The sequence below is a fragment of the Zootoca vivipara genome, chromosome 9 (assembly GCF_963506605.1).
Source record: "Zootoca vivipara chromosome 9, rZooViv1.1, whole genome shotgun sequence".
Taxonomy (NCBI): domain Eukaryota; kingdom Metazoa; phylum Chordata; class Lepidosauria; order Squamata; family Lacertidae; genus Zootoca; species Zootoca vivipara.
In genome coordinates, this window is record NC_083284.1 from 20,418,212 (window position 1) to 20,702,354 (window position 284,143).

Consider the following 284,143-nt stretch of genomic DNA (forward strand, 5'->3'; position numbering starts at 1 on the left):
CTCCATTTCTGAGCATGCTGACCAAACAGCAATGTAATTCACTGAACAGTTAAACAAACATATCCATTTAAGATATAGTCACCGCAATGCAGTTCTGTTTGATGATAACACTATCTATTAAAATCTAGCACAACTCGAATTAAATGCTACCTTAAGGCTCAACCTCTCCCACTACAGAGGCCGCAATAGAGACTGCCTTATCAGTAGTAGCACAAAACAAGTCAATATAATGAAATAAAAGGACAAATCTACTTGTCTAAAAGACAATTCACTGTACACATTTTATTTACAGTTTTGTACACTGTCTTAATATGAATGGGACTGCGTTTCTATTCGAGCTGTTCTTAAACCAAAGCAATATATAACCTAAGGAATACAAAGTGTTAAAATACAGCATAAGATACAAAAAAACAGGAATACTATTTCTAGTAAGGAATGTAATTATGGTGTTACATTTTTAAAAATCCACAATTATGTTCAGGAAATCACACAAACATATCACTGATTTGACTTGAAATGCATGAAACTCGTAGCAAAGCTTTGATGTTACAAAATAATTACCAAAGAATGCACAAAATTAATGTTTATTAAACCTTTTGTCATATTCCCAGATAGATCCTTCACCAATGTTACATGAGCAAGAACTGAAATTAGAATATCACTAATGTTATCAGAGAGGGAAACAATAAATTAAATCTAGCAGCCATCAGCATCCATTACAGCAAAGACAATGCTGTATAAAGAAATATTTGCTAGAAAAATGTATGCATCATACTATTCTTTCAAACCAGCAAAACATGTTGCATACAATGCAAAGGTGAAAAAGTAGTAGTTTCTTCCCCTGTAGAAATGGCACTGTTTTTGGGATATATTTAATATAATATTTACTTTCCTAAGAAGCATCACAGAGTGGGCTAGGGAGACCTTTATGGTTTCAGTGGGCAAATGTACTGAAATTCTTTGATTGGATAAAGGTTACTTCAGCCAAAAATGGGGGAGAAAAACAAACACAGAAGTACAAGACAAAAGCAAATGAGACTTTCACAAATTTAGCAACATTTAGATGGAAATCAGATTTAAATGCAGTCCACTCTGCTTTTATATAGAGGCTTTGGTTCAGCTCCCAAATCTCGATTGCTTGACGCAGTCTCCTATGAAATACTCTGAAGGTGTCTTCTTAAACAACAAACCTATTTTTAGTGGTGGAGCCGCTCTTAGTAGCTGTGTCAGCATGGGACTGATAACCAATCACTATCTTTGGAGGAAGTCCTAACCTTTCTTTGTACACTCTCCTGAGAAATAAAAACATAAAATATCTGTTTAAATAGTATTCAATGGAAGAGAACAACAAGATGCTAGTTTCACATATGAAAGCTCTCAATCCAAAAGTTTCAGAAAGCTTTATTCTTTAAAATATTAAATTGGCTGTTATAAAAATCTCAAACATCTCAGCAGTCAATTCATACTCTTTTTACATATTCTCCATTTCAACTTTATCTGCCCAATAACTCCTGCTATCATCTGACAAATCTAACTGCTCTTCATTATATCCATAATGAATCACCAGGACTCACTATCTTGTAACTTTTTTTAGTAAGCTATGACTTATCTCTACTTTCAAAGAAAGGCTATTTGAATGTTCCTTAAAACCATCTGTCTCCCACTGGCAGCTCACAGCCCCCCTTAAGGTTGGTAGCAGCTGCGACTTCAGTATCATTTTATTTATCTCATTTAGGCTATTTAAGGGAAAAGGCAGAAATAGATCCAAGAGGGACAGAAAACTCTTTTGCCACTAACAGCTACATTAAGGAAGGAATTTTGGCAAGTGCAGCTTATCAGACAAAGGTGAAAGTGCACACCTGCCAAATTTCATATTCTGCGCAACAATTACAGGTGAGAAAGCCCTGATTACATCCTTTGAATAATGGGAAGCTGGTCTAATTTTGTAGGGTGGAGTTTGGTCTGAGATCGCTGTCAAGATCAATGATCTTCAACCTTTTCAGACCCAGGACTCAGTTTTAACTCAAACAAGCATTTGGGAACCCATTATTTAACCTTTTACCATATTTGCATGGTGATTGTGCTGCTGCAGCACCCAACCTGGAATCATGCCTGTAACCTAGGGGGGTCCAGACCCTCCAGCTGGCTTAGATTAAGTTAATTCATTCACTAGAGCACACACAGCTATACGTCAGGAATATTGTAGTGCAGTTCTCAAAATAGAATCCTATTCCAACACTAATTGCAATGCTTCACAAGCCTACTCAGAAGTCCCTTTATATTCCCACATAAGGGTGCTTAGGTTTGCAGCCAAAATAATGTTTTATTCCTGACGTGACCACAGCTATCTATCTCATAACATTTGCACAAGGTGTTATTGGCTCGGACACAAAACTTCTATTTTCAGAGAAACGTGGCCAGTCTTAACTTCACTGAACACCTTTGGTTTATTCAACACATTCAATGACTTACAATTACAAGCAAGTGTATGTCCAATAGTGGAAAATCTACTGTATGCACGACAAATGCAGATGTTTGTAATCACACAGATTTCCTTTCAATAAATACTAATTCCAAAGTCTATGTATTTCCAAATCCATGTTCATGTGGCTTCAATGGATTTAATATACTTTCATAGAATTTAAGTATACTCTGAATTAAACTTCCCCATTCTGTAATATGTAGAATAGAGTCATAGGGTATATTTCATGCTTAAGCAACACTATAATCTCCAATCTTTTGCAACTGAAATTAGTACCCACTGTGAAACTGTCCAGAAACAAACCATTACATCATACTTGTGAAAGAGTAACAGTTTCAGCTGAACTTTCCCAAGAGTTGTTCCAATTTTCTTCATTGTCCTTGGTATCTGCAGATCTATGCATGTTTACCTGAGACTAAGTTCCACTGAACAGAGTAAGATTTCTGAGTAAAGATTATGAGAATGTATAAGATTAGGCTGCACATAGTGGAACAGTGTAGACATCATGATAAGCCATGGTTTACTGTGATGGGAATGAGCTGCAGTAAGTTTGGGGCTTATACATTCCTATTCATTCTCCAGTATGGCCATGGAGGAGATGGGACGCTCTTGCTTCTATTTGCAATTAACTGCAGTTTAGCATTACATCCATACTCTTAACAGTGGTTAATCACAGTTTTTTGAAACAAACCAGCTTCATATTACATGGTTTGAAATTTGCAAAACATGGTTAATATTAGCCAGTTAGTTGGATTTGGACAAAACAAGCTACCTTTCATTAAAAAAAAACCCAAAAACTGAAGTAAAAGCTTTTGATATTCTCCTTGGAGTAATGCTGGATGAATCAGAAAGTGTCTGTGCTCAAGCCTTGCAACATATTGTTCCTATCACAATAAGCCATGGTTTATAGCAGAGGTAGGAAATCACTTTTGTCCACTGGGTTGGGTCAAGAAGTGGTCACCCCTCTGTGGGCCGCTTTTGACTGTCAGGCAAATCCACCCACTTGTAAATAACCTTTTGTCGTGGTGTCAAGAGGATCTGAGCCTGCCAGCCATCAGCAGGACTTGTATTCAGTGCTCAAGCCCTGCTGCAAAGGGACAATTGGGACTATACTCAAAGTCTCTTAATTGTTCCTTTGTCACCATAGCTTTACCAATCCCACACCTTTGTCATAGGGTGTCAGGTGATCAATGTGTTGTCCATGGCATGGACTTGTAAGGCTCCTAATTTGACCCACAGTTCAGTAATTCCTTCTGCCTGGTTTATAGTGATGTCTGAACCAGCTCCACGTGTAGGGTATTCTTAGGAAGACAGTATACTGCAGATTATTCAGCATAACTTACCCTATATGTGTAACAGCGTCCCTGTTTTCACATTCAGTAGTCCATATTGCTATTTTATCACCCTTGGCTCTAACATTAACAACTGCTCCACACACATCATCGCTGTAGTCATCAAAGGACTCTCCAATAAGGCACAACAGCTATAAAAGAGTAATAGACCATTAAACAATCTAAATGGAAAAAGACAACCAAATGAACGGAAGAAAATGAACACTACATAAGACAAGAGACTCTCTACCACTCCCAAGATAACCAATAATATAAAAGCATTTTCAACTGTCTTTGACAGGAAACCAGAGAATACCACACATCGGCTTTCTGAAGAACAATGCAGGGAATCCCTGATTTGTGCATTCACAGGCTCTTACCTGATGAGATTACCACTAGGATCAACCTGTTGCCAAGTGTTTGTAATACAGTGGGCTGCAACTTACACTTAATTTACTTATACTATCACAACCGTACACGGATGAGGGAAAGTAAATAAATATATGGAGAGTGGGGAAAACCTGTTGTTCCCTGCTCTCCATTTATTTCCCATACTGGGCAGGTCATGGGTGCATTCTAGGGCCCTCCTGCAACTTTCCCAGCGCCCAATAAGCAGCCCTTCGCCTTGTGGGGGGCAGAGGGCAAGCAGTTCCAAAGGTTCCCAACTATGTACAATTTTGCCTTTGGGCACGGACCCCAAGAACTGAACCGTCGTATAAGTGCTGGGCCTACTGTACTATTTCTTGCCCAGATGCAAGTTCAGTCTGTTTCCTCAACCGTAGATTTAGAATTGTGATAGCTCTTTGTAGGTGTTGTTAATAGCTTGGTGGTATCAGGGTGTTGATGGCATTCAGTTCCAAACTCCCAGCATCTTCAGGTATATGCTAGAAACCACTGGCAATAAACTGAGCTCCACATAACGCCACACTGTCAACCTGAAAGGGTAGAGCTACAATTAAGGGCCCTTGGATGGAGAAAGAAATCAAATTACTCAGGAGCCAGATCAAATATCCCTACCAGCCATCTAAACTGGTCCACTGCATCAAAAATACCAAGAAATCCAAATGTCAATGGGCATGGAGCTAAAGATGTGGTGTTCTTCAAAACCCTGAACACAATGTTACTTTGCCCAAGGCAAATGAGGTCGAAATAAGCTATGTAACTGCAACAAGAGGCACCTTCTGACACCCTGGGCCTGGACTCTGTTACAAGCAAGTCAGAGACGTGTGTGATTTACCAGAAAACTGCCAAACAAATTTGTGTCAAGTCCTATTTACACATTACTCATATGTAAGAAATGCACATGTTGAAGCAGGAGGCCATGTTGGCCCTACCACTGATTTTGTGTCCCATGGCTAGCAACCTCTGAAAAGGAGTCCTGTGCTACTGGTGCTACGTGCAAGCAGCCACTCATGCTGAGGGGTTCCTTTTCAGTATCAGGAGCCAGGGAATGCAAATTCAGGGCTGGGATCCACATACAAAAATGGGATCCACATACAAAAATTTGCAGTAAACTGCAAATTCCTTCCGCTCTGTTAAGCCCTCGTGTGACAACACAAATCCTTAATACCAAAGCATCCCAACAGGATACAATTTTACTGAGATGATGAACAACTTCCTTTGTTGTCTAAAAGGCCTAAAAACAGGTACTATGGCATACTCAGTAGAATTCAGTACAGTGGTCCCTCGACTTACGAATTTAATCCATTCCAAATGCACATTCGTAGGCCGAAAAGTCTGTAAGTCGAAAAAAGTGGTTTCCCATAGGAATACATTGGAAATGGAAAAATTCATAAGTTGAGTAAACCGCATCTAAAATTCGTAAGTCGAAAAAAACCCATCTAAACTGCAACGGTTTTCCTTTTGGATGTCGAAAAAACCGTAAGCGTGCGGCCATTTTTTTTCATTCGTAACTCGATATTTCGTAAGTCGAGTACTTCGTAAGTTGAGGGACTACTGTATGTTAATCCCATTTGTCCTGCAGTTATTCTACCTGTTGCATAGTTTTCAGTGCCATTTTGGGGCGTTTGTTTGATTGCAAGGGGGGAAATCATATCTATTCCCCTTCACAAAATCAGAATTAGCTCTACTACCTCCCCACCCCCCAGGGAATCCCATAAGCTTCACAAATACTTGGGGTGGACCATGTTAATGAGTCTGGATTCTATGCCTAGGGAACCCATTACACATTGATCAGCTAGTGGTCTAACCATGACAGACACAGTGTCTGCACAAGTTGTTACACCACCACTCACAGGTGGTGTAACTGATGGGTTCTTCAACATGCCTCCTCCCTTCAGGAATTTTGGAACAGTTTATCTCTCAAATTTAAGCAGGACAAAATAGAACAAAAAACTTACTGTCTCTAGCCAGAAGCGATCAAGGTCACTTCGTCGCTGTTGTTTGTTTAGTGTAATTAGCCACCGTCCTCCTTTTTTATTCTTCTCATCTTCCCACATGGGCTCAATACCATCCTAAAAAGTGCAATTTGAGCAGAAAACAATGAATCCATATGATGCACAACCCAATATCACTCCATTTTAATGCAGCATTTGAGCCCAGCTATTCTCAGGGCATTAAGATTTTAACTCATTTGTAAAACAAAACAATTCATTCTTAATACCACCTGCAATGCAATGAATGGGTTGTACCCAACTAAATTATCCTGTTGGTGCAAGAAATTCCAACTGCCTAACAGGACCCCTCTGTTCTGAGGCTTTCCCCAATTAACTGCAGTAGACTGGGGTGGGGAGAGAAAGGCCTCTTGCTTTTGCGCTAGTGGAAAGACTTTGTTGGATACAACTTATGTATGGAGAGACTTTCCTACTGCCAGAGAAGTTTCAGGACTAACTAGAAAAAGGATTTCATTTATAGACAGTAGCATGGAAAGAGGCAGTGTGTGGCAAGGCAGCCCAGAGACATTTAAGACTAGCAATTCACACCTCACTCAAACAGCAAAGTTCACTAGTGTGTGCCTGAACACATTACAGAAATCAAGTGTCAAGCTATGAATGTGCAACAAGGAAATATCAGGCTCTGTAGAGGTGGGGTAGTGTGGTTTACATAAAATCTTAAGATATTTTAAGACAGGGGACCCAAAACTAGAATACTTAAGTTTACTCTGCATACCTTAAACAGTGAGTAGTCACAACCAGGCATTAAGTTACTAGAGAGCTGGATATGGTTATATAACCTATTTGGGAAAAGCAAAACACAATTAAGAAAGTGAACTATCAAAAGCAGTGCAGATTTCACAAAGATACATCAGGCTAGCATCTTAAATTTTAAGGTGTTTTAATTAGGAATATAAACTTATTCTCAACAATTAATTTCACAGCATTTGGGGGGGGGGAATAATTAAAAATGAAATCCAGTCACATGTGTATAGGACAAGGAGCATTGACAATGTAAGACAATTTCTTCTACATTTTATTACCTGAAATTTTTAGACAAGGGTTGCTAACCTGTGGTTCCCATTGGCCTCAACTCCCCATCAGCCCCATAGTCAATTGTCAGGGATGAAAGGAGTTGTAGTCCAGCAACATCTGGTGTGTCACAGGTTAGTCATCCTGACTTAATAAGCATAGCTCATAGGAGTCCCCAATACTTGATAGGTACTGAAGCTGACTGTTTATAGTTCTCCTATGTTGGTGTTTAGTTTCATAATCAGCTAATTTTTCTACTAAAAAACTCTGAAGGATTTTTAGTCTGTGCCTGCAGAGATTTTCCTAAATTGTGCTTCATCTGTCAATTTTTTAAAAATCAAGGTATTTGCCAGATCCCTTTCATTCAACTTACTAGGTTCCCTTTTTTTCCTTATGTCATCCTGCGTAATGAACAGAAAGGGGAAAAATTCAAATTTCATGTTCAATTGAGTTTTGAAAAGTGCAGTAGAAACCTTCCCACAGAGGCTCTGAGCTAGTGTACAGGCTGCTTTAAAAAGCTACACATTAGTATACTATAAAGAAATACTTCAAGAATGAATGAGACTGGCATCTAAGAAGCTTGACTTACGCCCAAAAATCTTCAACAGTATCAAACTTTGAGATCAGACGAAGATTTGCTTGCCAGGTTTTACTTTTGTCATTTTTAAAGAACCAGAGCGCCCACCTGAAAAAATATTGATTTTTTGTTAGGCTACAATGTTTTATTATCCTATTATTATCCTATTATTGTCCTATTACGACTAAGAATAGTAAGGACTGACTGAAAATCATACAGCATAGAAGATATTTAAGAAAGAAAATTATAGATAGCAAGAATGCCCACAGGTTTAATTTTCAGATCCCACTGAACTGGGCAAGGTACTGAGGCTCTAGATTGCGAAGCTGACAGAGAAAGAATTTGATGGAAGGCCAATATTTATATTTAGATATAATGAATGCTTAAGGTACCTAAAACAGAACAAAAAAAGATTACAAATACTGTTATTTCCAAAATTCAATCTCCTTCTGAAAACAGATTCTGGAGTAAAGCATATAATCTGAAGCATGCTCTCTGAACAATTTATATGCCTCAACCTAGTTAGTGGCATTCTATGGGGAGCAGTAAGCTTCTGTGTCTGTACAACTAGACGTTGGTTGTGCAAGTTACCCTCTCTGATCCAAAAGTCAGGGCTGCATGTACAGAGCCTAAAAAAGTAAACTCCTGGTGATCACATGCATCAAGACTGGATTCAGTCCACCATTGCTGCTGCTTCCCACTAACTGATTGATCAATACCATTTTAGCTTTAAAAAAGTGCTTTGTGCAGAGTGCAGATGCTATATATGTACTTCTTGGGATGGGGATACTGCTCTAGGCAAAACTTCAGAAATCACATCAAATCAACAGACGTAGAGTTGCCGAGTATTGTTCTACGAAGTTATACATTTTACTAAGTCAACCACTCAAAGACTGCAATATCAACATTCTTATTTCACTAGAACTATTTGGGGTGTGCTATTTTAAACTATTCTTGAAAATGCACCACAGCTTCAATACATTCAGAAACATCTGAGCTATCCAAATTAGAACAACCAGGAACAATGTTTTTACAGGGTCACACTGACCTGAGACAAGGAGATTTGAATAGAGAAATTTGAGGGAAGCAACCTATTTTGGTAATGAGAACCTAACACTACATCTGCACCATCCTATATTTTACCAGCTGTAACTCATCTTAAAAGTGTCAGGAAATTTCAGCAATGTAGGTCTTTCAGCAAGAGGAAGGGGAAAAAATCGTAAAGCAGGATTAACAATGGACTAAAAAAAGGTAGTCTCTTGCTCCTAGCAGTTTATCTCCTGAAACAAGAAAATCTGTAAACTGAAGCCACTAAAATTCTAAAAGCACAGATTTCATTACGCATTCATACATGTTTTAAGCTATGAACACATCATATTTTTATATCTATGTTACAACTCTCTCAGTGCCACATTGTATGATTAGTTGTAAACCCGCATATTGTAATACTCAAGAGACAATATAGTATTTGCTAAGGGGTAAACAATGGGATTGGATTGTGGCCTATATGCTCTGTATCTGGACTTCCCAGAAGCACCTGACTAGCCCTGCTGGCAACCAACTCTTGGTCTAATCCAACCAGGCTCTTATGAAAATGAAGTTCTCACCTAAGGCACTGAGTAGGTTAAATAGACATCAATAGTTAAGACCGTTCCCTTAATCATTCACAGTTAAATGAAGTGAAATATAACTTTCAAAAGTTTTATCATCAGTATTTGTAATAAATATTTTGTTGATGATAATTAAGCAGTATAAAAGATTCAGGTAGGTAGCCATGTTGGTCTGACGCAGCCAAAATAAAAATAAAATAAAAAATTGTCCATCTAGTAGCACCTTATAGACCAACTAAGTCTGTTCTGGTATCTGAAGAAGTGTGCATGCACATGAAAGCTAATACCAGAACTAACTTAGTGGGTCTATAAGCAGTATAAAAGTCTTCTTAAACAAAACAAAGGCAGTCCTCAGTATTCAGGCCATATTTTCAAAGTTGAAAAGATTACTTCAGAAAAGTTTAAAGCAGATTTTAACTTGGTTCAAATGAAACATGTGCGAGAACAGCCTAGATCCTTTGAAAGCTTTCTAGGAAGGCAGAAGTGTTATCTGCAATGCTGAGGTATTGCAATTCAAGTTATGAGAAAGGAGATTCCGACTAAACATCAGGAATAATTTTCTGACGGTAACAGCTGCTTTGACAGTGGAACAGACTCCCTTGGGAGGTGGTGGACTCTCCTTACATGGAGGTTCTTAAGCTGGATGGCCACCTGTCATGGATGCTTTACTTGAGATTCCTGAATCACAGGGGGTTGGACTAGACGACTCTTGAGGTCCCTTCCAACTCTACAATTCTAGGATTTCATGAAATGTTGTTGGCATCCATCTGTCTTGAGAGACAGTGGAGTGCACCTCTGGGGGTGAAGTCAAACCCCTGGAGAATCACAGCACCTCCTGTGGCTGCAGAGACTAGAAACTCATAAGTGGTCTTCCAGTGTTCTTTTTGCTGCTTTAACAGCACTGAAGTGTCCTCTCTAGGGCTGCCCCTCTCAGGTTCTGTTTAAAACAAGAGCTATTTATTATGCAGCAATACTGCTGTTCAAAGCTCTACATCAGGGGTCCGGAACCTCCTGCCCACACAACTCCTAATTTGAACCACAGGGCCATTCTTCCCCAGCCATGCTCACCATACGCCATATGACATCATGTGTGGTACAAGTAATGTTGCATCTTCCAAGGGGCAATCAGGAGTGTTTTTGTGGGTCAGCCGCCAGTCGACTCCCAACTGCACCAAATGTAAGCCATGCTCCCGATTACTCCTTTGCATTTGGCACACTTAAATTATCACCACATTCAAGCCATGCTGCTGAGGTTAGGTCCATTGTGTGCAATACAAGCCAGACCCCAGCTGCTTTACAATCTTGTTTGCATGGTTGTAAAGGTAGAAGGCTCCCCTTTTACAATTTCTTGAAATACATCCACTTTATACTCGTTTAGTTCGGCATAAAGGTTAGATTTTTATTTTCATCCTTTAGTCAAAAAATGCAGTAAAACAAGTTTTCACAGGAATGTGCAAACAATGTTTTAAATGTAATTCACACCTGAAAGTTATAATATTCTATTATATTGTTCAGAGGAAACATGTCTCACCTGTTTTGTAATGGATGCTTAACGTATGGTTCAGGACTGACTACCTCCTGACTTGCTGGTGTCTCGGTTTTCTCTTCTTCTGAAGCCTGAGGGTTAGAAGTGGTTTCCTATATAAACAAAGCACAAAGTTGACTTGTTGTTTGTTTACTATTCTGATAATACCATGCTGCATAGGGTTTCCTTTTTGCAGGATAAGCACATCCAAATATACTTCAAACTCCTAATAATAATGGATTTGATTATGATTTTGCAAACATGGACACTATACCAATAGAGTTATAGAATGGCTTCTTCATGTGGAGGGCAAAGGCATTCTTCTCACACAGTTGTAGGTACATAAAAGGAGATTATCAAAATCAGGGCCAGCCCAAGACATTTTGAACCTGAGAACCACAAAATGGTGCCCCTTTCCATGCCAGGGAAGGAAGAGTGAGTGAAGAGCTACATCAGGAACCAGGGACAATAAGTATCTATATAGGGATCTGCCTGCCCCTGTGGATCCTGCCAGCTGATGCAGGTTACCTTGCCCCATGGGTGGGTTGGCCCTGATCAAAACTACCACTTGACCCAGGATCTCTATGGATTTCTAAATGTGTGGAAATTTAGGGAAATGTCACTCCTCAATGCAACATCATTTTACTTTATTTAACAAAATCTCTACACCAACCAATTATAATACAGTGGTACTTCGGGTTGAGTACCCAATCCATTCCAGGGTGCCGTTCGCACCCTGAAAAGTACTCAAGGCAAGCGCTGATAGCGTGTGTGTGCGAAGCGCCGATAGAACACTTCTGCCCATGCGTGCGTGGTGGAACCCGGAAGTAAACATTTCCGGGCCTGCAGAGTACGCATCCCTAAAGTACGCAACCCGCAGTGTACTCAACCTGAGGTATGACTGTAGAACCCCCAAGTGGTTTATAAAAAAATGAAACATTAAAATTGTAAAAGACAATTACATTTTTTTTAAAAAAAGCAAACTACAGTATAATATTTCTCAGTGAACATCACATAGGTCTCATTGCAATTAAGCTTCATCCTAACTCTCAAGGAATTAGTCTAGATCCAAAGGGCGACAAGATCCTGAACACTGATACCCGTGTACCTATTCAATAACAGATATCCCCATCTGGTCATAATGTAGTACCTACTCAATTTGTATCTTGTACAGGGGGTTACATTCTACAGATGGCATGTATACACAAAATAAGTGTTTAGTCGAAACACCCCCATGAAACTGCCCATGTACAAGCAGTCTTACATTCCAGAGCTGGCACCAAACAGGTCTTTACCCCCTCCCCCCACAGCAAGGCAGAGACCTTTTAAGCTTTCCGCCTTGCTTACGGGCTCTAGGAGGCTTTCTCACAAACTTTGGCAAGATGTCGCAAGAGCCTCCCCAGAGTCCAGTAAGCAAGGAGTAGAGCATAAAAGCTCTTTCCGCATTAGGAAAACCCTGCACAAAAAGAGGTTTTAAACTCTGCCTTCTATGTGTTTAATTTGTGCAATTTAAACTAGACAGACATCAACCACGTAAAGTTGTACAGCAAGGTGAACATGCCTAAGTTGAGAGTCAATTGTAAATTCACAATTTCAGTGGTGTCACTGCTGATCTGCTAGATTTTTAAAACCTTTGTAATGTTTATTTCGTTGTTTTTATTTATTCTTTTTATATCCCACCTTTCTTCCAAGTAGCTCAAGATGGAGTACAGAGTTCTCAATCTCCTCATTTTATCCTCCCAAGAACCCAATGAGGTAGCTTAAGTTGAGAGAATGTGACTGGCCCAAGGTCACCCTGTGAGATTCATGACTGATTGGAAATTCAAACTCTGGTCTCCAAGATTCTAGTCCAACACATCACACTGGCTCTCTTAACCACTAAACTGCACCAGCATATAAAATATGACAGGGTTAAGTAATTATTGGGTTCTGTTATGCCATTTTCTATCCTAATTTGCAAGACTTGACAATATGATGCTGAAAGCTGTTTACTAAACTTAAGACTATATACAGCTACAAGTCTGGACCTTAGTAATTTAGAGACCACACAGAGACAGGAGACACAATGGGTTGGATCAATATTGAGTTATTTGATCTTTGTTCCCACTGAAATCAATGTGCAAACTTAGTCATAAATAATTTAAGTCCCATTGATTTCAGACTATCTTAAGTAAGAATCCAATCCAGTGAGTCAAGAACTTTGGGCAGTCCCAAGAAATTTGGTCTTACTACTAGAAGCTACTTCTACAAACTGAAGATGGTTTAAAAAATAAAGCCAACTGTGACAATTTTTTTAAATTATTTGTGTTAAATAATGCTGCATTGCCAGATAATCTAAGTATCTGTCTCCTGACTAACACATGGTCTTCAAAACTATGTCAATTAAAATTAGTAAACAGAAAATAGCAATTTGACAGTGCCAGCACAGGTACTGATGAAACACTTATTTATCACCTGCATTCTTAGCTGTAATTACATGCTCTAATCTGCCCATCACACTCTTCCTTAAGAATGCCTTTGAACAATCCACATCATATAGTTATAATCTCTTCAGCTAGGAATCCAAGTTACTCATATCCAACTGCGGCAACCAGCAACAAAATTAGTGCTGATGCATAAAACATTACAGATACAAAACTAAAGACTGAATACTTACCCTTCCAATACTACATGGTCCAGAAAGGTTTTCAATCATGGTGATGAATACTTTGCAAAATCTAGTACTTTAAAACAAGCCCCCTTCAAATACCCCACATACAGTAGTGCTCTGGACGATGATGAAAGTGACAAAGATGAGGAACTTGTTAAAACTGGGAAATATCAGAAAATGAGCTTTCAAAAATGTTTGGGTACTTAAGAGTATGAGTTTGGATACTTAAGATTATTATAATTATGGATCACTCCATAGTTATTCTGTTTCTTTGATGCTTAGGAAGAAGCTTGTACTAATGTGTATGGACTAAGAAAAATAAGGCATTTTAAAACTATGCCTATTCTTGAAAATTATGATAGCAATAGAAAACATTTTCCTAAAGTCAACTGCAGAGGGGCATACTGAATTCATGCTACAGCCAGGCAAGACTCAGTCCTTCAGTACTATACAGTAAAAGCTTGCTATTCTAAGACACAAGTTTAACTTGCTGCTGCTGCCTATATACAGTGTCAGAACCAATTTACAGGGCTACTTGGCTCATAGCCTGAGTTTTCCCCAGCACAAATGTTGCTAAATGAGCTGTCATAGTCCTCCACCCCACCCCCCTCAAATCCTGCTTTTGAACGTTACCACTCCACCCACATTGGGATAGGTGACAAGCAAAGTATTTTCTTGTTTTGAAATTAATGATTTAAGCGATTTTTTGGTCACGACAAATGTGTAAAGCTAGGGTGTGGGATAAAGAGAAAGAAAAAGAAAGCAGACACCAAGTTGTGGGGTGATTTGTATGGAAGAAGCTCAACTTTGGGTCAGTCTTCTGTTCGCAAGCAACAGATTCCCAAGGGCTTCAGGCAAAGTCCGGGGAATCCGAAAGCTGGTTCTTCCTAGCTGATCTTAAGGAGCGCCCCATGGCCACGTTTCCCTTGCGAAATACGGGTGGGAAAGCAGGAAGGCGAGAGCGGCCGGCGTGCGCATACTAGGCCCGGGGCCCCCCGAAAGAAGGTGGCGTCTTCTGCCTCAAGGACGGGGGGGGGGAGAGAGAGCGAGCAAGAAACGCTCTCGGAGTGTGAAGCCGGCGACTACCGGGACAGGCCGGCCTCAGCTCTAGCCTAATAGAGGAATAGGCCGCAGAGGGAAACGTGGGAATGGGGGAGGTGCCACGGCGCCGTGTGCCGCCTAGCAGGGCAAGAATTGACGAGGGAAGGAGAAATAGAGAGGTTTTTGAGTGGGGCGGCCGAAGAGAGAAAACGACGGGAGCGTCTGAGCCGGCTCGGCTGGCCGCACGCGACGCCCCCGGCCACGCCAAAAACCAAGAAGTTAGGTCCTCGCCCCCACCCCTAGGACACGCTCTCGCCCGCCTCCCTCCCCTCACACAGGCCCTCTCGGGTCTCCTCTCTCCCCCTCCTCACGCGACCCCTCCCCTGCCGCCCCTCAACGCCCCCGCCCAAGCTGTGACGGCACAATCCGGCTCGGAACCCGCCTAGCCCCCCCCCCAGCCACGCGCCCCTCCTCTCCTCCGCCCCCGCCCTCCGGCCCCGATCGACTACTCCCCTCGAGTCACTTCATCGCACGCGCCGGCACCTTCGGCTCGCCGTACACGCGCGCGCGTCACACAGACACACACACATTGCCAGGCCGCCGCCGCCCCTTCCCTTCCTTCCCTCTTTTACCCCTCCGCTAGGATGGTCTCCCTCCGCCACGGTAACCCTCTGGCCCCCGCCAGGCCTTTCACCAGCCCCTCCGGAAGCCGAGAAGGAAGGCGCTGGGGCGGAGAGGGAGGAAGCGGGAACGAGGACACTCACCGGTTCCACCGTCGCCATCTTAGATCGCTCTGATCGTACAAGCGCGGAGGGGAGGGGAGAGGTAAAAAGGGGGAGGCGGATAACAAATCAGGTTCGAAACCGATTGGCCGGCGGGGCGTCACGTGGGGGCGACGGCCGTTTTGGCGGCTCGGCTCGGCGCGTGCGTGCGTGGGGTGGGGGCCGCTGCGGGGAGGGGTCGGTGTCCGAGGCTGGAGGGAAGGTGAAGCGGCGGCTTCTGGGAATTGTAGTCTCCGGTGAAGTTCTTTTCCCCCTTCCTTCCTTCCTTTTCCCCTCCTCCCCGCCTCCCCCTTTCAGGAGAGACAGTCACGTGGGAAAGGCAGACAGGGGCATGTCAGGCTGAGGCGGCGCTGCTCGGAACGGCAAAGTGACCCCTAGAGTCTGAAAGCGGCAACTGCAGAATCTATCTGCGTCTCGCCACTGACGCTTGGCCGGACGGGCCGCTTGTTCCCCTTTCTGTCATGGAGGTGTCAGCATGTGTGATGCAAGCCCCTCCTCATCCCTCAAGTCACCGCCATTCACATCCCCATCCAAAATCTGATTGGTGGGCAACAGACGAGTAATCCACCGGCGCGTCTGCCTTACCATTCCCACACGCAAGAAAAATATTCAGATTTATCCGACAATTTACCGACCTGCGGCGTCTAATCGGACGAGGCAGCCCGTCTACTTTGATCTGTGTGCCAGAAACAGGCAGAATACACTGAAATGCTATAGATAGCTCAGTCGGTAGCATATGAGACTCTTAAAGGTAAAGGGGCCCCTGACCATCAGGTCCAGTCGTGTCCGACTCTGGGGTTGCGACGCTCATCTCGCTCTATAGGCCGAGGGAGCTGGCGTTTGTCCGCAGACAGTTTCAGGGTCATGTGGCCAGCATGACAAAGCTGCTTCTGGCGAACCAGAGCAGCGCACGGAAACGCCGTTTACCTTCCTGCCGAAGCGGTCCCTATTTATCTACTTGCACTTCAACGTGCTTTCGAACTGCTAGGTGGGCAGGAGCTGGGACCGAGCAACGGGAGCTCACCCCGTTGCAGGGATTCGAACTGCCGACCTTCTGATCAGCAAGCCCTAGGCTCTGTGGTTTAACCCACAGCGCCACCTGGGTCCACGAGACTCTTACTCTCAAGCAAAAGATGCATTGCAGGGGGTTGGACTTCATGGTTCTTTCCTACTCTACCATTCTATGATGGTTATTTTAAGGTGGTTCTTTTCTCAGCCTTAAAACACAAGCCTCCCTAGAACTCAGGAACAGGGATGCTCATCTGCAGAAAGAATTTTTTCTTGCCCCCTTGTCGGATGGGAAGATGAAAATTGCAAGGGGCTGGGGGGGGGAGCACAGGGTAGTTGTTGGCAATTCCACACTCTGCAATACGTAAACAAATAAAGAGAAATGCTGGCATCCTTCAGAGATGAGGCACTCTGCTTCGCAATCAAAGGCAACCTGTTGTTAAATCGACTTTTTAAAACCTTGCTAGAAGAGAAAAGCATTCTGCAAACTTGGAAGACTTAATCATCAAACCCTTAAAACAATGCTTTCCATTCAGGGGAAAGGCACTAATAGCCATTTAAAACACAAACCAATGTTAGCTACCTGACTTTAGGACAGATTTGTGTAATTCAGAAGTGGGACTTACACACCTTCTGCACCATGGTGTAACTTGGTAGGTTGGTTCTTCCACCATTTTAATCACATTTTAAAGTCATCTAACAGCCATCCAAAAGCCTGCCAGAGCTGGCCTGAGGGGCTGTTGAAAGTGACATTAAGGACTTCTCTTCTAGGGAAGGCCAGTGGAATAGTCTTTAGCTGGCTAGAGGCCTCCAGATATACCTCCAGAAAACTGGAGACATAGAATAGATGCCCTGTTGGCAGTATTCCACTTGCTGTGTGAAGCAAAAGGGGTATGCCAGGGGAATCCAAGGATCCTAATCCCCTTCACTAACACATCCCCCCAGCGAGCCCTGAATTACCCTAGCTCTGGAGTCGATGTAGTTAATTCCCTCCCATTGACCACCAAATTCCTTCTTATTAAAAGTTGCTGCTCCAGCTTCTGCCCTGGCCACAGCAAAGTAGCAGGATTTAGGAAGTGGTAGCTCTGCCACGGGACCCAGGTGGCGCTGTGGTTAAACCACTGAGCCTAGGGCTTGCTGACCAGAAGGTCGGCGGTTCGAATCCCTGTGACGGGGTGAGCTCCCGTTGCTTGGTCCCAGCTCCTGCCAACCTAGCAGTTCGAAAGCACGTCAAAATGCAAGTAGATAAATAGGAACCGCTACAGCGGGAAGGTAAACGGTGTTTCCATGTGCTGCTCTGGTTTGCCAGAAGCGGCTTTGTCATGCTGGCCACATGACCTGGAAGCTATACGCCGGCTCCCTCGGCCAATAATGCGAGATGAGCGCGCAACCCCAGAGTCGGTCACGACTGGACCTAATGGTCAGGGGTCCCTTTACCTTTACCTTTAGCTCTGCCACAGCATGATTATAACCAGAGTTATAATCTACAATCACATTATGCTTTGTGAAATTTTCCAGTCAATTGCTTTGCATGACACCTCAAGCTCTCCATGGCAAAACCAAGCATATGGAAACTATCAGTTGAAATCCCTAAAATGTAACATTTTATTTTTATTCATCTATTTAAAACATTACGACTGCCATCTTAATCCCATTTATGTAGGAGTAAGACCCATTAGATTAGAGCTAGTTCCAGGCAGGTTGGTATGTAAAGAAGAGCTTCTTCGAGCACTTGAGTTTCCAGTCAACTGCTGGAAGTTTGTATCAATTTACTTTCACAGTGCGCTTTTGTTGGTCAGGTTCTCATTTTACTGAAGTGGGTGTTGGTGTAGTTAGATTGTTTTCAAAACAGACATTAAAATAGGACTCTGGACTTCTAAACACTTATTTAGGAACCAGGGCAGGGCTAAAAACTTACAAGTCTTTTTCCTGGAGGTGGGGAAAGCTGGACAAATCACAATTCAGCACTTGCCCACTTTTTGGTAGATGTGCTGAAAATCATGTTTGTCTCCAACGTGATCATCTGCACTGCTCTGGCTTCCCTTAGTTAAAAAGAGGATATATATTAGTTACTAGGTACTTGTTTTCAAATGCCCTTGGGGTGGGAGTAAAATAATATTCTTTTGCATATTTTAATTTACAGACTTCACCAATATGCTTTCCACTGAAGAATTAAAATCTAACAGTGGACCAATAGCTAGAAGTCACGATGTATTAAGTAAGAGTGTTCATGAAGTTATATATTGATTCACTGCAACTGTGAAAAAAGAAAAATATACTTGTTTGCTTCTGTCAGAAATTTTCAAGGCATGCTGATTCCCCCACCCCCCCTGCACACTAGGCATGCATTTTATGCAACTGCAAGTCTTGGTGATGTTGCTGCAGCATGCAAACGTAGTGCCCATTTGACAGCAAATGTTGCAATGTTTTTAGCAGGGGAAATCAGAATAAGATCCACTATTTGACTATTGATTCAAAACCCAAAATGTATTTTATATAATTGACTTTTCATTTCTATTATTTGTATATCGTATTGTTGTTTTGTTGCTATGGCCCGATGGCTGACGCAAATAAAGATCCATTCATTCATTCATTTGTATTATGCAGATCATTGCATGAAGCATTTTGGAGCTGCTAGAATCAATTTAGAAACACTAAGACTAGCTCATGTTGCTGGGGAACAACTGATTTATTCATCAGATTTTCAGGTGAGCAGATGCTGTTGACAAGATCAGACTGAATCACAACGAAGGATGGGATCTATTCACATATGTATTATTATGCAGGCGTCAGGAACAAGCCTAGGAAGAATTGTATTCCATTATTATTGTTGGTAGGGCGACGCTAAAGTCCCATTGGTTTGAACAGGATTCACAACTAATTTTACCAGTATTCAGTGGCGCTTCCCCCCCCCCCCAAGTAAGTATGCATAAGACAGTGGTGTGATGCAATCTTCTGTAAATTTACTAGCAGGCGTTACTGTGTTTAGTGAGGCTTACTCCTAAGTAAGGTTAAGTTTTGTTGGAATGTGCCTATTAACATTTGCTGTGAAACTAGTACAAATGAATGTACAATGTTCACCCAAACTAGACAGTTCTTGTTGCCCCTTGAGCAATTGAACCATGAGTGTTTTATTAGAGCTCCATCGCTTTGGAAGGGTTATCAGGAGCATTTGCAGCATTTGTGAAACCCTCGTGTAGTTTGTGGTCATGATCCAATGAGGATTTACATTCACAAAAGCAATAGTGTGTCAGGGTTTGTAGTTTCCTCTTCAGCATCTCATCCCTTAAGTCATTTCCATCCTGCACCATAAACCGGTATAATTTTATTGTATTATGTCAGTTTGTACAATTCAAAATCCGTAATACAAGCAGTGGCACAAACAAGACACAACCACAGTTGTTACACAGTGCTTATAGCTGCCCTAAAATCTTTTATTAAGATGAGCCTGGCAGACCTCTTGAGAGGGTGTTCTGGCACGTGGTTGCCACCACAGTGAAGGCCCTGCTTCTACGGTAGCAGAAACCAGTCTGGTTTCACATAATGAAGAAATCTAAAGTAGAGCCGCCCTATAAGATTATAGTACATGGGAAGGGGGAAGCTTAAAATCTGGACCCTATGAATCTTTATCTAGATAATTCCTTCCAGGTAAATGTTGCCCTGAATTTTTGTTTTAATTTGCTTTTATATACTTTCACATTGGTGTTTATTGGTTTTAGTTTGCATTTTGTTTAATGCTATTGTTTGTTTTTGATACTGTATATCCCTTAGAAATTTGTAAAATATGAAGCATTTACATTCTAATAAATCAAGTGAACTGCAGCTGTTTATATTCTCTCCAAGTATGCATGTGTGAGAAACGGTTTGCAGGGGAACTATAGGTTTGCAGGGGAACTGCATCAATAGGAGTATAGCGTCTAGATCAAGGGAAGTAATAGTACCACTGTATTCTGCTCTGGTCAGACCTCACCTGGAGTACTATGTCCAGTCTGGGCACCACAGTTCAAGAAGGATACTGACAAGCTGGAACGTGTCCAGAAGAGGGCAACCAAAATGGTCAAAGGCTCGGAAACAATGCCTTATGAGGAACGGCTTAGGGAGCTGGGTATGTTTAGCCTGGAGAAGAGAAGGTCAAGGGGTGATATGATAGCCATGTTCAAATATATAAAAGGATGTCATATAGAGGAGGGTGAAAGGTTGTTTTCTGCTGCTCCAGAGAAGCGGACATGGAGCAATGGATTCAAACTACAAGAAAGAAGATTCCACCTAAACATTAGGAAGAACTTCCTGATAGTAAGAGCTGTTCGACAGTGGAATTTGCTGCCAAGAAGTGTGGTGGAGTCTCCTTCTTTGGAGGTCTTTAAGCGGAGGCTTGACAGCTATATGTCAAGAATGCTTTGATGGTGTTTCCTGCTTGGCAGGGGGTTGGACTGGATGGCCCTTGTGGTCTCTTCCAACTCTATGATTCTATATAATAAACCTGATTATGAGTGGATCTGAAAACAGATATGCATCTTTGAATCATAGTCTACATATCCATAATTCATGAAATGTGGAAGGAATGGGAGGGGGATATTGAATACATCCTGTTCTTGATGTACTGCCATTATCCAATGTATTTTTGATTAAACTATTATTAGTGACTAGACAAAAAAAATGAATGTCACATGCCAGCACCCTGTTACAACGGACACGGTGGAGTTTGAATGCCACTACTTTAATTTGGCTTCAATATATATAACCCTTTCTGCTAATTTTCTCTTTATTTTTTTCATTTTGTGGAAATTCTTGTGAAAAACTAGAAGGGCATGACTACATATATTTCAGGGCTTGGAGCCAAAGTCATTAATATTTTAATTGGAAGATTTTAAGTGAAACTTAATGCTGTAGTGTAGAGGGTTGGGTGACTTGTTGTGGAGGCTGCTTTTGACAGTGCAAGTATGCATTTTTACATTCTTAATGCGTCACAACACTGTCTGTACATTACGTTTGCATCTAATCTGTACAAGCCATTTGTTTATTTATACCGGTAGTATTTATTACCTGCCCTTCACCATGAGGTCCCTAGGGTGGTTGCAACAGTATAATATATAATATACTGTTGCAGATATGGAGTAACAGTTTGGGGGTGTCAAGGCACCCATAACAGAGTTAGTGAATGTTAGAAATTAATAAAACGATAGAATTTGGGACTTTGAAGGGAAGACACCAGGACAGTAGAAAAATACGGGCTAAGCTCCCTTTCCAGGCCAGGGCCTCACCTGGGGTACAGGTTGCTAAAAATGACAAAGTCATTAATACATCAAGGGAAACCAACATCAAGTCTACTGTACTGCTGTGGGGAACAAGCCCTTCTTGAGATGTAATGCTCTGAGCTCTTTCCAAAGTAGACTCAGGTGTAAATATGTGTACGATAAACTAATTTATTGCTCCTTGATTCCCAGCAGAAACATGATCCTGCTTGAGCACTGGGAACCCCCTGGAATTTAGCTACCGCTCAGCAGAGATTGGCGGTGGCGCACAACCTTTGTAACAATAGTTATTAAAACTGCAAACTTAAAATTATATAAACAGGTAAAACCATTATTTCTCTCTCTTTTTTCCTCCACATCTAATTCCTTGGGCCTGAAGCAGAACATCTGGATAAAGGGAAATAGTGGAAGACAATGAAGTTCGGCTAAACATTTGCTTCCTTTTTGATGCAATTCAAAAGTTAATTCAATCAATTCAAAAGACAATTTTTAGTGGACAGCACCCTTAGGTCAAGGGTCAGTTTAAAAATACTGGGGTCCAAAGTGAATGCTAGTATCAATATGGTGCTGTATCTGGTCTGCTAGCCATGGGTTACCGTTAGTCACAACTGCTGTAAGATGTAACACTTTACTGACAAAAGTAATGCCTTTTTCCTTTTCAAAGTAAAGCTATCTTTCTAATCAAATCAATCAAAAATTATATAATAAAATCTTGCATATCTGATTTTCTATACACCCTGTTTTGCTGGTTTTGTTTTTTTAACACTCGTGTTTTTTGCATTAATAAAACAGCAAAAGCAACACTGTTTACAACACGATCCAGCCAAAACAAAGCACTTTTAATCAAGTGTCAATGATTTTAATGGGAAAGTGTGCATAATACTGAATATACAGTATTGGTGAAAATAACACAGAGAAATGCATTGCATTGGAGGAAATTGCTTGCAAAAAAAGTGCACATCAGTCAAAACTGCACATAAAAACGTGTCTGTTTGGAGAAATCTGCACTAGCGTGCTGGTGAAGTTTCGTGATTTTTTTAAAATTGCAATTTGCTGCAAAACGTGGAGAACTGAATATAATATGGGGGGCACGGGGACGGGGGACGGACGACTGAAATGGACAGATCTTACACTGGAAGCTGCGGGGCTCTTTCCTGAAGCATCATCCCATTGACAGTCGACCTCTCACTCGCTTTGGCCTTTCCTGCCCTCAAATCGGTACAACTGCCACCGCAGCCCTTCTTTTCTCACCACCACCACCACCACTACGCCGCCAGAACCTGGAGAAGAAAACACGTCCAGCAACCCGGCCTTTCCTTCCACCATCAAACTTACAAGTTGGAACGCCCCCGGCCTTCGGGGATCCGAACAGCATCCCTAGTGCTTACATTGGGGAGCGAGAAGCGCCGGGGCGCACACGACTCGGGAGTTCAGCCTCGGAGCTGCGCGTGTCTGGGGAAGGGAAAGGCACTCTGCACATGCCCAGAGGCACACCCTCATGATCGCCCCTGGGCTGAATGCAGCCGGGCATGAAGGAAAGGAGGGAAGCAAATATATATTTGCAACCGAGACTGAAATGACGAGGGCTCAGCCTACCCCGTCCCATTCCCGCCCTGCTCAAACTACACACCCACACACCCCGCCTTTCGCCGGCCTGCTCCTCCGCTCTCGCCCAGCCGCCCGAGGAAGCGCCTGCAACCCATAGCAGGCAAGCGCAGGCAAGGCCGGGCCTGGAGCTCCTCCCCGTTTCAGTCAGCGGAGAGTTCCGCCTTTCCCTCCTCCCTTTCCCGGTTTGCCGCCGCCTGGCTGGGCCGCTCTTGTGGCGGCGGCGGCGGCGGCGGCTCCTCCAGCGAGCAGCATGGCGGCCGTGGAGGCCCGGGTGTGCGAGACGTCGGGCTGCAGCAGCGAGGCCAAGCTGCAGTGCCCCACCTGCCTCAAGCTGGGCATCCAGGGCTCCTACTTCTGCTCGCAGGTAAGCCCTGCTGCCGCCCCCGCGCGAGACAGAGGCGCGCGGGCTGCTGCTGCTGCTCCTCCTCCTCCCAGCCCAAGACACGGGCTGGCCGGTGTTCCCACGTTCCCCGCCCGCTGAGGGAAAACACGGCTGCTGCCCGCCTTCCCACCGTTTCCTGGGAGGGGGAATTCTTTTTTTGCCCGCGAATGGCTACCAGAGCTCCCGTCGCAGCTCCTCCCGTCCTCCCCGAAAAAGCAGGTGGCGCATGAGGGCTGCGAGGGCTGGGCCCGTCCCCAGGCAGCCCGGGCACGTTTTTTACTCGGAAGTAGCTTCCCAGGGGCTTGCTCCCGAGCCCCCTTTGCCCCTTTGCAAGCAGGACTCTCTCTCTCCCTGTCTTTCAAGTTTGCCTCCTTACCCCCCCCCCGCTTCTCTCTTGGGTGCCCTGGGAAAGGTCTGAACCACACAGACACGGGTTTTTATTATTTGCTTGTTTCCAGGCTCTCTGTGGGTTTCCTTCCCGCCCCCGCCCCCCGGCAAAAACAGCGCCCTCCTGTTGTGGCCCTGGGTTTCTTAAGCAGGTCGAAATGGAGAGGCGGGGAAGGAACCGGGGTTGGGGCCCCCTATTCTCGACCATGGGAGCCTATGGAGCCCCGCTGCCTCCTGCTGCAAACAGGCCACAGAAATGCTGAAGCGGTTCTTCCTTTTGTGTGTCTCCCGTTCTGTGTTTCCATGTGCAACAGCTGTTTTTATCCATTTATTTCAGCTCTGTCATCAAGATTTGCAGGGCATTTTTCGGAGAGAAAGGGGGTGGGTATGATGGCTGTGTGTGTTTCCCCCCAGTTTTTGGTGCTTCAGACATTTTATTTTTATTGCAGAGTGGATTTCACTTGAGGTTTGTGCTCCAGAAACAATACAGAGAACTGTTTTTTTTTGTGGTACTGTTTGTGCACAGTGTGTTTCAGCGTGGGGTTTTATTGGAGCCAGGACTCAGCCCTGGAACTACAGTATTTTACTTTTGTATTGTCCTACCTAGTCCTAGAACATAATTAAGAAGGGTGACTCTGAGCATGTGTGAGGAACATTACTTTCATCATTTATTTGCATGCATGGGTTAGCAGTTTGTCTGACTTGTGAGGGTTTTCAGTCAGTTTGAACTGTGGCACCTTTATTTTTCAGAAGCAAGCCAGTTTCTGCCCATATATGGGTTAGAAGTGTGCTTTGTCTTAGATATCTAGGGTATTTGCCTCATGGGAAATTTACCGTAATCACTGAGATTGACACACAACCTCTTAACTAATATTTCAAAAATTCACACTTGATGATTGGCTTTGACATTGTACTGTGCTAAAAGTTTCATGAGTTAATTATTTAACATGCATCATGTGGAGTTGTTTCTTTGGCCATGTGACACAACTGTCTTCCTGGTTATAGTCATACATAGTTGACTTTGCAGATTTTAGTCCCTTGGAGCTAAATTTATTGGAAAGAATGAAATATGGTGTAGTCCGATGTTGACGGACTGTATTTCCTAATATGCTGATTTCAGGAATCTGTAATTATAAATGTGATAATAATAGATTTCCCCCCTCTTAAAAGAAATGTAGAATGCATGAAGTCATTCAGTCTTGCAAACCCCAAATCACTCAGTCTCTCTCAATGGCATTTCCATTGATTAAAAATATAAAGTGCCCCAAAACACAAAGCAGTAAAATATTTTTGTTCTGTCTTGTACCATTATAATTACACACAAGAGGTGTGATAAAACAATATTTTAAAGGAGAAGTACTTGAGTCCTGGAGATATAAGCTTACTACTTACGGTACCACTTAATTTCTGGGGTTAGAAATATATCAGTGTTGTGTTCAACTATCTCTGAATTTTCATGCTGCAACATAATACTATTCCAGAGTTGAGAGTTCTAAAAAGACAGTTACTGCAACTTAGTGTTGCCATTCTAGTTTCTCAGGCTCCTAAAAGCTCTGAGTGATAAGAGCAATCTGTTTACAGTGACCTTTAATGCATTGAACTTCTGATAGGAATCTTAAGTGTGTTTTGATTTAAAAATAACTAAATTTTGCACCAAAACAACTAAAAGAGCACCAGGTGTAAGAGTAACATTAATAAGATAGTGAGGACACAAGTCAGACAATTTATCCAAAGAACATAAGAAGTTGGTCTGCTGGATCCAGAACCCTGTTCTCACATTGGCCAAACAGATGCTTGTGGGGAAACCCAAAGCAGAAATTGAGCACAACAGCACTCTGCCTACCTGCAGTGCTCAACAATCCAGAGGCACAATTAATTGTCCATTTAGACCATTATTGTCTGCACTGTGACAACATCTCTCCAAGGTCTCAGGCAGAGACCTTTCTTTTTACTAGTTGATTCTTAAAATTGGGATTACTAGGGATTGGACTGGAGCTTTTTATTTTATTTTATCACCAACCAGAGAAAAGAAGCAAAACTTGAAAGCTGCCTCTCTCTTCACACTAAGTGAATGGACACTAAAATGGTAAACGTGGGTCCGGTGTAAGCGAGTGTAAAATGATGTAGTTTGGGGCAGAAACCCTCCAGTATCAGAAATACGCAGATGGGATCTGAGCTTAAACCTTCTCTGTGTGTGAATAGCTATATAATCAAGGATACTCGTACCTCAACGTTAGATGTAGGTGGAGTGATATTAGCAGCATCATATGCTCCCAGACCAGCTCTTTGACGATTGACTAGATCAGCCTTTCTGAACCTGGTGCCCTCCAGATGTATTTGATTACTTCTATCAGCCATAGTGGGGTGATAGTGGGTTTGCGGGTGGCGCTGTGTGTTGCTCTGGTTCGCCAGAAGCGGCTTTGTCATGCTGGCCACATGACCTGGAAGCTGTACGCCCGCTCCCTCGGCCAATAATGCGAGATGAGCACCGCAACTCCAGAGTTGGTGACGACTGGACCTAATGTCAGGGGTCCCTTTACCCTTTACCTATCAGCCATAGTCAGCATGGCTGTACTGAAGCTGATCTAGTTGATTCAGTAGTACTTTCAGTTCAGTTTTTCACTGCCAATTCTCATCCACCTACATGCGACTGATCTGCTCAGTATCCACACTTGGAAAATTGGACTTAGAACCCCGGTCTGCCAGGTCCAACCTGCTATTCAACCCATTGGCTCTGAATGATCGGAGCCTGTGTTTGGAATCATAAACTTTACAAAAACACGAGTCCATACTGTAATGGGAAGACTTAGGCTTGTGCAGATCTACTTTGTTTTTATTACTAGAACCCATATCTTCCTGATATGCAATAATTAAAAGTAGCATCATTTCCCTCTAGTAAGGATAGCTGGCCCATTTGGAAGATCTGCAAAGTATGCAGTGGTGACTTAAGTTGGATCAGCTCTCGCTGACACAAGAATGCCCATTTGCAAATGTTGGGGAACTGGTAGCAATGCCTTCATGAGTTAGACCAGTGTTTCTCAACTGCTGTTCCGCGGCACGAGAAGGGCGATTTGCAGAACTACCGTACGGAGCGGAGAACCTTCTCAGCATGGCTGCGTTTGAGCGCGCCCTTCACAAGATGGCGGCGATTCCTGTCATAACCCGCCTGCCTGCCTGCCCCGCCCGCACCACCACCACTCTCCGCTCTCTCTTTTATCTCTATGGTTCCTCCTCGAGCGTCCCTTTGACTTAGTTGTCTATGGTCTTCCGCACCCAATCGAAAACCGCCGAGCGCTCATATAGGGCGGCACAGAGTTAAATTTTTTAACTTTTTTAATGGTGTGCCGCGTGATTTTTTTCACGGAACAAGTGTGCCGTGGCCCCAAAAAGGTTGAGAAACACTGAGTTAGACACCACAAGAAGATAAAATCTAGTATACTGGAAGTGGTAGGAGATGACTCATCCCTTGTGTTATGTTTGAAAACAAGCTTCAGAAGGACCTTGAGTTAATGCAACCCAGCATTATTTTTCAGTGGGATAGGGATGAGTTGCATCTGCTCTTTTATATATAATGTTTTTACTCTTGCTTTTACTCTTGTTTTTAATGTGTGTTTTTATAAGTCTCCCAAGTTTATCTTTCTAATAAATAAAATGATAATACAAAAACAATCCTGCTGCTGTTAAAAGCGGTTCTCTTGTCTTTTAACGCACTGCTGGTAAACAGAAACGTAAACATTTAGTAGGACATTTTTAAGGAGACAAATGGATTTTTTGCGTGTGACTGGCGGATTGTATTCCTGGCACCCACATTATACATGGGTCTGTATTGACCTCCCTGCCACACAATGCAGTAATGGATTGTAGCCACTGTCTTAAAATGTTAGGAGCATAGTCCCAAAAGAGCAAAGGGAACATCCAGCCTTTTCATTAGTTGGTGCTGCTTCTGTGTGAAACAGGCTCCACCGCCGCTTCATGTTTAGTGCTGTTAAAGATTGTGGGAGCAGCTTTAAGGAAGTTCCCTTATTTCTTACTAGAAATTGTGCTGGCCTGCATAACGATGCTAATACGGTTCCTTCATCATATCTGGAACTTCAGAGTCCTCCTGATCGCCCACAGTGGGATAGATTCCGTATTTTTCTATAGCAGGGAGGGGATGAGTGTGACAAAAAAGGAAGGTTTTTGAGTAAAGAAAACATGAGTAATTCTGACTATCGCTGTCTTGGCAGCTGAATGATTGTTTTTAAGGCTGTGCGCAGAGCTGGTGATGCTGCTTCACAGGCAAATAACGCTTATTTGTTTTTTGAGGGTGATTAAAAAAGGGGACAAAAACAAGCCTTTGGCATTATTAATTAATTAATTAAATTTATATACCACCCTTCATCTGAAGATCACAAGGCAGTTCCCACTGAAGTGAATTCCCTTAGTTGTCTAAATAAGTTTATGGAGGATAACAGGAGTAGGCTGCTCTTCGGTCTCAATTCAAGGGTTGCAGTGTGTGTCAAGTTAATCTGGTATTATGTGTGAAGACCCCAGTGTTGGAAAGTAGAGGGCCTGGAGGAAAAAACCAGCCAAAAGGTGCAAATCTCTCTCTTTATCAGTAGTTCTAGTTACAGGTAGGTAGCTGTGTTGGTCTGTTGTCGAAACAAAATAAAAATAAAATAGAAAAATTCCTTCCAGTAGCAACTTAGAGACCAGGTATCTGAAGAAGTGTGCATACACACGAAAGCTCATACCAATGACAAACTTAGTTGGTCTCTAAGGTGCTACTGGAAGGAATTTTTCTATTTTATCTTCATCAGTAGCTCATTGGTGTCCTTGAGCTAGCTGAAGCTGCTTCTGGAGTAGCAAATAAACAAAATGGAAAATGTTCCAGTGTCATAAATCCCATTACTTTTCTTACAGGAATTAGATTTGGTGCTGGTGCTAGATTTGACCTTTGCAGCTGGTATATGTGAGACTGGGGGGGGGGCACCTGGAGACAGGAGAGGAAAGCATCCATACACAGTCTGCAGAGGGAGTTAAGAGATTGTGAAGCTGGCAGTGGTGCAATCTCCACCCATAATATGGCTGATTACTTGTTTGGTGCTGTGAAAATATTATTCAGGGTGGATTACCATCAATGTAATAATGGGAAAGATTGTTGTTGGGAAAGATTGAGGGCACTAGGAGAAGGGGACGACAGAGGACGAGATGGTTGGACAGTGTTCTCGAAGCTACGAACATGAGTTTGACCAAACTGCGGGAGGCAGTGCAAGACAGGAGTGCCTGGCATGCTCTGGTCCATGGGGTCACGAAGAGTCGGACACGACTAAACGACTAAACAACAACAATAATGGGGAAGCATGGAGAACTAAGAAGGTTCTCTTCACCTGTGCCATTGGTTCTTTTGCCACGGAGTTATTCTTCCATAATCCTCTGGGAATTGTAGCTCTGTGATGGGAACAGGGGTCTCCTAATAGCTCCCAGCACCCTTAACAAACGATGTTTCCCACGATTCTTTGGGGGAATCCATGAACTGTTAAAATGGTTTCATAGTGCTTTAAATGTGTGGTGCTTATGTGACCTCTCTCTCCAATTAACATACTTCGTTTGAACTGAAATTGGATTTGTTAATGATGTAAACATACTCTTGTCTATTTTATAGTGTATGTCTTGTAGCTTGCAGAACTATTTTATCTGTATGATTTAAATATATTGCAAAGCATTGTTAACTTTATATCATTTGTCTTTTTCTTTTTTAAAGGAATGTTTTAAGGGAAGCTGGGCTACTCACAAGTTGCTACACAAGAAAGCAAGTAAGAAAATACTTTTGCTTTTATCATACTCTTTTGTCGCCCTGACATGCACAGAGTTGTGGGGGGGGGGGAGGGTTGTAAGCCATTTAATTCAACCCCTTGTTCAGTGCAGTTGCTCCATTGTTAAAGCATCCAACACAGGCTTCCTCAAACTTGGCCCTCCAGATGTTTTGAGACTACAATTCCCATCATCCCTGACCACTGGTCCTGTTAACTAAAGATCATGGGAGTTGTAGGCCAAAAAACATCTGGAGGGCCAAATTTGAGGAAGCCTGATCCAACAGATGGCTTTCCAGCATTTGCTTGAAGACCTTCAGCAACAGAGAGCCCGGCCCCCTTTAGGTAATCTGTCCCACTGTGAACTGCTCTCTCTGTTAAGATGTTTATCTTCATGTTAAACCAAAATCTACCCTCCTGTATCTAAAGACCATTAGATAGGGAGAGAAAAGTCCTGTTAGTGACAACTTAAGGCCAGTGTGAAGATGGGTGCTCCTTTATTAGGCAGTACTTTCCAAGTCCCTCATAATTCTGGCCAATTCTCATTAGGATTGGACTATACCAGGCACATCCAGCTCCCAAGAGGCTGTGATCTGCCAGTATAAAATAACTGGAAGTGATCTACTCATTGTCATTGGAGGGAGGAGGAGCCAAAGCTGTTGCTTTTTTAGGGGGTTGGGGTTGGGCAGAGTTGTTGAGATTTTTTTAGGGGGTGTTGCACAGAATTGCTGAGCATTTTTGGGGTGTGTGTGTGTGATGCGACAAGCCACTCACCAACGACGACACCAATGTAGATCGCACGCAGTGCTAAACGGAATACTACTTCCGCTTTCTGCATTCCAAAACGTTCAGTGCAGCGCCAAAGGAGGGGCATAGCGCCGGGAGTAATGTCCCAGTGATTGACCAGGATCACGCATGATCAACCACGATCACACAGGCGATCGACCTGTAGATCGCGATCCACCAGTTGGACATAGCTGGACTATACCGCTTCAAACTGCAGGTATGGACTTGCATGTGATTGCATGCAACTCCATGCAGCACACATTCCCCTCCACATTCCCTCCAAACAAAAAGCTAGGTGTTGGGGGGGGGGGGAAGGGCTTTAGACTAGCCTTCTCCCTGATGTGCTTCCTTTCTATGTACAATAGTCTTTTTTGTTTATTCTGTTATTTGTTTGGATGGGCATTCAGTTACATGTGAGGGCTATACTTGTCTGAAACGCTGTAGCGCAGACGCAGGTTTAAGGCTTTAGTTCCTCCCCCTCCCCCCAAAAAAAGTTTCTGTTTATTTTCCAAGTCTACCATGCACTCAATCTTACCCAGAGTGAGTGGGTGTGTTACTGGAGTTTTGACTTTTTTGTTTCTTAAGCAGTTACTGTCCTTCATTGCATCAGAAGTTGCTTCTAAATAGCTGGGAATGGTGTTGGAATATTATTAATGGCCAGTGTGGTTGAGAGAAGCTGATGCGAATAAAAGCACAGAAAGTCAGTGGCACTTGTGGAAGCTATAAACTTTCAAATAATGGTTCTGTGTTTGCTGCCATTAATGACAAGGTTGAAGGATTTGATCTGTGTTCTGGTTGTAGTTGCAATCTTGAAATCTAGGTTAGGTTGCTTGTGTATCATATCTTAATCCAGTTTCAGGAGCCTTTTAACAAAAACAAAAAGTAGATTGGCTCTGGATTTCAAGGGAAAGCAAGCTTAAAAAGACCCATTCTAAAGGAAAATGAAGAGTTATGTATATACTCCTCAAATTCCTTTTTGACAGATATTCCTTCTGGTTTTTTTTAATGAAGTTGGTTGTCTTATAATTATAGCATTATTTTGTAATTTTGTTTTGTTGTGTGTGTTTTTTTTTTACAGAGGATGAAAAAGCAAAGCGGGAGGTTTCTACCTGGACTGTAGATGGTGACATTAACACAGATCCCTGGGGTGGCTATCGATATACTGGAAAACTTAGGCCACATTACCCACTGGTAAGTAGTTGAAATAACTGAAATGGTGTATCACTTTTAAATCCTGTTGGTGATCAAACCGCAGTAAGAAAATTTCTTAGCAATTATGCTGTCCAGTTGGAGAAAATGGTAATAGAACTGTAATTTTGTAAGACACTTACACAGTTCTGGTTGTTAGGTTTTCAGGGGACAATATGCAGCAAAAAATGTTAAGGCACTATCATAAATTCGAAGACAGCATTAGAAGAGTATAGATTAATCCTACGGAAGGAGAACAAAGGAAAAGAAGGGGGCGGTCAAATAAATTTTAGCTGGATATTCAATAATTTAATAGTCAGGCTATCATGCTCCATTCCCCAGCCCACAGGTATCTTTCAGCCTGCAAATGGCTGAGCATGTACTGCTAAGCAGCAGAGCAATTTGATGTGAGTAGATCTGATTCTGCAACACTTATTGGTCCTCTAGTACCAAGAACCTCAAAGGGTGTCGTGGGATTTGGTGCATATAGCTCATTTTGTGTTGGAGAAGGTGGAATGGGGGCAAAGCAGGGACACAGAATCTCTGCGGCGGTACTGCAGAACCAGAAAGCTTGCGGAATGTATGTATGTGGGACACGAGTTTAAATACAAAGTTGGCTGGCAGGTAATTCTGCTCTTGCCTTTGTGCACTGAATGCTCTGTGGAAGAGGGTTTTCATCCTGTAGTAGTGGGAGATGAAATTCATCTGATGACTTAGTTTTTGAAAAAAAACACTTGGTAATAATGGGTAATCACTCCCCTCTGCAGTAGATCTGATTAATATAACAGCAAGCATAATCATTTTGGGGTTTCCCCAAAAGCAGTGTCCTGTGATTTCTTTGCTCAGAAATTATTATTGTTTATTAAATACCGTATCTATACTGTCAAAAGATCACAGGGCAGTTTACAATATAAAAACACAAAAATACAAACCATAATAACAAACAAAAATAATAAATTCGTATATTATTTTAAAAAATTCCTCAGTTGGTTGGTGTGCATTATTAAGATATAGTTTCTGAAACCATTGTTTGTTTGTTTGTCCAAACTCTGCTCAGCTTAACTATGGTTTACTTACTACCAAAAATCTGACTATAATCTGAAGCCATGGTTTTATTGTTGGGGAATAAATCTTGTTTTGTTTGGTGTTTTGTTATGTTATAAGCTCTTGGCTTTGTTAACAGTTTAAACAATTGTTATTGGATAGGCTATAAATATGTTTAAATCCCAATTGTGCTTTATTTAGATGCCAACAAGACCTGTGCCGAGTTACATTCAAAGGCCGGATTATGCTGATCACCCGCTAGGTAATTGCAGAAACAGAACAATTCTCACTTTTAAAACTTGTGTTTGATTTAGGCTATATTAATTTTCTTTCAGAATGGATTTGTCTCAGATGGGCTTATCAAAAGCTAAGCTTATTTTTTAGCAACCAGTTCCTTTAGAAAACAAGGCTTCAAAAAGCACTTAAAGACCCCAGTGAAGGTCTCAAACAGTGATGTTTCTTGAATGCTGAAATCTACCATTGACTCTATGCTCTCACTGGACAGCAGAAATTTAATATGTAGCAGCGGTCCATGATGTTTCAGCCACAATTTCTAGCTAGAGAACTGTGTCAAATGAATTGCTTGGGGAAAAGTAAGTTTGGGGAGGGGTTCCCCCCAAAAAACATGTTTGAATGCCAGCTTGATCAGAGTCCATTCAAAGTGGGGTATCCCATGGGATATGCAAAGGAGCTATAGCCCCCTCAAGACATCCCCTTTAGTGCTCACCAATACCCTGTGGCTTTTTGTTGTTGTTTATGTGGAGAGGGGTTGACTTTTTTGAGGGGGAAGTTTCTGTCTGTATTCAATTTGTTTGGTGTGTGTGTGTGTGTAGAGGTTCTGATTGTTTTCTGGGGTAGGAAGTGGCGAAAGCTTATGCATCATTCGTTGTGCTTCCATGAATTTGTATATATGTTGCCCACAACAGTTTCCTAGATTTCCTAATGTGCCCCCGGGTCCAAAAAAGATTGGAGAGCCCTAAAAAATAACTAACCAACTAACTAATACTTATGCCCTGCCCATCTGACCTTGTCTCCCCAGCCACTCTGGGCGGCTCCCAACAGAATAATGAAAACATGATAAAACATCAAACATTAAAAACTTCCCTAAACAGGGCTGCCTTCAGATGTCTTCTAAGAGTCAGATAGTTGTTTTTTAAAAGTCATGTTGAGTTCCTGCTATGCTTTTCTTTCACTGTGGGGGGTGCAAATATGGTGGGTGGGAGGTCAAAAGGTGAGAATGAGGAAGAAGAAGAAAAGTCACTTTCCCAAGTGCTGTTTGGTATGTGGGTTTTGTGTCCCTTTATATCATAAACCTCTTGTCATGCATCTTCCTCTGCATACTTTGACCACTAACCCATTAGCAGGCATCTCTCTGCTACTCAAAAGCTAAATGTTAATACTGCCACTCTGGGGATGTGTGCTGGGTTTTTGGGTGGGTGTGTCATTTTACTGCTTCTCTTGAAAAGAGCTATTTCAATTACATTAGCACAGGTTTTGGGATACGGGAAACTTGCATCCATTAACTAAAAATTATTATGACTAGGTAATAATTGATGTTTGTCTTTAGGCATGTCTGAATCGGAGCAGGCTCTTAAAGGAACTTCTCAGATAAAAATTCTTTCTGCAGAAGATACAGAAGGGATGCGAATAGTGTGTAGGGTAAGTCTATTTGGGAAGATGTTATAATCTCAACAAATCTTAAGAGGGAATAGTTTTTGCAAGCTTGTGTGAGTGGAAAGCACAAATAATTTGAGGTGTACCAAAAAGGTGAAATCTTACCATATGTAATGAATAATGTTGAGCATGATTTCTGGTAAGGTCCGTATCTCAAGAGTTGCCAGAATTGCATGGCTTTGTGTATAAGTTTTTTTAAACTGTATCCCACATTTCATTTCGTTTTGTCAAGATTTGTATGTGAAATTTTGGTTAATGAATATTTTAGCCAGCATGATGACGTTTTAAAATTTAGACACTAATCAAATGTTTTATGCATTCTTTAATATGTTCGTTCTGAACACCCCATGCATTTGCATTAGCAGCATTGATAAAATTTCAGAAGAAGCTACTAAAGTTCAGTTAATTTGTTCTGTTTTATATAAATGGTGGTTACAAAAGCTGTGTGATTGCTGCGTGTCTACCACTTATTTTCTGTCTCCTGGGGTAAAGACTTCATGGGGAGGAAATCGCATTTGGTATGCCACTCCTCTTATCACAAGAACTTTTGTCCTGGCTCATGGTCTGTCTTGCCCCATCTGTAGCTTACAATGAATTAGCAATGTTCTTCTGCATACTTCCTGATTGCTGCTATTTCGTTCCTCCTCTGGCGTGGGCAGAATAAACAAACCAGAAAGCCTTGCACTTCTTGTAATGTCTGAAAGAGGGATCATGGTTTGCCACTTCCTAGGAAACCACAGTCTGTAAACCAACAACAAACCATTGATTGCTTAGGGTTGGCTAGTGACTATGGCTTAAGGAGCAGCATGGCAGATCCCTGGTTTGGACATAACAGGATGTCATTTGTTTTTCTTGCTCACTCTAGGGGAGAAGCAAAGTGAGAGCTGTTGGCCAATGTGCAGTAATTCTCTGCTTGTTCATTGGTAACCTGTGATAAGTCGGAAAACCTGACTTGTTATATGTGAATGTGGCCTCTGTCTTGATGATAACTTCTGCTTCTTTTTCCTGCAGCTTGCTAGAGAGGTATTGGATGTTGCTGCCATGATGGTAAAGCCAGGTGTAACTACTGAAGAAATAGACCACGCTGTTCATCTAGTAAGGATACTTCACTGAGCTTCTGGATTTTTGTTTCTGCTGTGCCTTTATGTTTGGTTTATTTGGTAACATGCTTCCTTGATTTTCCTGCGCAGTTACAACTATACACTCTCCATCGCTCAAACCACGATTTCCATTTCTTAAAGCAACTTGAGAATGCCAAAGGTTCTCCGGTGTCATTTGCTTCCATACGTGTAGCCTCTGACATTCTCTAATGGGCCCAATTTAGTATTGTAAAATGTCCTTCCTTGCTGACCTTCTTTCCTACCAAGTTTGTTCTGTAAACAGTAGTTGTAGGTTGTGGCATTCTTCTGCCCCGTATGCCACTCTGGCACATATGCTGGCATGTTTCAAGGAGGCTGTAAGCACTAAGGTGCAACTCTACACATCCTCCCACTGCAGTGGAAATAGTTTTTTTTTTTAAAAAAAATTATTAATAGAAATTATCTCAGCAGGGTTTCAGACTTGCACATTGCTGCATTAAGCGGATGAAATAATTTTAAAGAAAAATTAAAATTAAAAAATACGGTGATGACAATGCATAGCATTTATATGCCACTGTTGTTCCAGGGGCTTCAGATAAGCTTTTAAAATGTCCTTATAAGGTAGGTCCATATTATTGTACCTCCATTTAACATAGCTGCCTAATACCAGGTCATATTATAGCCTATGACAACAGGTTTGGGTCTCAGACAGAGGTCTTTCTACTTCATCCTTTCTTGAAATGGAGATGTTTGGAATTGAACCTGGACCTTTGGTATGCAGAGCGTGTGGTATGGTCCTTGCCCATGTTGCCCGGTGCTGATAACGCTGAGGTTGCAGGTTCGATCCCTGTATAGGACAGCTGCTGCCAGAGACCAGGCTGAAGAGTACTGCTCTGATGAGCAATGGTGGGAGCCTTTCCACCCCCCTGCTCCTGACCAAGATCCTGAAGCTACCCAGGATCAGTGGGGCAGTATAGATTTGGAACAGTGGTTTGCAGAGGGGCATAGTTCTGAAGACAAAAGTTGGGAAGAAGTGGTGGTGGTGGTGAACAGCAAATTGAAGAAGAACTGGAAGAGAGAGAGAGCCAACAGACTCTCTCTCGCCGGGAAGTGTCCAGCTTTTCAGTCCAAGGTCACATAGAGCAGATAAGGTGGCTACACAAAAAGCACGGTGGTTGCGAGATCAGGTTGCAAGACAGAAGTGACTGGGGGGGGGGGAAGTGTGTGAAAACCTTAATGGGGAGCACCTTCATTCCGAGAATGGCTGCTTTGGGTTTTTTTCCCTGTGATCATTAAAGGCTCTTTAAATGGTAAGGGACTCTCTTCACTTTGTCCTGCTTATCTATGGCCGAAGGGGGGGGGGAGGAAACTGAGTCCCCGGAGCCTGGATAGCTGCATATTTCTGCACTGCAAGGGCTTGGACTAGATGATCCTTAGGGTTCCTTCCAACTCTAGAATTCTATGACTTGCCTAAGTCTGTCTGGAGTTTGTGGTATGGGGAACATTTGACTTGGGGACTTGCTGGTTCAGAGCTCAGTCTCTTGGCTACCTCAGTGCACCAGCTCCTGAATTCACAGCCAGGGGCAGATTATTTTCAAAAAATCATTTAGATTCCCCCCCCCCCACTTGCGGATATGTTACGTGGAAGCATGTAATGTGCATATGAGCCAGACAGCTGTTAATGTAGGGTAGAGTAGCAAGCTGTGTTTCACAGGACTGTTTGGTTACGAAAACCCCCATGTAATCCAGAAGCTTAGCATAGCACTGAAACATTTGGTCTAGGAAAAGGTTACCAACTCATTCCTAAATAAATTGACTTGGACATTAGTCATGCTGGTTTGGTGGATCATATTTCCAGATTGTCACACTTAGGCCCATTGCCTTTGTTCTAACTCCTTTAGAATAATATGAATATTTCAAAATCTCTTTCAGGCTTGCATTGCCAGAAATTGCTATCCTTCCCCGCTGAATTATTATAATTTTCCTAAGTCTTGCTGCACGTCAGTAAATGAAGTGATCTGCCATGGAATCCCAGACAGGCGACGTTTACAAGATGGTGATATCGTTAATGGTAAGAAAACTGATTAAGTAATTTCAGTATCCTTTTAAAAACTTGGTATGATGTTTGGAAAGATGCCACTAATGAATAGGACTTGCTGTATTTTTCCGCCTATATATTTGGATTCCCCCCCACCTTCCTTGGAAATACAGGTTGGTCTTACTGGTTTTTAAAAAAATTCTAATGGTGAAACTCATTTCTCTTGCTTAGGTGCATGTAAATTAAACTGTAAGCTGTGCTGGTGTGGGGGGTGGCGTGTTCTCCATAAGAGATTTCTTTTTTTCTATTGTGCAGAATCAAAGCTGCAAAGGAATATTCTATATGGGCTGCGTGAGCTTTTGTGATCCCTTTTGTGGCCAGTACTGCTATACTGTACATCCTGGTGAATAATAGCACAGCGACCTTAAAGTAGATGGAGGAAATGTGTGTGGTGGTGGTGGTGGTGGTGGGGAGGAATTGCAACAGTGCTGTTCTAAATAACTTCAATAGTGGCAGGATATAATTCATTGCATTGCCTGTTGGCTCCCTGCCCAAGTACTTTGGCTTTTCAAGTGATTGGTCTGTGCCTTCCTGTATGTCTTCTGAAATAATATTGGAATAAATAATGAGTTGTTCTGGAACGATTGTGGAGTAAGCTACTTGAAATTTGCCTCCTGAAATTGGACCCTGCAAACCTGTGGGTTATAGCCAACAAAATCATCCCATTAGCCCAAAGACTTCTGCCTGTGTGACTTCCTCTCCATGTGTGCTCCTGTCTCCCAAAACTGTTTTGAGGCTTTCCCCAGTCTTCTGGAGAAGGTTTTGGGGCTGGGATAGGACTTGGAAGGAGAGGAGGGTTTTGTGTTAATGGAACAATTTCATTGGATGTAACCCTCTGACCTCAAGCCCCATGAAGTTACCTTATCCAGTATGCTTGTCTCTTACATGGAGGTTTGGTTCCAAGGGTTACCTATATGCACGAAAATAACATATACCCAAGCCCTTCTAAGCCGCCCCACAGTTAGTGGGATGTGGAGAGTGAGAACTGGCTTATTGTACTGAATCAGACCAGGGGTGTGCCCAGCACAGTGTCCCTTCTGACCAGCAGTGACACATTTTAAAACAAAATCTGTAGCCAATTAAACTTATATCTGTCAAGTCTCATGAGAGGTCTTTCTGCACCCCTTTTTTCAAAGCTGGAGTTGATGCAGATTGACGCCGGGACATTATGTGTGTAGAGCAAATGCTCTCTCAGTGAGCCTATGGCTCTGCTTTTCCACTCTTGGTTTTCATCCCCAGATCCTAGGGCTGTAAGAGGCCTAAAGCTTGTCCTATGAAGTCCACCTGTCTAAAAGTAGAATTGTCTCCACATTAACTCTTACAGTTTACACACATCATAAACCACATTGCTGTCAAAAGGATTTTTTTATTGGCTACAACTGGTTGTTTTTTGTCTTAAAGTTCCCCCTTCCTTCTCCAATATGACAATGTTGCCCATTCACTCTGACCTGCCTGGGGATGACACAAGTCAATTCACAGTGCCTCTTTGGAAGCACTGCATTTATGGGTGCTTACTCCGAAGAAAGTGTGCATAGGATTGCAGCCTTAATGTTTTCAGGAAAGCTTCTTAATATAGCTTCTCATTCTCTCTGTAGTTGCTGGTTTTATGGCATCTTTCTCTCCTCGATATAATCACATTTCTTTTATAATAATTTTAGGGTCAGAAACATGAAATACATGAAATGCAATGTTTTCTCTTGATCTTTACAGTGGACATTACTGTTTATCGCAATGGTTATCATGGGGATCTCAATGAGACATTTTACGTTGGGGAAGTTGATGAGGGTGCAAAGAGACTAGTCCAGACAACATATGAGTGCCTAATGCAATCAATTGATGCAGGTAAGGGCTGGCTGGAGCCTATGGTTTCATGTCTCATTTTTTTCTTTCTTGTTTTATCTCTGACATGCGACTGATAGACTGATAGATATTCTGGGCGTTGTGTCATTATGGAGTGTGCCTTAATCCAAGGTAATGCACTGTGCCAAATCGCTACCAAAAACTATACCTTCAGTGCTACTGAATGGCATACAAAGATCAATCTGGAGTGATTAATTGCAATAAATTGCTTGAATGGACTCCTTTGTGGAGATTCAGCTACAAAAGAGATGGAGCATCAAGTTCAGGATTTCTTTCTGGATAACTTGATGGCTGCAGTCTGTTTATCTTGTCAGATTTCTGTCCTAACAAAGGGGTGATAAATATTAAATAAACAGAAGTGTTTGAAGGCATACTCTGAAATTTATCAGCTTTAGGCATGCTATAAGCTTTTTGTTTTGTTTTTGTTTGTGGGATAGTCTGCAAATTCTTAGCAGGCCAGACAGTGATCTTTGATAGTTAAACACATTAAAATGCATAGGTTGCACTGATGACTGGAGTTATTTCCCATGAAATGTTTGGCATTTGCAAAGGTCCATTTCTTAATTTTTTTTAGCAGTGAAAGCTAGATTGGAAAAGATTACCAGCATAACTGTCCGAATATCAGAATTTGAATCTTGCATATCTGAAGTATTAGATTAGAATTCCCTCCCTTAGAATACTTTTCTCCCGTAAGATCTCCTTTGAGGGGTAGTGTTTGCCTGTTGCTGAATGTTGTTGTGCACACGCGGATCATTTCTGCTGGGCAGAAGTACAAATAATAACCTTTGCCTTCATTAATGAGCTGATCCTGTTTGTGTTCATTTTAGTAAAGTAATGTATGACTTACTTTGCAGTGAAACCTGGTGTTCGATATAGAGAGCTGGGAAATATTATACAGAAACATGCTCAAGCCAATGGATTTTCCGTAGTTCGGAGCTACTGTGGGCATGGGATTCATAAGCTCTTCCACACGGCTCCCAATGTGCCACATTATGCCAGTAAGTATGGGCAGTGTCTGCTGCTTCTCAGTTGATAGCATTCCACCCCCATCGTTCAGCCCGGACACTGAGATCTAGCGCCGAGGGCCTTCTGGCGGTTCCCTTATTGCAAGAAGTGAGGTTACAGGGAAGCAGACAGAGGGCCTTCTCGGTAGTGGCGCCCGCCCTGTGGGGTGCCCTCCTATCAGATGTCAAGGAAATAAGCAGCTATCCTTTTTTTAAAAGACATCTGAAGGCAGCCCTATTGGGAAGGTTTTAATATTTAATGCTGTATTGTTTTTAACACTCGATTGGGAGCTGCCCAGAGTGCCTGGGGAAACTCAGCCAGATGGGCGGGGTACAAATAATAATACAGTAATAATAAATTATTATTATTAAGAATTAAATATTCCATGGTACTTCCCCAGACTAAAATAATGAATTCCCACATCCTGTGAGCTGTAGCCATAAAGAGCTTTTGGGGTACATTTTACAGAGATAGCAGAGGTACATAGTTCACATAGTTCAATTCAGATCGGCACAAGAGTGAAAAGTAGCCTCCTTCTCTAACCATCCTTGTGACTGCGATTATCAGCTTAAATACACCTTATTATAGGTCGGAAGCAAGGCAGTAAAACAGCCTTCTGTAACCTGGTGTTCTTCAGATGTTTTGGACTAAAACTCCCATAAACTCCAGCCAACATGGCTGTATTTGTTAGGAGTTGGAGTCAAAGGCATATACTGGGCATTAGGTTAAGGAAGGCTGTAGGAGAATATTTGCTTTCCATGCAGGGAGCCCCAGTTTCTGTCTCTGCTATTCCCAGTACAAAGGATCTAATGAAACTGCTGCCATTCAAAGCAGACAGAGCTGGGCTAAAGGCCTTACCTGTATGAAGCCGCTATATATTTATTGATAATATTATCATCTCTGTATATTTGAAATGGCGTGCAAAGACCAACATCTCAACAATAAAAGCAGCAGAACAATTAAGGTTGTTCTTGTTTAAAAAAGAAGAAATCTAATGACCTAAGAGCAGAAAAAGAACAACTTAAACAGTGCCATCCCCACTCAAAACCAGCAGCAATAAAATTACAAAACAAGTGAGTTGCAGTGGACTTTACTTCTTGTGGAAGGACAGTCCACAAACAAACACCACCAGTGAGAAAGGACTCTCCCGAGTTGCCACCAATCTTGTTTTTTATCTGGCTGGGGCACCCAGAGAAAGACATCTAATGGATGACATACATGTCCTCTGTGAGACTTCACAGTATTGGCTCCACAATTTGGTCTGTGCTACTGTATAGACCCCACATGTATCTCCTCAAATATAGCTAGCGCCTTGGTCTCTGGAATAATGCGGAATCGTGAGCTGTTTAGCTAAACTATGGATCATTTTAACATCTGAACCTGAGCCTGCTTCGAAACCATGGTTTCTTTTGGATTTACAACCAGGATCTGAAACCACTGTTGTGAGGCTGATTTGCAAACCATAGTCTGTGCTAACTGGGACTGGTTGTATTTTGAATTGACAAATGACTTTGGGCCCATTACTTCACCTAAAGAGGCTGCTGCTCCATGGAAATGGGGCAGGGGTGAACTTAAACTGAGTGTTGAGCAGATGGGAAACCAAAGCAGTCAAGCGATGGTTTGCATGTTGTAAATCAGAACTCAAAAAACCATAGTTTGACCTTTCAACACTATGGTTGGCACAAACTACAATTTTGTGTTGCATCCCAATCCAGAGGTAGAAACAAAATTACCACCATTAAGTTCCCATTGCATTTTATCTTGTATCTCTTACCTTCTGCGAACTCTTGCACTCTCTTGATCTCTCATCCTTTTGCCTTTTCAGAAAATAAGGCTGTTGGTGTAATGAAGCCTGGCCATGCGTTTACAATAGAACCAATGATCTGTGAAGGTAATTATGCAGCTGTGGATCGAAGGGATGTTAATTCTTATTGCAGCCATTTTTCTGAATAACCTTTCTTGGTCTCTACTTAGGAAACACCTACAGGGTTAATGCTTCTCAATGCTTTGTGGCTCACATATAACTTATTTACTACAACAGCAATTTCCTGCTGAGCATTACTAAATAATGTCTTTGTAGTATGTACTGTATTCCTGGCATTACAACTTGTTCATGTGGGCACAAAGGATTATATCACCCATAAAATCATCTAAGTGAAATGTTGCCAGTTCTTAACAAGGTCATATGAACAGTCAAATTCTTCCAGAAACATTCCAGGTCCAATTAGACACCAGAAAAGAGCCACACTGTTGAGCATCATATTTCTTAAAAGTCTTTACTTCAAGAGATTCTGAGGTGGTCTTTGGTTTTCTCAACCTTTTACCTAGTATTTACCTTTTTGGGTAACAATTGCATTTCAGAGCCTTTTCAGCCATTGTTAACAGATTTGGCAAGGTAGATTCTCTATTTGCCAACCATTTTGCACAACGCAGAACTTAGTTAAATTAAGGAGATAATTTGTGCTGCATTATTGATGCTTTAATTGGCAACTCTTTTTATATTGGAATCACTTTGATATGCCTCATAGAAAGTGGTTCATAAAATAAATAATGAATAGACGAATGAATGGAAGCAATATGCCGGAGTAGTATATTCTGAGTGTCAGCAGGATGCCCCAGTCAACAACAAAAATGGAAGTGAATAGAGGAGGTTTCCATTGGAAAAGACACAGGCATCAAGGCTATTTGTACACAAGTAAAAAAATTACCAAAACCTAAAACTGCTGATCAAAAACTCCTTCAAAAATGTATGACGTTCTCCCCCCCTTTAAACAAGAAGTTCTAAATTTTCGCATTCTTCTCATTAGGTGGGTGGCAAGATGAGACCTGGCCTGATGGCTGGACTGCTGTGACGCGAGACGGAAAGCGTTCCGCCCAGTTTGAACACACACTTCTGGTCACAGATACTGGGTGTGACATCCTAACCCGCCGGTTGGATAGCATTCGCCCTCACTTCATGACTCAGTGCTAGTGTAGACCAAGCTGGGAGGCCTGAACCCAAGCATCTCTTCTGCTCTGTGCTATGTGTTTCACTAAGAGTACTGGCTAAAAGGGGGGGATTTTATCATCTGTTTTTCTTCTTATTGACTGTAGGTAGGAGATCCAGCCTTGCATTGAGAGGTTAATGCCGTAGGCTTGAAAAGCAGAGAGGTTTTAGAGCCTCAGTCTCTGCTCTCCTGCCACCCCAACATTGTTTGAAATTTTCTTTTTTTTTCAAATCATTGTCCTTATGGTACCTCATTTCACCCCCTCAGCCGGGCTTCTGTCACTGCCGCCATTCTCAGCAGCCACACACAGCTTCTTTTCGTGGTGGATGCAAGGATTCAGAAACAAGCCTTTCTGTTTTTACAAGCAACACCTGAGTTTAAACTTTTTCTTGTTCCAAAGACAACCCTTCCTTAGCTGTTTAAATGGACTGGGCTTTCATCTGTGTATAATTCAGAGGTGGAATTTTCTACTTGAAAATGTTGAATCGGAATTTTGTTCTGTCTGCCCCTCTTCCACCCTGTTGTTACTGTATATGGAAGTATAATATCTGCCTGTAAATTGATGGGCCTGTTTCTCTTTGGCTGGCAATTGCTACAGGTAGTTCTCTGTCTAAGGGGGCTGGGGAGGGACAAAATTACTGAAATGCTGCCCCGTGCAGTTTTTTTTTAAAACCAAAAACAGAGCCTCAAGACGGGTAGTGCTTGACAGCCAATGATGTTCAAGGTTCGCTTTGAAGCAGCTAATTTTTAATTTTAGATAAGGAATGAGATTGAAATGGGGAAGTTTCTGTTCTCCTGTGTGCATTCTAAAGAAGGGCATGTCCCCAGAGGCCCAAGACCAATCTCTTTCTAATCTGCAGTGAATTTATGTGCATGTCACCATGGCCAAGTGGTTGCCTGCCATGCAGACCACTAGGTGCATGGTTTCAGTTAATATTACAGAACAGGAATTGTGACATGCTACTTTGCAGGAGCTGGATCAATGGCTCTGTGTTTGGATTGCTACTTCTGTTCTGGATACTCCCATTCTGGGATGACCAAAAAAAAACAACCTCAGTGGATTGGAGGAGAGAGGTTTCCAAGTGGTCATGAGAATGGTCTATATATCAAGTGTTCGATTTTGTGTCCCCCCCCCCCGTGCTATCAGGGCACCTTTTCATGACTCTTTGTGGAAATTGTGAGATATTCCAGTTAGCCACTGCAATTGTTTCACCAAAGCAAATTGTTCTAAGCAAAGATAATGCACTTGAAAGAAGCAAAAATTGGACAGCCCTTGAAATTGCTTGTGTTCTTAGGCCACGTACAGTACGGGCAATTCTGGCATAATTTACCCTCCCACTTTTTCCAGCGGTAACTTTGTAATACAGATATGGGAGATAACAACTACTGCTGTTGGGGAGGGTTTGTTTCGTTAGACTTAGGCAGTTGCTGCTGAGGCTTCCATTCCACAGAGAAAGGTGGTTTTTCAACCATATTTTCTAGCCTAGTGCCTGCTCTAACTTTACCATGTTGGGAGTTCAGTAAACTAGTGGAGAGAAATCAGGTCATAAAATCATGGGCACAACATGCCACATTTCTACTCTGGTGTCGGACATCTCGTCAGAAAAATTGCAAGTTGTTCTAAAAACTCTCAGCATCTTACCCATGTCAACAGCACATAACTTAAGTTCTTTAGACAGCTTAGGGCGGTTGTGACTAAACTCAACAAGAAATTGAAAGAAATATTTCCTAGAGTGCCTCAGTTTTTTTTTCTTCCTGAAAGTGTATTGTTGGGACAATGTTTTTCATTCTGTAATGTGTTTAAGAGGCGGTAAAGTGACTCAGAAATGTTACAAGCACATACGTGCATGTGCAAAGATTTTAACACAGGCTCCAATATATCTTGAGTGGAGTTAACCAATGTATGCAATACATTTAAGGAGATTAAAAGTCTGGATGGTTGACCCTGGAGTCTATTTTGCCAGTTACATTTAAGCAGTATAACCTACTTCTCCCTTTTAATCTTCTCCATGATTAAAGGATTTGACTTCAGCTCATGGAATTAAATCTAGAGATTCTTCAGGGAAACCATTCAGTGATGATGAAATAGGGCATGTTCAGCCCTGGGCCCAACTGATCCTACTACATGTGCTTTTTAATGCACATTTTCAATCTGCAAACAAGTGCAATCAGACATTTATTTTTTCCTGAATGGTAAGACAAGCTGCCTCCTCCCTCATGAATTTCAAGCAGCTCCAGAGAGACTTAATGGTGAGAAAATAAACTAGGCAGGGGAGAGGAATGGTCTACATTTTAATCTTGCAGAGCAAACCAACTTTTTGCATATGCAAAATCTTCCCTCTGGTACAGATGAAGCTCTCTGAATAGCCCAGCTCTACCTTTTAATATACAAAATCTTAGCTAGAAGCCTGGTGAGTAATTGCTGAATTGGATGGAGTTTGGCTAGCAAAACAACCCATGAAGGTGAAGACAGGAATATTTTTGGGGGGCGAGTTTTACCAGCTCACGCAAGCCCAAACCATAGTTATACAGAATAATGTAATACAGGACTATATGGCAAATGGTGCTACGCAACTAGGATTTATTCAGAGTAGAGCCACTGAAATTAAGGAACATGACTTGAGTCCCTTTAATTTCAGTAGATTAATTTGCACATGTAGATTAATTTACCACCCTCGCAAAAGGGGGGGGAATAGGATGAGATGCAGGAGACTCACAAGTAGAACAGTATCTTTTTTCAAAGCTTAAAAGGAGTTAGCAGGAGTTACTGCATGGGGGGGTGTTAAACCCTCCCCATATATTGTGCTAGTATTAGTCCAATAAATGGGACACTTGGCATTTTTAGAGAGGGCACTGCTAAACTTGCCTGTCTTCATGTTGCAACGCTCAGGGACAAGCATGTTTTGGATACTGGACTCTGAAGAATGGGGGACTTCTTGCTGCAGGGCCTTTTCCAGATGTTTTTGATGAGACAAGAGTACGCAGCTGAAGTAGCCCAGATCAGAGTCCATTTCTCCTGTCAATATTCAATCCTTGTAGACTGAAGTTCTCAAATTGCAGTGGATGATTTCATAGCAACTGCTTTACAAGAAGCCAGATTTGAAATCGAAACCATCAGCTTACCCCTATTATGAGAGTTGTAGCCACTCTGGTTCAGGTACTATTTCAATATTGCATCATAGCTGCATTTTTTTATATATATATAAAAGAGTAAGCTAGTGGGGCAAAGGGGAGACTGCGCTCTGAAGCTCCCACACCTGCTATTTTGGGGAGGGGGTGCACCTGGCCCATTGCATAACCCATTTGTCCCCAAGTTAGAAAGCATCTTAGCCACAGACCTGCAAACACTAGCTTTTGTAAGCTGGCAAAAGCTGATCTGTTTCATCTAAAACAAAACCCTTGACATGTCCTGACCTGCAACAAGAGGTTTTTTTTGGTAGCATGCCTTTCCCCCTCTCTACTGATTCAGTCTAGGTGTGAAATAACACCCTCCAAACTTGCATGCCATAACCCGGATTCATTTAAGAAAAGGGGACAACACAACTGTATGCCTATGTAGGAAAAAGGTTTTAATCATGATTCTTCTACTCGGGTTAATACCTCCCAATTGCAGGATATTTTAGAACAAAAAGACACTGATTGTACTTGAGTTCAGTCTAGCAGCAGTCAACAAACTGTTTAACTGCAGAGATTTCTGGCACTTAGTGGTACAGTAAGAGATGAACAGATATTAGCTGTGTCTAAGATCAGAATTTTGTTGTTCACATTGTCTAGAGCAGGTGATGCTTCTAACTGGAACAGCTTTTCCTAAATCATTTTTGACCAACACATCCTGAATTGCTGTTGCACTGAGTTGAACTGTGGTCGAAGTTTTCTTCAGGCTTCTTGAAACTTCAGGACACTTCTTATGCTGCAAGAGTGAAAGCAAAGAGCTCAGATCATGAATTTGATTTGTGCTGTCAAACTTGATTTGATCTTATTTAAGAAAACTGGCACGGTATCATGCAGCCTTCTGCAACATGGTGCTGCCATTGGTCACAGTGATCCTGTGGGCAAGGCTTTGAGTAGGAGAGAGACTATTCACTCCTGATGATCATAGGGGCACTGGGGCTGCAGCTACAACAAAACATCACAGGGTTGTTTTGAGGAAAAGAAGACTACTATATGTTGGCAGGATAAAGGGAGAGAGAAGCTTAACAGGGAAAAAAGAGAAATCTTTCTCAATGGTTGCTTTTACAATAAATATGCACCCTCCTTTCCCAAAACATACAATTTAGGTAACTAAAAGGTAACTTCTGAGTTGGCATGTGCTGCCAGTGATGTGTCATTCTAAAATCTGTCCCAGCACACACTATATAAAAAGTAAACTTGTTGACAAACAGGAGACAATACCTACCTCTTTCCAGCATGCATGAGTTCAAAAGCCTCATTAATTTTGTTAAACGGTAAAGTGTGAGTCACAAATTCATCCACTTTTATCTTTTTGGACATGTATTCCGCTACCAGCTTCGGAACACTCTCTACACTCTTCCAACCTGTTAGAAAATGAAATTATTGTGTACCAAATGTGATGTGACACAGCAAGATGGATGAAGCAGCATTACAACAGTAGTATCTGTGCCAGACAAGGAAATCTTAATGATGCAAGCCTGAAATAAAACTCTCTTCTATCTCTCTAAGCTAGAAAGGGAGAGTTGTCTCTTGGCTATCCTTGGCATGCTATATTACTGCATTTGTAATGTGGCTGCAGCAGCAATAAGAAACCTGGAGCCTTCCAGATGTTGCTGGCATGGCCAATGGTCAAGAAAGACTGGAGTTGCAGTGCAGCAAAATCTGGAAGACCACGGGTTCAGCACCCTATGGTGCAGCCTTGGGATTGTGCACAATACTGAACTGACTACCTGAAAGTTGCAGGGCAGTAACAAGCTACTTGTGTTAAAATCACAGCCGACAGAGGAATGCTCTCATGTAAGAGCCGGACGTTTGGCTTTCAATGCAAAGTTTGCAAACCGGAACACCTACTTTCGGTTTGCGACGTTCGAGTTCCGAATTGTTCGTGAACTAAGCTCTTCAAAAACCAAGGTACGACTGTATGCATAACTTAAAGATACCCTTTACTAATGAAGATAATCATCCAGAAGATACTTAGGAATGTACTGCATTAAGAAAAATTGTGGAATCTCCTCTAGGATTTTCCTAAGTGAAAAGTCTACATGGGCAAGTGCAATGTGCGCTTTTAGAAACGGGATATCCTGTTTTGGATTGGAGTATAAGACTGGAAAACACGTCTCTTGCAATTCTGGTGTCCTCTCTTAATGTCCTGATGTATACATGGAAGGGTTATGCCACACGTTTGCTAGCCTTTTAAGGTTCATGAGATTCATTAACAGTTGTCCACTTCCTGTGCAGAAATGCACACATGCACAAGAACATATTGTGACTGCCCTATGTAAGACAGGTTCATCAGCACCCCAGCAAAGTTATACCTCCAAAGGCAGTCCCTTTCCATGTTCGCCCAGTGACTAGCTGGAATGGACGAGTGGCAATTTCTTGACCGGAGGCAGCAACACCAACTATGACACTCACTCCCCAACCTTTGTGGCATGCTTCCAAGGCTGCTCTCTATAGGACATGAAAGAGGAGCAAGTGATACAAACAAAAGAAATGCATGGGTTGATGGGTGGAAGAGAAGCATAGTTCAGTAGCAGAGCACATGCAGACCATCCCAGGTTCAATCCTAGCATCTTCAGGTAGCAGGAGATGGGAAAGAACTGCTGCCAAGGTAAACAATGAAGAGCTTGATGGACCAGGGGCCTGACTTGGGATAAGGCAACGTCTAATGTTCAAAGAGATGCTCCAGGAAACAGTTTATTTAGAAGGAATGATTGGTAAGCTGCTCAAGAGATCACCAGTTGCAAATATTTCATTGCTGCAGACCAGCGCAGAGTACTGGCAGAGGCTTCCTAGTTCTGGAGATGGTGTTGATGGATGCTGGCCTGACTAGACAAAACAGGCCTTCACCAGGCATTTCTGATGACTTTCATTATGCCATGGCTCCTATCCATGCCCCCCTGCCACATTCCGGGCTCCGCTCACCCTAGGGTGCTACCTATGGAGAGACACACTTACCATGACACCAACGTTGCCGATGCACTCAAATGAGTAATCTACTCCTCCATCCGTCAACTCCACCAGGACCTCCTGAATGGGCTTCTCGAAGTCCTTGGGGCTGATGCACTCTGTGGCCCCAAATTCCTTGGCTTTTGCAAATTTGTCCTTGTTGAGGTCAATCCCAATGATCCGGGAAGCACCTGCCACCTTGCAGCCCATGATTACTGCTAGCCCAACTCCACCCAAGCCAAAGACAGCACAAGTAGAGCCAGGCTCCACCTGAAAGAAAGAACACTCACTTGAAGGAGAACAGTTCTTAACACTGAAAAAAATAGCTCTATCTGCTGCAATAAACCAGGCTTGCTGAGCTGAGTTAGTCTGTTCTTAGAATTAACAGCCATCCTACTTTGAACTAGTAACACAAGCTAAAATCATTGCTTGCTGTCACTGCCCATCTCAGATAAGGAAGACTCACTTCTGATAGTTAACTCTTTATTGGCTAGAGATATACAACAGCTTCCCCAGTGCTCTGGATACACGTACTCACACACATGTAGCCTCTAAGCAGCAGTCCACAGGTCTGAGCCCTATGGAGCAGCTGCAGCAACAGTGGGACCTCTCCTCCAGCTTATATACCCTCCTCTTGACAGATTGCATGCCCACAACCTGAGACTTCTCCTGCATGGAAGTCACTGCTGCTCTCCCCTTTTCAGGTCCCTCGTGGTTCTTGGGGACAGCAGGTTGGAAGAAGGTGGGAGAGTCTACTGACCTGTCCTTCACCTGAGCTGTACCTTCTTCCCACACGCCTGCCTTCGCCTTGAACTGCCCCAACTCAACTTCCCCTGGCTCCTGCCTTGTGGACTGCGCCAAACCCCATAAATCACTGGTCCACTCTCCTGGGTCATTCCCCTAGCCCCCTGCCTCTGCCACACACTCTTCTGAGCCCTGGCAGTCCATGGGACTGGCTCTCCTAACTCATTGGTTGGGGGGATCTCCAGCCCCATGGGCTCAATTAGGCATGCAAGGTCTTTTTCGTCAAGCCATACTTAATCCCAGGGCGGTGGATTCGAGCCCCACATTGGGCAAAAGGTTCCTGCTGGACTAGATGACCCTCATGGTCCTTTCCAACATTACAATTCTATGATTCTATACCCACCAGCTGTCAGATGTGGCGCAAGTAAAGATGTCAGTGGGCCGAAAGGGGGCATGCTGACACAGCCGATTAACTGCCCTGTGCACAGGTGCTTTGCAAGCCCTGGTTGTCAGCTGATCAGACCCAACTCACAATCGCAAGCAAATATTACTAACAGTGGTCTCTGCCAAACTCGTGCAAGTGAGCAGATGAGGGTCAAAAGCCTTTTCCTCCCCAATGAAGTCTTCCAAGGGGGCAGGGGGCGGGGGCAAATTAGGTTTAAGGGGAGGCTCTGGCTCTTAATTTGCTTTATGAGCACCTACTTCAAAACTGTTTGCGCTGCAAGGAGTGGGAGAAGCGGCAATGGCATGGAGGTGAAAGGTAGTTCATCAGCACCCCAGCAAAGTTATACCTCCAAAGGTTTAACTTAACTCCTGTTTACATAAGCTGTGCTTCTCACTTTCAGGACAGGGATGTGGAGCCACAGCTCGGGGATTCGGGGGAGGGGGGGAAGAAGGGTTGTAACTTTCCATACTATATTTTCTCTGTTGTGTGTGGATTGTAAGACTTTAGTTACATAACGCTACTCTGTGCTCAAGAGCCAGAAAACAAACAAACAGGGACCCCAACCTTTGCAGTGTTCAAGGCTGCTCCATAGCCTGTAGAAACCCCACATCCTAGCAAGCAGACTTTGTCCAAGGGAGCAGAGGCATCTATTTTCGCCAGAGAAATGTCTGCAACAACGGTGTACTCCGAGAAAGTGCTTGTCCCCATAAAGTGGAGAACCTGTTTTCCTTTACACGTGAACCTACTGGTACCATCGGGCATCACTCCTTTTCCTTGGGTGACTCTGCAGAATAAAATCAGAATGGATGTGTTGTTTAGAGAGCACGTATGGTCACACCAAAACGCAACAGGCCCATTAGAAAAAAAATCATATTGGGGCCATATCTTTATTAAGACAGCCAGAATATAGTTTCACTTTATTCACTTGACAACCAGCTGATCGCTGCTGTTTTATGGTGCCTGCAGACTCTCCTGGCTGAGCCAGGTCTTTCCAATCCCACACATGGCATCACATGTAAAGCAGGTGGGTGTGGTTTGGCCAAAATGGCCTTGCAGGCCAAATGGGGAGATCTGCCACACCTTATTACGTTTCTGCCTATGTGCCAGAGAAGTTGAGAAAGGGATACGGTCTCTGTCATGCCACACAAATCAAGAGACTTCTCCAGATGCCAAGCTCTCTGCAAAGCTCAAAGAATTTGGAAATAATTTGCGAAGCTTAAATAATTTGCACTTTGTTCTGGGCAACTGGGAGCTGGCGATCACATAGAGATTAGTGTGTGCTGCATTTGAGAACGCCTGGCACTGAAGTCCGTGCTCAGTATGACAAAGGAAAAGATGGGGAAGGGGGGAAGCAGGGGAGAAGAGGACCAACCTTATTTTCTGGCAGAGATTAGTTTTAGGGTTTAAACAAAACTTGCATTCTCCACATTGTGGGATGTACAAAGGGATTACTGTGTCTCCTGGAAAATACAAAGAGTTGGGTTTTTGTTTTTGTTTAAATGTTTCCAACACTGTTAACTGATAAAAAGCAGCGTGTTAAAACTAGATGTTCCATTTGAGCATGACATACTAATAATTTTATACAAGTGGCGTGTTTTGTGCTCCCGAATTGTTCCAAGGCGACTTCAGATGCAAAGCAATGGAAATATTTCTGCTGAAGGGTTGGCCGAACTACGATGAGCATCAGGGTCCTTGCATCTTAAGCAGAATCCCCTTACCTGGTTTGAATTTGGTCACTCCTTCCCCAACACTCTCCACAATCCCTGCTCCTTCATGGCCCAGGATAACAGGAAAACTCCCTTCAGGGTCAGCACCACTTAGAGTATAGGCATCCGTGTGACAAACAGCAGTGGCAATGATCTACAAAGTCATGAAGAACAATCAGATTCAGCAGGTTATTCGACAGGCATTGTGTTTTCGGGGCACTGGAGCTGTAGAGCAGCTGAGGGAGAGGAGGCAGGTGGACTGCATGCAAGCGCTGCCCGAAATGGCAGCGTGGGTCTTGCGCCTGTGCTTCTCCCTCAGCCCAACCTACAGTGGTGAACTCTGCGTCAAATATCCTAGTCCCTAATGGTTTAGGGCAGGCATGGCCAAACTTGGTCCCCCAGATGTTTTGGGACTACAATTCCCATCATCCCTGACCACTGGTCATGCTAGCTAGAGACGATGGGAGTTGTAGTCCCTAAACATCTGGAGGGCCAAGTTTGGCCATGCCTGGTTTAGGGCAAGCAATGTAGCAACTATTTCATTACCTTGATACGAACTTCATGAGCTTTAGGCGGTGCAACTTCCACCTCCTCAATGGACAGTGGTTTACCTGCTTCCCAGGCAACAGCTGCCTTGCATTTGATAACCTAAATAAGAAATAGAAAGAGTGCTATATGACATTGCACAGCAAGCTTGTATTCCTCAAAGGCTGAAGTCACACACTACAGACACTTCGGAGATGACACCCTGTCTGAACTGGGGGAGCTCAAATTGGACCTTTGCTGGTTAACAGATTGTCAAACAGCTCTGAGAGCTGCTTGTGTAGGTATTGGTGATGGTGGGGGCACCCTATTTGTTTATTTGCATCATTTACAGGCTGCCCCATGGCTAAAAAAAGTTCTCGGTGGCTCACATGAAAATAAAAGCAGTTTAAAAATGCGAACGGATTCACACAATGCAGCACAAAAGCTACGGTCTATGAAAGGCCAAACAATTCTAGCATCTGTAGCACCTGAGAGATGAGGCAAAATATACAGGCACTGTTCCTTTCATTTCCATGAAGCAAGGGGCCTTCCATGTTTTAGCTTGTTTCTCTCTCCCACCCCAGGGAAAATTCCTGCAAATACCCAGGCAAACGGCAGTGATGAGAAGGTCTACCTCCTCAATATGTTTGAAAACTTAGTGAAAACTACATCAAGTTACTAACCCGATAGATATCAGCTCCATGTAACTTAGAGATGGTGGATTATTGAAATGTAATCCTGTTTGCTACAAATGGAAGTGGTTGGTACATTTTATCAGCTAGAGCAGATGGCAATTACATACTGGGCAAGTATTATGAGGCAACCTATTGGTTTTTTTTAAATATAATTTATATAATGCAATTCAATTCTTAGCATTTGTTACTAAAAATGTAAAAGATAAAACTGATAAGGGCTCCTATTAGTGTGCCCAAATCCTCTATGCAAAATAGCAACAGATAAACAAAACTCCCATTGTCACTGAAAAGAAACGCATCGTTGCAAACTGACCAATTAAGAGTGCATGAAGAGAAAACGAACTTGTTCATTCCTTCAGTGACAACCTCTTATTAAGCACAAACGCTACTGCCATGGATGTTTTAACTTGTATTTATTGTATATCCATATTGTACACTTTTGTAATCCTGCTTAAAATAAGGTTAATGTGTGTGTATCCCAAGGGACCAGTCACAGAAAGTTTAACCAGCCCTAAAACTGGTTAGTTTCTCACAGAGCAAAGTTCACAAAGATCTTATGCCAAGTAAAATATTTGCATTCTTCAATTTCCCCTTTATATCAATTCAGTTACGGAATTTCAAGTTTAAGAGTGAAATATGGAAAAGGTTTTGGTAAATGATTTACATATTCTGCATAAAAGGGTTTGGGAAATAACAGTTAAAATGAGGTTTTTATAGGAGTTACTCGTTAGAATCTGGTATATGACATATCGGTATGTAGCGTAAGAGCAACGCAAACACTAGTTTTATAACTTATGTAGGCTAAAGGAATTCGGACGATGGCATGGGCCGCCGCCGGAGCCCTAGCGGTTAATCTGTGCCAGTCGCTTTCCCCTGCGTTTTTGTCCCATCTTGACGAATTTCCCTGGGGCGCACCTCTGCATGTTTGCAAGGGCTATTGACAATTAAGTGGATCTTACTTCCGAGTAGAGTGCGCACTGGGGCGCGACCTCCAAGCCGGTGCCTTTCTACCGGCGCCTCGTCGGAAGTAGCGAAAATGCAAAGGACACCCGGGAACCTAGCTACGCCTCTGCTTGCCCGTTGCTAATGGTCGCGGAAAGGCCACCCAAGGGCTCCCACAGAACTCGACGGCTCTCGTCTGCAAGCAGGGCGCCGTCGTTGCAAAGTGTGGGTCGGGTCAGCCCTTGCTGGCGCCCGCCTGCGCTGAATGGCAGGGCCACGCGGGGCAGACGAAGAACGAGAACGCGCCTCGAGGGACCCCCAAATTGACCCCGACTTGGAAGCTTTCCAAGTTCAGACGTGGGCTTGCAATCCTGCGCGCTTCCCTGGAAGGAAGCCCCACCGAGCGCAGACGAGGAAACGCGCTCGGCCTGCAAGGGAAAGAGCAGCGGCGCGGTGCCGCGTCGCCTCCCGTTTCCTTTGCAGCTGCAGGAGGGGAAAGCCGCCCGCGCTGCTTTCCCGGGGAATGTTCGACGGCTCCCGCCAATTTACCCCGCTCGCCATGATCCGCGCTGCTCCGCCGCCTGCAAGTGCCCCTTTCTCGCCGTCCGCTAAGCAGCTGCCGAGCGACTTGGGGGCATGCGCGCTCCTTCGAGATCCGCCCTCCAAGCAGGGGCGGGCCGAGGAAGGAGGGCGCCGCTCCCTCGTCTCGCTCGTCTTCTTACGCGGTGCGGATTCCGGGTGGGAGAATTGCAGTGCCCTCTGTCGAAGGATGCTCGTTCAGGATGAATTCCGCTTCAGGAGGCTGCGATTGCAGAAATCTGTGGGGCTCGAGCAAACGTTTAGGAAGAATCACAGAAAGGGGGTAGAGTTGGAAGGAACCACAAAGCTGAAAGGATGACCACAAGATAAAAAAATTATTATTATTTTCTTCCAGTAGCACCTTAGAGACCAACTAAGTTTGTCATTGGTATGAGCTTTTGTGTGCATGCACACTTCTTCAGATACACTGAAACAGAAATCACCAGATCACCACATATAGTGGGGGGGGGCACCACTCAAAAGGGTGGTGGGAAACCGGACTGTTTATGACCACATTTGGTCTTGCAGGAAGAATTTACGACCGTTTACGACTGCAAATTGGTCCCACAGGAAAAGCAATGGGTGAGATGGCTAAAGATAGCCTCATCATGTATAATGAGATAAGAATCCAATGTATTTGTTTAGACCAGGTTTCTCCGCGGCTCCAAGTCTGGTGATATACTGCAGTTCAGCAACCTCTCCTTCCAGTCTATTTCTGAAATTCTTTTGTAATAAGACAGCTACTTTGAAATCTTGTATAGAATGTCCTGGGAGATTGAAGTGTTCTCCTACTGGTTTCTCTGTCTTGTGATAAATGTGGTCATAAACAGTCCGGTTTCCCACCACCCTTTTGAGTGGTGCCCCGCCTCACTATATGTGGGGATCTGGTGATTTCTGTTTCAGTGTATCTGAAGAAGTGTGCGTGCACACGAAAGCTCATACCAATGACAAACTTAGTTGGTCTCTAAGGTGCTACCGGAAGAATTTTTTTGTTTGTTTGTTTCAGCAACACCAGACCAACACGGCTACCTACCTGTAACTAGAACGATGACCACAAGGTTCATCTAGTCCCATCTCCCCAGCAATGCAGGGATCTTTTCCCCACCGTGGAGCTTGAACCCACGACCCTGAGGTGAAGAGTCTCATGCCATCTACCAACTCGAGCTATCAAGGCTGCAATGTTATTGTCATTTTGTGCGTATTATTATTTTAGGCCTCACTTTGGTCTTTCCCGTCACAACTCTTGTTTCTATCTGGCTCGTCAACTGACACAACTCATCCATGGGGGACACAAGCAGGATTTTGAAATTGGCTGAACTGTCCGAACAGTCAGAAGTACAACCAGAGCAGCTTGGAGATTCAGAGGCAGATTTGTTCCCAGTAGCTGGACTGGGCCATGGGAGTATTTGGCTGTGTTAGGGGGTCTGGAGAATTTGGTCTGAGACACTGAGGTAAAAAAACCAAACACTGAGGTAAAAAAAAAAAAAGAATTAGAGGCTGTTGTAAGCAACTGCATGTCTTAAGTCTTCAGAAACTGTCAACAAACATCTTCAAGGTTCCAGTTAAATACCAGTATTCCTTTATGTACATAATGTTCCCCCTTAATACACCAACAATGTTTGTTTAAAGTTCATCCTGTCTAGTGTTGGTGTTCATCTCACTCCTACGCTTACTATACCAGCTACTAGGTTGTTTTGAAAGCATCCTGAGTGAATTGGTGATGGCGGAATATTAAGGAAGCAGAGATACCTAAACCTGTGTATATACAAAGTGTATATACAAAGTGTATATAAGGGACCCAGGTGGCGCTGTGGGTTAAACCACAGAGTCTAGGGCTTGCTGATCAGAAGGTTGGCGGTTCAAATCCCCGCGATGGGGTGAGCTCCCGTTGCTCGGTCCAGCTCCTGCCCACCTAGCAGTTCGAAAGCACGTCAAAGTGCAAGTAGATAAATAGGTACCGTGTTTCCCCCTTTTTAAGGCGTAGTCATAAAATAAGCCATAGCAGCATTTCTAAGCATTTGAGAAATATAAACCGTACCCCGAAAATAAGCCATAGTGATAGGCGCTGTGCGGAAGAGATCACTGAGCTCCCCGAGTCAGCAGCAGCAACGCCGGCCGCAGCAGTGTTTGCTGAGTCCTTTCTTGCTTTTGGGACTTGGTTACTGTGCTGGCTTGGGATGGTGTGTGTGCAATTGCTGTTGCTGCTTCGTGTTTTTCAGCTGGATTCTCTGGGTTCTAAGCACTTTCCCCCGTTTGTTTGTGAAGCAGCACTCGGCTGCAGCCCCTGCCTCTCCCGACGGCTGCATGAATGCGAGGCTGGATTTGATCGCTATCTCCTTTTCCATTTCTTTTGTCTTTGAGCACCCGGCCCCGCCCCCTCTCCCCTTCGTGGAATGAAGAACGGAGTTTTAGCAGCATTTCCTCATTATAAAAAAAAGGTCAGGAACTTTTACTTTAACCTCAAAAATGGGATATTTCCTCTCTCTAAAAACAACTCTGACCTGAACACCAATATAACGGGGGTAGATCACCTCCAGTTTATAAATCCGCAAGTAGATCGCAGTCTCCTAGAAGTTGGGCTCTATACTTTGGCTGATTGCAAGCCTTTGCATCTTTAAAAAACAAAAACCATGCGCTTCTCAGTCTTAATTTTCCTTTAATTCATCCCCCTATACCCTCCTCCAACCATTGCCTCCTTCCATTCCTTACCCCCCTCCCTCTCTCCCCACTTCCCTCACTCCTGTGCGATCTCATTTAGTCATATACTTGCTTTTTCTGTTGTGTTGTCTATTTTATATTTAATATTATTACCCTTTATGATGTTATTTTTCCCCTTGCGATAATTATTTATTTTTTATCTTTAACTAACTTTCCTTTCCATATTTTTCCATATATAACTCAACACTTTCCCATTCCTTCTTAACTCTTTGGATAGAGTGCCCCCCCATTATTGTTGTTAATTTTACAATTCCTGGATTTTTTATGGAACCGAACAGCTCGGGTGCTTCAGAATGTGCCTTCTGTTGCTACAGGGCTATGGGGCTTCACTATTTGACCCCCCCCCCAGGTTGGGATTTTTAAAGTAGTTCTGTGGGTCCCAGGGCACAGAATCACCCCCGATCCTTTCCTTTGTCTAAACAGACCTATTCCCCCCTGACTTTGGAAGGCTGTGCTTCAAGGGTGATACCAGGGGTTTTTTAAGACCTGCGCCTCTTAAGGATTGTTACAGTCCATAACTTCCATTGCTTTCTACAGGGTTGGGGGTTTAAAGCACTGCCACCCCCACCCCACCCTGCAGGCGCTCGGAACTGGCAGCGCCAACAACGCGCCCAGCAATGTGCAGAAGAGAGCACCGAGCATCCTGAGCCAGTGGGTCCCAGTTGTACCAGCACTTTTTTTTTTAAAAAAAGACACCCCCTGAAAATAAGCCACTGTGTGTTTTTTTGAGGGAAAAAAGTTATAAGACGGTGTCTTAAAAAAGGGGAAACACGGTAGGTGTTTACGTTGGCCTCAAATGCTAGTTACAGAAGTCACATTCCCACTTAATGAACCATGCCTCAACTTTTGGAGAAATATTATTTTGGCATAGAACTTCCTAGAGGCCAAAAGTATATTGCTATAGGATTGTGGTGGTTGAGGTAGCTTGATTGTCACTTTTGGAATTCCCTCTCAGCCAGTAGTTTTATATCTGTAAAAGTGGATTCTTTAGAAAGAGAGACTGCTAAAGGGTGAAACCTCTATCCGTGGAGTTAATGGCTGCAAACCAAGTTTGCAGTATCTCTTTGCATGACTAAAAAAATATAGGTGATAGTTCCCACAGAAACTACTAATAGCAATACATCCAGAAGGTGGGTTAAAGGGGTTAGAATCTTCCCTCCTCCTCTGGTTGAAAGGGATATCATTGGTGTGCATAGGATAGCAATAGTCCTGGACCAGTCTTGTCTTGAAGTGGGTTAGGAAGAGACAGAAAGGTTTACCTGACTTGCTCTCTGTGTTGAATCCAAAAAGATGGCATTGCGGGGCTAAAAACCTAACAGAGGAGCAAGTTATGTTAATGTGTTAATGTTGTGAGCCCTTCCATCTTATGCTCAAACTGCCTTTGTTTGTAAGTAAAACCATATACTGTATCACAAAGACACAATCTCCAGTGATCTTCATTCCAAGAAAATGAGCTACCACCACAAAACCTCTTGCTGCTTGGAAATTGGAGTAGCAATATTTTTCACGTGAATTATTATGTCATTCCATCTTTTTAAAGTTGCCATCTTTTCCCAGGCAGAGTTATTCCACCTTTAACAGCCTCATGTAATTTAGAAATTCAACTCTGCCATTTTTCTGATCACTTTTTTTTTTGTCAGGAGAAGATGCTCCTGTTGAATTTGTGTTTTTTGTGTGCCTATTAAATACACAGAGGCCTTTACAAAAAAATAAAAGAGAGAGAGAGAGGGGGGAGAAGAGCTAACCTAAATCTTGTTATTTCTGATGAAGACTTCCAAATTCAGAATATAGAACCAAAATGCAACTGGCTGTTAATTAAGCTTGGGTATGAGAACATGTCCTGTGCTATGAAAGTTTCAAAATGGGATAAAATTACCATATATTATAATATTAGTTTACATATTTATTGCTCTGACATCTGCTAGTGTTAAAATAACCATAAAATCAAGTTCTTGATTTTTATTTTCAGGATGAAATATTGAGCTACAAAATCCATAAGAAGAAAAAGTTAACGGTAGGTGGCACTATAACATTCTAGATAAATTATATTTCAATCACTGCTTTGTTATGGCTTTTAGGCTTCCTGTGTTTAGAAAACCTTCCTGTGTTTTGTGTTGTCTGCTTTGTAACTACTACATAAACTCTGAAAGTTGCAAAAGATTATGGGGGTGTGCTAGGGTGCCCACAACTCTCCTGGGGAGCTAGCTCTACCCATCTCACTCTTCCATTGTCTCCCGAGACAGACGGATGCCAATAGCAGACCCTGGAAGGGTAGAGCAATAGTGGTGAGCAATTAAATGTGTCTACCATTGCTGTTCTTCTCAGTGAGGAGCCTCTGATAGCCTTTACCTAGGAAGAATATAATGGTAATCACTTCCAGTAGATTTGTAATGAGAAATGAGTCTTCAGCACTAGGTGTCTGCTCTGCTTCATATTTATTTATTTATTTATTTATTTATTTATTTATTTATTTTTCATGAAAATTTCTTTATTAAGTAATTGTAGTACAATCTTATACTTCTATGTTTTGTGCTTCATATTTAAACCTATGCAGTGTTGCAATTTGCCTCCCATATGCTGCTAGTCTACAATTCCCATCACCCCTGATTGCTGGCCATGCCAGCCAGTCCTTTTTAAACCCTTGACAGGGGCCTAACTTTGCTCAGCTGTTTGTTGCAAACATGCCAGCAACACTTTGGGAATCAGTTTGGTAGGGATGTCAGAAGCTGGTTTGGTTATACAGTAATACCTTGGTTTGCGACCGCAATTCGTTCCAGGGAGCCGGTTGCTGCCTGAGTTTGTCGTAAACTGAGGGGCTGTTCTGCGCGTGCGTGAAGCGCCGATAGAGCGCTTCTGCGCATGCACGTGCATGTGCGCGCTGCGCAGATCGCTTCCGGGTCCACGGCGGTCGCAAACCGATCAGTCGCAAATGGAGGCATGACTGTACTGAGAGCAGTTTAGAGGTACTACACAAAATGCCATCACCCTGAAGTGAGGAACTTATTGCAAATGTTTTATTGTGACATCAGATTAAATCCATTTAAATATATTGTTTTCACACAATAGCTTTAACAGAAAAGTGATTTTGTACACAAGTGACCCTACACATTTAGAATGTGATGCGCCAACACAATATCTATATGTAGATATTAATCCATGAATGACACAACACAACAGGAATTGTCAGTTTTAATAGTGACGTGACAGTACTACAGGAACTAAAAAGTTGCTCTAAAATATTACAGCTATGGCTTAGAGATGTTGAATTCTATGCTCATGTATCACAAAGAAATGCTTCTGCAAACAATGTCCAAGGGGATACATTAATCAGAAGTCAGTGGGGCAGATTTGAATAAGGATCACATTTTGTTGGGCTTCTAGTCCTCCGGTGTTTATACTGGGTTCTTAATACACCAATATAGTTTGGTTGCTGCAAAACAGGTAAAAAGCAAGAGGGGGGAATGTATGTGTTCATTAGCAAAAGGGACTATGCTAAGTATCTGTTATTGGTCTATTTCTGGTGATGCAGTTAGGCTGCTTGCACACCAGGGGTTTAGTGGGTAGAGCAGTTGCTTTGCAGGTTGAATCCCCAATAGCCCCATCCTTTATTTGCCAAGCTGAAGAGGGGATAGAGTCCTCTCCCCAAGACTGCTGATTCCTTACATGTCTGTGGTGCTGTTTTTGCTAAATAAGCAACAACACTTAAAGAGTGTGACCATAGGAAATAGAGGGAGCGACACATGTGTCTGTGAAGTTTCGGGTTTGTTGTAATGCCTTACCTTTCCCCCTGATGCATAAGATCAAATGCTTCGTTGATTTTATCAAAAGGCAAAGTGTAAGATACAAGTGCATCCAGGTTGAATTTCCCTGCCATGTAATGCAACACCAGCTTTGGTACAGAATCCATACCCTTCCAGCCTGTGAGGGAGAAAAACAAACAGATTCAAAACTTAATTCCTGAATTTTTTTTAAAAATGGTGCTATGTTCGCAAATATGCCGACAAGTTGACTGGGAGATATCGTACAACAAACTTGTTTTACCCAAAGACCAGACTTATTGTGTAAGGAAAACAATAGGGAAATGCACAGAAAAGTGTGGGATCAAGCTTGCTCTGACGCATTATCAAACCTCCCTGCAAACAAATCAGAATGAACTGCCCCCCAAACTGCATGGATGATCTGAATGCCTGAATGTTGCTGTGCCAGTTTTTCCTCCTGTTTTTCCCACCCACTTTCCCAGCTCCTGGGGCACACTGTGCATGGGCCCGCACTCCAGAATGATGTTGAAACAGGTTTTCATTTATTTCTCAAAAATGGAACAGGCTGTTCTGTTTAACATCCACCAGATATTTGGATTCTATAAATGGGAGGCAATTCAATAAAAACATTCCAGTTGTTATGTTTTTTGAGATTGGCTCAGGAAGAAATTTCATCCAGATTTGGGAACCTTTGAGCAATTGACAATAAATCACAATTATTTTGTACCAATTGCTTTGGCTGCCATAAAATCTGCAAAACAATTGAATGAGTACTGTAGTAGGAAATACTGGGACTAAGGCATTTTCTAGTACGGTGGGATAGTAACTAAAATCTGTGTGGCCCCATTCCCCATTAACTTTCTATTTGATACAAGTCTTGTTGCCTTTCTATTTAGTGTCTCCTTTGAGAGTTGATGTAATCTGATATAATTATTTTACTTTCCAAAGACCTTTAAAAGCCATTGAGAAGAAAGCTTGCACGCTCTGAGAATGTGCCATCGACCTGCCACTCTTCTTACTTCATTCTCTTAAGTCAGGGGTCACCAACCTTTCTGGGCCAGTGGGAAGATTTGGAATCTTGTGAAGTGACATGGGCACCACTTACAAAATGCATACTGTCGAGTGTGGTGCATCACAAAATGACTGCCGTGAGGGTGTGACGTAATGAATGCCACATCAAAAAGAGCAGAAAAAGACACAGGGCCACACAATGGTAAACACCTCTCCTCTGTTCACAACAGACAGAAGGGCCTGTGTCCAGTTCTAGTATCCAAAGAAAAGTGGGCATGTTTAAGCAGCGGCGTACCTAGCTGCCTGGCCGCCCGGGGCGGCAAGCCTGAAGGCACCCCACCGGGTGCATGACGCATGCACACCCAAGAGGGATGCGGTGACGCGGCAACACAGCAGGCAGGGGCAGGTGGCATCCGGCAGGCCTCCCCCTCCCCCTCTGGCCCTCTCTCCGCCCATCCATACCACGCTCAAGGCGGTTCTCCTCACAGCCATTTCTTCTCTGACTATTGCAAGTAAGAAGGCTTCTGGTTTCTTAACAAAGATGTTTTTCAACACTTTTTTCAATTCATTATAAATCTTTTCCCAGAAGTCTCTTACTTGGGGGCAAGTCCACCACATATGGTAAAAGGTTCCTTCTTGTTTTTTACATTTCCAACATTTGTTACTGAAACTGCCTTGGTCGCACTGGTCGATGATCTCCGGCGGGCTAGGGACAAAGGTAAGAGCTGTTTCCTTGTTCTGCTGGATCTCTCAGCGGCTTTTGACACCATCGACCATAACATCCTTCTGGACCGTCTAGAGGGCTTGGGAGCTGGGGGCACTGTCATGCAGTGGTTCCGCTCCTTCCTCCTGGGCCGTGTTCAGAAAGTGGTGGTGGGGGATGAGTGTTCAGACCCCTGGGCTCTCACTTGTGGGGTGCCTCAGGGTTCTGTCCTCTCCCCCATGCTTTTTAATATCTATATGCAGCCGCTGGGAGAGATCATCAGGGGGTTTGGGCTGGGTGTCCATCAGTATGCTGATGATACCCAGCTCTACCTCTCTTTTAAATCAGAACCAGTGAAGGCGGTGAAGGTCCTGTGTGAGTGCTTGGAGGCGGTTGGAGGATGGATGGCGGCTAACAGATTGAGATTGAATCCTGACAAGACAGAAGTACTGTTTGTGGGGGACAGGAGGCGGGCGGGTGTGGAGGACTCTCTGGTCCTGAATGGGGTAACTGTGCCCCTGAAAGACCAGGTGCGCAGCCTGGGAGTCATTTTAGACTCACAGCTGTCCATGGAGGCACAGGTCAACTCCGTGTCCAGGGCAGCTGTTTATCAGCTCCATCTGGTACGCAGGCTGAGTCCCTACCTGCCCACTGACTGTCTCTCCAGAGTGGTGCATGCTCTAGTTATCTCTCGCTTGGACTACTGCAATGCACTCTACGTGGGGCTACCTTTGAAGGTGACCCGGAAACTACAACTAATCCAGAATGCGGCAGCTAGACTGGTGACTGGGAGCGGCCGCCGAGATCACATAACACCGGTCCTAAAAGACCTACATTGGCTCCCAGTACGTTTCCGAGCACAATTCAAAGTGTTGGTGTTGACCTTTAAAGCCCTAAATGGCCTCGGTCCGGTATACCTGAAGGAGCGTCTCCACCCCCATCGTTCTGCCCGGACACTGAGGTCCAGCTCCGAGGGCCTTCTGGCGGTTCCCTCATTACGAGAAGCCAAGTTACAGGGAACCAGGCAGAGGGCCTTCTCGGTAGTGGCACCCACCCTGTGGAATGCCCTCCCACTAGAGGTAAAAGAGAACAATTACCAGACCTTTAGAAGACATCTCAAGGCAGCCCTGTTTAGGGAAGCTTTTAATGTTTGATGGATTTTTGTATATTAGAATTTCTGTTTTTTTGGAAGCCGCCCAGAGTGGCTGGGGGAACCCGGCCAGATGGGCGGGGTATAAATAATAAATTATTATTATTATTATTATTATTATTATTATTATTATTATTATTATGATAAATCTTAGATAGTTTTACCGGTGTAAGATACCATCTATACATCATTTTCACCATATTTTCATCATACCGTATTACACGCGGTAAATTTGATACTTTTCCATAACCTTTCTCAGTCCTCCACCAAAATATTGTGTCCCACATCATTTGCCCATTTGATCATTACTGATTTCGTTTGTTCATCTTTCGTATGCCATTCCAACAATAAATTATACATTTTTGAAAGATTTTTTGTTTTCGTTTCTAACAACTCCATCTCCAATTTAGACTTTTTCATTTGAAAACCAACTTTTTTGTCCATTTTATACACTTCATTGATTTGATGATATTGTAACCAATCATTTACATTGTTCTTCAACATTTCATAGGATTTTAATTTAATGTTGTCTCCTTCCTCCACCAGAATGCCTTTATATTTTTAACCAGTTAATTTCCATATTCAGTCTTTTCTGCACCTTAGCCTATAGAGGTGAAATCCATCTGGGTGTTCTTGATTTAAGCAAATCTTTATATCTGATCCATACATTGTACAAGGATTTTCTAATAATATGACTTTTAAAACCTTTATGGACCTTGACTTTATCATACCATAAATATGCAGGCCATCCAAAAACATTATCATGCCCTTCCAAATCTAATACATCAGCATTTTCTAACAGAAACCAATCTCTCATCCAGCAGAAGGCTATTTTTTAGCAAACCTTTTGTGGGTATCACAGGAATTGCTGGTGGGCACACTGGCTCTCATAGAAACCATGTTGCAGCCTCTTCTTAAATCATGAGTGGTGCAGCATGAGATGACCCACCCAGTGCCAGAAACTGATCCTGACACAATCCATAGACGGACCCAAAGGGTTTCAGGCATCACGCTTGTCTGTAGTCCAGTACAAAAATGTAGAGAAATGTAATACAAATAATACAATGTAATATTGTAATGTGCTCTGGTCCACGGGGTCACGAAAAGTCGGACACGACTAAACGACAACGACAACAACAACAATATCACGGGGTGGCGAACCTGTGGCCTGCAGGCTGGATCTGGCCTGCCAAACCACTGCAGGTGCCTCACCAGTCCCTGGCAAAACCTGTATGTGCAGTCCAGCTCAGCGAAGGAGAAATCACCGTATCACAATGCTGAGCTGAGCAAGAAGATGGGCTGGATTCAGGATTCAAAGCAGCAAGAGGGACAGAACACCTGTAAAACGTGTTTACGGCAAGCTACAAGACAGCTGTATTCCGTCACCCCTGCTCTTGCAGATAATTAAAGCAGTGCTGCCCATCTTGATCATGGCGGTACTGAAAAGGAAAATAAAATAAACCTGTTGTGCAAACCTAGAAATAACTATGCAAGTGTTATTTCAATCCTAGATGCTACTTCAATGCCATTTCTAGCATGCATATACTGTTAGGGAAAAACGAACCTCCAAAAAAGGTAGCGTTGGTTTTCCGGCCCATTATCAGGTCCATCGGAGAAACAACGCATCCTCCTTCGCCCACAGCCACTCCAGCGATTACACAGGTGCCCCAGCCAACAGTGGTACAGCAGAGAGCAGCTTTCTGGAAGGGAAAGGAAACTAACAACCCAGTCCTGCTTATAATTAGGTGCCACAAAGTCAACTCTGCCCAGGAGTTCAAATGGGGTTACAGCATTCCCAGTTGACTTTCACTGGCTTCTGCAACATTTAAAGAGGGGGCTGCCAGATGAGTGCTTACCGTGGAATGGATGCTCCTTATGCATGCTAGTAATAAATACTAGCAGTGTGCACATAATGTTATCAGCATCAAAATACTAGCCTATATTTGCCCCTTGTTTTACTCTTGATTTATACTTTCTGGAGGAAATACTATGAATAATAATTAAAAATCTGTTGCCAAAATCCATTTGCAATATTTCATTTGCAAATTAAGTCCCTGTCTGGGGAAGCACCCAGAATCATATGCTGCAGTTGAATGACCATTTGGCACCAGTGCACTGACAGGTTTCCATTTGCAGAGGTCTTGTTGTTGTTTAGTCGTTTAGTCGTGTCTGACTCTTCATGACCCCATGGACCAGAGCATGCCAGACGCTCCTGTCTTCCACTCCCTCCCGCAGTTTGGTCAAATTCATGTTGGTAGCTTCGAGAACACTGTCCAACCATCTCGTCCTCTGTCGTCCCCTTCTCCTTGTGCCCTCCATTTTCCCAACATCAGGGTCTTTTCCAGGGAGTCTTCTCTCCTCATGAGGTGGCCAAAGTATTGGAGCCTCAGCTTCACGATCTGTCCTTCCAGTGAGCACTCAGGGCTGATTTCCCTAAGAATGGATAGGTTTGATCTCTCAAGAGTCTCCTCCAGCACCATAATTCAAAAGCATCAATTCTTCGGCGATCAGCCTTCTTTATGGTCCAGTTCTCACTTCCATACATCACTACTGGGAAAACCATAGCTTTAACTATACGGACCTTTGTTGGCAAGGTGATTTCTCTGCTTTTTAAGATGCTGTCTAGGTTTGTCATTGCCTTTCTCCCAAGAAGCAGGCGTCTTTTAATTTCGTAACTTCTGTCACCATCTGCAGTGATCATGGATCCCAAGAAAGTAAAATCTCTCACTGCCTCCATTTCTTCCCCTTCTATTTCCCAGGAGGTGATGGGACCAGTGGCCATGATCTTGGTTTTTTTGATGTTGAGCTTCAGACCATATTTTGCGCTCTCCTCTTTCACCCTCATTAAAAGGTTCTTTAATTCCTCTTCACTTTCTGCCATCAAGGTTGTGTCATCAGCATATCTGAGGTTGTTGATATTTCTTCCGGCAATCTTAATTCCTGTTTGGGATTCATCCAGTCCAGCCTTTCGCATGATGAATTCTGCATATAAGTTAAATAAGCAGGGAGACAATATACAGCCTTGTCGTACTCCTTTCCCAATTTTGAACCAATCAGTTATTCCGTATCCAGTTCTAACTGTAGCTTCTTGTCCCACATAGAGATTTCTCAGGAGACAGATGAGGTGATCAGGCATTCCCATTTATTTAAGAGCTTGCCATAGTTTGCTGTGGTCGACACAGTCAAATGCTTTTGCATAGTCAATGATGCAGAAGTAGATGTTTTTCTGGAACTCTCTAGCTTTCTCCATAATCCAGCGCATGTTGCAATTTGGTCTCTGGTTCCTCTGCCCCTTCGAAATCCAGCTTGCACTTCTGTGAGTTCTCGGTCCACATACTGCTTAAGCCTGCCTTGTAGAATTTTAAGCATAACCTTGCTAGCGTGTGAAATGAGCGCAATTGTGTGGTTGTTGGAGCATTCTTTGGCACTACCCTTCTTTGGGATTGGGATGTAGACTGATCTTCTCCAATCCTCTGGCAGAGGTCTTACCATCTCATTAATGCAAGAAAGTCTTGTCTCTGTGTTGTGTGCATTGCTAGTTGTGCTCCCCTAAATCTGCCTCTGTTGCCATATAATTTCCAGGCAATCAAATCGGAATGAATGCATAATAAAGACTGGATGTAATCTAACATTTGCAGAAGCTCTGTGCAAGCAAATCAGAGTGAATTCTCAATGAACAAGTTATCTGGAGGGTCCCATAACCACCCTGTCCAGCACTAAAGGGGGCGGACAGCAGTGCATGAATCAGCATGGCTGTCAGTACGTACCCTAGTTTCTAACTTTGCCAGCAGTGCTCATGCTTCGTTCCTGGGGAGATCAAGAAGAATTCAGCTGGGATCCATTGGGGTCAGTGGCTTGGTGAAGAAAGCAGCTTGTACAATCTGTATCTTTGGACGAAAGATATGTGGCCTAAATATCAGCTGGAATTCCTCTTCTGCCACTCCCTCACTTATACCCTTACCACCTGCTCCCTCTTCCCTCTTACCAGTGGAGGTGTTGTTGTTTTTAACCCCTCTGTCCTCAACCTGTTTCCGCAATTAGTACTTAATTTTATATCCATGCAGCCAACATTCTTTTCCCCTTATACCTAGACTTTCAGCACATGCAAATATATAATGTTCAGTAGCGTGTCGGTGCAAACAACTCTAGTAACAGGAGAGGCTTTAGCAAAATTCATGGTGACAACGATACCAGCTCTTTATTCTGGAAATGAGAGTGGAGCGTGGGGGAACTGTGCTAAAAATAAAGTCTCTGTAATATGAACCTCGCCGCTACCCTTTGATTATAATTGTAATGCACTCAGAACTACTTACCTGAATAGCAAGCCTGTTTGAGACTGACTTGGAGAACATATTCATCAGTTAGATCAACTGATCATCACTGATTTTAATATTAATATTAAGTTTCTTGCTTACTCATAGCAATGTTAAGCACAGCAGTATTAAGAAAGAAGTAGCCTATATCTGAATTTTAGCCAGAAAAAAGTAAAACAAATTGTTCTTTAAAAATCCTCTTCCACATCTGTTTTGATTGAATAGTTTTTCTGCTTCCAAATTGGCAGCCAAGAAAGAATGATCACACTAAATTCTTGACTCCAAAGTTTGCAAGGTGTAGAATGACATGATTAATTGGCCCCATGAAGTTCATTTTAAGCCAAGTGGTTTTTGCCTACAATTTGATGCATGCTTACATGGGAGTAAGTCCCACTGACCTCATTCATAGTATCATAGGATTGTGCTGTTACTTAGGTAACCAAGTGCATATTTGAAAACAGGGATGGGGGACTTGTGGAGCTCCAGTTGTTGAAATATAGCTCCCACCATTCCTTACCACTTGCCACGCATGCTGTCAAGGAATGATGGGAGTTGAAGTCTAACAGCATCTGGAGGGTCATAGGTTCTCCATTCCCTCCAGCAGTGGGGTGGGGGGTGGTGGGAGACTACATATTTTCCCCCAGGTTTAGCATGTAATTCAGGAGCCGACACTGATCTGCTTGCAAACTCCCTGGACAATTAGGAAGACTGGCCCCAAACAAGCTGAAGTGGACTTGGTGTCATTCCTTACAATAGCTGCCAGCTTTCCAAATCCACCATATGCTGCATTTAATGCACTCACAATTCTACTTCCTGCCTTCCCACTCAATGGGGAAAGGTTGGTGGAGGTGGAGTGGAAGGGGCTGTTGTGAGTGGGGACACTGGTGGCGGAGCTTACATGCATAGCTGACACTTCCTACTTATGTTTTAAATTTCTTGTTCAAAAGTACAACGGACAAAAGTACAAATATTCACAAAATGTTTTGGGGTATGCGTACCCCCAGAAAAAAAGCACTGATAATACCCATCAACTGCTAGGGGAAAAGGGGAGTTGAAGCACAGAATGGAAGCATTTGCATGGAAGAAAAAGCATGTGGGTTGTAGAAGGATGTGAGTGATTAAACCTTCTTTTCCTTGTTGCCCCAGCCACTTTGCACATCAATGGAAAGCATGGGCCAGGCAATATTGTGTTTGTTTTTTCTTGCGAGAGGACAGTGGCCAAAATCTCAGTTCCAACATCTATGGCATAGCTGTCAAGTTTTCCCTTTTCTCGCGAGGAAGCCTATTCAGCATAATATAATTTCCCTTAAAAAAGGGAGAACTTGACAGCTATGCTATGGTATCCTCAAGCAAAATGGAAAGATTGTTTCTTTAGCTGGGCCTGACCTTCTGGAAGTGTCCTGTCACATGCATATATAAGCACAAATAATATTGCAACACTGGGATTAAGCACTAGGACAACAATAATAATATTCTGCTTAAATAAATATTTGTTGCAAAGGCTGGCTTATCACTGGTCAACATGGTTTTGAATGAGCCACCTGCTCGAGTGTCCCCCCCCCTACATTTTACTTTCTGACAGGATTCCTCAGAATATATACAATACTATTGATTTAAGTAAAAATATTTTGCAAACTAAAGGTTCTAGTTCATGCCTGTTGTTGGAGAAGGCCTCTAGCAGATCTGAAAATGTGATTAATTTCTTAGGAATTTTCCTTTACGACTAACCAATCACATACATTGTCACTTTGGCTGAGATTCAGTGCAATGTAGCATCTTGTTGGGGTAATTGGACCTCAATTTAATGTTTTTATCTCGCCGCACATAAGTCCTTTGCTTTACCATTAATTCATTTCCTTTAGCATCTAACCACTGAAGCACATTCTTTTTGTTCTGTGCTGTGTACTATCCCTGATAAGCCTCTCATTGCCCACCTTATCTGTTTCAACTAACATTGATTTTCATGTTGCTCCATATTATGTTATGTTCCATTTATGACCTTGGGATCAAAGTAATTATGTGGGATATGTTTATGGGCTTGAGTTGGTTTCCATGGTATGATCCTCACTGAACACAACCTTTTTATCTGCCTAGCTCATGCCTTGCGTGTGGACTTCTTGGAGATATCCCAGTAGCCATTGTGGGAAGCAGGAACATTATCGCAAAGGTTACAAAACAAACTCAGTTTTATCTTTAGGTACCATCGCTATTCACTTAGCTTTTAGTTTTGTCAAAGGAGGCCAGCATCGCACCTGTCTTTATGTACAATTGTGAAACACTTTAGCGTTAACAATGGTTTATGTTTCCATACTATTGTATTGATTCTAGAGTTTCTTCTCTAATCTGTAGTGACCAAACATTTCATGGCAAAGAGGTATCTGCATCCCAGCAACATTTCAACTTGTTCCAGCAGACCCAGATGAAACAGCTGGGAAAACAAGACACTTGGCGTTTATTGTCTGTTATAATGCCAAAAATGGCTTGTTGATGATTTCCCTCAGGAATTTCCTCCCATTTATGACAGCTTTACATACAAGTTCATGACCCACTTTGAGGGGAGACATATTCACACTAAATGTGTGTGGCGAATGAATGGAATTATTTGCAAAAAGGGACAGGGCTTTTGCTGCTACCATGTTGTATGCTATTAGTTGTCCTGATCGCTGCCTGACATCCATCTCACCACCAGGATTTGTGCTCTTCCTAGTTCATAATAAAGGCAATGAAGGAAATCAGGAGAAAAGCATTTGCACCCCCCCTTGCAGTCATGCCAACTGCTCTGACCGCTAGTACTGTTTCCTGCTCCTCGCTTCTTCAAGTGGTGAGAAATCTCTGGGATAATACCACAATAAAAGAGGGGGCCTTCCCATTCAAATAGTAGGTGTGCGCCGTGTCATGCAATTGATTACATGGGGTGGGGCTTACCTTCCCCCCCTCCAATATTTCATTCAAGTTGACACCCCTAGCTTGAGGGATGGATAAATCTGCCGGTTCTGGTTTCTTTCGATTTCTCATGTTTCCAGTTTCAGATTTTTGCTAAATTTCCACATTTTGCATGTTTAAAAAGTCCTCATGAAAGTCCATCATTATTTTAGTGTACATTTCTTCTAATATAAACATTTTTGCAAGCTACTGTCCCTAATCCCATGCATTTTTGCATTTTGTTTATGTGAGTATGTGCGTTTCATTCGTACTCTCCCTAAAGCAATGCAATTTTGTATGTTGTTTTCACCGGATGTAAGGGGCAGGGAATACAGAGAGCCCCCTCCCATCATAAAGAGCAGTTCTTCCACCAGCAGCAATGCCAGCGGGGAGGGGGAAGAGTCAAGTGAGGAAGGAGGAAGGAGGATGCAGGGCTCTGGCAACACAGGAGAGCTCCTGCTACACATGCGGGAGGAAGGAAGAGAGGGGGAAAAGGAGGAGAAGGAAAACATGGAGAGGAGGCCCTTTTTCCCTCCGGTTCCGGAGTTATGCAGGAGGAGGCGGGGAAGACGGTTTGGCGTTCCTAGACTCTTATGCTGGAAAAGGACGAGGAGCGCGCCATTCCCGGATTCTGTCTCGGAGTGAGAAGACATGTTCTGTACAGCCATTTCACTGTAAATAGACTGCACCTAATAAAACTGTCTAAAGACAAGCATGTGGAGAATCGTTACTCTAGAGTAGTCGCAACAACAGCCTTTGACACCAGTGTAATCATTTTTATGCATACTTTCCCCCTTTTAGGCGTAATCCCACCTTTGCGAACAGAAAGCCCCACTTTCAATTCCTGGTAGTTCAAGGCAGGGCCAGGAGAGAACCCTGCCCGTAATCCTGTAGAGCTGCTGCCAAGCTGTGTAAACAATACTGAGCAAGGTATCTCTCTAAGGCAGCTTCCTATGTTCCTAAAATCGCTAAACCTGTCATTGGCTCTGGTACCACCTGTCATGGGTACCATCTCACACCAAAGATTGTGGGTGCCCACAAAAAGGGCTTCAACTTTGCCCATTGACTTTGGTGGGGCCCAGCCGCCACAAATATATTGTGAGTTGGTTCCAGTGCCTCCTGCTGTTGGTCTCTCTGCCTTCTGTCCTATCAGTTCCAGTGGATACCAATCACCAACCATGTACAGTAATTTGGCCCCCAGGGAAAGTCAGTAATGATGCAGAAAGCAAAAGAACCCCACCTAGCTATACAGTTCGTAGTTAGATATATCGCTGGAGTGGATTAGACCACGCAGAAGAAGCACCACTTCCCACCTGGCCATGTCAGCCTTGAACTGGCTCATTGTTAAGGATTAAGCAAGTTTGCTCTTACTGTTAAAATATACAATGATCTCATTGCTTTTGCAAAAGCTTTGTAGACAAAACTGTAACATTTGTTTTGCTCTCCCTTTTTTCTTCTGTAGTGAAACAAAGAGCCAGGGGATGGATTTGCAGAGGAATTATCAAAATGTCCCTGGCTAATGGAGCATAAAGCAGCACAGAAGATTGCTTAAATGTTACTATGTACTCTAGGTCACAAATAAGATAAAGCCTCCGTCCTAAAGGATATTAACAATATCCTGCACTATTACAGTCCAAATATTTTGAATAAATGCTCGGTTGATATGGGCAGCATATTAGCTGACACAAGAACAGGAAAGCAGCAGAGACTGCCTTTAACTTTGTAGCTGCATGCCTTTGACTTTACAATACAGTGGTACCTCAGAGGTCGAACTGAATCCATTCTGGAAGTCCGTTCAACTTCCAAAACTTTTGGAAGTCAAGGCACGGCATCCAATTGGCTGCAGGAAGCTCCTGCAGCCAATCAGAAGCCACAGAAGTTGTGTCGGACATTCGGGTTCCAAAAAATGTTTGCAAACTGGAACACACACACAGGCCTGGGTTTGTGGCGTTCGGGAGCCAAAACATTCGACTCGCAAGGCGTTCGGGATCCAAGTTACGACTGTAGCTTTATTTCCCTATACTGACGATATTATAGAGTAGCCGCCTTTCACTCACAGCTATTGCTGAAAAAGAAATATAAGTTCCCAATATATTTAGATGATTTAGATTTATGGCAGATGCTGCCTTCACACTAGATGGCAGGTGAGGGTAGCCCATAACACAGCAAGCAAGCAGAGAACAGGTTCGCCCAGTGTGCTCCTTCATCCCTCTCTTACTTACCCAACAAACAAAATGGCAGAACTGACTGTGCCTTGACAAAATCTGTGACGGGCGATATAGCATTTCCAGTGGGCTTGCCAATTAACCTTGAGCACATATGTGTTATTGTGATTTTTTGTGTGTGTGCCAACTTCCTCTTATAGTATGCCCACAGTAACAAATAAATGCCCACTGCTATAAGAATGAATTCCATTTTCTCTCTTGTCTGCCGCTGTTAAGCTGTTTTTCAATGTCAAAACATACGCGCTGCAGTGTCAGGAAGTAAGAACTTTCTGATTTCTTACAGAAAGGAAGTAAGAACTTTCTCATTTAGCTGCTGCAGTGGCAAAGTGCATAGAGTGCATGGCAAGATTAGATCTTTCTCAGGAAAGCTAACAAGAACAGGCATGGTTCCTGTGTTTAAGAGATGCTCAATTTCTATTGTTTAAGAAACGGCAGGAAGCATAAGAGTTCACCAAGAATGGAATGCATCGCCTGTTAAGCATTAGAATCATAGAATTGTAGCGTTGGAAGGGACCCCAGGGCCATCTAGTTCAACCCCCTGCAATGTAGGAATCCTCCCCACAGCCTTCCCTGAGTGGGCTCGAAACACCAACCTTCCGGTTAACAGCCATTGCTAATGTGAAATAGCTAGGGCATCTTTTTCAGTCTTCCTCTGAAAACTTCACCAGAGCCAGGGATTCTGTTTTTCTGAGGTTTGGCTGGCCATCTTCCCCAACTGTGTTGCACACCACCAAGTCGCAGTAAGCAGTGACTCAGTTGTCTGGAGGTCATGTAGGAGCTCTGCTGCCCCACCCATCCAGGCAAGCAAGAGGCATTATCACAATTCAAAGACACAGCCTAGTGAAAACACTCAAGGAGAATGCAAAGAAGGACTGGTGAGGGGTGTGCCCTGTGTCAGCAGCAGGCAGCATGGTGGGGCAGCAGAGCTCCCCTGACGTCCAGACAACTGTCATAGCTGCCAAGTCTCCCGTATTCCCGGGAAACCCCCGTTTTTCCAGCTGTCCCCAGCTGAAAAAATGGATTCCCCCCCCCGGTTTATTCTGGCGCGGCGACCATTTTGAAACTGGGAGGAGCATGCTCAGAAGCGACTTTTGATGCTGCTTTGCCCAGTTCCAAAATGGCTGCAGCGTGAGTTCTGGTGCGGTGGCCATTTTGAAACAGGGCAGAGCAGCATCAAAAGTAGCTTCGGAGCATGCTCCGCCCAGTTCCAAAATGGCGGCAGCGCTACTTCCGGCCTGCTACTTCCGATCCAGTCCCTTATTTCTCAGGCCGGAACTTGGCAGCTATGACAACTGTGCCACTGCTTACTGGGGTACAGTGGAGGGGAGAGCAGCATAGTGCAAGCTCACTGGTGGAGCCAATCTTACACTCCTGCTGGTGTGTTTGCACCACTGACTTCCCTACCACCTTGCCCCCTTCACCTCTCCTCCCTGTCAGGTCAGGTGACCACTACCATCCTACCACACTGCCAGCTACTCATCTGGGAAGAGGGTGTGTGACTGAGGAGAGTGGTTTTTAAAGGTGGGTGCTCAGGGCCACATAAAGAGGTGGGGGCACATTTGGCCCCCGAACCTGAGTTTCCTCACTCCCATACTGCTACCTGTCTGAATGTATGTTCTCATTTTCCTAAATGATTTTTACTTTTGCTTAATGCTTCATTTGTTTTTATCCTGGGTTATTTCGGGAGCTCTGAAATTCACCAGTGCTTCCTCCCTCTTGAAAATACATTATTTTTCAATATAATACAGAAAAGAGCTAAAAGCAGGGTGGTTGGAACACCACCCCAAATTTAAAAAGGCCCTCGTGGATCCATATCACATTTATTGCTGGTGGTTTTAAAACCCCTTTCAATGGTGGCAGCCACCCCATGATTAGTGTTGGCATGAAAGCTAGTTAACTTGTAACTGCCAAAGGTCGCACCAAACAGGCTCTATAAGAGGCAAATATGCAACGATGACTTAAAACTACCCAGTGATATTATGCTAACCCATTTTCACAATTGCGGAACTTGAACTACTGAGACATTTCCATTCATTAGCTGACTTTTATGTCTGAAATCAGTGGATCATATTATTTTAAAAGCTTTAAACTCCCAAACAGTGGCTGTTTTACTTGCCTCTTAAAAGCGTATTTAAAAAATATCTGGCTATGGATAATATTATGTTTCAGGGCTGAATATATCAGGAGCTACAGAATAAATAATATCCACAGGCCAGTGACGTAAACTAAAAATCAGCCATACAGCTGGCTTATAGTTAGTGAAGATCAAGTTTCAGCTCTGAGCTTGTTAACAAGTTACACAGCTAAATATATACCCAAGCCACTAAAGGAGACATCAGAAATGGGTGGTTGTAAATGTCTATTTATTCAGCTATATATGTCCTTTTTTGGATATTAAAGCCAGTTAGTAAAGTCAGTAACAAAAAGGAAATAGTTTCCATAGTGGAACTAGCCATACCCTCCAGATTAGGGATGGGAAAGAAATCTGAATTGGTTTGCATTTTAATGAAAAGCTGCTTCCTTCATACTTTTTGAACGAACACGCAAATCAAAAGACAATTATCCTTTGAAATTCTCACGTCTCTGAATTTTGCGATGTAGTTCTCCAGCCAAGCAATGCGCACCAAAATGCATATATTAGGAGAATATACTTGAAGAAATGCATGTATTAGTCAAAAACTATATACAAAAATGAGTATATTAGGAGCAACACAAACTAAAATGCTGATGAATTTTCACGAGTACTTTTTATAAAATGGCAAATTGCTGCAGAGATGTGTGGAACCCAATTTAAGAGTGAGTTTCTCTTTTGAGTTTTCCCCTTTTTCCAAACTGACAGTTTCAGCCACATCTTCTCCAGATGTTGTTGGACTATGACTCCCATCATCCTTGACCCCTGGCCATGCTAGGAATAGGCACCCAACAACATCTGGAAGGCCCCACCCCCCTTCTTCACTAATAAGTGCTGTTGCTACTAGTTCTAAAAGAAAAAGCACATTACACGATTAGCAGATCATGTCTGTGATGCAAAGAAGGAATTTACATGCAGGCAAGTTTCCTCTGAAGTTTCTTTTGAGCCTCTACTCGATTTACAAACCGGCCTTTCTCCTCAAAAGTGGGAGCTACTGCACAGAAAGTTGCAGTCAGTGCCAACGGAGAGGCCTCGCTCTTTTGGCTTGCAAGTGATGGACTCTCTACAGCTAAACTATTGCTGATGTTTGCTTTCTGTTGAGCTCCTGGGGACCGTTTTAAAAGACTGCTCCGGGGCATCCATATATCCTAAGATGTCTGAGGAAATGAGCATGCGATTGGGTGCTGCCTACAGAGTTCCTAGTCTAATCGATCAGCCAGGATGGTGTTCATATAGGCCTTGCTGGAAAAAACAAGGATACTACCTATCAGCTGTTCAGGAAAGGAACAATGTTCTTCTTCTTGCTCTCCAAGTCAGCTAATAGTGCTATCACCACTCATGCATACCTAGCCCACCCCAGATGTAATGAGTCCCACTGAGATGAGAAAGAAGCATTGTCAATTGTGCCAAGGAAATGTCTTGTCAAAGGGTCACATTGTAAGAATGACCCACCTGCAGGGACAAAAGTTCCAAGTATGATGAACCTAAGAATCTAGGACCAGATCCCTGCTGGATCAGACTGAGGGTACATCTAGTCCAATGTCCTGTTTCACACAATAGCTAACCAGGTGCTTCTGGGAGATGTACAAGCAGCTCATGAAGGCAATGGACCTCTCCTGTTGGGGCTCCTCATCAATTATGGTATTGATCTGTATTCAGGGGTGGGTTATATTTGGAGCGATGTGGTATTCTTAGGGATATACTCCCCCTAAATCTGGAGGTCTCATTTTAGTTATTATCCTCCGTACCCCTAGTCAGAGAATTTGTTAGTCCAGCACTGAGTGAAAGGTCTATAGGGTGTTGTAAGTGCATAGGATGCTGTGAATGGGAACTCTGATCATGCAGAAAGTGTCAAGGTCACAAGCAAACTGTATATTTAAAACACACACAAAGCACATTGTTTCTCCCCCCAAAATCCTGGGAACTCTAGTTTGTTAAGGGGTCTTGGAATTGTAGCTCTGTGAGTCGTGATTGTTAAAGTGGTGTGATAGCGTTTTAAATGGGTAGTGTGTTCGCAATGGCTCATTGCAACAGGTGATAGTGAACTGGTTGGGAAAGTTCCTAGTTGGACACCAGAGGGCTCTAGCAACATCTTAAAAGCACCTGCACCCTGCATTTGCGGGCTGCAATAACGGATATAAGGGTTACATTTGCTTCTCAACTCTTATTGGTTGTAAACCCTCAACCATTTCAATAAAAGCACAGTTGAATTTGGGGAGGGATGCAAACGATCTGCAGGATGGCAAGCTGTATTCAGCTGTGACCCCTCTTGCTAGATGCTTCTGGAAGTTTAAAACAACAAAACACAGCGAATACTGAAAGAGAAAAGGGTCAACATTAATATAACTATGAGAAAGCACCCTAGCAACATTCAGTAGACACCAGGTGAGATCATAGGAACAACCTTGACTCTGCTTGGATACTTTATAGCTAGGGCTGGCTGGTCTAAGACATTTTTTGGCCTGAGTCAGAGGACAAGATGGTAGCCCCTCCCTCCCATTCAATGTTCAGAAGCTGACCAGACTGGCTACTGAATCCTATTCTGACACAGATGACACGACTGCATCCATCATTCTACCTAAGGAAAACAGGCTAGTCCAGGGGACGTAGGTCCGTTCACATTTCACCAAAATTTCTGTCCTCCAGCATCTTCCCAGTGCTGTGCATCTCCTGGCATCTGCCACCTGAAGCAGCCCTCTCACTCTGACTAATGTCAGGGCTGGCTCTGCTTATAGCTCTCAGCAGTCTGTATACTGTCATCTGAGGCATTTTAGATTGCTTTGATGAAAGTCAAATTCTGACGCTTCCAAAGCATGTAAAATGGAACATGAACATGTTCACCTTTCACTATTTCCCCCCTCTCTCGTGTGAGATGTAGCAATTTCTTTTGACTCGAAGACTGACGTGGAGATGAATGTGTTGGATTTGGATCAGGGAGACCCCAGTTCAAGAGGAGTGATATGGCTGGGAGGTTGGCATGGTGCAAATGGACCAGCAGGAACACTGGATTGGCTCCGCTGGGGTGCTTTCACCACACAGACCTCCCAGCCTCCTCGAACATCTGCCTCACCCCTCAGCTTTTTGGAGGTCAGCCAAATACTGCCACTCCACCATTCTATCTGCTACTGATTGGAAGAAAGGAAGGGGGAAAGTGTAAAAAAACAAAACAAAACATAGAACTCATACCTTTTTCCTGCATGTAAAAGCTCAAAGCCTTCGGCAATTTTCTCAAAGGGCAACGTGTGACTTATTAATGCATCCATATTAAATTTATTTTTCATGTAATCAGAAACCAGTTGAGGGACAGCATCTTTTAACTTCCAACCTGGGGTGGGGGAAATAAACGAACATTGGATCAGCATGCAAGCTGGATGCTTGTTATTTTTAAAGAACAGAAAATGTTGGGATGTGTGAGCTATATTTTTTTTTTAGAAGATAAGGATAACTCCTGTTTATAAAGGTAAAGGGTAAAGGGACCCCTGACCATTAGGTCCAGTCGTGACCGACTCTGGGGTTGCGCGCTCATCTCGCATTATTGGCCGAGGGAGCCGGCGTATAGCTTCCGGGTCATGTGGCCAGCATGACGAAGCCGCTTCTGGCAAACCAGAGCAGCACACGGAAATGCCGTTTACCTTCCCGCTATAGCGGTTCCTATTTATCTACTTGCATTTTGATGTGCTTTCGAACTGCTAGGTTGGCAGGAGCTGGGACCAAGCAACGGGAGCTCACCCCGTCACAGGGATTCGAACCGCTGACCTTCTGATCAGCAAGCCCTAGGCTCAGTGGTTTAACCACAGCGCCACCTGTTTATAAGTTAAGAAAATAAGCTTAATAGAATCAAAGGCCAGTGGGATGGAGGTATTTAAGCAGAGGCTGGAGGGAAATCTATCAGGGTTGCTGTGGCTGCAGGGAAGCAGATTTCGGCTAAACATTAGAGAAACTACCTAATGCAGGGAAGCAGATTGGCTCGGTGGGTGTTGGGCTGCCCTAGGCTGGAGGTATTTGAACAGAAGCTGAAAGGCCATCTATCTGGGATGATGTGGCTGTATCCCACTCTGCAGATCCTGCACTGAGGAGGGGGTTAGACTTGGTGACCCTCAATGTCCATTCCAGTTCTATGGGTCAATGCAGTAGCTGCCATATATCACCAACTTTAACCGATCCACACCTCCAAGCAAGCATCCTATTAATTTCTTTCCTGTGAGGAGCTGAGTAGGGTCGATGGAGAGCTGTGATCCCGCAGGAGGTGCCCCAACAAGCACACAGGTGCCATGGCCCAAATGGCAGGATTTAAGGGCAGTGACCTGTTTGGGACACACAGAAAAAGGAGGTCACAAACGGAAATGGTATTGCAATATAAAAGCATATGAACATAATAGCCTGGTGGATCAGGCTAGTGTCCCAACTAGTCCAGCATCCTGTTCTCACAGTGGCTAACCAGATGCCTGTAGGAAGCCCCAAAACAGGACCAGAGTACAGCAATGCTCTTTCTTCCTGCATTTTCCAGCTAGTAGAATTCAGAAGCATATTGCCTCCAACCATGAAGCGTCCCTCTGTCCTCAGAATTTCCCACCTAAATCTTTTACATAGTCCCAAGCAACTGCATTGCTTATATAAGGAGAGATCACAGGGCTGGGCTGAACAGGAGAGCCAAAAAATGGGGATGTGAGCCCAAGTGATTAGCATCAAAACAGAAAACATACCGCAATGTCTGTGCTTCCAATCACTTCAAATGCGTAGTCCACGCCAAGACCTGTCATCTCTACCAAAACCTCATTCATGGGCTTCTTGAAATCTTGAGGAGCGATGCATTCTGTGGCTCCTAACTCTTTGGCCTTAGTAAATTTATCTTTGTTGATGTCAATCCCAATAATCCTGGATGCTCCAGCGATTTTGCAGCCCATGACAACAGACAGACCAACACCTCCCAAGCCGAAGATGGCACAGGTAGAGCCTGGCTCAACCTGCAAATTGATATAAACTGCCTTAGGGAGTTCCCAGAACACAAGTGATGTAGCAGGATTGAGGATCTGGGAGGGAGGAAGACTGACAGACAAGAAGAGAAGAGGCATAGAGAGATAGAACTGAGAGACACTGTGGTGTAGTGGTTACAGCATTGGATTAGGACCTGGAAAATCAGGGATCGGATATCCATTCTGCCATGAAACTCACTGGGTCACCTTGGGTCAGTCCCTGGGAATATTGTAGGACATACTGTAAACTAGTTGGGGCATATGCCACCTTGAGCTCCTGGAAGGAAAGATGGGATACAAAATATGCCGTGGACTGGTTGGATGCAGAGGAATGTTGGGAGGAACTAGCTGGAGAATCACAAAGAGAGGAAGGCTCAGAGCCTCGGGAGTGGTATGGTGGTGGGACAATGATGAGTGGTCACAGGGAGAAGAAGAAGCTGAAGAAGTAACAGGGTTAGTGAGCTGGGAAAGTTTGTGGCACAGAGAAGTCCAGAATCAGAGGGAGAAGCTGAAGCTGGGAGGTGAGTGGAGATATGCCAAGAGGCAGAGATGAATCAGGCTGGTGAAGAGTCATGGGTTTCTTCCCCTCCTGCTGTGACAAGCTCCCTCCCCACTTATCTCCCAGAACCAGAAGGGGCATGAAAAGGGAGGAGAAGAGGTCAGGTGCACACAGATACAGTCTCTGATTGCTTGAGGAAAACTCTAGAAAGGGGACTTCTGGGGAGTAAAGCTGGTGAACTAACAATTCCTGGAAAGTAATATCAAAACACAATGATCTACCCAAACAACAGCCTTTTGCTGCTTCCTTTTAGAGCTACTGTTGGGAGGCTTGACCCAGTGAGAGCAGGGAAGTTCAAGTAGCATCAGCTGTTTTTTTTTTGAAAAGTGATCTCTGAAGGTGCCTCTCGTCTCCAGCAGGGCGTAAGCACACACTTGTTTCACTTATCTGAGAAACAGAAATGTGAATTGATTCTTACCTTGGCACAATTGACTGCGGCTCCATAGCCAGTAGAAAACCCACAGGCAAAGAGGCAGACTTTATTCAGTGGAGCATCATTGTGGATTCTTACAGTGGAAACCTCAGGCATAACTGTGTATTCGGAGAAGGTGCTCGTCCATAGGAAGTGGTGGATCTGTTTCCCTCTACAGGTAAACCTGCTGGTCTTATCTGGCATCAAATTCTGAAGAGGTTCACAGAGGCTGTTTGTGAAGATTCAGACTGGTCTGTATCATAAATTGGACTAAATACTAATTTTCCATATTGCTAAGAAAAACAAATCTTTAATAGAAGATGCCAGATGAACTTACTGAGACTTGAGGCAGCAGTTAGCTTTAGGACTTAAGCAGCAGCCACACTCTCCACACTGGGGAATACAAAGAGGAATGACTTTGTCACCTTGTGGGAAAACAACAAGGACAAGAACAAGTTTAAGTTCATAGGCCTACTGTTCTATTCAAACTTGTAACAATAGTATTAATGAAATACAGAATATACATGCATAATGTAAGCCAACGCCCATGATGTAAGAGAGAGAAGTTACCAGAAACACTAACAAACTCAAATCCAGCTTGATTTCAGATTAAACCTCCAAATTAGCACAACAATTTATACCCATCTTCCCCGACCACTGGTCCTATTAGCTAGGGATCATGGGAGTTGTAGACCAAAACATCTGGAGGGCTGCAGTTTGGGGATGCCTGATTTATAGTGATTTTATCTAACCCCCTTTTCCTGATTTATTTATAGCCAGTTCATAGAGGGCCCCTTTGCACTTTAGGAAGCTTTTATTGTCAACCAATAAAGCCAAAGCATTTCCGCCGGGGTGTACTTGCTTGCTTGTGTGAGAAACACAGTGATATTAACAAGGAATGTTGGAAAAGGAGAAATGCATTTCCAGGGCTGGCATCAATGATGATGGGCAAGGATCCTTAGGGTATGTAATCTCTTATTCCCCCCCCCAATATTTTTTAAAATTGAAGCTTTTTCATAATACAATACAATAAATGAAAACAAGAACAAAAGAAATAAAATAAAATGCAAAGTCATCTCTCAACCCTTATCTCACACAAAAAAGGGGCGGACCCTCCCAGTTCTTACCTGGGAGCTCCCCTTTACCCCCCCCCCCGCCTCCCACCCTGGGAGCTCTTTCCTTGCCTGCCTCTCACATACGGTAGGGTCCTTCACCAACCCAGAGTAGAGGACACCAAAAGGAAAACAGAAAAAAGGGGGGAAGCTTGATTTCAAATTAAACCTCCAAATCACTACAACATTTTATAGTGATTTTATCTAACTCTTCTTTCCTAATTATTTTTTAGCCAGTGCTTAGATTGCTACTCTGTCTGTTACGAAGCTATTGGAAGAGGTATATCAACAGAGAAACATACTATCAGGTTTGGTGGCAATGCCCAAAGGTCATCTGATGCTGGGCAAGGATCCTTGGGGTATGAGATTTCTTACTACAGTGGTATCTCGGTTTATGAACACAATTGGTTCCGGAAGTCTGTTCATAAACTGAAGCGTTGATAAACTGAAGCGAACTTTCCCATTGAAAGTAATGGAAAGTGGATGGATCCGTTCCAGACGGGTCCGCGGAGTACTCAACCTGAAGCGTACTTAACCTGAAGCATGGGTGTAATTGGTTCCGGAAGTCTGTTCATAAACTGAAGCGAACTTTCCCATTGAAAGTAATGGAAAGTGAATTAATCCGTTCCAGATGGGTCTGCGGCGTTCGTAAACCGAAAATTCGTAAACCGAGGTGTTCATAAACCGAGGTTCCACTGTATTATGATGTGTACTTGGAGAAAGAGATTGTTTCTAGTACATAATGTGATCCTACAACTCCCATCATCTCTGGCTATTGGGCCTTGATTGCTGTAGTCAAGCTATTTACACCATGCTTGCAAATCCCAGTGGGGACCAATGCACAAGCACTTCTGAGTTTCTGATCTGCCTTATCCTTACCTGGCTTTACAGAAGTGACTCCTGGTCCAATACTTTCAACAATTCCGGCTCCTTCGTGACCCACAATAACTGGGTAGTCTATGTTTGGAAAAATGCCTTTCAGTACATGATCATCCGTCCTACAGATCCCAGTGGCCACTATCTGCAGGGGGAATGCAAAATACTATTCCAGTACTTTCACTGCTTCAACCCAGCACACATATTCATCAGGAGCTGGCACTGAATTTTAATGTCTCTGTCATAAACATGGGTCTCCAGGTGAACAGATGATCATGCAGATACCCCATTACTACAACTGTATCCCCTGATGGAGAAATAGTTTGGAAATGGAGCCCTCAAGCAATCAGGTATTAACAGAGAGGACCAGCTCATGTGGGAAGTTTCCAAAACACTAAGATAAACCACCATGACAATCTCCCTGATACGAGATATAGTGTACAAACTTATAACTAGTGAGGACTATTCCAAATTATTTATCAGGTATAATACTCCCAAACCAAAATCAAACGAAGAAACTTAAATGCTTATAAAATAAACTATAAATCAATTCACCTAACGAGGGGCCGGCTATTTTCTCGTTTCATTGGAGCTATCTTCCTCAGAGGGAAAAGATTAGAGATAGGTTTTTAATATCTTATTGTTTAAATAATATCAAATAGAGCTAAACTCTCCACTGCAATTGTGCCAGATTTTAACAAAGACTAAATCAAACTGAGCAGTCTGGGAATTACCCCCCCCCAAAAGGCTAAAGTTGTTTCTATGTGAGGTTCACAACACTCAGAACTCACATGGGAAATTTCATCAAGAATGTTACCCACTTGATCTCGTTCAGATTTTACTAATTGTGACCCAAAGGACTAGCCAGAAATACATATTTGGAGGATCTGATCTGAAGGCACATGAGGCTACCACTTTGAAGTAGCTAAACAGGTCCCAGTATGGTCAAAGCATACCAGGTAAATCATCAGATGGTATTACAATATGGTAAAATTGTGCCTGGGTTGACGTTATTTCAGACTGCAGCTGTGGCACGATTCAGGGGCTGTAGTCATATAACTGGATAATTTTTGTATGAAAGATAACAGGGAGAATCTTTCACTGTTAATCTTGTTTGAATTTCCTCGGAGCTTTTGGATAGACCTTGCTTCTTATTGCTGTGTAAGTTTCAAATGCAACCACACCAAAACTATTGCTGAAATTCTGCACAAATCTGATTGAGACTGTTGCAGGATCTTCCTTCTTTTGCATGGAGTCCATTCAGTTCTGCCGACAGCTGCCTTGCCAATAGACACTGGCGGGGAAAGAATAACTTCTGAGTTTTAAGCATAAGTCTTCCAGAACCATTGCCGCACCACGCAAGACTCCCCTATCGAAGTTTTCAGAGTTTAGGCAAAAGATCCTCAGCCAATACAACCATAATTCACAATGAATGAAAGCACCTTCCCTTTTGGAAAAATATATTTTACCTTCACTCGAATTTCATGACTTCTTGGAGGTGCCACCTCCACCTCCTCCACAGAAGGCATTTGGCCAGCTTCCCAGATGATTGCGGCTTTGCATTTAATCACCTGTGGAAATGGAGTCAATCAAAACAGATCAAAGATGAATTTCAAAGGCAGGACAATATGGGAGGAGGCTTTTCCCTGAGATATTAGGTCCCAAGCCACTGGTCCCAAGTCCTCATCCTATTACTGCCAAAACAGCAGGTTCTGCTGCCATTTTACCCTTCTTTTTAGCATCTGTGCGACAATTTTTCGTTCCTTTCAAAAGTAATAGTACTGTACATTCACATTTTTCCTGAGTGCAAATGTGAGATTGGGGGAGAGACACAGTCTGGCCAACTCCCCCCCCCCCCCGCATACATTCTGTGTGCTGTTTTAAAGATGATAACAAAACACACACATCCGAAAACAAGGAGAGTGATTTCCTCGGTCTCCACCTCTGTCCCCTCTGCACCCAACCCCTCCAATATAACAATTGCATCCCATCCTGTCGCCTCCAGTCTCTGGCTCTGTTTGGAGAAGCCAATCCAAACTAAACATCTGGCAACTACAGGAAAAGGGAAACTAAGAAATGGAATTGCAGTGATATGCAGTACGTAAGGCCAGATAAACAGAAAGGAGAAAGCAAGGAGCAATAATGTCATAGGAAACTCAAGACATTATGCATTTGCATTTGATCACCTGTGAAAATGGAGCCAATCAAAACAGGTCAGAGATGAATTTCACAGTGTACCTTTAATGATTTAATTAAGATTGCAACCTTAGAGTTGCTACAATCAGCATGGAGATTGCCACTTTCACCCTACAGCAGGAGTGTGCAACCTTTGCCCCAAGGCCTTATTTCAAAACTGCTCTGCACACTATCAGTTCAGACCGCTGGCAAGAATAATAATCTCTCCCTCTTCCAACAAGACATTATGTATTTGCTCAGTTTGCAGCCTGGCTCACCCTAACAGCTTGGGTTGCGTACAGGGGTTGCCTGGACTATGCCAAACAATTAGTAAGCTATACCTTCTGTTGTGTGGGCAGGGCGGTCCCTCCCCTTACCTGGCCAATGCCCTGGCAACGCCTCCCCAGGCAAGATTGGGTGCTTGACTGAGGTAGGCGGAGACCCCAGGTATCCTGCCTGGGGAGCGTGAAGCCAGACCGAACTACCAGGAGCCGCACTGGGATCCAGGGGGCTGCGTGCGACCACGCAAAAATTGCCTCCCATTTGATGTGGGGAGCGGTCATTCCAGTGAGAGAGCGGGGCCACTGGCATAATCCAGCAGGCTTGTCTTATGTTCTTGGTTACCACTCTTCCACCCATCCGCTTGAATATAACAATTCTGTCTTCATACAATCCAATCTCTCCCTTCTACCTCAAAAAAGCCACTCAAAATAAACAGATATAGAAGATGCTCAGATAACAACAACAACAACAACAACAAATTTTATTACCTGCACTACACTATGTACTGCACTAGCAGGTCCCAGGGGCGTTACAACAATTGAAAATTAAAAAGCAGAGATATAAATGCCAGGTACCCCCTGCAATTTTTACACAAAACTTTGGTTGCATCAATCTTACGTGTGCTTGCTCATCAGTCCCACTGTGTTCAATGGAACTTACTTCCTAGTAAGTATGATTAGGACTACAGCCTTACTGTGAACTAGGTTGTACACTCAGAAATGTGCAAAGAGAAGTGCTTGTCTTCGCCACCATTTCCGTTTTGGTGCAGTTTGCCATATACTACATTATTTGAGTCACTGTTGGTTATTTAACATAATTTATGTATCTGTTGTGGGCTTCAAAAACAACAACATTGTAACTGAATTAGGACTTCTTTTGACAGCTGGAGCTCACCTGTGCTCAGCTCCAGCACCTCTCAGCTGGGCACCATTGCCACTCTTAAGAGAACAAGGCAGAAGTTCAAGGTGAGCTTCAGTAGCCTACCTTTTTTATTAATAGAAAAATGGCACTGGAGTGAATACTGATTGTTTTCATTGGATTGGAATGGCTCATATTCAGTGGACTGATTTCCAGCCTGGATGTGACACAAAATGGGAAACAGTTGCAAATTCTGCTTCCGTTTTGGAGAGAATTCTCTGACATCCCTACTGGATTCTGATTTCATGCTTCACCCTGTTGTTGCTGATGAAATCTCAACAAGTTTTCCACAATGGGATATAGGTATGACTTAGTTTGATGCAACAACCCTGAAGCATGGGCGTAGCCAGGACTTATGTTGGGGAGGGCAGGCTTCATGTTACGAGGGGGCAGAACCACAGTTAAGTATTTTTATTGATTTACTTGATGGGGGGCAGCTGCCCCCTGCCCCCCCCAGTGGCTACACCCATGCCCTGAAGCCCTTTGCTATGTGTCTGTTCCCCTCACCAGTTTTGAGCCTTCTGTTTCCTACCCTTAAGCTTAGTTCATATGAAAGAAACACTAAAAATGGGAATTTGGGTATTATAGGAAACTGCACTGTCAAGAATCCCACATACAAAAAACCAGGGTGGATTTGATTTAAATCACTAGTCAGTAAGACTTGATTTAAATCATTTTTTTTAACAGAAAGACTCATACTTGCTGGTATAATCTTAGTATTTACAACCAGATGAAGGTTTCATTTTTGGAATAATAAATTTTCAGAGTAGTTTTTACAGTTATGTCAAAAATTACTGATTTGGTTATACTATTAGAAATACATAGACAGATAATTATGAAATTATTGTAAGGTTTAATAAGTTAACTGTTTATATTTGGACAACTTTTCTGCTGTACTTTATTGGAAGGAGAAAAATAATCATTTCCTTAGTAACAATTTAAACAATTAATTTAACTAAAACAATAACATTATAGCACATGTATCCATGTTTGTTAACTGATGTGGTTAAACCATTTTTTTTTAAAAAACAACAACCTTAGACTGAGTTTTAGCACACAATGAAAAACTTAAAACAATTCATTAATTCCTGATGAATAGCCCTTGGAATATAATGTAACTTATATAGGAAACTATCTTCTTCTTCTTTTTTTTAAAAAAATCTGATTAAAATAAAAAACTGATTTAAATTAAAAAAATCCATTAAAAAATCCTGGATTTTTATCCACCCTGCATAAAACTGTGTTGTTCATGATAAACACTGGATTCTTGCATGACTGTTGCACTACAAGCTACTATAAAAGTCTCTCCTCAAAATACAGCTCTTCTGAGCTGTTTACTTCTAACAGCAACCTTTTCTGAATCTCTGCCTGCAGCATTCAGTTACATAGTTATTGTGGTATGCAGTTAATATACCAGAACAGTCAAGGTCCACACCCAGTTCTTTCATTTATAAGGCATTTTAATAGTACATAAGTTGCATCATTTAATCCCCATTAAATGAAGAATAGTTTGTGCCATGTGTGGGTAAACATGGGGATTATTCCCAATGTTGAACCTGCAACATCTCAGGTGAGATTTGTAGCCCTGTTTCCAGGTAGCATCACTTCACAGGTTGCAGGTAGAGGCTTGCTTGACCCCTCCTCTGTACAAAACATTCCTGGCACCTTCAAAACAGGTGTGATGGGGAAAAGCCTGGGCTGGAGAAACTGTTCTCTCCAACATCCAGGGATGGGGAAGGAATTTGATCCTGTTTCCATTTTTAGAAGAAATTACCTAATTATGACTCATTTAACCCAAACACAGCTGTTTGCATTTTGTGCTTTTTTGCATTTTGCAGTGCTGTTTTCCAACTGAAAAAATGTGTACAAAAATGCAACTATTAGGAGGGGATGTGCATAAAAAGTAATTCTCATATGTGTGTGTAAAAAATAATTCACTATATTTGGGAAAATTGTTTGCAAAAAGTTTAGTCAAATCTGCGTACATAGATGTGCTTACAGTATTAGGAAAAATTTGCACTGAAACACTGACAAATTGTCATGAGGATTTTTTTAAAATCACAAATTGCTACATAAATGTTGAGAACTGAATTTCTAGCTGAAAAAGAAGATAAACACAGAGAAAAGAAACAGTTTCTACTGACATCTAGTCCAATACAGTGGTACCTCTGGTTAAGAACTTAATTCGTTCCGGAGGTCCATTCTTAACCTGAAACTGTTCTTAACCTGAGGTACCACTTTAGCTAATGGGGCCTCCTGCTGCCGCTGCACGATTTCTGTTCTCATCCTGAAGCAAAGTTCTTAACCCAAGGTACTATTTCTGGGTTAGCGGAGTCTGTAACCTGAAGTGTCTGTAACCCGAGGTACCACTGTATAACATGTCCCTTGCTGTTTTGTGCCATACATCTGAAACTTTTCGATATATAGATATAGATATAGATACAGTACACACACACAGAGAGAGAGAGAGAGAGAGAGAGAGAGGGAGGGATCAGTAAAGATAAATGTGTTTCTGGTATAATGTCTTAAAGTTTGCAAGGGTGAGAGACATCAGCTCCAAGTACAAAACCAGTTGTCATATCTCACACCTGCAAATTGTTTCCGCCTTACATTGTGCTAGATGGGCCATCAGGGGGAGGTAACACCTGCACTTCCTCTTGACATACTTGTTGTAACATGCAAAGCTGTCCAAAGGTTCATGTCTTACGGTATTTCCCCCTTTAAAATGAATAACATTGTGTTTCTTTTAAATGGTGCACACTTATATCTCCAAGACACATGAACATGCATAAAACACTTCATCCGTTTAGAATCAGGAATGTCACAAAGCTCATAATGGAGATATTTAAGGAGCTCCCTTATGCTGAGTTATATGGCAATCTCTCTTGTTATGATACTGCCGACAGGTATCAAATCTGGCTGACTCTGCTCCTTCCTACTCTTCTACTTGAAATTCTTTTAACAGGGCACCTGAGTCAGACTATGACCTATGACATAGTCAGGGGCATAGTAAGGAGGGAGCGGAGGGGACGACCGGCTCCTAGCTCCATCTTTTGGGGGGCAGCGCAAGCGGCGCCGCTGGCACCCCACTACACAGCGTGCATGCACAGCGTCACTACATAGCGACGCACCCGTCATACGTAGCGACGCTGCGCATGCGCGCTACATAGTGATGCCCTGGCCCCAGGTGCGCGTCATGTTTGGGTGCCTGAGCGGCTTCCTACGCCACTGGACATAGTACAACTCTAAGCTTTTGCGTCACACTTTACCAAGTTTCATTTGCACTGCAGACGGCAGATAAAAATATTGACTTGTAAATCAAACTAGAGTATGCTTTCTGAGGCAAAAGGCCAAGAATATTTGCATAATTGAAAAACGGAGTCTTCTTACACACTGGTGCAATTAGATGCAAGACAATGTCGAACAACATACGCTGCTGGGAACACTGTAATTATATACATGCACCGTTATACAAATGACAGGTTTATTATCAAAATAAGTTTGTAAGGTTTGTAAAAATATTTTATCTCTATATATGTAATGGATTTTATAAAATTAATAACTTGGGTAAGGCAGCCTGCTGGTTGTGGTTGAGGCAACCTTTAAACCCAGAACCTCTTCCTTTATTATTTAACGCCTACACAATACAATGTCAGCTTTTTAGCATTGTCAGGAAAAATATAACATCCTGCTCTTTGTCTCCTTCGCGTATATCAAGCAGGCTCATGTTTGGAATCTACAAGTAGGAGATAAGTTTTTCCAGCTTGGTCTTTGCAGCTGCGAAGTGAATTTGCACAAATAAAAATCAGAGGGGGTTTCTCTGGCAATGGGGATGTAGCAATACTTAGTTCTTTCCTCTTCAAAGCAATGTAGCATCTGTGCAAATGCAAACATTAGCATGTTATGTTTAGATAGCTTTAGATATACTGAGCCATAAAAACGGTCTTCCTTACCTTTCCTGCAGTTGCCATGTGTCCGGATCGTGACTTTCAGTCTTCCTTTACAAAGGACTTCTCTTCTTGCTTATCACCCCTTGCTGAATGCAAGAACATATACACAAGAATACTATTTCCTCCACCACACACACACACACACACACACACACACACACACACACACACACAAACACAATGTATTATCTATGATAGGCCATCTGGGAAAGGGGAGGGACCATTTCCAGCTGGCATTCTAAGTTCTTTCCTTCTTGGCAAATATTTAACTTAAATCAAATCCCCCTGGAGGTGCCATCTAAAGTTCACTACGATTAAGAGCTAGCACAATATTGGATCCAAAAAGAAAAAAGGTCAGCTCAGTTACAGATTTTTTGACTAAGAACTTGTGCATACTCGTAAAAATCATTCTGGTCCATGTTCTCTTTCTCAAATTATTTATATAAAATAGAGCATAACCACACACAGTGTGATTACTCAGATGCTAGAAGCCCTTAGGGCCAAAACTGAGAGAGAGAAATTCCATTACAAGTTTTTGAAGAACATCTGTTAGTTTTTTTCTTATGCCAGCTCTCTCATGCCATTTCCTGGTTTGAATCTCTCTCTCTCTCTTCTCTCTCTCTCTCTCTCTCTTTCCTATTTCCCATGGCTGTGTGTATACACAGTGAATCACATGTAAGTGGAGGGGATGCCTGTAGTGAATGCAGTTCTTGCACCTCATTTGCAATGCTTCCTCCCACATGCGTAGTTTCCCCCTTTTCTGTCTGGTCTCCAGCTAAAATTTATAGTGTAGATATAGCCCCTGCCCCTGCCTGGGCACCTGGACAGAGAAACAACTCCTTCCAAATCCTTAACAGTATACCCCTGAACTCTGGAGAGGCAAACTGCCAAAGTTATGACAATTGCTATGAGGTAGGCAAAACCATCAGAGAAGGCCAATTAGACCGATGGACAAATTCCTGCCCGGCCTTGAATATGGTAACCAGCAAAGCCCGTTGCAAGGTCAAGCACAGCATATAAAGCATAACAAATAGGGAGGGTAGGAGATCTGATCAGAAACTGTGTGAAGTGGTGGAGGCTGGCGGTAATTTATACCCGGAGGGTGGACCAGAGCTAAACCTGCTGGCTCAGTTGGGCCCACCCCTTGGGAGGAGCCAGCCTTGCACCCTGCCCGTGATTGGCCAATCTGTGGGCAGGCTACAAACCCGACTTCTTGACTGGCGCGAGAACCCTTTTCGAGGTCACGGCGGCCAGGAAAATCTCCAGAGCAGACGTTCCCTGTTGGGTCATGGCAGGGGTGGGGAATAAGCAGTATCGCCCCGCAATGCCGCCTGACCAAAGAGGGTGAGCGAATTTGTGCCAAGGAGATGTCTTGTTGAAGGGTCACATTGTAAGAACAACAGGGGGTCAAGGTCACATACACACTGTATATCAAAAGCACATGTAAAGCATATTGTTTCTTCCAAGAAATCTAAGGAACTGTAGTTTGTTATGGCGTCTTGGAATTCTAGTGTTGTGAGTGGAAAGTCATGACTGTTAAAGTGGTGTGATAACGTTTTAAATGTATGGTGTGTTTGGAATGGTGAAGAAGTTATGGTCTTAGAAACGTCTTAAAAGCAGCTGCACCTTGTATTTGCAAGTTACAATAATGTATATAAGGGTTAAATGTTTTCCTGCATTTGCTTCTCAACTCTTGTTGGTTGTAAACCCTCAACTATTTCAATAAAAGCTCAGTTGAATTTTGGAATGGATGCAAATGATTTGCAGGATGGCAAGCTGATCGCCGAAGAATTGATGCTTTTGAATTATGGTGCTGGAGGAGACTCTTGAGAGTCCCATGGACTGCAAGAAGATCAAACCTATCCATTCTTAAGGAAATCAGCCCTGAGTGCTCCCTGGAAGGACAGATCGTGAAGCTGAGGCTCCAATACTTTGGCCACATCATGAGAAGAGAAGACTCCTTGGAAAAGACCCTCATGTTGGGAAAGATTGAGGGCACTAGGAGAAGGGGACGACAGAGGACGAGATGGTTGGACAGTGTTCTCGACGCTACCAACATGAGTTTGACCAAACTGCAGGAGGCAGTGCAAGACAGGAGTGCCTGGCATGCTATGGTCCATGGGGTCACGAAGAGTCGGACACGACTAAACGACTAAACAACAACAAGAACAACAAGCTGTATTCAGCTGATGCCCCTCTTACTAGATGCTGCTGGAAGTTTAAAACAACACGGTGAATACTGAGAAAGAAATGAGAAAACATTAATGTAAATATAAGACAGCACCCTAGCAACATTCAGTAGACGTCAGGAGAGATCATAGCAACAGCCTTGACTCTGCTTGGAGACTTAAAAAAAATAAAATAAAATCAGGAATCAGGCCTTTATTTATGAAACTGCACAAATTCAGCTACACAGATAAAATAATTACCTTGATAGACAGTAAAGTATTTTCTGTTGTATGACTTTTTCTCCCAGTTGTATTTTATTAAATTTTCAAAATGTTCACATATGCATTCCAATACATAAAACAAAAGAAATAATTATTATTGACTTCTCGTCCCTTTTTTCGTGGTGTTTTTTATTTCACCACTTAACTCCTCACTCTTACACAATAACAATACTACAATAATCTCTAATTCCTTCTATTGTTCGTCGTTCAAATCCTGCTCGCAAATTCATCATACTGTAATATTTCTTTAAATAGTCTGGAAAAGGCTTCACTTCTTCCACAAAATAATAATCATTCTCTTATTTTAGCTGCTTGCTTTGCTGATTCTGCATAGTCCATCGCTTATCCATTCTTCTTTGGTGCGAACCTCTTCTTCCTTCCATTTTTGTGCACAAAGAATCCTAGCTGCTGTCATTACATACATAAACAGATTAATCATATTTTTGTAACTTCAGTCCCTTTAATCCCTAAGAGAAAAGCATCAGGGTTTTTTTTGGGTATGATCACTTTAAATATATTTTTTATCTTGCCATATATTATTCCCCAAAATACCCTCGCTTTCTTACAAATCCACCCTATGAAAAAAGATCCATCTACTTGAGGAACCTTCTTCTATATTTTAGACAATTTGTTAGGTGTTAGATACCATCTATGCATCATTTTCATATAATCCTCTTTTAAAGCATATCAAGCAGTAAATTTCATGTCAACTTTCCCCAGCTTTCCCCATGTATTCATTTATATATCATGTCCTAAATCTTTAGCCCACTGTATCATTGCTGACTTAACCCTCAACCATTTCTGTTGAATTTGGGGAGGGATTCAAAGGTACGTATCCAGCTGAGGCCCCTTTTACTAGTTGCTTCTGGAAGTTTAAAACAACAAAATGCAGCGAATACTGAAAGAGAAAAGGCAAAACATTAATACAGTATAGGTACAAGAAAGCACCCTAGCAACATTCAACAGGCATCAGAAGAGATCATAGCAATAACCATGACTCTGCTTGGAGAATCTAAAGCTGGTCCAAGAGATTTTGTGGCCTCAGTCAAAGTACAAGATGGCATCCCCTCCCTCCAATTTGACCAGAAGCTGACCAGACTGGTCACTGAATACTATTTTGACTGAGGAATACCATTGTGCCTGAGGAAAACAGATTAGCCTAGGGGACATGGCATTTCATGTTGCACCAAAATTCATGTCCTCTACCTAACGATAGGGCCAGCTCTGCTTATAGTTCTTAAGACATGTACGCTGCCATCTGGTTTGATCGAAGTCCAATTCTGACATTTCCATTTTTTTAATAAAAATATTTTTTTATTAAAGATTTCTTGAATTACAAAGGTGTGTGCAGTTTCACTCATATTTTAACATGTATCATTTTTGCAAATCAGTTTCATTTGTTAAGACACTAAGAAGAAAGAGGGAAAACAAGGTAGATAGGGGATGGGAGGGTGGATGGGGGTGAGAGTAGGTGACGATGTTTCTGTTTTGCTTAATATATGTAGGGCTTGATGTCAGCTTTGTTTCTGTTGGTACTCCTTTATTCGCTTGTGTTCTTTTGATGGTGAGAGAGATTTGGGTTAGCCAAGGGTGTAGTTGTTCATTTGTGATTGGCTATGATGCTCTTTGTTTTCATGTGTGATTCGGGTGGGTGGGTATTTTTGGGTCAGCAATTCTGACATTTCCAAAGCACTCACAGGCTGCCCTTGGACTAGTCACTATTTCCCAACTTAACCTACTGCACAGGGCTGTTGTGAGGGTAAAAATAAACCACAGCGATATCATCGGAGGCAGTAGCAGACAGCATGGGGGGGGGGGAAATTCCATGGGCCTCTTAACGGTTGGGTTAAGCCGCTTACTGAGAAGCAGTTTCAGCTTAGTGGCAGAACATCTACTTTGCATGCAGAAAGTTTAAGGTTTTATCCCTAGGTAGGGGGAGAGGGTCCCTACTCTCAGCTTAGTGGCAGAACATCTACTTTGCATGCAGAAAGTTTAAGGTTTTATCCCTAGGTAGGGGGAGAGGGTCCCTACTCTGAAATCCTGGAGGGCTTCTGCCAATCAGTCTAGACCAGGGTTTCCCAATCTTGAGTCTCCAGCTGTTTTGGGACTACATCTCCCACCATCCCTAGCTTACAGGACCAGTGGTCAAGGATGGTGGGAAATGTAGTCTAAAAACAGCTAGAGACAAAAGTTTGGGAAACCCTGCTCTAGACAGTACTGAGCTAGAAAGACTACTGATCTGCCTCAGTATAAGGCAGCTTCTTATGTTTTAAGGAGAGGGAGAGGAATGAGATGGCTGGGAAGTTGGCATGATCCAAATGCACCAGTAGAATCACTGGATTGCCTCTGCTGGGGTGTTTTCACCACACTGACCTCCCAGCCTCCTCAACCTTCCGTCTCACCCCATAGCTATCGGGAGGTCAGCCAAGTGTTGCCACCCTATCATTCTATCTGCTACTGATTGGAAGAAAGGAAGCGTAAGAAAGTAAAAAAAAAACAAAATAGAACCCATACCTAAAAAGTAAAAATAAAATAAAAAATAAAACCCATACCTTTTTCCTGCAACTAAAAGCTCAAAGCCTTCGGTAATTTTTTCAAAAGGCAATGTGTGAGTTATTAATGCATCCATATTAAATTTCTTGTTCATGTAATCAGAAACTAGTTTAGGGACAGCATCTTTTAACTTCCAACCTGGGGCAGGAGAAATAAAAGAATATTGGATTAGTCAGCAAGCTTGATTATGATTATTTTCAAAGAATATAAAATGTTAGGATGTGTGAGCTTTTTTTTAAAAAAACTTTTTTTTAGAAGATGACGATAACTCCTGTTTATGTTAACAATGTAAGATTAGTAGAATCAAAAGCCAATGGGATGGAAAGGCTGCCCCCAAATTTAGTCTGCATACCTATTATGTCCACCAACACTTTCCCACACTGTCCATCAACATCATATTTGGGTTCCTCACTTGCACAGATTTCAATAGGTGGCTGTCTCTAGACATTGCATTGGCAAGTCACTATGTAAATGGGTCTAGGCACCTGTTTTGAATCCTCCAAAAATTTCCTTTATATTATTTTGCTGCCCACCAATAAGAAGGGAAACTTTTGTTAGAGGTTTTTAAACAGAGGTTGGATGGATGTTTTAGTTGAGTTTCCTGCAATACAGGGGGTTGGACCCTTGGGGTCCCTTCCAACTCTACAATTCTCTGTTACTCCATTGGGCAGAACTAGGATCAATGGGGGGAATTGCAGGGAAGCAGATTTCAGATAAATGTCAGGAGAAACTTCCTAATCACAAGAACTGTTCAGCAAGGACGTAGGACTGACTCAGTAGATCAGGCATCCCCAAACTTTGGCCCTCCAGATGTTTCGGATTACAACTCCCATTTTCCCCGACCACTGGTCCTGTTAGCTAGGGATGATGGGAGTTGTAGTCCCAAAACAGTTTGGGGATGCCTGCTCTTGGACATTCAAATCAGTAGAAGGGGCCCTTTTGGTAGTTCCTTTTTCATGAACGTTTTGGGGTCTTGGCAGTATAGAAGTCCTGGTCTTTGGCACCTGAGAATAGAGCCTACACTGCAGTAGATGATGGGTTTCCCTGGGCTGGAAGTATTTAAGTAGAGGCTGAAGGGCCATCTGTCAGGGATGCTGTGGCTGAATCCTGCACTTCAGATCCTGCACAGAGCAGGATCTACACTCAGTGACCTTCACAATGAATTCCCGTTCTATGATTCAGTGCAGGAGCTGCCATACATCACCAATCCGCACCTCCAACCAAACATCCTGTTAATTTCCTTCCCGTGAGGAGCAGAATAGGTTCGACTGAGAACTGTGCCCCTGCAGGAGGTTCTCCAACCAGCACACAGGTGCCATGGCCCAAATGGCAGGATTTAAGGGCAGTGACCTGTTTTGAGACACAAAGAAAAACAAGCTCGGGATAGGAAAAATAAAGGAACATAAAAGTCAGGGTCCCATCTAGTCCAGCGTACTATTCTCACAGTGGCCAACCGGATGCCTGTAGGAAGCCCCAAAACAGGACCAGAGTACAGCAGTCCTCTTTCCTCCTGCATTTTCCAGCAAATAGAATTCAGAAGCATATTGCCTCCAACCATGAAGCGTCCCTCTGTCCTCTGAATTTCCCACCTAACACTTTTACATACGGTAGTCCCAACCAGCTGCACTGCTTATATAAGGAGAGATCACAGCTGTGACCCCTGGGCTGAACAGGAGAGCCCAAAAATGGAGATTGTGAGCCCAAGTGATTAGCATCATAACAGAAAACATACCACAGTGTCAATATTTCCCGTCACTTCAAATGCGTAGTCCACGCCAAGACCTGTCATCTCTACCAGAACCTCATTCAGGGGCTTCTTGAAATCTTGAGGAGCGATGCATTCTGTGGCTCCTAACTCTTTGGCCTTAGTAAATTTATCTTTGTTGATGTCAATCCCAATAATCCTGGATGCTCCAGCAGCTTTGCAGCCCATGACAACAGACAGACCGACACCTCCCAAGCCGAAGACGGCACAGGTAGAGCCCGGTTCAACCTGCAAATTGATATAAACTCCCTTAGGGATTTCTCAGGACACAAGTGATGTAGCAGGAATGGGGACCTGGGAGGGAGGAAGACTAGCGGATAGGACAAAAAGAGGCAAGGAGAGACACAACCGAGAGACATTGTGGTGTAGTGCTTAGAGTGTTGGACTAGGACCTAGAAGATTGTGGTTCAGATCCCCACTCAGCCATGAAGCTCACTGGGTCACCTTGGGCCAATCACTGTATTGGTCCAACATGGGAGTATTGTGAGGCTAAATGTTGGGGTGGACGGTGGACCATGTATACCACCTTGAGGTCCTGGGAGGAAAGAAAGGATATAAATATAATGAATATAATTAATAACCAACTGGGCAGGAATCACTGAAGAGAATAAGGACGAACAAGAGAAACAAAAGAATGCAGTAGGGAGGCTGGGATAAGGAACAGCCTCAGATAGGGAAGGACGACCTGTGTTGCACTGCAACACCCATGAGCCCAGGCAACATGGCCATTCGGAATGATGGGAACTGTAGTCTAACAGTGCCTGGATGTGACATGTTCCCCATCGGTGGCCTATGAGGTCGAAACACAATGACTTTCCCAACCATCAGCCCCTTGCTGCTGCTTTTTAGAGCTACTATTATGAGGCTGGACCCACTGAGAGCAGGGAAGCTCAAGTAGTGTCAGGTATTTTTGCATCTCAGAATCGTTACCGGAAAAGGGATCCCTGAAGGTGACACTCTTCTCAGGCAGGGAGTAAGCACACACTTGTTTCACTTATTTGAGAAGCACAAGGGAATCAATGTGAATCGATTTTCACCTGGGCAAAGTTGATGGCGGTTCCATAGCCAGTGGGAAATGCACAACCAAGGAGGCAGACTTTATCCAGTGGAGCATCATTGTGGATTCTTGTGATGGAAGCCTCAGGCACAACCGTGTATTCGGAGAAGGTGCTCGTCCATAGGAAGTGGTGGATCTGTTTCCCTCTGCAGGTGAACCTGCTGGTTTTATCTGGCATCAGGTTTTGAATAGGTTCGCAGAGGCTGTTGAGGAGATTCAGAGTGGTTTGCATAATAAATTGGACTAAATGCTAATTTTCAATATTACTGAGAAAGACAAATATTTAATAGAAGATGTCAGATGAACTTACTGGGCCTTGAGGCAACAGTTAGTTTTAGGACTTAAACAGCAGCTGCATTCTCCACACTGGGGAAGACAAAGAGGAATGACTTTGTCACCTTGTGGGAAAACAACAAGGACAAGAACAGTTTAAGTTCATAGGCTTATCGTTCTATTCAAAGGCCATGACAAACTTGTAGCAATAATATTAATGAAATACCGAACATACTTCCATAATATAAGCCAACATCCATGATGTAAGAGAGAGAAGTTACCAGAGACACTAACAAACACAAATCCAGCTTGATTTCAAATCTCCAAATCACCAAAACAATTTATAATGGTTTATACTATTTCCCCCCCTGATTATTTTGTAGTCAGCATATAGAGGGCTACTTTGTGCATTATGAAGCTATGATTGTCACTCAAAGGAAACGGAACCATTTCTGCCAGGGTTTACCTGCTTGCTTTTGTGAGAAACACAGTGATATTGTTATTTTTTGTGGGGTGATCCTCTAAACCCTAGAAATTAATAGATGGTAGGATTTTGATTATTTGGAGTATTGAAGGAAAGACTGCAGACCAGTGGAAAAATCAGGCTAAGATTCCTTTCCAAGCCAGGGTCTCTCCTGGGATCGAGGCATTAACATGACAAAAGGTGTTGAAGGCTCATCTAGGAGGAATCAGTGGCCTGGGCAGGCAGAAGTGTGTGTGAAGTGGTGTGAAGTGACAGGAAAAGAGAGTTTTTAGCAAGGTGTGCAGGGAAGAGGAAGAGGGTGAACAAAGTCTGGGATCCATCTTGGGCAGGCTGCTGAAGGCTGGCTGAAAGATAAGCCTTTGACTCCAGGGCTACACTTCTGTGGGATGACAATGCTGTAAGATTTGGACTCCCTCTATGCAGACTGAAGGTGTAAATAGGTGAATAAACCATCTTTCTTAAAGCTACAACAATCTCCGCCATGTCTCAATTCTCCAAAGGAACACAGATCCTGGCTGAGGGCCTGGAACCTCCTGGAATCATGCTACCACTCAGCAGGAATAGGGGATGGCATTTGTCCAACATTTGTAACACTATCTTCATGCATACCTTACAGTTCTGATAGGTACTTGGAGAAAGAGGTTATTTGTCGTATATAATGTGAACAACTTCCAGCATCCCTTGCTATTGGCCTTGATTGCTGGGGATGATGAGTGTTGTGGTTCAACAACACCTGGAGGCCCAACGTTTCCCCACGCCTGCATTAGAAGGCAATTTGGAGTGAAACTATTTACGTCATGCTTGCAAATCCCAGCAGGGACCAATGCACAAGCACTTCTGAGTTTCTGATCTGCCTCATCCTTACCTGGCTTTACAGAAGTGACTCCTGGTCCAATACTTTCAACAATTCCAGCTCCTTCGTGACCCACAATAACTGGGTAGTCTATGTTAGCGAAAATGCCTTTTACTACCTGATAATCTGTCCTACAGATCCCAGTGGCCACTATCTGCAGGGGAAATGCAATATATTATTCCAGTACTTATACTGCTTCAACCTAGCACACATTTTCATCAAGAACTGGCACTGAATTTTATTGTCTCTGTCATAAACATGGGTCTCCAGGTGAACAGATGATCCTGCAGACACCCCATTCACACAACTGCAGGTATTCACAAAAAGGACCAGCTCACAAGGAAAGTTGCTTACAAGAGTTTCAGCAAGAATGTTACCCACTTGATCCAGTTCAGATCTGACTAATTGTGACCCAAAGGACTAGCCAGAAATACATATAATCTTTGTATGAAAGATAATAGGGAGAGAACCTTCCACTTTTATTCTTTTTTGAACTTGCTCAGAAGTTTTGCATTTCCTTTCATCTTATGGCTGTGTAAGTTTCAACTGCAACCTCAACAAACTATAGTTGAAACTCTGCACAAATGTGGCCAAGACTTTTGTGGAATCTTTCTTCTTCTGGCAGGGAAAGAGCCACCTTTGAGTTTTAAGTCTTCCAGAACCATTGCCCCACCACTCTAGACCCCCACCATCCAAGTTTTAAGAGTTTAGGCAGCTAAAGATCCTCAGCCACTGTAATCGTAATTCACAATGAATGAAAGCACCTTCCCTTTTGGAAAAATAGATATTTACCTTCACTCGAATTTCATGACTTCTTGGAGGTGCCACCTCCACCTCCTCTACTGAAGGCATTTGGCCAACTTCCCAGATGATTGCAGCTTTGCATTTAATCACCTTTGGAAATGGAGTCAATCAAAACAGATCAAAGATGAATTTCAAAGGCAGGACAATATGGGAGGAGGCTTTTCCCTGAGATATTAGGTCCCAAGCCACTGAGGACTTAAAATCTAAGCTCCAGCAGAGGTCAGTTGTCCTCATCCTGTGCTATTACTGCCAAAACAGCAGGTTCTACTGTCATTTTACCCTTCTTTTTAGCATCTGTGTGACAGTTTTTCGTTCCTTTCAAAAGTAATAGTACATTCACTTTTTTCCTGAGTGCAAATGTGAGATTGGGGGAGAGACACAGTCTGGCCAACTCCCCCCCCCACTCTGTGTGCTGTTTTAAAAGATAACAAAACACACACATCTGAAAACAAGGAGAATGATTTCCTCGGTCTCCACCTCTGTCCCCTCTGCACCCAACGCCTCCAATATAACAATTTCATCCCATCCTGCCGCCTCCGATCTCTGGCTCTTGTTTGGAGAAGCTAATCCAAACTAAACACCTGCTGTTGGCAACTACGGGAAAGGGGGAAATAAGAAATGGAATTGCAGTGATATGCAGTACATAAGGCCAGATAAACAGAAAGGAGAAAGGAAGGAACAATAATGTCATAGGAAACTCAAGACATTATGCATTTGCATTTGATCACCTGTGAAAATGGAGCCAATCAAAACAGGTCAGAGATGAATTTCACAGTGTACCTTTAATGATTTAATTAAGATTGCAACCTTAGAGTTGCTACAATCAGCATGGAGATTGCCACTTTCACCCTACAGCAGGAGTGTGCAACCTTTGCCCCAAGGCCTTATTTCAAAACTGCTCTTCAAACTATCAGTTCAGACCTCTGGCAAGAATAAATAATCTCTCCCTCTTCCAACAAGACATTATGTATTTGCTCAGTTTGCAGATGAATTTCACAGTGCACCTTTAATATCAGTTCAGACCGCTGGCAAGAATAGGTAATCTCTCCCTCTTCCAACAGAGCAAAGGAAGGAGAAGAAGAGAGGGAGGGAGGGAGAGAGAGAGGGGGGGGGAAGAAGGAGAATGGCAGAAAGAGAGGTGGGGAAAAGCTGGTTCTGACCACTTTTGGCTCCTGTCCTGCCCACTGCTAGTATGTGACCCCCTGACAGATTACACCTGAGGGAACGTGCCCCTCAATAGCCAAAGGTTGCCCATCCCTATCACATGACTTGCAAGAGTCACTTGACCAGCACACCAGTGCTCCCAAAGTCTACTTCCTAGAAGCACTTTAGTAATGCCCAACCCACACCAACAAGGATGCCATATTGATGCTGTAAGTTAATGGGGTTCAGTAAACAGTAGCAATAGAATAAAACACTTCCCATATTATGATCATTATTGGACAGGGCTTGTATTTCAGTGACAGAAGACAAGCTTTTTAATACAAAAGCTTCCAGGTCCAGTTCTCTTCATCTTCAGTTAAAGGTAGAAAAGACCTCCATCAAAGAGCTACGAGGGCTGCTTTCAACCAGCTAATGCCAATTTCCTGATGTTAGTAAATGAAATATCAACTTCAGGTCAATATAATTATTTAGAACTTGACAGTCTGCATGACTATGTCAAACCATATACGCTGCTGGGAACACTGTAATTATAACATGAATTGTTATGAAAATGGCAGGTTATAAATATAAGTTTGTAAGGTTTTTAAAAAATAATTTATTTCTATGTATGTAATGAATTATTTAAACAACAACAATAACTTGTGTAATACAACCTAATGGTCGAGGTAACCTTCAAACCCAGAACCTCTTGGTTTATTATTTAAAGCCTACACAATGCAATGTCAGCTTTTAGTATTACTGTATTGGGAAAATTGAGTGTCCTGCTGTTTGTCTCATTCACTTATATCAAGCAGACTCTTGCTTTGAATGTATAAGTAGGAGATAAATTGTTACATCTTGGTCTTTGCTGCTTTGGAATTTGCACAAGTAAAAGTCAGAGGTTTCTCTGTTCTGGCAATGGGAATGTAGCAATCCTTAGTTCTTTCCTCTTCGAAGCGATGTAGTATCTGTGCAAATGCAAACATTAGCATGTAGTATCCAGATGGGGGCAGATAGGGCTCGTCAACCTGGGAAGGTAGCCCATCTAGGAGAAGGAAAACTCTGATCCTAAACCTCCATTGCCTTGTGGGATACGTTCAGGAGAATAAAAGGCTAAGGCATAAAACCCTACAGAAATACGGGGTGGAGTCCCTAAGATGGTTGGATGAGGCCTTGTACACCTCCTTCTGGCTACTCTTGTAGCCAAGCTGGTGCCAAACATATTGCTCTCCTTTCCTTTAGACCACATCAGCGAGGCCAAGAGGGGGTCTTGTCGTCTGGCCAGCCCAGGACCTCCAAACACACTGCCCAGGCTTGTGCTCCGGGGAGGTCCCTTTGGTGCTGCTAACACAGCAGATTTGACTTCACCCCCAGAGGTGCACTCCATTGTCTCTCGAGACAAACGGATGCCAACAATGTTCAGATAGATTGAGATAGACTGAGCCATAAGAACAGTTTTCCATACCTTTCCTGTAGTTGCCATGTGTCTGGATCCTGGCTTTCAGTCTTGCCACAAGCTCACTCTTTTACGAAGGTCTTCTCTTATTGCTTATCACTTCTTGCCTAAAGCAAGAACATGGAGATACACAAACAACAATTTCCTGCAGTACACACAAAATTTATAATCGATTATAGGCCACCTGGGAAAGGGGAGGGCCCATTTCTAGCTGGGATTCAAAGTTCTTTCATTCCTGGCAAGTATTTATCAGCTCCCTCTGGAGTTGCCACCCAAAGTTAAATACCATTTAGAGTTAGGACAATATTGGATCTAAAAAGAAAAAGGTCAGTTCAGGTACAGACATTCTGACTAACAACTTGTACATAAAAGTGAAAATCAATCTGGTCCATCTTCTCTTGCTCAAATTTTTTATTTAGAACAGAGCATAATCACTCAGACCCCAGAGGCCACACACTTTTTTACTAATGCATAAAGGAGGGAGTGCAGAGGCCATTAGGGTCAAAAACTGGGAGAGAAATTCTATTACAGGTTATTTAAGAACAGGCAAATCCTCACTTTTGCGCGATCATGCATACGCACAGCACCAGGAAATAATTAAACAATTTATTTCATAGCCAAAAACGGCATGAGAGACCTAGAGAGTCCTTATGGTTTTCTGTGTGTCCTCCAGCCTCCTGCAGGCCCCAGAGCTTAGATTCCTGTTGTGGAATTTTACCAGAAGGAATCTAGTTATTTTCTTTTGTGTGTTCTTCTACCCAGTGTGGGTGCCTGAGGGTTATTTGAAGAGCTTAATAAACCATTCAAATTCACATTTCAAGTGGTTTTACAAGGGAAGCCAAAAACCTGAAGATAAGCCTAGATCTGGTTTCTGCCCTATGGGAAAATATGGGCTTCCAGATTGCAAAGATCACTGCATTTGGCAGGACGGATGTTCGCCATATAACCACCAGAATTGCTATTATATGTTTATCATACCCGCCCTCCAGGGACTCAGGTAGTAAATTGCCTCTCTCGGAGGGAGATTAGGCTGAATGGCAGGGCAGAGTGTAGTGCAGGCGTCAGCAACATGCGGCCCATGGGCTGGATCCATCCCACAAAGACCATTTTACCAGCCCATGAGCCGCTATCGAGCTGCCCGCTCAGTGAGTCCCCCATGTGCTGTGCTAAACTGGCGCAGCGTGGGGACTTGCCGAGCAGAGCCGAAAATCACGTCTGTGCACGCGCAGATACCATAAATCGCTTCTGTGCACGCCCATCTGTTTACTCATATGCTAGAGACCACACACTTTTTACCAGGGCCATAGCCAAAGGGGAGCTAGTCCGTGTGTTTGCCGCGGGTGACCCTTTCTGGAGGGGGACATTTAGGCTTACAGCTGAACCTGCCAGCATTTAAAGTGCAGGGCGGGGAAAGTGAACATTTGCTTACACTGCGCTCCTAGTTCTCTATTCTGACCTATGCCTCATTTCTGATGTGTATATTATGTAAGACTGGCACCGTGGGAGGGCATGGGAAAGGCGAGGCTACCAGCTTCACGGCTGCCTTCACCATTCCTGACCAATGCAAGGACTTGAAGGGAGGTCTACTTGAGTTCGTTGAGTGTGGGGAGAACTTTCAATGGCCAAAATTCCCCACACTTTAATCTTACATCTGTTGTTGTTGTTGTTGTTGTTGTTGTTGTTGTATATTTGCACTGAGAAGAGCCTGTGAACCTGTCAGTCAGACTCTGTCCAAAGGTCACTCCCTCTTCTGCTTTAACCATGTTATTTACAATTCCTTATACTGTATTAATGGGGAAGGACTTGAGACTCGCAGTGTGTAACAACTTTTAAAGACTTTAAAAATACATGATAAACTAATAATAATCCTAATCCGGGAACTCATTGGTTCAGCCCAGGCTTCCTCAACCTCGACCCTCCAGATGCTTTTGGACTATAACTCCCATGATCCCTAGCTAGCAGGACCAGTGGTCAGGGATGATTGGAATTGTAGTCTCAAAACATCTGGAGGGCCGAGGTTGAGGAAGCCTTGTTCATCCCCCTTCACCTTGACCTTCCAGCACTGAGGGAAAGATCTGAAGGGAGATTGTAAGTGCATTGGCCAATGTGAATGGGAACCCTGATCATGCAGGGGTCAAGGTCAGAAGCACACTGTAAATTTAAAGCGTATGTAGAGCACATTGCTTCTCTCAAAAAAATAAATAAATCATGGGAACTGTAGTTTGTTAAGGGACCTTGGAATTATAACTCTGTGAGGGGGAAGTCACGACTGTTAAAAGTGATGCAATAGTGTTTTAAATGTAATGTGTGTTCAGAATGGCTCTGTTACAAGTGTATACCTGGGCACACATGTGTCCAGGCAGCACTCATTTATATTCAAATACACACTGCTAATAGTTTATGGCTTTTGCTGGAGTTATGACCCTTAAACTTAACAAGTGTTAAGCTTAACAAGGCTCTTAACAAGAAGCTCTCAAACAAGGAAACAAAGAAAGCTCGTTTTATTATATCAAATAGGAGCGATAGAATGCTGCTTCAGACAGCAAAGATACAATCTAAGCAGGTAGCAAATTCTACAATACACGCACACCTTTACTAAAGAGTAAAAGATTAGCTAACTATATTAATAGTCTGCAGAAATATGGGCATGGCAATCTTGCCATAATCCCACTCTAGAAGGGGGGTGGGTGGGCTCTGTCCTTAAAGCAAAGCAGACGTGTGCAGACTCCCGAGGATTACTGAATAAGTGTTATGCTGATGGAGCTGGAAGAACTAGCAAACTACTGGAAAGTCTGGGGTTCCAGGGTCACCAAAGTTAGGGTCTCCTGTCATATACTTATGCCACAATCTACAGAGATAAACCATATTATAAATTCAGATTCACACACACACACACACACACACACACACACACACACACACACCTCTTCAAGAGTTCTTTGAAACAGGTGATGGTGAACTGGTTGTGAAAGTTCCTAGTTAGACACCAGGTGGTCCTAACAACATTTTAAAAGCACCCCCACCTTATATTTGCAGGTTAAAATAATGTATGCATGGTTACAATAATGTATGCAATAATGTTTCCCCTATATTTGCTTCTCAACTCTTATTGGTTGTTAAATCCTCAACTATTTCAATAAAAGCTCTGTTGAATTTGAGGAGGGATGCAAAACGTATGTGTCCAGCTGAGGCCCTTCTTGCTAGTTGCTTCTGGAAATTTAAAACAACAAAATGCAGCGAATACTGAAAGAGAAAAGAGAAAACATTAATATAAATATAAGAAAGCACCCTAGCAATATAGACATCAAGAGAAATCATAGCAACAGCCTTGACTTTGCTTAGAGACTTTATCTTCTTCTTTGGCAATCACTCGTAACCGAGTAAGAATGTCTTCCATAAACACGGTTTTAACAGTGGATCCGTAAGAAACTGTGGAGGCCAATTCTGGATCCACACGTCCTTCCACAGTGGGGACATTGGTTTCCAGGCAGGAGTTGATCATGGTGTGGATTTGCCAAGCATGCCTTCCTTTTAGCACGTTTCTCCCTTGCGTCCTGAGTTTGTGTGTCTTCAAAGCCCATGACACCTTTGGTAAAGGCAGTTCTCCAACTGCAGCGCTCACAGGCCTGTGTTTCCCAGTTGTCAGTGTTTATACTACACTTTTAAAGATTTGCCTTGACACAGTCTTTAAACCTCTTTTGTTGACCACCAGCATTATGTTTTCCATTTTTAAGTTCGGAATAGAGTAGTTGCTTTGGAAGACGATCATCAGGCATCCGCACAACATGACCAGTCCAACGAAGTTGATGTTGAAGAATCATTGCTTCAACACTGGTGATATTTGCTTCTTCCAGTACACTGATATTAGTTCACCTGTCTTCCCAAGTGATGTGTAAAAATTTTCAGAGACACCGTTGATGGAATCTTTTGAGGAGCTGGAGATGGCGTTTATAAGCGGTCCATGTTTCACAAAGCATATAGTAAGGGTGGTAATACAATAGCTTTGTAAACAAGCATTTTGGTTTTCCTGCGAATGTCCCGGCGATGCTGGATTTCGACATCAATGTTGGCCCTTGTGGAAAGATAACTGCCTAGGTAGGAGAAGTGATTGACATTTTCCAACGTTATACCCCATAGCTATTGGGAGGTCAACCAAGCGCTGCCACTCCACCATTCTATCTGCTACTGATTGGAAGAAAGGAAGGAAGGGGGAAAGTGTAAAAAATAAAATATAGAACCCATACCTTTTTCCTGCAACTAAAAGCTCAAAGCCTTCAGCAATTTTCTCAAAAGGCAACGTGTGAGTTATTAATGAATCTGTATTAAATTTCTTGTTCATGTAATCAGAAACCAGTTTAGGGAGAGCATCTTTTAACTTCCAACCTAGGGCAGGGAAAATAAAAGAACGTTGGATCAGCCAGCAAGTTGATGATATTAGAAGATGAAGATAACTCCACTTTATCATTTAAGAAGAAAAGCTTAGTAGAATCAGAGGTCAATGTGATGGAAAGGCAGGATGGCAAAGGCTTTTAAGATGAATAAATATTGCCCCCAAATTTCATCTGCACACCTATTATGTCCACCAACACTTTCCCACACTGTCCATCAACAACATATTTGGGTTCCTCACTTGCACAGATTTCAATAGGTGGCTGTCTCTAGACATTGCATTGGCAAGTCACCATGTAAATGGGTCTAGGCACCTGTTTTGAATCCTCCAAAAATTTCCCTTATATTATTTTGCTGCCCACCAATAAGAAGGGAAACTTTTGTTAGAGGTTTTTAAGCAGAGGTTGAAAGGATAGTTTAGCTGAGTTTCCTGCAATACAGGGGTTTGGATTAGTAGACTCTTGGGGTCCCTTCCAACTCTGCAATTCTATGATTATATGACCAGTGTTCATTAAGGAGTATCCTTGGTTTTTGCATGTCCAATTTCTGCCATGTTCCTGCAGCCCATTCTATGGAGCATGTTCAGAGGAGGGGGACAAGGATGGTGAGAATTTTGGAAACAAAGTCCTATGAGGAACAATTTGAATAGCTGGATATGGTTAGTGAAATATACTCGGAGTCAAGAGTGAATTTCATGCTCTTTATTCAGCTCATAGTCATCAAGGAGGAGAAGAGAAGACGAATGGCTCTTTTCCCAAAACCATCTGCTTATATACATTATTTACACAATGGGCCTTGCGTGATTGGCTACTTCAGGGCTACACCTGTGGGCCAATTATATTGTGGATTGACTTTTGCCTGCAGCCTGATTGGCTGCTCCTACAGGCCAATCAGGTAGCAGATTCACTTCTGCCAGCCGCCTGATTGGCTGCTCCAGCAGGCCAATCAGGTTGCGGATTCACTTCCACCTGGAGTTGGATTGGGTAGCTCCCGCTGATTCTGAATCCTATTGTTCTAGGATTCAGCTCAGTACATAACACCCCTCCCCTCTAAGTTCCAGTCCTGCCCGGGAAGTTGCATTCGTAGTCCCCAAGGTCTGCTGGCCGCCTCCGTGTGCGTTGTGGCCTGGGGTGTTCCTTGGTCAGGGGTTCTGGTTCTGGCTCGTGTTCCGAGGCTGCTGGCTGTGCCGGGGATGTCTGGTCTGGCGCCACTGAACCACTAGGTTGTAGCTCTGGTTCCGGTGTCCTTCCAGCCTCGGGGCGCCCCTCTGTGCCTACTGCTTCTGCTTCCTCTGCCCACCCCTCTCGCTCTACAGGCCTCACTGCCCTGCTGTCCCCTTGGGACCCCTCTGTCCCGCTCTCCTCCCGGGTTCCTCCTGGGAATCGTCGCCGTATCTGGTCGCAGTGGCGGCGCCAACATTGCCCCCCTTCCGTTAGTACCTCGTACGACACGGGACCGGTCACCTTGGTGACTGTGGCGGGTACCCATGCTGGGCCTGCCCCAAAATTCTTTGCATACACTGGGTCCTGGGCCACAAATGTCCGGGGGTTCCTGCCTTTCCCCACCACTACCTCATCCTGAGCTCTGTCGGGGTGAAGTCGGTCCAGTCTAGTTGCAAGGCGCCGGCCCATTAGTAATTCAGCTGGGCTCCGGCCCGTCGTTGTGCTTGGGGTGCTGTGCTGTGCTAGAAGAAATGCGGCAAGGCGGTATTCCCAGTCCCCTTGTGTCATGCGGCGGAGGCTGTCCTTGGTGGTCCGCACCATGCGCTCCGCTTGGCCATTGGTGGCAGGGTGGAATGGTGCTGAGCGGATGTGGCGGATGGCGTTCTGCGCTGTGAAGGTCTGGAACTCCTCTGACGTGAATGCGGTTCCATTGTCCGAGACGAGGGTGTCAGGGAGCCCGTGGGTCGCAAACAGCTTACGTAGTACCCGGATGGCTGCCGCCGTAGAAGTGGACGGTACCAGTGCGACCTCCAGCCATTTGGTGTAGGAATCCACCACTATGAAGAATGTTTTTCCCTGGAAGGGGCCAGCGAAGTCCACGTGCAAGCGTGACCATGGATGTCGGGCGGACTCCCAGGGCTGGACTGGGGCCCTTGGGGGATCCGGGCGGGATTCTTGGCAGGTCTGGCAGTGTTGGACCCAGGCCTCTATCTCTCTGTCAATCCCCGGCCACCACACATAACTCCTGGCAAGGGCCTTCATCCTCACTACCCCTGGGTGTGTCTCGTGTAGGGCTGTGAGGACCCTTTTGCGGAGGGGCTGGGGAACAACAACCCTGCTTCCCCATAACAGGCACCCCTTGTGGGCCGACAGTTCATGTTTGCGGTTTGTGTAGCCAGCGAATTCTGGCCCGGGGCTGCTGCTGGGCCATCCTCGCCACACCCAGTCCAGGACCCGGGAGATGACCCTATCTTTTGTGGAATGGTGCGCAACTTCTTGTGCCTGAATGGGTCGGTCGGGAAGCAGCTCCAGGGTCATAACCTCTTGCGCAGGCGCTGGGTCGGGGCCTGTTTCTGGTAGTGGTAGCCTGCTGAGGGCGTCTGCGTGGCCCATCGCCTTCCCAGGGCGGTGGATTAGTGCATACTGGTAGCCGGCAAGGAAAATTGACCACCTGAGGACACGTGGAGACAACACTTGGGGGGTCTGCTTCTCAGGGGCAAACAGGCCAAGCAACGGCTTGTGGTCAGTCACTATGGTAAAGGGCCGCCCGTACAAGAAATCATGGAATTTTTTTACGCCCTTCACGATTGCCAGACCCTCCTTGTCAATCTGTGAGTAGTTTCGTTCGGCTGCAGCAAGCGTCTGGGAGAAGTATGCCACCGGCACCTCTCTTCCATCCGGGAGTTGGTGTCCCAGGACAGCGCCGATGCCATAGGGAGAGGCGTCGCATGCCAGCACCACTGGCAACCTCTCGTCGAAGTGTGCCAAGACCGAGTTCGAGACGAGCAAGTCCTTGACTGCCTGGAATGCGGCCCTTTGTCGCTGGCCCCACACCCAAGGGGCCCTTTTATCTAGGAGTCTGTGTAGGGGCTCCGCTACCGCTGCCTTATGGGGAAGGAAGGCATGGTAAAAGTTCAATAGTCCCAAGAATGACTGAAGTTCGGGCTTGCTCTTGGGCGCTGGGGCCTCACAAATGGCCCGTACCTTGTCACCGGTTGGATGGACCCCTTCTGCGTCCACCTTAAATCCCAGAAAGTCCACCTGCGGCACTCCCAGTAAACACTTTTCCCGCTTCACCTTGAGGCCCGCCGTCTGGAAACGGTGCAGGACGGAGCGGAGGCGGTCCTCAAATTCCTCTGGTGTGGGCCCGGCGATCAGTACATCATCGAAGAAGGGGGTGACACCAGGAATCCCTTTAAGGAGAGAGTCCATTAGATTCTGGAATATGCCTGGTGCCACGCTAACGCCAAATTGCAGCCGCTTTACTCTGAATGCCCCTCTGTGCGTCACAATCGTCTGAGCCTCTGCTGTGGCTTCGTCCACAGGCAACTGTTGATACGCTTGGGCCAAGTCCAGTTTGCCAAAGATTTTTGACCCAGCCAGGGTGGCGAGGACATGGCTGACCACTGGCACTGGGTATGCATGGGCCGTGAGAGCCTTGTTTATGGTGCATTTGTAGTCTGCACAGATGCGGACCGAACCGTTAGGCTTGACGGGTGTGACAATTGGAGTTTCCCAGGGGGCGTTGGGCACCGGCTCCAGCACTCCTTGCTCCACGAGCCGGTCCAATTCCTCGTCTATGCGGGGTTTCAGGGCAAACGGGACCCGGCGGGCCTTGTGCCTGATGGGTCGTACAGCGGGGTCTAGCTGTAGGGCAATGGGGGGTCCTGTATATCGTCCCAATGCCCCATCGAAAACCCCTGGAAACTCTTTGCATATGGCGTCCACGTCCACTTGTAAGCTAGTGCGGTTCACCCCGGTAACGGCTAGCCCCAGAGGTCCAAACCATGCCAGTCCCAGTAAGCTAACGTAGGGGCCCTTAACTACCAGCAAGTCCAATTGTTGCTTTCGCCCTCGATATTGCACCCTGAAGGTCCCCACCCCCATAGTAGGGACCTTACGTTTCTGGAAGTCCCGGAGGGTGAATGGGGCCGGCCTTAGTTTGGGACCCCCATTAGGGCACAATTCCCTTAATGTTCGGGCCGAGATTATGGATAGAGTTGAACCCGTGTCCAGCTCCATGCGGCATGGGGCTCCCTCTATCTGTACCTCTATATAAATTTTCTCTGTGCTGGGATGGGGCAACTGGAATACCTGGTAGTCCGTGATCTCCGTCGAGTTGCCTTGGTGCATGGTGCCGTGTGACCTGGGGCTCCTGGGTTGGTCATCTGATGCTTGTCGACGGGTGAGTCGAGCCCGACACACCCGGGCGATGTGTCCCAATTTTCTGCACTGCCTGCACTCTGCGTTGCGGAAACGACAGGTCCTCCTCTCGTGGTTCTCCCCGCAGCTTGCACAGTTCCCTCCTTCTCGTCGAGGCTGCTGTGGTGTGTATGCTGCTTGAGTGCGCCGCTGTACTCGGTGTACTTCCTCCCTGTCAGATTCGGATTCGTCGGTGAGGTCTTCGTGGTAGACCCTCGGTTGGGATGGCGGAGCCGGTCGTGCCTCTTGCGTTGACCTCTCGGCGGCTTCGGTTGCCAGGGCTTCCTCCAGAGCAATCTGGAACGTGAGGTCTTTTTTGGCGTAGAGGCGTCGTTGCAACATCTCGTCCCTCAGGCCACCGACGAGGCGGTCACGAAGCATGTTCTCCAATTCTGAGAAGTTGCATAACCGGGCGGCTTGGCGGAGGGAGGTCACAAACCCAGTTATGGTTTCCCCCGGGGCTTGCCGTTTTGCGTAGAAGGCATTTCGGCAAGCTACCACCGAGGGCTGTGGTGAGAAGTGCTCCTTCAGCCGTTCCATTATTGTTTTGTAAGAGACGGTAGCGACATCTCTAGGTGCAAGGAGAGCCCGGGCGATTTCAAACGTCTCCTCTCCACAGACGCTGAAGAATGTCGCCCTCTTCATGGCATCGTTGGTGACTTCTTTCGCTTGCAGGAGGAAGTTGAAACGGGCGGCGTACCCTTCCCAGTCTCCTGATGCTGGTTTGAATGGCGAGAAGCTGCTGTCGGTTGCCATTCTGGGTTCCTTGGGTCCTGGAGCTGAAGCCTGGATGCACGGTGCGATGCAGCGGTGCAGCAGGTGGCGGTGCTGCGGTGCAGTGCGTGGTGGCGGTCAGCTCAGCAGGATCCCATCCTCGTCGCCAGTGAAATATACTCGGAGTCAAGAGTGAATTTCATGCTCTTTATTCAGCTCATAGTCATCAAGGAGGAGAAGAGAAGACGAATGGCTCTTTTCCCAAAACCATCTGCTTATATACATTATTTACACAATGGGCCTTGCGTGATTGGCTACTTCAGGGCTACACCTGTGGGCCAATTATATTGTGGATTGACTTTTGCCTGCAGCCTGATTGGCTGCTCCTACAGGCCAATCAGGTAGCAGATTCACTTCTGCCAGCCGCCTGATTGGCTGCTCCAGCAGGCCAATCAGGTTGCGGATTCACTTCCACCTGGAGTTGGATTGGGTAGCTCCCGCTGATTCTGAATCCTATTGTTCTAGGATTCAGCTCAGTACATAACAGTTAGCTTGCAGAATACATGATTAAGGGAAGACAGAATAGCAGCTTTCAAATATCTGAATGGCTGTTATGCAGAAGATGGAGGCGACTGGTTCTCTGTTACTGCATTGGGCAGAACTAGGATCAATGGATGGAAACCTCAGGGAAGAAGAAGTTCTATGATTCAATGCAATAACAGCCATACTGTATATCACCGACTTTAATCAATCCACACCTCCAAGCAAACTTCCTATTAATTTCCTTCCTGTGAGGAGCAGAATAGGTTCGATGGAGAGTTGTGATCCTGCAGGAGGTACCCCAACCAGCACACAGGTGCCATGGCCCAAATGGCAGGATTTAAGGGCAGTGACCTGTTTGAGACACAAAGAAAAACAACCTCAGAAATGGAGAAAAAGGAACATAAAAGCATATGAACATAACAGCCTTCCAGATCAGGCCAGTGGCCCAACTGTTGTTGTTTAGTCATTTAGCCTGCCCGACTCTTCGTGACCCCATGGACACAGTAGCCAACCAGATGCCTGTGGGAAGCCCACAAACAGAACCTCGGTACATCAGTTCTATTTCCTCCTGTAGGATCCATGCAACAGGAATTCAGAAGCATATTATCTCCAACCATGGAGCATCCATCTGTCCTCCGAATTTCCCAGCTAAAATATTTACGTAGCCCTAGCCAGCTGCATTGCTTCCATAAGGAGACAGCTGCAAGCGGGGAAGTACAACCCAAGTGATTACCATCAAGACAAATAGCATACCGCAGTGTCTGTGCGTCCAATCACTTCAAATGCATAGTCCACGCCAAGACCTGTCATCTCTACCAGAACCTCATTCATGGGCTTCTTGAAATCTTGAGGAGCAATGCATTCTGTGGCTCCTAACTCTTTGGCCTTAGTAAATTTATCTTTGTTGATGTCAATCCCAATAATCCTGGATGCTCCAGCGACTTTGCAGCCCATGACAACAGACAGACCGACACCTCCCAAGCCAAAGACAGCACAGGTAGAACCAGGCTCAACCTGCAAATTGATATAAACTGCATTATTGATTTTCCAGGATGTAGCAGGATTGGGGGCCTGGGAAGGAGGAAGAGTGGCGGACAGGAAAAGAAAAGGAATAGAGAGAAAGAACTGAGAAAATAGGTTCAAGAAAAGGAGCCAACAGGTGGCCCAAGGCAGGAGAAACAAAATAATGCAGCAGTAGGCCTGGGATAAGAAATAGCCTTGGACAGGGACTGGGAACCTGTGTTCATTCCAACACCCATCATTAGGAATGGACATTAGGAATGATGGGAGTTGTAGTCTAACAATGCATGGAAGGGACATGTTCTGTATCCCTAGACTATGAAATCAAAACACACTGACCTACCCAAACAACAGCCTCTGGCTGCTTCCTTTTAAAACGACCACTGTGAGGCTGGACATAATGAGAGCAGAGAAACTCAAGTAACGCCAGCTATCTTTGCATGTCAGAATCGTTTTAGGAAAAGTGATGCCTGAAAAAGCCCCTCTTTTCCAGCAAGGAGTACACATACTCTTATTTCACTTATTTGAGAATCAGAAATATGAACTGATACTCACCCGGGCAGAATTGGTGGCAGCTCCATAGCCAGTAGAAAACCCACAGCCAAAGAGGGGAATTTTATCCAGTGGAGCATCATTGCCGATTTTTGCAATGGAAACCTCAGGCACAACCGTGTATTCGGAGAAGGTGCTTGTCCACTGGAAGTGGTGGATCTGTTTCCCTCTGCAGGTGAACCTGCTGGTCTTATCTGGCATCAGGTTTTGAACAGGTTTATAGAGGCTGTTTGAGGAAAATCAGATGGGTCTGTATCATAAATCGGACTAAATGCTAATTTTACGTCTCACCAAGAAACAGATCTTTAATAGAAGATGTCAGATGAACTTACTGGGCCTTGAGGCAACAGTTAGCTTTAGGACTTAAACAACAGTCGCATTCTCCACACTGGGGAACACAGAGAGGAATGACTTTGTCACCTTGTGGGAAAACAAGAAGACAGGAAAACAATTTATGTTTAAATTCATAAGTTTGTTATATTAGTTAAAAGCCACAACAAACTTGTAACAATAGTATTAATGAAATACAGAACAAACATGCATAATGTAAGCCAACATGTATGATGTAAGAGGGAGGCGTTACCAGTATCAAACTCAAATCCAGCTTGATTTCAGCTTAAACCTCCAATTCACCTCAATTATTTACACTGATTTTATCTTCTTTTTCCTGATTAGCGGTATTTTGTAGCCAATGCATAGAGGGCTACTTTGCGTGTTGCGAAGCTATTGGAAGAGGTGTAGCAACAGATAAATATATTCCCAGGGTTGGTGGCAATACCCAAAAGTGATGCTGGGCAAGGTTATTTGGGGTACATGATTTATTACTATCCTGATGGGTACTTGGAGAAAGAGATTATTTCTAGTAAATGATGTGATCCTACAACTCCCATCATCCCTGGCTATTAACCTTGATTGCTGGGGCGGAGAGTGTTGTGGTTCAACAACATCTGGAGGGCCAAATTTTCCCCACACCTGCAATGTGCAGTCAAGCTATTGACACCATGCTTGCAAATCCTAGTGGTGTCCAATATACAAGCACTTCTGAATTTCTGATCTGCCTCATCTTTACCTGGCTGTACACAAGTGACTCCTGATCCAATACTTTCAACAATTCCAGCTCCTTCGTGACCCGCAATAACTGGGTAGTCAACATTAGGAAAAATGCCTTTCACTACATGATAATCTGTCGCACAGATCCCAGTGGCCACTATCTGCAAGGGAAATGCAAGATACTATTCCAGTACTTTCACCGGTTCTACCTAGCACACATATTCATCAGGAACTGGCCCTATTCATACAACTGCATCTTTCCGATGCGGAAAGAGTTTGGAAACAGTCTTCAGACAATCAGGTATTCACAGAGAGGACCTGCTCACATGATGATTTTCAGCGAGAATGTGACCCACTTGATTCAGTCTTGATCTGACTAATTGTGACCTAAAGGACTAGTGTCAGAAGTATGGGCAGGAGTCAGGCTCTGGGGCCTGTAGTGCTTTGCAGGACTGGGGCCTGCCTCAGCTTGTGCTGGAGAGGCAAGGAGTGGTCACTCAGGCCACTTGATACCTCACTGCACCTGGTGGCAGGAGCTGGGAGGGATAAAAGCTCAGCATTTCCCTTCAGCTCCTTGCCACAGCAACGCTATGCCTGCCTGGTTGCCTCTGGCCTCTTGCTCCTTGGACCCTTGCCTTGCTGACGCCTTGATCCTCGACCCTGGGACCTTTGCCTTGCTGACATCTTGCTCCTCGACTCCCAGACCTTCGCCTCTGCCTTGCTCCTTGACCCTGTGACTGCCTGCGGCTAGACCATCAGCCCTGCACCTGTTCCTGCTTCTACATCACCATCTTGCCTCTGGTCCTGACGTCCTCAGTCAGGGCTTCAACCGCCCGCTGACCGGACCGTGACAACTAGCCAGAAATACATATTCTCATCTGGAGGCACATGAGGCTACCACCTTGCAGAAACTAAGCAGGTCTGGGTCTGGTCAGTGCTTGGATGGGTGGCCACCTGGGAAGCACATGTACATTTCCTTGTGTTCCACGATGTAACAAAAGTGGAAGATAAACATGAGATGAAAAATTAAACGGTAATCAGTTCCATGATGGAGTAGGAGCCTCACATGCCATGTTGATGAGTTAGGTGGATCATTATCAAAGCATGGGAAAGAAACATCAGATGACAATACAGTATGGTAAAATTGTGCCTGGGTCAACTTATTTTGGACTGCAGCTGGAGTATCACTGGAGTAAGATCTTTTACCTTCACCCGAATTTCTTGGCTTTTTGGTGGTGCCACCTCCACCTCCTCAACAGAAGGCATTTGGCCAACTTCCCAGATGATTGCGGCTTTGCATTTAATCACCTGTGGAAATGAAGCCACTCAGATCAGAGATTTATTTCAAGGTGCCCCTCATAATGATTTGAATAATATTGCAACCTTAGAGTTGCTACAATCAGCATGGAGATTGCTATGTTCCCTGTATAGCAGGAATGCACAACCTTGGGCCCTAGGCCTTATTTCAAAACTGCTCTGCAAGCTATCATTTCAGGCTGCTGGCAAGAGCCACCTGTCCCTCTGTCATCAATGTACAAGAATGAGAAAAAGAGAGAGAGGGAGAGAGGGAGGGAGAAATGCAGAAGGAGAAAGGGTGGTCATGACCAATTTGGGCTCTGGTCCTGCCCGCTGTTAGTATGTGACCCCTGACTTACACCTGAGGGATGGTGCCCCTACTGGTTGTGCTTCAGGGAACCTTTAAACCCAGAATGTCTTGCTTTACTATCTAACCTACACTTGCAGAATGCAATGTCAACTTTTAGCATTGTTGGGAAAATCTAACATCCTGCTCTTTGTCTCCTTCACTTATAGGAAGCAGGCTCGTGTTTTGAATCTACAGGAAGGACATAATTTCCCCCCGGCTTGGTCTTTGCAGCTGTGAAGTGAATTTGCACAAATAAAAATCAGAGGAGGTTTCTCTGCTCTGGGAATGTAGCAATGCTTAGTTCTTTCCTCTTTGAAGCAATATAATATCTATGCAAATGCAAACATTAGAATGTAGCATTCAGATAGAATAGACTGAACCATAAAAACAGTCTTTCTTACCTTTCCTGCAGTCGCCATGTGTCCAGATCTGACTTTCAGTTTTGCCACAAGCTTGTTCCTTTACAAAGTACTTCTCTTCTTGTTTATCACTCCTTGCCTAAAGCAAGAATGTAGAGATACAGAACATACTATTTCTTCCACCACACACATAATGTATAATCTATTATAGGCCAGGGTCCATTTCTAGCTGGGATTCAAAGTTCTTTTGTTCCTGGCAAGTATTTAGCTGAAATAAATTCCCCCTGGAGCTGCCATCTAAAGTAAACGACCGAGCTAGGACAATATTGGATCTAAAAAGAAAAAGGTCAGTTCAGGTACAGACATTCTGACTAACAACTTGTACATATAAGTGAAAATCAATCTGGTCCATCCTCTCTTGCTCAAATTATTTATTTAGAATAGAGCATAATCACACACAATGTGTTTACTCAGACCCCAGAAGCCACACACTTTTTACTAATGCATAAAAGAGGGAGTACAGAAGCTGTTAGGATCAAAAACTGGGAGAAAATTTTTATTACAGGTTATTTAAGAACAGGCAAATCCTCACTTTTGCGCTATCGTGCATACGCACAGCACCAGGAAATAATTAAACAATTTATTTCATAGCCAAAAACGGCATGAGAGACCTAGAGAGTCCTTATGGTTTTCTGCGTGTCCTCCAGCCTCCTGCAGGCCCCAGAGCTTAGATTCCTGTTGTGGAATTTTACCAGAAGGAAACTAGTTATTTTCTTTTGTGTGTTCTTCTACCCAGTGCGGGTGCCTGAGGGTTATTTGAAGAGCTTAATAAACCATTCAAATTCACATTTCAAGTGGTTTTACAAGGGAAGCCAAAAACCTGAAGATAAGCCTAGATCTGGTTTCTGCCCTATGGGGAAATATGGGCTTCCAGATTGCAAAGATCATTGCATTTGGCAGGACGGATGTCCGCCATGTAACCACCGGAATTGCTATTATATGTTTATCACACCCGCCCTCCAGGGACTCAGGCAGTAAATTGCCTCTCTCCCATGTTATCTTCATGACCTTGTCATGGAGGGAGATTAGGCTGAATGGCAGGGCAGAGTGTAGTGCAGGGTTGACAACGTGCGGCCCATGGGCTGGATCCAGCCCACAAAGACGCAGGCGTGATTTCCAGCATCTGGGCATGCAGACGCGATTTCCGGTGTTGCACTGTGCCAGTCTGGCCCACGGACGATCTCCACGGGAGTGACCCGGCCCATAGCAGACCCCTGGTAAAGTGGTTGCCTCAGGTGGCCGATGTTGAGCGATGGGGAGCTGACAGAGCAGTGAGAGTCATGAGCCCTACCCTGTGATCTTTAAACTAGCCATTCTCAGGTGTGGTGAACTCAGTCCAATTGTCAATGTTGAAGTAAGGCTCAACCAGCCGGGTTGGCTTTTGTATCAAGAACCCATCTCCTACCTACTGGTCAAGCTTTTGTCTTAGATCCCTCTTTAGCTCTGTGGCCTATGGAAACAACCTTAAATCCCAAGGTTAAAACAAAACATTACTATGGTTGTCATTAGTGGCTGCCAGAATGACAGTGGCTCAGCTTTGGAAATCTTCTACTCCCCTTTTGCAAACAGTTTGGCAATAGTACTCTCAGAGTAGCTCGGCCACCACTGCAGAGTGCTTTAGGTGTGGTATCAATTCATTCACTTATATAAACAAAATTGTGGGAGTGCTCCACCCTCCTGTCACTCACATGTCAATGTGGAGATTTTATCTTGGGTGTAGATTAAAAAATATATAATTTGTTTCTGATGTGCTTATATTGATCTGTTTTGTGCTGTTTTGTGCTGCAAGTCTGATGTGCTTATATTGATCTGTTTTGTGCTGCAAGTCAGCTCTGCAACCTGCACCAAACCGCTTTGGAAAGCGGTTATTTGCTTTTATCTTTTTGTATGTTTTGAGATAAATAAATTTAAAAAGAGAACTGATTTGGACTTAAGTTTTCCCCCAGGACAATCTGGCAACAGATTTTCTGCAGAGCGTTCGTTTATTACTAACGAAAGACAAAGCAACATAGCATTCAAATGAAGCGAATGAACAAGTCCATTTTGAAAAACAATTCCAATTCGGAATTGTTTTTGAAAAACAATTTTGAAAAACAATTCCAATTCGGCTGTCAAACCGCCTTTGGGCTTCCAAGCACGAGTTAACATTTTTCATTGTTTATTCTGCACAATTTTCCTCTGAAGTTTATCACTCATAGATCTTTCATGCTCTTCCACTCAAGAATTCCAAGATCTTAATTTGGACAGTTCTAGTGGCCCAAACAAACAAGAACTATATCTTTATTCCTTGATCAGCTGTCCTCAAGCAGGGCTTGAAGTTTTCTTTCTGGATTTCTTTCAGATCAGATCAAACAAAAGCCTTTGTCAGATGTTTCCACCACCAGGATGGTGAGGAAGGGCAGCAGCCGTACTGTTATGTACTAAGCTTGGATATCAGTTACCACTCTTGCAGACCTCCACCTGTTGGAGGCTGAACTTCTGCTGTAGGAAACCAGCTCTACCAGGTTTAGAAACCATCAGGGTTCTATACTGCAAAAGGAGTCTATCGAGTGTATGTGAAGGGAATGCTTGTCTTTTGCCTGATTCTCCTTGTGCTTCTCCCTGTCTTTGCTCCCCTCAAGATCCCCCCCAAAATCCTTAGATCAGTTTAACATATGGAAAATAATCTAGTCCAACCCCCTGCAATGCAGGAATACGGTATGCAGTTGTCTGATACAGGGATTGAACTTGCAACCAAGGCATTATCAGCACAATGTTCTAACCAACTGAGCTAAATAGTATTGAATCAGAATGAACTGTGGAAACCTGCACAGGACGAAGTCCGATGCTGTTTGCACTTGTGCTGCTTGTCATTGAGATTGTTGGTTGAACTTGGCAGTATATCATGCACCAGTCTTGTGGTGGGCAAAGGGTTGTTGATTTAGTCATAAAATTTTGTGCCCTTTACACAGTATAGACCCGGCAGGGCTAATTTATCAATAAGATAAGGAATATGAGCAGCAATAAGTATTAATATTAATATTAATATAGATAAAATTGATGCACACACCTGTTCTTAATGACTTTGACACATTTGCTAATATTTACTAATTGTTTACTAATTGTAAGAATTGTATAAAAGACTTGGGAGATTTCTCTTTTCAGGTTTTGGGTTTTGACCTGGGGGTACTGTCCTGCTGCAGGAGAAATAAACAAATAATTTTCAGGGTACATCCTGGAAGCCTTGCTGGTTTACTTGTGGTCTTCCCTGTTTATTTAAGATAACTAAAATCCTACCTAGGATGAGCTGAATTTGTGTTGTTTTAAAGCTGCAGAATGATGCAGGAACAGGATGGGAGACTTACAAACAAACCCATAAGAAACAGACCTAGACTATCTTTCCATCCCTAGATAGGCAGCTTTCTGTTAGCTAATTTAACTCAGCTCTGGGTTTTGTTTTGTTTTCTGTGTATGATTTAGATTTGAGAGCATGATTTGGGATCTCTAAGCATCCAGAGCGAAGTGAAACCAAATCACTGTCGTGAACCATGCTATGTTTGTTTGTACAATTTCCGCTCCCATAATAAAGGCACGTCATGTCATTTGCCAGCAATTTTTATAGTGTATTTGCTTTTGTTTGTTTTTAAAAAGCAACCACATTTGGAAGAGAGAATTCTTTGTGAGACGTTCCAGACTGAAGGCATTCAGCAAGCCAGCAACTCAAAACACCAAGACAATACGAATGCTGAAAGAGGAAAAAGTAGAGTTAACTTTGCAAATCCTTTTGCTGAAAAAGCAATGAAGCAGAGTTTATTTTTGGACCCTCATGTGGTCATTAATTTTTTGTTCAACATACTGCTGACAGATGTTGCTGGCAACTAGGAGCTGAGGAGAGGGAGAGAAACATGCCTGCCGTTCTTACAGTCTGCTTCTAAGCAGTATTTAGTATCCAACAGCATTTTGGCGAGGTGGCAAATCTCATCCCGTTATGTGGCCACATGCGACAGAGAACTGGCACATTAGATAGCTGCAGTTACCCCAAGATAAGCTTACTGAGTTTTTATACACCACATAATTTTTTACATTTGTTTGTGGTATACAGCAATCCAAATCCCCTTTGCACCAAGTGGGGTGGGGGATAAATTGGGATACCAAGATGAAGGTCTACCAGGCTTGTGTGTCAAGCACGCTGCTTTATGTAAGTGAGCCATATCTTACAACCATCAGCAGCAGCCTCTCAATGCCTTCCACATGTACTGTGTCATGAGGATTTGGGGTAAAAAGGTAAAGGTAAAGGACCACTGGACGGTTAAGTCCAGTCAAAGGCAACTATGGGGTTGTGGCACTCATCTCACTTTCAGGCTGAAGGAGCCGGCGTTTGTCCACAGACAGCTTTCTGGGTCATGTGGCCAGAATGTCAAAACCGCTTCTGGTGAAAAGGAACACCGTGACGGAAACCAGAGCACACGGAAACGCCATTTACCTTCCCTCTGCAGCGGTACCTATTTATCTACTTGCACTGGTATGCTTTCGAACGGGCTAGGTTGGCAGGAGTTGGGACAGAGCAACGGGAGCTCACCCCGTAGCGCGGATTTAAACCGCCAACCTTCAGATTGGCAAGCCCAAGAGGCTCAGTGGTTTAGACCACAGCGCCACCAGCATTCCTGGATTTTGGGTACCACATGCAAGGACAGCGTTTCAAAGAAAGATGTGCTCCCCCAAGCCCACATTCCCAGCATGTCTGCACTCTTGTCTCAGCGACATCTATGCTGGCTTGACCATGTCCACAGAATGGAAGAGGGCTGGATCCCCAAGGACGTGCTCTATGGGCTTCAGGCATTAGGCCCATTGGCAGGTGAACTCTGCGTTACATAAATGTCTGCAGACGTGACATGAAGGCTGGCAACATCTACCCCATGTGGGAATCCCTTGCAGATGAAAGCAAGGCCTGTAGACAAGGCAGTCATGTTGTGTATCCACAGCAATGTCCAGAGGAGGAATGAGCTCTGGGAGGAGCACAGAGAGAAGAAACACCACAGTGCAGCAGCAGCAGCACAGCTACTGGATGCCTTCATCTACCCCTGCTGCAACTAAACATGTCTCTACAGCCACAGCAGGTGTTGTCACCTTCCAACAATTTGACTTCACCCCCAAAGGTGCACTCTTCCACTGTCTCCTGACACAGACAGATACCACCCTTTTGCCCACTGCCAAGGCCATTGCTGGTGGGGTTATGCCAGCATTACTTTGCTGCTGCAGAACGTTCCCGTCTGGGTCAGAGCTGGTGAGCCTCATTTGACAACAAGAAACTGAGACTTTAGAGTGCTGGTTTGGCATCAGACTATGATGAAGATTTCTAGGTTCACATTCTAATTCTGACTTTGGGTCGCTTTGGGTCAGTCAGTATTCCTGGGTCTATCTCACAAAGTTGTTGCAATCACTAGAGCAGGACAAACCTTGTATGCCTCCCTTGGTGGTCAATAGAGCATCTCCCGGACCCCTTCCAGCTTTATGGCTCTAGTGGTATAAGCCTTCCCCAAAAGGGTTTCTGGTCTACATGGGTGGGTTGAGGCCAGGGCTTTACTGAAGTAGGTCTTGCAATGCCCAGGTGTGGCTTAGCCACATTGTCCTATAAATATCAAAATACTCTTTTAATTCCCAAGTAGTCATTGGTGCCAATCCCTTCTTCTCAGACAAATCTCCAGGAGGCCAGTTCCTCAGAATGTCAGTGGCTTTAAAGAAAATTCTGCAACAGAAAGCAAAGGAGGAAGAAGTTCTGCCAATAAGTCACAAATCTCACCTCTTCCCTGCATGAAGCAAATCAAATCCTTCGCTGATCTTGCTGAATGGCAAGGTGTGGGTTATTAAAATATCTGGCTTAAATTTCTCCTCCATGTAACTGGATACCAGCTGAGGGATAGAATCTTTCATCTTCCATCCTGGGGAAGCAACAAAACAGCAGTTGGAAGCAGCAGTACTTCTGAATACCAGTCGCTGGAAACCACGGGAAGGAAGAATGCTCTTGCATTCAAATCCTACTTGTGGGTTTTCGACAGGCATCCAGTTGGCCACTGTGAGAACAGAATGTTGGACGAGACGGGCCATTGGGCTCGCCTTATGTTATCATGCCAAGCACCACGACCCACACAAAGTTTATCCCCCAGAATTTTTTTCCATGCCATAAAAATGACTCCGCAATACAAGGCTTGTGATATTCTCAATGTCTTATAAAGCCAAAGATAGGGCAAGAGGACAGTCAGAAAACATGTGGGTTGCAAGTGCTCATTCTTTCAACAAAGGACACAGAAACCACCAGTCTTTAAAACAAAATTAGGTTCTGGCAGCAACCCATACTGCAGCTCCCACTTCTAGTCCAGGAATTCTTAAAGATACACAGCTGTAGATGGTATAGTGAGACCGAGCTACCCTCCAAACACCAACATTGCTGCAGCTTATCTGGGCAGGGCTAGGATGGGACAGGTTGGCAATGGCAAGGGGTGTGTGGGCCGAGTGGAATGATGGCTGAGAAATAAAGGGTTAAACAGCTTCCCTTCCCTGCCTGGGATGGCAGTAGATGGAGAGATTCACATATGCACATGCATTCTTTATTACACCAATTAACATTTCAGCCCCTTTCCAGGGCCAATTCTAAGTGCAGAGTTTAACCTTGAACACCCTATACGGCTTGTGACTGCAGTATGGAATGCCTGTATATGGATTTTTAAAAAAATGTTTAATGTTTTATTCTGTTTTTATATATGTTGGAAGCTGCCCAGAGTGGCTGCGACAACTCTGTCAGATGGGCAGGGTACAAATAAAATACTAATAAGTACGAATCCATGCCCTGAGATCACCATCAGGTGTCTTTCTCTGTGTGTCTCTGCAAACAAGTGGGGGCAGCAGTATTTACCTGAACTCCATCTGGTTGTGTCACTGCTTACCGGGAGGTGGAGTGAGCAGGCTAGGCCAATATGGTGCAAATGCACCAGCGGGAATGTTGGATTGACTCCAAGGGTGCATATGCATCAGGCTGACCTGATTCCTCCTACTGAACCTCCCAGTAAGCAGCAGCGATGTGACCAGCTGGAGGTCAGGTGAGCTCCACCACCCTACCATGTCCCCTTCTTTCACGCTTTAAAGATCTTCTAGGGAGGCCCTTCTTGCAAATCTATCCATGGGTGGATTGATCAGTCACCTGGGAAAGGACTTTCTTAGTAGTGGCACATAGACATTTCTTCAGAGTTATTAAACAACTTTATGACCCAGTAGTGATGTATGGAAGTGAGAGCTGGACCATAAAGAAGGCTGATCGCCGAAGATTTGATGCTTTTGAATTATGGTGCTGGAGGAGACTCTTGAGAGTCCCACGGACTGCTAGAAGATCAAACCTATCCATTCTTAAGGAAATCAGCCCTGTGTGCTCACTGGAAGGACAGATCGTGAAGCTGAGGCTCCAATACTTTGGCCACCTCATGAGAAGAGAAGACTCCCTGGAAAAGACCCTGATGTTGGGAAAGATGGAGGGCACAAGGAGAAGGGGACGACAGAGGACGAGATGGTTGGACAGTGTTCTCGAAGCTACCAACATGAGTTTGACCAAACTGCAGGAGGCAGTGCAAGACAGGAGTGTCTGGCGTGCTCTGGTCCATGGGGTCACGAAGAGTCGGACATGACTAAACGACTAAACAACAACACCAACAACATGACCTATTCAGGGTTTCACAGTACTAAACACATGAACTGGGGAATGTGCATACATCAACATGCTTGCTCATTCATGGCGCATCACCATACCTCCAATGAAGCTCCCTTTCAAGGTGCGTCCTGTAAAAAGCAGCATAGGATCGAAGGAGAGCCTAGAGCCTAAAGGAGGCACACCAACCATCACGCAGACTCCGCAGCCCATGTGACAGGACGCTAGAGCAGCTGTCTAATCAAAGTAGGGGGGGAATTAAACAGGTTGCTGTCATGCAAAGGAACAGTGACATTTCATGACGCACTGCAAAATAGTTAATGGAGAATAATGAAGTAAGGGTGGTGGTTGTTTCGTCATGCCTGTTTATGAGCCATCTCTTTCATCTTACAAATCATTAATACAGTGGATGCTCAGGTTGCGAACGTGATCTGTGCGGGAGGCATGTTCACAACCCGCAGCGTTTGCAACCTGAGTCTGCGCACATGTGGGTTGCGAGTTGGCGCTTCTGCACATGTGCAAAGTGCGATTTAGTGATTCTGCGCATGCGCGCATGCCGAAACACGGAAGTAACCCCTTCCGGTACTTTCGGGTTCGGCGCAGAGCGCAACCTGAAAAAACGCAACCTGAAGCGGCTGTAACCCGAGGTATGACTGTACAAATCAATCAACTTTCTAGGAATGCCAGGGATCCTGGGAACAATATGGACTGCTTCAGATGAAACATAAAACCATGGTTAATGCTACATGCACAAGTCTTTATGAACTCTTGGGCTTGTGAATTGACTTGCCACCTCCCTCTTCCCTTTGCGTGCAACAATTCCCCCTTTCCTGGTTTGTTGAGCACTAACCACACTTTGAAATTTATTCCAAACTGGCGAACTATGGTTATCAAATTGCAGGTTGGAGCCATAAATCTTTGACTAAAAACAATACGTACCAACGTATCCAAACACCCAACAACCTCAAATGCATAGTCAACACCATGACCTGTCATTTCAACCAGCACTTCCTGAATTGGCTTCTTGTAATCCAGAGGGTTAAGGCACTCGGTGGCTCCCAGTTCTTTCGCTGTTACAAATTTGTCTTTGTTAATGTCGATCCCAATGATCTGCGAAGCTCCAGCTGCTTTGCATCCCATGACCACAGAAAGACCAACTCCTCCCAAACCAAAGACAGCACAGGAGGAACCTGGTGTGACCTAGAGAGCCATGGAGAAAAGAGGACCAGGATAAATTCCAGTTGTGGAATAGGGTAATGTAGGGCATATTTCCAATGGAAGAACCTCATGTCTATTACAGAGACCAAAAGAGTCTACCAAGGAACACAAACAGAGCACAGGATTCCTTACCTGGGCTGTATTGAGGGCAGCCCCATAGCCGGTGGAAAATCCACAGCCGAAAAGACAGACTTTATCCAGAGGGGCATCATCATCAATTTTAACAACGGTTGAGTCAGGCATGACTGTATATTCTGAGAAAGTGCTGATCCAAAGGAAGTGGTGAACTAACTTCCCCTGGCAGGTGAATCGGCTGGTTTTGTCTGGCATTAGATTCTGTGGCTCAAGAAGGCTGTTTCAAAGAGATCGGGATTTGTCAATAACAAAAAGCTGTGCTGCATATTGCCGATATAGAAATACAGGAGAAATTTCCAGAACAACTCACTGGGTTTTTAGGCAACAGTTGGTGTTAGGTTTCAAGCATGAGGCGCATTCTCCGCACTGAGGCAGACAAAGAGGGATAACTTTGTCTCCTAGAAATAAAAGAGGCATAAAAATATAGTAGACAGAAACAACCTAACAAAGGGATTCTGCATCCATAACCAGTGCTCAGTGAAGAGAGTGAGCTATGTATCAAAATACTGTGACAAGGCATTTTTTGCTACAACCAGGGGCGTACCCAGGATCAAAACGGGGGGGGGGAGAGGGCAAGAGGAAGGAGGGAGGGAGGGAGGGAAGAGAGGGAAGGAAGGAAGGAAGGAAGGAAGGAAGGAAGGAAGGAAGGAAGGAAGGAAGGGGGGGGAGAGAGAGAGAGAAGGGAGGGAGGGAGGGAGGGAGAAAAATGAAGAAAGGGGGGAAGGAAGGATGGAGCTCCCGTCCGCCCCCCAGCTCAGGCTGCTCCTCCACCCTCCCACGTTCCTGTCACTGGCTGCAGCCGCGGAGGGGACGGAAACAGCCCAATTTCCATAACCCACAGCGACTTTTCCCCTTCAGTTTTTGGAGGGGAGAAGTGCGGGTTATGGTCCGTAAAATAATGGTAATTTGTTTTGCCCATGGCTACAACAAAGACTGAATAGGCACTCATCAGCAAATGCTCCAGCCTGCTGTCCACTTCAGCGAAGTAAACAAGGAGCCTATTATTCACTCCTTGGAATAAAGTGGCAAAACTTCTGGCGCATACGACTTCAGGCTGCAGCAGGAAGTTCTACATCCGGAGTGGGTAACCTATGGCCCTCCTGACATTCTTGGACTCCAAATCCCATCAGCCCCAGCCAGCACAGTCAGTGGCCAGGAATCATGGGAGCTGCTGGAGCAAGGCACACTCGCACCCTCCCATTAGCCGCTGGGCAGTAGGCGCATGCCTTGCTCAAGAGAGGAAAGTGGTTTCCATTCCATGCTGGCTTGGGCCAATAGCAGTTGTAGTCCAAAACATTGGGAGGAGGGCATTAGGTTGTTGGGGGCTGCAATAGGGACTAGGGCGTTAAGTCAGTCCTTTTAAATTGGCACTGCCTGCATATTGACACACATCCTTTACGCAATGTTATTGTTCAGAAAAAGTTAATTTTAAAAAACAGCCTACAATCCAGAGAGGAAAGAACACTTACGTAGTGGGAACATTCAAAGATTAGTGCTGGTTCACCAGGGATAATCTCAAATACAGTCAGAGTTACTTGGGCAAGCATAGATTTTACCACAACTGCACACTGTCAAATTATGCTGCGGTGCTTTAGAAAGATACTGGTAACACATCTAAAATCCTTTTATGTACCTGGCTTCACGCAAGTCACTCCTTCACCTATGCTCTCTACAATTCCAGCTCCTTCGTGTCCAGGAATGACAGGATAATTGACTTTAGGAAAAGAGCCTGTCAGAACATGGTCGTCAGTTCCACATATCCCTGTGGCTATTACCTGTAAGAGAAGAAAGTACATTTCTTTGATTTCCCCTGTGCTCTATTCTATATTCTGTTTACTGCAGCCCAGCTTTTGACAACCTGGTAGCCTTCAACGTGTGATGTCTGGGGCCAACAGGAGCTGTAAACCAAAACACCTGGTGAGCATCAGGATGGTGAAGGATACTCTATTTCAATGACTTCTTGGGTTTCCATTTGCAGTGATTTACAGCATAATATTAAGGTTGGAGTTTGGGATAGTGTAATGGAAGTGAAAGGCACCAACTTAATACAGATCAAATTCCTACTGAACATCAGGAAGGACTTTCTAACAGCAGTGGGATGGACTCCCTCAGGAGGTTGTGGACTCTCCTTCCTTGGAGGTTTTTAAGCAGAGATTGGATGGACGGCCAACTGTCATGAGATTCCTGCATTGCAAGGTGTTGGAATGGATGACCCTAGGAGTACAGTATCTTCCAACTACACAATCCTATGATTCTATTAAATTTAGCGTCAGCTTGCAATCATTTCAAAGTTATCATGTAAGACAGAAAGTGCTATGGTCACCTAACTGATCACTGTGCTCTGTAGAAGAGGACCTCCTGTGATAACATCGCATCAGGAGGTCAGTTCCATACAATGCAGGAATCGGGCCTTTAGTGTGGTGGCACCTTCCTTTTGGAACTCCTTCCCCTTATAAATCAGAAAAACGCCAACTCTATTGCATTTTCAGTGACTGTTGTAGACCTTCCTTTTCCAACAAGAATTTCAAGTGACGTTCTTCTATATTTATTCTTATTCCTACTTATATACTGCTTGAAACCGATGCAATCTAAGCAGCGATATAAGAGTTTATTGTTAAATCACTTGGTGATGTCTTATGGGAAGTGTTTTGCAAATCAAACAAACACATTTATGATCAGCAGCAGCATCAAATTAAACTGGAATGAAACTCCACACCAGTCTTAAACTGCTCTTAGCTTACCCATCACTACCACTGCTGACTCACAAGCGTAATAAAATCTGTACAACCATTTCAGAAACAGCTGGAGAAACAGAGAAGCAACAGACACAAGTCGTACATTGATAGGAAAAATTACCGTATCCACATAGCGGAGGAGCATGGAAAGGGGCTACGAACAATTCATTTACCTTAACACGAACTTCGTGAGCGTTTGGAGGGGCAACTTCCACCTCTTCAATAGAAAGCGGCTTCCCTACTGCCCAGGCGACAGCAGCCTTGCATTTTATAGTCTGTAAAAACAAGGGAACAATGAGATGCTCAATGCAATCCCAGGCCAGGGCAAAAAGGAGATAGGAATGGATGAAAGTGTATAGTTGCAGGTTGTAGCCTAACTGGAATCTTGTTTGGTGCAGCAGATGGGACTTTGTGAAAGGTAAAGCAGAGAAGCTGCTGCAGTGGGTTCGTCTTCTACTCCAGTGGGGAATGTAAAAGTATAGTGTCCATCTCCAGGGTGTAACCTGGGATCTCAATATAGGCCTAGAATAGAAGCTGGGAGTTGTAGTTTAGCAACATCTGGGAGTCGCAATACTCTTTCTTGCATTTTCTCATTGAGAGCTTGGGGGGGGGGGAGATGCATTTCTTTGCCACAAGAAATACAACCACGAGTACTGTACTGAGACAGACTCTCTTGCTCACTATCATCTGCTACACCAGGGGACAATGCTCTCCATTTTTTTGCCGTACTCCAATTCTCACCAGTCTCAGCCAACAGGGGCAATGGTTGAGGATGAAAGGAGATGTAGTCCAACATTATCTGGAGGCCACCACGTTGGCTGCCCTGTACTGCATTGATTGGCAGTTCAGCCTTTGCCATACTGGGATAGTGCAGTTGGTAGAGCACGAGACTCTTAATCTCAGGGTTGTGGGTTTGAGCCCCATGTTTGGCAAAATATTGAAGGGGGTTGGACTTGATGACCCTCGTGGTCCCTTACAATTCTATGATTCTATCCCAGTGTTCTGTAGATCACATGGACCACATTACAGAGAGCTGTAGTTCAAAACCTCTCAAAACCCACTTTGTTGTGTTGTTTTTTAAAAAATAACTGTTATTCCCCATTTTTAGGCTAAAATAAAACAGCAATATCTGGAAGGACACCATTTTTAGGCTGGGGAAGTTTCTTATACCTGTCTGCTAAGAAGTCCAGGACTGAAGCCTAAATCCTTCCACATGCAACTTCGTTAGATACCTAAAGGTTGCAATTTAAATGCAATCATTTTGTGATCATGCAATTCTGCACGCAGCTACTTTTCCCTTCTCACCTGCTTCCACAGCAAGAACTGGGGGAGCAATCAAATCTCCAAACCCTAACGTGACCAGGAACCATGAAATGCAAGTGGAAGCATGCTTACTCGGAAGTAAGCCCTACTGAGTTTAATGACACTTACTCTTGAGGAGGTGTGCAAGGGCGGGATTGCAACTTTATGAAAGAGTAATCCTCCAGCGCACAATCCGAACCGTGTCTACTCAGAAGTAAGACCTATTGAATTCAGAGGAGCTGACTCCCAGGTAAATAGGGCTTGGATGGGCTTGCAGCCTTTCGATATGAAAGAGATACTGCTGTGTTCTTACTTTCCCAGGAGTGTCCATGCTTGCGCGCTCCTTTGCGCACAGAAATCTGCTCGCCCCTTTTGCAGAGCTGCTCCGATTCCGAGCTTGGAAAGCGGAAACAACGACTAACCCCGATCTCCACTTGGGTGCGCGTTTCTCGTGGGAATTTTGAGATTAGAACAAAAGCGTAGAGGGATGAGGCCACGTTCCTTAAACTGGCCTATCAGTCTGCTGTAGACCTACCGCGAGGGACTCTGGGGGATGTAGTCCATTGCTTAGCCCGGCGTAGACGCAGCCTCAGAGCGTTTCCTAAAATGCCTCAAACTTCCCCGAATAGGGAAGCGTATATGAGAAGATGCGTGCCAATGGTGAGAGGTAACAGGCAGAAGGCGAGGACGAATATTTGTGCAGGTTTGCACGGCTGGTCTTTGTTTTGCCAGACACGTGTTATTTTAACCCCTGCACGGTCTTATTATTTTATTGGGAAAGATCCCTCTGTGTTTGCATGCTTCATATATTATCTGTTTCATCCTCCTGCGTTCCAAGGATAGGTGCTAAAGGAGTTATAAAAATTAACGATGTTTAAGGGTAGTATATGCAACATGACGCTGTTTTGTGGTGAATAAAATTAGATGATGGTTTCGTTCACACGCTACACTGAAAACAAGTACAAGCTGTCTCTACATACCCACAAGCCTTTGCACGAAAGAGTGTACAGTACTCTTGTTTGGCGTTGCATGGGATGGGAACAAGAACAAATGCAGGGAGTAGGGAGTCAGGGTGGAAATTAGCCCCAAAGTCTCAGCCCCATGACAATTACAGCTGTGGGGTGCAAATTAGCTTCCTGGGTTGTGTGAATGCAAACTATGCATAAGTATATAAGTATATTGGGTGACTCCGTCTTGCCCCATATATAGGAAAACTCACTCACAGCTGCAAGGATTGCATTTGTATGCAAATTGCGGGAGCATGGATATGAATTGGGGCCATAGTAGAGAGCAAAGGGTTAATGCTCCCTTGACTATGTATTAGGGTTCCAGTCCAATCCCTAGAAGAGCAACTTGGAAGAGAAAAAAATCCAGTTCTATTACCCTTTTTGCAAATTCTCAGAATGCTTGAAATACAACACACACACAGAGAAACTGTATCTTGATTACTTTCACCTTGAGGGAAGGAGCTGTATATATTCTTTTGGTTTGGGTGCCGATAAGAAATACTATACATTGTGAACGGAGAAGGTGGAATGATAACATCAACATTGCAAAGTTTTACAGTATTGTATTTTTCTTGTTAGTTAGGAGGTTGAACCACCTCAAAAGAGCAAATATTAATGCAAACAAACCAAGGTTGCTTGCATGGATCCTGGCAAGAACAAATATGACTACAGGGTGAGGCTTATTCCAAACTCAGCAAGAGGTGTAATAACTGTAGAAAGTTTAAGTCAAATTCTCCATGTGAATTGTTCCTTAAGCCAGGGGTGGGGAACAAATGACCACTCAGATGTTGTGGGAACACAGCTCCTATCATTCTTGACAAGGGGTGGGGGTGGGGAAATGTAAGTTCATATTTAAAGCCAAGTGTATCAATTTGATATATTTTGAAATTCACACTTAACCCAAATTTTGTGATAAGCTCTACAACCTACCAATGCTTGCAAGAATGCATTTTGCAAGTCTGGGGTAACAGAGTTTGGGTGTGTGTGTACAAGAGCGCTTATAATGGCTAAAGTTAGTGAATGTTAGCAATTACTAAATGGTAGAATTTAGATAATATTGGGAGTATTGAAGAGAAGATGTCAGGCCAGTGGGAAAAAAAATACAAGCTAAACTCCCTTTCCAAGCCAGGGCCTCACACATTCCCAACATCCCCAGCCATGCTTGGCCCTGCCTGCTTCACTCTGCACCTTTGTGTGTTCATCATGAAGGTCTGAAAGAAAATTCTAAGGACATTCAGCTAAATACCCTTAGAAACCTTCCTATGATCAGCACTCCTGACACAATGTGAGACTCCAGAACATGTGGGGAAGATGCTAAGGGCATTTAGCTGAATGTGCTTCCTCTCCTTTCAGAATGCCAGGGTATAGAAGTTATGCCCTTATGCATTCGGGTGGGTGTCTGAAGAGACCCAATTCAATAGAGTTTGAAAGAGTCACATTTCCTAACCAAGGAAGCACGTCTCATGAGACCTTCGGGTATAGGGCGGTATAGAAAATAAATAAATAAATAAATAAATAAGGCCTCACTAAAGTTTTTTTTTTAACCTAACCTTTCCATAGGTTTTTTAGGATTATCTCAGTTATTTCTTACTGTTTATACTTTTATTTAAATATGCAAAGATGATCACCAGCGTCCCTTCAAGCTCTATGATTCTATGAAAGGTGCCCGGAGAAACAGAAATATTAGTGATGGAAGTCCATTGGAATTCATAACTATTTTTATTAGGCGTTCACGATATAATCCATACAGTTCACCACTCCTTGCAATATAAGGCACCAACCATACCCACCCTGGAATTTAAGCAGCAAAAACTTGTATTATTTTGCCATTGCCAGATTTTCATATCAGAACACACAAAAAACTACAGCAATTTTCCTTAAAGAGTTCTCAGGAAATAGTTATCATTTGTGCATCACCAAGAAACCTCTATGTCCTATACTTATTGCCAATGTAAAACGGTACGAAGTTTATTTCGGTAAAGAGATTTCGAGCTACTGATTTACAGCATGCATACTCCACAGGGTTCAGTGTGACTTAATCCCAAATATATATAAGACAGCTGCCTAAACTACCCACCCTCTCACCTTTAAAATACAGTACATGATTATAATTATTTGTGTTGTTGCTTCATTAAACAGGATATTGATAGTTTGAATCACAACGTAAGATTGTCTTTATGGTAATTTTCTTCTGTTGCATTTGGAGGAAAAACGTGACGGTCTTGGGGTAGACCTACGTGTTGATAAATGAGCATTGCCAGGGTTGACATTGCAGAGTCCAGTCATCTTCACCTACAGTACATCCTACTAGGCAATGTGGCGATCTGAGCTTGCAAAGGTCATTGTCTTGTATTCTTCCTCATCAGCATGGACTTTAAAATACCAGGACACTGCGAATACTGAAACATTAAGAAACAGTTTTAAATGGAAGGGTGATAATATCTGTTAGATTTTTAATGTTAATAGGCTAATATTTCAGTAGGTTTAAGATCTTGGCGCGAATTTCAAAGGAAAGGCTTGATCCGGTTGATATTAAGGGAAGGTGATATTTTAAGTATCACCCATTCATTCTGTTTATTACCCACCCTTTGCCATTGCATTCCAGGTGGGTTACAATGTTTTAAAATTCAATATTAACACAATTAACACAACTTATAGTCAGAGGAACAGAACTAGGAAGAGTATATAGCATACACAGTGAGTAATTTTCAGAGTGGGGGGTGGAGAGGGAAGTCTGAACCTGTACAGAAATAGGAAACCTTTTTTCTATACGTAACATTTTATTAGAAGGATTTCATTTATAATGAAATAAAGTGATAGAAGAAAATGAGAAGAAAAGGGTGTGAAAAAGAGGAAATAAGGAACCTGGTGATAAGCTTATAAAACTGATTCCAAGAAAAAGAATTGCACAAGAAAAAGCACAAGAAGTCGATTCTATTCATTTATGGCATCACAGGAAGCTGAATACGAATGCCTATTTGTCCCTAACAGAAGCATCAAGGTAAACAGTTTATGGATGTAATTTCATTGCCCCATCCAAAACAGTATCAATTTCATTTATAAATCAATTGTTGCTCAGCCTAATGGGATGCAGATCGACCACAGTTGTGGCGAAAGTCTTGCTTGTGAACATCCATATTGGCATGGATGTACATTGCATTGTTTCCACATGGGTTTCATTGTTCCATTTATTTATTCATTTTTATTCTTTGAGGTGTCCGTTTCCCCATTTTGTCTTCTGTTTCTTTGTACATAAATAGCTCGTGCAGCTTTCAGTACTAGAATCTAACCGTGATCAAGCTAATCTCTCTGTTTTGTTTTGGTCACATTTTTTTTGTAGATGAATAAATTGTAGACTTTGTTTTCAATCTAGGTCTTACCGGGGTGGGGGTGGGGGGTGGGGGTGGGGGAGAGACAAAAGAGCCCTCCTTGGGTGTTGGAGTGAATGAGTCTTGAGTTAAACTGGAGAGGGGTTGGGGGATGTGTACACAAGCCCAGCTCACACTACAAAGGAAAACCTGGTCACCCAATATAGTCATGTCATGTGATTGACAGGTCAACAAGCTACTGCAGTCGGGAACTGGCCCATTGACTGGGTCCAATTCCCCCCCCTCCCCATGTTGTACAGAAATACTCTGCAATACAACATTTTTAGTCCACTTTTAGTCTGCAGACTAACCCCCTAGCCCACTTTGTTACCGTTCAGACCACATTTTCTCCCATTTGGGTGTAGTGATCTGAGATCCTGTGTCATTGAAGACCCATTACTATTACTGCAGCTGGATCCTAGGAGGGTCCCTGTCTCCAGCACCCCAGAGTCTCCCGGTCAGCATGAAATGAGAGCTTTTTAGCCACTGAGAAGAACTCTTCTTGCGCGTGTGCTGATTGGAGCCAATCTGAGTGGAAGGAGTTGAGTCTGAGGATTAGCTCCTAGGGTCATTCCGGAGAAGGTGCACTCGAATAACACCCAAGAGCACTTGTTCTGTATGCTCCCAAGCTAAGCTGTTATGAACACAAGGTCCTTCAGTTTCAAGACAATGATGTACAAATCCTGCTGTTGAAAATGGAACTTCAAGGGCAACACAGCTTTAGTCACTCCAGAGGAAGATTGTGTAATTTTATAATGACTGTGGCTATGACTATGGTGTGCTCTGGTCCATGGGGTCACGAAGAGTCGCACGCGACTAAACGACTAAACAACAAAAACATGACTCTTCAAAAGGCAGCCTGCTCTTCAGAATCTTCTGCTACACTATTGAGGGGAGGGGGCAGTGGAGAGGTCTTACCTTTTTCCTGAACGCAGCAGTTCAAAGCCCTCGTTGATTTTATCAAAAGGCAAGGTATGGGTAATTAGTGGATCAAGAACAAACTTCCCCTCCATGAAATCTGAAACCAGCTTGGGAACAGCATCTTTGCTTTTCCAACCTGAAAACAGAACGTGCACAGTTAAGATATGATACTCCAATTACAATGCCATAAAAAAGGAGCAAAATGTTGCTTAAAGGTCTGGCAGTCCCACAGATTTATAGCCTGAATCCATCTTTGTACTTAGGTTATGCAATGAGATTGGGCTGAATGCTATGACAGATTTGTGGGTGGGAGGGAGATAGAGGAGATACTAACGTAGTAATTATGGCCCGAAGAGCTTGCATGCCAAACTGCATGAGATCTTAAATGTATTTTCACATGATAAGTGCATGATTTTTTTAAAATCTAAATTGTATTTGCTGGGGGTGGGGAAATAATTAACAAATCAAGGTGTTTTTCTAATTTTGTGTTATGCCATGCACCCCATGACAGACGTTTTATGGCACAACCCGCTGCCACCCCAAGCTATTTTGTGACTGGCACCCACAACACTCTCTCAGAATTTGAAATGTGGCCTCTTGATAGAAAGCTAGTAGGCCCATACCTCCAAATATAGATCCTTTCCAAGTGCGACCCGTGAAGATAAGTGCTGGAGAGAAGGTAATTTCAGAAGCTGAAGGGGGCACTCCGACAATCACGCTGGTCCCATAATTCATGTGGCAGGAAGCCAAGGCAGCAGTCTGGGGGAAATCCAAAGGCATGACGCTTGAAATAAGCCAAGGAGAAATATCATCCATGATCACCTTCCATGACACTGTTAGACCTCTCAAAGATTTTACTGTTCAAAGCATATTAATTGCAATGGAAGAAAACATCCCTATCTTTTCTTCATCCCATGCCCAGCTACATGCACACCCTGAAAAGCCGTTTTGGGTGGTTAGGGCCTTCTGAAGAATGTGGGAGGAGATGCTGGGGGTGGGCTTCTGTGGGAGACAAGAATCACCCCAAAGGATCATTCTCACCCCTCCATTAGCCCCTGAGTCCCATCTCCCATTATTCCCATTATAAGTTATCTGATCAATGGGTGGAGGATGTTTGAAACTCTGAAACGTTCTACTGTCTCAGAACCCCAAGGCCCTTGCTGCAACAGATTATCGGATCACAACCCAGTTAAAAGTAGGAACCGCTGAAGAACAGGAATACATGAAATTCCATCTTCCCTTTTCAAAATATGACAGTAAAATCCTGTCTTCATGCATGTACCATGGTGTCTGTGCGCCCAATCACTTCAAATGAATAGTCAACACCTTCACCGTCTGTCAAGCCAAACAGCACTTCATTGATGGGCTCCTTGAAATCCAGAGGGTTGACACACTCTGTAGCTCCCATCTCTTTAGCCTTGGGAAATTTATCCTTGTTGATGTCGACCCCGATGATTCGGGAAGCTCCAGCTGCTTTGCAGCCCATGACAGTTGAGAGGCCAACTCCTCCCAGACCAAAAACGGCACAGGTTGAACCAGGCTCCACCTGAAATCATAGAGTTGTAGAGTTGGAAGAGACCATCTAATCCAACCCCCTGCAGTACTTGGTCTCTCCTTCAGTATATGATGGCAAGGGTGCTTCCCCATGGCAATTGGTTGCGGATGGGCTTGCTCCTTGATGTTCAAAGCATCCAAGAGAGAGATGGGATGGTGGAGGACTAAGACTGTGCTTTTACCTGGCTCTGGGCAGGCCAAAAGCCCACCTGTCCTCCTGTTTCTGCCTAGATCTGCCACAAATTCCCCACACTGAATATAAGCATTACCGATGTTTTAATCCTTACCTTTGCACTGTTGATGGCAGCACCATAGCCAGTAGAAAACCCACAGCCAATCAGACACACTTTTTCTGGAGGAGCAGCAGCATCAATTTTGACCACCGCAGACTCATGCACCACGGTGTATTCTGTGAAGGTTCCAGTGCTGACAAAGGTGTGGATCTGCTGGCCTTTGTAAGTCAACCTGCTGGTGCCATCGGGCATTAATCCAGTGCCGCCAAGGCTAAAAGATGAAGAAAGGGAAATCGTGCTTTGGGTTGTTGTTGTTTTTAATCCAACATATCCACTGCTGGTGTTTCTAATGTTGTTGCAAATAACAACTTCAACTCACTCGCACATTTTGCACAGATTGCCTCTGGGATGTTTGCAGGCGCTGCATTCTCCACACTGTGGGGCAAAGAGTGGGATGACTTTGTCTCCTGGGAATGATGAAAATACCATCATTAGCCTGCTTAAAATATTCAGGAAATGCTTTGTTGGGGGCAAGGGGCAGTACAAAATGGGGGGCGGTTGAGGAGGGTCAGTTGGAGGGGGGAAGTGAGAAATGTCCCTATTTTCATCTGAGCAATGTTGGATGGTATGTCATGAACATTGCAGACTCTTGGGCAGCTAGCTTTGAAGTGGGGAGCACAGGTTGAATCCAAGAAGCGGGTTCTTTAATGTGCATGTGTTGGCTGCACCGTTCATGCATGCCCACTGGTTGCCACTTTGTTTCCAGGCCCAGTTCAAGCTGCTCATCTTTGTGTTTGATTCCCTAAACAAATTAGTCACCCAATAGCTGAAATATTGTCTATTCTCCTACAGACCCTCTTGGGTAGGCAACCCCAAACTCAAACCTCCAGATGTTTTGGGACTACAATTCCCATCATCCCTGACCACTGGTCCTGTTAGCTAGGGATGATGGGAGTTGTAGTCCCAAAACAGTTTGGGGATGCCTGCTCTTGGACATTCAAATCAGTAGAAGGGGCCCTTTTGGTAGTTCCTTTTTCATGAACGTTTTGGGGTCTTGGCAGTATAGAAGTCCTGGTCTTTGGCACCTGAGAATAGAGCCTTCACTATTCTCTGAACTGCAATTTGTTGTAAATTAATATTGCAAGTATAAGTGGTTGTGACCCACCCTGGCAAGTGATAGTGGTAGTAGTAGTAGTTGTTGTAGTAATATCACCACTTAAGTAAAAAATAATGTTCCTAATCAGAAATGTCTAGCAATTGATTCCAAATTCTGGCATTTACATTAAAAATCTAGTCCCTGGCCCAGAGCTGACCGCTCTTCCCTAAAGAAAACACTTTCTCAGTCATTCTTCCTCCAGTTGGTTGGCTCTTTAGTTTTGTTTGATCCTTGTTGACCAAAGCTGTGGGTTGATATTTTCAGGTTGCACTCTGCTTTACCTTACCTGGTTTCACACAGGTAACCCCTTCCCCAACGCTCTCCACAACACCAGCTGCCTCGTGACCAAGAATAATGGGGAATTTTACGTGCATTGCCCCACTTATCCCATGGTCATCGGAGCGACAGACTCCAGACGCCAAAATCTGTTTTAAAGGAGAACTTTTTTATTTTATATTATTTTTAAAAATTCAGTTCATGAATTGCTTCCCATAAGACAGGGCTGGCCAACAGGTCAATCGCGATCACGGGATCCTTTTCCTTTGCTTTTCCCGCCCCCTGTTTCCTCCCTGTATTTTATGCTGCTCTGTGGAACAAAGAGCAGAGCTTCTGCATCAAGATGTTTGTGAGTGAGTTACTGAATCCCTGAATCCAAAAAAAAGGTGAGCAGCTTTCACCCGAACCCGAATAAAGCTTGGCAATTCCCCTCTCTAAAAAAAGCTCAACAACTTTGAGCTGAACCCCTAAAAAATTTGAAAATAGATCGCAGTCTCTTGGGAGTTGGCCACCCCTGCCCTGCCATAAGATATCTCAAAATGATATTACAGTAAAAACATAAATAGAAACAATTACAAACAGATCAACATATACAAATATTTAAAACAATTAAAAATTATTTAATGTGTGAGAATGATTTCACATCTACCATATTTTCCTGTGTATAAGACGTCCCCATGTATAAGACGACCCCTATTTTTTGAGCCCAAAATTAAGAAATAAGTAATTGCAACATTCTGTGTATATGATGAGCCCAAATTTCAAACTTAAAAAATCTGGGGGGGAAATATAGTCTTGTACATGGAAAAATACGGTAATTCAGACTGAGTTAAAGATCTCCACTTAACGGGGTTTTGTTTTTTTTGAAAATGGAAGTATTTAATTGATACCCATCATCCAATAGCAAAAACAACCAGGGAGCTTCTAAATTTCACCTTGGTCCTAGAAATACCACTCCCATGATATTGCTCACAATCCCTCTCCTGCAGTAACTTGCAAGGCTTCCAAGGGGTTCAAACCACTCCTACATTTCCACATCAGTTTGCAGATTTTTATTTTAAAGTACTCATGAAAATTCATCAGCATTTCAGTGCAAATTTCTCCTTATGTAAACAGGTTTGCATGCAATGTTACCTAATATAAAACAGTGCAAAGCAACGTTGTCTAATATAAAGCATATTTGTATATTATATTCATTAATACGGGCATGTTTGTGCACATTTTACACCACTATATGAATTTTTACTTGACATTGCAAAAGTTGGAGAAGTGTGAATTTTGAAAAATGGGTGTGTTTTGGTTCTCATAGGAACACAGGAATCTGCCTTTGTTGTTGTTTAGTCGTTTAGTCGTGTCCGACTCTTCGTGACCCCATGGACCAGAGCACGCCAGGCACTCCTGTCTTCCACTGCCTCCCGTAGTTTGGTCAAACTCATGTTCGTAGCTTCGAGAACACTGTCCAACCATCTTATAATTATGACAACAATTAATCCAGAATGCAGCTTCCAGACTGGTGACTGGGAGTGTGCGCCAGGACCGTATAACACTCGTCTTTAAAGATCTACAGTGACTCCCATGTGTTTCCAAGCACAATTCAAAGTTTTAGTGTTGATCTTTGTTGTGTTTTTAATATTCTGTTGGAAGCCACCCAGAGTGGCTGGGCAACCCAGTCAGATGGGTGGGATACAAGTTGTTGTTGTTGTTGTTGTCGTTGTCATTATCGTTATCATACTGAGTCAGACCATTGGTCCATCTAGCTCAGCATTTTCCGCATTGACTGAAAGCAGCTCTCCAGAGAGTCCGACTAGGGACTCTCCCACACCTGCCTGGAGATACCAGGGATTCATCCTCAGGCCTTTTGCAAGCAAAACAGCTGCTCCTCCACGAGCTGCAGCCCTTCCCCATTCTCATATTGTTTTTGAAAGCATAAATTAGGCAGGTTTATCTTTAAGTGCAAACTGAACTGAATTTCTCCATCCCTAGTGCAGATACTAACAATTTGCAGAAATGCCATTTTTGGTTTGCCTCTCTTACCTTAATACGAACTTCGTGTGCCTTAGGTGGGGCAACTTCTATTTCCACAATACTAAATGGTTTATTGACTTCCCAGACAACGGCAGCTTTGCACTTAATGACCTGAAATAATAGAATATCGTAACAGCGTTTCTGTATGTAGCTGTGCAATCCTATCGTGGATAACCCCCACCCCCAATAAAATGTATACACCACTTGATTTTACAAAACCTCAAAACAGTTTACAGCGACAGCTCTGATTTCAATGTCCTGTGAAATAATCATATAAAGCTCATACCAAAATATAAACTTAGTTGGTCTTTAAGGTGCTACTGAAGGAATTTTTTTATTTTGCTTCGACTCAGACCAACACGGCTACCTACCTGTAATTGCAATCCTGTGCATGTTTAATATTCAATATGTGCTCCAATACCAGTGCTATTTTTCTAGAAAAAGAGGTGCCGGATCTCACCATGAATGCTTCCTTTGTTCTCTTATAATGGTAATGGCACCCATCTGAGAAGTGCCGGAATTGAGTTCTGGTGAGTCCCAGCTGAAAAAAAAGCCCTGCCTATAGCCAGATTCCTCAGGGTGGCTTACAATTAGACAACTTTTTACAATCTTCATCAGGGCTTACTCCCTGGTTAAGTTGTTTACAATTGAAGCCCTGATGAACACTGAGCTAGTTTTCAACTTGCTGGATGTTTCTCCCTCCCCAGTTGACAGCAAGTTTGAAATGCACTGGTATAGTATTAGTGCATGGCGTTCAGGGAGGAGGAAAATAGAAGAAACTTTCAGGAACCCCTAGGATGAAACTTCCAAGAACTTCTTGGATGAACCTCAAGGAACGTATTGCGCCTGCTTATAGAACAATAAAAAAAGGTATTTATGCATCTTGTGGCTGAAAAAGCAACTTTAAAAGAAATCATCTACTTACTTTCCCTGCAGTGCTCATGATGTAGAACTTTGTAATCCACCGTATTTGCTTCCTCTGTGTCGTTTCAGAACTTCTAGAAGTACAAAGGTTCTTCTTTGGCTTATCTTTCAACTAAACGTAACCCTTCCCCAGTTCGACGCCAAGAAATGTGGCCACTCCTCTACGTTCAGTTTGATTCCACCTGCAATTTCACAACTTTGAAGGAAGTACGTTAACAGTCCTCAGCTGCAGTACAGCACATCGTGCATTAGATTGCACTCAAGGAAATTAGTATTTTTGTGATGTTAAGAAACAACACCCTTACTGTGAGGGTGGGGATTGTAGAGAGGCATTGTGTGAGTCACATGCCCCCATCACCCATGACCATCTTGAAAAAACACATGGGACACGTTGCTTGGGTCAAATATTGGCACAACTTTATTGATTACAGAGGAAGGGTTTGGCCAGGCATTGGGAAAACCATTTTAAGTGCCAGCCCACCTGTATATCTGTGGGGTCAACTCAAGGCAAACAGGCCCCTAATGACACACATAAAGTAGGAACCCCCTTTGTGGTTGCTGCCTTGAGGAGTACCGTGGCCTTCGCTCCTGCCTGGGCTTCAGAACAGAAACCACTCCTTCCAGATCCCTTTGCAGGGTTTACCATTGGCTTGATGCTTAATGCAATATATGAATATGTAATATCTTATCCTATATAATAAAGTCCAAGTGTCTCTGCGTCCAGTCCCTGTGTCCGTGGGTTTGCGCTACTGCGCTACTGCACATGTGCCCCATGGGCAGCCATTGGGACTTGGAGCACAGAGACACAAGGCATTCGGCTCCCTCCCTCTCTCCCTCAGTTCAGTCAATCAGTCCGTCAGTGATTGAGAGTCATGTGTTGTTCGTTGGCGGCGGCGGCGGACGGGACGGTCTACTCTGGCCGGTTGGTCGGTCGGTGTTGGATGGAGGGTCCCGTCTGCCTCGCCTGCTCTCTCTGGAATGTACTGGGGGGCGGCTGCCGAGTAGCGAGGACTCTAGCGAGGCAGTGCCGCTGAGGGAAGGTGAGAAGGAGGGAAGCCGCGGCGCTGGCGGGTGGGTTGGGGGGTGGGTTGGGGGCGGGTTGGCTGTGGTGGGTGTGTTAAAAGCCGGTGAGGGGATGAAGAGAGGCCAAAGAAGTGCCAGGGCTTCGGGGAGGGAATGCGCGCGTGTATCCGCCCTCCCTCCCGTGCGAGCCAGCAAGTGACAGGCAGGCGCGCGTGCGGCTCCGCTCACGAGGGTTTTTACAAATGTTTGACAACATATATTCTAGCGCCCATTTATTTAACGGTCTCAATGACACTAGTAAACCTATAAAAACCCTGGACACCCATTGATCAGGGTCCAGACTTTCTGAGGTTACTCACTGGACATTTATTGCTCAGCAATAAACCTTACTCTCAATTTCTCTACAACCACGTTTGTGATTTTTGAGAACCCACTGAACTAAGGTTTCCAGGTCCCACGCTACACTATTCCTGGGTTAGCAGAGTCTGTAACCTGAAGCGTCTGTAACCTGAAGCATCTGTAACACGAGGTACCACTGTACAGGGATTTAAGGGAACCCTGGTCATTGCATATGACCCAAATAACGTCAGGGGGAACGGCTTTTCCAACCTATCCTTGTCCTTGACATGCCGGTTTTCCAAGTGCAGGGAATATCTTGCGCGGAGGAAGATTCAAGCAAGCCGCAGCCTGCAACCTGTGAAGTGGTGCTGCCTGGAAACAAACTTTACCTGTGGCGTTTGAGGGGTAGAAGTGGGTTCAACCTTAGGAATCATTTCCACGATTATCCAAACATAGCAAAAAGTATCCAAGTACCTTTCTTCAGTTCATGGGTTGTAAATGGCACAACTTAAAATAGGATTGTGGATTCACAAGGGCCCCAAAGCACCATCTTGTCTATGTAAAACCTGTCAGATGAAAGAGAGAATTGGGTGTGGGCCTTGATTGATGGCATTTTCTGATGGCATTGATATCAAGTATCTGTGCCTGCTAAAAACATTCTTGTTTAAACAAGCCTACCCAGATGCTTAGAAAGTTGCTGTGGATTTTAACCACCTTTATTTGGTTAACTTTTTGCATGTTTTAATCTATTGTTGTAAAAATTTCTGAAACTTACTGTTTTATCTTTGAGGTTTTGTTGCATTTTATAAAGTAATGTATACATTTTTTCAGGTAGTATATAAATTTAATGGAAATAATATTAGTAATTTTGCTATACAGTATAAACTGCAGGCCGCAGAAAAGATTCAGAGAAGCTGCTTTCAGAGAAAGACAGCTCAGAAGAGCTGTGTTTCAAACATTTATGTTAGCTCGTATCACAATAACTGTGCAAGAAATCAGTTTATTGTGAATTGCACACACATTTTTGTGTACTCTGGAGTTTCATGACAGGGCAGTCTTCTGTAACAACCAAATTCTCTTTTTGGTGATGCTGTATCAAACTAAGTCATACTCCGAGTAGCCCTAATCGCCTTAATTGACCAGCCTCTACTGGATTAAGATTCTTACTATCATATGTGATGGTTATACAGTCATACCTCGGTTTAAGTACACATCGGTTTGAGTACTTTCAGTTTAAGTACTCCGCGGACCCGTCTGGAATGGATTAATCCACTTTCCATTACTTACTTTCTTTCTTTTTTTAAAAAAATGTTTTTTATTTATTTCAATCATTAAAAACCATACACATAAATCGCCTATATTCATTTTACAAAAAAAGATAACAGAAGAGAAAAGATATTTCATTGTTATATACAAAAAAATTTCACATTCAAAGAAAAGGTGTAAAAGTAAGAAAGAAGAAATAAAAAAACATTAAAAAGAAAAAAAGAAAAAGGTCTTCCAATCAAATCCTATGTAATTTATATTTATCCGTCTTATTTCACACACAAATTTTACTTCTATATTCTCTTCCTTTAAGCTTTAACTTGGTTCAATTCTAATCTGCCTTCAGGATTTGGTTATACTTCATTTATTAATATATAATCATCAAAAATCCTCCATTCCTTTTTTATTTTTTGTTTTGATTGCCCTCTAATTTTTCCAGTGACTTTTGCTAGCTGTGAATATTCCTTCATTAAAATTTGCCAATCTGTTATATTTGGTGCACTCTTATTTTTCCGGTTTCTTGCAATCAGAACTCTCGCAGCTACAATACCGTACATAAGTAATATTCTATTTGCATTTTTAATATATTCTGGTATTATGTTTAATAGGAACATCTCTGGCTTCTTTAAGATCTTACATTTCAGCATTTTCTTTTAACTCTTCATAGATGTTCTTCCAGTATTTGCTTATCTCTACACATTTCCACCACATATGCATTTGAGTTCCTATTTCCTTCTCACACCTCCAACACTTTGGTGACTTATTTTTATACATCTTGGCTAATTTTTCAGGCGTCTGGTACCACCTGTACATCATTTTTAGAATATTTTCACATATTTTCACATAAGTTGTAACAGGCAGTAAATTTTAGATCAATTTTCCACAGCCTCTCCCACTGTTCCATAAGGACATTGTGTCCGAGATCTTGGGCCCATCTCATCATAGTTGGTTTGGTTTGCTCCTCTTTGAGCTCCCACTCCAGCAACAGGTTGTACATGCGTGAAATGTGTTTTCTATCATTATGTATTAATTCTTTTTTAAATTTAGACTTCTCCTTTGCAATTCCCAATTTTTTTATCCTCCATGAATCTCTGGTTTATTTGAAAATATTGCAGCCAATCCAAAAGGTGTTTTTTAATTTCATCATATTTTCTTAATTTGGGTTCCTTTTGTATATTTCCCAATAATTCATAATAAGGGGCAACTTTTTCCTCCATGTTTAGTTTTTTAACTGTTATTACATTTATTGGTGACATCCATAAGGGAATCTTAGGTTCCAATATACCTTTATATTTTGTTCATATTAAATACAAAGATTTCCTTATTAAATGATTTAAGAAACCCTTGTGGACTTTAACTTTTTCATGGAGCAAGTATGAGATCGTATAAATCTTTCGCCTTTCACTTTCCATTACTTTCAATGCGAAAGTTCGCTTCAGGTTAAGTACGCTTCAGGTTAAGTACGGACTTCCGAAACCAATTACATTCATACTTTGGATTAAATATGCTTCAGATTGAGTACTCTGTGTACCCGTCTGGAACAGATTAATCCACTTTCCTTTCCTTTCAATGGGAAAGTTCGCTTCAGGTTAAGTACGCTTCAGGTTAAGTACAGACTTCTGGAACCAATTGTGTACTTAAACCGAGGTTCCACTGTATCCCGTTGTTGAAAACTTTCAGAATGGAATGTTTATTGAGATTTCAGCACCAATGACAGAGTAAAGCATGAAGACAGAACCCAGTAGGGATGTCAGATAATTCTGTCAGAAACAGAATCAGAAATTGCAACTGTTTGCATTTTTGTCCCAGGTCCAGATCAAAAATCAATCCAGCGAACATGGCCAGTACCAATCCAATGGATGCGATCAGTATTCAGTCAACCCTTGTTGTTTTTAAAACCCCACTACAGCAGGGCAGTCTTGAGCAGGTCGCGTTCCCTGGCGCTGAGGGGCGGAGATTGCTCCGGCGCCCCCGCCCTCACAGGGCACAGCATGGCTTCCACGCAGCTTTGCGGCGCAGCGCCCTGCCTACCGGCCCGGCGCCCCGCATCACTGGGACTCTACCTAGAGCCGGCCCTGCACAACAGATATGTAATTAATGACTCTTTTAAAATTTTGTTTTGCTTTTTCCTTACAACTGAAATGGTGGGATAATTGCATAAGTTAAACATTATGTAAATTACATAAATTACATTAAATAGCCAACAGTGACACAATTCATGCAGTATTTGGGGAAAACCAAACTGTAGCAGATTATAATGAAGACAAGTTTGGATAGAAATTGCTGCTTTCATACATCTTTGGCGTCTTTGTTGGAGTCTTTGTACTTCGCATTGCTGATTCCACACAAGCTGTTGGTAGCAGATGGAGTAATGTAAGCTAAGCAATGGAAACCCTACAGTGAATGGTCACTAGACGTCTGGTATAAAAAACTGGTCAGGAGCTAACACACCCAGTAACTCTTGCAAGGGAACAGCAAGGAAGCATGGCATGTTGTATGCAGAGGTGGGTTGGGTGGTGGTGGTGGAATTCACTAAGAAGAAAAGCTGCGGAAGGAAACCTCCGCAATCCCATTGACAAATCTGGAAAGGATGGTGTTTCCTTTGTACCACAAAGGCAGCTAAATTCTTTGTAGTTTGGCTTATCTCTTAGTCTCACTTTTTTGTTTGCAGTTTTGAGTAATACACATTATTGCAAGCAATATAATATAACAAGAAATACAATGCATTTCTGTATGTTGTTTTCACGAATATAGTCGTTTTCAATGCACACTTTTTCGGCGCAAGATTGTGTGCGGTGCCCAAAACGCCTGCCATGCTCTAACACAAAAAAAGAGTTAAGAACCATGAGAAACTACAATACTTTTTTTGGGTGGTACCTTGATTCATGCCTTCCTTTTGGGGGAGGAAGGGGGCTTGGGGGTATTGCACTAGGGCTCCCAACCACCTTAATCTGGACAAACTGTTTATTGAGCATTCAGCCTGATTTGTTTGTGGGGAGATTAGATTGCATCAACTAAGTGTTAACCTGCACTCTCTGTTGCATTTCTCCATCACCTTCCTTACTGCAAACAGTTGGATCCACAGCCAGGATATTCCAAGATGTGATTCAATCCCATCCAAAAGTACTGTAGTAACATTGGGGAAGTGCCCTTTATCCCACTATCCTTTGTCCTGAAGAACTTTCGGATCAGCCAAGTCACAAAAAATCTCAACAATCCACCTCCTGTTAAACATTTGTGCCCTTAAGCAAGAAAATGTGATTTGCAAGCTCTCTCTCTCCTACCCTCCCCCCCCCCCCCGGTATTGTTTTTTTGCATGCTGGTGCTAATTTAGATTAAAATGCAAGTACTGTACAGCGTTCATCTCTTTGATCTGTTCCAAAGGTCTTTTGAATTACTTCTTTACAGCTGTGTGCTCTTTCTCTCTCTCACTCTCTCTTACTCTCTCTCACACTAATAATAATAATAATAATAATAATAATAATAATAATAATAATAATAGCACAGTTATAAAAAGCAGCATGGACACATCCTGTGTCAATGGCTGGGAATCCAATTCCTTATCTGCAGTGCAGTAGGGACAAAAAGGCACCCAATAACCACATTGCGCACTGTAAATGGGTTGGAGGGCACACTGAATACCTAGTACAAGACAAATGTCTCTGCATCATCTACATCTAGTTCCTGATTTAGGAAGTGAGGCTCTTCACACAAAAGCTGTTTTCCTGGATCATGGTTTTAATATTTTGCTCTGATTTCTATTTTTAAAAATCACATGAAAAAGGGTTTTTTTCTCTGCTCTTCATTTTTTTTTTTAAATGATGTTTTCACAAAGCATGAAACAAGAAAACAGGACGTACAGAGCACACATTTGCTATTCATTGTACAGAAATAAAAGTATTTTATCCAAAGATTTCGAACTGCTAGTTTGGCAGGAGCTGGGACTGAGCAACAGGAGCTCACCCCATTGCGAGGATTCAAACCGCTGACCTTCTCTAGTACTAGTAGTTTTGTACCCACCAATGCTTAGGAATCTCTGCAGAGAGATTTCAAGCTACTGATTTACAGCATGTATACTCCGCTGGGTTCAGTGTGACTTTCCCCCAAATATATATATAAGACAGCTACCTAAACTACCCACTCGCTCACCGTTGAAATACATGATAATAATTATTTGTGTTGTTGCTTCATTAAACAGGATAGTGATAGTTTGAATCACAACATAAGATTGTTTTTATGGTAATTTTCTTCTGTTGCATTTGGAGGGAAAACGTGACAGTCTTGGGGTAGACCTACGTGTTGATAAATGAGCATTGCCAGTGACAACATTGCAGAATCCAATCATCTTCACATACAGTACATCCTACTAGGCAATGTGGCAACCTGAGCTTGCAAAGGTCATTGTCTTGTATTCTTCCTCATCAGCATGGACTTTAAAATACCAGGACACTGCGAATACTGAAACATTAAGAAACAGTTTTAAATGGAAGGGTGATAATATCTGTTAGATTTTTAATGTTAGTAGGCTAATATTTCAGTAGGTTTAAGATCTTGGCGCGAATTTCAAAGGAAAGCCTTGATCCGGTTGATATTAAGGGAAGGTGATATTTTAAGTATCATCCATTCATTCTGTTTATTACCCACCCTCTGCCATCGTGTTCCAGGTGGGTTAAAAGGTAAAGGTAAAGGGACCCCTGACCATTAGGTCCAGTCACGGACGACTCTGGGGTTGCGGTGCTCATCTCACTTTACTAGCCAAGGGAGCCGGTGTACAGCTTCTGGGTCATGTGGCCAGCATGACTAAGCCGCTTCTGGCGAAGCAGAGTAGCACATGGAAATTCCATTAACCTTCCCGCCAGAGCGGTACCTATTTATCTACTTGCACTTTGACGTGCTTTCAAACTGCTACGGTAGGTTGGCAGGAGCTGGGACTGAGCCACGGGAGCTCACCACGTCGCAGGGATTCGAACCGCTGACCTTCTGATCGGCAAGCCCTAGGCTCTGTGGTTTAGACCACAATATTTTAAAATTTAATATTAACACAACTTACAGTCAGAGGAACAGAACTAGGAAGAGTATATAGCATACACAGTGAGTAATTTTCAGAGTGGAGAGGGAGGTTTGAACCTGTACAGAAATAGGAAACCTTTTTTATACTTAACATTATATTAGAAAGATTTCATTTATAAAGAAATGAAGTGATAGAAGAAAATGAGAAGAAAAGGGCGTGAAAAAGAGGAAATAAGAAGCCTAGTGATAAGCTTATAAAACTGATTCCAAGAAAAAGAATTGCACAAGAAAAAGCACAAGAAGTCAATTCTATTCATTTATGGCATCACAGGAAGCTGAATACAAATGCCTATTTGTCCCTAACAGAAGCATCAAGGTAAACAGTTTATGGATGTAATTTCATTGCCCCATCCAAAACAGTATCAATTTCATTTATAAATCAATTGTTGCTCAGCCTAATGGGATGCAGATCGACCACAGTTGTGGCGAAAGTCTTGCTTGTGAACATCCATATTGGCATGGATGTACATTGCATTGTTTCCACATGGGTTTCATTGTCCCATTTATTTATTCATTTTTATTCTTTGAGGTGTCCGTTTCCCCATTTTGTCTTCTGTTTCTTTGTACATAAATAGCTTGTGCAGCTTTCAGTACTAGAATCTAACCATGATCAAGCTAATCTCTCTGTTTTGTTTTGGCCACTTTTTTGTAGATGAATAAATTGTAGACTTTGTTTTCAATCTAGGTCTTACCGGGGTGGGGGTGGGGGTGGGGGTGGGGGTGGGGGGAGAGACAAAAGAGCCCTCCTTGGGTGTTGGAGTGAATGAGTCTTGAGTTAAACTGGAGAGGGGTTGGGGGATGTGTACACAAGCCCAGCTCACACTACAAAGGAAAACCTGGTCACCCAATATAGTGATGTCATGTGATTGACAGGTCAACAAGCTACTGCAGTCGGAGGAACTGGCCCATTGACTGGATCCAATTTCCCCCCTCCCCACGTTGTACAGGAACACTCTGCAATACAACATTTTTAGTCCACTTTTAGTCTGCAGACTAACCCCCTAGCCCACTTTGTTACCCTCTACACCACATTTTCTCCCATTTGGGTGTAGTGATCTGAGATCCTATGGCATTGAAGACCCATGACTATTACTGCAGCTGGATCCTAGGAGGGTCCCTGTCTCCAGCACCCCAGAGTCTCCAAGTCAGCGTGAAATGAGAGCTTTTTAGCTACTGGGGGTGGGGAGAGGTCTTACCTTTTCCCTGAACGCAGCAGTTCAAAGCCCTCGTTGATTTTATCAAAAGGCAAAGTATGGGTAATTAGTGGATCAAGAACAAACTTCCCCCCCATGTAATCTGAAACCAGCTTGGGAACAGCATCTTTGCTTTTCCAACCTGAAAACAGAACGTGCACAGTTAAGATATGATACTCCAATTACAATGCCATAAAAAAGGAGCAAAATGTTGCTTAAAGGTCTGGCAGTCCCACAGATTTATAGCCTGAATCCGTCTTTGTACTTGGGTTATGCAATGAGATTGGGCTGGATGCTATGACAGATCTGTGGGTGGGAGGGAAGGAGATAGAGGAGATACTAACGTAGTAATTATGGCCCAAGAGCTTGTATGGAAAACTACAGGGGGTCAAACTGCATGAGATCTTAAATGTATTTTCACATGATAAGTGCATGATTTTTTAAAAATCTAAATTGTACTTGCTGGGGGTGGGGAAATAATTAACAAATCAAGGTGTTTTTCTAATTTTGTGTTATGCCATGCACCCCATGACAGACGTTTTATGGCACAACCCGCTGCCACCCCAAGCTATTTTGTGACTGGCACCCTCAACACTCTCTCAGAATTTGAAATGTGCCCTCTTGATAGAAAGCTAGTAGGCCCATACCTCCAAATATAGATCCTTTCCAAGTGCGACCCGTGAAGATAAGTGCTGGAGAGAAGGTAATTTCAGAAGCTGAAGGGGGCACTCCGACAATCACGCTGGTCCCATAATTCATGTGGCAGGAAGCCAAGGCAGCAGTCTGGGGGAAATCCAAAGGCATGACTCTTGAAATAAGCCAAGGAGAAATATCATCCATGATCACCTTCCATGACACTGTTAGACCTCTCAAAGATTTTACTGTTCAAAGCATATTAATTGCAATGGAAGAAAACATCCCTATCTTTTCTTCATCCCATGCCCAGCTACATGCACACCGTGAAAAGCCGTTTTGGGTGGTTAGGGCCTTCTGAAGAATGTGGGAGGAGATGCTGGGGGTGGGCTTCTGTGGGAGAGAAGAATCACCCCAAACGATCATTCTCACCCCTCCATTAGCCCCTCATGCCTGAGTCCCATCTCCCATTATTCCCATTATAAGTTATCTGATCAATGGGGGGAGGATGTTTGAAACTCTGAAACGTCCTACTGTCTCAGAACCCCAAGGCCCTTGCTGCAACAGATTATCGGATCACAACCCAGTGAAAAGTAGGAACCGCTGAAGAACAGGAATATATGAAATTCCATCTTCCCTTTTCAAAATTTGACAGTAAAATCCTGTCTTCATGCATGTACCATGGTGTCTGTGCGCCCAATCACTTCAAATGAATAGTCAACACCTTCACCGTCTGTCAAGTCAAACAGCACTTCATTGATGGGCTTCTTGAAATCCAGAGGGTTGACACACTCTGTAGCTCCCATCTCTTTAGCCTTGGGAAATTTATCCTTGTTGATGTCGACCCCGATGATTCGGGAAGCTCCAGCTGCTTTGCAGCCCATGACAGTTGAGAGGCCAACTCCTCCCAGACCAAAAACGGCACAGGTTGAACCAGGCTCCACCTGAAATCATAGAGTTGTAGAGTTGGAAGAGACCATCTAATCCAACCCCCTGCAGTACTTGGTCTCTCCTTCAGTATATGATGGCAAGGGTGCTTTCCCTGGGCAATTGGTTGTGGATGGGCTTGCTCCTTGATGTTCAAAGCATCCAAGAGAGAGATGGGATGGTGGAAGACTAAGACTGTGCTTTTACCTGGCTCTGGGCAGGCCAAGAGCCCACCTGTCCTCCTGTTTCTGCCTAGATCTGCCACAAATTCCCCACACTGAATATAAGCAGTACCGATGTTTTAATCCTTACCTTTGCACTGTTGATGGCAGCACCATAGCCAGTAGAAAACCCACAGCCAATCAGACACACTTTTTCTGGAGGAGCAGCAGCATCAATTTTGACCACCGCAGACTCATGCACCACGGTGTATTCTGTGAAGGTTCCAGTGCTGACAAAGGTGTGGATCTGCTGGCCTTTGTAAGTCAACCTGCTGGTGCCATCGGGCATTAATCCAGTGCCGCCAAGGCTAAAAGATGAAGAAAGGGAAATCGTGCTTTGGGTTGTTGTTGTTTTTAATCCAACATATCCACTGCTGGTGTTTCTAATGTTGTTGCAAATAACAACTTCAATTTACTCGCACATTTTGCACAGATTGCCTCTGGGATGTTTGCAGGCGCTGCATTCTCCACACTGTGGGGCAAAGAGTGGGATGACTTTGTCTCCTGGGAATGATGAAAATACCATCATTAGCCTGCTTAAAATATTCAGGAAATGCTTTGTTGGGGGCAAGGGGCAGTACAAAATGGGGGGGCGGTTGAGGAGGGTCAGTTGGAGGGGGGAAGTGAGAAATGTCCCTATTTTCATCTGAGCAATGTTGGATGGTATGTCATGAACATTGCAGACTCTTGGGCAGCTAGCTTTGAAGTGGGGAGCACAGGTTGAATCCAAGAAGCGGGTTCTTTAATGTGCATGTGTTGGCTGCACCGTTCATGCATGCCCACTGGTTGCCACTTTGTTTCCAGGCCCAGTTCAAGCTGCTCATCTTTGTGTTTGATTCCCTAAACAAATTAGTCACCCAATAGCTGAAATATTGTCTATTCTCCTACAGACCCTCTTGGGTAGGCAACCCCAAACTCAAACCTCCAGATGTTTTGGGACTACAATTCCCATCATCCCTGACCACTGGTCCTGTTAGCTAGGGATGATGGGAGTTGTAGTCCCAAAACAGTTTGGGGATGCCTGCTCTTGGACATTCAAATCAGTAGAAGGGGCCCTTTTGGTAGTTCCTTTTTCATGAACGTTTTGGGGTCTTGGCAGTATAGAAGTCCTGGTCTTTGGCACCTGAGAATAGAGCCTTCACTATTCTCTGAACTGCAATTTGTTGTAAATTAATATTGCAAGTATAAGTGGTTGTGACCCACCCTGGCAAGTGATAGTGGTAGTAGTAGTAGTTGTTGTAGTAATATCACCACTTAAGTAAAAAATAATGTTCCTAATCAGAAATGTCTAGCAATTGATTCCAAATTCTGGCATTTACATTAAAAATCTAGTCCCTGGCCCAGAGCTGACCGCCCTTCCCTAAAGAAAACACTTTCTCAGTCATTCTTCCTCCAGTTGGTTGGCTCTTTAGTTTCGTTTGATCCTTGTTGACCAAAGCTGTGGGTTGATATTTTCTGGTTGCACTCTGCTTTACCTTACCTGGTTTCACACAGGTAACCCCTTCCCCAACGCTCTCCACAACACCAGCTGCCTCGTGACCAAGAATAATGGGGAATTTTACGTGCATTGCCCCACTTATCCCATGGTCATCGGAGCGACAGACTCCAGACGCCAAAATCTGTTTTAAAGGAGAACTTTTTTATTTTATATTATTTTTAAAAATTCAGTTCATGAATTGCTTCCCATAAGACAGGGCTGGCCAACAGGTCAATCGCGATCACGGGATCCTTTTCCTTTGCTTTTCCCGCCCCCTGTTTCCTCCCTGTATTTTATGCTGCTCTGTGGAACGAAGAGCAGAGCTTCTGCATCAAGATGTTTGTGAGAGAGTTACTGAATCCCTGAATCCAAAAAAAAGGTGAGCAGCTTTCACCCGAACCCGAATAAAGCTTGGCAATTCCCCTCTCTAAAAAAAGCTCAACAACTTTGAGCTGAACCCCTAAAAAATTTGAAAATAGATTGCAGTCTCTTGGGAGTTGGCCACCCCTGCCCTGCCATAAGATATCTCAAAATGATATTACAGTAAAAACATAAATAGAAACAATTACAAACAGATCAACATATACAAATATTTAAAACAATTAAAAATTATTTCATGTGTGAAAACGATTTCACATCTACCATATTTTCCTGTGTATAAGACGTCCCCATGTATAAGACGACCCCTATTTTTTGAGCCCAAAATTAAGAAATAAGTAATTGCAACATTCTGTGTATATGATGAGCCCAAATTTCAAACTTAAAAAATCTGGGGGGGAAATATAGTCTTGTACATGGAAAAATACGGCAATTCAGACTGAGTTAAAGATCTCCACTTAACGGGGTTTTGTTTTTTTTGAAAATGGAAGTATTTAATTGATACCCATCATCCAATTGCAAAAACAACCAGGGAGCTTCTAAATTTCACCTTGGTCCTAGAAATACCACTCCCATGATATTGCTCACAATCCCTCTCCTGCAGTAACTTGCAAGGCTTCCAAGGGGTTCAAACCACTCCTACATTTCCACATCAGTTTGCAGATTTTTATTTTAAAGTACTCATGAAAATTCATCAGCATTTCAGTGCAAATTTCTCCTTATGTAAACAGGTTTGCATGCAATGTTACCTAATATAAAACAGTGCAAAGCAACGTTGTCTAATATAAAGCATATTTGTATATTATATTCATTAATACGGGCATGTTTGTGCACATTTTACACCACTATATGAATTTTTACTTGACATTGCAAAAGTTGGAGAAGTGTGAATTTTGAAAAATGGGTGTGTTTTGGTTCTCATAGGAACACAGGAATCTGCCTTTGTTGTTGTTTAGTCGTTTAGTCGTGTCCGACTCTTCGTGACCCCATGGACCAGAGCACGCCAGGCACTCCTGTCTTCCACTGCCTCCCGTAGTTTGGTCAAACTCATGTTCGTAGCTTCGAGAACACTGTCCAACCATCTTATAATTATGACAACAATTAATCCAGAATGCAGCTTCCAGACTGGTGACTGGGAGTGTGCGCCAGGACCGTATAACACTCGTCTTTAAAGATCTACAGTGACTCCCATGTGTTTCCAAGCACAATTCAAAGTTTTAGTGTTGATCTTTGTTGTGTTTTTAATATTCTGTTGGAAGCCACCCAGAGTGGCTGGGCAACCCAGTCAGATGGGTGGGATACAAGTTGTTGTTGTTGTTGTTGTCGTTGTCATTATCGTTATCATACTGAGTCAGACCATTGGTCCATCTAGCTCAGCATTTTCCGCATTGACTGAAAGCAGCTCTCCAGAGAGTCCGACTAGGGACTCTCCCACACCTGCCTGGAGATACCAGGGATTCATCCTCAGGCCTTTTGCAAGCAAAACAGCTGCTCCTCCACGAGCTGCAGCCCTTCCCCATTCTCATATTGTTTTTGAAAGCATAAATTAGGCAGGTTTATCTTTAAGTGCAAACTGAACTGAATTTCTCCATCCCTAGTGCAGATACTAACAATTTGCAGAAATGCCATTTTTGGTTTGCCTCTCTTACCTTAATACGAACTTCGTGTGCCTTAGGTGGGGCAACTTCTATTTCCACAATACTAAATGGTTTATTGACTTCCCAGACAATGGCAGCTTTGCACTTAATGACCTGAAATAATAGAATATCGTAAAAGCGTTTCTGTATGTAGCTGTGCAATCCTATTGTGGATAACCCCCACCCCCAATAAAATGTATACACCACTTGATTTTACAAAACCTCAAAACAGTTTACAGCGACAGCTCTGATTTCAATGTCCTGTGAAATAATCATATACTATTTTTCCCACAAAGCTAACATTGCAATCCTGTGCATGTTTAATATTCAATATGTGCTCCAATACCAGTGCTATTTTTCTAGAAAAAGAGGTGCCGGATCTCACCATGAATGCTTCCTTTGTTCTCTTATAATGGCAATGGCACCCATCTGAGAAGTGCCGGAATTGAGTTCTGGTGAGTCCCAGCTGAAAAAAAAAAGCCCTGCCTATAGCCAGATTCCTCAGGGTGGCTTACAATTAGACAACTTTTTACAATCTTCATCAGGGCTTACTCCCTGGTTAATTTGTTTACAATTGAAGCCCTGGTGAACACTGAGCTAGTTTTCAACTTGCTGGATGTTTCTCCCTCCCCAGTTGACAGCAAGTTTGAAATGCACTGGTATGGTATTAGTGCATGGCGTTCAGGGAGGAGGAAAATAGAAGAAACTTTCAGGAACCCCTAGGATGAAACTTCCAAGAACTTCTTGGATGAACCTCAAGGAACGTATTGCTCCTGCTTATAGAACAATAAGCCTTTTTTAAAAAAAAGGTATTTATGCATCTTGGGGCTGAAAAAGCAACTTTAAAAGAAATCATCTACTTACTTTCCCTGCAGTGCTCATGATGTAGAACTTTGTAATCCACCGTATTTGCTTCCTCTGTGTCGTTTCAGAACTTCTAGAAGTACAAAGGTTCTTCTTTGGCTTATCTTTCAACTAAACGTAACCCTTCCCCAGTTCAACGCCAAGAAATGTGGCCACTCCTCTACGTTCAGTTTGATTCCACCTGCAATTTCACAACTTTGAAGGAAGTACGTTAACAGTCCTCAGCTGCAGTACAGCACATCGTGCATTAGATTGCACTCAAGGAAATTAGTATTTTTGTGATGTTAAGAAACAACACCCTTACTGTGAGGGTGGGGATTGTAGAGAGACATTGTGTGAGTCACATGCCCCCATCACCCATGACCATCTTGAAAAAACACATGGGACACGTTGCTTGGGTCAAATATTGGCACAACTTTATTGATTACAGAGGAAGGGTTTGGCCAGGCATTGGGAAAACCATTTTAAGTGCCAGCCCACCTGTATATCTGTGGGGTCAACTCAAGGCAAACAGGCCCCTAATGACACACATAAAGTAGGAACCCCCTTTGTGGTTGCTGCCTTGAGGAGTACTATGGCCTTCGCTCCTGCCTGGGCTTCAGAACAGAAACCACTCCTTCCAGATCCCTTTGCAGGGTTTACCATTGGCTTGATGCTTAATGCAATATATGAATATGTAATATCTTATCCTATATAATAAAGTGCAAGTGTCTCTGCGTCCAGTCCCTGTGTCCGTGGGTTTGTGCTACTGCGCTACTGCACATGTGCCCCATGGGGCAGCCATTGGGACTTGGAGCACAGAGACACAAGGCATTCGGCTCCCTCCCTCTCTCCCTCAGTTCAGTCAATCAGTCCATCAGTGATTGAGAGTCATGTGTTGTTCGTTGGCGGCGGCGGCGGCGGCGGACGGGACGGTCTGCTCTGGCCGGTTGGTCGGTCCGTGTTGGATGGAGGGTCCCGTCTGCCTCGCCTGCTCTCTCTGGAATGTACTGGGGGGCGGCTGCCGAGTGGGAGCGAGGACTCTATGGGCGCAGGCAGTGCCGCTGAGGGAAGGTGAGAAGGACGGAAGCCGCGGCGCTGGCGGGTGGGTTGGGGGGTGGGTTGGGGGCGGGTTGGCTGTGGTGGGTGTGTTAAAAGCCGGTGAGGGGATGAAGAGAGGCCAAAGAAGTGCCAGGGCTTCGGGGAGGGAATGTGCGCGTGTATCCGCCCTCCCTCCCGTGCGAGCCAGCAAGTGACAGGCAGGCGCGCGTGCGGCTCCGCTCATGAGGGTTTTTACAAATGTTTGACAACATATATTCTAGCGCCCGTTTATTTAACGGTCTCAATGACACTAGTAAACCTATAAAAACCCTGGACACCCATTGATCAGGGTCCAGACTTTCTGAGGTTACTCACTGGACATTTATTGCTCAGCAATAAACCTTACTCTCAATTTCTCTACAACCACGTTTGTGATTTTTGAGAACCCACTGAACTAAGGTTTCCAGGTCCCACGCTACACTATTCCTGGGTTAGCAGAGTCTGTAACCTGAAGCGTCTGTAACCTGAAGCATCTGTAACACGAGGTACCACTGTACAGGGATTTAAGGGAACCCTGGTCATTGCATATGACCCAAATAACGTCAGGGGGAACGGCTTTTCCAACCTATCCTTGTCCCTGACATGCCGGTTTTCCAAGTGCAGGGAATATCTTGCGCGGAGGAAGATTCAAGCAAGCCGCAGCCTGCAACCTGTGAAGTGGTGCTGCCTGGAAACAAACTTTACCTGTGGCGTTTGAGGGGTAAAAGTGGGCTCAACCTTAGGAATCATTTCCACGATTATCCAAACATAGCAAAAAGTATCCAAGTACCTTTCTTCAGTTCATGGGTTGTAAATGGCACAACTTAAAATAGGATTGTGGATTCAGAAGGGCCCCAAAGCACCATCTTGTCTATGTAAAACCTGTCAGATGAAAGAGAGAATTGGGTGTGGGCCTTGATTGATGGCATTTTCTGATGGCATTGATATCAAGTATCTGTGCCTGCTAAAAACATTCTTGTTTAAACAAGCCTACCCAGATGCTTAGAAAGTTGCTGTGGATTTTAACCACCTTTATTTGGTTAACTTTTTGCATGTTTTAATCTATTGTTGTAAAAATTTCTGAAACTTACTGTTTTATCTTTGAGGTTTTGTTGCATTTTATAAAGTAATGTATACATTTTTTCAGGTAGTATATAAATTTAATGGAAATAATATTAGTAATTTTGCTATACAGTATAAACTGCAGGCCGCAGAAAAGATTCAGAGAAGCTGCTTTCAGAGAAAGACAGCTCAGAAGAGCTGTGTTTCAAACATTTATGTTAGCTCGTATCACAATAACTGTGCAAGAAATCAGTTTATTGTGAATTGCACACACATTTTTGTGTACTCTGGAGTTTCATGACAGGGCAGTCTTCTGTAACAACCAAATTCTCTTTTTGGTGATGCTGTATCAAACTAAGTCATACTCCGAGTAGCCCTAATCGCCTTAATTGACCAGCCTCTACTGGATTAAGATTCTTACTATCATATGTGATGGTTATACAGTCATACCTCGGTTTAAGTACACATCGGTTTGAGTACTTTCAGTTTAAGTACTCCGCGGACCCGTCTGGAATGGATTAATCCACTTTCCATTACTTACTTTCTTTCTTTTTTTAAAAAAATGTTTTTATTTATTTCAATCATTAAAAACCATACACATAAATCGCCTATATTCATTTTACAAAAAAAGATAACAGAAGAGAAAAGATATTTCATTGTTATATACAAAAAAATTTCACATTCAAAGAAAAGGTGTAAAAGTAAGAAAGAAGAAATAAAAAAACATTAAAAAGAAAAAAAGAAAAAGGTCTTCCAATCAAATCCTATGTAATTTATATTTATCCGTCTTATTTCACACACAAATTTTACTTCTATATTCTCTTCCTTTAAGCTTTAACTTGGTTCAATTCTAATCTGCCTTCAGGATTTGGTTATACTTCATTTATTAATATATAATCATCAAAAATCCTCCATTCCTTTTTTATTTTTTGTTTTGATTGCCCTCTAATTTTTCCAGTGACTTTTGCTAGCTGTGAATATTCCTTCATTAAAATTTGCCAATCTGTTATATTTGGTGCACTCTTATTTTTCCGGTTTCTTGCAATCAGAACTCTCGCAGCTACAATACCGTACATAAGTAATATTCTATTTGCATTTTTAATATATTCTGGTATTATGTTTAATAGGAACATCTCTGGCTTCTTTAAGATCTTACATTTCAGCATTTTCTTTAACTCTTCATAGATGTTCTTCCAGTATTTGCTTATCTCTACACATTTCCACCACATATGCATTTGAGTTCCTATTTCCTTCTCACACCTCCAACACTTTGGTGACTTATTTTTATACATCCTGGCTAATTTTTCAGGCGTCTGGTACCACCTGTACATCATTTTTAGAATATTTTCACATATTTTCACATAAGTTGTAACAGGCAGTAAATTTTAGATCAATTTTCCACAGCCTCTCCCACTGTTCCATAAGGACATTGTGTCCGAGATCTTGGGCCCATCTCATCATAGTTGGTTTGGTTTGCTCCTCTTTGAGCTCCCACTCCAGCAACAGGTTGTACATGCGTGAAATGTGTTTTCTATCATTATGTATTAATTCTTTTTTAAATTTAGACTTCTCCTTTGCAATTCCCAATTTTTTTATCCTCCATGAATCTCTGGTTTATTTGAAAATATTGCAGCCAATCCAAAAGGTGTTTTTTAATTTCATCATATTTTCTTAATTTGGGTTCCTTTTGTATATTTCCCAATAATTCATAATAAGGGGCAACTTTTTCCTCCATGTTTAGTTTTTTAACTGTTATTACATTTATTGGTGACATCCATAAGGGAATCTTAGGTTCCAATATACCTTTATATTTTGTCCATATTAAATACAAAGATTTCCTTATTAAATGATTTAAGAAACCCTTGTGGACTTTAACTTTTTCATGGAGCAAGTATGAGATCGTATAAATCTTTCGCCTTTCACTTTCCATTACTTTCAATGCGAAAGTTCGCTTCAGGTTAAGTACGCTTCAGGTTAAGTACGGACTTCCGAAACCAATTACACTCATACTTTGGATTAAATATGCTTCAGATTGAGTACTCTGTGGACCCGTCTGGAACAGATTAATCCACTTTTCTTTCCTTTCAATGGGAAAGTTCGCTTCAGGTTAAGTACGCTTCAGGTTAAGTACAGACTTCTGGAACCAATTGTGTACTTAAACCGAGGTTCCACTGTATCCCATTGTTGAAAACTTTCAGAATGGAATGTTTATTGAGATTTCAGCACCAATGACAGAGTAAAGCATGAAGACAGAACCCAGTAGGGATGTCAGATAATTCTGTCAGAAACAGAATCAGAAATTGCAACTGTTTGCATTTTTGTCCCAGGTCCAGAACAAAAATCAATCCAGCGAACATGGCCAGTACCAATCCAATGGATGCGATCAGTATTCAGTCAACCCTTGTTGTTTTCAAAACCCCACTACAGCAGGGCAGTCTTGAGCAGGTCGCACGCCCTGGTGCTGAGGGGCGGAGATTGCTCCGGCGCCCCCGCCCTCACAGGGCACAGCATGGCTTCCACGCAGCTTTGCAGCGCAGCGCCCTGCCTACCGGCCCGGCGCCCCGCATCACTGGGACTCTACCTAGAGCCGGCCCTGCACAACAGATATGTAATTAATGACTCTTTTAAAATTTTGTTTTGCTTTTTCCTTACAACTGAAATGGTGGGATAATTGCATAAGTTAAACATTATGTAAATTACATAAATTACATTAAATAGCCAACAGTGACACAATTCATGCAGTATTTGGGGAAAACCAAACTGTAGCAGATTATAATGAAGACAAGTTTGGATAGAAATTGCTGCTTTCATACATCTTTGGCGTCAAAAGTCAATCCAGCGAACATGGCCAGTACCAATCCAACAGCTTCTTTGTTGGAGTCTTTGTACTTCGCATTGCTGATTCCACACGAGCTGTTGGTAGCAGATGGAGTAATGTAAGCTAAGCAATGGAAACCCTACAGTGAATGGTCACTAGACGTCTGGTATAAAAAACTGGTCAGGAGCTAACACACCCAGTAACTCTTGCAAGGGAACAGCAAGGAAGCATGGCATGTTGTATGCAGAGGTGGGTTGGGTGGTGGTGGTGGAATTCACTAAGAAGAAAAGCTGCCGAAGGAAACCTCCGCAATCCCATTGACAAATCTGGAAAGGATGGTGTTTCCTTTGTACCACAAAGGCAGCTAAATTCTTTGTAGTTTGGCTTATCTCCTAGTCTCACTTTTTTGTTTGCAGTTTTGAGTAATACACATTTTTGCAAGCAATATAATATAACAAGAAATACAGTGCATTTCTGTATGTTGTTTTCACGAATATAGTCGTTTTCAATGCACACTTTTTCGGCGCAAGATTGTGTGCGGTGCCCAAAACGCCTGCCATGCTCTAACACAAAAAAAGAGTTAAGAACCATGAGAAACTACAATACTTTTTTTTGGGTGGTACCTTGATTCATGCCTTCCTTTTGGGGGAGGAAGGGGGCTTGGGGGTATTGCACTAGGGCTCCCAACCACCTTAATCTGGACAAACTGTTTATTGAGCATTCAGCCTGATTTGTTTGTGGGGAGATTAGATTGCATCAACTAAGTGTTAACCTGCACTCTCTGTTGCATTTCTCCATCACCTTCCTTACTGCAAACAGTTGGATCCACAGCCAGGATATTCCAAGATGTGATTCAATCCCATCCAAAAGTACTGTAGTAACATTGGGGAAGTGCCCTTTATCCCACTATCCTTTGTCCTGAAGAACTTTCGGATCAGCCAAGTCACAAAAAATCTCAACAATCCACCTCCTGTTAAACATTTGTGCCCTTAAGCAAGAAAATGTGATTTGCAAGCTCTCTCTCTCCTACCCTCCCCCCCCCCCCGGTATTGTTTTTTTGCATGCTGGTGCTAATTTAGATTAAAATGCAAGTACTGTACAGCGTTCATCTCTTTGATCTGTTCCAAAGGTCTTTTGAATTACTTCTTTACAGCTGTGTGCTCTTTCTCTCTCTCACTCTCTCTTACTCTCTCTCACACTAATAATAATAATAATAATAATAATAATAATAATAATAATAGCACAGTTATAAAAAGCAGCATGGACACATCCTGTGTCAATGGCTGGGAATCCAATTCCTTATCTGCAGTGCAGTAGGGACAAAAAGGCACCCAATAACCACATTGCGCACTGTAAATGGGTTGGAGGGCACACTGAATACCTAGTACAAGACAAATGTCTCTGCATCATCTACATCTAGTTCCTGATTTAGGAAGTGAGGCTCTTCACACAAAAGCTGTTTTCCTGGATCATGGTTTTAATATTTTGCTTTGATTTCTATTTTTAAAAATCACATGAAAAAGGGTTTTTTTCTCTGCTCTTCATTTTTTTTTAAAAAAAATTGATGTTTTCACAAAGCATGAAACAAGAAAACAGGACGTACAGAGCACACATTTGCTATTCATTGTACAGAAATAAAAGTATTTTATCCAAAGATTTCGAACTGCTAGTTTGGCAGGAGCTGGGACTGAGCAACAGGAGCTCACCCCGTTGCGAGGATTCAAACCGCTGACCTTCTCTAGTACTAGTAGTTTTGTACCCACCAATGCTTAGGAATCTCTGCAGAGAAATTTCAAGCTACTGATTTACAGCATGTATACTCCGCTGGGTTCAGTGTGACTTTCCCCCAAATATATATATAAGACAGCTACCTAAACTACCCACTCGCTCACCGTTGAAATACATGATAATAATTATTTGTGTTGTTGCTTCATTAAACAGGATAGTGATAGTTTGAATCACAACATAAGATTGTTTTTATGGTAATTTTCTTCTGTTGCATTTGGAGGGAAAACGTGACAGTCTTGGGGTAGACCTACGTGTTGATAAATGAGCATTGCCAGTGACAACATTGCAGAATCCAATCATCTTCACATACAGTACATCCTACTAGGCAATGTGGCAACCTGAGCTTGCAAAGGTCATTGTCTTGTATTCTTCCTCATCAGCATGGACTTTAAAATACCAGGACACTGCGAATACTGAAACATTAAGAAACAGTTTTAAATGGAAGGGTGATAATATCTGTTAGATTTTTAATGTTAGTAGGCTAATATTTCAGTAGGTTTAAGATCTTGGCGCGAATTTCAAAGGAAAGCCTTGATCCGGTTGATATTAAGGGAAGGTGATATTTTAAGTATCATCCATTCATTCTGTTTATTACCCACCCTCTGCCATCGTGTTCCAGGTGGGTTAAAAGGTAAAGGTAAAGGGACCCCTGACCATTAGGTCCAGTCACGGACGACTCTGGGGTTGCGGTGCTCATCTCACTTTACTAGCCAAGGGAGCCGGTGTACAGCTTCTGGGTCATGTGGACAGCATGACAAATCCTCTTTTGGCGAACCAGAGCAGCACACGGAAATTCCATTAACCTTCCCGCCAGAGCGGTACCTATTTATCTACTTGCACTTTGACGTGCTTTCAAACTGCTAGGTTGGCAGGAGCTGGGACTGAGCCACGGGAGCTCACCCCGTCGCTGGGATTCGAACCGCCGACCTTCTGATCGGCAAGCCCGTGGCTCTGTGGTTTAGACCACAATATTTTAAAATTCAATATTAACACAACTTACAGTCAGAGGAACAGAACTAGGAAGAGTATATAGCATACACAGTGAGTAATTTTCAGAGTGGAGAGGGAAGTTTGAACCTATAGAGAAATAGGAAACCTTTTTTATACTTAACATTATATTAGAAGGATTTCATTTATAAAGAAATAAAGTGATAGAAGACAATGAGAGGAAATAAGAAGCCTAGTGATAAGCTTATAAAACTGATTGCAAGAAAAAGAATTGCACAAGAAAAGGCACAAGAAGTCGATTCTATTCATTTATGGCATCACAGGAAGCTGAATACGAATGCCTATTTGTCCCTAACAGAAGCATCAAGGTAAACAGTTTATGGATGTAATTTCATTGCCCCATCCAAAACAGTATCAATTTCATTTATAAATCAATTGTTGCTCAGCCTAATGGGATGCAGATCGACCACAGTTGTGGTGAAAGTCTTGCTTGTGAACATCCATATTGGCATGGATGTACATTGCATTGTTTCCACATGGGTTTCATTGTCCCATTTATTTATTCATTTTTATTCTTTGAGGTGTCCGTTTCCCCATTTTGTCTTCTGTTTCTTTGTACATAAATAGCTCATGCAACTTTCAGTACTAGAATCTAACCATGATCAAGCTAATCTCTCTGTTTTGTTTTGGCCACTTTTTTGTAGATGAATAAAGCGTAGACTTCGTTTTCAATCTAGGTCTTACCGGGGTGGGGGTGGGGGAGAGACAAAAGAGCCCTCCTTGGGTGTTGGAGTGAATGAGTCTTGAGTTAAACTGGAGAGGGGTTGGGGGATGTGTACACAAGCCCAGCTCACACTACAAAGGAAAACCTGGTCACCCAATATAGTCATGTCATGTGATTGACAGGTCAACAAGCTACTGCAGTCGGAGGAACTGGCCCATTGACTGGATCCAATTTCCCCCCTCCCCACGTTGTACAGGAACACTCTGCAATACAACATTTTTAGTCCACTTTTAGTCTGCAGACTAACCCCCTAGCCCACTTTGTTACCCTCTACACCACATTTTCTCCCGTTTGGGTGTAGTGATCTGAGATCCTATGGCATTGAAGACCCATGACTATTACTGCAGCTGGATCCTAGGAGGGTCCCTGTCTCCAGCACCCCAGAGTCTCCAAGTCAGTGTGAAATGAGAGGTTTTTAGCTACTGGGGGTGGGGAGAGGTATTACCTTTTTCCTGAACGCAGCAGTTCAAAGCCCTTGTTGATTTTATCAAAAGGCAAAGTATGGGTAATTAGTGGATCAAGAACAAACTTCCCCCCCATGTAATCTGAAACCAGCTTGGGAACAGCATCTTTGCTTTTCCAACCTGAAAACAGAACGTGCACAGTTAAGATATGATACTCCAATTACAATGCCATAAAAAAGGAGCAAAATGTTGCTTAAAGGTCTGGCAGTCCCACAGATTTATAGCCTGAATCCGTCCTTGTACTTGGGTTATGCAATGAGATTGCGCTGGATGCTATGACAGATCTGTGGGTGGGAGGGAAGGAGATAGAGGAGATACTAACGTAGTAATTATGGCCCAAGAGCTTGCATGGAAAGCCTACAAGGGGCCAAACTGCATGAGATCTTAAATGTATTTCACATGATAAGTGCATGATTTTTTAAAAAATCTAAATTGTATTTGCTGGGGGTAGGGAAATAATTAACAAATCATGGTATTTCTCTAATATGGGTTATGCCATGCTCCCCATGACAGATGTCTTATGGCCCAAGTTATTTTGTGACTGGCACCCTCAACACTCTCTTAGAATTTGAAATGTGCCCTCTTGTTAGAAAGCTAGTAGGCCCATACCTCCAAATATAGATCCTTTCCAAGTGCGACCCGTGAAGATAAGTGCTGGAGAGAAGGTAATTTCAGAAGCTGAAGGGGGCACTCCGACAATCACGCTGGTCCCATAATTCATGTGGCAGGAAGCCAAGGCAGCAGTCTGGGGGAAATCCAAAGGCATGACGCTTGAAATAAGCCAAGGAGAAATATCATCCATGATCACCTTCCATGACACTGTTAGACCTCTCAAAGATTTTACTGTTCAAAGCATATTAATTGCAATGGAAGAAAACATCCCTATCTTTTCTTCATCCCATGCCCAGCTACATGCACACCCTGAAAAGCTGTTTTGGGTGGTTAGGGCCTTCTGAAGAATGTGGGAGGAGATGCTGGGGGTGGGCTTCTGTGGGAGAGAAGAATCACCCCAAAGGATCATTCTCACCCCTCCATTAGCCCCTCATGCCTGAGTCCCATCTCCCATTATTCCCATTATAAGTTATCTGATCAATGGGTGGAGGATGTTTGAAACTCTGAAACGTTCTACTGTCTCAGAACCCCAAGGCCCTTGCTGCAACAGATTATCGGATCACAACCCAGTTAAAAGTAGGAACCGCTGAAGAACAGGAATACATGAAATTCCATCTTCCCTTTTCAAAATATGACAGTAAAATCCTGTCTTCATGCATGTACCATGGTGTCTGTGCGCCCAATCACTTCAAATGAATAGTCAACACCTTCACCGTCTGTCAAGTCAAACAGCACTTCATTGATGGGCTTCTTGAAATCCAGAGGGTTGACACACTCTGTAGCTCCCATCTCTTTAGCCTTGGGAAATTTATCCTTGTTGATGTCGACCCCGATGATTTGGGAAGCTCCAGCTGCTTTGCAGCCCATGACAGTTGAGAGGCCAACTCCTCCCAGACCAAAAACGGCACAGGTTGAACCAGGCTCCACCTGAAATCATAGAGTTGTAGAGTTGAAAGAGACCATCTAATCCAACCCCCTGCAGTACTTGGGTCTCTCCTTCAGTATATGATGGCAAGGGTGCTTCCCCATGGCAATTGGTTGTGGATGGGCTTGCTCCTTGATGTTCAAAGCATCCAAGAGAGAGATGGGATGGTGGAGGACTAAGACTGTGCTTTTACCTGGCTCTGGGCAGCCCAAGAGCCCACCCGTCCTCCTGTTTCTGTCTAGACCTGCCACAAATTGCCCACACTGAATATAAGCATTACCAATGTTTTAATCCTTACCTTTGCACTGTTGATGGCAGCACCATAGCCAGTAGAAAACCCACAGCCAATCAGACACACTTTTTCTGGAGGAGCAGCAGCATCAATTTTGACCACCGAAGACTCATGCACCACGGTGTATTCTGTGAAGGTGCTAGTGCTGGCAAAGGTGTGGACCTGCTGGCCTTTGTAAGTGAACCTGCTGGTGCCATCGGGCATTAATCCAGTAGAGACGCCAAGGCTAAAAGATGAAGAAAGGGAAATCGTTCTTTGGGTTGGGTTTTCTTTAATCCAACATGTGCACTGCTGGTGTTTCTAATATTGTTGCAAATAACAACTTCAACTCACTCGCTCATTTTGCACAGATTGCCTCTGGGATGTTTGCAGGCGCTGCATTCTCCACACTGTGGGACAAAGAATGGGATGACTTTGTTTCCTGGGAATCATGAAAATACCATCATTAGCCTGCTTAAAATATTCAGACATGCTGGTACATACCACAAGCATGGAGAGCCTTCAGTCCTTCAGATGTTGCCGGACTACAACTCCCATAAAGTGTGATGGGTCAGCTGAGCAAGACCAGAGTCTGGGGATGAAGTGCCTCAGAATTCCACCAGAGTGCTGGGAACTCTCTTTGATTGGCTACCAAGGGAGCCAACCAAAGTGGAGTGCAAGGAATTTTTATTGTATTTTTTATTTTTACTGCTTTGTGTGTCTGTTTCTAATCTTTCCCCTTTCTAAAATTTATTTATTGTGGTGTGGTTTTCTTTTTGTAAATCTACCACAGTATCAAATCAAATCAGGATTAATGGGTTTTCTCAAGATGGTGGAGGCCATGTGTACAGTGTCGCATTGATGCAGTGGCGATGGTCCTTACCCTTCCTCTGATAGGAAATGCTTTGTTCTTGAGCCAAAAGTTGTTGAGCTTGTTTGGGGGCAGCCAGTGATCCACCAGTGATCTACCACAGACATCAAGTGATCTACTGGTAGATCACAATCTACCTGTTGGACGTGCCTGCTATAACCCATATCTTATCAAGCCAGCCTTTGTTGGGGGCAGGGGGCAGTACAAAATGGGGGGGGGGGTTGAGGAGTTGGAGAGGGGAAGTGAGAAATGTCCCTATTTTCATCTGAGCAATGTTGGAGGGTATGTCATGAACGTTACAGACTCTTGTGCAGCTAGCTTTGAAGTGGGGAGCACAGCTTGAATTCAGGAAGCGGGTTCTTTAATGTGCATGTGTTGGTTGCACTGTTCATGCATGCCCACTGGTTGCCACTTTATTTCCAGGCCCAGTTCAAGCTGCTCATCTTAGTGTTTGATTCCCTAAACAAATTAGTCACCCAATAGCTGAAATGTTGTCTATTCCCCTACAGACCCTGCACACCCTCTTGGGTAGGCATCCGCAAACTCAGACCTCCAGATGTTTTGGGACTACAATTCCCATCATCCCCGACCACTGGTCCTGTTAGCTAGGGATGATGGGAGTTAGCTAGGGATGAGGGCCAAGTTTGAGGATGCCTGCTCTTGGACATTCAAATCAGTAGAAGGGGCCCTTTTGGTAGTTCGTCTTGCATCAAAACTTTGGAGTTTTGGCAGTATAGTAATCCTGGCCTTTGGCACGAGAGAATAGGGCCTACACTATTCTCTGAACTGCAATTTGTTGTAAATTAATATTGCAAGTTTAAGTAGTTGTGACCCACCCTGGCAAGTGATAGTGGTAGTAGTAGTACGGTAGTAGTAGTAATCTCACCAGTTAAGTAGAAATAATGTTGTTGACTCCTATTCAGAAATGTCTAGCAATTGATTAAAATTCTGGCATTTACATTTAAAATCTAGTCACTGGCCCAGAGCCCTTCCCTAAAGAAAACACTTTCTTGGTCATTCTTCCTCCAGTTGGTGGGCTCTCCTAGTTTCCTTTGATCCTTGTTGACCAAAACTGTGGCTTGATATTTTCTGGTTGCACTCTGCTTTACCTTACCTGGTTTCACACAGGTAACTCCTTCCCCAACGCTCTCCACCACACCAGCTGCCTCGTGACCAAGAATAATGGGGAATTTTACCTGCAATGCCCCACTCAGCACATGTTCATCAGAGCGACAGACTCCAGACGCCAAAATCTGTTTCAAAGGAGAAAGTTTTTTATTTTATATTATTTTTAAAAATTCAGTTCAATAATTGCTTCCCATAAGATATCTCAAAATGATATCACAGTAAAATCATAAATAATAGAAACAATTACAAACAGATCAACATATACAAATATTTAAAAGTAATTAAAAATAATTTCATGTGTGAAAATGATTTCACATCTAATTCAGACTGGGTTAAAGATCTCCACTTAACAGGGTTTTTTTGGGGGTGGGGAATGGAAGGTATTTAATCGACACCCATCATCCAATAGCAAAAATTAACCAGGGAGCTTTTGAGTTTCACCTTGGTCCTAGAAACACCATTCCCATGATATTGCCCACAATATTGCTCTCCTGCAGCAACTTGCAAGGTTTCCAAGGGGTTCAAAACACTCCCACATATCCACATTAGTTTGCAGGTTTTTGTGAATGCAGCTTCCAGACTGGTGACTGGGAGTGGCCCCCAGGACTGTATAGCACTCGTCTTTAAAGATCTACAATGACTCCCATGTGTTTCCAAGCACAATTCAAAGTTTTAGTGTTGACCTTTGTTGTGTTTTTAATGTTCTGTTGGAAGCCACCCAGAGTGGCTGGGCAACCCAGTCAGATGGGTGGGATACAAGTTGTTGTTGTTGTTGTTGTTGTTGTTGTTGTTGTTGTTGCTATCATATTGAGTCAGACCATTGGTCCATCTAGCATTTTCCGCATTGACTGAAAGCAGCTCTCCAGAGAGTCCGACTAGGGACTCTCCCACACTTGCCTGGAGATACCAGGGATTCATCCTCAGACCTTTTGCAAGCAAAACAGCTCCTCCTCCATGAGCTACAGCCCTTCCCCATTCTCATATTGTTTTTGAATGCAAGTGTGGGAATGTTTTAATTTATAGGCAGGTTTATCTTTAAGTGCAAACTGAACTGAATTTCTCCATCCCTAGTGCAGATACTAACAATTTGCAGAAATGCCATTTTTGGTTTGTCTCTCTTACCTTAATACGAACTTCGTGTGCCTTAGGTGGGGCAACTTCTATTTCCACAATACTAAATGGTTTATTGACTTCCCAGACAACGGCAGCTTTGCACTTAATGACCTGAGATAATAGAATATCATAACAGCGTTTCTGTATGTAACTGTGCAATCCTTTTGTGGACATCCTCCACCCCCAATAAAATGTATACACCACTTGATTCTACAAAACCTCAAAACAGTTTACAGTGACAGCTCTGATTTCAATGTCCTACCTCATTTTCCCTCTTTCTTCTTAGTGTCTTAACAAATGAAACTGATTTGCAAAAATGTTACATGTAAAAATATGAGAGACACTGCACACAACTTTGTAATTCAAGAAATCTTTAATAAAAAAATTTCAAAAAAGAAGATCATATACTGTACTATTTTCCACGCAGCTAACATTGCAATCCTGTGCATGTTTAATATTCACCATGAATACCTCCTTTGCTCTCTTATAATGGCAATGGCACACATTTGAGTGGTGCCAGAACTGAGTTCTGGTGGGTTCCAGCTGAAAAAAAAAAGTCCTGCCTATTGCAGGTTTACAATTAGACATCTTTTTACAATCTTCATCAGGGCTTACTCCCTGGTTAAGTTGTTTACAACTGAAGCCCTGAGCTAGTTTTCAACTTGCTGGATGTTTCTCCCTCCCCAGTTGACAGCAAGTTTGAAATGCACTGGTATGGTATTAGTGCATGGCGTTCAGGGAGGAGGAAAATAGAAGAAACTTTCAGGAACCCCTAGGATGAAACTTGCAAGAACTTATTGGATGATCCTCAAGGAACGTAATGCTCCTGCTTATAGTACAATAAGACTCCCCCCCCCCCTTATAGGTATTTATGCATCTTGGGGTTGAAAAAGCAACTTTAAAAGAAATCATCTACTTACTTTCCCTGCAGTGCTCATGATGTAGAACTTTGTAATCCACCGTATTTGCTTCCTCTGTGTCGTTTCAGAACTTCTAGAAGTACAAAGGTTCTTCTTTGGCTTATCTTTCAACTAAACGTAACCCTTCCCCAGTTCAACGCCAAGAAATGTGGCCACTCCTCTACGTTCAGTTTGATTCCACCTGCAATTTCACAACTTTGAAGGAAGTAGGTTAACAGTCCTCAGCTGCAGTACAGCACATCGTGCATTAGATTGCACTCAAGGAAATAAGTATTTTTGTGATGTTAAGAAACAACACCCTTACTGTGAGGGTGGGGATTGTAGAGAGACATTGTGTGAGTCACATGCCCCCATCACCCATGACCATCTTGAAAAAAACACATGGGACACGTTGCTTGGGTCAAATATTGGCACAACTTTATTGATTACAGAGGAAGGGGTTCACCAGGCATTGGGGAAATCATTTTAAGTGCTAGCCCACCTGTATATCTGTGGGGTCAACTGAAGGCAAAGAGGCCCCTAATGACACACATTAAGTAGGAACCCCCTGCATGGTTGCTGCCTTGAGGAGTACTATGGCCTTCTCTCCTGCTTGGGCTGCAGAACAGAAACCACTCCTTCGAGATCCTTTTGCAGGGTTTCCCAAACTTGGGTCGCTAGCTGTTTTGGGGACTACAATTCCCATCATCCCTGACCACTAGTCCTGCTAGCTAGGGATGGTGGGTGTTGTAGTACAACAACAGCTGGAGACTCAAGTTTGGGAAACACTGCTTTATTGGAATATCCCTTTGCACTTGGGAGGCAAGCAGAGGCTACAACCTCCCTTCCACCAAAAACTAAGGTTTACCCAATACCTTAACAGCCACCCAAGCCAATAGGGTGTGCCACCAAACCATTACATCTGCAACCAAGCCTTGAAGCTTTCTGAGATGTCACTGAGCCATGCATTATTGCCAGATTCAGATAAATGCACCCCATCGTGGCTCCTTATCAAATGTGATGTTCAGGTGCTAATCACCCTTCCGCCCATAGCCTCTACTATGCGCCCCACTGTGTGGTTTGCCTTTTTTTCTAGCCTTGTCAATTTTTGCAGTAGCTGGAATCCCACCACTAATGCTGTTCAAGAAGTTCCAACCAGCAAATAGTCATTAGTGGATACAGGGATTTAAGGGAACCCTGGTCATCACATATATCCAAAATAAGGCCTGTGCCCTTTAACATCAGGGGGAATGGCTTTTCCAGCGTATCCTTGTCCCTGACATGCCAAGTGCAGGGAATATAATGTGCGGAGGAAGATTCAAGCAAGCCGGAACTTGCAACCTGTGAAGTAGTGCTGCCTGGAAACAAACTTTACCTGTGGCGTTTGAGGGGTAGAAGTGGGCTCAACCTTAGGAATTATTTCCACGATTATCCACACATAGCAAAAAGTATTCAAATACCTTTGTTCATTTAATGGGTTGTACATGGCACAATTTAAAATAGGATTGTGGGTTCAGAAGGGCCCCAAAGCACCATCTTGTCTATGTAAATGATATGCAAAATACCTTATAAAACTGTCAGATGAAAGAGAGAATTGGGTGTGGGCCATGACTGATGGCATTTTATGATGGCCTTGATATCAAGTATTATCTTCTGTGCCTGCTAAAAAACATTATTGTTTAAACAAGCCTACCCAGATGCTTAGAAGGTTGCTGTGGATTTTAACTGCCTTTAGTAGGTTAACTTTTTGCATGTTTTAATCTATTGTTGTAAAAATTTCTGAAACTTCCTGTGTTATCTTTGAGGTTTTGTTTCGTTTTATAAAGTAATGTATAAATTTGTTTTCAAGTAGTATATAAATTTAATGGAAATAATATTAGTAATTTTGCTATATTAATTGCAGGCCGAAGCAAAGATTCAGAGAAAGCTGCTTTCAGAGAAAGACAGCTCAGAAGAGCTGTGTTTCAAACATTTATGTTAGCTCGTATCACAATAACCGTGCGAGAAATCAGTTTATTGTGAATTGCACACACATTTTTGTGTACTCTGGAGTTTAATGTCAGGGCAGTCTTCTGTAACATCCAAATTCTCTTTGTTGATGATGCTGTATCTAACGAAGTCATACTCCGAGTAGCCCGAATCGCCTAAATTGACCATCCTCTACTGGATTAAGATTCTTACTATCATATGTGATGGTTATACAGTCATACCTCGGTTTAACTACACTTCGGTTTGAGTACTTTCAGTTTAAGTACTCCGCGGACCTGTCTGGAATGGATTAATCCACTTTCCATTACTTTCAATGGGAAAGTTTGCTTCAGGTTAAGTACGCTTCAGGTTAAGTACGGACTTCCGGAACCAATTACACTCATACCTCGGGTTAAGTACGCTTCAGATTGAGTACTCTGCGGACCCGTCTGGAACAGATTAGTCCACTTTCCATTACTTTCAATGGGAAAGTGTGCTTCAATAAGTACGCTTCACTTTAAGTACAGACTTCCGGAACCAATTGTGTACATAAACCGAGGTACCACTGTATCCTGTTGTTGAAAACTTTCAGAATGGAATGTTTATTGAGATTTCAGCACCAATGGCAGAGTAAAGCATGAAGACAGAACCCAGTAGGGATGTCAGATAATTCTGTCAGAAACAGAATCAGAAATTGCAACGGTTTGCATTTTTGTCCCAGGTCCAGAACAAAAGTCAATCCAGTGAACATGGCCAGTACCAATCCAACTGCTTCTTTGTTGGAGTCTTTGTACTTCACGTTGCTGATTCCACACGAGCTGTTGGTAGCAGATGGAGTAGCGAAAGCTAAACAATGGAAACCCTACAGTGAATGGTCACTAGACTTCTGGTTTAAAAAACTGTGGTCAGGAGCTAACACACCCAGTATCTCTTGCAAGAGAACAGCAATGAAGCCTAGCATGTTGTAGTGGGGGGGGGGGAATTCACTAAGAAGAAAAGCTGCGGAAGGAAACCTCCGTAATCCCATTGACAAATCTGGAAAGGATGGTGTTTCCTTTGTACCACAATGGCAGCTAAATTCTTTGTAGTTTGTCTTATCTCCTAGTCTCACTTTTCTGTTTGCAGTTTTGAGTAATACACATTTTTGCAAGCAATATAATATAATGATACAATGCATTTCTGTATGTTGTTTTCACGAATATAGTCGTTTTCAATGCACACTTTTGCGGCCCAAGATTGTGTGTGGTGCACAAAACACCCACTGTGCTCTAACACAAAGAAAGAGTTAAGGTCTATGAGAAACTACAATATTTTTGGGGGGTGGTACCTTAATTCATGCCTTCCTTTTTGGGGAGGAAGGGGGCTTGAGGGTATTGCACTAGGGCTCCCAAGCACCTTAATCTGGACAAACTGTTTATTGAGCATTCAGCCTGATTTGTTTGTGGAGAGATTAGATAACATTGCATCAACTAAGTGTTAACCTGCACTCTCTATTGCATTTCTCTATCACCTTCCTTACTGTAAAAAGTTGGATCCACAGCCAGGATATTCCAGGATGTGATTCAATCCCATCCAAAAGTAGTAACAGTGGAAGTGCCCTTTATCCCACTATCCTTTGTCCTGATGAACTTTCGGCTCAGCCAAATTACAAAAAATATCAACAATCCACCTCCTGTTAAACATTTGTGCCCTTAAGCAAGAAAATGTGATTTGATCTCTTTGATCTGTTCTAAAGGTCTTTTGAATTACTAGTTTACAGCTGTGCGCGCTCTCTCTCTCTTACTCTCTCACACACATTTTTAATAATAATAATAATAATAATAATAATAATAATAATAATAATAATAATATTAGCACAGTTATAAAAAGCAGCATGGACACATCCTGTGTCAATGGCTGGGGATCCAATTCCTTATCTGCAGTGCAGAAGGGACAAAAAGGCACCCAATAACCACATTGCCAGGGTTGGAGGGCACACTGAATACCTAGTACAAGACAAATATCTCTGCATCATCTACATCTAGTTGCCCTATATTTAGCAATGCTAGAACTGGGTGCTTGTCCAGCAATAGCTGATGCTTTCTGCAAACACAGAATTCCAACAATCTGCAGCAAATCTGCATTCCTACTATATGTTGATAGGCCTCCTCTTTCCCCACACCTCCTCCTCCTCCTCCTCCTCCTCCTCCTCCTCCTCCTCCTCCTCCTCCTCCTCCTCCTCCTCCTCCTCCTCCTCCTCCTCCTCCTCTTCTTCTTCTTCTTCTTCTTCTTCTTCTTCTTCTTCTTCTTCTTCTTCTTCTTCTTCTTCTTCTTCTTCTTCTTCTTCTTCTTCTTCCTGGATTCTGACTGATATAGTTTATAACAGTGTTTTGCCTGTCTTTACCCCACATAGCATTCCGGGTTGCACGTTGGTCTTTAAAATTTCATCGGTGCCCAGTGTAAGGCCAACACCCCCCCCCTGCCTTCTGTTCTGCCCAATTGACTACATTATAGTTGAGACACCCTGTAACACCCACTAGGCTCAGCGCCCAGTGCAGCAGAACCGTCACGATGCCCTAAATCTGCCTCTGCTGGGTGTCTTCTGAAATATTCTGCCCCTGCAGAGAGCCCTAGTAGAGGTACTTGCTTTATAATGAGAGGAAAGGTTTGCTAAACACATTTTGCACCGTCATCCTGAATACCTAATAAAGCCTTATATTTCAGGCAAATATTAAACCCATTAACCTTGACTGATTTCTAAAAAGCATACTGACTTTCAAGTAAAATCAATGATTAAGTTTGGCATTTAGCCAGTGGCTATTTAGCTTTGCCACTGATGGATAGACCAGTAGTAGTTTTGTACCCCCCAATGCTTAGGAATCCTGAGAGGCAAAAAGAAAAGAAAAAAGTTGCATCATCTTATAATGTTTTATTATGTTTTTATAAATGTGGCTGGGGCAACCCAGTCAGATGGACAGGGTACAAATAATACTATTTATTTATTTAATATGCAAAAGCCTGTTCCTTGGTACCAGGAATCATCATGCAAAACTTGGTCACTGTCTTGCTTCAGATGAAAGCAAATGTAGGAATCCCAAGTCCCAAGGATGCAGTCACCTCTGAAGGTCCCAGATCCTCCTGCTCCATCTCACTGTTCATTGACATAACCTGCTCCCCTGTAGCGCAGCAGATCTTCCTCCAAAGAGGATTCCTCCACCAGGGGCGTGACAGTTACAATATCTTAAGAGGTATTTTGAAAGGTTCAGTCCACAATTTCCTGCTGACTAACCCAGCCACAGCCATTTGCCACCAGAGTTTCTGGTGGAAGTAAATGTCAGAGCTAATAGTATATGGAAGGAGAATGATTTTCAGCAGGAAACTGTTGTGGGGTCCCCAACCGAATTAGGGACATGTTCTGGATTGGAGGTTGCCCTGCAGCTGCTTTGCCTTCAAAGTAGGCACACTGTAGTAAAACCACAAATAATGTAGCAAGAATTTTGACTCTGTGAGATGAGATAGATGATAGATAGATAGATAGATAGATAGATAGATAGATAGATAGATAGATGATAGATAGATGATAGGGCCACCTCACACCCATCCCAATGAGCTTCATAGTTGAGTAGGGAGCTGAACACAGGTGTCTCCATTGGATCCAACATTCTTTGCATTGGATCTACTTTTGGAGAGCTGACAGTACTGTCAGTGTACATGTCCCCCCACCCCACCCCCCAGCATGGTTTCTGGTCAAGCTACCATGGAAAACACTTCAGGCAAGTGAAAGGAGCTAACCTGTGTCCCTCCAGATGTCGGAATCCAGCCCCTCAGCCCTAGCCAACGTGATTAATGACCAGGGAGTGATGGAAGTTGTAGTCCAGCACCATTTGGAGGGCTGCAGGTTCCTCCCTTTTATCTACTCCTTTCAGGTTAGATAGGTTGCCAAATAGCTGGATTGCAGAACTCACAGATTCACGCCAGTTGAATACAGGAAAGTTGTTTTTATTGATTACATATACACGCCAAGGAAAAAAAAAAGACACATCAAAGAGCAGAGACAATGGTAGATACGAAAACAATAAGGTAAAATCAGGCTACACGCTAAGTTTGCATGGGTTCTAATACAAACTGTCACTACAATCTTAACTCATCTCTTGGCAAACTTAGGGTCAACATACAGATGGCAGGGGAGACTGGGGACATGGCCACCCGGCATTTTCATAAACATTCCATAAGTTCTTGGCAGCTAAGCCAATGCATAAGGAGGCCCCGTTTCAATACAGTGGAAGCGAAGTGCTTACGGCTGATAGCAACAAAGGTTTCAGAAATAATAACCTGCTATTAGGCCACATCTTTTTTTCATAGACTTTGCCTTTGGAAACAGAAATATAGTATAATATAGTATAATCTATTGTAGTATGATTTATAGTAGCACTTTTTTTACTGGCAATTAAAAAACCTTAGCTAGACTTTACTGTGACCTTCAAACAATTTGTATAATTAATTTAAGGTAAGGGTAAAGGAACCCCTGACTGTTAGGTCCAGTCGCAGATGACTCTGGGGTTGAGGCGCTCATCTCGCTTTACTGGCCGAGGGAGCCGGCGTACAGCTTCCGGGTCATGTGGCCAGCATGACTAAGCCACTTCTGGCGAACTGGAGCAGCGCACGGAAACGGCGTTTACCTTTCCGCTGGAGCGGTACCTATTTATCTACTTGCACTGCGTGCTTTCAAACTGCTAGGTTGGCAGGAGCAGAGACCGAGCAACGGGAGCTCACCCCGTTGCAGGGATTCAAACCGCCGACCTTCTGATTGGCAAGCTCTAGGCTCTGTGGTTTAACCACAGTGCCACCCGCGTCCCTATAATGTAGATACTGCTAAATTAAGGCACTTTGTATACAGTCCCGAGTGATGAAAGGTGCTTTATAGAAATAGATGCAACAATTGCTCTGATCCAGATGGCCATTCGGAGTACTCAGATGCATACATTGAGCTCTTCTGTGAATGGCTGGTGAGGTCCCATTCATGTAGAATGCATATTATCAATGGAGAACTAAATTGCACATGCATCCATTTGCATGCACAAATAGTGCTCAAAGGAAAGCTTTTGTACATGGAGAATTTATACACATGCATCTGAGTTCTTCACCCATAAGCCATTTCTAGATCAGAAAGAGAGTTTACATGAAATCTTACTCAAATGCCAAATGGATAAAACGATGTATTTTTAATATAAGTTAGTCCAATATAACATGCCATTCTCTGGCTGGAAATGGAAGTCATAATTATGTTTTTTTATGGGAAACAATAAGAAACTCAAAATTATGTCAAGCTCCTTAACACTTGAGAACTGACTTTGCAGTAGTTTTCATTGTTTATTTGGAAGCACAGAGAGGCTACTGTGCAGAAAATACCTTACCAAAAGATGGTGTTAGATAACCTTTGGCCATCACCTGGTCAGCCAAGCTCACAAGCATGTACATGTTTTAAACTCCTTAGTTAAAGATAATAGTTTTTAAAGCAAACCTCTTCAGATTTGGTCCATTAAGCAAACATGAGGACAGAAGAGAAGAAAACGAAATCACAAACTTAGCACTCATATTGATTATAGGCATTGGGAGAAGTAGCTTCCTCTATTGATCACTCTGTCTTCCTTCTTCTCACCCCAAGATATTAAAATGTCAAGACAGTGCGGATGCTGAAACATAATAAATAAAATAATAATAATAATAATAATAATAATAATAATAATAATTTATTTATACCCTGCCCATCTGGCTGGGCTTCCCCTGCCACTCTGGGCGGCTTCCAACAAACATTAAAATACATCAAATATCACAGATTAAAAACTTCCCTAAACAGGGCTGCCTTTAGGTATTTTCTAAATGTCAGGTAGTTGTTTATCTCTCTGACCGCTGATGGGAGGGTGTTCCACAGGGCGGGTGCCACTACCGAGAAGGCCCTCTGCCTGGTTCCCTCTCGCAGTGAGGGGCAGAACAATGGGGGTGGAGACTAGCTATCATGTCTATGTTCTGCCTCCGCTGCTGGTGGCCATATTCCTTCAAATACTGCTTACTGGTTTCCCATATACATCTGGTTGGTCACTATGAGAACAATCTGCTGATGAGCCTTTGACCTGACCCAACAGGACTCTTCTTATGGGAGAGAGAAGAGTCATGGATGTTTGCATGTGGACCGCTACCATGTGCACAAGACAGTCAGAAAGGGCCCAGACATTAGCCCCCCAAGCAGCATACCCATGGGTTCCTTGCCTGCCCCACCACCTCCACCAGTGGCAGAGAAGCAGAACCAATTTGAGGCAAGACAGCACCCATTTTGGGTGAGATCTTGCCTGAAATTGGCACCAGCACTGACAGAGCTTCTTGCCAGCAGTGGACTCAATGGGGCACAGGGTAGTGGCATGGCAGATGGCAGCAGGAGCAGATAAGTGGTGGTGACAGCAATGGCAGCAGCACTTCCAGGCGTCACAGAAGCAGAAGCAGTTGCCTTGTCACAGGTGAGACTGTTTGTACATCCATCTGAACCTGGTTAGTTTGGCCACGACCTGATGATAATCATCTTGTTGTAACACAGAGGCAGGCTTCTTCACTGGTAGAACCAGTGTTGTGGAATGCTCTGCCTGCTGAAATACGAGACACCCCATAGGTACTGGCATTTTGCTGCCTCGTGAAGATGCATCTCTTTAGACAAGCCTTCTCCTGATCTCCAGACCTGAAGCTCCAGATCTAATTATTTCATTGCTGTTTTACTTGATAAACCATTTTAATGCATTTCTTTTATTGTACATTTTAATTAGGTGTAGAGAGATATTCTATAATTGGTTTGTAAACCCCTTAGAGAGTCCCATGGACTGCAAGAAGATCAAACCTATCCATTCTTAAGGAAATCAGCCCTGAGTGCTGCCTGGAAGGACAGATCATGAAGCTGAGGCTCCAATACTTTGGCCACCTCATGAGAAGAGAAGAATCCTTGGAAAAGACCCTGATGTTGGGAAAGATTGAGGGCACTAGGAGAAGGGGACGACAGAGGACGAGATGGTTGGACAGTGTTCTCGAAGCTACGAACATGAGTTTGACCAAACTGCGGGAGGCAGTGCAAGACAGGAGTGCCTGGCGTGCTCTGGTCCATGGGGTCACGAAGAGTCGGACACGACTAAACGACTAAACAACAAACAACAAAACCCCTTAGAAGCCATTTTGGCAAGTAAGTGATATCAATACAGGCAACCCCCATTGACACGTGTTCAATATGTGCGCAACTGTGCACATGTGCATTGCGCCAAACCCAGAAGTGACACAAAAACATCACAAAAATGCCAGAAATGGGATGTTTGCAGGCTTTTCCAATGGTGTTTCAAATATATGCAATTTCACTGATTCGCACGGTGTCTCAGAACGCAACCCCCAGGTAAATGGGGGGGGGGGGTTTGCCTGTATATAAATAATAAGAATAATCATTTTGGCCAGTAGTCTTTTCTCTGACTAGTGACAGTGCTATTCCAGAGCCCCAGACAGAGGGCTTTTCCATGCTTTTTCCTCCTATGCCACCTGATCCTTTTCTGAAAGATTGTAAACTGAACCTACACATGCAAATTGGATGTTCTGCTATGGCACTTACAGACATCATCCCAAACCCATCACCCGTGTGGAGGCAGCAACTGACATGGAGGCTTCCATTCGCCCAGTTAGTCTTGCCTGATTGGAAATCTGCAGGTAGCCCCACAAACTGTACCCCATAGTCAAGGGGAAGGTATTTAAAAGTACAGCTAAGAAAGAAGGGGGAAAAATCACCTCTTTCCTGCTCGGAGCAATTCAAATCCTTCATTGATTTTTTCAAAAGGTAGTGTATGGGTTATTAATGGATCCAAGATGAATTTCTTCCCCAGGAAATCAGAAACCAGTCTGGGGACAGAGTCTTTGCTCTTCCACCCTGAAAACCAGCAAACAGGGAAAGATCAGGCAAAATGCAACATGGAAATAAGAGCAATACAAATTGTGAAACTATTTCCCTGAAGTTTTATTGCAAAGGACTCCTGCTTCCTTGAGAAAGAACCACTAGAGCCCTTATCCAGGACTGTTGTGGCCCCAGCCATGCTACCAGTAGCAGACGGAATGGTGGCACAGATACATTTACCCAATCTCTTGGTAGGTGAGTTGCTGCTGCTTACCACGAGGGGAAGGGACAAACCAGAAGGGAAGGCAGAGCAGTGTAAAGGCACTGGTAAGTGCATTGGTTTGGGTACACTAGTGCATTTAAACCAGGCTGACCTCATTGCCACCTCCCCTTCTTGGTAAGAAGCAATGACTCCATCCCACTACTGCCTGTTCGCATCCTCTGACTCAGGATGAGTTCCTTGCATTACCTCTGCCTCACCAGTCTTGAATAAGCCAAATAATACAAAATAACTAGCTGGCCAGCTCCTCCAGGGAAATGTAGCCTACTATAGTCCAGCTTGGTCATAAGGCTTCATCTGACTCTAGCTCACTGCAGGGACAACGTCTTTTGCAGCTGTCTTGGAGCTGTCCAAAGTGCTGAATGCTCTCTGCTTGGCTTGGACTTTAGACTGCTTCCCCTGCGACCATTCAGGCTCCCACTGAACTGGACAGCCTGCTCCTGGATCCAGCGGTTCACTGTTTCTCACCCCACCCTCCTCCCCAACTCTAAGAACCTCCAAGAGGAGCTTGAATTAGTACTGAGAAGTGGGGAGGTATCAAGTAAGCCGATGGAACTCTTGTCATTGGCAGCTGACAACAGGATTCAGTTGTGTGCTGTCCCTGATATCAATACAGGCAACCCCCTGTAGGTATACCTGGAGGTATATATACCCTGGAGGTAGTTTGTACATTTCTGCATTAAATATCCCAAGCACACTCAGAAACTCACCGCCATGTCCAAAATTATCCTTTTTTTGTGGACATGAAAGTATCCAAAACCTGCATACATGGAATTAATATGCTTTTCGGAGGGGGGGGGAGCCCACAATCATACCTCCAAAAACAGATCCTTTCCAGGTACGGCCTGTGAATAGCAACATCGGGTCAACAGCAATTGTAGAGGTGGAAGGAGGCACTCCCACAATTACACTGGTCCCATAGTTGCTGTGGCACGATGCCAGGGCAGCCGACTGAAGTAAAACACAAAGACATGGCATTTCACCATTTGTTTCACTTACAAAATGTGGTGATGACAAAAATAAAAGCCCTCACCTGGCCTAAATAGTAAAATGGGACGATGGTTAAAAACCCCAAAGCATTTGAATTTTAAAGCTTTCATTATTGTTTTTCTTCTCTTTCCCTTGAAAAATGTACTTTTTGAACCTTGTAGATAGGGATGCTCGAAAGATTTGATGACTAAGAATTCTGATGTACAGTATTTCGACCCGATCTGCATCCCCAGGACTACTGTGTGAATCATAATGTAATTGTCCTTTGGATGTTGTGTGTCCCAGAATTTTACAATACTGTTCTCAGCTCAGCTCAGAGAGAGATGTGATAGGCAAGTATAAGTGTAATGTCAGACTAGGGATTTGAATCACCTGGAAGAGGGAATTTACTGTAATAACTTGGAATAGAAGTATCTGCAAGTTTCTCATTTCCCCCACACTTTTCTACATTTTGCAGCATTTTGTGGTTTATTTCATTTTTAAAATCCTCATGCAAATCCACTGGCATTTTGCTGCTAATTTTTCCTAATAAAACAGGTTTATATATAGTTTTGATCAATTTTTGCTAGCCATTTTCCCCAATATAATGCATATTTATATGCTATTTCCCCAATATCTTCATTTTATGCACATTTCCCCCTAATATATGCATTTTTCTAAACATTGTTTGGTTGGAAAACTGCACTGCAAAATTCAGAGAAGTGCAAATTTGAAGGAGAGCTGTGTTTCTGTTCGCATAATGTTTTGGAAAATGCAAATCTGAGACATTCAGCTTTAGATGCATGCTGAATCAAATTTCTCCTCCATCCCTAGTGATAGCACCTTTCATGTGGCACAGCCTACCCTCGTGCACCACAACCAACTTTATATTTTTGCCACATGCTTAAAACATATTCGTGAACCCAGGACTTTCTCAATCGGTACTCCTGACTATATAATACTCTATATACTACTGCATAAATGGATGCTGTGTCTCTGATTTTTTTTTGTAACTTTTTAAATGATATACAGTGGTACCTCTACTTACGAATTTAATGCGTTCCAAACGCACATTTGTAAGTAGAAAAAATTTGTAAGTCAAATCCCATAGGAATGCATTGGGAGAAAAAATTCGTAAGTAGAAAAAATCCTATCTAAAAATTCGTAAGTAGAAAAAATCCTATCTAAACCGCATCCAAGATGGCGGACGGAGCTCCATTCGTAAGTAGAAACATTCGTAAGTAGAGGTACCACTGTATTTTTATTATCTGCACATTGTTTTGGACAGTGCATAAAAGCGCATTTAAATAAATGAATAGTTAACTAACTAACCAACCTGGATCTTCCCATTATGAGTCTGAGTCTCTTAATGGTTAGATGCTAAATGCTACATCACATCCACTAAACAGAGAGGAAATGTTTGTTAACTTGAATAGACGGAATGAAACATGCGCAGGAGTGGGGCATATGGAATAAAGCTGAAAATGACTAGAGTTCACAACACCCAATGCCTGGCTGAAGATATTCATTCCCCAATAGGGTTGAAGTACTGATCTATCCCCAGGTTGGCGATTTTATTGGCACTATTTGGCAGTCCAGTTTCTGAAGTCACATACCATGGTGTCAACACGCCCAATCACTTCAAATGAGTAGTCTACACCTTCACCATCAGTCAAGTCAAACAGCACTTCATTGATGGGCTTCTTGAAATCCAAAGGGTTGACGCACTCTGTGGCTCCCATCTCTTTAGCCTTGGGAAATTTATCCTTGTTGATGTCGACCCCAATGATTCGGGATGCTCCAGCTGCTTTGCAGCCCATGACAGCTGAGAGACCAACTCCTCCCAGACCAAAAACAGCACAGGTTGAACCAGGCTCCACCTAGGAAACCATAAGATCAAAAAAATAATAATAATGGTTGCACAGCTCGGTAGTCCTAGTATATCTCAGTGTAGCATACTTTTCAACTGTTGTTCAGAAGACAATTTTACTAGTGTGGAAAAAAATATGTAGTATTTTAACTTCTCAAAACAGGGTTTGGGCAATAGGTGGACAGGGAACTGTTTCTGCTAATTCACCTGGCTTTTTGGTCACTTCCAGTAGGGACCAGCTTAGAATTTCAGAAATAAGGGGCATTTAAGGAGCTGTACCCTCTGAAATATGGTTCCTTCTAATATGTGGTACAAAAAGTGTAAAATATGAAGTTATCTTTTGTGTGTTATGTATTCTGGATTGGTCTCGGGGTTATCCATCCCTTGAAATGGTAATTGGTTCCTGAAATCCAGGTTTACATGACACCTAGAACACATCAGAGGGTTCTATACCTTGACTGTAGAACACCTGTTTTGGCTCAGTACAAAACGGCTTCTCGAGACTTTTGGAGATAATGGTCCAAGGGGACAGTGTGACAAACCTATGGTGACTGAAGCATTTACTCTGTCTCTTTGCTGTGGCAGCTAATTAGGCAAGACACAGCTGTGCTGAGATGGGACAAGAAAATGGGACCTTGTATGGAATGCTAATGATGCTCAGCTACTTTACATTATTTTTCATCTCGGGATGAAATGAACAGGGGAACAAGGGATGAGACACACCACACTTTCAGAATAAAAATTTGCTCATGCCACACCGATTTTTTTATTTATTGATAAGAACATTGGAAAACAAAAAGAAACAACTCCTAGCAGTAGAAGTAGTAGAACAAAACTACTTCATAATATGATTGTGGGACATCCAGAAAGAATAAAACAATGCTGCTACGTAAGAACATGAATCATTCCCAAATTATAATTCTAAATGAGCCCCTTACATATGTGAACAAAATATGTAAACAAACTCCATGAGAGGTGTGAGCTTGCTTTGGCCAGGTAATCTCATTTATATTAGGTCTAATTTGAGATAAACAAATTCATGTCTCCTTAATCAACACAATGAAGCCTTTCGCTTTTCTGGTCATTCATATTTGTCCGAGTTGAAAATCCCTGTTCACACCAATATGTTGTGTAGAAGAATACCCAGTGCTCTTTGAAGAGAGATGTGGATACTGCTTCTATTTGTCTATCTCCCCCAAAATATTTTGATACTATACTATATTATACTATACTATACTATACTATACTGAAATGCTTAAATGTTTCTTTGATTGTCCTTGAATTTTCCCACCACCCTTGCCATCCTCTCCTGCCACACCAGCGTGGCATGCCACACCTTTTGAGAACCACTGGATATACTTGTGCTCTAGTAGAACTCACCTTGGCTGTTTGAACTGCTGCCCCATAACCGGTGGAAAACCCACAGCCAATCAGACACACTTTTTCCAAAGGAGCAGCATCATCAATTTTCACCACTGCATTTTCGTGTACCACAGTGTATTCCGTGAAGGTACTGGTGCTGATGAAATTATGAAGTTTTTTCCCTTTGCAGGTGAACCTGCTGGTGCCATCCAGCATTAATCCGCGAGCCTCACTGAGGCTGTTGAAAAGAGACAGGCAGAAATGTGACCTTAATGTGCATCTTAAAATGCAAACAGCACCACCTGGTTGTGTATATATAACAGTTACTGTAGTTCGGGTTAACCCTTTCCTTTTCTGCAACAGCCTTGAGGAAAATCCTCCTTTAAATAGTTATTATATTGGGAGGGAAGCTTCTATCAGAGCCAATGACAAATAATGCCTATAGTGCCAAACGGAAGCAGGCGAAGAACAATGTGAATCAATGCCAGTGCTTGGAATGAACTAGTTTGGTTTAATGAAGTTCACTGAATTGGCTCAAAAATCTCTGAACCACACAGAGTGAACCGAAGATGAATTAGATGAGAGACAGTGTGGTGTAGTGGCTAGAGTTTTGCCTAGAACAGGCACCCCCAAACTGCGGCCCTCCAGATGTTTTGGCCAAAACTCCCATGATCCCTGGCTAACAGGACCAGTGGTCGGGGAAGATGGTAATTGTAGTCCAAAACATCTAGAGGGCCGCAGTTTGGGGATGCCTGGCCTAGAACCTGGGAGAAACCAGGGTTCAAATACCCAGTAATCCACAAAGCCCACTGGCTGACCTTGGGACAAACCCTGCCTCTCAGCCTAACCTACCTCACAGGGTTGTTGTGGGGATTAAATGAGGAGGTAGAGCACCATTTACACCACCTTGAGCTCCTTGGGGGGGGGGAGGTGGGGTATAAATGCAATTAATTAAAAAAAACAGAATCAGTTCCTTTTAAAAATGAACTGATCTGATTAATATAAGGAGATGGAACACTGCCTTGTGTTCCTGCCTCTCTCCCTTTGTTTTAATGTAAATAACAGCCTTTAAATTATGTCAAAATATTGTGTAAAATAAATAAATAAATAAATAAATAAATAAATAAATACTGAAGCTCACTCATTTTCAGAACAGAGGTTCCCTCTGGTACTTTGGCAAGAAGTGCATTTTCCACATTGTGGAACAAAGAGGGGAATTACTTTGTCTCCTGTGGGGGGGGGGGGAATACACAAATGGTTAAAACTTTTACATTCAACCCCAATGCACATGAGACCCCATAACAATGAAGGAAAGCACAACTCAGCAGCCACTTAAGTAACACAACACCGGGAAGAAGGACTGCAACATCATCAGAGAACTGCATTAAAACTTTAATTATTTCATAGAAACAAAAACAAATTTTCATCGTGAACTGGACAATTTGAACAGTGCAAAGACAACCTGTTTGTTTGCACAGGGCAAAAGTGTTTACACTGTGATTTGCGAATATTTATTTTTCCACAACTGCTTTACCACAAGTGTTACCATGTGAGAAGTAGCCCTCAGGGTCTCGTAGGAAAACCCCCACCCTCCATACCTGGTTTCACACAAGTCACTCCCTCTCCAACACTCTCTACAACACCAGCTGCTTCATGGCCCAGAATTATCGGAAAAGGCATAGCAAAGGCACCGCTGATCACGTGGTCATCTGAGCGACAGATCCCTGTGGCCAGAATCTGCACAGAAACAAAATTGTGCTTCAGGAGAGGAGAAATCATTGTCTTCTTTTCAACTGTTTGGATGTTAGATATCAACATATTTCACGATAACTCGTTTAGCACCTGGCTGTTTTCTGTGGAACAACATCTTGCAGTCTAGAGATGGAAAACATGTGACCTTTCAAATGTTGTTGGACTCCCAACTCCCATCAGACACTGCCAGCATGGACAATAGTCAGGGATGATGGGAATTGGAGTCCAACAATATCTGGAAGGTCTCAGGTTCACCATCCCTGCTCAAGGCTCTTGAATAAAAAAATGTTCACAGAAGGGTTGAAGGAACTGAGATTCCCCTACAGCAAATGATGAAACCAACAGTTAGATAATCTTGCATGCTTACATTTTTTAAAAATAAAAAAAAATTCTAAACCCATTTAATATGTATGGTGTACTCCTTAGGAGCTGGAATGATATTTGCTAAAACATTGGCAAGCAAGGGAAAATTGAATGTCTTAGGCTGTATACACATTCAGAAAACATTTTCCCCCTCCAATTCTGGACACTTGTTAACCCCTCACAGAGTTACAATTCCGAGCAATCCTTAACAAACTACAGTGCCCAGAATTCTTTGGGGGGGGGAAATGTGCTTTGAATGTGCTTTAAAGGTATATAGCATGTACTACAAAATAAAGGGTCTGTTTACCTTGGTTAAACTCGTGGCCTAGAAAGACATCATCAAATGTGTGAAGTCTCGTTATATGCTTTTTATTAAGAGCATTCTATATCTCTAATGTAGACTGTGACTTCCTGAATTTGATTTCATAAATGCTATGTAACCGTAACATTTTGAACTATATCTTGTGTTTTTCAATAAACAAAGAACAGCATTGCAAGGATGAGTCTTCAGTCCATGTAGCATCAATGGTGATATGTCTTGTTTACCTTAATGCGGACTTCATGAGCCTTCGGAGGAGCTACTTCCACTTGCTCAATGCTCAGAGGTTTCTTAACCTCCCAAGCAACGGCTGCCTTGCACTTAATGACCTGTCAGGATGATAGAAGATATCAAATCATTTTTGTTATTGTGTGTTACACCTTAGAATCATAGCTGGAAGATGGACCTCTGAGGTCTTCTAGTCTATGTTGAACGTCAGAAAAGTCCAGCCAGTGAAGACAGGAGCAGGAAGAGCAAATAGTCTCTTGTGCATTGTAGTTTTTTGAGGATATTTTCATCGAGACCTTTTGCAAGTGCCATAGGAAGTATTGGTAGGCATTCTTGGGCACCCTGTTGGCAAATCTTGCCTAGCATAGGAATGGAGAAAACACAATGGATAACACGAGTGGCTGCTGGAAGGTTGTTCCTACCTTCCCTTCATCCTATGACCTCCACATCCCTTCCTTTTAGGTATGGAGAACCTCTGGCCTACTGGCCCAGTTTATATTTTATATTGACATGCTCATTATGACATTTATGAAACATTGCCTATGTACTTGGATTTTCATTTGGTTTGCTGAGATTGTAGCTGCACATTTTTAGGAATATGATGGTAACATTTGTAGGCCTTAGCTTATTGACTGAAGTTAGATGGAGTTCTGCAAACAGTTATGCTATTCAGGGAAATAAAACCTCCCCTCCCTTGAAAAAATGCCCCCTAATTTCCCCCTTGAAATAATAAGATTCCATTTGCTAAGGAATCTTATAGCAATGGGTGATACTGAATAATATACCAAAAATATTAAAAACCATAAAAATATCAGAATGTTCAGCTGCTGCTGAGCCTTCAAAGACCTGGAAGAAAGAGTTACAATAATGAACAAAATTAAGATTAGGGGTAAGATTTGCAAATTCTCCATGAAAGAAATGAATTGATTCAATATACAATGTAAGTTGAGAGGGATGAAGGAAATGTGTGAGGGAAAAAACAGTCTCCAGATGCAAATCCTGCAATTTTTTTATTGTGCAAAGTAGCTTATTTTCAAGAATTAACAATGGTCCATAATTAGTTGGTGGCAAAATATTAACTTCCAAATTAACTTCCAAGATTAATTATGGGACAAGCCTAAAGAAAAGTGCCATATACAAAGGCTAGCTTTCAAAAACTGAGTGGATTAACTATTTCCAGATGCGTATCTAGGAAGAGTACTTTAATTATTCAATCTGTCATGCAACATAGCACATTTAGAGATCCATACACATAGAAGAGCTGTGTGTGGAGAGAGGCCCTTTCCTCACCATTTGGCCCCTTTGGGAAACACAACAAACCTGCTTCACCTGTCATTGGGTGTGGAGAGTGCATCTGAATGGGCACAGCTGTGGGCAGCCTGAGGAATTACCTTCCACCTTGGGCCTCCCCATAAAAAGCAAATCTAGAGTGAGAGATGAGGATGATGTTGTCTTCTGTTTCCAGGGACTCTTCTGATATTTGCAGGTGAGCTGTGAGTTTGTTTGGGCTCTGGGTGAGAACCCAAGGCTGAGAGAGAGGGTGTGTCAGAAGGGAAATGAATGCATATTGAAATATATGAATTAATGCAACATTTTTATATGTAACTACTGTATGTGTTTTTGTCATATTTTGTTTGTCTGATGTTGCTTCAGTTTTTTGTACACTGCAATTAGAAAGATTTTTAATATATTGAAGTGTTACAGAAGTTAAATAATCAAATGGACTTATGTAGAGTTACAGGACAGATTTTGGTATTTTTCTTGTGGGAAGGGATTATGGGACCTCTTATGAGAGAGCCAGTGTGGTGTCATGGTTCAAATTTGTAGTGGTTGGAGTGTTGGGTTAGGACCTGAGAGACCAGGGTTCAAATCTCCACTTGGCTATGAAGCTCACTTGGGCCTGTCACTGCTTCTCAGTCTAATCTCACAGGAGGAATAATTGAGGAGGAACTACAGTGTATGCCACCTCCTTGGAGAAAAAGGTGCAATATAAATTCTGTTGGTGGTTATAGTTTCTATATATATATATATATATTTAGAGAGAGAGAGAGAGAGAGAGAGAGAGAGATGGTAAAACAACTTTTAGCTTGGAACATGTCATTGGCAATACTACTAATGTAGGATAGGATGTAGAAGGGAGGTATTTTCAAATGAGATGATGAATATTCTTGCCAGCACATAGTTTACATTGGAATTTCAGATCTGGCAAATGCAATATATGTGGTGGTGTGTTGTTGTTTTTTAGTAACCTAATTTAAATACAACCAGTAAAAGCTGCCTAAACATCATCCAGCGTCAGTTAATTTACTTTTTCTCTTTCGCAGAAAACTGCTTCTTGGCAGGACATTCTGTAATAGTGAAGCAATCCCCACACCACTAAATATGTATCATCTGTCTGACATGCTGTCTTTGGCAAAATTAATCTATTTTTTTTAAAGCATGTCTGCTGTTATTGTAGGCAGCATTAACTTTGGGAATCCAGAACTACCGAATGCCGCAAACCACTTACTAGTGTCTCCTAGTTAAATGGTTCCTTGAATTAAATTATAGAAAGTGTCATTGGTATTTGTTCATATTAGAGAGTGAAGAAATGCAACTTTTTGTATATTCCTTTTATTGAATTGTATCCAACTGTCTGAGGAGAACCATTTGACTAACTTGGCAGGTCCCCTTAATTCAACAGGTCTATTCTGAGTATTACTTCTGTCAGATACAACCCACTGAGTTTATGAGAGGAATAGGTGTAGCAGAGGTCTGTGGAAGTACAGAAGCATTTCCATGATCCAAATTGAGATGTTGAATATCCTTAAGTATTCTTGTTAAAAATCAGTGGTGTGTGCATTCCTTATCCTTTAGTTTATTTCCACATTGTGAAGTTCTGCTTATATATGTAGAAGAAAGCCTCAGTCTGTGTATTTATTGAAGAAAAGTGTGTGCATTCAGGAAAATACTCAACCATTTCTAATAATACAGGCGTATTGTGCTTTAAATTATTTAAGTGAACAAAAGAGTAGCTGCCTTGGAACTGAAATTTAAGAGACCTGGCTTAAGAGCCTGTAGTATAGGGCTTAGACACAAAGGTAGCAAACACAGTGTGAGCTGTAGTCCAGCCACATCAACTCTCACCATTGGGAGTCCTGAAACATTGGGCTTCTTCTGCAAGAGAGTATTGGACCATGACTAAGCACACCTGGCTTCAAAGCCCTGCTCAGTCTTGAAGCTCACTGAATGACTTGGGCCACTCACTTTCTCAAGTCTAAACTTCCTCCAGGTTACAGAGAAGAATAATGGGAGTAATAGGAAGAAAACCTCCCTTAGCTCCTTGGGGAATAGGTAAAGGTAAAAGGACCCCTGACCGTTAGGTCCAGTCGTGGACGACTCTGGGGTTGCAGCACTCATCTCGCTTTACTGACTGAGGGAGCCGGAGTACAGCTTCTGGGTCATGTGGCCAGCTTGATGAAGCTGCTTCTGGCGCAAGGGCGTAGCCAGGATCAAAACTAGGGGGGGGCAAGCCATGATTATTCAGGGGCGGGGCCACAAAGTGGGAACGTGGGCGGGGCTACAGGGCCAGCTGGCCTGAGGACATCGTGCTGGCGGCAGCGGCGGCAGCGGCCACCTTGTGCTTCTGGGGCTGGCAACGGCGGCGGCTACCCTGCTTGGCTGGAGAGGACGGGAGGGTCGGGCAGGCAAGAGGGGGTGACAGGGTGGGCGAGGGCAAGGCAAGGCACGGCCGCAGTCACGACGGCTCCGAGGCGTTGCTGCATATCAGCATAATATTTCAACCATGTTGTGGGTTCAAGCCCCACCTTAGGAAAAAATTCCTGCATTGCAGGGGGTTGGACTAGATGACCCTTGTGGTCCCTTCCGACTACAATTCTATGATTCTATTGATATATTGCCATAGCATATGCATCATTCTGCTTTCTTGAATTGTCCTACTCCTAGGCATAGCAGCCAACTCCTAGAGGCCTAGGTGCCTCCCCCCCCCAAATACTAGTAAATACCGTATGTGAAAGAGTCATCCCCCCCATGTTGATGGGCTTTCTATGTGGGGCTTATCTGCCCCCCCCATATTTTATTAAGAATGGAAGAGGGAGGGAAGGAAGGAAGAAATAGAGAGAGGGATAACTCATATTTGTGGGTGCCTCTGGGTGATGCTGTGAAGCTGGAACTCTGCAGCAAGAGGATGGGAGGGTCGGGCAGGCGAGAGGGGGTGGCAGGGCGGGTGAGGGCGAGGGAAGGCACGGCCGCAGTCACGACAGCTCCGAGGCGTTGCTGCATATCAGCATAATATTTCAACCATGTTGTGGGTTCAAGCCCCACCTTGGGGGAAAAATCCTGCATTGCAGGGGGTTGGACTAGATGACCCTTGTGGTCCCTTCCGACTACAATTCTATGATTCCATTGATATATTACCATAGCATATGCATCATTCTGCTTTCTTGAATTGTCCTACTCCTAGGCATAGCAGCCAAATCCTAGAGGCCTAGGTGCCTCTCCCCCCCCCAATTACTGGTAAATACCGTATTTGAAAGAGTCACACCCCCCCCATTTTGATGGGCTTTCTATGTGGGGCTTATCTGCCCCCCCCCCCAGTATTTTATTAAGGATGGAAGAGGGAGGGAAGGAAGGAATAATAGAGAGAGGGATACCTCATATTTGTGGGTGCCTCTGGGTGATGCTGTGAAGCTGGAACTCTGCAGCAAGAGGATGGGAGGGTTGGGCAGGGGAGAGGGGGTGGCAGGGCAGGCGAGGGCGAGGCAAGACAGGGCCGCAGTCTCGATGGCTCCGAGGCGTTGCTGCATATCAGCATAATATTTCAACCATGTTGTGGGTTCAAGCCCCACCTTAGGAAAAAATTCCTGCATTGCAGGGGGTTGGACTAGATGACCCTTGTGGTCCCTTCCGACTACAATTCCATGATTCTATTGATATATTACCATAGCATATGCATGATTCTGCTTTCTTGAATTGTCCTAGGCATAGCAGCCAACTCCTAGAGGCCTAGGTGCCTCCCCCCCCCAAAAGAAATTACTGGTAAATACTGTATTTTAAAGAGTCCTCCCCCCCCCATGTTGATGGGCTTTCTATGTGGGGCTTATCTGCCCCCCCCCCCAGTATTTTATTGAGGATGGAAGAGGGAGGAAAGGAAGGAAGAAATAGAGAGAGGGATAACTCACATTTGTGGGTGCCTCTGGGTGACGCTGTGATGCTAGAACTCTGCAGCAAGAGGAAGATAACGGTACACCTGTACAGGAGCCTTGTAAGCAGCTTTCTCTCTGCTTGATTTACAGCAGGCACGTCCAACAGGTAGATTGTGATCTACCAGTAGATCACTGGATGTCTGTGGTAGATCACTGCTAGATCACTGGCACCCCTAAAAAAAGCTCACCCAAATTTTTCCTCCTCCCTAAAAAAAGCTGAACTATGACCTGAAGCCCTAAACAAAAATGGGCCTCCCTCCCTCCTAAAAGAAGCTCAACAAGTTTGACCTAAACCCCCCAAAACAGGGCTTCCCTTCCTTAAAAAAACTCAACAGCTTTGACCTGAACCCCCCAAAAGGGGGTAGATCACTCCCAGTTTTTAACTCTGTGAGTAGATCAGAGTCTCTTGGGAGGTGGCCACCCCTGATTTACAGTATACAGATGCAGGAGGAGGGGCAGACTGGAACACCAATGCTTTTTATAAACATCACTGTGTCTATCAAAGCTACAGCCCCCCCCTTCTTATTCACTTCCTTTTTAGCCTTGCAGGGCCACCTTAGTCAAATTGAATCCTCTGCACCCTCATTAAATCGCCAATAGAACTGTTAATGCGATCCCTGAATGCCCATTAACAACTCCCACTGAATAACAATAGGGTGAATAGGGTGGACCTTGCCTGAAGGGATATTCTGCTCCATTGTCTTAACTGCTTAAGTACTGGTAGCCACTTTGCTTTATTTATTTGATGTGTTTTTGTTACAGCTGTGTTCCCGCCCCCAGCAAGTGGAGAGCTGCTCTTGCTAAAGCAAAGCCCTTTCCACTTCAGTTTTTGGAGGGGCAAAGTATTGGTTATGGTCTGTAAAATACAATATTTTTTTGCTTCTGGGGGGGGGGCAGCTGCCCCCTCCTGCCCCCCCTGTCTACACCCATGTTCTGGCGAACCAGAGCAGCGCACGGAAATGCTGTTTTCCTTGCCGGCGTAGTGGTACCTATTTATCTACTTGCACTTTTACATGCTTTCGAACTGCCAGGTTGGCAGGAGCTGGGACCAAGCAACGGGAGCTCACCCCATCACTCGGTCCCAGCTCCTGTCAACGGGAAGGTAAATGGCGTTTCCGTGCGCTGCTCTAGTTCGATTGAAATAAAAGGTGACGTTCATTGTGAGCTTAATATCTGTGTTCTATATATCCCAGCTGAAATCTCTCCAGAAAGTTTTAACCCACAGCTATCAGATTTGCACCTTCATGGATTGTTTAATGCATATCTTTTTTAAAAAAATGAAATACTTTTCTCAATGTGTTAATGGGAAGATCCATGGCATAGTGGAAGACCATCTGTTTGGCATGCAGAAGATCCTGGGATCAATTGCCAGCATTTCATGGTGGAGCTGGGAGAGAGCCCTGTCTGATATGCTGGAGAGCCACGGCTGGTCAGTGGAGCTCGGCCTGACTATGCCAAAAGGCAGCTTCCTATGATGAAATGGAAGGAGGCAGAAGATAGGCAAAGAGCTTTGAGGTGCCTTGAAGATTAAAAAATGAATTCTTCATCTGATGAAGTAGACTGTACAACAGGAAAGCTTGTTGTACAACGGAATAAACGTTGGAAGTCTTTAAGGTGCCACAAGACTCTTTGTGAGTTTTGCTGCTAGAGATTAAGACTGCTAGCCCTCTAAAATATATACTGTAGAGCAATCCCAGTCCTATAAGATCATGAAAAGAAGGAGGTATTTGAGGCATAATGTATGTAGTGCTTTCATATAAGAGGGAAGCTTAAAAACTCCAAAGTGTAGCAACAATCCAGCAAAAGTGAAGCATTGTTGAAGTCCCATTGCTTCCAGCAAGAATGAGTTAAGCATGTATTTTAACTTTCCAGCTATAATTGGTGGAAACTTAAGCAATGGCTAGGTATTGCTGCCCTACTTGTATTTCAACTTGAACAATGCTTTCTTTTTTAAAAAAACACACAACCTTTTGCTCTCAAGTTTCCATTAGGTTAAAATGAGCTTTCAATGCAGCAGCCTTCAACATACCACATTTTGTTGGATACTGTTGTACAATACTTACTTGTTCCTTCCCAAATCGGTGGGTTCTTCCTGGCCCATGAAAAGTACTCCATGCCATAGAATCATATAATTTTAGAGGTGAAAATGACCCCAAGGGTCATCTCATCCAACCCCCTGCATCCATGAATGCTGTTTCTCCAGCTATTTGTGTTTTGAATTTTATAAGTTTTGTGATGACTCAGTTGGAGTTTTATCCTTTTCAGCACTGACTTTTAGAATCATTTTTAAACACTACCGTATATACAGTATACATAATCTCAACTGATATCCATGAAACAAATTGACAATTACAGAAAAAACGAAAAGGAAATTTCTTTAAAAATCATTCGTGCGGCAATAAACAATCCAATACTCGGTGAATACTCAGCGTTGATTTTTCCACTTACTTTGCCTGCGGTACTCATTGTGCTTCTTCCTCAGTTTTGCAGTCTCTTCTGCTCTCTGCTTTCTTGGTTTAGAAAATCAATAGCCTGAGCAAATTGTTGGACAGTTTGCTTACCCAGTTCCCTTGCAAGCTACAACTGCACAAACACAGCTTGGTGCCTTTTAACCAAACCACATATTCTTAGATCCCACCCCAGAGCCCAAAAAAGAGATATGTTAGACCACTCCCCTGCTATGATACACGATTCCACACTGCAGCTTAGTAGCAACGGAGATGACGCTTATTAGAAGTTGGTTGGTGCTTATCAAGGTGTTTAAAGCAGTGTTATAAACAAATATCCGCACAGAGCTGTGCCAAATTAAACAACATAAATCCATCCTGCTCTAATCACAGGTGCATCTAACTTAGAAACCATTCATTCAGCTCCATAGAGGAAATGAAACTACTGTAGATGTATGATGTCTAGCATGTTACACTCCAGACCACAATCTAATGAGGCGATGAAGGGGCAGCACTGTTCCTATAGAACCCAGGGATGCTCTCTTGGCACCAGTTTAGATGAGTTTAGATAGCTGGTGAAAATCTTACATATGCTAGGCCTTTTATTGACTAATGTTAATTTGTTTAAATTGACATTCATGTGTATCAACTGTATTTTCTGTTTGTTTTTTGGTGAGTCTTTTGCTCTTTCTCTTTTTAACGTACTAATGGCATTTTGTACCAGTTACTAATTTGTTTGGAATGCACCTCAGTTTCTCAGACCGAAAGACGGGTGATAAATCTTTTCAATCAATCAATCTTTGGTAGGTAGTAGAATCACAGACTGCTGTGATTCTACTACCTACCATGGACTGCTAGAAGATCAAACCTATCCATTCTTAAGGAAATCAGCCCTGAGTGCTCCCTGGAAGGACAGATCGTGAAGCTGAGGCTCCAATACTTTGGCCACCTCATGAGAAGCGAAGAATCCTTGGAAAAGACCCTGATGTTGGGAAAGATTGAGGGCACTAGGAGAAGGGGACGACAGAGGACAAGATGGTTGGACAGTGTTCTCGAAGCTACGAACATGAGTTTGACCAAACTACGGGAGGCAGTGCAAGACAGGAGTGCCTGGCGTGCTATGGTCCATGGGGTCACGAAGAGTCGGACACGACTAAACGACTAAACAACAACAACAACAACAGAATCACAGAAGATATGTCCAATCAGAAGCTGTGGTGGTCAGGTCTGTCAAGGTCGGTTTCGCTCCATTTCTCGGTTTCTGCATCAGTTTGCAATGCTATCATGCACTTTCCATCTACGCAAGCATTGCAGCTTGCCAGGCAAAATGACCCACCTCTTGCTGCCCCCAGTGCCTGTCCTAGAGGATCTCCCGACCCTCCCCTGAATCCATTTGGGGGTCATGGGGGGCGGAGGGGGAAAGCCCTGTTGCACAATTGGAAGTCCTTGCACAAGACTTCTGCTAACTGAGCTCATTAAGTGAATCCTGCCCATTGAGTTGTATTCAGCTAACGTATACTCAGAGTAGACCCACTGAAAGTAATAGCCCCAAGTTATTCATAGCTATTAATTTCAGTGGGTCTACTCTGAATAAATTAGTTGACTAAAAGCCATTTTTCTTTTCTAAACAGTTAGTTGAATAAAAAGACTGGAAGTTTACTTTTAACTGGGAGCTGGGATGCATAATGTTTAAATGTTTAATGTTTCATAAGGTTATGACAGTTGACACTAGAATCAAGCTTTTATATAGGTCAGTAGAAATCCAAAAGGTCAGGCGGTGACAGTGGTTGGAGGGTTCCGACAAGAGAGAATAAAAGAATAGGAACAACACTGTTTTAAAGAGTTTTTAGGAATGTGAGATTTCCTCTATGTGGCAATAATGGCGAGTTTCTGTTGTAATCACTCAACAACTGACCACTGCTCTGTTCTTTCATACTTGGTACCTAAGTATGTGAAATTGAAGGTCGTTTATTGACTTCTTGGGATGCGGGTGGTGCTGTGGGTTAAACCACAGAGCTTAGGACTTGCCGATCAGGTCGGCGGTTCGAATCCCCGCGATGGGGTGAGCTCCCGTTGCTCGGTTCCTGCTCTTGCCAACCTAGCAATTCAAAAGCATGTCAAAGTGCAAGTAGATAAATAGGTACCGCTACAGCAGGAAGGTAAACGGCGTTTCCGTGTGCTGCTCTGGTTCGCCAGAAGCGGCTTAGTCATGCTGGCCACATGACCTGGAAGCTGTACGCCAGCTCCCTCGGCCAATAACGCGAGATGAGCGCTGCAACCCCAGAGTCGGTCACGACTGGACCTAATGGTCAGGGTTCCCTTTACCTTTACCTATTGACTTCTCAGCAGCTTTTTTATTAATCATTTGTGATCACCTCTGGGATCAGTTAAATAAAATCTCTACTGGTAGAAGATTACTGATGCTGATACTTCATTCTGAGACCAAGATTCAGATTTGGTTACCTTTCAGGTTCACTCTCAGATCCACCTATCAGAGATACTTATTAGCCCCAGCATTGTCTTAACACTTACGTCAAATATTGAATAACTGTTTTAAATAACAACAGTAATTATGTCCCTCCTAAATTAGGAACCAAGAAAGATACAGTACTTATGTAGGCTGTTGACACTATTTAATTGTCCCAACTACAACATGGGTCAAGAAAACTTTTGAAATATTTTAATCAATTGGCAGTGCAAGAAACACTAAAAATTAATTATGAAGAGACCAAAGTTTGTTTTTGCCAATAATAATAATTTTATTTATATCCTGCCCATCTGACTGGGTTGCTCCAGTCACTCTGGGCAGCTCCCAAGAGAATACTAAAAACACAATAAAACATTAAACATTAAAAACTTCCCCATACGGGGCTGCCTTCAGATGTCTTCTAAAAGTCAGGAAGTTGTTAATTTCCTAGGTTTAAAAAACACAAGAGGCAAATTGATGGGCACCCCTTTGAGCAGGTGAAATCTTTTAAATAACTATGTTTACGCTTTTCTTCATCTGGGAATTGGAATAAACACTTCATAAATACAAATAAATTGACCATTAATACACTGAACTCATTTGCTGTATAAGAAATAAAAGTGTGCTGAACCGTATAAAAAAAGATAATCTGATAATCCTTGTCAGAATTTCAGATTGTGTGATTCCCCCCCCCACCGAATTGCAATGTTCCATAAAGAAGGCATGTTATTGTATTGCTCATTTTATTGTTAATTATTTTTACCCTGTTTTGTTTTTATTCTGTAAAGCTTCCCTTGCAACTTTTATTATAGGGAAGTCAGTAAATATCATAAATAAACATATTAACAGTATGAAACTGAGAGAGAAGATGCTGAGTCCCGTGTGTGTGTGTGTGTGTGTGTGTGTGTGTGTGTGTGTGTGTGTGTTACTGAGTAGGATCAGCTCTAGACTTTTGGGTGCCTGAGGCAAAGTACAAAATGGTGGCTCCATCACTCCATGCCCAGTAGCTGCCTGAATGGACAGCTGAGTCTTGTTTCAGTACAGGCTATAGGATAGTGTCCTCCATCGTGCTAGAAGTCACCAGACAAGTTATGGAAGTGCTGGGCAGGCCAGGAACCACACATAGCTCTTTCTCCTCCAACAGAAGAACACATAGCCAGTAGGCTCAGGAGCAACAGCCAAGGGGATGCTTTTGTTTCTCCCGCTCCCCTCACTCTGTCTGATAGGACCAACCTTTTTGCTGAGAAGTTTCCTCCATGAAAACTGTTGTGCTAGAGCCAAATTTTGTCTGCTTTCACAGTAACGAAAATTTATGAGTTTGTTTTCTACCTCACATTGTGCATTTGGCCTATCATGCCTTGAACCCACCAATCAACAAAGACATATTTTGCGTTGCTGTTAAGTTGTTCCTTTCATCTGCTCATGATTTATGGAAGGTTTTTTTTTTTTGCATGATATGATCATAAGGTGGTAGTAAAGAGAAAAGTGGAGGGAAGACATTTAGAGAGGGAGGTACTCAGCTGTACGGTTGCTAGGCTGCAGACTTTGGCACCGAAGTTCAGGTTTTTGAGTTCAATCTTGGTGCAGCTGTTAAAAATCTCAAGGCTGTTAGATAATCTGGCAAAACTGCACACTTGATAGTCTGCCATGCTTGCATTCTTAGAAGAAGCTATGTCCAAGTAGTGAATTGGGGAGAGGGGGGCGGATTCAGTTCAGTTTGCATTTTACTGTGAACATACTTAACTGGCAGTTCCTAAAACAACGCCCAGACCAAAACACAGTTCTCCTTCAGAATTCATCCTCCCCCGAGTGTTGCAATGCAATTCTCCAACCAAAAAACTATGGACACCAATATTAGAGGGGAAGTATTGGGGGGCGGGGCGGGAATTACATCTGTTTAGTGAAAATAACATACAGAACTCCATCATATTAAGGAATATTTGTATTGCACAAATTTGTCAACATTGCATACAAAGTACGTCCATTAGGGGAAATATGAGCTCAAGTAGAGGCAGTTATTTGTGAGGGCTGTGTGAGTGCTAGGCCTATGCTTGGCACTTGGGAAGTGCTGAACGTTTTCTGTCGTGGTTTCCAAACGCCTGAGAGCCAGCTGATTGTCCCTAGTCCCATGGAGCTATTCTGGATGGAATGGGAAGATCCCGAAGGGGTGGGGACAGAGGTCAGGGAACTGGAGCTAATGACCCAGCGGAGAGCCTGAGTGGGATGAGGGAGGCAATGTAGACACCTCAAGAATGGCTGCAGTTGGCGGAGGGGTCTAGTGATCAGGAGGGTCAGGAGCAGGATCCTGGGGAAGGTTCAGACAGGTTCCTGCCCTGCTTTTGCCTCCCCTGGGGGGAGGTGTCTAAGAGTCAGCTGGATACTGAGTGGGCACCTTCTTCACCAAGGACATAGAGATGCCAGAGGCAACACAAAAAAAGATGTCCTGCCCATGTACAGGCATGCCTGCTCGCTTGCCCAGAGCAGAAACACCTGTTTTTTTAATAATTATTGTGCTTGCTGCACTCTTCAATACGAAGGAGCAGGTTTGTGTGTAGCCGGTTGGGCCAACGGCTGAACTCTGAACTCGCACTTAGCCATGCAATTAATTGGCAGTGTCTTTAACCTTTGCTTTGCCCAGATGATCTATGCATGAAAGAGTTTGGCAGAACCAAAATCCTGAGAGTGAGCTCTTCCTCTGACAGGGAGGGCCAGGACACTGTCAAGTATTTGAGAAGCCCTGCACGAAACACTTTGCAAGCCCTGGGATCAGCCCGAGCACCCAACAGTGATGGCACACCAGGTCTCTGACCTTTGTTATCTTCATGTGCTTGAGTAAGTAGTATCAAAGTGTAATGCCATCACATTAATGTATAACTAAATCAATGATTAAACCTGAAATATTTTCCCCAGCAATAGGACTTGCTAGCAATGTACAAAGTATGAGGTTTGAGTTAGTGCCCCCCCCACCCCAATATTTCTGATCAGGTCTTTAAGATGTGTTTCTGTGCTCACACACACCTTTTACATATTTGTCAAAAAAATATAGTGGTAGAGGAAGTGCAAAAGTGCGGTCTGTCCTCCCTTTATATTGAGTCCATGACATACAGCCGCGCTAAAGCGATGATCGCTCAGAGATTGGGGGATATTGCCAGACAGGAGGACATAGCCCGCGTGAAATCTGGGATGTTTTTAGGGGAGCAGGTGTATCGGTCTGCACCAGCCCGTTACCTGGTGGATATCCACTACGTGGAATACCGCAGACTAATTACTGCGGCTAGACTGAATGTCCTTGATTCGGCAGTTTTGAGGGGAAGATTTGGAGGAGTCCCATACGGTCAGAGAATGTGCCATTGTGCCTTGAGTGAGGTAGAGTCCACAGAACACATTCTACTGAGTTGTCCCTTTTATATTGATTTAAGGCAATATCTTATAGACCCGTATTTATCTCAGTTTAGTTCCCGACCAAGAGAACGGCAGGCAGCATATTTGCTCAACAAGCCCACTGGGAAAATAACCTTCTCAGTGGCTAAATTCCTCTTCCTGGCGCTCAAGTGTCGGAAACGTATAATCGAATGTGGGTTATCTGTTGGTTGGTTTAGTAGCGCGGTCATACCCCATTTATGTATCCCTCTGATGCCTTCAGTTTTATATTTTTATATATCCCTCTGATGCCTTCAGTTTTATATGTTTATCTTTGTATTGAGAAATGTTTTTTGTTTTTGACTACCGGTCGAATAAAGTATATTGATTGATATACATACATGCAAGGGATTGAGGAACAATATTCTGTTCCTCACTGTGAACAGCTGCAGAATATATAAATTCATTACTAACCATGCTATTTTCAATCCCTCTCCTAACATGGCATTAGTCTTTTTCAATGCTGTCACACACTGAGTTCTTGTTTGCTTTGAGCTTTCCTCAACAGACATTCCTTATTTTCCTGGACAATCACTGTCATTTCATACCCCATGTAAACCTGGAATCCTTTTGCTCCAACATTCGCAATGCTTTACTTACTCATTTGCCATTTTGCAGCCTGTTTCTCTGGTTTGAGGAAATCTTTTTAGACCTTTCATCCACATATACGTAATTCAATAATGAAATAAACTTGGCTACTTAACTGCTCTCCCCCTCCTTTAGCTTGGTGCAATTTAATGCTCGTGAACAATCACAGCAGAGTTTCATGAAGGACCTCCACTGCTTGCTTTCAAAAACTGCCCATTTATCCTTAGATTCTGCTTTCTGCCATTTAACCAGTTACCAATCAATAAAAATATACTCTGGTCACAGGGTATATGACGGAAGGCACATTAGGATAGCCACTTTAGATCTTGTCTGTGTCCACATGGGTAGCTGTCTGGGAACCACAGGTATGCTACATTGGGTTTCATGATGAAAGGGCTATAAACCAGGAAATTAATGAAATAAAAGAGCCCAACCTTCTAAAGCCATGCTTAGTCAGGAGCCCCTGGCAATGGACTTGGTTAAAGGTTTATCTGAAATGCAAAGAGATCGTGCCCACCAAATCACTCCTATCTACATGTCTGTTGACATAAGAACATCGGAAGAGCCTTGCTTGGATCCAAGTTGTGATTAAAATATAATAATAATAATAATAATAATAATAATAATAATAATAATAAATAATAATAAATTTTTTATTTATACCCCGCCCTCCCCAGTCAAAAACCGGGCTCAGGGTGGCTGACACCAACAGAATTACAATAAAACATAAAAACAATTAATTAAAATACAGATTAAAATACAGTATTAAAATTTAAAGTGCAGCCTCATTTCAAGTAGTCCATAAATCCAAGCCATGAGGGAGGAAAACACAGGGGTCAGGCTGAGTCTAACCCAAAGGCCAGGCGGAACAGCTCTGTCTTGCAGGCCCTGCGGAAAGATGACAAATCCCACAGGGCCCTGGTCTCCTGGGAAAGAGCGTTCCACCAGGTTGGGGCCAGTACTGAAAAGGCCCTGGCTCTAGTAGAGGCCAATCTAGCCATCTTATGACTCGGGATCTCCAGAATATTATTGTTTGTGGACCTTAAGGTCCTCCGCGGGGCATACCAGGAGAGGCGGTCCCGTAGGTACGAGGGTCCCAAGTCGCATAGGGCTTTGCATCGTTCACTGTGGAGTTGCACACAAATGCAGGCTGAGGTTCTCCAGATGCCTTTCCTAGCTAGTTACCCACCATAGTGGTGGCTCTTAGCCATCACTTCTATTTGCTTTCCCCTTGTGTAAACAAGTTCATAACCTGTAGCAGTCTGCAACATTTACACAGCCTCTTAGCTGCTTGCATAATGAAACATGCATTACTCAATGAAACATGGATTACTATAATACATGGGTAGACAGTGAAGTGTCCTCCAGAAGTTCTTGGACTACAACTTATCGTTCCTGACCATCAGTCATCATGGGAGTTGAATGCTCCTGCGATCCCTGCTATAATTAAATCTAATACACAGTTAAAGAGAGGTCCTCTTTGTCATTTCTGACTAGCTAGGTAGGTTACACATTATTGATTGGGGTGGAGGGTCTTGCTCCATACTTTACATCATTTTATGGAATGTCTTTTTCTGTATAATCACACCCTACTGGTCTGTGGGTAGAGGAGTTCCACTCACCTGGCTGCTCTGCCCTGCCGTGTCCCTCCTTTTCAGAGTGGCCCGTACAGAATTCTCATACAAGTTCTGTTAAAATGAATGGAACTTGCCTTGAAGCAACACAACAAAGCACTGTGGTTTGAGTGAGCAGGTCCAAACTGAAGCTGAAATGATTGAATTGATAAACTGCTGGTTTTTAAGTCTCCCTCTTTACACATAGGAATTTTGCACTCGGAGGCAATGGAGACGAGTTTTGCTAGGTGAGAAATCATATTAACATTACACACCCTCCAAGTGTCCCTCTTTTCCAGGGACAGTCGTGGAATTACAAAAGCCACCCTGGCTTCACACACACACACACACACATACACACACACTCTTTTTTAATACTTCATTTGCAATTTAATCAATACAATAAAAAAGACATTTTTCTTATTATGAAAAAGAAAAGAAAAAAGGCATTGAATAGAATAGAAAAAGAGAAAGAACAAGAACAAGAAAAAAATCGGAAAAAAGAAGACTAAAATATTTTAAGGAATACAAACCATCAATACTGTAATATTATTATACACCCTTATTTCCTATGTGGTTTGAAACCCTGATTTATTTAATGACTTCCTTCCAACCCTATGCGGTTCCTTCTATCTCATATATTAGTTTATCTGTCTCCTATATATATCCATGACACACCTTCCTGTTATCTCTGTGTAATTTAAAGGTAAAGGTAAAGGGGCTCCTGACATCAGGTCCAGTCGTGTCCAACTCTGGGGTTGTGGCGCTCATCTCGCTCTATAGGCCGAGGCAGCCGGTGTTTGTCCGCAGACAGCTTCCGGGTCATGTGGCCAGCATGACACAGCTGCTTCTGACGAACCAGAGCAGCGCACGGAAACGCCGTTTACCTTCCCGCTGGAGCGGTCCCTATTTATCTACTTGCACTTTGATGTGCTTTTGAACTGCTAGGTGGGCAGGAGCTGGGACCAAGCAATGGGAGCTCACCGTTGCAGGGATTCGAACCGCCGACCTGATCAGCAAGCCCTAGACTCTGTGGTTTAACCCACAGTGCCACCTGGGTCCCTAATTCCCTTGTGGAATTTACTCTATGCTTAACTAGCATATACTTTTAAACACATCCCATTCTTTTCTTATCCTTTCTCCTGGATTGTTTATTATTGATTCCATTAATTTTGCCAACTCAAGATACTCACATAATTTTAATTGCCATTCTTCCTTAGTCGGCAATAAGTTACTTTTCCTGTATCTCGCAGTCAGGATCCTGGCTGCCGCTGTTGCGTAGAGGAAACACCTGACCTTTTGGGATTTTTGTTGTAAAGATACCTAATAAAAATAATTCTGGTGTTTTTTTTAAAAAGAATGCATGTTTCACCATTTAAAAAAAAAACTCTTCATATATCATGTCCCAAAGTAATTTAATGGCATTCTCATTTGATCCTGGAATACCCCTATTTTCCCCGGCAGCACTGCCACTGAGCTTGGGAAATAGGATGAGCCGATGCTTGTCCACAGCAGCAGCAATGGACCATCCCTTTGCCTCTCCAATGGTCACCACTGCCAGCCTCCTCCCTTGGGCAGCTCATAGTGGCTGCTGGAGAGCAGGTGAGCCAGGAGGAGAGGCTGCCATCACCGAGACCCAGCCTTGCATGATGTGCCGGCTCTGAGGTGCAGGCAGAGGGCATGGCCGCCCTGAGCGGGAAGAAAAGGGGAGTGGAGCACAAGGAGTCTTGATTATTTTTTTGAAATAAAAAAATGCTTTGTACATCCACGTCCAATCTTGCCTGTTTCTAAACTTTCTTTACGTGTGTGTGTGTGTTTGTGTGTTTCTTTTTGTAAATCTACCAAAGAATAAAATAAAATCGGGATGAAGGGTTTTCTCAAGACAGTGGAGGGTGTGTGTGCTGTGTCTTGTTGGTATAGTGGTGGAAGCACTTGCTCTCCTCCTGTGGGAGGGGGAGGCAAAAAATGGTGTGGTGGTGTTTGAGGGTCAGTTGTGGGGAGTGAGAAATGTCCCTATTTTCAGCTAAGGTATGTTGGAGAGTGTGCATTAGGTTCCTTAGGTATCTTTTTGAATGTGGGCCCTGCTAAACCAGAGCACAGTAGGAGAACACTTCAGTCTCCCATGACATTCTATACAAGATCTCAAAGTAGCTGTCTTATTACAAAAGAATTTCAGAAATAGACTGGAAAGAGAAGTTGCTGAATTGCAACTCATTACCAAACTTAAAACCATGGAGAGACCTGGTCTGAATAGAGACATTGGATTCTTATCTCATCAGGGCCGTCTTAAGCACCTTTGGCGCCCTGGCCGTGGCGCCCTGCACCACCCAGCCTGGCCGTATCATGTATATCTCATTATACATGATAAAGCTATATTTAGCCATCTCACCCCTTGCTTTTTCCTGTAAGACCAATTGCAGTCATTAACAGTCAACAGGTTTACGGATATGTTTAGCCTGGAAAAGAGAAGGTTAAGGGGTGATATGATAGCCATGTTCAAATATATAAAAGGATGTCATATAGAGGAGGGAGAAAGGTTGTTTTCTGCTGCTCCAGAGAAGCGGAGACGGAGCAATGGATTCAAACTTCAAGAAAGAAGATTCCACCTAAACATTAGGAAGAACTTCCTGATAGTAAGAGCTGTTTGGCAGTGGAATTTGCTGCCAAGGAGCGTGGTGGAGTCTCCTTCTTTGGAGGTCTTTAAGCAGAGGCTTGACAGACATATGTCAAGAATGCTTTGATGGTGTTTCCTGCTTGGCAGGGGGTTGGACTGGATGGCCCTTGTGGTCTCTTCCAACTCTATGATTCTATGACCACACCTATCAGCCAATCACCCATTCCCACCTCCCTTCTGAGTAATACCCCTCCCCACCCTCCCACTATATATAACTTCTTGTTATGTACTGAGCTGAACAGCTCAGTACATAACACTTCTGTTTCAGAGTATCTGAAGAAATATGCATGCACACAAAAGCTCATACCAATGACAAACTTAGTTGGTCTCTAAGGTGCTACTAGAAGGAATTTTTTTATTTTGTTTCGACTACGGCAGACCAACACGGCTACCTACCTGTAACCACATTCCCCATGATCCAGTGGCCGAGGTGTGCATGTGACTTGCATGTGCACACGATCCTTTGCAGAAGTTTCCCCTTTCATTTTAATGGGTTGTAGCCAAATAATTTCTGCTCAGGGGAGACCCACTGAAACCAAGGAACCTAACTTAGCCATGTCCATTGATCTCCCTGTTCCAGCATTGGATGCAACCCCATGCCTGGACACATTTCATGCTGGCAATAATTAACCTTGCAGCAAGCACAAACTGGAATAGGTTCCCGCACTCAGTTCTGCCAAGGAATAAGCCTTCAGGGTGGGTGAAGTGTGTTCTTCATTTGTTGCTGTGGTTTATTGTTTTTGTGATCATGACTAAATATGTCCCAGTTTCACTGTACTTTTGGTTTTTTTTAAATATTGTACATAGCTTTGTGATTTTAATAAAAAGTGTCACTAAAACCATTCTGAATAAATAAATGAAAGGGTGCATATAGTATCCTTGGATTCCACATAGGAGACTATTTGGCTGGAAACTTAGCTCAGATCAACACTTGCCAGGGTTGTGTTTGGATTTCTAAGTAATCACATGTCTCTAAAATAAGCTATCCTATCCAGTTGGCCTATGAATCTTAGCACTTTGAATGAAGGCAATGGAACTCCTCCTAATGTTACCTTTTCCTACTATTGGGAGTGGAGAATCCATGTATCAGGACAGATGCGTGGGCATACTCTGATTCGGCTCGTGGAACTTTGCTATAATAATGATAATAATAATTAATAATAATAATTTATCATTTGTACCCCACTCATCTGGCTGGGTTTCCCCAGCCACTCTGGGCGGCTTCCAACAAAAATTTAAAATACATTAAAATGTCACACATTAAAAACTTCCCTGAACAGGGCTGCCTTCAGATGTCTTCTAAATGTCAGGTAGTTATTTATCTCTTTGATGGGAGGGCGTTCATTTTTAAATTGTGCTTTTTTATTTTTTACACACTGCATCTACAGGAATTCCAAAACACTCCTACAGAGACAGGTAGGTACCCGTGTTGGTCTGACGTAGTCAAAAGAAAATAAAAAAATTCCTTCCAGCAGCACCTTAGAGACCAACTAAGTTTGTCATTGCCAATGACAAACTTAGTTTGTCTCTAAGGTGCTGCCGGAAGGAATTTTTTTATTTTGTTACTCCTACAGAGAGAAAGATACTCTATATTGGGATCAGCCCTAAAACACCAGAAGACTGCATTGTCATCTCCTCTTTTTGCTCCTCTTATAATGGCAGTAATAAATGTAAATCGAGGCCATAATCAACATTTTACCAGTCTCATAAAGAAAGCCAAGGGTGTTAATGCATGTTTTCCCACTGCTAACTGCTCTTTGGTGGTGTTGGGGTGTGTTTCACCAAGTTAGTAGGGAAGAATTACATCTCCCATCCCTATTCACTGTGGGTCTGTGACCAAACACTCCCAACCCCTTAAACTGGTATTTATTCATTTTTAAAACCCAAGATGTGATTGCTAATCACATGGTTAACATAATGCAGGGGGTGGCTAACCTCCAGATGTTGTTGGATTCCAACTCTAATTAGCCAGCCAGCATGACCAGTGCTCAAGGACGATGGGAGTTTTGGGAACTGTAGTTCAGCGATGCCTGGAGGTTGCTACTAATATGCTCCACTTAAGAAGCCAGGACAGGACATTGCAATCAGGATCATTCAGTGGGCAGAGAAAGCTTCAAACGGCACAAAACTTTGGAAGGGATCAGACAAGGTTGGCTTTTGGAGGGTGTTGTTTTGTAACCCTGGATTGCTGTTATCGGTTATTCAGTCTGGGGGCAGCTCAAAATGTGGGGTTCACAGCACAAAATGGACCAAACCAGCACAAAACCGTGGCATATGTTTGGAGGGGATCGAAAATTTCAGAGCTGCGTGTTAATAAAGCTGGTACCTACCGTACCTGTGAGAAAACTGGTCTTACGAGGCTACAAGAGTGGTGAAATGTTCAACCTGTAAAATGTTGCAGGGAATGAAAGAGCACCATCTAGTGGCACTTTGGGCTACATTGGAATAGGTTTCCTATGGCAATCATTTGTATGCCCTGTATCTAATGCAGAGCCCCGAAATGAGTGCTTTCCCAAGAGATTAAACAAGAGCAGATCTGTGAAATGTGGCGGAAATTTCAGGAATTCCCCCTATCAAACACAGAACTGCCAAAAAGTAGGGTTAACAGGTGTATGCAGGACAGTCCTGTTTGAAGAGCTGCGACTCAGAGGGCAGGCTTCTTTTTGAAGGCATCCTCTGTCTGAAGCTCAATTCCAGTTTAAAGATAAATAACCCGAAGGAAGAACAAACAGGGGAGGCTTTGAAGTTGTCCATCAACAATTGACACCTGCACAGCAGACTGAGCAGGCACACAGGTGAATTGTATTGTTTTCCATTTAAATCATAAAAATTATTTCTAAATGTGCACCTAGCACATTCAATATTTTTGCAAATATGCATCCCCTTTTGTACTTTTTGTGTGTGTCCGTTGTACCATGACTTGCCAAAATTTGTTATGTTGTGATGCCAGAAAGAGCCTTCTTGGTGGTGGTGCTCAACTTTGAAACTGAAATGTATAGAATTATATCTGTCCCAATGCTTGTTTTGGGCAAAAGGAACTGTCACACATGGTACCTTCAAGCTAATAGTTAATGGACACAGAAAAAACTGTGGAAACACACCAGACTTTATAGCCAGTCTGTTGTCTCTATATTTTCCTGAGTTATGTGCTTGACATCAATCCTATGGTAAACCACATTCCTTATTTAGGAATGGTTTTTTGTTTGATATCCATTTGATGATCCTGTGCAGGCTGAATATCTATATAAATAAACATCTTTGCAATCCCAAATAAGGAATTATCACACGGGGTCTTGCTTACTTTACTGTATTGATTCTGTGATAAACACTGTTATAATTCCTCACTCACCACAGGAAATGTATTCATTTATAGAGCTGTTCAGCTTCACAGGCTCACTTTACTGTAAGCAAGAAATCACATGCTTGCTTTACGCTTGTATGGGGCTGAAAGATGTCATAAAAGAAGGGAATGTATACAGAACTCTGGAGGGAAAAGATTCTTAGATTCCCAATGAAGGCTTGGTGGCCCCATTGCTTGGCTTTTGAGGAGATGTTCAGGGAAGAGAGAAGCCAGCGAGGAGAAAGAGAGCAAAGTACAAGTTGAAAGGTCTGAAGGCCTCAGAATGGCTGAGATGAAAACTTGATATCGCAGGGCAAAAACTGCTTTGCCCGGTCAGTTAACTGACAAATATTTTATGTTCCGCACAGAAGAGCAAAATGTGTCCCTTAGGTCCATGTGTGTTGTCTCCTCTCTTCTTCCCTCATTAGGGCTCTCTGGATGAGATGCTGCTACAGGCTGTGGTACCCAGAATAGCGGCGAAGAAAATAGAAACCCATTAAGATGAATATCAATTTTAGACCACAACCTGACCCTCAGCTGATCCCCTTGGGAACCACGCGGCAGGCGGCAAATGAGGGCTCTTCTGGGAAAACAAGTTACTTAGTTTGCAGACACTCTCCACACCCAAAGACAGTGTGCCACATTAGAGGTAAACTCCCCCTGGAAGTTTCATGATTGCACCACAGCTGCTCATGTGATGAAATCTAAGGTGGTATCCTGGCATATTGCAGCTCTTTCTATGTGTCTAAAATTTAGCACGACATAGCAGCATATTGCTCAAGAAGCCACGGTTCCATAACGCTACAGATACCACAGTGTAAAAGGAATATTAGAAATTGGGACAGAAGTGTGAGCATTAAAACTAGGAAAATTAATACCAAAATCACCACATCTGAATGCAGCCTAAATACAGGGGTTTTTAAAATGCATGTTCCTCTTTTTTTGAAGGGCAGAACTCTGCCCCCCCCATAAAGCCTGCTGCTAGTTTGGAGTAAGATTCAACAGCCATTGCAGCCAACTCCTGTACATGGACCGGGGAGGGGACACCATTTTGTTCTTCACTTCAGGCAGCAAACATCTGGGGCTAACGCTGCATGCAATTCTGAATCACCTAGTGTTGGTTCCGACATAAATCTGCATCAGCTGATGGCTGTCAAGCCTTGTGTGTGAACCGTCTCCATAAAACTATGCTGTGAATGAAATCAAAGCTTTGGAACAAAAAAAACAAACAAACATGGATTGACTCATTCACAGGTATATTCATGTAGGAGCTAAGTGTTGTATAATCAAACATACATGCATATGTGAACCAGCCCTAGGAAACTATAATACTCTAGTTTGGGACTAGAGATGGAAGGATCTGTTAGTTTTGGTTCTCTGTTTCTAGTTTGTCCAGTATTAAATTCCATTCTCCACATTTCTGCAGCAATTTGATGTTTTTCAAAAATCCCTCATAAGAAAACCACCAGCATTTTAGTGCAATTTCCCAATTATCCCCATTCTTGTATGCAGATTTGAGTAACATGCAGTTTTGTAATGTACAATTCCCGCCCTAATATAATGCATTTTTCTATCTCCATTTTTATGCCCACTTTTGCATTTTTTGCAAACGCCATTGAGTTGGAGCACTGCATCGCAAAATTCAGATTTGTGCTTGAAGAATGGCTGTTTCAATTCTGACATTGCTTTAAAATGTGCGGCGTTGATAGATTTGCCTACAAAAAGGATCAAAATTCTCCACTATCCCTATTTGAGACCCCCCCCATTTCCGTGTATCCTTGCACCAAAACCAACTGCACAATTAGGAAATTATAAAATGCATTCTTTCCCCGCCCAGGACTAAATGATGCACCTGTCTGTGTTGTGAAAGACCGAGGATACAATGAAGGACGCTTCGTTGACTCAAGCACAGAACATGCTCATCTTCTCAGTAACACTGCAATGCCTTCTGGCAGTTCTTTTCCCAACAATACCCTGCCAAGCCTGGTACAAGCTCCACTTAGAGCGAATGTTGGACGTAAGTACCCCTGGTTGCTACCACAAAGAGATAGGATGTCTACTTCAAAACCACAATTTGAGAGCCTCAATGGCACCCCTCTGGAGGCTTCATCTGGGGCAAAAAGCTTGGCTAGCCCACCCGCAGCTATGGCTCTGCCTTTATTACCCCCTCCTCAAAGTGGACCCTCTACTAGATTGAGTTGCTGATGAATGTACCGTACTGGTCTGTAAATTCTTTGCAAAAGTTTGGTTGACACAAAAACCACCACGGTATCCTGCATTGGAGGCATCCTCTGCCCTCCCATGTTACATTGAATTCCTGTATTTTTCAAGAGGTCTCACCAGGCTTTAATCCTCTATAATCTTAACATGGAAACTCATGAAAAATCCCTCTATTGCATTTCAGAGCTTATGAGAGATGAAATTGCAGAGCTCAAGCAAAGAACAGGAAACACCCCACTTTTAAAGAGAAGGGTAACGAGCCAAACTACTGCTGGTGTTTGTAATTGAAACCATCAAGACTTCTCGGAGCATCTGCACTCTTGCAGAACACTCCATTCATGATTTCGGGTTTACCTTATTTCTGGGGCTGTAATCTGTTTTAATTGTTTTTAATTCTGAATTTTAAATTGTTCTAACCTGCCCGGGAACCTGCTGGTGCAGGACAGGTGATAAATTTGAAGGTGGTGTCTTTGAACAGTTACCTCAAGCCCTAACTTTGCCTGAACAAAGCGAGAGTCCATCTGTGTACACAGCTTTACAGGCAGACACCTCTATTCTTGTGATCATGTAAAGCTCTCTGCTTCTACTGGTATAGAGAAGGGCATTTGCAGACATTCACATGAATGTGCATTGGCTGGAGGCAGAGTTTACTATACCCATTCTATACATGGATTCAGCACCTGTGTATACTGAACACCTGAAAAGGGTTCAAGAATGGGAGTTTGTTCATCTTTTTCAGGTGATCAGGAATCCTGTAGGATCCAGATGCCCAACAGGCATTTAAAGGGTTCAAGGTGCAAAACCCCATCAGTTTTCTAGAGAGGACAATAGCAAGAGAGCCATTGCAACCACAGCCTTACCCTTATACTGAAGCAGAGATGGGCCATACAGACGTAGGGTCCAGCTCCCATCACCCCAATCATCAGCTATGCTAAATCCAATAACATTTGGGAAGCCACAGGTTCACCATTCCTCCACTACACAACGTAATGATTAGTCCAGGTGTATTGGAGGTGATCGAAAGCAAGGCAGTAAAGAAAGTTGGGTGGTGGGTTTTTGGGGGTCGTGGGCTGTCAGTATTTGTCTCTTTAAATTCTGCTTTATCATCAGGACGATCCTTTGAGGAAATACTTTGCAGACAATCCACAAAGTAGGATTCCTCCAGAGCACCCTCTATTACCTGCCCCGGGTACGCACTTTAGGCCAGACATCATCGAGAATATGAATTATGCCCCTACTTACCTGGAACAGGAAATAAAAGTAAGATACCATCATTAAGTGATTATGTCTGCTTTAACTGATAGAAATAGGAGGGTGTCATTTAGTACATTTAGGTTGCAATACTATACATGTTTACTAGGGGGTAAGTTGCATTCAATTCACTTCTGCGTAAATATGCATAGGATTGCACTGCCAGTTTGAAAACCACCATTCTGTTGAAAAGGTGGCAATGATGGCCCGTATAAGAGAGAGGAGGCCATTTCTGAGGTTTTGATGTTGCAAGCTGCTGAGTTTTACAGAACTCTTCACAAAGCCAATGCCGAAATACAGCTACTTTCAAAATTATCCAAATTTTGTGATTCAGGTCTTCAGCCAAATGGTGTAATAATATAATAATAATTTATTATTTATACCCCATCCATCTGGCTGAGTTTCCCCAGCCACTCTGGGCGGCTTCAAGCAAAACATTAAAATGCAATAATCTATTAAACATTAAAAGCTTCCCTAAACAGGGCTGCCTTCAGATGTCTTCTAAAAGTCTGGTACAGTAGTAGTTTTTCTCTTTGACATCTGGTGGGAGGGCGTTCCACAGGTGCCACTACCAAGAAGGCCCTCTGCCTGGTTCCCTGTGTGTACAATAATGCATATATTATGAGGAAATGTGTGTAACAATGCATGCACCAGTGAACGTAACATACAAAATGCATCATATACGTAACATACAAAATGCTTGCAAAAATGTGTACCTTTGGGTGAGATTCACACTTAAAAGGCTGTAACAGTGCCAGTTTGGCAGATCAAAGTGGTTGATGGGCATATAGGGGGGTAAGACATTCCCACAAGTAAACTGGCCCTGGGCTAGTAAGGGCTTTGAATACTAATAACATTTGTTGCATTTGCTGCCCAAGCATTGGTGCTGCCACCACTGCATTGGTTTCAGGGGGCAGCAGGCAGGCAGTCACCGTGGTGAGTTGTGTACCATACCCCTTGTTGGGTGCCCTCCGAGCTATCCTGTTCCCTCAGGTGTGGTGGAGGACACAGTCCCACGGTTGATGTTTACACGTAAGAGTCAGCTCCCACCCCATTTGGATTTCGTATGAGTAATTGGGGTGGGGGTGTCATAAGAAGAAGACACTGCTGCATCATGCCAATGGCCCATCTAGCACAGCATCTCCCCCCCCCCAGTGGCCTGCCAGATGGAGAGCCTGCAAGCCAGGACCTAACGGCAACAGCACTTCCCATTTCAGGCAGCAAAATGTATTGCGGCAGCCCTGACTGCAATGCTTCATTGGTCTGATCTGTCCTCCTCCTAGATCTTGGAAAGGCTTCGTGATATTTTACAGACAGACTCGCTTGCAGAGATCCAAACCTGGTTATCAAAGGCAACTCTAAGAGGTAAGGAGAGAAAATGTGATAGTTGCCCATAGCTGAAGTATCAACTGACTTTGGGCTGCATGCGGCGGGCAGGGGAGCACACCTCTCTTTGTATATCTATCTCTATGTATATAAAATCAATTATCATTCCCTTTGATAACAAACTATTGGATGAATGCCTACCGGTTTAGAAGTGCCAACCCCAAATAGGGTAGGAGTTTCTGCATACTTGAGGGATACTGAATATATAACAGAGGAGGTATCTCTCTACCCAGTTGTCACAGCTAAGCCAGCTGCGGCATGTTAGGAGGTTCTAAAGCTCCCACAATATCTAGGGATGTTTCAGGAGGGAAGGAAATGAACTGACACCTGCCCAAACCAATATAGGTACCTCTATATAGCCCAGAGCTGTCCCAAGACATTTTGCTGCCCAAGGCAACCTACATTCATCCTCTCCCCACTTCCATGTACAGAAGCTGACTGGGCAAGCAGTTGATTCTTTCTTCAACACTTGCATCTTCCACTCCCCCTGAGTGACGCTAAGGAGGTCCCACTAGATTAGAGGTTGGTAGCAAACTTTTATGTGAGGGGAAATTACCAAAGCGCTCTGGTCACAGGGAATGAGCCCCCAGATCCTGCCACCTAAGGTGATTGCCTCACTCCGCCTAATGATAGGGCGGGCTACCGTGTTTCTCATATTATAAGTCATGTCTTATATATTTTTTTACTCAAGAAAATAAGCCTATGGCTTATTTTCGGGGGCGTCTTATTTTTTGCCGAGCCCCGACTGAGCGGGAGCTGGCAAAGGCAGCAGCCCGCCGCCGGCTTGGAGCTCGAGCCGGCAAAGGCAGCAGCGGTGCTTTGCTGAGCTCCACCGAATCGGGTGAGAATTGCGTTCGTACCCCTGCCTTGCAGCCTCCGACCCTTCACCCAGGGCGTTCACACGTGCATCCCCACCCCCGACCCGCGTCCCCGTCTACCGGTACCTGAAAGCCGCGCACGCGGCATTCCAGCACAAAGCCGCCAGCCAGCGTCGGAAGAAGAGAAGGAGGTGCCGCCGAGAAACCCAGAAAGGGGAGGCGCAGCGGGAAGGAGGAGGAGACCGGCGGGGAGGGATCCGGAAAGTTGGGAGCGACTTCCTGCTCCCCCCCCAACGGAGCGAAAACCAGCAAAGGCAGCAGCCCGCCGCCGGCTTGGAGCTCGAGCCGGCAAAGCGCCGCTGCTGCCTTTGCCGGCTCGAGCTCCGAGCCGGCGGCGGGCTGCTGCCTTTGCCAGCTCCCGCTCAGTTGGGGCTCGGCAAAGCGCACACTGCTGCCCTTGCTGGGTCCCGCTGGGTCGGGACTTGGCGCGGCGTGCCCTGCCATACCGTACCAGCATGTCTTATTTTCGGGGTATGCCTTATATTTCGCCAGGTCTGGAAAATCCTGCCATGCCTTATTTTTTAGGGATGCCTTAAAATATGAGAAACACGGTATACAATTCTCAGGTTCCGGCCTTGGACAAGAAAATGACCCCACCCCTGGCCTGCACCCGCACTTTATTTATGTAAAGCATTTTATCCCACTCTTCAGCCAGAAAAGGTTTGCAGAGCAGCTGGTCTCTTGGAACAGCCTTGCACCACTTCTCTTCCCTCCTGTTTCACCCTGATGTAATGGCTGCTGCCACATGACAGCTGATCGGAACAACCCCAAATTAAATTATATTTAATTTTCACACATCTCCCCCTGTTGTGATGATTTAATAACAAATGTGTTGGGAACCAAAGAAGGGGGAAGTGCTCTTGTGCCTGAATCCTGCTTGTATGTTTCTCACATGCGTCGTATGTGTTATATATTTAAAGAACTTAAGATTTGTTTGAGAAATATTAAAGGGGGGGACTGGAGAAAAACATGGAATGCATTTTATTTTCATTAGATGAAACATCAGAGTTATACCCTTAAGATTAAGATCTTGGATATTTACAAGACTTTATTCACAAAGCATGTTTAGTCTGTGGTGCACACACAGATATGCACGCAGCAGTGCCCATACCATCCTCTCCTATTTCTGGGAATGTTCTTCCTATGAAATAGGCTTGTGTTGACCTTTCTCTGCCATCGAAAGAAAATGGGGAGTAGCCTTTCCATGCACACAAAAAACCCTGACATATCCATTATATTAATATTACTACCTGGTAATGTTGTACCTATTTGAGTTGCAAAGCCACAACATTTGGAACACAAGCTGCATCTATATTCCTGGTGTTTTAGAGAAGGAGTTTGTGTCCAATTTCATCCGTTCCGACGTGACCAGCCGAGATCTGCTGAATTATCAGAAAAGGGCAGTGAAAGAAGCTGACGCAGAGGCTCTGAGTTTACGAGATATGCTGAAAGCTGAAAGAGCACTTCAGAATAAACCAGCAAGTGAAGAGAGCCGGCACAGGTAAAATTGATAATGCATTGCCCTAGGTATGGTGCTACATGGAAAGCCATCAGGTTGGTCATTTGCAATGTTTGCGGCATGGGCTGGGATTATTCACAAGTAGCCCTTTTTGCTCACCATGGATGGTGAGGTTGAGATCTTGTAATTTACACAAGTAAAAGCAGGTTGAGAAAGAAAAGGAAAAATCCATGCAATTTCCAAACCACCAAACACCATTAATGTAAGCTACTGGCCAAAGCATAACTTCTGACGAAACCAGCCTGTTTCACAAAGTTTTTGTTCTAACAGGAAATAATCCAAAAACTTCAGGTCATATCTTAAAAGCCAGTTGAGGATAATTAATCTTGGTGGGAACCATGCAGAATTGTGCATTCATCCAGGAAATCTGCTTTCTATTGCATTTCATTCAGAAGTAAAACTTTGCATTTCATTCAGAAGTAAAACTTTGAATGAGAGATGCTGTTTCAGGCTACTACTGGCAGCAGCACCACCTCTACTTTGGAACTCCCTTGCGATTGAGATCAGGCAGGCCTTTTCACTGTATTCTCTTTTCAGCCCGTTTAAAACCTTTTTTGGGGGGGGGGCAAGTCAATCCACACAAAAAATATGATGGAATTTCAAAAATTCATTTTTTTACTGTTAATGTTACTACATCTTTAAAATGTTTAATTGTTTTAACTGTGTTTATTGATCATTTTACTATTTCTTATAAAATGAAATATTTCTTTTTCTTGTAAAATGAACTGCTTAGAGGTTTTACTACGATCGAGTTGCATTCAAATTTTGTTAACTATAATAAATGCTAGTTTATCTTTGCTCCTGGGATCCTGAACTAAGCAACAGTCATGGCAATAAAGAATGTTGAAAGCCAGTGGTGAACGGAACCGCTTGGCCACCCGGGGCGCCAAACCCAAAGGCAGCTCTGGGGACGGGGTTGTCTGCAGCACACGTGTGCTCTGGACGCCCCTGCGGCAAACCGCACCTGCCTGCAGGCGGGCCGCGGAGCAGGGTGGCCTCGCTCCGCAGCTTGCTTGCAAACTGCCGAGCTCTGCGCTGCAGCTTGCTCGTGGGCGGGGTTTGTCATGGGGGCGTCTGTGGGTCGTGCGTCACGAAACACAGTACGATGCATGTGCGCTGTGGACGCCCCCGTGGTGGATCCTGGGAAGGGCGAGGGGCTCTGTTGCTTTGCGGGCTGCTGGGCAGGCTGCGGAGCTGGGCTGCCTTGCTCTGCGGCTTGCTTGTGGGCGGGGTTTGTCGCAGGGGCGTGCTGCATGCGTGCTGCGGATGCCCCCGCAGCAGATCCTGGGAGGGGCGAGGCGAGGGGCAGCCAGGACATCAGGGCTTCTTCTTGATGGTGGCATCAGTGGTGGAGGTGCGGAGGGGCATTGCCCCCCCACATAGTGGAGCTAGGGGTGGCCCGCCCCCTTCGCCCCCCCGTTGCTACGCCCCTGTTGAAAGCTGAAGCCACAAATTCCTGACTTAATACTTTCACTAAAATGAGAGGATCATTGTGTTCTTTCTGTGCAAATCCGGATTATCTGCACATTGATTTTTCTCCTGCCTCCACCATCCTAAAAAAATTGTACTGTACCTCATACTATGCCTAATATTGTTCCAATTTTGTGGAATTTTCTTCCAGCTGATATTAGACAGACCACCTCCTTGCTGAATACTTCTTAAAATTTCAGGAGGCATTTAAAGACATTTCTGATTATACCGTATTTTTCGGACCATAACATGCACCTAGTTTTTTGAGGAGGAAAGCAAGAAGAAATCCCCCCCCCCCGTTTTCCTCCTCTAAAAGGCTGGGAGGGGGCGCTGGAAGGGGAGTGAAGGGGGTTGGCGGGGAAGAACGAGCAGCATCCCTCCGCTTCCCCCCGCTTCTCGCTGAACGCGGCAGAAGCGGGGGGGAGGCTGATACGGTATGTGAGGTGGGGCTTACCTGCCCGCCCCATATTTTATTCAAGTTGGAAAAGGGAGGGAGGGAAGGAAGGAAGGAAGGAAGGGGTGAGAGATAGAAAGAGAGACAATGAAGGAAGGGGTGAAAAAGAGAGAGAGGAAGAGAGAAGGAATGAGGGAAGGAAGGGGTGAGAGAGAGGGGGGAGGTAGGGGGAGAGAGGGGGGGAGGAAGGATGGAAGCTGGGAGGAGGGGTGGAAAGGGCTCCCTTCCTTCTCTCCTCACCTTGATCGCTGTCATGGAAGCAGCCCGAGCCGGTTTCCCGCCTGTGCACGGCTCTGGCTCTGGCATTCGCTCCATAACACGCGGCGACTTCCCCCCTTCCGTTTTATGTTTTATGGTCCAAAAAATACAGTAGTTTTTAACCAATATTTACCTTTTTGTCTTCACTGTGCACCACTTAAAACCCATTGTAATGAAACAGTATATAAACTGTATAAAAAAACCTGAGAAGTCTTTTTTTTTTCTTTTTTAGGCTTACAAGCAGAGGAACAGTATCCAGTAAAGGTGAGAGGCTAGTTATGTGTTGCACATTTTTATCCAGAAAAATGAGACCATGCTTGCAAGCGACTGATTTCATATGTATTTAAAATAAGTTGAGAGGAAGCCACATCATCTTGCCTCTTGGCAGCATCACACATAACTGCTGTCATAGTGGCATAAATGAGGACAGCTCTGTCATTAGATGCATAGATAAAAAAAATTGCATTCATTCTCAGTGCATTAATGTAGTTTTGATTTTCACAATCTCTTTCAGGCAGGGAGAGTACACACCCAAGAGAGAAAATCCGAATCCCAACTTCTGAGACTGTAGAGCGTTCCCCCAGCAAACTCACAGTTCTTCAAAGTCACCCCCACAGTCCTGCATTATCCCAAAACAGCGCCCAGTTGCTGTACAACAAGGCTTACTCTAAGCGACACAACGCTGCTTCAAGAGGTGAGACCCGATTTCAGAGCATCTGAAAATCAGCACAATGCTTTTCTTGGAAGATAACATGTACAGTGAATCTCACACAACTTCCCCCAAAGCTCTACAGTGTCATTTTTGTTGTCAGAAAAAGTTTATAGCTACACCATTTAGACTTTAAGAGTTTTACCTGCTAAACAGGTATTTGTAAAGTTTAAACACACATACACACAAAATACTGAGTGTTAGAACACTGGTAAACAAAATGCTAAATAAACATTTTGTTTTTAAGAGTGCATGTCATTGTGTCTTGTAATTGATATGAAAAGATATCGTGGACATTTTCATTATTTCCAAATACAAATGATAGAAGTGATCTATTTCTGCATAATCTTCAGAATTTTGAATATTCTTTAAAATTAATGCACTGCAGGTGAACATTCGAAAAAATAAGTCAACAGTTTACAACTTAGTACAGCTCCCCTGGGCTTCATTCAGGTCAGTAACGCTTTAAGTGGCTATAGTATAGTCATTCAATAGCACTCCAATCTGCTAGATTTTAGTGGAGTTCATATCCATGTAGTTTGTTAGGACTGGGGTCAAGACAATTCATTAAGGGAGCCCCTTCTAGTTGGCTGTTCTGAGAGAATCCAGCTATTTACTCGGATCAGCGATATTAACCGAAAAGTCGGAATGGAAGGAAATGCAATGCTGACCTTTAAAGCCCTAAACGGCCTCGGTCCTCTATACTTGAAGGAGCGTCTCCACCCCCCATTGTTCAGCCCGGACACTGAGATCCAGTGCCGAGGGCCTTCTGGCAGTTCCCTCACTGCGAGAAGCAAAGCTACAGTGAACCAGGCAGAGAGCCGTCTCGGTAGTGGTGCCCGCCCTGTGGAACGCCCTTCATTGGAGGTCAGGGAGATGAACAACCACCTGACATTTAGAAAACACCTAAAGGCAGCCCTGTTTAGGGAAGTTTTTAATCTGTGATATTTTAATGTATTTTTATATTTGTTGGAAGCCACCCAGAGTGGCCGGGGAAACCCAGTCAGATGGGCGGGGTATAAATAATAAATAATAATAATGCGCTCTAACAGATTTCACATGCAGCATGTAGTCAAACTATGGAACTCACTGCCTCAGAAGGCAGTGATGGCCGCCATAACTCAGAACAGTGCTGATGGACTCCATTGTCAACATTCTGGCAATTCAGATGCTGAGTGCTAAAAGGCACTTTTTCATACCCACAACCTAGGTTTCGAGTTGTGCCACCTACTAGACACATGTCACACCAATGCTGAGGGACCTAGTAGTTACTAAGCCAGTTTTTAAGGTCTTGTTACTTTCATAAAAGACACACCTGCTTACACACTTCCCCTTAATTTCTCAACCCAAGAAAGTTTTAATATTGCTGTTAGCATTAAGTGGTATATAAATAATATCTTCCAATGTACTTGCCATGAAATCTATATTGTAATCCAGAGCACTATGCACAAATGCAGGTGCATGGATGGGGAAGGCAATCCAATTTCTCTTTCTGGACACAGCTCCTTGTGCCACTTCTGTGAATGATTCCCCGGTCTTCAGAAGCAGCTTGGGGGAAATCAAGGGGCTACAGTGAGATGAGGGCTGGAAAAGCCACAGGACACATATGGAACACCCTTTGGATACTGATGCACAGCCATCTGTTTATTTACCCTAGCATAAAGTTGCAGGAGGAAAAATAATGCCTATGCCCTCCAAATCCCCTTTCACCCAATACCCATGTGCACCTGCTCTTTTGCTGACTTGAGTTTCCCACCAAAAGAAGAACCAAAACAAGTCAGAGCACAGAAATGATAGCCAAGACTATTCTGGTGGGGTGGTCACATTTCATTGTACTATAATAGTGATACAGTCCATCTTCAAACTCTTTCCCCCAGACACTAACAGCTGAGTCTGCAGTCTTCAGGATCCTGTCTGTCTGGGGCTATGGAAAAGACTCAGATATACAAATCTAAAGTCATAATAATTTAAATAGCCATACATCCATGTCTAACACTTCATAAAAGTGTGCAGACTGCAACCTAATATTCCTGGGCACATATTTATATAACTTGCTGTAGGGAGTTATTAAACATGCCATTGGAGATTTTATTCCAAGTCATTAAAATGAAAAACCTGTACAACGTACAATAAACATTCAGTATGTTACGGGAACTGCACATAGTCAACTATTTTCTTAAAAGGTAGTTAATGCATTAGAGACAGCAAATAAAAAAGACTTCCATGAGAACTTTAATATTAGTTTTTAAAACAGATCAGACCAAGATTTAGTGGTTACCAGTGCCAAACAACCAGAGCAGTTTGTTGTGAACATGATGCAGATGTCATTAGCAAGGCAGGAAAAGTTATGTGGGTTGCTGGTGGTATCCTCTTACTGAAAAGATATGCAAATTACATGAGGTGTGCAGCACATAGTAACACCCCCACAAACATTTAGTGCAATGCTTCTTATGAGAAGAACAAGTGTGGTATTGAAAACAGTGTTAGATTTGGGATCAAATCCCTACTTAGTCATGAAGCTTGAAAGGGGAATTGGCCATGCTGGCTGGGGCTGATGGGAGTTGTATTCAATCCTCTGGAGGGCACCATGTTGGGGAAGGCTACTGGAAGCCACTCATTTACTCTAAGCCCAATTTAACCTGCCACTTTATTCTTAAAATGTGTAGCTAGATAACTGAAATGATTCAGCTGGCCCTGGAAGTTCACCCTTAGCAGCTCTGTTACATCAGCTTCTCCTTACAGAAATACAAAGGGGAAAAGTATTTCAGTGCATATGTGCATATGCTATTTATAACATGAAGACTACAGACACAAACAGGATTGTACAAATCATGATCTGCTTTTTTTAAATGGGACAAAATTAGTAACATAAAATGCATTAATGAAAGCCTTATAGCCTAAATATCATAATAGAAAATGAAGAGTGATTGCTAAATGAATGCTTCAGAAAACAGGAATTAAATTTGAATGGAAAACTGGGTTGAAACTAGCAAAGTTATGTATTTAATACAAAACTCTGTATTCAAGGATGGGGAAATCAGAAACATAGATATTAATGCGGAACAAGTGATTTGGCAGTAGTGCTTGTGAAAACAATCTTGGAATTGTCAAGAAAAAGCAGAGGTGCTACTCAAACTTAAAAGCTCCCCCTTCTGGCAGATATTAAATAAAAATAGTAAAAAGAAAAATATATATCAGCTTCCTTGGGAAACAAAGTTTTCTTTAAACGCCCTTTAGCAGGCTAAAAAGCTACCAAAAATCAAGTATTTTCGAAGTAGTACAAGTCCAGATATGGCAAATAAAATTAGTGCTTGATAAGCTATGCAGCACTGCATAAACAACTGCACACCGCAAGGACAGCAAACCATTCCTGTGTATTCGTTCACCTTCCATCCATTGCCATCTTTGGGTATTAAATATTCTTATTAAATTAACATCCAGATGCTTATTCGCTATCTGAGATTTCACCTTGTACCATTTCTGACTTCTGCCGCTTGCACATGGAGGCTTCGGTTGTCTCATTTAGTGGTATGGCTCCTTTCCGTTGTGGCAAAACGGTGAAAAATGCTTCCTCCCAGTCTCTCTTTTCCAAGAAAGCAAGGATGATTTCAAACACTGCAGCAAAAAGATCACATGTCCTTTAAAAATAACGGAAGTGTCTGACAGAATCAGAAATTTATTGAAGTTATGAAACTAAATTTAATTATAACCTCTGCAGCAACAGTAAAGGTAGTTAACCATACACAGGAAGATTCAACAAGCAAAGCTTTCGCACCTGCCACTATTATATAGCATTTTCAGTCATACAAGTAGTCAGCATGTGTTTGCTGTGTTGGAAGCAATTACCAAGTTTTCCCTAGTACTTCTTGATTAATTGTCTAATGGTCTATTTATGGGAGTGGCAATTAACACCCATCAGTTGAGACATAATAACTGGGGGAGGGGGGAAGTGGTGTGCATTGTATGCTTAGTTTCTTAGGCTTTCAAGTGTTATCATTACAGTGGTACCTCTGGATGCAAACGGGATTCATTCCAGAGCCCCGTTCGCAACCTGAGCAGTGTGCAACCTGAAGCGCCGAATCTGTGCATGCTCGCTGTGCGATTCGGCGCTTCTGCACACGATGTCATTCAGCGCTTTTGCGCATATCGCCGAACCCGGAAGCAACCTGTTCCGGTACTTCCGGGTTCGGCGCGTTCGTATCCCGAGATGTACGCAACCCGCAGCGAACGTAACCAGAGGTATGACTGTACTGCTGAAATCCAGTGGATGTGAAATTGAAAAATAAAAGCTAGCTTCTTGTTCTGAAAAGCTGGCTTGCTATCAAATAGTCAGCATATGTGGCAAGTAATGGTACTGGTCTCTGACATTTATGAAAAACATGCCTACTGGTAAATTTGGAAACATCTAAGAATTAGTGGAAATTAAAAAGAAAAAGAAGCATATAGCTCACTTCATGTATTTTCAAACTGTCTGTAATAAACATGAGTGGGGCAGCGCAAAACAGTTTTAGAACTCTGAAAAATCAGAGCCTTAAAACGTGGGGAGCCTCCACAATTACTGAAGGCTCCCCACTGCCCTCTCCACATGTGAAGGGTGATGACAACAAAGAGTACCGTAAGAGCTAGTGTGCTCATCCCCATTGCTTGCTGCCACGTTTACTATATGCAGTTCCAGAATCCTTCAAGAGGTCTACAGAGTACTACAAAGCCATCACACACAGGTGAATTACTGTGTTACCTGTGGCAGCGACAGTAAACTAAACTGCTGTGTTTTCTCTCACTCACTGCTATCGAAATAGTATTATTATTACTACTACTATCACTACTATTATCTACTGAATCACAACATGTGGGTGTTAAGTAAAAAAGACATCTGACATAATAAAATAACAGATGACAATGATCTCAGATGAATGCCACAAAGTATAGGCAAAAATCAGCAAGGTCCATATTTAAACCATCAGCTTTTACAAGAAGTAGGAGAACAAAAGCAAAGTGTCATGCATGATAACATCTGATACACACACGTGCTTATTTTTCAATGTTTCATTTTTTGTTTACTTTCATCCTTACCATGATTGACTGCCAGAACTTTCCGACTGTTCATTTTCACAAAGATCCCTAGTGGAAGTTGTGCATGACTTATGCCTTCTTCTTGTGCTCTTTTGTATGTAATGCCCTGTAGTAAGACACAGAAGAAAAAGTTATTATTTCCGATTATCAGATCTGTACATTCTGAGAGTTTCACAGAACGTTAAGAGTTTTATATATATATATAGCTGTGGGTACATAGAAGTCATATGGCACAAAGAAAAAAGGTCCATACTGCTTTTATATAGTTTGTTTCAAATTAGTAAAATGTTTTGCAACTATATCCTAAGAGGCTTTACTGTTTGTGCCTCATGTGTGTTCAAACAAATAACTTGTTGCAATTCATACTCAAGCAGGCAAATACAGCTCATTTACAAGCTGAACTTTTCAAGACACCTGCAGGTCAGAGGCTGCACAAAAATACTGGAAAATTCACTCTTAAGCAAGTATTTCCCTGAAAATATTCTGAGTGCTTTAGTTGCATGCCACCTTCTTATTGATGAGAAGACCCACTATGTACCACTCGGATTTCTAAAGGAAGAACAAGATGATTAAGTGGTTGGTATGTTTACTATTATCACCCAACTGCTTGCTCTATTTGTATATTCTAAATATTTTCACTTAAGCTTATGTTCAGCATCGCTATTTGTTACAAACACTTGGATATGCTACTTGGGAGTCTATTCTTAGTTACTACCATTACTACATTAAATATGATTAAAAATAACAATCACAGAGAATGATATGTTAATATCAGCAGCAACCACAGCAATGCTGCTAATGTGGGAATTTGCTGTAGCTGTTTTAGGGATCATACTGCAGCATGGGCCGCAAATACCAAATTGTAAATTTATTGTACAGAATGATGACGGGGGACGGGAAGGGACAGAAGCCAACCTGAAAACTCTGTATTCCTTCAAATTTGTTTCATGAGTCCTGGTGCAGGGTGATTAAATGCACTGTAAGCGCCTCACACCATATTTCACCAGAGTGTGGCTGTTTAACCCCTCTGCTTTTCCAGTACATCCCTCATGCACAGAAAAAGATTTCTCTGGCAAGTGAAGTATGATGATTTATTAATGTCTTCTCTTCCCATCCTTCCCACAACTGTGGGACAGTAGATAGTGGATCTGTTTTTCTTAGTTTATTTGCCTTTAGTTTGACCTCTCTGTCTTTTCAAATATAAATTGCTGACACAAAGAATTTGCATCCCAAATACTCAGTCTGATATGACTGGCTACAGAAGGAGGCAAAAATGTGCAGAAGCAACCACTAATTCTAAAAGAGCAAAGCCAAAAGGGGTCATTTAACAGAATGTTTGCTGCTCAGTTTCAAAGCATTCAATGAGTGAATGAAAAATCCACTATTTTAGTAGATATTGCCAGATGCCCAGAAAGGTAGCAACCTGCCTTTCACATTATAACACAAAGCAGCAGCTTAAAATAATCATGTTCCATAGCATTCTATGCACATTAACTGAGTTCAATAGGACTTCTTTCCAAGTAAACATACACAGGATTCCACACATTAGTAATCTACCTTGTGATGATTGTGATCCACAAGGCCTCCAATGACATAGGCTTTGGACTCATCTAGTTCATTTAGGACTTCAGGAGAATCCGATGTAAGGTACACAAGGTCTTCTTTCTTCATCAGTTCACTATAATGTTCTGATTTAATGTGGATATCCTTCAAGATACAAATACACACAAATGTATTAATTGTCTAATTGTTCAAGGATTTTCTTAGAGAACCAGTCAAAGTGGTAGACACAGTTACAAAAAGCAGCTACATTCGAGACTGTATCTTCTACATGGGCTATAATGTGGTGGGTGTGATTTTAACAATGTCACTTGCTCTACCGGTACTTAGAGGATTAGATGAGATCTTTACTTCCACCTCCAAGGCAGAAGGAAGTCAGTCTGTCTCAAGAGAACCTGCCCAACACTACATCTTGGGCAGATCCTCTGAATCAAACTACTTTCTTGTCAAGAAACATGTCCCAATCAGCCTGGATACAGAGCAGAAAAACTTGATTCATGACTGGCCTCCAAAACAGCAGAATTTTTTAAAACTGCAATTAAAAAAGCTGCAACAAGGTCCTTCTGTACATATGCTCATTCACTTCAGAATTACAATACTGTTCTCTTCTTCAAATATATCAATCTTCACTTATAATTCAGAAACCCAGACATAAACAAAGCAGCCTTCTCACTCAAAACTACCAGATCATAACTGACTGAACAGAAAATCATCAGACAAGAAAGGAGGAATTAAAATAATTCACTGACACAATCTACTGTAATTTTCCGTGTATTGGATGCCCTCTATTTTTGGGGACCCCAAATTAAGAAAATGGGGGGAAATTGCCCTTTGTGTTTTTTATATTCTGTTGGAAGCCTCCCAGAGTGGTTGGGGCATTCATTTAAACACACAAATAAGACGAAAAAGTGTTCACAACAAAAGTTAAGCAAATCTGAAATTGCTAGTACCTTCCAGTTTACCCATCCTTTGTCAGTTTCATTCATGTTGTCCTTTAGCTGGCCTCCATGGCTAGTCAAGTAAAACTTTGGAAGACAAAAAGGCAAAAGAAGTGTATAATGTTGACTGCTAATATCCAACCTCTAATTAGGTACTCCTAACAATACAATCATATACAGTCAAACCTCGGTTTACACCTACCTCTGTTTGCGACTGCTTCGGCGAGCGACCGCCATGGACCCGGAAGTGTTTACATCCGGGTTCCGCCGCGTCGGATGCGCAGATGCGATCTGCGCAGCACGCGCAGAAGCGCTCTATTGCAGTTGCAAACCGAAGCACCACTGTATTACTTTTGAAGGTGTTCAAATGGATTTTGATCATTTTAGCTTTATTAGTTTGAATAAAACTCAAAACAGGATTTAACAAGTTTGATATATTTTGCCCAAAATGTTCCACAGCAAAACAAACACACAAGTACTCTAAAATATTAACTGCATGACAAAATGATACATGTTTTTAGGCATACACAGATATTTGCACTGTCATCTTAATAATATATTGAAATGCAAGTCTGACAAAAATACTGTCAAATTAAGTCTATGTTTGCTATTAAATAAAATATTTTCATTTTTTGTAAGGAGTGGCCTTTCACATTTCATGTATATCACTAACTGGTCTGAACACAAAAATCAGAAAATAGTTTACAACAACATACCTGTACAGGATGGAGTGCTTTGCGATTTTCTGCATAACATCTCTGAATTTGCTTGTGAAGTTTCTTGACATCCTGTATACAACACAATTTGTTTTTATATTGTCCTTCAGAGAAAGCACCACAACATGCTTTAACCAAGAGATTCAGAGACGCTAAAGAGAGAGAAAGTAAACTTTTAACTGACAAAAAGTTATTTCTGAATAGAACATTATTTTGGGGGGGGAATATTAAGTGACTATAAAAAATAACACTGCAATTAAATAATTTTTCAAAGATCTCACATATTCACTATTGTACTTTACTTAAAGTTCATCATGTTGAAAATTACTAATTTACAAACAAGTTAAAACTAAACAGGAAATATCTAAGTTGCAATTCTATGGGTGCTTATTTGAGAACAAGCCCCTCTGAAATCAGTGGAACTTTCTTATGATTAAATATGTACAGGACAGTAAGCCTAGTCTAACAACTGTAAAAATTAATAGTGATGCACAATTCCTTCTAGAACAAACGTTTTTATTCTTAGAATTAGTCATCTAAAATAGTATTTAGGAAAGTGTGATGCAAATGTCTCCAAGCTCATTGGACATCGGTGGTGCTCACTAAATACCAGTGTTACATACCACCCACTGTTGTAAAACAGAAACATTATACAGCAGTTTTAATCTCAATAGCATTATTTTACTAACATATCTGTATGTGCCTACAGCCCTACACCAGAGCTTTCCAAACTTATGTTGGTGACACACCTTTTAGATATGCATCATTTCGTGACACAGTAATTCAGTTTTGCTAGGAAACCAGAAGTTAAACTAATCCCTTTCCAGCCCTGGGAGGAGTGCAGCGAGTGTTCACGTGACACACCTACACAATACAGCCAACACACTAACGTGGCAACACACAGTTTGGAAAGCTCTGGCTTACACGATTATAGGCATAACCTAATAAACAAATAAAAGCACCCTAAATAACTTGTTTCTGAAAAGTATAACTTTCATTTACCTTTAGCTCCATTAAATTGTCAAAACTGCAATCTATAATAAGGCGAAGGGTACTAGGAACAACATCCCTATGCAAACGTTTCCTGAAACTTCCGTCGTTGCTAGATTCCAACTGAGACTGGCGCTCTTGTTTTCTCTTCAGGCGTTTTTCTTTACGTTTCTGTCTGAAAGATTGCAATTTGTAAACACCCAAGTGCCATGGTATTATACAATGATTCTGCACACATATGCAACATAAAGAGATGGTAGTAGCTCACCCATCTTGTCTCAAGAGGCTTTTAGCACTAAGGTACAAACAGTTTTATACAGTCTTTCTCTTCAGGTGTTTTGTGTTTTGACCTGCAGTGCTCTGGCCTCCCAGACTTGCTGTCTTGTGCCCGTGCACTCACAATGCCTACTTCTACTGTGTTTCTCATATTATAAGACACGTCTTATATTTATTTTTTCCTCAAAAAAACACACTATGGCTTATTTTCAAGGGATGTCTTATTTTTTTCCTCCTCCTCCTGCCGTGGCCAGCATTGCTGCTGCGCCTATCACTATGTCTTATTTTCGGGGTATGGCTTATATTCCTTGAATGCTTAAAAATCCTGCTATGGCTTATTTTATGGGTATGTCTTAAAATATGAGAAACAGGGTACATACACACCCTTTCTTTAAATGCTCATAAATTTCATCACCTTCATCCCAGGGGAAAGATTTGCTGTTATCCTTTTGCAAGACAAATAATGGCTTTACTATTAGTCTTTCATAAGCAACTGTCTATAAAAAATGATTTTCAGAGAAAGAAACTGCTCAAAGAGAAACAGTTATCAAAGCAAAAGTACAACTGAACCTATTATTCCTTCCAGTGTCTTGACTGGGACAAAACAAAAGCTTCACACAAACTGCAGCACAGAAAAAATGAAAGAGGGATTTGAAGAGAATGTTGGTTAAAGCTCAAGAACTCCATTGCAACTGTTAGCCATGATGTGGGATGGAAATGCCAAGGTCAAGAAGAATGCACAATTTCCTTCTTCCATATCTGAATGAGGGAAGGCATGAAAAACTAAAACATGATACACATATTAAATCATATGTGAAATGTATTAGATTCCTGTGTCTAATTTATTCTAATCAGGTGATTACATCAAATGCCTAGTGTAAAGTCAAGCAAATATACTCATAGATTTTGCAGTAGTTTCTAAGCAGGTTTTTATCATGCAAGTTCTGTGCAATCCTGGATTTAAATAAATGTTGGTTTTCCCTAATGCATTTTTTCACTTCTCCCCACAGTAATGGGAATAAAAGAAAGGGCATGAGAGAAAGAAGTCCACTTCTGATCTCTTCTTTGATATAAATTGGGGGTAGAGAGAATATAGCCTGAACCTGCTGTTAATAACCCATGCTTGTAGCAAGAAGTACCGGTAACCCATACTTGCGCAAGTTTCTTTGTTCTTCCCACTGTTTCTGCTTCATTAGCTTCTTTCTTTGCCTCTTTGACATAGCTTCAATATTCTCCATCTTTTCCAGTAATTCATTTCCCATCTGATCAAGGTGGCACTTCCCATCTCCTTTTACATCAGTAACCTTGGTTGCCACAAGGTTTTCTGGTAGCATTCCTGATGACATGAGCTTTCTAATTATCTTACTGTTCTTTTTTTCCCCTTAAGATGCTACAAATGTTGGGATTAATATATTGCACAACTTCTGCCTCCAATACTGTGGATAAAATAGAAGATTTAAATATTATTTTAAAAGTATGCATACAAACCTTTGTTTGTTAGAACTACAACCCCCCAGGCAATTAATCTCAAAGAAACTTACAAGACTAGGAATGTAACATATTGTTTCCAGCCTATTTTCCTATTATTTTGTAAATGAACCAACATGTAGGATAACAAGAAAACAAAAAAAGCACCAGTACCGTGTTTCTCATATTTTAAGACATGTCTTATATATTTTTTTACTCAAGAAAATAAGCCTATGGCTTATTTTCGGGGGTGTCTTATTTTTTTGCCGAGCCCCGACTGAGCGGGAACCAGCAAAGGCAGCAGCCCGCCGCCGGCATGGAGCTCCAACAGAGCGCGCGCTTTGCCGAGCTCCAAGCCGGCGGCGGGCTGCTGCTTTTGCCTGTAAACACGATTACAGCCTGAAACTCAAGACGACAGAGACCAAGGCGGCGGAGGAGGAAGAGCGCGGCTCCTTCCTTCCCTCCACAGCCAGCTGCAACTTTACACTTCGCCGTCTTGCGGGCGTGTCCCCGCGGGTGGCCGAAGTTCCAGCAAGGCAGGAAGGCTGTGGAGCAACAGACGGCCAAAGCTGGGCAAGCGCCCGCCTCACCCTGCCTTGCTGAGGAAGGAGCGGGTGGCGCGTGCGCTAAGAAGTTTCTTTCCTCAGGCCTGAGCCAAGAAAGGAGGAGGAAGCAGCGAGCGACGGGGTCGCCGCCTGTGTCAGGGGCACGCCGTGTCCTCCACTCACAGGCAGCCGGTCCGCCGGGAGAAAGACGCCGCCTTCCCTTCTCAGAGGAGCGGCGAGGAGGGCTGAGGCCCGGGGCGGGAGGCGCTCGCCACCTTCTCCTGCAGCCCCGGAGCAACTGCTTGGCGGCGGGGAGCATCCTCGCCACCTTGCCCTGCTTCTCCTCTCCCCGCTCAGGTCGAGCTGAGGGAGCCGAGGGGCGTCGGGGCGCGCAGCCGCCGCCCGCGCAAGAAGCGGCAGCTGGGCGCGCGCGGAAGGCGAGGCGAGGCGCCTGTAGCACCCGAGGAGCCCGTTGTGCGAGTGAGCAGCTCTCCGAGTGAGCAGCAGAGGGCGGGTTTTAAGGGGAAGGCGTTTCTGCCGCTCGTTGGGCTCTCCCCGCCTCCCCCCCTCACATTTGTTTTTGCTGACAAAAAGAAAAGAAAAGCAGCAGCAACAGCCAAAAAGCAGCTCGCGAACGAAAGCGCAAGAGCTGCAAAGTACTTTTCTGCCAATTGCCCTAACCACGCGAGAGAGACGCGCCCTTTGCCAGCTACGAGATCCAGGTCTCTCCCCTGCACAGCCCGCCGCCGGCACGGAGCTCCAACAGAGCGCGCGCTTTGCCGAGCTCCAAGCCAGCGGCGGGCTGCTGCTTTTGCTGGTTCCTGCTCAGTCGGGGCTCGGCAAAGCGCGCGCTGCTGCCCTTGCCGGGTCCCGCTGGGTCGGGACTTGGCACGGCGTGCCCTGCCATACCGTACCAGCATGTCTTATTTTCGGGGTATGCCTTATATTTCGCCAGGTCTTGAAAATCCTGCCATGCCTTATTTTTTAGGGATGCCTTAAAATATGAGAAACACGGTATATTTCTAAAACCTATATGCTTTAATGTCAAATTGGTGGTTATGAACAAAGGATAGCACACGTTTAAGGCACGAGACGAACTATTTATGACCTCAAATCAGGGTGGATAAAAATCAATGATTTTTTTAAAAAAATCAAAAAAATCGGATTTTTTTGATTTAAATTGGATTTTTTTAAATAAAATGCTTTTTGAGGAAAATATATTACCACCCAAAGGTTATTCCATCATGAAATAAAGATTAGTTTTTTAATTATGTAGAATAAGGTTGTATATGTTTAATTTTTGGGGTAAATAAATTCCATTAATCCATTCACAATGTCATGCTCTTCCAGAGGTTTTTGTAAGATTATTGGGCAGTTTCTCTGCCTACAAGATATTATCACAGATGCTTGGTTTACTTTTGCAGTTCTCAAAACTGAATTTGACTCAGCAGAGATCACATGCCTCTTCTTCACAGCAAAAATGTTATAACGTGAACAGAGTTGAGAAAAAGACCTTAATCCTATTGTTCTACAAACCTATGAATACAGAAACAACCCCTTCAGTGCTAAGTTTCAAGAAGTTCAGTGAATAGAATAGAAACAATATTTTTCTGATTTTTTGGAGTGGACAGTATTTAAGTTTTTCATGTGTAGGCTGGGCTGACAGTCTAAGTTTCTATCTATCTATCTATCTATCTATCTTGTTTTTGTTTAGCCAAATTAGTTAACAAACATGGACGTTTGTTTAAGCAAATAACATATGCTGTAATGTTATTGTTTCAGTTGAATAAATCTATTTAAATTGTTATTATTAAGGTAATGATTATTTTTCTCCTTCCTAAGTACAACAGTAAAGTTGTCCAAATATGAATGATTAACCTATTAAATTGGGGATAAAAAACTAATATGAAAAGTTGTTATTCTAAAAATCTTCATCTACTTGCATATTAAAGTCATACCAGCAAGAATTAGTCTTTATGTAGAAAACTATGATTTAAATCAAGCCTTACTGACTAGTGATTTAAATCGTGATTTAAATCAGTTTGATTTAAATCAAATCCACCCTGCCTCAAATAAGCCATACGATGGGCAGATGTCCTAAATTGGCAAGAAGCTTAAGGAAGTGTGTTCAGTTTGTGCCTTGAGGAGGCTTACTGAAGGCGGACATAATTCGCTGCGGAAGAAGCTTCCCTTCAGCCGAGTCCGCTTCCTCTTGTACTCTGAAGCTGCATCCTCTGGCCTTTTTATTTTTAAGAGAGCTTCAACCCATTTGTAGCCTCTTAAGACACTTGGAGCTGCGGGAGACTAAACGCGGCTAAGCCGTCTCCGGATTCACTTATTATTATTACTACTGTTTAAAAAGAGAGAGAGAGAAGCCTAAGCGTTTAAAAAAGGGGTGTGTGTGTGTGTGTGTCCATTATCAACAGCTTTCCCTTCGCTACCAATCGCCGCCCTGAGGCGGGTGGGGAGGGAGGGAGGAGCGCCCGGCCGAATGCCGAAGCGGGGAGGGATACGAAGAAACGCGGCTTCCCGCGCTTAAGAAACAGGAAAGGAAAGGAAAGCACTTGCCGCTCCCGGCGCGCCAACCCGCAGCAACCGCCACCAACAGACCGCCAGCCGTTTCCTCACGAGCTACTCGGGCTGAGCAGGTGAAGCGGGAGATTCCGGCGCGCGGCAGTGACGCAAATCCCCTCGCGACCACGGGCGGGGCTCAGGGACGGAAGCTCCGCCCCTGGCGGGCGACTAGAGCAATGTTTTGGGGTCCTAGGTTTACGCGCCGACGTGTTGCGGCTTGTAGTTTAGCTGACCTCGTAGCTGCCTGCGTGTGCCTGGCTTTACCAAGCTATACGAAAGTTAACACGGCAGTGCTGGGAACACGCTTTCTCTCTCTCGGAAAAGAGAGAGTCGGTGTTTCTCCAACTTGGGTCCCTAACTGCTGTTTGACTACAATTCCCATCATCCTTGGCTAGCAGGACCAGCGGTCAGGCATCATGGGAGTTGTAGTCCAGCAACAGCCGAGGACCTACGTTTGAGAAACACCGTGAAAGAGAACCTCCATGTTCAGAGGCAGTGTTTATCTGGGCAGTTGCTGCGGGGTGGGGTGGGAGGGGGAGAGTAGCGGGTGGAAAATAGTGGAGGAAAGGCCGCCACATCTTGCTTGAGGACTTATTGGGAACATGTGGGTGAACGTTGGGAAATAATGGTGAAGGGGAGCTCTCCTGCTTGTCTGAAAGAAGGATGCATTACTGGGTGGGGTGGGGGTTGGACTAGATGACCCTTGGGTCTCTTCCCACTCTTAAGATTCTATTATATGGGAGGTGTGTGTAGAAACCAGCCCACTGTGTAAAGTCAGTCCAAAAGCACAAACACATTGGGAGCCATTCCTCTTGTGTAAAGATAGATAGCTGTGAGAGTAGCAGATGGGTCGGTGGATTTCCTTTATTACCATTTTTATCCCATTGTTCCACCAAGGAGCTCAACCGTCGTTTTATCCTTTCAACAATCCTGCGAAGTAGTTATCTGAGAGATGGTGATTGCTCCAGTGTAACCCAGTGAGCTTCTTGTCATGTCTAAGTGGTGATTGTGTACCTATATATCTGAACTAAATTCAGCACTTTAGCCGTTACACTTCTGGCTCTCAAAACTTCTTAAAGCTGCAAACCTGACTTCCCCCTACACCTGAACAGAACCAGATTTAAACCAGCACTGCAAACCACCTTGTAACAGCTCATCCAACATCAACCCATTTTTATGTGTTACATGGTGAAAGTAAGCATGAGAAAGAAGTTAAACAGTCATTTCATATCAGCTTTATGAATCGTAAAAAATGTGATCTTGTGCATCATTGTGTGTGTCTTTAAATTTATGTGGTGGCACAGCAGATTGATGTGTAGCCTGCTTGATTTCAAAAGTCCACACTGGCCAGTGAATCCGCAGCTTTATTGTCTGATTAGATAGTATGTTATGCAAGTCTTGTCTTTCCCAATCAAATATTTTCTGGGAAGAATACTGTATCACAGCAGAAGCAGGCAATATAAAATGAAGCTGTATGTTATGTGTAGTGCATGTTCACCTAGCTCTTGAAATAAAGCATATGAAGCCAGTAACCGTATTCATATATTGTAGCCATAATATATATTTCTCATCAATATGAACATATAAACATTTATCTCGTTTCAGTTTGATATGCTCATTCATTCCTGGAATATGAATGGTTTTAGATTTAGGACAGTAATTGTTCTGAGCTTCAGTTTTTACAATTATTAGTGTGAGTAGATCATCATTCAATAATAGATCACCATTCAATGATCAAGGCATGTTTTCAAAATAACATAATATAAATTAGTGCACATTTTATGCTTTTTAAAGTGAAATCCTAAACATGTCTACTCAGAAGCATATTGTGATGGCCATTAGCTATAAACTTCCAGGTAAATCAGTATAGAACTGCATCATTAATAATGGTCTTTGGGAATTTGTAAAGAGATTGATCTTGTATCATTTACTTAATTATTGTTTCCTCACATTTTGAATAAAGCACTAGTGTCTCAGAGTCATTTATTTGAATTAGAATTGCCAATCATAAAGTACAGTGAGAACATTCCTATTGCTGCAGTCAAAAAGTTACATAAATGTATGGTAATTTCCATTCTATACAAACCTTAATTTCTGCTTGGCTGAAAAACAATTTGGAATGACAATATAGAGATGACAAATATGCGAGTGACATTTGCCCCACTAACCACTTACTTTGTCTTCTGTGAGGAGTAGAATAAGAATGTTTTATTGAAGTCAGCATGGTCAAAGGAAGCACAATTAGTTTTATTAGGTGATAATGGTAGTACATTTATTGCTTGGACTCTGGAAATTTATGACAGTGGTAGTACTTTAACCCTAGAGCACTGGCAGTCACGACTTAACTGAAGTGTACCGGAAGGGACCATCATGCAGCCTTTGATCAAATGAAGGGTAATAATTGCAATTACTTGATTGTATAGCAAGTTCATCCTGAAACTATGAATGCGGTTGTTCTCTGGAAGCTCTTCTACAGAGTAATGTGGTCACTTCTGATTTTCATTTCATTAGAATTCTATGGAGCTGCCTTATCCTCACGATCAAACTCCACGGTTCACTTACCATATTATTTTCAAAAAATAAAAAAGTTGTCCAGTAGCACCTTAGAGACCAACTAAGTTTGTTCTGGGTATAAGCTTTCATGTGCATTCACACTTCTTCAGATATGACGCAAAAGCTTATACCCAGAACAAACCTAGTTGGTCTCTAAGGTGCTACTGAGAGACGCAGGTGGCAATGTGGGTTAAACCACAGAGCCTAGGGCTTGCTGATCAGAAGGTCAGTGGTTTGAATCCCTGTGACGGGGTGAGCTCCCGTTGCTCGGTCCCAGCTCCTGCCAACCTAGCAGTTCAAAAGCACGTCAAAGTGCAAGTAGATAAATAGGTACTGCTGCAAGCGGGAAGGTAAATGGCGTTTCCATGCGCTGCTCTGGTTCGCCAGACGTGGCTTTGTCATGCTGCTGGCTTTGTCATGTACGCCGGCTCCCTCGGCCAATAATGCGAGATGAGCGCCACAACCCCAGAGTTGGTCACGACTGGACCTAATGGTCAGGGGTCCCTTTACCTAAGGTGCTACTGGACAACTATTTTCTTTTTTTATTTATTTTGACTGCGTCAGACCAACACGGCTACCTACCTGAATCATACTATTTTCAGGATCAGATGCAGTATACCTCGGAATAAAGGGAAACAACAGTTGGAGAGGGCTGGTGTCCTCATCTTCTACTTGTGAGCTCTCCATAGGCATCTGGTTAGCTGCTTGCCAGATCAGAAGTTGGACTTGACAGGCCTCCATTCTGATCCACCAGGGCTCTTACTATGTTCTTGTATTCCAGTGATGTGTCCATGATTCACATGGTGTGAATGGAAGGTGGCTTGTATATTACAAGGTCTCTGAGCACCTATAGATCAGCTTTCTAGTCAACCCACTTTTCTTCTCAGAATGATGGTCTCTCAAGGATATATAGATTATATTCTCAAGAAAACGATGCCTTTTGGTCTGTGTCTTGTTTCCAAAGCCACATTCAGGCAGCAGCTATGGAACCTGGTGACTTTTGAACAATGGCAGTTTAATTACAAAGGTGCCCCCCTCCTCCAGTTTGCATTGGGGCTGCAACATGCTGGAAGAGGAGGCTTAACCCTCCCCCCTACAGCTGCCATCCTATCAGAGGAAGAGTTTCCCTTATTTCCCCCCATGTGACCAAGCTGTTAGGATCATGAGTGTTTTGGTTCTGCGGTTTCTCCATAAATCTTGCACATCATAAATGAACGAATCAGTCAAAACGGAAATAATAATCCAATGGGCTCTTGAGACTGTAGGGTGTCTTATCATCAGATGGTAAGAGGGCATGGAGGAGGTGTTCCATTCAACAACAAAAGCAAATCCCCACATTAGCATGTTTGAAGTAGCTCTTTGGATCCCAGCTTAAATCCCAGCTGTCCATGAAGGCCCAGGTCAATTCTGTGTCCAGGGCAGCTGTCTACCAGCTCCATCTGGTACGCAGGCTGAGACACCACCTGCCTGCAGACTGTCTAGCCAGAGTGGTGCATGCTCTAGTTATCTCCCGCTTGGACTACTGCAATGCACTCTACGTGGGGCTACCTTTGAAGGTGACCCAGAAACTACAACTACACTTCCCAGGGCATTGTGGTGAAGTTGGAGCAGTACAGGTGCACTGGCAGAGACAAACTGGTCCTTCCACTCATGCACCTGAGCTGCCTCCACCTCACCACTGCTCTGTTTGTCCCAGAAAGGAGCAGTGATGCTGCTGTCAGGAGCCCCCCCTGCTGTTCTGTATTGCTCAAGTTATTTGGGAAATGAGGCCATGCAATGCAGAGGACAGTCCTGTATTTGAAGGGCTGTCTGGTCCATTACAAAGAACCCTAAGAGGAAGAACAGATGCCCTGAAGTTGCCTTTTGATAGTCAGCACCTGGACAGCAGACTGAGCAAGGCACACAGGCCAGCTGGTCACAATCTGGTCTGATGTATTCTATAGTGGTACCTCGAGTTATGAACTTAATTCATTCTGGAGGTCTGTTCTTAACCTGAAACTGTTCTTAACCTGAGGTACCAGTTTAGCTAATGGGGCCTCCCACTGCCGCCGCAGCCCGATTTCTGTTCTCATCCTGAAGCAAAGTTCTTAACTCGAGGTACTATTTCTGGGTTAGTGGAGTCGTAACCCGAAGTGTCTGTAACCTGAAGCATCTGTAACCTGAGATACTACTGTATTTCTATGAGGGTTGCCATGTGTCCTCTTTTTCGAGGGTAAAATTACTGTCTGGGTAGATTTTTTAAATTTGCCAAAATGTCTCTGGCTATACTTCCTGGATGAGACATAACTGGTGGTTGAAGACTTGCTTTCCCACTTTCTTCTCCTGCCCCCCTCAGCAATATATCACAGCTTCTATAGCCTACATAAAGTAGGGGTATTTAAAATGAGAGTCGTCATAGCGTCCTCTTTTTTGTTCTTCAAAATATGGCAACCCTAAAATGGAAATCATTATTTCTAAATTTGCATCTTTCTGTATGAATTGGCATCTACGCACTTCATGCAAATCTCTGCCTTCTTTGGTCCTTTTTAATGGTAAATTCCCCCTCTCTTTTTGGCAAAGTGTAAATGGCCACCCTAGACAAAAGAGAAGTCAGTACTTTTCCCAAGAGAAGTGCTTGTCTAAGTTGAAAGAAAAAGAAAAAAAGTTGAGAGACAATCTGAAAAGTCAGGAAATTCAAAAAGAGATAAAAGCCTTGCAAGTACAGTATTCCCAAATAATAAATGAAGAAATTGAATGGAAAATTAGAAGAATGAAGCAAAGATCATGTGAATCGGCTAATAAATGTGGGAAATTGTTGGCCTGGCAATTGAAGAAAAGGCAAAAAGAGAATACAATTATAAAGATTATGGATGAAGGAAAATCTATTGAGAACCCTGCAGAGATAAGGAAATGCTTCACAAAATATTATAAACAGCTGTATAAAAGGGAAAAAGAAGATATAGACGGTATAGAGAAATTTATAAAGGAAAATGGATTACAGAAAGTTCCAGTTCAACAAAAGAACCTACTGAATGAATTGATTACAAGACAAGAGGTTGAAATAGCAATCCAAGAGTTGAAAAATGATAAGGCCCCAGGACCTGATGGACTGACCTCCAAGTACTATAAAACACTAAAAAACTGGTTGATACAACCATTAATGGAGGTAGCAAATGAGATTTTAGGGGGGGGGCAAGGCACCAGAGACTTGGAAATACGCTTTTATCTCTCTGATACCAAAACCAGATGTGGATAGGACTCAGGTTAAGAATTACAGACCAATCTCACTATTGAATGTGGACTATAAGATATATGCTAGCATTCTGGCATTGAGACTGAAAAGGGTGTTGAAGGATTTGATACATAAGGACCAGGCAGGATTTCTGCCTGGGAGGCATATGAAGGACAATATAAGAAATATAATAGACATTTTGGAGAGACTGGAAATGAAAATAAACACCAAAGCAATGTTAATCTTCGTGGATGCCGAAAAAGCTTTTGATAATATTTCTTGGACTTTTATGAAACGAAACTTTGCAAAAATGGAGGTTGGTCAAAACTTTGTTAATGGGATTAATGGTATTTATTCTGAGCAAAGAGCGAAAATTATTGTAAATAATGTGGTTTCAGAAGAGATAAGAATTGAGAAAGGAACAAGACAAGGGTGCCCACTTTCCCCCCTGCTATTTATTTCTGTCTTGGAGGTCTTACTGAATATGATAAGGAGTGATGAAGGCGTGAAAGGAATCACAGTGGGCATAAAACAATACAAGCTAAAAGCCTTTGCAGATGATTTAGTATTAACTCTGCAGAACCCTGAACACAGTGCTGTAAGAGTATTGCAGATAATTCAAGAGTTTGGTAAAGTGGCAGGTTTTAAGTTAAATAAAGGGAAAACTAAAGTATTAGAAAAGAATTTGACGATGCAAGAGAGACAAAGAGTAGAGGACTGCACAGGACTGAAATGTGTGAAAAAGGTGAAATACCTGGGAGTAAATATGACTGCAAAAAATCTGAATCTTTATAAGGATAATTATGAGAAGTTATGGAATGAAATCAAAAGAGATTTGGAGATATGGTCAAGGTTGAAACTGTCCTTAATGGGCAGAATAGCAACGGTTAAAATGAATGTATTGCCAAGAATGTTGTTTTTATTTCAGGCCCTTCCGATAGTTGATAAGTTGAAATGCTTTCAAGAGTGGCAAAAGACATTGTCTAAATTTGTCTGGCAGGGGAAGAAACCCAGAATCAAATATAAACTCTTGACAGAGATAAAAGAAAGGGGAGGATTCTCACTGCCAGACTTAAAGATATACTTTGAAGCTGCAGCTTTTTGCTGGCTGAAGGAATGGTTTCTGTTAGACAATGACGATGTGCTAGATTTGGAAGGTCATGATAATGCATTTGGGTGGCATGCATATTTATGGTATGATAAGGTAAAGTCACATAAAGGTTTCAAAAACCATATAATTAGGAAATCATTGTTCAACGTATGGATTAGATACAAAGATTTGTTGGAAAGGAAAACTCCTAGGTGGATTTCGCCGCTTGAGGCGAAGAAACCTAAAAGGACAAATATGGATGAGAATAGGCTAAAATACAAAGACATCTTGATGGAGGTGGAAAACCAATTTAAGTTAAGGCCATTGGAACAATTGAAGGATAGGTTAAGTGACTGGTTCCAGTATGTGCAGATAAATGAAGCATTTAAGATAGATAAAAAAATAGGATTCCAATCAGAAAAATCGAAATTAGAAACAGAGTTAATAGAGACAGATAGCAAGAACTTGTCCAGAATGTATAATTTATTGTTAGAATGGCATTTGAAAGATGAGCAAACAAAATCGGTTATGATTGATTGGGCCAAGGATTTGGGTCATAATGTAATGATGTCGGATTGGGAAAAATTGTGGAAGAAGGGCATGAAGTTTACGGCATGTACTGTGTTGAAGGAGAATCTAATGAAAATGATGTACAGATGGTACTTGACGCCGGTCAAGTTAGCGACAATGTACCACAAAAGTGATAACAAATGCTGGGAATATAAAGAGGATGTTGGCTCATTTTATCATATGTGGTGGACATGCCCTAAGGTAAAAGGCTTCTGGGAAATGATCTATAATGAAATGAAAAAGATATACAAAAATACATTTTTGAAAAAACCGGAGGCCTTTTTACTTGGAATAGTGGGGGATGAAATCCCCAAAAACGATGTTAATTTGTTTATGTATGCCACCACAGCTGTGAGGATTTTAATTGCAAAATATTGGAAAAAAGAGGAATTGCCTTCTTTACAGGAATGGCAAATGAAAATGCTGGACTTTATAGAATTGGCAGAACTGACAGGAAGACTCCGAGATCAAACAAGTGATAGAGTTGAAAAAGATTGGAGGAAATTTAAGACATATTTAGGGAATTATTTCTGAAATTAGAAAGTTTGAATATCTAGAGAAATACAGAAGTTAAGGCAATAGGGAGAAAAGAGGAATTTAAAATGTGGAAAAATTGGTATTTAGTAGAAAGATGAGTATAAGAAGAATTAAAGGGAGTATATGATGAAAGTAAAAAAGATGAAATAGAAACTGCTACAGATGTGTTTAAAAAGAAAATCAGTTAGTGGGGAATTGGGGAAGCCAAAAAGACAATGATTTTAAAAAATGGATTGAAGATGATATGTTTTTGTTTTGTTTTGTTTGTATTGATGTATTTTTTGTGTTTTTGATATTTTGTGTTCTTTATGTTATAAAACAATTAATAAAAATATTCTTAAAAAAAAAAGAGAAGTGCTTGTCTATCCTTGCCTTCCTATCATGCAGCCTACAGACTTTGCATTTACTAAATTTACAGGGAGATGAACTAAGTCATATATGAGCTACATGCCAGCATGTATTTTAGTAAAACAAAAAATCAAAAACCCCACACACCTGAGGAGAACAATAAAACGTCAGAATGCCACCGGTTACCTCAGTTCTTAATAATTAACTGGAAAGGCCTTCAATGAACTTAGTACCCAAGTGTGGAGTTTGGAATCTGACCCTTACTACATCTAGATAAACATTATTGTGACAGATTCAGAAGCCCTCTTTTCAGGCTTCACTCCAATCGGAGCAGTTCACTTCTCCATAGCCTTGAAATATTCCACAGTATTACAGCTGTTAGACGGGACAAGCATGATTCTTCTTACTGTGCTTTTCCCGTGCATCATTTCCACCTATTCAGCATCTGTGAAAGGTAAGTTACTTATTTAGATAATATTTTGTTATTTCCTTTAGTAATTAGTAAAGGGGGGTGGGGAACTCTGCTAATTTGAGACTTTTTGTTTTTAGATCATATTAAACTTGCATTATGCTTAGATCACCCAGCTGTGGCTTGTGAGCCATGTCAAGAGCTGCTTTTCTGTAGTCTGAAAAAGAAAGTGCCAAAGGCATTTATATTATCAGTGAAACTGTATTTGCCCCTCTTTGGTGGAGTCTGGATCTGGGCTTCAATTCTGCAGCCATTAACGGGGATCTATATGGGAATGGTGTTAGGAAAGTGGGGCTGCCATTGTAACCCCACTTACCTGAGAGTAAACCTGACTGAATGCACTATGACTCCCTACTGAATAGACATGGTTAGGATTGCAATGTGTTTTTATTAATTTAGTCTGCAATCTTATAACCACTTACTTGTTGGGAGCAACCCAATGGAGTTTACTTCTGAATGTATAGGAATGTACCTGTATTGCTCGCCACAGTTCCTGAATAACTATATAATAGTTATTATAGTAATAGTAATAATAGTTTTTAACTGAATATCTATTTAACACCCCCCAAAAAAGCCAGTATAAAATAAAGCTGTTACATATCTTCGTAAAAATAGCCTTCTTACAAAGATTGGAGAAGGGATAATGCTCTAACACCAGACCAGATGTTGCTTATTATGACTTCCAAAAGATGATGATGATGATGATTATTATTATTATATTCATGATTATGAATTGGTGTGAATCACTTTATGGGATTTATATCAAGAGTCTTCACCATGTTTGTATTGTCAAGCTGCCTTTGAGAATTAAGAATTAAGTCCTTCTAGGACTAAAGGTAGCAGCTTTTACAGCTAGAATGTCCCCTAGACTTTGAGACTAGAGATCAGAACATGAGTTGCAATCAGTCCTCAAAGAGGATTAGGAAGATATGCTGACTAGGTCCAATTCTCAGGACAAAATGGCTTTTGGTTTTCCATGAATGGTCGTTTAGTACAGAAAGCTTAACGATAAGATTTAAGAAAAGAAAAGAAGACTCCAGTCCTTTTGGGCTTTGGCAGAGTTCTGAGGATGGAATATTCAAAATTCACCTCTAATTGTGTACTATAACAAACCCCACCTGTCTTCTTCAGCTTTTCCATGCTGCTGAAAATCCTGAAGTATCCTTTCATAACAATGATGTGTAGGCAGTCTGCTGGCCCTTGCAAATGGCAGGCTAAACTGATGGGAATGCACTCAGGATGACAGCTATGTGATAGGACGCCTTTCTGTGATGTGGAGGAGGATTAAACTCCACTTTTTCAACATCTAGGTAAACTAGGTCCATAGGTCAAATGAAAAAGTAGCTTGCTACCTTCTTAAACATGAGGTCAGCCAGGCCATCTGTCTACATAAATACAATGTGAACAGCTACATAGCACAAGGACCAGAGTAAGAACTTCTAGGACTAAAGGTAGCAGCTTTTACAGCTAGAATGTCCCCTAGACTTTGAGACTCATCAGAACATGAGTTGCAATCAGTCCTCAAAGAGGATTAGGAAGATATGCTGACTAGGTCCAATTCTCAGGACAAAATGGCTTTCGGTTTTCCATGAATGGTCGTTTAGTACAGAAAGCTTAATGATAAAAGATTGGAGGAAAGATAATTAATTTTGATACTTTGTGTGAGAATTTTTCTAGTCCCCATTTTGGTTCCAGGAATTCTCAAAGGCCCATGGGATCTCTTCAGAAACCATTAGGTGGATCCCTTAGCCCATGGGTACCTGTGTCATCACCTGATCCTGCCCCTATTCATACAGTTTCTGTAGTGTAGTTTCCCCGTCTACCCTTCTGCCACCTTTCTCGGTTCACCACTGGGGTTCACAGTCCTAGACCCTTTCTACATTCTTACTTTTGCCCCCACTTTCCCCCTCAGATAAAGCTCTCCTTATTTCCCCCTTCCTCCTTTCTGTTTGTCTTTCTCAGTCTGTTCTCTTCATTCTCCTTGTTCCCTGCTGGACTCCCAGGCTCCCACTCCAGCTGTCGGGGGCCTTGTTTTGCAGTGCCTGCAGCCTCTGTTTTATGAGATTTCTTCCTCCCCATTTCTAAGCCTGCCCTGCTCAGCTTCTGGTCAGCCAAGCAGATCCTGTCACACAGTTGACTCTCAACACTTTGCTTTTACAAGGCTGCTTTCCGCTTGCTGCATAGAGAGAAGGTTGTTCACCCTGTTCTACATGGGGTCGCACTGCTTGAAGGATGACGTTCACAATCTTAGGGTGCTTATTGACCCAATGTTGTCATTAGAAGTTCACATGATCTCTGTGGCTCAAAGTGTCTTTTATCAGCTTTAGATGATAAAGGTCACTAGCTATGACCTTAATAGAATGGAGATAGCTTGGCCACAATGACCCATATTCTGGGAACCTCTCTTCTAGACACTTTCAAAGTCACCCCCAATCTCCACAACGGTGCAAGATTCCTGAGAGATCCAGGCTCTTGTCCGGGGTCTGTGTTTCATTTTGGACAATAAGGCATAGCGGAGACTGTGGTGTCTTTTAGGACTGGGCAATGTAACGTTCACAAGCGGTTTGAAGTCCATATTGTGATATCGGTTTCATAGTTTTTGACCTGGCAATATATTGCGAATCATGATGTGTGTTAGGGCTGGGCGATATATATTCCAAAACTCGTTTCAAGTCCATATCATGATATCGGTTTCATAATTTTTAACCTGGCAATATATTGTGAATCATGGTGTGTGTGTTGGGGGTGGGGGTGGAGCGTGCTATGCAAAAACCACAATGTGGGACAAACGGGAAGCCAGCCAGTGCCTCCACATAGCTCCATCCTTATTTCAGACATTGTGTGATATACAGTGGTGCCTCGCTAGACGAATTTAATTCGTTCCACGGGTCTTTTCTTATAACAAAAAATTCGTCTAGCGAATCCCATAGGAATGCATTGAATTTTTTTTGAATTTTTTTTTGCCCATAGGAACGCATTAATTGAATTTCAATGCATTCCTATGGGAAACCACGATTCGCTAGACGAATTTTTCATAAAACGAATTTGTCTAGCGAGGCAACCTCCGCTCGAAAAATCCTTTCGTTAAGCGGAAATTTTGTTAAGCAGGGCATTCGTTAAGCGAGGCACCACTGTATTGGTATATCGTGGTGTTTAGCTGGTGATATATCGCAATGTTGAAAACCAGATATTGCCCAGCCCTAGTGTCTTTATGATATATGGTTTATTTACACATATGCACAACCTGAGCCTAGGATAGGGGGGGGGTGCACAGCATTGCATCCCAAGAGGGTCTTGCTTCTCTCATAGGCACAGTCCTGGGTTCAAACAGGCATCAGACATCCTGCCTGTTGCCCTACAGTTTGCCTTGCTTTCCCACTCACATATCTCCTAACTTTTCAGTAGGCAACTGCCTAGATTGCATTGCTGCTTACTGATTCAAAAAAATTTTCCCTTAGAGCACACCGGGCATACAATACAGCAATCCTGAAACTGAAATACTTGCCTTTGTTCTTCTACCAAACCTTAAGCTCAGGGAGGGGCTTCACCCATTTTCCGGCTGGCATGGAATCTGCTTTGTTAAGCACCGATCTCCCTGCCCCCTTTGTATGCTTAACCATTATCAGGCTGGCCTGGGCATGGGAAGCTGAGCCCAGCTACTGTATTAAGGGTCTGGCTTCCAATTTAGCTCTCTAAGCATTGATTAAATTCTAGCACTTACTAAATCCAGGCAGCCAGAAACTCTAGCTCTCAAAACACCATAACAGTGTTATACACAGGGCTCCCTATGTTTAACAGACTTTATGAAAACAGGCTTCTCTCATGAATAGTGAGCAGTGGAAAGAACTGAAAAGGTCATGGTTGTGCATTGCCGCTTCTCTATTTCACATTAAGGCCCAAAAATAACCAGCTTTCTTTAAATATTTCTGACGTATAAGAGGGTTTAACGTATCTCTTCCTCTCAGAAAAGATTCTGTCAGTTGCTGCCACAAGGCTTCTCCATAAGCATGTTTATTTAGAAGCAAATCTCAAGTTGAAGAGACAGAAAGTACTGTGCCCAAGCTCTATATAGTTTACACAAACTGTATGTAGTTAAGCGTATTTCTAAAAAGGTCCCATTGGAGCAATGTGTGAGACAGTGCATATTCCCATGTATAATGAATCAAGGACTGGAGTGGTTTAGTAACACTTCTTTCATTTAAAAAATGAATGTTGTGCTGGTGGCCGAGGCAGTGGTCCTCATCCGCTTTCATAGAATCATAGAATCACAGAGTTGGAAGAGACCACAAGGGCCATACAGTCCAACCCCCTGCCAAGCAGGAAACACCATCAAAGCATCTCTGACAGATGGCTGTCAAGCCTCCGCTTAAAGACCTCCAAAGAAGGAGACTCCACCACAATCCTTGGCAGCGAATTCCACTGTTGAACAGCTCTTACTGTCAGGAAGTTCTTCCTAATGTTTGGGTGAAATCTTCTTTCTTGTAGCTTAAATCCATTGCTCCGTGTCTGCTTCTCTGGAGCAGCAGAAAACAACCTTTCACCCTCTTCTATATGACATCCTTTTATATATTTGAACATGGCTATCATATCAGCCCTTAACCTTCTCTTCTCCAGGCTAAACATACCCAGCTCCCTAAGCCGTTCATAAGGTATCATTTCCAGGCCTTTGACCATTTTGGTTGCCCTCCTCTGGACACGTTCCAGCTTGTCAGTATCCTTCTTGAACTGTGGTGCCCAGAACTGGACACAGTATTCCAGGTGAGGTCTGACCAGAGCGGAATACAGTGGTACTATTACTTCCCTTGATCTAGATGCTATACTCCTATTGATGCAGCCCAGAATTGCATTGTATTTTTTAGCTGCTGCATCACACTGCTGACTCATGTCAAGTCTGTGGTCTACCAAGATTCCTAGATCCTTTTCACATGTATTGCTCTCAAGCCAGGTGTCACCCATCCTGTATTTGTGCCTTTCATTTTTTTTGCCCAAGTGTAGTACCTTACATTTCTCCTTGTTAAAATTCATCTTGTTTGCTTTGGCCCAGTTGTCTAATCTGTTAAGGTCATTTTGAAGTGTGATCCTGTCCTCTGGGGTATTAGCCACCCCTCCCAATTTGGTGTCATCTGCAAACTTGCTCAGGATGCCCTCAAGCCCATCATCCAAGTCATTGATAAAGATGTTGAATAAGACTGGGCCCAAGACAGAACCCTGTGGCACCCCACTAGTCACTTCTCTCCAGGATGAGGAGGAGCCATTGATGAGCACCCTTTGGGTTCGGTCAGTCAGCCAGTTACAAATCCACTGAATGGTAGCATTGTCTAGCCTGCATTTTACCAGCTTCTTTACAAGAATATCATGGGGCACCTTGTCAAAGGCCTTGCTGAAACCAGTACTTGCTTTAAGTACTGCCTCATCATGTTATTTGTTTCTCTTGCTTCATCCACAAACAGAGCTCAAGCACCTATTCCTGCCAGGCAAAAGCACCTCAAAATAGTGGAAAGCAGGAACAATAAGGGAGAATGTAATCTCTCATACATGTTTGCTGCTTCTGGACAGCTATAATGCTGCTCAAGTACGGTGGATTTAGGTGGTCCTGTGACAAGCCCCATCGGGCTTTCTCGCAGCCTACCGCAGGTGTGGGAAAGCATGGCAAGGCCGGCCGCAGAGAGGCCTGGACCCTCAAGGTAGGGGGGGCGCTCTTAGCAACATCCAAATTGGGGGGAGGGGGCCTAAGGTCCCCTCAGCCATAGGGAGTTGGTACCTATGGGTGGTGTGGTCAGATGAGGGCTGCCATCTTAAACCTTCCCTCATCTAGGTAAGTCCTTCACAAAATACCATGCTTTTAAAAAAATCCCTGAATTGCAACAAGTGATGCTGGAGCCCATCAGAAGGGATTTTTCTTTCTGTTTTTCTAAGTCCCACTAGTCCCTTTCAGCCTGAAAGGTTCTATGCTTAGACAGGAATAACCAGCTGCACCAATATAAGATGGGGGACGCTTGGCTTACCAGCAATACATGATTAAAAGGATCTAGGAGGCTTAGTAGACCACAACATGAGTCAACAATGTGATGCTGCAGCAAAAAAGGCTAATGCTATTCTAGGCTGCATCAACAGAAGTCTAGACTCTAGATCAAGTTCCAATCTTTTCTGCCTTGGTCAGACCACACTTGGGATACTGTGTCCAGTTCTGGGTGCTGCAATTTAAGAAGGATATTGACAAAGCTGGAACGTGTGCAGAAGATAGTGACCAAAATGATAAAGGGTCTGGAAAGCAAGTCTTATGAGGAACGGTTGAGGGAGCTTGGTATATTTAGCCTGGAAAAGAAGAGATTGAGAGGAGATATGGTAGCCATCTTCAAATATCTGAAGGGCTGTCACATGGAAGATGGAGCACAGTTTTTTTCGTCCGCTATGGAGGGTAGGACACAAACCACTGGCTTAAAGTTACACAAAAGGAGATTGCAACTGAACATTCGGAAAAACTTTCTGACAGTAAGAGCTGTTCGACAGTGGAACAGACTCCCTTGGGAGGTTTTGCACTCTTCTTCCTCGGAGGTTTGTAAGCAGAGGTTGGATGGCCATCTGTCATGGATGCTTTTCTTGAGTGGCAAACCTAGTCATTCCCAAGCAACTATGATTCAGAATAATTTGTCTGCATCCCTCAAGACAGGGGTGCCCAAAGAGGGACAAATTTGATGAGGTGAACATCATGCATGAGGGCCGACCAAAGTTGTTGACCTTAAGTTGTTGAGGTTTTTTTTTTTAGGATTGAAGTTGCTGAGCTTTTAAAAGAATTTTACCCCAGGACATGTATTACCACGGGGGCCGAATTAAATCAACCAGCGGGCTGGATTAGGCCCCTAAAACGGACTTTGGACATGTCTGCCTTAAGAACACAGCAAGCTGTCTTCTACTGAGGCCAAGCCATTGGTCCACCTAGCTCAATGTTTCCTACACCAGGAATCTTCAACCTTTTCAGACCCAGGACTCACTTTTAAGCCAAACATGCATTTGGAGACCCAATTCTTAATCTTTAGTTGCATCTATTTACACGGTTGCCGTGCTCCTGTTGCGACCCACCTTCCCAGGTGCTGAAGCTGGGAACTTCTGCAAAGCAAGCTCTCTGCCACTGAGCTACAGCCCTTCCCTTTGTCCGCGTTAGCTGTCTCTTTGCTCTGCTGCAGTCTTCAGGTAGAAGTAGTCGCACTGAACTCAGGTCACAGAGGGCAACCTCTTCCTGTGCGTTGCCTAGGCAACCAGACAAAACAAGATGCTAGCTTTCCCATAACTCTGTCCTTAACACCCAGTGTGCGCTCAGGCAAGCACTCTCTTCTTTTTTTGCTGAAAAGAAGCAGACAGAGAGCGAAGAATTCTCTAAACAAAGAATAATTCGGTTTGATAAATATTCAGAAATGTTTCTACTTGGGTAGAAACACTGGCCTCGCACATACAAGCAAACCATGCTTTTTCTGGGTTAGTTTTCTTGTACATTGAGGTTGCTTGCTTGCCCTCTCCCTTGAGTTCTGAGAAGGGCTTTGAAATATTCCTGCCACCCCTACGCCCAAGGGATCAGGGGCACCAGGCAGATTCTGCCCAGTTCCAATGTCTATATCCTGATTCACTTGCCCCATAAGCTAGAAAAGTATCAGCTACTGCAACAATCAAACACATATTCCTGGTAACCTCCTAGGAAATCTTCCAGTAGGAGGCCTTAGGACAGAGGTCAGCAAACTGTTTCAGCAGGGGGCCGGTCCACTGTCCCTCAGAGCTTGTGGGGGGCCGGACTATATTTTGAAAAAAATATGAACAAATTCCTATGCCCCACAAATAACCCAGAGATGCATTTTAAATAAAAGAACACATTCTACTCATGTAAAAACACCAGGCAGGCACCCCAAAAGCCCAGAGATGCATTTTAAATAAAAGGACACATTCTACTGATGCAAAAACATGCTGATTCCCGGACCGTCCGCGGGCTGGATTTAGAAGGCGATTGGGCCGCATCTGGCCCCCGGGCCTTAGTTTGGGAACCCCTGCCTTAGGAGGTTACTAGGAAGATGGCAATTTGAATTATCTGATGGTTAGTGTCAGAACGGGGCCAATATTTTCCTTTCTTTTTATTTTGTATTTATATTTATTAAATTTGTATAGCACCCTTCATCTGGTTCACACCTAAAAATACAAGATAAAAACAAAACCATAATAAAATTAAGAACCACCCCCACCCCCCACCAATAAACCTCCCTCCACACCCCCATATCCTGTTTCATCTGCTTGGAAATATTTTGGCTTGATTCCATCAGATTATAAATACAGTATGCATTGATTGCTACACGTTATATTATTTTCCAATAACGCTGCTTTTTTTGATTCACTGAGATTACGGCAAATTATTACCAAGCAATGCATTTTAATACTGTAGTATTTTCTAATAAAGAGCTTGCTGCTCTTTTTATCTTTTTAGAAAAAAAATCTAAATTCACAAGTAAGAGCCAGTACAAGCTTATGATCTAACCCAAGCCAGCTAGTGGTTAGAGCTGCACATGTTGTGCATGCCAAGAGTACTAATATAAGGCACAGGCCCTGACAGCTGTCCCAACTCAGGCAGCATAACTTTGTGTATTATACGGCAGTATCATGATTTAATTATAGACAGCCGTAATGGCAGGCACTAGGGTTGCAAGTCAAGCTGTATATCTACCCACTCCTTCCTGCAGGAACCCAGAGGCACTCTTGACCCTAAGTCAGTATATCAAATACTGTACTAAAGTCCAGGTCTGGCACTATTTATGGAGATGGGAGCCCAAAGGGCATATGATTGCCCTTCTGCAAATATATCAGAGGGGGGAACAAAATCAAAAGGGAAAACAGCTTAGGTTAAATACCGGTAATTTCTTTTGAATGTTAAGAACGGATGGCTACAAAGAGGAGATTTGCACCTTGATGCTAACTTTTAATTGTGCATTAAAACTGGGAAACATTTTGGAAGACCAAATCCCCACGTGTTTCGAGGGAGAACTGGAAGGCAGCACTTTTGAGAGAAAATACTAATATGAAATACTAATCCTAGAATTGCATGCCCTCCAACTTTTCTCTGATGAAAATAGGGATGTCCTATTTAACAACAACAACAACAACAACCATTTTACTGTTTATAACCCACCCACCTAAGTGGGTTGCCCCAGCTACTCTGAGTGGCTTCCAACATATATAGAAACATAATTAAACATTAAACAACTTCCCTATACAGGGCTGCCTTCAGATGGTTCAGGGCTCAGATAACTCCATACCCTCCAACATTTCTCCGATGAAAATAGGGATGTCGTAAGCAAAAGCTGCACATTCCGGGATCAATTCCAAAACTGAGATGGCTTCTGTAAATCCAGGACTGTCCCTAGAAAATAGGGACACTTGGAGGGTCTGGAATTGTAGAATTGGAAGGGACCCTGAGGACCAACTAGCTCAATCGCCTGCCATGCAGGGATAGGCAGCTGTCTCATACGGGGATCAAACCTGCAACGCTGGCACTATCAACACCACACTCTAACCAACTAAGGTTGCCTGGCTGGCAAACCAGAGAGTCTATTTGACTTTTAAGTTTTCTGCTGTGCTGGGAGAGGCAGCCAATGTGGTGGTGTCAGTATTAAGAGAGGCTGCCGATACAGTGACTCATGCTGGGCCCTGCTGGCCAGTCAACAGCTGTGTGCTTGTACATTGCTGCCTCACCTTTCTCCCCCAAGGCCATTTCTTGAAGTCTTCTGCTGTAAAGGTGGCTGGGGGGCTTCCCCACCCAGCAGCCAAAGACCACATCCCACTGCATCTTTAGCAGGGGACTTATTCTCCAAGTTGCCAGCCTGGCATCCCTGAGGACTAATAATAAGGAAGGGAGTGTTATTGAGCACACAAAAGAGTGTTGCATCTTCACCCAGCACTCTGGGCTTAGGGGCAGGCATGTCCAGGCTTGTGGAGGGCATGACTCAGAGAGAGGCAGGCTCGTGCGTCATCTCTCATTTTTAAGCAAAGCTTTAGGGAGAAGAGCATTGGGCAGGCGGTGTGGATATATGTTCATCACTGACTCTGTGCTTTCCACCTTTCTTCCCCCACCCTCACAGGCCATAATACTGGTCCACGAATAAACAATGACAAGTTATATAAGTTCGCCTACTCCACAGATGTGCTTCTGGACAGGGTGAAAGGCTCGTCCCTGGAGAGTGCGGGCTACCGGATTTCATGTGGCGTGGATGTCAACTTAGTATGGAGAAATCCCAATAATGATGACGATCAGCTGATCAAAATTGCGGTAGGCAAGCAGTGGCCGCAAAAGGACATCTTTAATGTGTTTTCTGCCAGTTGGTTTAAGTAAGAAAAGTGAACCCCGTGTATAACGTGGGAGGCAGAGTTATAATTAAGTTAATTATTTCGCTCGTGTAAACAGTAAAAACATCTTAAGAGGCAGGGTATTGGAACTGGTGAGATTTACCACCCTTAGCCTGCTGCCCTCAGGTAAAGGATGATGTTACACTGCCGGTGTTGAAGTAAGAGTCAATTGCCAGGCTGCTTGGCTGGTAGAATTGATGGGGGAGGAAATCCTGTCCTTTGCCTCAGGTGGTAAATTGTCTTGAGCCAGACCCAGATCAATGAGATATACTCCCAGATGAGCACATTTACTGTAACTGTGACACACTTAACGCAAGGTACTCTTGGAATGGAGGTTTGGTGAGACACCCAGAGATCTTAATGGGACAATTCCCAGTGCCTGAAATTTCCAGTGCACCAAAGTCAGATGTGGGGCCGCTGGGCATGATCACACTCTCCCATTCCATGTACAGTATTCACATGTGCAGTAGAAGACATGAAAGGGCATGAAATCAGGGCACCTTGTTATATGGAAGACCATATGTACACAGCTATGTGCAGGTACGTCTTTCACATCTTCTGCTGAATGTTCAGAGGCTAAGGTGGGGGCTATGGAAATATGAAGGCCAGGCATGGGGTCACTGGCCACAATGCTATTTTCTCCTCCCTAAAATGTTTTGTATACCCCTAGAAGGAAGGTATGATCCTGTTTGTGTATGGGTCATAACTTAGAGGTACGCTTTGTGTGAATAAACTCCAGGTTCAGTCTAATTAAATATATCCCTGGCAATATTAGAATCCAAAAGATATCTGAATAGGCCTTGGTGGGCCTTATCCAACGTTAGTCATACTCCTAATAGACCTGTTGAAATGAGTGTATATGACCAACTTGGCTCCATTAATTTCAGTGTGTTTGCACTGAGTAGAAACTAGTTGGATACAATTCAGTGTCAGAAGAACAGCCTATGGTAACAGTAATATAAATTCCACATAGTACATTGGATCACCGCAGAATATGCATACTGAAAGTAAATTGGAGTGGTTGAGGTGAAAATCTCAGTAGGTAATCTTCCCCTGTCAGCAGAGGTGCCACATTGCCCCCAAGATTGAGGGGGCCAGCGTGCGTTGTGCATGTGTGACATCAGGTGCGCAATGCGCATGCGTTGTTGCATCGTCTGGAGGAGGCTGAGCTCTCTGGATGAGCCGGCCACTGAAGCTGTGCCACACTCAAGCCTTTTCCACCCTCTGTGCCTGCCTGTCAGGTAAGTGTAGTGTCTTCATCATTCTGTCTCTCCCATTTGCTTTTTCAGATTACAGATGCAAAAGTTGAAAATGTGCATGAGCGTCCAAAAAAGAAAAACATTTTTGAAGGCAAAAATGCAGCTGCAGTCATTGGAAAAGAGCACCTGGCAGCTTTAAAAAGGCCTGTAGTTCTGCAGTGGACTCGTGGAAAGGTAAGGAGTGAGTGCGAAGACTTTATTTCACAGTTCCTGTCCATTCCTTGAACATATTTACACATAATAATCTCTTCACTTCTTGATATACTGTGTTAGGAAAAGTGTAGGATCCAAGGCTTATTAGCCAACGCTGTGTCATAACTTGTGATGTCGCTTTAATGATGGAAGCTGAATCAAGTGTTATGCAAGCGCAACAGCAGGTGGAAAGATCACAGGTCAGGGGTGAGATAAGGCAGGGCTTGAGGTGACTCGCCTCCAGTGCTTTTTTCTTAAAAAAATGTTTAGGCGTACTCTCATTTTCCTACTCATATTGAAATACAGCCCCTCAATGAGGCCAAACTTAGGTTCACAAAATGTTTAGGGGTATGCGCATCCCTGCATCCCCCCAGGAAAGAAAAGCACCGCTCACCTCTATACCTGGTTTTAAGCAGCACAGGAAAATAGATTTCTCCCACTTGTATCACATAGGATAATGCTTCACTATGATGCCACAAAACACTGCTGTCACAATGGTGTAAATCTTTAGCAGTCGGATGCCCAAAATAGATAACAGACTTTTTTGATGTCATCGTTTTTAGGGGTAGAAAAGCCCTTTTCTTAAGCACTAGCTAAAGGTGCAAAGTCTTGAGTTACGTTCAGATGTAGCAGGACTGTCTGGCAGGTCGAAGTTCACAGTGTTTTTGACACGTCTCCATGCCGTTGATTTGGTTACTGTTCATTTTTGCCTGATGAGGTTAAAGTACAAGATATACGTTATCTTGAAATTCTGCTGGGGTAGTAAGAGAGGGATGGCCATAAAACGTAAGAGCATTCTATATCGTTTCCCCAAGACTATATCACTTTTCACACAAGGGTTTTTAAAGGTATGGACAGTGGCTGCTGCCTTGCACCAGTCAGAGTCATCCATCCAGGGCCGGCTCAAAGCAAGGCTGGGTGGCGTAGGGCACCGGGCCGCCAGGGGGGTGCCGCTGTGCGCTGTACCCGCCAGACAGGCACGGTGAGAAATGTGGCCGGGGGGGGGCGCCAGAGCGATCTTCGCACCACGGCGCCCGGGCACCCGATATGCTTAAGACGGCCCTGCATCCATCTAGCCCAGAATGTCTACTCTGACTAGCAGCAGCTCTTCAGGGTTCAGACAGAGGTCATTCCATCATCTGATCCTTTTTAGATTGGAGATGCCATAGATGGTACCTAGGATTTCTTGTATGCATTTTACTGTGAGAAAACCAAACATTCATTCCCCCATGAATTTGTCTAAAGATTTTTTCATGTCATCATGTTCTGGAGGACAATTTTCAAGTGGAAAAAAATATTCCACATTGTTGTTGTTTTCTCTCTCCACTCAGGTTAAAAACTTCTACTCCTATGAAAATGAACCTGCTGTTATTCAGAATCTCAAGAGAGGCCTGGCTAGTTTGTTTCAGATACAGATGAACTCTGGGACTGTCAATGAGGTACAGCATCATGTTATGCAAGCTGCACAATCTCTCAAATGTCCACTGCTAGTATGAAATACAGCATAATACAGAAGCAAATGTGTTATGGAATCAAAGAGCTAATCGCAAGGCAGTTAATAACCTCTGCCTAAGGGCCAGTCACAAGGGACCCAGGTGGCGCTGTGGGTTAAACCACTGAGCCTAGGGCTTGCTGATCAGAAGGTCGGCGGTTCGAATCCCTGTGACGGGGTGAGCTCCTGTTGCTTGGTCCCAGCTCCTGCCAACCTAGCAGTTCGAAAGCACGTCAAAATGCAAGTAGATAAATAGGAACCGCTACAGCGGGAAGGTAAACGGCGTTTCCATGTGCTACTCTGGTTTGCCAGAAGCAGCTTTGTCATACTGGCCACATGACCTGGAAGCTATACGCCGGCTCCCTCAGCCAATAATGCGAGATGAGCGCGCAACCCCAGAGTCGGTCACGACTGGACCTAATGGTCGGGGGTCCCTTTACCTTTACCTTTACCTTTACATCAATCTCGGAAATGCAACTCAGCAACATGTGAACAAGTGTATGCTTGATGGTTTTAGTTCCTTAATTTTTGTGTGTGTTGTGTGTGTGTGTGTGTGAAGTTTTAAGACCCATATGGATTTTATTGTATTGGTGTCAATATCATGTCTACATTGGCCCTGACATTCTGGCCCAGAGGCTTTTAGGTATTCCAATGTGATAACACTTTTGCCATTTTTTAATTGATTATTATTTAAATTTTCTAGGTGGATATTTCCGGCAGATGTGATGTTACTTACCGGGCTCATGAAAATGAAATCACTAAAATTAAAGCCTTGAAATCTTGTAAATTAGAACGGACAGGATTTACCAGCCACAGTCAGGTATAGTATGGATAATGTCTTCAACACATACTGTAGGCATCGTGTTGAGTTATGAAACACAAGGAGCAGTGATGTTTTAGTTGTGCAGCTGGCCTGTTATTAAACACTTCCTCGCGAGTCAGACCATGGAGCCATCTTTCCCAGTGCTATGAATAGTTCACCAATCTTAATCCTGATATAAGAATCACTTTGGTGGATCCCACCAAAGTCCAGGCAAACACTTGGCCAACACTTCATCTTTAATTACATTAAATCACAATTGTTCATAAAGTCACTACACATGCAGCTATACTGTAATTATTGTCATGACACATGCAACCGTGATGTAGTACATATCTAGCATACCATAGCTATGTTTTGGCATGTTTTGTGCTGGTTTTGTTTCTGTATTTCCTGGTCCTAACAAAATTATATTTCAGCTCTTTGACATCAGCCAAAAATCAGTTTCTGCCACAACCTATGTGCTGGAGGACACTTTTATTAAATCAGTGCGGGCAGAAGAAAATCACATTTTGAACGTGAATATTCAGCGAGCAATTGATGCGAAAGTGGTTTCGAAGTAAGCTGGCTTGTTTGACTATTTTGCAGAACATGCTTAGTGGCGAAATGATATGTTTTATAGCCTGCTGCCCTTTGCTGACATCCCAAGCGCCGTGAACTAAAGCAAATGCACCTGTACTTTGAAAACCATTTAGTATTATATGAAAGTTAAGAGTAGACTAACATAATTCGATCATTGCTTTCATCGGTCTGTTATATTTGCATTTCTTACATTTGCTCAGTCATTGGCAGTAAATGTCATACTCCATGTTACAATTTAAAGAGCCACGTCATCTTGGAGTCAATGAGGGCCCCCCTCCCACTTTAAACTGAGTTTCTTGGAATGCTGCAGCTGAACCTAATGTCTAAGTGCTCACTTGTATGATATGGCATGTCACTGAATATAGAAACAGTCTGCTTATTGCCATCACTTGGCTATAGAAAGCTTTGAATGTGAAAGTCTTTAAGTCCCTACTTACTCATGGTGACATGAAGTAATGCATGCAGTAATAATTACAAGCTACTGTTTGGGATGGAATTGGGGATATATATTAAGGCGGCCATCTGCAGGAAAGCCAGGGCTTTTGAACCTTTAATAGCTTGCATGACACATTATGCCTATTGAAATTCCCTCTTCTACAAAACTATTAGCACAGCTATTAAAGGTAGAGGAGTCGCGTTTTCTCTTGCATCTGGCTACCTGGATATGTCTTCAAGTTGCAACCAAGATGTAAAGCTCTGTTTCAATATGTGTACCTAACAGGCAGAAACTGGAACTGAAGTCAACTGAAGCTGGCCCAAGAATGATGGCTGGGAAGCAAGTTGCTAAGATTATCAAGGCTCTGGATTCAAATTACGTTGCAATTTCACTTGCAGCAGAGCCTGTCTCGGATGAATGCAAAAGTTGCCCCACAGTAAGTAAATAAAAGAGCAAGCTGTGTTCGCCTTAAGTTCACGTTGATAAGTAAAAGCATAACACTCCTTGAAAGCAAATTATTGTTTACCAAGATGTTAGTGCGATATTAGATTTGTAATTTTCGAACACAGACATTTTCAGATTTCTCGAATATTCTACAGCAACTTGGCTGACCCCATGACACCACAGCAACACATTAAGGCATGTTACATTGTTTTATCAGTCAGTGTTATCTGCCTTAATTACTGTTAGAATCAGGTTTCACAGATGTTATGCTTGCTACTAATATGCATTTTTAATGGGGCGAGAAATGTCCCCATCTGTGAATGCCAAAGCTATGATACAGTGCAGCTGAACTGTGGTATAATATTTGAAAGATCTTGTGGAAGAAATGGCTGTAATTCTAAAGAGCCATCCCTCATCCCATTGAAGTCTTAATTGGGCTGTGTTTGACCTGAATGGCAGGTCAATAAGGGTTTACACACAGTGTTGAATGTGTCATCTGTAGTGATGTGTAAGGGTGTTTTTTTTTGTACTGTTGGGCGGGGGGCAAGTCCATTATGAATCAGAACCACCTGACCACATGACATAGAGAGGGAGATTTTAACCGTTTCCCTTACCTGCCATAACCCCAACAAAATTCCTCTTGTGCCGTCATCAGCAACAGAAAAACACACACCTCTTATCGGCATCAGTGCTTCCCAATAGTTGTGTTAAGAGCGGCTTTATTACTGTTGGAAAGTTGTTATTGTAAGCAGCCCTGTGCTTCATATAGGGAGGGGATTTGATTAGGTTATTTGACAAATACTGTTGTAGTGTGTCTTTTTGCACTCAGCTGCATGCTTAGTTTGCTGTTTAAAACTACAGTGGTACCCCTAGTTGCGGACTTAATCCATTCCGGGGTGCCATTCGCACCCCAAAAAGACCACAACTAGAGCGCCTCTTCTGTGCATCGAGCGCTTCTGCGCATGCACGAAGCACGCAGATCGCTTCTGCGCATCCGCGTGTGGCAAACCCGGAAGTAAACACTTCTGGGTTTGCCGAGTTCGTAAGGTGAAAGTCCGTAACAAGAGCGGAACACAACTAGAGGTACCACTGTATGGAAAAGCTGGACCAAGGTATTATTAAATAAGTAGAAGAGGCCTTCTGCTTGTCCTTGTCACCTTCTTGGTGACTTCTTGTGCCAGCTGGTACCTTCTGTTCAATTGTTCTGTCTAGTATAATTACAGCCATACTGGGGCCTCACAGAGGGCTGTAAGGGGAAGGGGGGCATAATCAGATTGTTATGGTAAACCTAAAGGAGCTCTTCGTATTAGCTCTGGTTTCCCACTGGTTACTGTACTTTACTGTAAGTGCTATGAAAAGATTGGGGTTATAAATAGAGTGTGGTATTCAGAGGGACAATAATAGTATCCAGCAGTTGCATATCTCAATGCGTATATTAATATCACTCTGTTATGGCATGTAGCAAAGCCTTGCATATACCAAAGTCCCACATCTTCCCTCTTCGTCAGCGTTTCTTAAATGTTTTGAACCCTGCTCCAATTCCACCCTGCTTCTGAGTGTATTCTACTTTACGGGATCCCAGTATAAGATGAGATTCAGAGAGGTGCATGTGGAACGCCCCATGGACATGAGGGCTTTGGAGGACCTACCTTGGTCCTTCCAAGTGTTTCATTGGAAACTTAGAAAGTTGATGCCTCTGGGTCCCTACTGGGTTGCTACTAAGCAAAGGAAAAGCAATCACAAAGTCACAAAGCAAACAGCAAGGGAAGATGTCTGAGAGCAGGGCTGGATCTAGACATGTCAAAGAAGTGATTCAGTTAAACACGCTGCAAACTCATACAGGGGGATTTGGTAGGGAAAGACAGGACTCCACAGCGCCATCTCGAGTCACAGTGTTATATCACATATACAACACATATAAAACACTTTTTCTTTACCAGCCTAGCTGAGTCCCAGGACAATTTTCTCCCTTTCCCTGCACCACTTGATTCAAGGAAGCAGGTTAGGATCATAGCATTTGCCTTCTGAAGCCAGCTAAATCTGCTTATAGCTTTTCAAAAGGAATGAACTTATGAATGCATGAAGCTTTTATGTGCAGTCAGACTACCGACCCATCTATTCCAATGTTGTCTATTCTGATTGGCAGCAACAACAACAACAACAACAACAATCATAATAAAAACCCTGCTACCTGTTCCTTTTATCAAACTGACTTTGGGTTCGAACTGGTAGAGCATGGCATCCCATAGGATTAGATTTAAGTATCCTGACAGCAAACAAAACAACAGCTGGTAGCCTCACATAATTTCTGGGCCAGATCCAGTCCCACCATCCTGTTTCTCAGCTGGTGACTGCAGAACCTTGCTTGAGGCATTGGGGATGTGGAAAGAAAGGAGTTTGGATGCCCCCACAGTGTTCCTATAATCAAAAGAGCACTTGGATCAAAGGGAAATCAGTGGAACTGTGTGTCAATAAGGCAAGGGTGTGTCCACAGCAGGGAGCCAAGCCAACCAGTTCTGTCTTGGTTGCCAGTAATCAGATGCTGCTGTAACTGTAGCCATGTAAGCCAGAGTTTGCTCGCCTACCAGCGAAGCATATCTATAGTGTCAGATATAAATAACATGGCTACATTTCAGAATTTTGGGTTGTCCATAGTTGCACTGGACAGGTGATAGCCTCCAGGGGTGGTGGAACGACCCATTTCACAGTTTCCTTGAACAACTCTGGTCTAGATGTATGAAATTACAAAGCCCATAAAAAGGGTGAAAGGACACACTGAAAACTGTGAGATGAAACACCACAATGGAAAACAGTGTCATTTATTTGTGAGTTCATCTATCCTTCCACAGTATGTTGTGGTTTTTACATTTTTTTGTGGTTTTATATTTTTATTATATATAAAATACGGATTACAAACACAAGTCCCCAAGTTCACAGTATATTGTTGACCATTCTAAGCTTCACTAAAGCCCTGTTGATCATTGTGCTGCACATTAATAGAGAGGTTGGAGAATTCTGATGGGAATGGGAACAGAAATCATCACTTATTTGTCCCAAGTCTGAGACAGACATCAATCCAGCACATACAATCTGTATTTGCAATTGATGCTTTCAGTCTGCAAACAATACATAATTGGTTATATGCAGACCCGTCTTACCCATAGAGGCTAGTGGCGCAGGGCGCCAAGTTCTGGAGGGCACCAGGCAAGAATCTGGGGAACATTGAACGAGCGCACTGAGTGAACGAGTGAGCGCTGCTCCCGCCGAGCGTTGGCTCGTTTTTTCCTTTTTAGCCTGCAGGCGCTGAATTCTGCGGGGCACCAGAAGGCTAAAAGGGAAAAAATTGAGCCGACGCTCAGCAGGAGCAGTGCACACGACCTCACTCACTCGGCACAGGCCTGCTCGTTCAGTGTGCTGCCTGCTGTGGCCACCCCAGCACGAAGTGGCCAGCTGAGCCGGGAGGCGCCACGTCCGGCCTCCCCCTCTTCCCCGCTGGTTGATCCACCCTCCAGCCGCTGCCTGCCCCTCCTCCAGCCCTAAAAAAAGGTTGACAACTCTGGGAAAGGGGGCGCGCCGAAGGGATCTTTGCACCATGGCGCGTATATGTTTAAGACGGCCCTGGTTATATGACCTCCCCCCCCCAATTTGCATTACATTTCCTTTGCATTGAATGGGGTACGATAATGTAATGACAGTGTAATTTACATAATTAAGTACTTAAGTTATGTAAGTTATGTAATTTTGCCATAGTGGATAGTGGGACAAACTGTAGTTTTTGGGGCAAGGTGAGCAAATGGAAACAGTGCTGTGTGTTACAAATACAGAATGGAAAATGATGCCTCCTTGCACATTAGTGACCACCATTTGAGATTAATAGTCTCCACCTGTGTTCTGGGTCATTAATACACCCCTGCTGAGCATTAATCCACAGGAAATAGCCTCCACCTCACTCATAGTAATTACCTAATGGTTCAGCTACAATTTATGGAAGATGAACTCAGTACTACTGAAATTGTAGGGCTATTTGTGGTTGCATCATCTGCTATTTCTTCACAACACGGACCCTATGGAGATAGGATATTTTAGCAAAGGCTGAGCTGGTATTAATGTGGTTTCCCAATGAAGAGAGCTGAAATAAATATTGTTGAGGGAAAACAGCTGCACCTTTCCCGAGGAATGCTATAGATAATGTTAGATAACAGAAGTGGAGGCATGGCATGTGAGAGCAGGGGCCAAAATACCCGCTCTGTTGCTTTGTGGAAGGTTGCTTGAAATGTCAAAGCTCAACCTTCTGTTTTTCTCATGATTGATTTTTTTTTCTATGTTTTTAGCTGTTATTTTTTTATCTGTAAGTCTCCTTGAGTCCTCAGGGAAGAAGGCACATTTAAAATGTTGATTGGCATCTAGGCAGTATATAGTTCATAATTTCTGCAGGGCAGTGGAAATCTCTTGCTGTGGCACTAGCTCCGTGCAACATGGATAGTTCACCCCAGTGCTTGGCGTGCGGAGGGGACTGGTTTATTTCTTTTGAATATTCTTATATATTTAGGTCCTGCTTATTCTATATAAACTAATGGATAACAAACTGCACCTAGCGATAGCATAAAACACAACATTTTATAGGATACTAAAATGCTCATTGTGTTGAAATAGTATACAAACAAATGGCAGCATCAAAAAAAGATAAAAAGATTTATGTACAGGTATCTGTCAGTCATCACCCCAAGGTGCAATGAGCTGAAGTAAGACTTGCTGTCCTTTGAAAGCCAAGCAAATGTGGAATTGGGCTGAAAAAGCATGGAATCACCACTACAGAATAGGTCATGTGTATTGTATCTATTTACTATACGTATTTTTCGCTCCATAGGACGCACCTAGTTTTTAGAGGAGGAAAACAAGAATATTTTTTTTTTGCTTTCTTGAATTGTCCTAGGCATAGCAGCCAACTCCTAGAGGCCTTGGTGCCTTTGCCCCCCCCCCTTAAATATTTGAGGAAGCATCTTTTGCAAAGGGGGAAAGCTCCATTTTTTAGGATCAGCTCAAAGTTGCTGAGTTTCCTTGCAAAGGGAAAGAATCCTGTTTTATGGGGTTCAACTCACAGTTCTGCAGCTTCTTCTATGGGAAAGGAAAGGGACCTATTTCTACAGTTTCCAGATAGATAATCTAATCAGCCAGTCACATGTCTCCCTCTGCAGACAACAACTGAGGCCTAGGCAGGGGCCAGGAGGGGCCGGGAAGGGAGCTAGCTCTCTTATTTCCCTCCCAGATCTCTTGCAATCAGCTGCTGAGCAGGTTCCTTTCAGCTCATTCCCTCTTGTTAGCCTTTAGCTCTTTCTTTAAAAAAAAAAAAGCACGATCTGCCTTTAGCCTCTGGGCAATTCGGCTCCAGGGACCACACATTCACTCCATAAGACGCACAGAAGTTCATCTTATTTTTAGGAGGAAAAAAGTGGGTCTCATGGAACGAAAAATACCTTACATCTAAAGGCCACCCCCCCCCCCAGTATTTGCTTTCTCGTTGCCTCCCAATTAGTTCTATGGAAGACATGGGACAGGCTGCAACAATAAGGTATAGGGAGACTAATGTGCTAAAGTTGTCCCTTTCATTTCAGCTACTGTCAGAAAACATGCAGTTGTGTTTTTGACCTGTTGAGATCAGCACATAGAAATACTAGCCAGTGGGGAAGATTTACCACCAGTTTTCTCCATTTTTTGGCAGCTCACTCAGCAGTGGAAGACTATCCGGTCACAGATGGAACCCGAAAACCTTTCCAAAGCCGATGCTGTGAAAGGATTTTTGTCTTTCATTCAGAACTTGAGGAAAGCTACGACAGAAGAGATTCTTCAGATTCTGAGAAGTGAAAGCAACGTGGAAGTCCTGTGAGTTTCTGGGAACCTATTTTTCAATCTCTAGCATATCCATCTTAAATGTGCGAATACACAGAAGGAGAATTAACATGTTCATTCAGGTTTATCTACCTAGGTGGAATCTACACAAACATAAAAACGCTGTGAAAATGCTTTTTTAAAAAGCATTTTGAATACATTGAATTTTTCATAGCTCACTGTCGGCATCTAGTGTCACATTTGTATATTGCACTTTACAACACATTTATAACATTTTATTTGCAGCTGTGTAGTTGAGTCCCTAAGCTACAACACCTAATACTTTCTTCTCTTTGGCGTTAGCAGAAAATTAAAGCACTGTTGTAGGGGCCTTGCTTCTATAATAACCTTCGGCACAGTGTTCAGGCCTGCAGATCCTTTAGAAACCTCTGTGGATTGATGTAGATGCAGTGTCTCCAATTTCATCAGGGCATTTAAGAGACTGGAAGTAGGATGTGGAATTGCAGCAAACCTTCATTTCCAAGCAACAGCGTCTCAACCACAGTGACTGCTTAAACAAGCTCTTTTTAGCCAGGCTTCAATACTCTGCTTTTAAATCCAGCTTCAAACCCTGGTTAAGTAGGTTGTGTTGTTTAGTCGTTTAGTCATGTCCGACTCTTCGTGACCCCATGGACCATAGCACGCCAGGCACTCCTGTCTTGCACTGCCTCCCGTAGTTTGGTCAAACTCATGTTCGTAGCTTCGAGAACACTGTCCAACCATCTTGTCCTCTGTCGTCCCCTTCTCCTAGTGCCCTCAATCTTTCCCAACATCAGGGTCTTTTCCAAGGATTCTTCTCTTCTCATGAGGTGGCCAAAGTATTGGAGCCTCAGCTTCACGATCTGTCCTTCCAGGGAGCACTCAGGGCTGATTTCCTTAAGAATTGATAGGTTTGATCTTCTAGCAGTCCATGGGACTCTCAAGAGTCTCCTCCAGCACCATAATTCAAAAGCATCAATTCTTCGGCGACCAGCCTTCTTTATGGTCCAGCTCTCACTTCCATACATCACTACTGGGAAAACCATAGCTTTAACTATACGGACCTTTGTCGGCAAGGTGATGTCTCTGCTTTTTAAGATGCTGTCTAGGTTTGTCATTGCTTTTCTCCCAAGAAGCAGGCGTCTTTTAATTTCGGGACTGCTGTCACCATCTGCAGTGATCAAGGAGCCCAAGAAAGTAAAATCTCTCACTGCCTCCATTTCTTCCCCTTCTATTTGCCAGGAGGTGATGGGACCAGTGGCTATGATCTTGGTTTTTTTGATGTTGAGCTTCAGACCATATTTTGCGCTCTCCTCTTTAACCCTCATTAAAAGGTTCTTTAATTCCTCCTCACTTTCTGCCATCAAGGTTGTGTCATCTGCATATCTGAGGTTGTTGATATTTCTTCCGGCAATCTTAATTCCTGCTTGGGATTCATCTAGTCCAGCCTTTCGCATGATGAATTCTGCATATAAGTTAAATAAGCAGGGAGACAATATACAACCTTGTCGTACTCCTTTCCCAATTTTGAACCAATCAGTTGTTCCATATCCAGTTCTAACTGTAAGTAGGTAACCTGGTTGAAGTTAAACAGGATAAATATTAGTGCTGATTTGTCAACCATTGTTAAGGCGGGGGTGTGGAATGTAATTAGCCGCTGGGTTTCTTTATAATGTTAGAGACTGAGGTGACATTTGAGCTATCCTCATGCAATAAACAGATTGGAGATGCCATAACCATCACTCTGCCAAAAAAATATGCCTTACAATAAATAATTGCTATTTTTTTTAATCCCTTCCCTTTTCATGCAGTCCCCAGTTAGTTGATGCTGTAGCCTCTGCACAGACCTCAGCCTCTCTGAAAGCTATGCTGGATTTCCTGGATTTCAAGAACAAGAGTGGATCTGTCCTTCAGGAGAGGTTCCTCTATGCCTGTGGATTTGCTTCTCATCCCAACGAGTTACTACTCAGATCTCTAATTGTAAGTCTCAGGGGTAGTAAAGGGAACATTTGTTTACAGAGCAAGAATCGTGTTCAGAAAAGAAATTGCCCAATCTTTCAGAATAGCTGAAGATGAGCTCATGAAAGTGTGGACAGAGAAAAGCTTTTATCCCTCTCTTGTCGCACTAGAACTTGGGGACATCCAGTGAAGTGCAATGTTGGAAGAAAAGTACTTTTTCACACAGCATATAGTGAAACTCTGGAATTCACTCTCACAAAGGATCTTAGACAAATTCATGGAGAATAATGGTCTCAATGGCTATGAGCCATGATGCCCGGGTTCTACCTCCACTGTCAGAGGCCGTATTTATTTGTTTGACAGTTGCACCTTAATTGCAGTTGCCTCTGAATGGAGACTCGGTACAATGAAACTAAAAACATGTTAATGCAGTCTGCCTCTGAAAGCCAATTGATGGGAATCACAAGGGAGGAAGAGTCTTGCTGTGCTGAGCTTCTCCTGCAGACTTCTCAAAGGCATCTGGTTGGCCACTGGGAGAACAGGATGCTAGACTAGATGGGCCATTGGCCTGATCCAGCAGTCTCTTCGTACATTTTAAAAACAAGACCATAAGGCTGGTATATTATGTACTTAACATGGAAGCAAACCCCATTGAACTCAGTGCTCTGATTTAGCCCTCGTGTTTCTGTACCACAAGCCTCACTTTCAACTGAAACAATAGCAAGCATGTGTACTCTTGTGAGTGGACCTGCCTTATAAAGCAGTAAAGGTAAAGGGACCCCTGACCATTAGGTCCAGTTGTGGACAACTCTGGGGTTGCGGCGCTCATCTTGCTTTACTGGCCAAGGGAGCTGGCATACAGCTTCCGGGTCATGTGGCCAGCATGACTAAGCCGCTTCTGGTGAACCAGAGCAGCGCACGGAAACGCCGTTTACCTTCCCGCTATCTACTTGCACTTTGACGTGCTTTCAAACTGCTTTCAAACTGCTAGGTTGGCAGGAGCTGGGACTGAACAATGGGAGCTCACCCCGTCTCAGGGATTCGAACCGCCGACCTTCCGATCGGCAAGCCCTAGGCTCTGTGGTTTAACCCACAGCGCCACCTTGTGAAGCAGTAGGTTGGGCTAATTATTTGCAATGGGAAGCAATTCAATATGTCATTTACCCCTTTTCGTCCAGCAGATTGCCTGCAGCTCTTCATGGAGATATTTTCACGATGGCTGTTCGGCTATTGCACATGGTGTGGCTGGGAAATGAGTTCCTTTTCAATAAGGAACTCTGTTTTCTACAACCAAACCTCAGAGTGGAACATAAAAGCACCTGAGATTGGTCTGAAACACCAACAGCTTTTCCTGGGAAGGGATAATCCTGTGGGAAAGGGAACCCAGTGAAACACATCTGAGGGGGGGGGGTCAAATATACTGTACATCCAAGAGTCAGGGTTAAGCGGCAGAGACCAATAATGTCTTTTCTTCTTCATCATATAACAGAATACATATAACAGCCAGATCGGGAGCAGCGAAATCCGAGAAACAGTTGTCATCGTTATTGGGGCCCTCATCAAAAAGCTTTGTGACAAGGGAGGCTGCAAACTGCCTGTATGTGTTTTCTTTTGGGTGTTGGAAACAAAAGCAAAACTGTGCACATATGAAGCTCCATCCAAGCTTTATCTTTGCCCACTTCCATCTTTCTGGCTTCTTTCATAATGCTCCTTACATCTGGAAGAGCCTTTCAATATTTATGCCCCAAGCCAACTCCCCGCTCATGAAGCATTTCTTTCTCAGAACTGTTCTCGAATCATCCTTATTTTGCCTTACCTGCTCCTTCTGTGTAATTCACCTGTTCCTTCCTCGGACCTCTCTCTTGCTTGTCTATCCCACTTTTATCCATCTGATGAAGGCTGCAAATCCTCTGAGGTGAAGAGATCATGTCACTTCCATATTCTGTACAGCAACACAGCACACTGGTATTGGTTTACATAAAACCTAATATTGTATCAGCAGCAACAATAGCTTTTGCTCTCATGGGCGTCTCTTCCCATCACTGCCACCACTACCCCCTCCCTAAATGGTAGACCTACTTGATTCTTTGCAGTGATCTCAAGGCTGGGAGCTGTGTTAATAATAGTGAGTATATATTGCTAGATTTTATGGAATCCAGCAAGGAGCTCATGCTATCATCTATCTATCTATCTATCTATCTATCTATCTATCTATCTATCTATCTATCTATCTATTAATCTAATCTATCTATCTATCTATCTATCTATCTAATTATCTATCTACAGTGGTGCCTCGAATTACGAATTTAATCCGTTCGAAGGCACCTTCATAGGTTGAAAAATTCGTAAGTCGAAAAACGCCATTGGAAACACGATTTCCCATAGGAATGCATTGAAAACGGACAAATTCGTAAGTTGAAGCAACCCTATCTAAAAATTCGTAAGTCGAAAAATCCGTATCTAAAACCGCCGCAGTTTTTTCCCAGATGTCGAGACATTCATAAGTGCACGGCCATTACCCCCATTCGTAAGTCGAAAAATTCGGTTGTCGAGTCGTTCGTAAGTCGAGGTACCACTCTTTTCTATCTATCTATCTATCTATCTATCTATCTATCTATCTATCTATCTATCTATCTATCATCTATCTATCTATCTATCTATGTGCTATACTCCTAGGTGTAATTTTGCCAGATTTCCCAAGTATCACTATCATTGATTTACTACCCAATCACATGGATTCCCCACCCCACCCCCGCTGCCCCCTCATTATAACAGTGTTTTAGGAAGTTTCTTGTTTTCTTTCCAGGCTGTTATGGAAGCCAAGAAGCTGATCTCTGGAGGTTTGAACAGGGCAAAGACGGCTGATGACGTGAAGGTCTACCTTCTGGCATTGAAGAATGCCGTTTTGCCTGAAGCTATTCCAGACCTTCTGAAATACGCCGAGTCGGGAGAGGGCCCCATCAGCAATGTTGCTGTTTCTGCCCTGCAGAGATATGAGCATTCTTTCATTACCAGTGAGGTAAAATAAAAGAAAGTTGCCCAAAGAGAAGATGGTGCAGGTGGACATTTCAAATAATAAGTGTTTCTCCCTGTCTGAAAGTCCCTCATTTAAATATCAGGTGTTTCTAAGTAAGATAAATATTCCATTGTGTGGAATATTCCAGCCAGTGGGGTGTAGTGGTTAAGAGCGGTAGACTCGTAATCTGGTGAACCGGGTTCTCGTCTCCGCTCCTCCACATGCAGCTGCTGGGTGACCTTGGGCTAGTCACACTTCTCTGAAGTCTCTCAGCCCCACTCACATCACAGAGTGTTTGTTGTGGGAGAGGAAGGGAAAGGAGAATGTTAGCCGCTTTGAGACTCCTTTGGGTAGTGATAAAGCGGGATATCAAATCCAAACTCTTCTTCTTCTCTTCATTATCTTTTTATTATTATTCTATGTCCTGAAGAGTCTGGAAAGACAATTTTGAAAGGAACCCCAAAGTCTTTCCCATAAGCCTCATTGACAGATATTTGGGGGGCATAGGCAAGGTAACACTAGGTCCTTGTCCTCTACCCTGGACAAGTGAGCAGGATTTGCATTGTAGGAGACATTTCCCCATCTATCCTTCTGCATATCACAACAAACTGTTAAATGCTATCTCAATTCCTGTTTATAGCCCTAAAATGCATGAGGCTCTTTCTAGAAGGGGTGAAAAGAAGAATTAGGTGGGAATTTTATCTATCACTCACTCTTACAGCTTCCAGGTTAGACTCATGACTCACATGATTTCCCATCACCCCCCCCACCTCCCAGAACAAGCTGCATGTCAGTCAGAAATTCTTCCTGATTATACTTTCACATCCAGTCAGGGGCTGGAGGAGTCCCATTGTTTTGGACTGGTTCTGGTATAACATTCGTGAACTTGTATATTGTTCCTTGAGAAGCCAGCCCACTGATCTGTTCTTATTTGTTGGTGATATACTTCCTTTTCCTGCTTCCGTTATGCTGCCAGTTACGTACAGGTGATGAAACTTGACCAGATTGTGTCCCCGTTAGGTGAAGAAAACCATGAACAGGATTTATCACCAGAACCGTAAAGTTCACGAGAAGACGGTACGCACCACAGCAGCTTCCATCATCTTCAGCAACAATCCTTCCTTCATGGAAGTAAAAAACCTCCTGCTCTCTATTGGAGAGCTGCCTCTGGAAATGAATAAGTACATGCTTTCGCTAATCCAGGACATTCTACGTTTTGAAATGCCTTCCAGGTATATCAAGTTTCTTTTGTTATTTATGTATCTCCACTTGCCTGTGCATAGTGTTGTTTCAGGGCAAAGGCAACAGCAGCATTTGGTGGGGTGGGGGTTGTACTGGAAGCACTTTCACCATGTTCAGTATAAATCCACCTTTTTAGACACCGGGGGGGGGGGGAACTCAGGAGAAACTGCAAAGTATTGAGGCAAAAATATCTATCTGGTATTCCTTATTAGTTAATTTTTCCTAAAAGAAGGAAAAGACCCTTAGCAGATCTAATGTTTAAAATAATGTCATTATCCTTCTCTTTATTGGTAGACTACAAAAAATACATTGAGGTGTTAATTTTTCATTTCTATTGTTTTTATTATTATGCTAGAAAATCCAGGATCTTTGGCCTAGAGCACTTGTGGCAATGGCACATTTGCTGCCTCCCTCAAGCCTCCTCACCACATCTGAATATTCCTATAATTGTTATTCCTTTACTGTCCTTTTAACCAGTTAATTTCTTACATAAATAAGCAACTTCATCTAACAATTTCCTCCAATGGTTCTTATGTAGTGATTAGAACTTTACAGAATCATCAGTGTTTTCAGCAACTTTTGTGTTAAGACCTTTTGCAATCTTGTAGGCCAATATAATAGTAGCATTTTTATCTTCTGGTTTTGATTACACTACTCAAGCAACACGAACCTTCCCATTTGTTGCATGTTGCCATTTGTAGAAGATATTTAGTTTTCTGATGGTTAAGGACATTTGTTTGTGTTTCAGCAAAATGATCCGCAAAGCTCTGAAGGATATCTCCATCCATAACTACGACCGATTCGCGAAAACAGGTTCTTCCTCAGCTTTCTCGGGTTACCTAACACGTAAGTGGCTAACAAACTAGATAGCAGATTTTAATTACATTTCTCGACACTCAGTTTCACCAGAAATCATTACAGCTTGTCTCTCTGTTTAATCAAGGTACTCCGGATGTGTCATCCACCTATAGCCTTGACATACTCTACTCTGGCTCTGGAATCTTAAGAAGAAGTAACCTGAATATCTTTCTTTTCAATAAATACGCTCAACTTCATGCCAGCCAGGTAAGTCCCATGCGCTACTAGAGCAAAAAAAGTATAAGTGTGCAGCTTGGACATAATGTGGTTGCTCCTTTATACCATACCGTGAACCAATGTGCTGTAACAGCTGGTGGGTTGAGCCCCTCAAATGGAAATGCAAGAAGCTGCCTTATAGTTTAGGGTCAGACTATTGTCTAGGTCAGAATCCTCTGTTGTGACTGGCAGAGCCTTTCCAGAGTTTCAGGCAGAGGTCTTTCTTATCAGCCTCCTAATCAGAGATGCAAGAGAATAAACCTGGGACATTCTGCCTGCACTCAGCTATGGCTCCCTTATCCAAGTGTTCCCTTATCCAAGGTTTTGTTATAGAAGTAGCATTACCATTTTTGTTCAAGCTTTTGTTTTTTGATGACAGTGGAGAGAGTGTTGTTGGACTCATATCCTGCTTGTGGAATTCCCTCAGTCTTCTGGTTGGACAAGATAGGAATAGATCATGGCCCTTTTGTCTGATCCAACGGAGGCTGTGTTTATATGTAACACTAAACCACAGTGTAGCCCTAAGTGGATGGACCTCCACAAGCCCAAGCCCATGTTCTTTCCCTGCCTCTTCCTCCTCCTGCTTAGTTCTCCCCCGCCCTCCTATGATGGCATTCAATTTCCTCAAATCCTTACTGTCTCAAACAAACCAGGCATCCTGTTGTAATCAATTTCAAACTAAGACCACTTCAAACTATGAGTTATCAGTTTGCTTTATTAAACACAGTTGTTTTTTAATCCAGAATTCCAGATTTGTAGATAACACTAAGATGACATTCAAGGAAAACCGGCAGTCATCTTGGCAGCTTTCCTCTGGTCACATTGGAGGTGTGCTACGCCCTGACTTTCTGAGGGCTCAGCCACTAGCATTGAACCATGATGATTTAGCATTACATGTGAACCAGTCTAGACAGCAAGTGTCCAGATGCAAAAGCGAACAGGCCTATTCCATCTAATAGTTGTGCAGAAGAAGGAATTTCAGCAGCTGCGGTTTTTCGCACCCTTGGACGAAAAAGCCACATTGATAAAACTTTCTGTGCAAAAGGAGCCATGCCATGCCTCTCTTTTGGACACCTAGATATAAAAGTCTGATGGCAAATTCTGCAGCTACCTTGTGGACTTTAAAGAGGTATGGATGGGATGTGCTTGCCTGCAAGTGGTCATCATTCATCATGCAAGCTGTGTGTTCCTATCTCCTTTTAGGTGGTGATTGAGGCTCAGGGCCTAGAATCCATCATAGCTGCATCTGCTGATGAAGGGGAAGAAAATCTAGAGTCCTTCGCTGGTGTGTCGCCGATCATGTTCGATGTTCAGCTTAGACCCGTTACCTTTTTCCAAGGGTATGGCGATCTCATGTCTAAAATGTTCTCAGCCACTGGAGACCCCATAAGTGTGGTGAAAGGACTCATCCTTCTGATGGATTACTCACAGGTGAGTTCTGCATACTGGGCAATTAAATAGCTTCCGTGCATAGATAATATCCTTTACTCCCCATTTGACATGCACTTATGGGGAGATCACAAGTAAGAACAATCAGAACTGCATTAATTTATTTTGGCTGCAATCCTGTGCACACCTATTTTGGAATAAATTCCATTGAGCTCCATAAGAATTGCTTCTGAGTAGACATGCATAGGGTTTGCTGTGGGCTTGTCCACACTTCTGCTTGTCCCTTGCCTAGGAAGAATGGGTCCAAGTAGTTTTCCGCTTGTCTCATGCTTTCTAGGCAGAAATCTGAGCGGTTTTGCCTTTTCCCTATTGCTTTCATCTCGAAAATCTGCTCTTTAGTGCTAAATTGAAGCAAAGCCTATCGGGAGTGTGAGAGGGGGATGGAGAATTGACATTTGCTCCAGTTCCGTGGGTTTCCCCAGAGAAAACAACAGGGAAAGTGGAAGTGTGAATGAGCCGTCTATATTCCCATCGGCGGGAAATGGGAGATGCTATCCTGCCATTAAATTATTCAGAGTCTACATGCAACCAACTGACAAATGCTAAGCTCAAATGCTTAAACTTCATCAAGAGGAGAAATCACTGACATTCATGGTTTCATAAAAAAAGAAACAAGCCACATTTTTTATAACCGTGCTTAGATGGGTTGTAACACAAGATACCATTTTATGTATCGCTGTTTTTTTCAAAATAAAAAAAATCCTTCAGTAGCACCTTAAAGACCAACTAAGTTTTTATTTTGGTATGAGCTTTCGTGTGCATGCACACTTCTTCAGATACACAGATACACAGGTTGTTTTTTTCAAGTGTTTTATTTCTTATTCACCATATGATTGCATATTCCTAAGTGCATGTAGCCACAGGGAAATGTCAGGTATTTTTCAACCCATGGCAATGCAATTTCCTGTAGCATTTGATTGTATTTCATTAAAATCTCATATGAATGAGTACTTTAAATCTCCCTTTTTGATATAAATCCCATTGCTGTGACTAACTGTTATTGAAAATCAGATGGAGTTATGACTCTAGGCTAAGATTCATATGTTTGTTTAGAAATATGCAGAGAGCCACCATTACCCAGTAAGGTTATGTCAAGTATCAGACGAGGACTGGGCCAACCTAGGTTCATATCCCTATTTAACCATGAAGCTCACTGGGTGGTCTTGGGTCAGAGAGACTCTTTTCCAGCTCAACGTACCTCACAGGGCTGCTGTAATGATTAAATAGGAGGGGGCAGTGGAGCAAGCCCCACCCCCAAAACACACACACACACACACACACGAGGAATCTCTGCCCTTTCCCCAGGACTAGAGCAGCTCCATGGCTAGTAACATGAAGCCACATTTATTTGCTTATATTTTGCAAATTTATAAATCACCTCATAGCATGAAGCCATGGGAGTGGTGTGCAGGATAAAAATAGAATAAAGCAGAAAAACACAAGCTCTAAAAGCAAATGAGCCCAATGTGCAGATTTGCTATTATTTAAAGCATCTTTAAAAATCTGTCTTGCTGAATTACAGTAAAAAACCTAGCCTTTCCCCCACTGGTTTTTTTTTTCTTTTTAAGCATAGGACAGTGAAGAAAAGTGCTCTTTTCAGTGCCATCTGCTTCTCCCATTTTATACACCTTCCATTTCGATGGGTCTTACTTCAGCGTAAATTGTGCATCGGATCTGGACACATCATGCCTTGTCTCAGGCCATGTTGTATGGCTATATTTAAAGTTAATCTGATTTCCAAGTCCTGTGAACTTTAAAATCTTGGCTGTCTATCAGCATTCAAATGAAATGACTTGCTCTGACCCTGAGCTATTATCACTTCCAAAATTGACTCAGTGCGATGGACTTCCAGTCCAGCTGTAAAAGATTCTGACAGCTGTAAGTCTCAGCCTTGGCAGAAAGCTCTGTGAATGCAACTATCTCCTCCTGCCTGCCCATAAAGCTGTATCTCCAACCAAATTCTGCAGGAAACCGCTTGGCACTTCTTGCAACAGCTCTTTTGCACAAATTCTTGCTGAAGGTGGCCGAATACTGGAGAGAAGTGGTTTCTTTTTTGTGCCTTCCCAACTCCCTCAAGAAGGCATAGAGAGAGCCTTGTGATTAGCAACCTCAATTTTTGCAGGCATTCAGATTACCTCATACAAGTGGGCGTTAATAATAATAATAATAATAATAATAATAATAATAATTTTATTATTTATCTTCTGCCCATCTAACTGGGTTGCCCCAGCCATTCTGGGTGACTTTCTGCAAGAAATGCTGAATTGCCTGGAGATGCATGTTTGTTTTTTAAAATGTCTCACTTTCCGCACAGCATTAACAGCATTCCCAAGAGATGCATTTCGGTCTGAAAGATGTCCCTAAGGCAACCCCTGGTGTGGTGGTCTCATGCTTATCTATGGTTACTTCTGCATTTAGCTGGCACTGCAAGACTTTCACAACCAGATGATAGGAATTTGTGAATGGTAGTTAGTAGCTGATGTACCTTTCTTACATAACTTTTCCCGAGCTGTGTGGGATTTCTGTGCCAGAAGCTGATGTTTCTTAAAAGCTGTTAGCGTTCCTGCAGCAGGTCAGGGGGGACGAAGATTGTCAGGAAGCCTGTGGAGAATTCTCCTATGTCTCTTAAATGCAATGTAGACAAGGACCGTAAAATCTATTTAAATCTGTAGGTTAAATATGCCCTTGACTTTAGCCCCATCACTTCACCCTGTTTCTGAAGCTAAGTCAAGAAAATCAAGACAGGTCTTTTAAATATTTCCATCCCTTCACATTCTGCTCTTGAACTCATGCTAAAACAGTAATGAGGTAAGCTTAAATAGTGCCCAAGCCAGGTAACAATAATTCAACAATAAAGAAGGACCTAATTCACAAACAAGTAAGCAATATCACAATAAAACCAGTTAAGAACAGATTTTAAATATTGGTCATATATTGGTCATATATTGAATAAAACAAGAAATGTTCATCGTGCACCATTTTGCATCTAGGTAATCCAGCTACAGTCTGGGCTGGTTTGCAGCACGGAATTCCAGGGAGGCCTGGCCATTGATGTTTCTGGAGGAATGGAATTCAGCCTTTGGTACAGAGAATCCAAAACCAATGTTAAAAACCGGTGAGACGACCTAACTCCAGACATTCTTAAAGGAAACACATCAAATGATTTTGTCAACATAGGGAATTTTAAATCTGATGAAAGCGTGGAAATCTTAAAACAATTAGCAATATGAACTGAATCCCTGTTTTAGACAGAAATATTCAAGTTTCTTTCTTTGGGGGGCACTGTTTTCGTCTGATTGGTTTCAAAAACTATGCTGCCAACGATGCAGTTGCAATCCTCATCAAACTTACCTGGAAGTCAGAGCCAGTGTGGTGTAGTGGTTAAGAGCGGTAGACTTGTAATCTGGGGAACTGGGTTCGTGTCTCTACTCCTCCACATGCAGCTGCTGGGTGAGCTTGGGCTAGTCACACTTCTTCGAAGTCTCTCAGCCCCACTCACCTCACAGAGTGTTTGTTGTGGGGGAGGAATGGAGAGGAGAATGTTAGCCGCTTTGAGACTCCTCAGGGTAGTGATAAAGCGGGATATCAAATTCAAACTCCTCCTCCTCTTCTTCTTCTTCATTTAACACCCATTTTTTCTGAGCAGACTTTCACTTTCATATGATTTTGCTGCAAATGTATAAGGGCAATGAATGATGCATAATCACTATGCTTACGCGAAGTTCTTGCACTTGCCCCCAAAGGTGCTCAAGGTTAGGCTCGTTGAGGTTGTGGGGAAGATACTGACAGCCCTTCTATGTAAAACTGGATTTCCTTAGTTGGAATATTGGTCAGAGGTGTTTTTCAGACTATCTGTGGGATTTAAAGGTGGTTTTATCAAATTGAGATTTAGAGTGGAATTCGATGTGGCAATTGAATTGGAACCTCAGCCACGTCAAGTACTCCCTCTCTACTGTTTAGGCATATTTACATGTCTTGGGGTGTCCTAAAGATGTGCTTTCCTACCACTAGGGTCACGAAGAGTCGGACACGGCTAAACGACTAAACAAAACCACTAGGAGCCAGTGATACAGAGACATTGGGGAGGTGGCATGATGTGGTGGCATTGTTACCTAATGGAGTTTGCTGGGAAGTTACAGATGGGAGGGACGCTCCTGTTCTTTGGCTGCCGGAATGTTATCTAATATATGACGTCCTGATTCATCTCATTCTCTTCTTGCAGGGGAGCTGTGGCGATAGTTGGCAACATTGTTGTGGATGCGCTCTTTGTCAAGGCTGGCATGGAAAGCAGTTTTGAAGCCGAAACAACTCTGGACTTTGTCTCCACAGTGCAGTTTTCACAATATCCGTTTTTAGTTTGCTTGCAGATGGACAAAATTGAAAGTCCTTCCAGGTAGGAAGTCGGGGGAGCTATCTGTTTGTAATGTTAACAGTGTATAGTGGTACCTTGGTTTACGAACTTAATCCGTTCCTGAAGTCCATTCTTAAACCGAGGCGTACTGCCGGTGCCCTTCCACTGTTTGGCTTCCGTTTGTAGACTGACGTAAAGTTCACAAACTGGAACACTACTTCCGGTTTTGCGGAGTTCGTAAACCTAATAGTTCGTAAACAGGACTGTTCGTAAACCGAGGTACCACTGTACTGTAACTAGACTTAGGGAGAGTTGGCTTAGGAAGAGTGTCAGGAAGTGGATTCAGAGGCTGGTGGGCCTGGAGGTTTCTACCAACCCTGGTGAAATGCTGAAAACTGGCTTCTGTATATCTTTAGAATATGCTGGGTGGGAAGAGATTTTGCCACAAAAATGTGCAGTTGGGTTTATCATTAAGAACTACTGCTCATAGGATAGATCCGAGTTACAATATATAATGCATTATTATTATTATTTTGCAGGAGATACTTAGTTAAATATGAAAGTCTACCATCAGGAGAATCTTATACTTCCCGGAAAGGAAAAGTGAGGCTGCTGGCTGGTTCTGAATATCCCCTTCACCAAGAGAACTCCAACATGTGCAAGAAAGTTTTCAGTGATCAGTCTGACTCCTCGGAAAGCTGGTTTTGAAACAGGCGCCTGATCTTTCATTTGACCCCAACTGTGGCTGATGTTGGCTTTCACACGTACTGTTGTGCTGGCTTAGGGCCTGAATCTGTGATACTCGAGCCCATGAAAGCTTTACTGTCAACTTCAAGAGGCTCAGAATCTTGAGTGCGTCTTCACTGTGTTTACATATTTACATATATTTAAAGAAACCCTTTTTTTATGCAACAAGTTAAGGAAATCATACCAATCGATGCAATTCTAGGCACTCATTGAGGGTCCGGTTAGATGTGTTGCGTGGCCGCCTTGTGCGGATCTTCCTGGCTCCCTTTGTTTGGTTTTAAAAACACCTGGGAGCAGGCACTTTGGATTGGGGCCACAGTGAAGGAGCAGAGAGGGCTTAACCCATTTCCCGCACCTCATTTCTGCAACTTAAAATCACTGCTCCTCAGTCACGAAGCTACTTTTACCCCATGGGAAGGGATTGGAAGGCGGGCACTTGTCCTTGTCGTTTCCTTGCTTCATAACAGCATTAGAGATGTAACAGCAGCAATTTAAGTAAAGGACATGATTCAGGGGGAAAGGGGGGATTTTCCTTTCTTAAATATCACAACCCTATTCCCAGTCTTCCCCACCACCCACCTCCAGCTACTTTTAACCAAAGAAAAAGACCACAGGAGTTCCAATTATCTGATTTGGCCCTGGGGGCCAGTACCACTCTGACACTGACAATAAAAACACACACTGGGAGGTCCATGGTTCTCCCAGGCTTTTTAAAAAATCAGCACAGTAAAAATAATGATTATTTATTATTGTGTTTCAGTTGTAAACCTGCCTTTAGTGGAATCCATTTTTAAAGTGCAGTGGTATTCCCATAGCTGTCAAGTTCTCCCTTTTTTTAAGGGAAATTCCCTTATGCTGAATAGGCTTCCTTGTGAGGAAAGGGAAAACTTGACAGCTATGGGTATTCCATGCTAAGGTAGCACAAATAATCATTAATGCAACCCAAACTGAAACCTTGCACCAGTTCCTGGACAATTCCTGCTCATTTTAATGGGACACGAGCAGAAGATTTAGCTGGCTGCTGTTGCGTGGTTTAACTGGAAAACAAAAGATATCGGAGTTAGGATAATGGATGGAAATATGCTAATGCGTGCTGTACAAAAGAGATAGAATTGTATGTGTTCATAAATATTTTCCATGTATTATACTAACCCCAGGCTTTTTTTAATATACGGTTTGCAAGTTGAAGAACAATGCTGTGTGCATGTGTACTTACTTGAAAGTAAATCCTACTGTGTTCATTAGGACTTACTCCCTAGTAGGATGGAGGAAGACATTTGATTCAGGTCACAGATTTGCACTTCCTGAAACAATAAGTGAACCAAAACACAGCCATCCTTTGAAATTCACACTTCTCCGAATGTTGCAATGTGTTTCTCCAACCAGATAATGTGTACAAAATGCATATAAAGCTCATATTAGTGTCATAGAAAAATTGCAGTATATTGGAGAAAATTGTTTGTGACAAAACTGTTTTTGTAGGCAAAACTGGATATAAAACGTGCAAGGAGAAATGCACACTAAACTACTGACCAATTTGATGCGGAAATATAGGGAACTGGATTTAAGACTGGGGGGAAATGAGATTCTGAGAAAATCCTGAAATTGACAGATTTGCCCATCAATATGTAGGATTCACCCTTAGGCTCGTACTCATTTTCGTTTTGTGGTTTGTTTAATCAGCACTGTGTTTGAAAGTATTTGGGTTGTTAACCTATGTTGTAAATGCTTGCTTATCTTTTTTTTAAAAAAAATGTGTGCAGTTAGAGACAGTTCTGATTTGGGAGAAGGTAAAATCCCAAGTCGTAAATTTGCTCTTCTGAAAGCCAATAGGTGGCTTCAGTGGAAATAAACATGGTCCACACTGGTGCTTTTAAATGATCTCATCCTGAAATGTGGTGGAAGTAGGAACGTGTTCACACAGACATCACTCAATTGGGCCAGGAGAGGACAGGACAAAACCAGGACTCGAAAGAGCCTCCTCTCTGTCTCACCTTCTAATTACCATTTTTACAAAGGCTCCACCTTTGACATAGCATGATTTTTGGGCAGTCATGGGCCCCATTAATGGTAGACTTGCATTCTGGGCAATGAGCAATATGGCATGTAAATAGATTTAAACAACTCAGTATTTGCAGCTGAGACGTTGCTGGGGTTTACCTCCTCCTTCTGTAGTTAAAGTATCTACCATGCATAGAATCGCTCACAAAGCTACCACACTGGATTTATTTTTGTGATGGGTAGAAACCATTAGGGAGAGACTGGATTTATTGGGTGCATCTGCAGAGGATTACAAGGATGACTAAACACCATTGACAAATCTATTTCCTCTAATCCTGAACCATATGCACACACATAGGCACAGATTGAGTGTAGTTTCCCTGCCACGCTCTTGACATCTTCTCAAAAATGTTTTACCACCCTAGATGCAGATAAGTGATCATTTTTTATGATTATGGTGCTATTTTAGGCTGCATCAATAGAAGTATAGTATCCCGATCAAAGGACGTAATAGTACCACCCCGTTCTGCCTTGGTCAGACCACACCTAGTATTGGGTCCAGTTCTGGAGACCACAATTTCAGAAGAATATTGACAAGCTGGGGGGCAACCAAGATGATCAAGGGCCTGGAAACCAAGCCTTATGAGGAACTGTTGAGGGAGCTGGGTATGTTTAGCCTGGAAAAGAGGAGACTGAGAGGAGCTATGATAGCCATCTTCAAGTATCTAATGGACTGTCACGTGGAGGATGAAGCAACCTTCTTTCCCCCTGCTCCAGAAGGTAGGGACTAAACCCAGGGATTCAAGTTAGAAGAAACTCACCATCAGAAGGTTCTTCCTGATGTTAAGAGCTGTTTGGAATGGTATCCCTCGGGAGGTGGTAGGCTCTCCTCCAAGTTCTTAAGCAGAGGTTGGATGGCCATCTTTCAGGGATGCTTTAGTTGAGATTCCTGCCTTGCAGGGGTTTGAACTACATGACCCTTGGTGTTGCATCCAACTCTATGATTCTGTGGTTGTTTTGCCAGGGCCCGAATGGTTGGCAATGGGGCTGCTGCCAAGCTATTCCTTACAACACCATTCCTAGGTGTGAAGGTCAAAGTACTCCTGTTCAGTTGTAGTGATGGGGATGAGAAGTGGTTTAATTTTGTTTGGAGGGCTGGGGTTGGTACTACTGAAGCAGTTTTATTGTGCTGATAATTTTGTTTATTGGTTGTCCAGCTGTGCAAAACTCTCCTGGCAATTGCAGACCGACCAAGGTAACTGGTCAGCTGTTCCCACACAGACTATTCCATTTTACTCTTCAGGGTTAGTCTAACATTGCCATAATTATCAGTAAAGTGTCAGATTTTGGGGAAAAGATATTTAAACACACCACATAGGTTTGTACTGTATAATCTAGAAGAAGCGAATTGCTTTTCCTCATAAATTGGTAAAAAAATGTTTAACACAGCAGCTGAAGCTAACAGAAGCAATCCCATACCTTTGATGCAACCGATTTTCTTCATGGCAGTAGGATTTGTAGCTAATGTCATAACTTGGGGGGAAACAAGGTGCTCTCCTGTAAAGGCATTGCAGGATCACAACCATTTTGTTAGGAAAAATGAAAGAAATTTGTTCCTGGCTATTCCTCGAACACTCCACATGCCTAATTCTTCAGAAGTGAGTGGCTGGAGTTGT

General features: G+C 43.1%; 14 protein-coding genes across 33 annotated transcripts in view; 3 read left to right on the forward strand and 11 right to left on the reverse strand.

The window, feature by feature from the left end:
• Positions 1 to 736: 736 nt before the first annotated feature.
• EIF4E (eukaryotic translation initiation factor 4E) lies at positions 737 to 15,509 on the reverse strand. 2 transcript variants are annotated; one of them, XM_035112535.2, is made up of 7 exons: positions 15,406 to 15,509; positions 10,957 to 11,063; positions 7,828 to 7,923; positions 6,943 to 7,006; positions 6,174 to 6,287; positions 3,826 to 3,965; positions 737 to 1,292 (listed from the first exon to the last, which is right to left on the reverse strand). In XM_035112535.2, the coding sequence occupies exons 1-7, from the start codon at positions 15,421 to 15,423 to the stop codon at positions 1,178 to 1,180; spliced, it is 654 nt and encodes a 217-aa protein (XP_034968426.1). In that variant the 5' UTR covers positions 15,424 to 15,509; the 3' UTR covers positions 737 to 1,177. The 2 variants fall into 2 exon arrangements, with proteins under 2 accessions (XP_034968426.1, XP_034968425.1); XM_035112534.2 differs by lacking the exon at positions 15,406 to 15,509 and adding an exon at positions 13,607 to 14,930.
• A 7,953-nt stretch (positions 15,510 to 23,462) lies between these two features.
• On the forward strand, positions 23,463 to 45,516 carry METAP1 (methionyl aminopeptidase 1). The gene is made up of 11 exons (XM_035113928.2): positions 23,463 to 23,655; positions 29,804 to 29,855; positions 31,717 to 31,829; positions 33,072 to 33,132; positions 34,438 to 34,529; positions 35,556 to 35,639; positions 37,556 to 37,694; positions 39,432 to 39,563; positions 40,436 to 40,579; positions 42,412 to 42,477; positions 43,394 to 45,516. The coding sequence occupies exons 1-11, from the start codon at positions 23,542 to 23,544 to the stop codon at positions 43,555 to 43,557; spliced, it is 1,161 nt and encodes a 386-aa protein (XP_034969819.1). The 5' UTR covers positions 23,463 to 23,541; the 3' UTR covers positions 43,558 to 45,516.
• On the reverse strand, positions 44,929 to 55,462 carry ADH5 (alcohol dehydrogenase 5 (class III), chi polypeptide). The gene is made up of 9 exons (XM_035113929.2): positions 55,300 to 55,462; positions 53,135 to 53,236; positions 52,601 to 52,742; positions 52,255 to 52,342; positions 51,447 to 51,666; positions 49,703 to 49,963; positions 49,060 to 49,195; positions 47,970 to 48,108; positions 44,929 to 47,483 (listed from the first exon to the last, which is right to left on the reverse strand). The coding sequence occupies exons 1-9, from the start codon at positions 55,309 to 55,311 to the stop codon at positions 47,450 to 47,452; spliced, it is 1,134 nt and encodes a 377-aa protein (XP_034969820.2). The 5' UTR covers positions 55,312 to 55,462; the 3' UTR covers positions 44,929 to 47,449.
• Positions 55,463 to 60,942: 5,480 nt separating this feature from the next.
• Positions 60,943 to 91,660, reverse strand: LOC118084423 (alcohol dehydrogenase 1). Of its 4 annotated transcripts, XM_060278459.1 has the most exons (10): positions 91,521 to 91,626; positions 90,234 to 90,285; positions 85,662 to 85,763; positions 84,196 to 84,337; positions 82,542 to 82,629; positions 82,211 to 82,433; positions 80,964 to 81,224; positions 80,429 to 80,564; positions 79,447 to 79,585; positions 76,883 to 78,575 (listed from the first exon to the last, which is right to left on the reverse strand). In XM_060278459.1, exons 2-10 carry the CDS (start codon positions 90,243 to 90,245, stop codon positions 78,551 to 78,553), a joined length of 1,128 nt encoding a protein of 375 aa, XP_060134442.1. In that variant the 5' UTR covers positions 90,246 to 90,285; positions 91,521 to 91,626; the 3' UTR covers positions 76,883 to 78,550. The 4 variants fall into 4 exon arrangements, with proteins under 4 accessions (XP_034969818.1, XP_060134442.1, XP_034969815.1 ...); XM_035113927.2 differs by lacking the exons at positions 76,883 to 78,575; positions 79,447 to 79,585; positions 80,429 to 80,564; positions 90,234 to 90,285 and adding exons at positions 60,943 to 61,477; positions 61,827 to 61,965; positions 66,234 to 66,369 and having other exon boundaries at positions 91,521 to 91,660; XM_035113924.2 differs by lacking the exon at positions 90,234 to 90,285 and having other exon boundaries at positions 91,521 to 91,659.
• A 2,230-nt stretch (positions 91,661 to 93,890) lies between these two features.
• LOC118084557 (alcohol dehydrogenase 1-like) lies at positions 93,891 to 104,509 on the reverse strand. 3 transcript variants are annotated; one of them, XM_060278460.1, is made up of 9 exons: positions 104,365 to 104,509; positions 101,745 to 101,846; positions 100,965 to 101,106; positions 99,653 to 99,740; positions 99,323 to 99,545; positions 98,253 to 98,513; positions 97,735 to 97,870; positions 96,520 to 96,658; positions 93,891 to 94,865 (listed from the first exon to the last, which is right to left on the reverse strand). In XM_060278460.1, exons 1-9 carry the CDS (start codon positions 104,380 to 104,382, stop codon positions 94,841 to 94,843), a joined length of 1,134 nt encoding a protein of 377 aa, XP_060134443.1. In that variant the 5' UTR covers positions 104,383 to 104,509; the 3' UTR covers positions 93,891 to 94,840. The 3 variants fall into 3 exon arrangements, with proteins under 3 accessions (XP_060134443.1, XP_034970082.2, XP_060134444.1); XM_035114191.2 differs by lacking the exon at positions 104,365 to 104,509 and adding an exon at positions 103,755 to 104,355; XM_060278461.1 differs by lacking the exon at positions 96,520 to 96,658.
• Positions 104,510 to 106,835: 2,326 nt separating this feature from the next.
• Positions 106,836 to 119,129, reverse strand: LOC118084556 (alcohol dehydrogenase 1-like). 2 transcript variants are annotated; one of them, XM_035114189.2, is made up of 9 exons: positions 119,034 to 119,129; positions 118,194 to 118,295; positions 117,007 to 117,148; positions 116,270 to 116,357; positions 115,941 to 116,163; positions 115,119 to 115,379; positions 114,581 to 114,716; positions 108,600 to 108,738; positions 106,836 to 107,598 (listed from the first exon to the last, which is right to left on the reverse strand). In XM_035114189.2, the coding sequence occupies exons 1-9, from the start codon at positions 119,049 to 119,051 to the stop codon at positions 107,574 to 107,576; spliced, it is 1,134 nt and encodes a 377-aa protein (XP_034970080.1). In that variant the 5' UTR covers positions 119,052 to 119,129; the 3' UTR covers positions 106,836 to 107,573. The 2 variants fall into 2 exon arrangements, with proteins under 2 accessions (XP_034970080.1, XP_060134445.1); XM_060278462.1 differs by lacking the exon at positions 106,836 to 107,598 and having other exon boundaries at positions 107,630 to 108,738; positions 119,034 to 119,093.
• Positions 119,057 to 132,624, reverse strand: LOC118084555 (alcohol dehydrogenase 1-like). 3 transcript variants are annotated; one of them, XM_035114187.2, is made up of 9 exons: positions 132,427 to 132,623; positions 130,985 to 131,086; positions 129,710 to 129,851; positions 128,387 to 128,474; positions 128,074 to 128,293; positions 127,663 to 127,923; positions 126,825 to 126,960; positions 124,831 to 124,969; positions 119,057 to 119,130 (listed from the first exon to the last, which is right to left on the reverse strand). In XM_035114187.2, the coding sequence occupies exons 1-9, from the start codon at positions 132,442 to 132,444 to the stop codon at positions 119,094 to 119,096; spliced, it is 1,143 nt and encodes a 380-aa protein (XP_034970078.2). In that variant the 5' UTR covers positions 132,445 to 132,623; the 3' UTR covers positions 119,057 to 119,093. The 3 variants fall into 3 exon arrangements, with proteins under 3 accessions (XP_034970078.2, XP_034970079.2, XP_060134441.1); XM_035114188.2 differs by lacking the exon at positions 119,057 to 119,130 and adding an exon at positions 122,258 to 122,775; XM_060278458.1 differs by lacking the exon at positions 119,057 to 119,130 and adding an exon at positions 122,784 to 124,659 and having other exon boundaries at positions 132,427 to 132,624.
• A 2,182-nt stretch (positions 132,625 to 134,806) lies between these two features.
• On the reverse strand, positions 134,807 to 144,319 carry LOC132592622 (alcohol dehydrogenase 1A-like). Of its 2 annotated transcripts, none has more exons than XM_060278472.1 (9): positions 143,579 to 144,319; positions 142,663 to 142,764; positions 140,639 to 140,777; positions 139,582 to 139,663; positions 139,251 to 139,467; positions 138,692 to 138,955; positions 138,033 to 138,168; positions 137,407 to 137,545; positions 134,807 to 135,519 (listed from the first exon to the last, which is right to left on the reverse strand). In XM_060278472.1, the coding sequence occupies exons 1-9, from the start codon at positions 143,594 to 143,596 to the stop codon at positions 135,495 to 135,497; spliced, it is 1,122 nt and encodes a 373-aa protein (XP_060134455.1). In that variant the 5' UTR covers positions 143,597 to 144,319; the 3' UTR covers positions 134,807 to 135,494. The 2 variants fall into 2 exon arrangements, with proteins under 2 accessions (XP_060134455.1, XP_060134454.1); XM_060278471.1 differs by having other exon boundaries at positions 139,576 to 139,663; positions 143,579 to 144,309.
• Positions 144,320 to 144,778: 459 nt separating this feature from the next.
• LOC118077582 (alcohol dehydrogenase 1B-like) lies at positions 144,779 to 158,900 on the reverse strand. 5 transcript variants are annotated; one of them, XM_060278464.1, is made up of 9 exons: positions 158,606 to 158,765; positions 157,754 to 157,855; positions 155,730 to 155,868; positions 154,672 to 154,753; positions 154,341 to 154,557; positions 153,782 to 154,045; positions 153,116 to 153,251; positions 152,472 to 152,610; positions 144,779 to 145,505 (listed from the first exon to the last, which is right to left on the reverse strand). In XM_060278464.1, exons 1-9 carry the CDS (start codon positions 158,621 to 158,623, stop codon positions 145,448 to 145,450), a joined length of 1,155 nt encoding a protein of 384 aa, XP_060134447.1. In that variant the 5' UTR covers positions 158,624 to 158,765; the 3' UTR covers positions 144,779 to 145,447. The 5 variants fall into 5 exon arrangements, with proteins under 5 accessions (XP_060134447.1, XP_060134446.1, XP_060134449.1 ...); XM_060278463.1 differs by having other exon boundaries at positions 144,792 to 145,505; positions 154,666 to 154,753; positions 158,606 to 158,900; XM_060278466.1 differs by lacking the exon at positions 144,779 to 145,505 and adding an exon at positions 149,941 to 150,663 and having other exon boundaries at positions 158,606 to 158,763.
• A 6,203-nt stretch (positions 158,901 to 165,103) lies between these two features.
• Positions 165,104 to 173,579, reverse strand: LOC118083504 (alcohol dehydrogenase 1B). Of its 3 annotated transcripts, none has more exons than XM_060278470.1 (9): positions 173,369 to 173,576; positions 172,458 to 172,559; positions 171,404 to 171,460; positions 169,691 to 169,746; positions 169,364 to 169,583; positions 168,804 to 169,067; positions 168,138 to 168,273; positions 167,510 to 167,648; positions 165,104 to 165,745 (listed from the first exon to the last, which is right to left on the reverse strand). In XM_060278470.1, exons 1-9 carry the CDS (start codon positions 173,384 to 173,386, stop codon positions 165,721 to 165,723), a joined length of 1,017 nt encoding a protein of 338 aa, XP_060134453.1. In that variant the 5' UTR covers positions 173,387 to 173,576; the 3' UTR covers positions 165,104 to 165,720. The 3 variants fall into 3 exon arrangements, with proteins under 3 accessions (XP_060134453.1, XP_060134451.1, XP_060134452.1); XM_060278468.1 differs by having other exon boundaries at positions 169,691 to 169,778; positions 171,322 to 171,460; positions 173,369 to 173,575; XM_060278469.1 differs by lacking the exon at positions 167,510 to 167,648 and having other exon boundaries at positions 169,691 to 169,778; positions 171,322 to 171,460; positions 173,369 to 173,579.
• Positions 173,580 to 179,272: 5,693 nt separating this feature from the next.
• LOC118084558 (alcohol dehydrogenase 1A) lies at positions 179,273 to 198,197 on the reverse strand. Of its 2 annotated transcripts, XM_035114193.2 has the most exons (9): positions 197,999 to 198,189; positions 190,346 to 190,447; positions 189,283 to 189,421; positions 188,826 to 188,913; positions 187,703 to 187,922; positions 186,069 to 186,332; positions 184,299 to 184,434; positions 183,101 to 183,239; positions 179,273 to 180,987 (listed from the first exon to the last, which is right to left on the reverse strand). In XM_035114193.2, the coding sequence occupies exons 1-9, from the start codon at positions 198,014 to 198,016 to the stop codon at positions 180,963 to 180,965; spliced, it is 1,131 nt and encodes a 376-aa protein (XP_034970084.1). In that variant the 5' UTR covers positions 198,017 to 198,189; the 3' UTR covers positions 179,273 to 180,962. The 2 variants fall into 2 exon arrangements, 1 of the variants encoding a protein (XP_034970084.1); XR_004692504.2 differs by lacking the exon at positions 184,299 to 184,434 and having other exon boundaries at positions 197,999 to 198,197.
• Positions 198,198 to 212,457: 14,260 nt separating this feature from the next.
• C9H4orf17 (chromosome 9 C4orf17 homolog) lies at positions 212,458 to 222,384 on the forward strand. The gene is made up of 8 exons (XM_035112589.2): positions 212,458 to 212,748; positions 213,937 to 214,116; positions 214,504 to 214,571; positions 215,430 to 215,579; positions 216,854 to 216,935; positions 219,164 to 219,335; positions 221,768 to 221,799; positions 222,050 to 222,384. The coding sequence occupies exons 1-8, from the start codon at positions 212,601 to 212,603 to the stop codon at positions 222,253 to 222,255; spliced, it is 1,038 nt and encodes a 345-aa protein (XP_034968480.1). The 5' UTR covers positions 212,458 to 212,600; the 3' UTR covers positions 222,256 to 222,384.
• A 603-nt stretch (positions 222,385 to 222,987) lies between these two features.
• Positions 222,988 to 236,469, reverse strand: TRMT10A (tRNA methyltransferase 10A). 3 transcript variants are annotated; one of them, XM_035113808.2, is made up of 9 exons: positions 236,378 to 236,469; positions 232,950 to 233,233; positions 231,534 to 231,696; positions 230,532 to 230,603; positions 229,828 to 229,902; positions 228,875 to 229,024; positions 227,318 to 227,423; positions 225,713 to 225,859; positions 222,989 to 224,979 (listed from the first exon to the last, which is right to left on the reverse strand). In XM_035113808.2, exons 2-9 carry the CDS (start codon positions 233,141 to 233,143, stop codon positions 224,879 to 224,881), a joined length of 1,008 nt encoding a protein of 335 aa, XP_034969699.2. In that variant the 5' UTR covers positions 233,144 to 233,233; positions 236,378 to 236,469; the 3' UTR covers positions 222,989 to 224,878. The 3 variants fall into 3 exon arrangements, with proteins under 3 accessions (XP_034969696.2, XP_034969699.2, XP_060134456.1); XM_035113805.2 differs by lacking the exon at positions 236,378 to 236,469 and having other exon boundaries at positions 222,988 to 224,979; positions 232,950 to 233,828; XM_060278473.1 differs by having other exon boundaries at positions 222,989 to 225,859.
• An 8,512-nt stretch (positions 236,470 to 244,981) lies between these two features.
• The window catches only part of MTTP (microsomal triglyceride transfer protein), a 40,647-nt gene continuing 1,485 nt past the window's right edge, over positions 244,982 to 284,143 (forward strand). The window contains exons 1-18 of the mRNA XM_035112457.2: positions 244,982 to 245,146; positions 255,274 to 255,461; positions 256,828 to 256,971; positions 258,321 to 258,428; positions 259,185 to 259,301; positions 259,721 to 259,860; positions 260,605 to 260,755; positions 266,483 to 266,643; positions 268,440 to 268,608; positions 270,077 to 270,184; positions 271,394 to 271,606; positions 272,624 to 272,835; positions 273,594 to 273,691; positions 273,789 to 273,910; positions 275,123 to 275,350; positions 278,359 to 278,483; positions 279,591 to 279,761; positions 280,259 to 284,143. The exon at positions 280,259 to 284,143 is cut by the window's right edge and continues 1,485 nt beyond it. Coding sequence (XP_034968348.1) covers positions 245,086 to 245,146; positions 255,274 to 255,461; positions 256,828 to 256,971; positions 258,321 to 258,428; positions 259,185 to 259,301; positions 259,721 to 259,860; positions 260,605 to 260,755; positions 266,483 to 266,643; positions 268,440 to 268,608; positions 270,077 to 270,184; positions 271,394 to 271,606; positions 272,624 to 272,835; positions 273,594 to 273,691; positions 273,789 to 273,910; positions 275,123 to 275,350; positions 278,359 to 278,483; positions 279,591 to 279,761; positions 280,259 to 280,427 — 2,685 coding nt within the window. The 5' untranslated portion in view covers positions 244,982 to 245,085 and the 3' untranslated portion in view covers positions 280,428 to 284,143. The remainder of the gene's footprint in view (positions 245,147 to 255,273; positions 255,462 to 256,827; positions 256,972 to 258,320; positions 258,429 to 259,184; positions 259,302 to 259,720; positions 259,861 to 260,604; positions 260,756 to 266,482; positions 266,644 to 268,439; positions 268,609 to 270,076; positions 270,185 to 271,393; positions 271,607 to 272,623; positions 272,836 to 273,593; positions 273,692 to 273,788; positions 273,911 to 275,122; positions 275,351 to 278,358; positions 278,484 to 279,590; positions 279,762 to 280,258) is intronic.

Bases quoted from the DNA above. Each gene is read 5' to 3' on its own strand.
- LOC118084558 (XM_035114193.2), bottom strand. The intron at 187,923-188,825 runs GTGAGCTTCAGT...TCTTTTCAACAG, and splicing joins AACCTCTGTTCTGAAAATGA to CCTCAGTGAGGCTCGCGGAT. The intron at 180,988-183,100 runs GTGATTTTTCCC...ATTATGTTTCAG, and splicing joins TTGCTCCGAGCAGGAAAGAG to CATCCGCACTGTCTTGACAT.
- TRMT10A (XM_035113805.2), bottom strand. From the start codon at position 233,143: ATGTCATCAGGAATGCTACCAGAAAACCTTGTGGCAACCAAGGTTACT. The intron at 230,604-231,533 runs GTAAATGAAAGT...TGTTGTATACAG, and splicing joins ACAATTTAATGGAGCTAAAG to GATGTCAAGAAACTTCACAA. The intron at 227,424-228,874 runs GTAGATTACTAA...GTCTTACTACAG, and splicing joins TGGATCACAATCATCACAAG to GGCATTACATACAAAAGAGC.
- EIF4E (XM_035112534.2), bottom strand. From the start codon at position 13,645: ATGATTGAAAACCTTTCTGGACCATGTAGTATTGGAAGG. The intron at 11,064-13,606 runs GTAAGTATTCAG...TTGTTTATATAG, and splicing joins GACCATGTAGTATTGGAAGG to GAAACCACTTCTAACCCTCA. The intron at 3,966-6,173 runs GTAAGTTTTTTG...ACTCTTTTATAG, and splicing joins ATCGCTTCTGGCTAGAGACA to CTGTTGTGCCTTATTGGAGA.
- METAP1 (XM_035113928.2), top strand. From the start codon at position 23,542: ATGGCGGCCGTGGAGGCCCGGGTGTGCGAGACGTCGGGCTGCAGCAGC. The intron at 35,640-37,555 runs GTAAGGATACTT...AATCTCTTTCAG, and splicing joins TAGACCACGCTGTTCATCTA to GCTTGCATTGCCAGAAATTG. The intron at 42,478-43,393 runs GTAATTATGCAG...TCTTCTCATTAG, and splicing joins AGAACCAATGATCTGTGAAG to GTGGGTGGCAAGATGAGACC.
- LOC118084556 (XM_060278462.1), bottom strand. The intron at 117,149-118,193 runs GTAAAAGATCTT...TTTCCCTTGCAG, and splicing joins GCCAAGAAATTCGGGTGAAG to ATAGTGGCCACTGGGATCTG. The intron at 108,739-114,580 runs GTGTGGATTGAT...TCCCTGCCCTAG, and splicing joins AATAGGAAGTTTGCTTGGAG to GTTGGAAGTTAAAAGATGCT.
- ADH5 (XM_035113929.2), bottom strand. The intron at 49,964-51,446 runs GTTGGGGTCCCT...TCTTTCTTTCAG, and splicing joins CAGCCTTGAACACTGCAAAG to GTGGAGCCTGGCTCTACTTG. The intron at 48,109-49,059 runs GTATAACTTTGC...ATTTTCTAACAG, and splicing joins GAAAGGGACTGCCTTTGGAG to GTTGGAAGAGTGTAGAGAGT.
- LOC118084555 (XM_060278458.1), bottom strand. The intron at 128,475-129,709 runs GTACATAAAAGG...TTTTATTTCTAG, and splicing joins AGTGACTTGCGTGAAGCCAG to GAGACAAAGTTATCCCTCTT. The intron at 124,660-124,830 runs GTGAGATTTGTG...TGATATTTATAG, and splicing joins TTGCTTCATGCAGGGAAGAG to GACAATGTGGCTAAGCCACA.
- LOC118084423 (XM_035113927.2), bottom strand. The intron at 82,630-84,195 runs GTAAGGATAAGG...TTTTCCCACAAG, and splicing joins AGTCACTTCTGTAAAGCCAG to GTGACAAAGTCATTCCTCTT. The intron at 82,434-82,541 runs GTAAGTTCATCT...CTTCACAAACAG, and splicing joins AACTGCTGCCTCAAGTCTCA to CCTCTGTGAACCTCTTCAGA.
- LOC118077582 (XM_060278463.1), bottom strand. The intron at 154,754-155,729 runs GTAAGGTAAAGC...CATCATTCCCAG, and splicing joins GGTTACCTGTGTGAAACCAG to GAGACAAAGTCATCCCACTC. The intron at 152,611-153,115 runs GTATGGGCCTAC...TTCTGTTTTCAG, and splicing joins GAAAGGATCTATATTTGGAG to GTTGGAAAAGCAAAGATGCT.
- C9H4orf17 (XM_035112589.2), top strand. From the start codon at position 212,601: ATGAATATCAATTTTAGACCACAACCTGACCCTCAGCTGATCCCCTTG. The intron at 214,572-215,429 runs GTAACGAGCCAA...CTTTATCATCAG, and splicing joins CCCCACTTTTAAAGAGAAGG to GACGATCCTTTGAGGAAATA. The intron at 215,580-216,853 runs GTAAGATACCAT...TCCTCCTCCTAG, and splicing joins ACCTGGAACAGGAAATAAAA to ATCTTGGAAAGGCTTCGTGA.
- LOC118084557 (XM_060278460.1), bottom strand. The intron at 99,546-99,652 runs GTAAGTTCATCT...TCTCCTCAACAG, and splicing joins AACTGTTGCCTCAAGGCCCA to CCTCTGCGAACCTATTCAAA. The intron at 98,514-99,322 runs GTGAAAATCGAT...ATCAATTTGCAG, and splicing joins CCGCCATCAACTTTGCCCAG to GTTGAACCGGGCTCTACCTG.
- LOC132592622 (XM_060278471.1), bottom strand. The intron at 139,664-140,638 runs GTAAGGTAAAGC...CATCATTCCCAG, and splicing joins GGTTACCTGTGTGAAACCAG to GAGACAAAGTCATCCCACTC. The intron at 138,169-138,691 runs GTACATGCATGA...GATTTCCCCCAG, and splicing joins TTGGGCGCACAGACACCATG to ACTGCTGCCTTGGCTTCCTG.
- LOC118083504 (XM_060278468.1), bottom strand. The intron at 171,461-172,457 runs GTAAGAGAGACA...CCTTTGAAACAG, and splicing joins CACACGAAGTTCGTATTAAG to ATTTTGGCGTCTGGAGTCTG. The intron at 169,779-171,321 runs GTAAGGTAAAGC...CATGATTCCCAG, and splicing joins AGTTACCTGTGTGAAACCAG to GAAACAAAGTCATCCCATTC.